The sequence below is a fragment of the Neomonachus schauinslandi genome, chromosome 10 (assembly GCF_002201575.2).
Source record: "Neomonachus schauinslandi chromosome 10, ASM220157v2, whole genome shotgun sequence".
Taxonomy (NCBI): Eukaryota; Metazoa; Chordata; class Mammalia; order Carnivora; family Phocidae; genus Neomonachus; species Neomonachus schauinslandi.
The window spans coordinates 24,291,649-24,580,006 of NC_058412.1; the positions used below are offsets into that span (position 1 = coordinate 24,291,649).

General features: G+C 41.6%; 3 protein-coding genes across 4 annotated transcripts; 1 reads left to right on the plus strand and 2 right to left on the minus strand.

The window, feature by feature from the left end:
• The first annotated feature begins 30,379 nt into the window (after window positions 1–30,379).
• Window positions 30,380–224,686, plus strand: LCLAT1 (lysocardiolipin acyltransferase 1). Its single transcript, XM_021697361.1, has 6 exons — window positions 30,380–30,456; window positions 103,609–103,777; window positions 110,728–110,926; window positions 147,056–147,202; window positions 152,563–152,679; window positions 220,731–224,686. Exons 2-6 carry the CDS (start codon window positions 103,613–103,615, stop codon window positions 221,231–221,233), a joined length of 1,131 nt encoding a protein of 376 aa, XP_021553036.1. The 5' UTR covers window positions 30,380–30,456; window positions 103,609–103,612; the 3' UTR covers window positions 221,234–224,686.
• On the minus strand, window positions 66,575–68,810 carry LOC110587190 (transcription factor BTF3-like). Of its 2 annotated transcripts, none has more exons than XM_044918512.1 (2): window positions 68,766–68,810; window positions 66,575–67,063 (listed from the first exon to the last, which is right to left on the minus strand). In XM_044918512.1, exons 1-2 carry the CDS (start codon window positions 68,808–68,810, stop codon window positions 66,575–66,577), a joined length of 534 nt encoding a protein of 177 aa, XP_044774447.1. The 2 variants fall into 2 exon arrangements, with proteins under 2 accessions (XP_044774447.1, XP_044774448.1); XM_044918513.1 differs by lacking the exon at window positions 68,766–68,810 and having other exon boundaries at window positions 66,575–66,621; window positions 66,679–67,063.
• Window positions 99,754–100,252, minus strand: LOC110587191 (40S ribosomal protein S24-like). The gene has a single exon (XM_044918514.1). The coding sequence runs from the start codon at window positions 100,241–100,243 to the stop codon at window positions 99,851–99,853; it is 393 nt and encodes a 130-aa protein (XP_044774449.1). The 5' UTR covers window positions 100,244–100,252; the 3' UTR covers window positions 99,754–99,850.
• Window positions 224,687–288,358: the final 63,672 nt, after the last annotated feature.

The window sequence follows — 288,358 nt, forward strand, 5'->3', positions numbered from 1 at the left end:
GTTTTATAATTTTAGCTCTTGTATTTAGGTCTTTGATTTATTTTTGTGTATAGTGTAAAGCACGGGTCCAAATTTATTCTGTTGCATGTGGATATCCAGTCCCAGCACCATTTGCTGAAAAGACTGTTCTTTCCCAGTTGAATGGTTTTTACACTCTTGTTGGAATCAATTTTTCATTCATATTTTACACTGTTACTTTCTTAAAATCAACACTTGAAATAAGGTCACTCGTTCAGTCCTAGGATTTGAAAAACTTGATAATGTCAAGATTTTTTTTAAATACAGCAATCACATCGAACTGTCTTACCTCTACACACTCAGAATCCATTCCAGGAAAAGTTAACAACATTCAAGGCTGCACATTTTCACAAGTGGGAATCACTTGGATTTTTAGACTGAGAGTATAAACCAAAGAGAGTGAGAAGGTATATCTTGAGGTTGGCGGGGTGCAGGATCTATAGGGTATGGGGTTAGAGAGGAATGTGTAGCAAAGGCAAGCAGCCCTTGGGAGAAAAGAGAAGAGCAATGACAGAAGTAGTAAGAAGGAAAACAAGAGTGAAAAAGCAGACCAAGAACTGAGGGCTTCCCAAGTGTGATGTTTGAAAGAAGGCTTCTCTAGTATACTTGATGATTAAATAACTTGCTTTTTAAAAAGTACCAGGAAGGGGCACCTGGGTGACTCAGTCAGTTAAGCATCTGCTTTCCACTCAGGTCATGATCCTGGGGTCCTGGGATTGAGCCCCATGTCAGGCTGTCTCCTCAGAAGGGAGTCTGCTTCTCCCTCTCCCTCTGCCCTTTCCCCTTGCTCGTGATCTCTCCCCCTCTCCTTCTCTCTCTCAAATAAACAAATAAAATCTTTAAAAAGCACCAGGAAGCTGAAAGGTAATTCTCCTTCAGCCAACTCTGCTTGCTGTCTTTCAGGCTGGTCTTGGCTAATGCTCTTTCCTTTGTCTCAAGCATCCTCCACCTCATCCCACCCTACCCTACCGGATCCCACCTCCTCCTTCCTTGTCTACCTAACCCATCCATGGCATCTCTGAATTTCCAGATTGGGCTAGCACTCTCTTTATGTTTCCCAGAGTATGCCGCCAGATGTCAGAGTTGGGACTTAGCACATTAATATAGGGAACTTTTTTTTTTTTTTTAAAGATTTTATTTATTTATTTGAGAGCGAGAATGAGATAGAGAGAGAGAGCATGAGACAGGGGAGGGTCAGAGGGAGAAGCAGACTCCCTGCCGAGCAGGGAGCCCGATGCGGGACTCGATCCTGGGACTCCAGGATCATGACCTGAGCCGAAGGCAGTCGCTTAACCAACTGAGCCACCCAGGCGCCCTATAGGGAACATTTTTTATTCAGTGTGTGTTTTTGCCCTGGATAGTAAGCTCCTTGGGACCAGGGGCCATGTCTTACTCATCTTTGTAAGCCATGGACTGAGAGCAGTGTATGACACTCAAAGACTGCCAAACTGAATTGCAAATGAATGTAGAGTCAGCCTACAGAAAAGAACAGTGACTGAGGGGTCGGTCCTAAGAAGGGATCTAGACACTAGAAAGGGAGAGGAATGAAGGGAAGCACTTAATTTGCTCTGGTATTCTCTTTCAACCTGTTCCAAGCTAACTGTATATGCTAGACTGTACTTGTGATCAGTTAGCCTGAGCTTTACTCTCACTATAGTGAGACAGTTGAGCGCATTACAAGGAGTAGATGCATGTGCGTCAGCGGACGCGGTCGGGCCAAGGGGGATGCTGCTCTAGAATAGAAATGGGCAGTCTGGGCTGGGATTGAAAGAAAACATTTCCTTCCTTGTTTCCTGCCAGAGAAGTGGCAACACAAAAAAACACAAAAAAAGCAACATCAGAAAGCTGATAGGCAGCCAGGTATTTGGAGTTTGCCCTATAGTAGAGCTAGGCATGGGCGGTGGGGGATCTGACTACAAGCAGCAGGTCAAAGAAGAAGGAGAAAGCGCTATAATCGGAATCTACCCAAAGTTCAAATCAACACGGGAAGGGTTTTTCCCTTCTTTTTAACCTTTTTTTTCCAAATCAAAAACCAATATAGCAAAGCCTAAAACACTTTTTTAATTAAAAAAACAGTCATAATCTTAATACCCTAAAACAAATATTTTCAAACTTCTGCATATTTTCTTCTCGTTTTGTTAAAATATATAATTGACTATATGAATTCAATCATTTTGTTGATACGATGTTAAATTTCATATTCTCATTTTTGTCATTTTATCACAAACATTTCTATACATCAATCTTTTATTTTCATTATTTTAATACCTGTTTGGTATCCTTGAGGTTTCATAATCATCATATTTATTATCAGTTTTGATTATTGCACAAAACTGAAATAACATCAATCATACAGCTTCTTTGATACTGATTTCTTTCTTCAGGATGAACTGCTAGGAGAGCAATATCTAGCTTAAAGGGTATGAATATTTTTATAGGTTTTGATATGTTTTGTCGTATTATTTTCCGAACGGGTTGTAACAGTTTACGCTGCCACCAGTAATATACGAATTGCCAATGTCACTCACAGCCTGACCAGCGTTGGATGTCACATTTTAACTTCCCCCAATTTAACAATGTGAATCGCTGAGTCAATGTTGCTTTAATCTACACTTACTTAATTATAAAGAGAAACCTTTTTCCTTCAGTTTATAGGCAATCTATAGTTTCTCCTTTGTAAATTAATTGTTCATCTTGTTCTCCCCTTAGTGAAATCTTAATGTTTAGTTTTAAATTTTTAATGAGTTACTCATAAAGTATCACATACTTATAAAGTATATACTCTTTGCCATGATTGCTAAAAATATTTCTCCAGCCTTCTCATGGCATTTTATATTACAGTTACCATTTTTCATTATGTTATTTTATTTTTCATTTTTCATTATTTTAAAACTCTTAAAATAATTATTTGTGTCTCAATGATTTCCTTTATTGCTTCCAAATTGAGAAAGCTATTTCTCCATTGGTTCAGCAAAGCGTCTATGCTGATTTTTTTGTATAGTTTTGCCCTATAAATTGCCTATTTATATATAATTCTTAGCCCGACTGGAGTTTCCTTTATGATACAATATGATATAAAGTACTGATCTAAATAAAACATTTTCCAAATTTATGATCAGTGATACCCACATTAGTTACTAGGTTACTCTTTCTACTCTCTTATTTATCACATATCACATTTATATAGTGAGATGGAGTGCTGATTTCTCTTTTCTTCTGTATTATCTCTTTTCCCTATTTAACGATAAAAATCACTGTTGTAATTCTTTGTTTTTCTTAGTATCTCCAGTGCCAACTATATTGATTGGCATGTAGTATATGTTCAACTAATATTTATTCATATTAAATTTATACTATATACTAACACCATCCTAAATTTCAATCCAGAGTATTTTTTTTAATTAAAGAAGAAATAATTTTTACCTCTCTTTCCTGGCTGACTTGAGTGACACCTCGGAGTCTTCTTCTCTATTATCTCCCGAGCATCTCGATTCCTTCCCACCTTCATTTCTTGCCACATTCTTTTGAGAAGTGTGAGAAGTTGAAATAATAGAATATGAGAGTGGGCACGTTTCCAGATTGGCTTCACATGCAGGATCACATTTTGGTTCTCACAACAAACACAAGAGGCAGGCATTCTCTTTCCATGGAGGAAGGGGAAGCTCAGAGAGTTTCGCCCACTTGCCCAGGGTCACACAGTTTGGGATTGTGACTCAAATCTGAATCATCCTGTTCTAAGTCCAGTATTCTTTTTTTTTTTTTTAAAGATTTTATTTATTTATTTGAGAGAGAGAATGAGACAGAGAGCATGAGAGGGGGGAGGGTCAGAGGGAGAAGCAGACTCCTTGCTGAGCAGGGAGCCCGATGCGGGACTCGATCCAGGGACTCCAGGATCATGACCTGAGCCGAAGGCAGCCGCTTAACCGACTGAGCCACCCAGGTGCCCCTAAGTCCAGTATTCTTAACAACTTCCTGATTTTATAGATCCTAGGGTTTTGTGCCTTAGTTACCTAGGCGGTACAGCCTGTGAGCCCGTCAGTATTTTCTGGCCAAAGGCTGACAATGACGAGATGCTTAGAACATTCTGGCAGATCACCCCCACTAAGATCTGAGAGAGCACCATTCCCCACCCAGAACTAGTTCTGACAACAGCACAAGCTGTGGCTATAGGTACGTGGCAGGGCTGAAGGAAGCCAGACACCCAGTCTGATAGGCGACATACCAGGGGTTGCGGAGGGCACCTGAGGAGCCCTCATCGTTGAGTTTCAGATGGCAGACTGCTAAAGGAAAGTCAGAATGGTGGACTTGAACTTGAGCATAGAACAGCTCTGTTTAAATACAGGCCTTGAGATGACCACAGGTCACAGGCAGAATGGCAAACAGGGAGGGGACTAAAAATAGCAGCTGCAGCTGGAAAGCAAAAGACAGGCCTGACCTGTGAGTAGTCTAGAAAGGACCTCAGGCAGAGCATCAATCCCTCTGTTGCTCCCTCCTGCTGCTGAGTACCCCTCCCCCACAGGCACCCTCCTTCCAGCAGGGGGACTGCACAGTTTCACTGGAAGCATAGCAAGCTCGACTCATTTCTCCATTCCAGTGTAAGGAGTTAAAACTTAAAATGGCAAGTCGGCCTGGGATTCGGGGACAAGGCTCCTCTGGGTCCATCCCACAGGGCCATGAACTGATCCTTTATTTATGCTGGGTTGTCTGTCTTTGTTCAGTTCTGTCTCCTTTGCCAGATTGGAAATGGTCTGCTGGAAAAAATTATGGTGCTGTCTAACATGATGTAACAAGATGTCATCTTCTGACTCCAACGCATAAAATGGATTTACAGGAAGGAGGAGGGGAAAAAAACAAAGCCCCAGGGAGCACTTGACTCAGATAAAAACCACTGGGTTTTGTTTGTGAATGTCAAAAAGCTGCATGTTCTTTTACTTAGAAGAACATGGGAACAGACTGGTGTTTTGGGGGAAAGCAGAAGATATGCGCTCTACAGCCCAGAGGAAAAGTTTGCTGAGAACACTTAAACTCACATTCATTTCACGTTGCCCACATACACAAACACACCACAGACCCTACATACAAATCACACACACACACAAAACATGTGCCACAAAGATCGCACACACATACACACATATTGACCACCCCCTCTAAACCTTGTAGACGCACCACATGCTCACCACCCACACATCACCACATATCCTCCAGCATCACCCCAAAGATGTCACCACAAAGGCAAACAAACATTATTTTAAATCAAGAATCCTGCAGTTCCTGTACCACTGAGCCAGGGGAGTGAGCAAATATTTTCTGGGTCTAAGCTTTTCTGATGCACATCTGCAAGTCTGTCATGAGCTTTACAGAGCTCCCTTTTATGAGAAAGCATAATGGAAAAGACAAAGTGGAAAAAAGGTCAAAGGTTTTGTGGTTCTTTTTAAGTATACAACACTTCTAGAAAGGCACATTCCAACCCAATCCTAATATAGTTACTTCCTTAATACAGGGAAGTAACATGAGTAGGAAAGGATATGATAGGGTTATTGGCTTTTTGTGTTTGTTAGAACACCACTGCCTATTTCTGCATTCAAAGCAAGTTCTGGTGTGGCCTCTGGGGTGGGGGTGGGCTAGCGCCCCCTCCCCACCCCATAACACACAAGTTGACAAAGAGATACCTAGGGCAACCCATAGGTCTTTCTCCTTAGAGTCCTTCCTTACTCATCAGGAAGCTGAAGGGAGAGCAAGTTAGCAAAATGTCATGTATCAAGAAACAGAATAAAAACAATTGAATTAGAGTTATGCCACATTTCCCCTGTTCTGGAAGAACTAAGTAGGTATGCAAGTGTGAGCTATGAAATACACATTATGTGATTTCATGATTACACACACGAGTTTAATTCTCTGGGATTACAGTTGGCATTGCACAAGAAAACAGGAATGGTGAAAGTCATGCTGATAATTTTTAAGTGATCATTTTTCTTAGAATGATATTAAATGGTAAATTAAAAATGCCATGACAAGTTGAGAGGGCAAATGCAAAAATAATGAATACCTCTAAGGGCACCTTTTTCCTACTGTTTGGAGGAGAGGCCCCACATTTCCACTGGCCTCACAGACGATGTCGCCATTCCCAATTGTCTGTCTCCCACACTAGAAAGTAAACTCTGCCTGGGCTGGATTTTGTCTGTGTTGATCATTGTTGTATCCAAGCTTCTATATGGCGCCTGGAACATAGAAAGCTTGCAATAAATATTTGTTGAATAAATAAAAGAGTGAATAAATTAATGTAAGCCCACCTTGCCACACCTAGTCCTTTGAAGGCAGAATCAGTTAGAATGTGGGGCACCTACAGCCCATTTCATTCTAGAACCAGCCCACTTATTCAAGCTCACCTCCAATGATGTCTTCATTCATTCTTTTATTCAACACAAATTTACTGAGCGTGTTTTAGGTGCCACGCAAAGACAGAGAAGCCTAATCTTCAGCTTTGAAGAGATTGCTGTCTAGAAATGGGGAACACAGGTATAAAGAGATAAAAACAATGAGGTGTCAGAAGTAGCTCAAGAGTGCTATGTGCAGGGCACATGGGTGTGCTGCTCAGTAATATCTCAGGGGCTCTGGAAAGATGCTGGGAGGAAGGAAACCAGATTCCCTGACATGAACCATGGGCTCCGTTACAGCTGGTCTTCTAACTGCCTGGACTATACCATAGAGTTGAACCTTCCTTGCACTCATGATTCTCACTGCTACCTCCATCCCTTTGTACACATTGTCCCTCCAGAAAGGTCCTCTTGGTTTCTCTGAATTTCCTTCATCTTTCAAGGACTTGTCAGTCCAAACGGAATTCTCCTATTTCTGAACAACAGTAGAGCAATTTAGCCCTTGATCATACATTGTTTCATGTATATTAATCTATCCACCATGCCCCATCCCCAACTACACACACACACACACACACATGCACACACACTCACACACACTCATACACACACACACACCAACCTGGGTTGTAAGCCCTTGAAGAGCAGTGAGCACCTCCATTGTATATTGTGTGATGTGTGCCTGGTACGTCATGAGTGAAATCATCTCATGTGGGTCTCGCTACCAGAAACTCTAGGCTTCTTAGAAAGGTCTCCAGGTCTGATGCCCACGCCTTTAGGGAAGAGTAAGTCAGCCCTGAAGTCAGCCCAGACAGATGCAAGGTCCTCCTCTAAAGGCCCCAGCCAGAGAGGAGGAGACATGGACTGGGAAGCACAATGATCTACTAGCACTACCTGGGAAATGTAAAAAGAATGAATCCAGGCTCCCAGGCCCTTGTGTTCAAGCCACTGTGCTAAAATGGAATCATCTGATGTAGATGAAAAGCTAATTAGCTAACCAAAAGCTGTTTCTTTTCTGACTAGCCTGGGCAGATGTTCATTCTGGATTCAGCTTTTCCACGACCATCACTGAGGATGCCAAGACACCGAGTCAAGCTGGCCGCCTCCCAGCATCTGGGCCTTAGCATTCCCCTCCCACTTTAGATAAAATACTGAACTGCCAGTAATGAGAATTTACCCTATCCTTCTCCCCTCACTGGGTCACAGTGGGCCAGGGCTTGAAGCTTGAAAAGTGTGACTTCACACAACACAAGGTTGGCGGCCGACTGAAGAGCATGAGCTAATGGGTGAAGTAATCAAGATAAAATCCTCCAAAGCAAGGTCTGTGGGGCCAGTGGGTTCATAATGCAACCATGAGTACCATGAGCTCAGGGCTCACTGGTTTCAATTAAATTGAACATTTATTGAGCACCTACTATATACCTAGCCCAAACCTGTAGGGGAATTCATGACATTTTGTCACTAGGAAAAAGAAGATGATACAGAGAAGAAAGAGATTATGAGCAGGAGTGTTAGCTAATGGATATAGTGCAGGTTCTTGATATGATAGCCAGATCTGCCAGCCCCCAGATGCTGAGTTGGGCAAACTAAACCTCACTTTCCTCATCTGAACAATAGGATTGATAACAGAGCTTTCTTCGTAGAGGTGAGATAAAGATCACATAATACATTAAATATAAAGCTCTTAGCCCAGTTGAGCGACAAGTGCTCAATATCTGGATGATGATGATGATGATGATGATAATGATAATGATAATGGTTAAGAGGGGGAAGTCCTTGATTTTCTGTGGAACATGGGGGAAAGTATCTGTTTGCAAATATATCCTTTTCCTAACCTTAAGTCATTTTCCATCTAGCTCAGAGTGTAAACAGTAAGGTCTTGTACCTTGTGGTTGCCCAGTAAGTACTCAATGGTGATGGAGATGCTCGAGTGAGGACCCTAGGATGGATCACCAGTGGGTCCAGGGAGAGTGGAGTCTGAAGGCAGGATTAGAAGGATGGGGTCCAGGGCCTGTGTGGGGAGGCCATATCCAGTGTCTAGCCAGGGGCCCAACAATGACCTAGATGAAGAGGAGGAGAAGGAGGCAAAATCTAAAAAACACCAAGTCAGATATATTCAGAGTTCAAGTCCATGTGAAGTCTCATATGTTCAATTTCCAGGGATTAAAGAAGCCCAACTTCAATTCCACCCTCCTGAGGTTACTCCAGCTGTTCCTCCGTGTCCTTGCACAGGAACTATAAAGGTTTGGGACCTCAGAAGCTGAGGTGCTCTGTGGGCATTTGGCACGGCTGTCATTGGATCCTGTGGGCCATCATCCCTGGCTTTGGGAGCCCCACCTGTGTTCACAGACAGAGCAATAAAGAACAATAGGGTTCTTTTCTGGAAAAGGACCAAGACCTCTGAATGCTTCCAACTTTCCAATGTCTCAAAAAATTTTCTTGTTCTTTTCCCAAATTACCCATTCTAACCTCTTGTCTTTTGTCCTTCTGCTTCAAGTAACTGGATTTCCAAGCGGGCTCACACACTTTCCCCTTGTCTCCAGTGGCATCCATCTCTACCCTTCATGTGCGTCGCACTACATCTGCGTTTGCCAACCTTAGTGACCGTGCAAAAGAAATCTTTTTTTTTTTTTTTTTTTGATTGCCTTGTCCTTTATTATTGCTTTGCCTTTGTTTTTACTCTACCATCAGGGAACTTGGATATGATACATTGGCTGTCAGCATCCAAAAGTAATAAAATGTTGCTCTTACAAATCTCTTCCCGCCATTCATCACCGATGATCTCTTCCTACCTTAAAACGTTTGGTTTTATTGCTCCCCTTTGTTTCCTGCCATTGGGCCAATCCCTGCTCTGCTGGTGCCAGTTTTTCTCTTGCTCCTCAGACCCAACCTCAGAGGCCATTGTCATCTCGGGCCCTGATATGCGAGTCACGAGGTTATTACTTTACTCAGCTCCTGCCTGCTTTCTGGCAGAGACCCTCACTGAGGTGCAATATCTTGCTTGCAATTTCCCCGTGTCCCCACCAGCCTTTATCTTGATGGCCAAGTCTAGGCAATAACTACCCTGTCTCCTTTATCTCGATCAGAGCTGTCTGCCTGATGAGGTGAGCTCTCATGCACATGCTATCTGAGTCCTCCATCTTCATCCCTTGTGGAATTGCTTTGCTTTCTGCTCAGTGCCCTGTTCATGTTCAGATTCTCTCTGATAGGATTTTTGGAATTTTGTTTTTGTACACTTCAAAGTCTGATGAACCAGAACAGAACTGTTTGGCTATTTACCTATCAATGGGGATGATGAGAAATGATGGAGAAATTCCATTGCTTGCTTTCACGCACCCTCCTCTCTGATTTGATTGTCAGAAGTTACGCTTGATGCTTTTGTTTTGTACACCTGAAATCTCCAAGGGGTCCCAACCTGTCTTTTTCTATGTACTCCTTTCAATCTGAAGCCGGCTCTTGGGTCTCAAGAGCTGAGTACCAGACAGTATCTGTGAAGTAATTGTATCATGTCAGAACGCAAAGTTCCAGTTCTATCTTCCTGTCCCCGTGAGGGTGTTCTGACACAGACTGGAACTTTCCACTTGTCTAAATCAAATTGAAGTCATGGTAAATTTCAGCAGCCCCCAAATGCACTCTCTCCTTCCTGAATCTTGGTGTGCTGGGGCACAGGGTGCACTTCCTGTGTACCAGTAACTCTCAGGAGCAGGATTGTGCTTGCATGTTCAAACAGACTCTGTAAAGAACACGCTCTCCATACGAGGAGTTTGTTTCCAGGACTCCCCGGAGGTCATCTTACTCTGTTTCAGTCTCCTTGTCTTGATTGCAGGAGTGACCCTGGAGTGCAGAGGGGACTCGTGGAATTAAAATGACACCTGGAAGCGATCTCCAGGGTTAGGTGTTCTAAAAACCTCAGAGATAGTAGTAATCTCGCAGCTCCACGTGGGCTTCATCAGCAAGGGAAGAGTTTTGCTCTGCAGCTTCTCTTTTGTTCCCCCAAATCAAAAATAGTCTTATTAATTCTGCTGTCTCTGAAGCACTAAATACATACATACATAAAACATAAATACACAAATAAAAAGAGAAAGAAAAAAAAATTGCCAGAGAGAGAGAGAGAGAAAAGAAACCACCTTTCCACACTACAGGCCCCAAGACAAGGGGGTCCCCTCTACAGGCAAAACAGGCCTGATCTACAGTGTCTTTTAAAGCTAATCTGTCCTCAGTTTCTTGAATTTTTCTTCCACTGGTTCTCTCATCTAAGGACCGCTGGAGCTAGCTGGCAGGATGGGTGTAGTTAGTGAGATTTTGCCCTAATAAAGCTTAACTTGGAGTGATTAGATGTGGAGAACACACACACAGAGTCCAGGCTTAAAATTATAAAAGCAATATAAAGTAATGCTAGGTCCACCATATACTAGCTGTGCAATTTGGAGCAAGTCACTCAGCCTCTCTGATTCTGTTTCCTTATCTGTGAAATGGGAATAATAGCAGTACCTACTTGGTAAGGTTTTATAAGATTTAAATTAAATAATCCACAGTTCTTGGCTCCTGGGTGGCTCAGTCGGCTAAGCATCCGACTCTTGATTTCAGCTCAGGTCACGATCTCAGGGTTGTGAAATCCAGCCCAGTGAGTCCCAGTGTTAGGCTCCATGCTCAGCAGGGAGTCTGCTTGCGGATTCTCTCCCTCCACCTCTCCCCCCACTCATGTGCATGAGCTCTCTCTCTGTCTCTAAAATAAATTAAAAAATAAATCTTTAAATAATCCACGGTTCAGGACGCCTGGGTAGCTCAGTTCGTTAAGCGTCTGCCTTCAGCTCAGGTCATGATCCTGGGGTCCTGGGATGGAGTCCTGCATTGGGCTCCTTGCTCATCGGGGAATCTGCTTCTCCCTCGGCAGCTGCTTCCCCTGCTTGCATACTTACTCCTTCTCTGGCAAATAAATAAAATCTTTAAATAAATAAATAAATAAATCTTTAAATAATCCACGGTTCTTGGCACATGGTAAATTAGAAAATGCTGTCTATTGCTATAACTACATTACAAATATATTAGATAATAAAGGAGAGAAACACAGCTCCGACAGAATAGCCACAATGGGGGCAGGGCGGCAGGGAACCGGTAGGGAGCCGAAACAAGTGACTAATGTTTTCCACCATGGGCCTTTTGGTTCTGTTGGATTTGTAAACAGTGCGCAAGTATTCCTTGCTTTTCGTAAATATTAGGAAAGAGCATGTCATGTACAGCATGGCTAATAATACTGAATTGCATATTTGAAAGGGAATAGAGTAAATCTTTAACGTCCTCATATGAAAATTTTTTTGTAACTGAAAAAAGAGAACAGAGACCATTTAAGACACGAAACTGTAGACTTAGACTATGAAAATTACTCTGGGCAGAATGGTGGTGAGCGGGTCATGTAGGAACAGCATCAGAAAAGAAGGGAGCCCAGTTTGGAGTCCTCTGCAATACTCTCGGTGGGAAAGACGGACCTGGAAGCTATGGCAGTTTAAGCTCTTCTTGTCTGATGTGTGATGCGAGCTACACCTCCTCACTTCTCTTTCAGTCTGAACCCTAGTGCTCTCCCTGCAACCCCCCTGCCCCCGCCCTCCTGCCAGCCATCCTGCTCTCCACTGGGAGGCACAACGTTTGTGGGAGTCACAAGGGGACCCTGACCTGTAGTCCCCTGAGGGGGAGGAGCTTCCTGGGATGCTGCCTAGGTTCATTCTTTGTACAAACGCGTGTTACATGCCTGCCACCTTACCCGCCTCAGGGAGGCCAGTGCCTATAATCTAATTTCTGGATGCCTATGCTGGAAGCCGGTGCCTTCTGGTCATTTTCGTAGAGTTTTTACCAGTTACCCGTAGTCGCTCTTAATCAAATTCTTCCCTTCCTTTGAATTCCTACATTCCTTTCTTGCCTGTGCTGTTGACATTGGCCGTGGTGATGGAATTTTCCAGTTTCATAGAAACTGTAGCAATTTTAAGGTTATGGCTGCTCAGTAAACTCTTTGTTTCTATTAAAGCCTGAGCCCTGGAGCTCTGGATGAAACAAACATTTTATAGGATGTAAGGTTTCTCTCTGAGTAGACGCCACTGGTCAAAGCAGATCACCACTGGCATCAGTTAGTTAGCTGGAAAAGTCCTCCGCATTGCCGATTGATTTGGGTTGTTCTGACTTAGGTTGCTCATTTTGTAAAAAGCTGTAAGCAGCTAAGGACAGCAGAAGGAGACCCTTGGGGGCGGGGATAAATCATAGTGCAAGATGACAATTTAAAGCAGTGAGACACTGGTAAGTGAAAAGAGCAGGTTACGAATCACTAAGTAAGTACAGGATGACCCCATTATTACTCGTTTCATCCCCACGGACCAAGTCATGACTCTGCTAGGGTGGGCCAGGATAGCTGGGGTTCTGGGCAGCAACCAGAGGCCTGGAGCATGGCCCCATTGTTCTAAATATGTATGCATGTGCGCACATGTGTGTGTGTGCATGCATACACAACTAGGAACATTCAACAATGGTTCTCTGAGACTGAGAGATTTATGAAAGATTTGTACTTTCTTAATTTTTGCTTGCCTGGTTTTTCCAATTTTTTTCAAATGAACATGTGTTATTTTGTAATAATAAGAAAAACAAGTTATTTAAAAACATAAATAAAAACAGCAAGATCCTGGGCAAACACCATGTGTTTTGTCTGAATTCCAAATACCCCTACATGAAGGGCCAAGGTCTGGCTTGGCTGGTGGGAGGTCCAAAGAGCTGTGGGTGGTACAGCGGATGCTTCTCCCAGGTGGCAGCAGGGGACGTTCAAACTGAGGAGCCAACACATTCACATCCCTTTCAAGAAACCAAGTCCATAGCCATCAGATGGGTGGCTAGAGAGCTGACAAAATAAGAGACAGATGCATATGTTAAAGCTGCACTCAGAGGTAGAAATGCAGGCACATTTGTTCGTTCATTTACCCATTGAGCACCCACTTTGGGCCAGTACTGTGCTGGGAATCAGGGAGTCGGGGGCAAGGGCAACCAGGGAGACCCAGACAAGGACCTGCTGTTCAGGGCTTGCTGGCAGGGCTGAGATGTGGGTCAGGCAGCATGGCTTCAAGATCCCTAAGAAAGAGCTGTCATGCCAGGATCAGATTGGGGGCCAGAGGAACAGCTCTGCTGCAAGACAGAACTCTGGAACAGCAAGATGGAAGAGAAGCAGAGGGCAAGGTGTGTGGGAAGGAGCTTAGAGCTTCCATTGTCTCAAAGTATGCCACGATTCCCGTATGTCCCCGTGTTCACCAATCTGGAAGCTCTCCAAACCCCATCCTTTTGGGATTTTAGGGAGGCTTCATTACACAGGCATAATTGATTAAATAATTGGCCAGTGGTGATAGAACTCAATCTCCAACTCCTCTCTCCTCCCCAGAGGTAGGGCAGGAGGGAAGGCTAGGACTGAAAATTCCAACCCTCTGAGCCTGTGGTTTGCTGCCCTGGCAACCAGCCCCCAGCCAAAGGTGACCTAGGAGCTTTCCAAAAATCACCTTACTAACATAACAAAAGATTGCTATCATCGCTTAGGAAATTCCAAGTGTTTTAGGAACTCTGTACCAGGGACAGGGAGGAAGACTGAAAATATATTTCTTATTATGAACCACAATATCACAGCAGGGAACGTGGTTTTCTGGCCTGTAGTCCAATACTCTTTCCATTATACTATCTCAAACTTGTTTGTTCTTTCACCCATTTATTTGTCCAACCAGCACCTACTATGTGGGAGGCACCATGCTAAGTGTTGGGAATTTAGACATAAAGTCATTCACTCTTTCAACCATCCCACTTTGGGTTTATCACTAGCCTATTGTAGACGTATTCAGAAAATCAGGTACCGGCCCCCATAATTACACTCCAGTCTCTGACCTAGATCAATGATTCTCAATCTTGAATGCATTTAGAATTGCCTGGGGAGCTTTTAAAAAATACCAGGGCCCAGACCCCATCCCAAACCAATACAATTATAATCTCTGCTGTTTTAAAAGCTCCCCCAGGGCGGGGCGGGGGGAGGGGGGAGGGAGAGGTTCTAATGTGTAGCCAAAGTTGAGAACCATGCTTCTTGAGAGTGAGCACAAAGCATGATCATCAGCTTCCTTGGTGGGGGGGAGCAACAGAAGCTGCCAAGCACCTAATTCTAACAGGACTGTTGCGAATGCCAGTCTTGAGCTACCTGAGCTCAGAGCTTCCTCTTTTGTCATCAGATGCTCTCGTAGGGGTGGACATTGAGTTGAGCGTAGCGAGTCATGACTCTACTGGGATGGGCCAGGATAGCTGGGGTTCTGGGCAGCAACCAGAGGCCTGCAGCATGGCCTCAGCCTTATGCTGCAGAGAACTTGCTCTGAGCAAAGGGCTTTGCTTAGCTCTCTGTCACCATTACTATCTGCAGGGTTTTTATGATGCAAGCAGAGGTAGATGGGTAGGAGAGGGAACTGAGAAGAACTAGACAGGACATACGATTATCTTATTCATGCTCAGGCTTCAACTGGCTAGGAAATTGACTCTGAGAGAGGGGAAATGACTTGAAACAATTAGAGCACAATGCAAAACAGGACATGATTCAGTGCCAAAACATGGCTGCTGGCCAGAACTGCCTACTCTCAGTGCTTTTGAGGAGTAATGGTTCACCGTGGGTCGCAGTGTACTAGCACTTTCTTTCTGGGTTGATTGACATTCACATTTTTGTCTCCCCAGAGGCATTTAGCTGGAACAAATTCATAAGCTAAATTAGATAAAGGCAGACAGAAGAAAAAGAAGGGAAGAGAAAACAACTTCTATCTGCTAAGCATCTCTTTGCAACAGCTCCACAGCCAGAAACTACTTATTACTCTCATGTAACAGATGGGGAAACTGAGACTCAAAGAAGTTAAACTCATTTGCCTCAAATCGTAGGGTTGACAAGTGGCAGCAGAACTCAGTCATCGTGTCTGGCTCTCTACTGTATTTACCATGAAACCAGGACTATCTGTATCAAATGCATTGTATGTTAGTAGCTTGACTGCTGGTCTGTGAACTGGACAGTGCTTCCCAGTGGTAAACTGAGGACTGCAGATCTCCTATTCTCTCCCCTATTCTCTTTCCCATCACTCTTTTCATTTATTTATTCCTATTTCCCTACATTGATAGATATGACCAACATAAGGTGAATATGATCATCTGACATGCATGGCCTTGGGTGGAAATGGTAGATACAGAGATTAAGGAAATGGATCCAAGGTGAAACCTACAACCTGAATCTGAAGCCCAGGACAGGTGCCATCAAGGGTGGGGCGGCCCGGGGTCTATAGTGTCCCATGAAGAATTCCAGGGGAAAATGGAAACGTAGGTCCTTTTTTCAAAACAGTTTCATTTATCTAGGAATTGAGGATACTGTGTCCTAAACACATAAATACATAACTGATGGAAAGTTGGATACATTTTCTTCTTTTGATGAAACCTTGGAAACAGGTTTGGGTATCTTGACTGTGGTGTTTCATCCCTACGGACCAAGCATGGAGGGCTTTGTGACCTTGGCACAGCAAGCATTACTCATGCCATTGTTTGTTTATAACACAGGCACCTTCTACATGCTTGCTGCCTCTTACTTGTTCGTGGGAATTATCTCTCATTACCAGGCAACAAAAAGAACCAGCCTACATTTCTGAGAGACTCAAATAACACCCTACATCTGATCCTGGGCATTGGTTTGCATGTTAGAGTCTGGGGGATTTGTGGCTGAGAGTCCCTGAAGATAAGGCCTATTTACCATCCTGTTGGCTCCATTTGGCATTTTTTTTCTCAGATGCCTCTCTCTCTCTCATAACGAAAACGTCAACTTTCAGGTTCTTTGACATAGAACATGGGCCAGGATACTCAGAAACTCTGACCAGTCAGTAAGCCTAAACGGAGAAAGGGAAGGAAGTGACCATTTATCGAGCAAGTACCAAGTACTCATAGCCCTAAAGGGCAAACATTATCGTACCAAACACACAGAAGAGAGGATAAAGGAAGCAATGTTCTATCACAGGCACGGGGTTTGACATCAGATGGACTGGGGATGCATCTTGGCTACATGACTGTCTAGCTCCTACACTTGGCCAAAGCCTCTGAGGTTTGCTTTTTTTTTTTTTTCACATTTAATGTTTAAATAGCTTTATTGAGAGATAATGGACGGAGAGCATATTGCACATACTTTTTTAAAGCATACAATTTGATAAGTTTTGACATATGTGTATACCCATGAAACCATCACCCAATCATGATGACCACAAACATCTCCCCCAAAAGTTTTCTCCTGCTCCTTTGTAGGCCCTCTCTTCTGTTCCTCTCCACCCCTGTCTCCAGCAACCCCTGAATTGCTTTCTGCCTGAGTGCGGGAGGCAGAAATAATGGCCCCATCAAAGACAAAGATGCCCAGGTCCTAAACCCCTAAGTGTGAATACGTTACCTTATATGGTGAAGGGACTTTGCAGGTGAGGTCTTCCTGGGCCCAGTGTAATCACAAGGGTCCTTATAAGGGAAAAAGGGAGGGAGGAGGGGGGTCAGGTCAAAGAAGCGGAAGTGATGAAGGAAGCAGGGTTGGAGTCAGTGAGAGATTTGAAGATGCTTCACTGCTGACTTTGAAGAAGGAAGAAGCAGCCGCAAGCCAAGGAGTGCAAGTGACCGTTAGAAGCTGGAAAAGGTAAGGAGATGAATTCTCCCCTAGACCTTCCAGAATGATGCAGTCCTTGCAGCATGCAGGAATGCTGACAGTATGATTTCAGCTCAGTGAAATTCAGTGTGATAGGCTGAATAATTGCCCTCAAAACTATGCAGTCCTAATTTCTGTAACCCATGAATGTTGCCTTAGATAGCAAAACGGATTTTGCAATTATAATTAAATGACAAATTTTGACATGGGAGGATTATCCAGGATTATTTGGGTGGGCCTTAAATGTAATCACAAGTGTTCTTATAAGAGGGAGGCAGGGGTGAAGGGGAGTGGGCATACAGGCTTCCAGTTGTGGAATGCATAAGTCATGGCGATGAGAGGCACAGCACAGGGGATATAGTCAATGTAACAGCGTTATATGGTGACAGACGGCAGCTACGCTCGTGGTGAGCATAGTATAAAGTATAGACTTGTGGACTCACCATGTTGTAACTGACTAATGTAACATTGTGTGTCAATTACACTTCGATTAAAAAGAAGAAAAGTAAAAGGGAGGCAGAGGGACATTTTACTATGTTTCCATAGTAACAGGAGAAGGTGATGAGATGTGGAGAGCAGAGACCAGTGAGTGATATGTTTGAAGACGGAAGACAGGGCCACACACCCAATAGTGCGGATGGCCGCTTGAAGCTGAAACAGGCCGGAAGTGGGCTCTCCCTTCAGAGCCTCCAGGAGGGACCAGCACTGCCAACACCTTGACATTAGCCCAGTGAAACTGATTTTGGACTTCTGACCTCTACACCTGTAAGAGAATAAATCCCTGCTGTTTTAAGCCACCACGTGTGTGATAATTTGTTACAGCAACAGTAGCAAACTTACACACTGAGTCTCATTTTTACATCTGTAAAATGAGAACAATATATCATTTCTGGGGTTATAGTAAAATTAAATAATTTAGTTTGTAGCAGATGGTGTTCTTTTCCTATAATGCCCCTTGTGTCTTTTTCCACAATGCTGAAACCATGTGGTCCTTGACCTACCTTAAATTATACTTCCCAGCAGTGGCAACATTAGCAGGGAAAGATGGATCTGTCTTGTAGGAGCTCTGGTGGGAAGACCATGGGGAATATGTGTCTATTCTAGGGAAGGACAGTAAGACATGACCAACTGCAGTCCAGGAACAATAACCCTACAGAGCTGGTCCCCGGATAGAAAGGGCAATAGGTAGGAAACCACCAAGGGGAGTAGATTATGGAGAAGGGTTTTGTTTCTCTCAGATAAATGAATAAATAACATCTTAAAAAAACTCATTAAAAATGTACCTTTTATTATTATTTGGGTAAGGTGAGATCAACACGTAAGACTGCCATTGAAAAAACTGTTATTCATAGTTCCCAAGAGGAGGAGACACTGCCCAGCCCAGAGGCCATATGGGAAAGCACCAGGTTCAGTCAGGAGGTGAAGCAGCGGGAAGAAAACATGGGCAAAGGCTTTACTGTGGTTTCCATGGGAAGGGACAGGCAAGGCAGAGTAAGCAGGCTTAGGATTGGTTAGTTTGAGTAATTGGAGCAGGCTCTGGGGTAGAGGGGATGTCCCAAGTTGTCTGGTACTGGCCCTTGGGGTGATTAGGGCAGGGAAATTAGCCTGGAGTAGAAGAGCCAGAGAGAAGAGATGGGGGGGGGGGGGGGGCTGTGCTCTGGATTGGTTAGTGTACATATGAAAGGCAGGCTCCCAGGCAAGTTGTTTGCTTTCTCTAGGAATGAGGCCCCAGATACCAGAGCAGCAAGAATAAGAAATTAAGAAAATATAGTTAGTACAGTTTTCTGGATGGCCATCCCAGACAGATTATGTAGATGTCAGGGTGATTCAATGAAGGTTATAAATAGATGCTGAAGGAATTGGAGTTGGGCCTTAAAGTTCATTACCATTTAGAGAAACAGTGGGGAAGAGGTAACAGACATTTCTTATTGCGAGGCAGCATAAGCAGCTTCTCAGAGAGGGACAGTTGGGCTGAGGGATTCATTGGCAGCATAGGATGTGATAAACAGTGTTGGTTGGTTACTAAATTTCTATTCCCAACCCTCCTTTCTTTTGTCACCTCCCCCTATAGATTCTGGAAAGTCAGATGCTTGCTTTCCCACACTTCTTACAGATAGAGGTGGCCATGTAACTAAGTTTTGGCCAATGGGACAATCAGGGACATTTGTGGGGAAGTTTCTGGAGAGGATTTTTCTTCCTGGATAAAAAGATAAAGCCTCATAAGGAGAACACCTTTTACTCTGTTTACTGTTTCCTGCCTTTGATGACTGGAGTTGTGGCAACCATTTTGTGGCTATGAGGCAACAAGGGTGAACATTTAAAACCAACATGCTAAGGAAGGCAAAGGAGAAGGATGGTAAGAACAAGGGTCCTTGCTGTCCTCCTTGAGTTATAAAACCAATTCTAAGACTGCCTACATCTATCCTTTGAGTAATTAATAATAAATACCCATGTGGTTTAAGCCATTGTAAATTGAGTTTGCTGTCACTTATAGCTGAAAACATTTCTTACTGATACCAGAGGGTTTGTGTTAAAAAGCAGGAGGACAAATGTTTATGTTTGTTGGATGAGTGATTCATCACCAGCGTTCTAAATTTACTTTCTGGCATTTTAATCTTTTTAGCCCAAGTGAAATTTTGGTCCATTGATGTATCACATAGGATATTGGCAAGAAACAAATGGAATGTTCAGAAGGGATGACTGGAGAGAGTTAAAGGCATTACTATAAAGGTGGAATTAAGGGAGATTAATAGAGGATGCTGAAGCACCCCAGGGCTAGCTTTGATACATTAGGCAGGCCACACATCCTGAAGGGATAGGGGGAAGGAATGGGTCACAGGACTTAGGGAGAGCTGAGCTGTAGGAGAGGAGCTATGGCCTTAGGTGGAGTATAAAGCTATTGTCAGCCCACAGCCCCACAGGGAGGGAGCCCAGGGAACCAAAGGCTTGATCTTTTTCTCAGTCCACCCTGCAGACTCCTGTCGGTGCCTCTCATTAGCTGAACTCCACCAGAGACAAAGGGCCATGGAGCCAGAAGATGCAAGCAGGACAAGTCAGCAAAAAGTGTACGTGTGTGCAGTAGGGGAATACACACACACACACACACACACACACCTTTTAGAGCTAGAGGAGCAAAAAGAGAACAATTAGAATTAGATTCCACCATTGGTTTGTGTTACCACCAATGTATCGCATCTTCCCAGCCACTCATTCCAGCACTGAGACTCCTGAACTCCCTAAGACACAGTGCCTTCTCAGGACATCAGAACCTTTGCTTTCAAATACCTTTTGAATTACAGACTATCTCCGGGTAACTAAGAGTATGCTAAGTCTCAGTCACAGGGATTTTTGCAAACGGGGAAACCGAGCTGTAGGAAATGGGTAGCTCTCAGGCGCCTGCTAGGTACTGTGGCCTCTGCCCGCATTGGGCTGTGTGTTCCTTCCACTTGTTGCCACTGAGGAGAGTTATTCCAGTTTTACCTGCTGAGGCTTCCTTGCCTCTTTCTGAAATCTGTGACTGAGTACATATTCTACCTCATTACTAACCCATTTTGAAGTGGAGGAAGCAATTACGTGGGCATAGAGAGTGCCCCCAAAATAAAAGTACAATAAGAACGAGGACTTGGGATTTCCTGTTTGTCATAGTGTTTCCCTGAGCATTGCAGAGAGTGCCCTATTAAATGTGACTATCAAATCAATGGCTCATGAGCTTGAGTAATTCATCAGCTGTGATACTCTCGTGTAGGCTTCGGGAAGGATTCCAAAACTTGGGGAAAACTAACCTTCTGGGCAGTACAGTAGCTTCATAGCATGTCCTAATCTTCTAGGCACATTAAAGGGGCTTTTAGTTTTTCCCTTCCCAAATTAAAATGGTAATACATGCAGCTGGTTAAAATTCAGACAGTACAAAAGGCAATACATTGATGTGTCAGTTCAATGGTGTTCAAGTCTTCTTCCCAGCGGCAACTACTGCGATGGGTTCCCTGATATTCTAGACATGTGTGATCATATGTGTGTTCTTTTAGAAAGCTACCATTGGGGGGTCTGGGTGGCTCAGTCAGTTGAGTATTGACTCTTGATCTCAGGGTTGTGAGTTCAAGCCCCGCATTGGGCTCCACACTGAGCATGAAGCCTACATAAAATAAAATAAAATAAAATAAAATAAAATAAAATAAAATAAAATAAAATAAAATAAAATAAAGGCTAATACTGACTTAGCTTTTATGTTGTATCTGTAGTGAATTCTGTTGGTGCCCATCCCAGATGAGTCACCCATCCCCCTGCTGTTGTGAGCATTGATTCCTAATGGCTCACAGCTTCCCCGTTTCTGCAAGGATTCCCCTCGGCCAAGTAGGAACCACCTTGCCCAGCTGGTTATGTATCCCCCACCCTCAGGCAACCTGCAGTCAATCACTGCCTGATATAGGAATATATGTGGCTAGCCCCCTTGTCTCAAAGTTGAATAACCTTGTGGTATAATTTATGCTCCAGAGTACCACACACACATACAAAAAGGCAACTATTTGAAGTGGTAGATGTATCAACTAACCCTACCGTGGTAAGCATTTCATAATATATGTGTGTATCAGATCATCATGTACATCCTAAATTTACACAACATTTCATGTCAATTATATATCAATGAAACTGGGGAAAAGAGGAAGCTTGAGATTTAGGGTTCGGCTCTCTGAGTAGACACACTTGAGAACCTTGAACCCTCAGATTCCCTGAACTATCTATACCTGCAGAAGTGGGCCTCTCTGCCTTTTGGAACGTAGAAGCTCACCTCACTTAAAATGGGTCAAATCTCATCCTGATCTGATGGGGAAGGTTCTGGGACTATAAAGGAGAGAAAAGATTATATGCCACAGGGGCTGAAGGACCTAGCTCATGATAGGGGGGATTATGCCTAGGTGTGGGATCATGGGTGTACTGGATTAAGGGAGGTGGACTATAAAGCTGGTTTAGGGGAATTCGCTAAGAAGAGGCACATTCCCATGACAGTATTTAATATGGTGGCAAGAACTCTTGGAACCAGTTCTAATACACTGCTGGGCTGATTCTTGTAAACTGGGGAAAGTAATGACCACATCAAATAAAGTAGAGATGCCAGAACTATCATGGCAGAAGGCAGACATAGGAATCAAAAAGCTTTGAGAAGTGTGCTAAAATACATTGACCAAATAAGACCAGAAAACCTTTCAGCTATGTTCTTCAGGAGGGCCTGGATGGCTATTAAGGTCAAATGCTTATGCTTGAGGTCAAATAGCAAATGCTCCAGAGGGGGACCAGCATCATTGAGAAGCTCAGTGGTGTTTGAATTCTGTAGACCAGGGCTGATTGTGGAAGATGCTGTTATAGAATAGGATCTCCCAGTACAATGGAGATAACAGGATCCTAGAATAGCAGAGACCCCTGTGGCAGCCAGGGAGACTGAGCTGATCTTATGGAGATGAGTAAGAGAACACAGTATTTCTTTTTTTTTTTTTTTAAAGATTTTATTTATTTATTTGACAGAGAAAGACACAGCGAGAGAGGGAACACAAACGGGGAGTGGGAGAGGGAGAAGCAGACTCCCTGCTGAGCAGGGAGCCCGATGCGGGACTCGATCCCGGGACTCCAGGATCATGACCTGAGCCGAAGGCAGTCGCTTAACCATCTGAGCCACCCAGGCGCCCGAGAACACAGTATTTCTTTTTTTCTTTTTTTTAAGATTTTATTTATTTATTTGACACAGAGAGAGAGACAGACAGAGAGAGAGCACAAGCAGGGGTGGGGGGTGGTGCAGCAGAGGAAGAGGGAGAAGCAGGCTCTCCGCTGAGCAGGGAGCCCAATGTGGGGCTCAGTCCCAGGACCCTGGGGTCATGAGCTGAGCTGAAGGCAGATGCTTAACCGCTGAGCCATCCAGGTGCCCCAAGAACACAGTATTTCTAAGGACAAGAAGTAGATGAGTAGCAAGAAAGGGTACTGCTCAATATATAATCAGAAAAGATTAAGAAAACATGAGTGGATGGCTGGAGTCAATCTCACTGCAATGACAAGTCATGATCTCTTGTCTGGTTTCAAGAACTAAGCCTGTTGTCAGACCTAGAGCACATGGACTGAAGGGGAGGCTGGGTGTCCATGAGGAAGGACCTAGAACAGCACAGCAAGTGTATTCACATGTCTTCAGTCCTTCTCCAAAGTGATTTATGCTTATTCCCTGGATAACCACTGACTGGGGAAAGAGGAATACCCTGAACTTTTGAGAGATGTTGGATTCAGGGTCCAAGTTGATGGGTATACCCAGGGATCCAAAGCACCATCATGGGCCCCCCCGCTAAAGTCGGGGCATATTGGAGTCATAATAAATGAAGTCTCTTCTCAGGTTTGTCTCACAGTGGGTCCACTGGGTCCACTTACCAACCTGGTGATCATTTCCCTGATTTCTGAATGTATAATTGGAATGGACATATTTAGCAGCTGACAGAACCCTCGTATTGGTTTTTAACCCATCGCATAGGAGCTATTGTAGCTGGAAAAGCCAAACAAAGCCCCTGGTACTGCTCCCCATCCCAGAAAAAAGAAAATAAACAAAAACGGTATCACATTCAGGGGAAAATGACATTCATATGAGACAGACAATATTACACTTTAAAAAAAAAAGATTTTATTTATTTATTTGAGGTGGGGGCCGAGGGAGAGGGAGAAGCAGACTCCCCACTGAGCAGGGAGCCTGGTCGAGCAGGGAGCCTGGCACAGGGCTCCATCCTAGGATCATGACCTGAGCCAAAGCGAGATGCTCAACCGACTGAGCCCCCCAGGCATCCCTAATATTACACTTTTATTATCTTGCTCTAGAACTCTGTTCATTTTCCTGTTTTCTGTCATATTATATTCCAAAGAGACCTGGACCATCTGGCCATTCTACACACTACCTCATTGTTCTAGCATATTGAAATATCGTGCTAGTCAAATCTAATGAGCAGATATGCAAGTATTTTGGATGCCTTGATGAGGCACATACATTCCAGAGAGTGGATAAACCCGAGAAAAATTCAGAAGCCTGTTATATTGATGAAAAATTTAAGTAACAGTTATTATTAAAAAAATTTTTTTTTGACATAACTTTAGACTTATAGGACAGATGCAAAGGGAGAATTGAAACTTCTCTATGCCTTTAGCCCAGCTTGTCCTCGCATTAATATCTTACATCAGTGTAGAACATATATAAAGACAAAGAAAATAACTTTGACACAACGCTATTATCTGAAGTACAGACCTTATCTGGATAGTGAAGTGGTCCACTGGTCTGGGGCACCTCAGGACATTTCCTCCAAAGTCAAGGACAACTTACTGCACCTTGTATCTTCTGCCACTAAGAAAGATTGTGGAAGGTGGCTCATTTTAAGTAGGGCTCAGATCAAGAAAGGATGCCGCAGAATGTCCAGCCCATGGTACAAGCAGCCCCATCACTTGGGCCGTACCACCTGACACATCTCATGAAACCAGAGGCATCTGCTGTAGGGTTAAGACCATGTGGAGCCTCTGGCAAGTCCCAAAATCGGAGTCACGGTGCAGCAACCCCCCTAGGGTTCTAGAGCATGGCCATGCCAACTGCGGGAGAGAGCCATGTGTATTTATTTATTTTTTATTTTATTTAATTAATTTATTTATTTTTAAAAAAGATTTTATTTATTTATTTGACAGAGAGAGACACAGCGAGAGAGGGAACACAAGCAGGGGGAGTGGGGGAGGGAGAAGCAGGCTTCCTGCGGAGCAGGGAGCCCGATGTGGGGCTCGATCTCAGGACCCTGGGATCATGACCAGAGCCGAAGGTGGACACTTCAACGACTGAGCCACCCAGGTGCCCCCAAGAGCCACGTATATTTAGAAAGCATCTCCTGGCATGTTACTGAGCCCTGACTATCTGAGCATCTGACCATGGGGCAAATGACTATGCAATTCCAACTGTCCATTATGAATTGGGCAATATCAGATCCACCAGCTCTTAAGTGGGGGCCTAGCAGCAGTCTTTTAAAATGGAAACAGTACATCCAAAATTGAATATGAGCAGGCCCAGAGGACACACGTGAGCTGCATGAACAGATGGCCCAGATCCTCATTTCTCCTACTAATGTTGCACCACAGCCTCTTCCTTCATCCCTGCGAAGTTCCCTTGACCAGATGACAGAGGAGGAAAACCCTGAGTGATTGAAGGTTAATAGGCTTGGTCTGCAGATGCAAGAGGAAAATGGACTGTTACTTCCCTGCAGACCTACTCAGGGTGAGAGTAATCTTCCCAATGGGCACAGTTGAGGCCCGTGTTCCTGGTCATTTATGTTGTGGGGGAGAGAACTGGCTCAAGAGGAGGATGTACAGGGACAAAGGCTTAGCTGGCTTGTCAGGGGCCTGGAAGGAGCAAGCTTGAAAGACTGGGGTGGACCCCTAAGGTAGTCAGGGCAAATTGTGAGGACCTTTGAATCATACGCTAATGATCCCCAAAGAATGTTCAGTATAGCTGGGCAGAAGAGTTAGAAACAAGGGCGTCAGTGTTGGAGAGACCTGGGCTCCAATCCTCAACTCTACCCCCACTGGCTGTGAGCCCCTGGGCAGGGGGCTTAACCCTCCTGAGTTTCATCATCCCCACCCATCAAAAGGATGTTTTTGTTACAGGATTTCTTTTCCTTCAGTGCCCTCGTTTCTTGGTCACACCGCATCGAAGAATAAAGAGGTAGACCAGACAGAATGGTGGGCAGCAAAGCAAGGTTTATTGAGTGATAGTAAAGCAAGGTTTATTGAGCGATTGTACAAAGATCCCAAAGAGGGAGGGGACCCGAGAGGGTTTCTGATTTGGTGTTTAGATCTAGGGGTTTTTATGGGCTTGTCGGCAGGCTGTTTTAATCTGATTAACCCTCCCTGTGCCTGTCACCCAATTAGGTTTTTGTCATCTACCTCTCATGGGGGAAAGGGTGGAAGGCTTCTTCCAGGTGATGTAAAATCCTTTTAAGGGTGGTTTCCTCTTAGGGTGGGGGGCTTGTCCCTGCCTGCCTTTCTTTCTTTTTTTTTATAAAGATTTTATTTATTTATTTGAGAGAGAGAATGAGATAGAGAGCACGAGAGGGGGGAGGGTCAGAGAGAGAAGCAGACTCCCTGCTGATCAGGGAGCCCGACGTGGGACTCGATCCCGGGACTCCAGGATCATGACCTGAGCCGAAGGCAGTCGCTTAACCAACTGAGCCACCCAGGCGCCCTCTGCCTGCCTTTCTTCCAACTATCCTTCATCATTTTAAGAATTAAATGATGTGTATGAAGGGCACACTGAGAATACTCAATAAGGGCGATAATTGTTACTATTTCATTCAATATGCTCAACAATCCTAAGAAATAAGCACCAATAGCCAAGTTTATCAGGTAAGAAACCGGCCCAAGGAATTTAAATGACTAACCAAATTTTCAGTTTACCAAGTGTCAGAAATGGAATTTAAATTAAGATTTCTTGGGGCGCCTGGGTGGCTCAGTCAGCTAAGCCTCTACCTTCGGCTCAGGTCATGATCTCAGGGTCCTGGGATGAAGCCCGGCTGAGCAGGGAGCCTGCTTCTCCCTCTGCCTGCCGCTCCCCCTGCTTGTTCCCTCTCTCTCTCTGACAAATAAATTAAATAAAATCTCTTAAAAAAATGAAAAAAAAAATGTAAGATTTCTTTGGCTTCCAAGCCCATGGGTGGCTTTAACACTCTGTGCTGGAGGAATTGCACTTAGAAGTGAGATACAAGACAAGAGCTTGCTATTGGATAAATTCTTTCTTTCCTTTATGACAATTCTAAAGCAAAAGATTATTCTCCCTATTTTACAGATGAACACCCCTGTGGTCAGAGAGATTGCATGACCTGACTAAGGCCATGTAACTTGTAAAGGGAAGAAGCCGATATTTGAGCTTTCTCTGTACTACTTACATGTTCTTTTACTGGGGGCAGGATTGGTGATGAGATTCATTTTAGGAAAACTCTATGGGGAGAAACTAAGAAAACTATAATTCCATCAGGGCTTGGAGTTCAAGAACAGTTTTAGCTTAGTGGACCTCCTTCCTAGTGCAAAGGACCTTCTTTACCAAGAGTAATAAGTTATTAATAGGGCTATAGCCTGAAGTAGAACAGAAGTGTCCTCCATACAATTTGAACTCTCTTCTTCCTTGGTATTTACCTAACTTGTAAAGTTTATGATCAGTGATGCCTAACTGTATTAAAAGTTCATGTGTTTTAAGCAGTGAGTTAAGTGCACAGTACAAAAATGGTCAGTGTGGAAAGTTCTGGCAGATAAACACTACAGGAAATGTTCAGAAGGTCACTGTATGCTGGGGGGAAGTGGGGCTAGCAAATTATAACCAGAGCAGGGGGATTGTGGGAACCCCAAGTTAATAGTTGGATGGTCAGAGGTACTGGAGGCCCCAACTTTTGATTGGTATCCGAAGTGGGGAGCAGTCTTGTGGGACTGAGCCCTTAACCTTTGGGGTCTGCATTAACCCCAAGGAGTTAGTATTGAATTGAGTTATACTGGAGGACACCCCGTTGGTGTCCACAGAGCATTGGAGAGTTGCTTGGTGTGGAAAACTCACAAATGTGGTGGGTGTCAGAAGTATTTTGGGTAAAAAAGAGTGAATACCCTCAGATTGCACAGTTTCTATCCTTTCTGTTAGGTCCCACCTTCACTCCCAAGAAAGGCCAAAGGCTAGAAGGTGAAATAGTGAGAAAAAAAAAAAAAAACCCAGATGATTCATTCAAGTCAGTTAATCCTTATGCAATATCTGCTGTATTCAAATACATAGAATTCTGTTCTTCAGTTCTAGGAGTTACAGAGATGCAAAGATAAACTATTTAAATAGTCCCTGCTATCAAAACCCAGCTCTAGGTTCAGGGTTTTTCCCCTGGTCTCTGATACCAAGAAACTTAAAAACTTGTTGGAGTGGGAAAAAAAAAAATTGAGATCTTTTATTCTAGCAATCTTGTTTTAAAGATAAAATGAGGCCTGAGATTATAGAGATAATTGGCAGAGCTGGCTTTTGTACTGGTGTTTCCCTCTGCTGTTTATCATCATTTTATGCAGCAATTTTAGCACATCTTAAATATTTCAATATTTCTGAACAGTATTGGAGAGTTTGTGAAGCTGATTTAGGAAAGGAGCTCAGGCACTGTGAATTGTGTAAGACTGTTGAATCACAGACCTGTACCTCTGAAACAAATAATACATTATATGTTTAAAAAAAAAAAAAAAAAGAAGATAACAGGAAGGGAAAAATGAAGGGGGGGAAATCGGAGGGGGAGATGAACCATGAGAGACTATGGACTCTGAGAAACAAACTGAGGGTTCTAGAGGGGAGGGGGGTGGGTGGATGTGTTAGCCCAGTGACGGGGATTAAGGAGGGCACGTACTGCATGAGCACTGGGTGTTATACGCAAACAATGAATCATGGAACACTACATCAAAAACTAATGATGTAATGTATGGTGATTATCATAACATAATAATAAAAAAAAAGGAAGGGAGCTCAGGAACTTTTGATTCACAAAGAAATGGCGGGGGGGGGGGCGGATAATTTAGCTGTATTGAAGCTATGCATCCCAGATCTAGATGTCCATTATTATTACACTATAAATTTTGTGAGGACAGGAATCCTCTATTTAAAAAAAGAAAAATCACCCCCCCCACCATGCCTTGTTGAATCAATAAATAAAATACATAAACACGCGTGAGTGACTTATGAGTGGCTATGTGTGTGACAAGTGGCTATGTTTATTATTTTTAAGATTTTTTATCCTGTGAATCTTTGTTGAAGGCCAATAGGAGGAAGGTGTAGTGCAGGAAATGAAAAGAGGTTTAATCACAGTCCCCACCATTAAGGAGCTTTAGAGTCTAGTAGGTTAGGGGGCAGATACACCACAGTAGAAAGTGATGAAGAATGAGGGAAACAAAGGCAGAAGAAAAATTATTAAATTTCCTTACTATCTACAGCCTATTGGCAAGTACTTGAAAGAGGCAGAGTGACATTCCTCTAGGGGCGCCTGGGTGGCTCAGTCAGTTAAACGTCTGGCTTCTGCTCAGGTCATGATCCCAGCATCCTGGGATCCGGCCCAGCATCATCGGGCTCCCTGCTCAGCGGGGAGCCTGCTTCTCCCTCTCCCTCTGCCTGCCGCTCTGCCTACTTGTGTTCTCTCTCTCTGTCAAATAAATTAAAAAAAAAAAATCTTAAAAAAAAAAGAGGCAGAGTGACATTCCTCTAGGGACTCAACTTCCTCGATATTAATACTTTGCTAAGGGCAAAAGGAAATCTTAGCCCTTCCTCCAGGATCCTATAATAAAAATGTCTTTAGAAATTTCCTTTTTCTCTAAACTCCCTAAGATACTGTTGGCAATCATCCCCCAAGCATATGGCCCACCCATATATGTCTGAAGGGTCTCATGACTAAGGTTTTATTAGATGGTAATAAATGACCTTTTCCTAACAATAGCTAGTCCCCTCAAGGTCCTGGAAACCTTATTTCCAAAATTCCTTAGAGATTTACCCTATCTTTACAAACCACCCCCCCCCACACACACACACCTTGTAGGTATATAGTCACCACCCCTCATGACCCCATTGTAGCTCTTTCTGCCCAGGTCCTGTCCCCATGTTTTAATAAAATCACCTTTTTGTACCAAAGACATATCAAGAATTCTTTCTTGGCGGTCGGCTTCGAACCCTAAGGTCTTTCCTACACCAATGAACACTTCGCACAACGGGTGTGATGTAAGGGATGGGGGTACTCAGAGGAGGGGAATTTTCTCTAGGGGTGGGGAAATACTGTGCCTGCTAGGGAGAACCTGGTATGCGCATCAGGAACCTGAGTTCTACAACTGGTTCTACTACTGATTTGCCCGGGGACCTCGGGCTGTAAGTTAGGCTTATAAATTAAATTCCCCAGATTTCTGTTTTCCACTCTGAGAAGGGTCGGCTGGACGATTAGGTTCCCTGGGATAATGCCCTCCTCGGTTTCTTATTGCTATTGTTTCTCTCCCCTACACCGCCCCGCTCCCCACGAGGCCAGACGGGGAACTGAGCGCGGCCCCTTTAAGGGAGCCCTCGACCACGGGCGCTGGGGGTGCCCCCGGCTGGGGCGGGGCGCCAGGGACCCGGGCTTCCCACGCAGCCGGGGACGCCGTCGCGTCACGGAGCTCGCAGCCAATCAGGATGGAGCCTGCCGGGACGCATTACTAGGGCGACGGGCCGGACGCCTCCCGCTTCGGGATGAATTAGCGGCGGGTTTTGCTCGGAGATTGTGCCCCCCACGGATTCTCCAGTTCGTCCACGCGACCCCCACGGCGACGCGCGACGTCCTCTGCTGGTCACAGGTGGGAGGCCGGGAACTGTCAAGTGGGGGGTTTAGCGCCGTAAAATGGCGGCGGCGGCCGGGGGATCCCCGAGTTGGTGGAGGGGGAACAGCCCCACGGACTCTTCCCCCAGAGCCACGGGCCTCCCCTGGCCCCGGTAACGGTCACTTGACCAGGAATTGGAGGCCCGACGCAGGTGGCGGCGTCGCCGGCTCAGGTGAGGGGAGGCGCGGGGAAGCGATTCGCAGAGGCAGGCGAAGGCGTTGGGGGCTGCGAGGCCGCGCGGGCCGGCTCGGCGAGTGGGGAGAGGGCGAGGCTGTTGCGGGGTTTGGCGGGCCAGGTGCCCCGTCGGTGGTATAGATTAGTATCAAGACCTTCCTTCTCCAGACCTGGACGGGTCCGGGAGCTGCCTCGCCCCCAACATAGTTCTGTTTCTGCCTCTGTTAATGTGCAAAACATCCCCAAGTGTTTGCCACGTGCGAGGCTTGGACTTGGGCTCTCGAGCCCTAATCTGTGTATCCTTCAGGCTCCAGATGCCTGCCCACAGGTGCCAGAGTGGCAGTGCCACGGAAGGAAAGGTAGTCCCCAGCCGGAAGCTGATGTCAGGTCTGATCGTTAAGGTGTGTCTTAGCTTCTACCTGCTCGCTGAAGACAAAAAATAAAAAGCGCATTTGAGTGCCTTAGAGACGTTTTCCTTCCTTGTACTTAACCTGCTTCAGGTGGGTTCCCTGGAATATTGTCTCTGCCTTCGAAGCTCATTAATTGTATTCGTGTGCACGTGGCTGTAGATAAGGCTGAGGCTTGGGATTCCGTTTAAGTCTAGGGAAGTAATGAAAAGTATGGTGAAGGCCTGTCAGAGATGAAATATTGTCTATTCATGTTGCTTATTTGGGCAAACATATGTCATAAAATATAATTAGTTTTCAGAGTGTCTTAATGATAGTTCTTTTTGCAAAACTGTTGATTTTTGAGAGTAAAAATTATTTTATGAAAGTTATTTTTTAAAAATGTTTGTTGCCACATTGTACTTTGATGTGACGGATAAGCATAATATCAAGTGACTTTTTATTTGATAGCAGGCTTGATTTTGTGGAGTGCCTTGTTCTGTCATTGAGAAAGCACAGTAGCCCTTTGTGTTTCAGTCATCAGTGGTTCCTGTCTTTGGAGTGCTCACTGTGTGTCAGGCATTGTGAAAGTGAGCCATCTCCTACCTTTTAATCCGATTTGCAAATGGGTTAGTTCATCTGCCCTCACCAGGTGTTTAGGCTGGCTGCTCACCACCAAGAGGAAATAATGGGGGGGAAACCCAAAAGACTTTCTTCCAGACTGCTACCTGGAGATTTGGTCAGTTTGGCCAGGGGCTGGGGTAGGTGGGGTTTCTAGTTTCTACTCAGCCGCTTAAAATATGTTAGGGAAATCATATAACCTCTTTGTCAGTATCTTACCTCTGAAATGGGCAAAGCAATTCTTATCCAAACAATCTCATTGTACTTTTGTGAGAAAAAAAAACCAAGACAGTATATATGAAAGGGCTTACAAAGGTGAAAAATACAGGGTTAACAGTTGACATTTCTTACTATACGGTTACTCAGCCGACGTTGTGTGTGCTGACTTAGTCACCTAGCAACTTGGTGAAGTGAGTACTTTCTCATCTTTGTTTTACTGATGAGGAAACTGAGGCACCAAATCAAACAACTGTGGTCTTAACTACCGTGCATACCATCTTCCTATATCATACAGATTTGTTATGTGTTAAGGGGGATATATAGGAACACATTTTTCAATGAAGTATTTTGTTTGTGATCCTTTGGTTGTATTGCGTAAGTAATAACCATGTTTCATTCCGTTGGCATCCAGTAGTGATTTATATGGTGATGACTACAGTTACTTTTATTCATTTTACTTTTAATGCCCTTTATTTTAAAAATTATTTCAAAACAGTTGATTTTCTAACAGGACACACAAATCAATAATTAAGGAAGATTTTAGTTTTTATTAAACTCAAAAAAATAACTTGCTGGGTGACTTGAAAGCAAACTTAGGTTCATTACTTTGATGTATTTGTATAAAGTATTCAAGTCTCTGTAGAAAAAAAGGATATGAATAAAAGTGGCTAGGACATTAATTCTTTCTTTTTTTAATGCCTTTTTTTTTTTTTAAAGATTTTATTTATTTATTTGACAAGAGAGAGAGAGAGAGCACAAGTAGGCAGAGAGGCAGGCAGAGGGAGAGGGAGAAGCAGGCTCCTGACATGGAGCTCGATCCCAGGACCCTGGGATCATGACCTGAGCCGAAGGCAGCCGCCTAACGGACTGAGCCACCCAGGCGCCCCTCATTCTTTCTTTGAGCCTTTTTGGAATTGCCCTGCCAAGTCTTTGGTGTGTAAAGATTAATTCCTGACCTTATCCTCCAGGAAATCCAGGGAGAAGTCCCAGGTCAGGAAGTTTGTAGACCAGTGAATGAGACAAACAAGTAAATAACTAATGCAGTCCGAGAAGGCTTCAGATATAGTTGTGGTGGGTACAGAGAGCTGTGGGAACACATACAAGGGAACAGTTGCTTTTGTTGGGGTGGCCCTACCCAAGATAGGAAGGGAGCTGACTGCAGGGTAAAGGAGAAAGTGCTTCCAGCCAAAGAAGTTAGCAGTAGAGAGGACGAGTGAGACTGCATGGGTGTCCAGGGATCAGACCAGAGTTTTGCAGAAGTTGCTGAGAGAGAATACGGGAAAGATTGAATTCTCAGCTGAGAGAGTGACTTTATCTTGTGGGCAGTGGGACCTGTAGAAAGATCTTAATCAAATGAGTAATACAATCAACTTTATGTTCTGGAGAGAGATGACTAGTGACAGGGTGAAAGAATGTAAGGAGACTAGTTAAGGACAGTGTCCATACTCCAAACAAGAGGTGGTGAGAGAGTGAACCAGGGCATTCACTAGCAGAGCAGAGTTCAGAGTCCACCACACACATTTTGAAAGGAGAATGGAAGATTGATTAAGTGTGAAGAATAATAGGGTGGGAGAGGGGAACACTTGGTAAGCAAGTAAAGAATCACGTGGTTTTTTTGTTTTGTTTTTTGGGAACAATATGGTTGCAGATTGGAGATATTGTTAATTTAAGAAAAGGATAGAGTAGAAAGTTCTTTGTTACTGGGTTTCGGGAGAATTGTAAACCCTTTGAGGTTGTTGGGTCAATAAGATTTAATAGAACCAGGCTTATACCTTCCTGTAGGCTTCTGGTTTCAAAGACTACAGAAAACTCAATTATATTGTACAAGTCAGCAGGGTCTAGTGAAAAGGTGGCTCCACTGGAGCAAAGCCGCTCAAAAGGAGTGGGAAGAATCATCTAATGTATGTTGGGGTAGAATGCTAGAATGACAGCTATTAGAGAATTTTTTCATTTGTTTTTACATTAGGTTTTTAACATACTTGTACGGAAGTCCATTATAGTATGGAAGTAATCAAATGAATTCTCTAGTTGTAAAACTGATCTCCACTCAAACATTCAGAACACTAGAGTTGTCTAGCATCTGACAACATAACATGAATGAACCCATTCTAAATTGCAAGGTGAAACTGGAAACCTTGCAAAGATGCAGGATTTCATGTGTTCAGAGCAAGGTTGAGAACTGTTCAAACCATAAGCACAAGTCAAAGAACTAGTACTCTAGTACTACTAGAGTAAATTTCTTAAAAAGGACTCTGAAAGCAATGACTGTAACAGTGATTGATAAATTTGATGTCAGTCTTCATTAAAATTGAGAACGTCTCCCCATCTAAAGATACCATTAAGAAAATGAATGGCAGAATACAGACTAGAAGAAGAAATTTGCAATTCATATATCTGACCAAGGACTCCTACCCAGAATATATGTGTGTATGTTTGTATAAAATTAATAAGAAAAACAATTTAAAATATGTACAGAAGTTCTGGACACTTTCTACTAGAGGATCTCTGAATGGTCTGTACGCATATAAAAAGGTGTTCAACATTTTTAGTCCCAAATGGAGACTCCCAATGGAGAAATGGAAATTAAAACAGTGAGCTACTACTACACACCTTCCAGAATGGCTAAAATTAAAAAGATTGCTAATGCCAATATTGTGGAACAACTGAATCTCATATATGTTGGTGGGAATGTACAACCATTTTGGAAAACTGGCTGTGTCTAATCTTACCCATAATCCATCAATTCCATTCCTAGATATATACCTGAGGGGAAGGGATGTATATGTCTACCAAAAAAAAAAAAAAGGTAAAAGAATGTTCATATAACCTTTATTCATAATAACTAAAATTTAGATAAAACCTGAGGTACATTAGCAGCAGAATGGATGAGTAAATTGTGGTATATTTATAAAAGGAAACATTACAAAAGCAGTTAAAGAATGAACTGCTGATATATCCACATGGATGGGTTTCGTAGACATAATGAGCCAGACAAAAGATTGCATACCATATGATTCCATTTAAATGAAGTCCAAAAATAGGGTACAACTATTTCGTGGTGATAGAAGTCAGAATGGTGGTGCGTTCGGGAACCTTCTGGAGTGTTGGAAATGTCCCGTATGTTGAGTTGGGCGGTGGTTATTTGGGTGTATGTATATGTAAAAATTCAAGTTGCACACCTAATATTTATGCACCTTTGTTATACTTTAAAGGGGTGCTAGTGAGAATTTGGCGATGTTAGACCAATTAACTTTTGTTGAGGAAACCCAGCAGGAATGATGATGAAAGAGATGCTTTATAAGAATTTAAAAAAGAGCATGAGAGGCTTCAGAGGAATAAATGATGAAACCTAGAATTTTTCTTTTGTTATAATTGTCTTGCAGAAGGCAAATGTGAAATCAAGGTTCTCATATTATTGCTGTTTTACAGTTTGGCCGTAAAGTTATGTCCCGATTCTTTGTTAATTCCTTGTCCTGAGAATTGGTGCACAGTTGCAAGTGTAACCTAAATTTTGGTTAGTATCAGATACATAATGAAAATAAATTGATTTATATTGTGTTTCATTTTGGGGGGAGAAATTCTAACCCAGTCTCTTTTTCATCATTGTGTAATGTCCCTGTTTAAGAGAAATCACTGTGTGGTTTTTTCTATTCTGTGCTAATTGCTCTTGGATTAGGAGGACTACTGTGATCCCTTTGGCTGCAGGGTTTTGGATTTAACAGTGGAGCTGAGGAAAGCCCGTGGTGAGTTCCCTGTAGCTGTGGGGTAAGCTCACAAAAGGCCTTGGTGAACTGATTTGACAGAAAGTGTTCATTGCACCTTTACCCAGTCCTCTCTATCTGGCAGTGGGAACATGAGGATCCTACTGTGATAACCCCAGAGGCAAATGAAAAGGCTGTCTGAGGGGCACCATCAGTGAAAGCTGACCAGGGGTGATTAACCACTTTATCGGCAGTCTTTCACAGTTGAGGTTTCTGAAAACTGAAATTGTTCACTTCCTCACAGGAAGTAGATTGTTGCTCTGGGGACAGTAAAGGGAAGACTTATGCTACCCATAGTTTTCCAATTCAAATAAGAGCTCACTTCCACCTTATGTTTTAAGTGTATAGTTAATCCCCTTGGGAGAATGCATGAAGCAGGAATTTTGAGTGTTGGTGAGCTGCTATCTACAGGTGTCACAAAGCAAATGACTACGGAAGTTAGGAATAAAAGAATGAGGAGGAGGAGAAGTGAGTGGTGGCAGCCATTCGTAGGGTTCTGTGTGACCCGGAGTGTGGAGCGAAAAGGGTGTTTTTAACTCAGACAGCAACTCTTTCCCCACAGGAATGTTTAGGTACCTTGGGGAAGCCAGCTTTGTCTGTGGCTCTTATTTCTGCCGTCCTGTTGTTGTTTTAATACAGATATTTTCTTAGAATTGTGTTTTCTTTTTACTGTGTAGCCTTTAAATAAAAAATTGCCTGTGTGGGCTTACAGAGGAAAATGATAGTAACTAGGAGCGGCTTGAACACCAAAATTTTATTTACTTACCCTGAACATTTTTGGACACTTACCATGAACTTGGTGAGGGGGACAGAGTTGAATAAGGCATGATTCCTGTCCTTGAGTTTACTATCTAGAGGGGGGATAAATCAGGGTCTTCTGTACAAAGATCACTGAGATTCTGTCACCTCTTGTCATCTCTAGGTTTTCTATGATGAAAGGTGAGCATGACAGCTCTGAAACATGAGGTGCATAGGCAGTCATGGTGACAGTCTCTTCTAGTAGCTATTAATAGTAATAGTAACAGTTAATATTTGTTGAGTGCTTACTACATACTGGGTTAAGTTCCAAGTGTGTTAAGTTTGCAAATTCCTTTAATTCTCCTATGAGGTAAATACTATTACAATCTTCATTTTACCTTTGAGGAAACTGAGGCCCAGAAAGATTAAGTAACAATGGGTTTGAACTTAAGCAGTCTAGTTCCAGAGTCTGCTGTAATGCCTGTTTTAATTCATTTTAAATTTAAAATAATAAAAAATTTAAACTTAAAAAACTTAAAGCCACTCTACTTATGTGGCTTTAAGTGTAAGAGATTATTATTTGAATAAGAGTATGCTTTGTATTACAAGTTATGCTCAAAGTTTCTGAATATCCGTGTTGAACATAATTTACTGTAGCTGCTTAGGGTGATTCTCTCTATAATGTGGGAGTTTTTTCTTTTTTAGAGAGGGGAAGAAGGGGTGGGAGGGGCAGAGGGAGAGAGAGAATCTTCGGCGGGCTCCATGCCCATTGAGGAGCCCCATGTGGGGTTCAATCTTATGACCCTGACATGACCTGAGCCAAAATCAAGAGTCAGGCACTTAACTTGACTGAGCCACCAGGTGCCCCTATGATGTAGGAGTTTTTTTTTTTTTTTTTTTTTTTAATTATTTATTTATTTGAGAGAGAGAGAGAGAATGAGAGACAGAGAGCATGAGAGGGAGGAGGGTCAGAGGGAGAAGCAGACTCCCTGCCGAGCAGGGAGCCCGATGCGGGACTCGATCCCGGGACTCCAGGATCATGACCTGAGCTGAAGGCAGTCGCTCAACCAACTGAGCCACCCAGGCGCCCCTATGATGTAGGAGTTTTAAACGAGACAGGCTTTTGCCCTTTTCGCCTTTCCTGTGTTGCGATTGTTTTGGCACTCTTAATACTCCTGCATGTGTCATTATATCATTCTGAAATTCGGTAAAATGTATTACTGGTTTTTATTGTTTGTGTTATAAACATACACATAATGATATTTTATGATGTAGTATTCAAACTGGAGAGTTTGTGAATTACTGGAGTAACATACTTTTAATGTGAATAACTATAAATTTAAGCTTGTATTTTCAGCATGGCTGTTAATTAGGGCCAACTGATTAAATTAAAGGGAGAATTATGTTTGCTTTGTTTTCTGTGAGAATGGAAGAGAAGTGTAGAAGCAGGACTGAAATAATCTAGAGTAGTCTAGGGGGTGCTAGAGTAACCTTATTTTGCTTAGTTTATTTATAGTTGTAATGAAACCAGCTCAATTTACCTTCTCTTTCCTTCTGAGAAGAAATACCTTAGAAGTTAGAGTTAATCAAGATTGAATCTTTCCTAGAGGTACTGTTATAAATAGTTCTTGTGTATTGAGTGGGCTAATCTTCAGGGAACTCAGTCTACATTGGACATAATTGTTCCCAAAGCTATATTTATTTCTCTTTTTATTTCAGATTTCTTTACCTCTCAAAATTAGGGGTGTTAATATTCTTATTTTGAATTAAGAACTCTAAAATATTTGTATCTGGTTTTCTTTTGCAATTGCAATTCAGACTTCTCAAGGGTCTTTTCCATACATATTTGTTAATTCTTTATATTCCTAGGAGATGGGTATTTATATGTTTCTTGTGGCTGCTGTAACAATGACCACAAACTTGGTGGCTTAATACAGCAGCAATGTGTATTTTCACAGTTCTGGAGGCCAGAGGTCTGAGATCAGAATCAGTGGCTGAGGTCAATGTGTGGGAGGACTGTGCCGCTTCCAGAGGCTCCAGGGGAGAATATGTTCCTTGCTCTTCTAGCTTCTGGGTGACTGCCTTCATTTCTTGGTGTGGCCACATCACTCCAGTCCTTGTGTCTGTGGCCACATTGCCTTTTCCTCTTCTGTCTGTGGTCAGATCTTCCTCCGCCTTTTTTTTAAGACTGTTTATTTTGAGGTAATTGTAGAGCTACTTGAAGTTGTAAGAAACAGTACAAAAGGAACCCATGTACCTTTTACTCAGTTTTCCCCAATGGTAACATCTTGCAAAACTAGTACAGTATTACAACCAGAATATTGACATTGATACAGCCAGGATTCAGAACAGTTTCCCCATATGGGTTCCTTCCTTACGTGGTCCTTTGATAGCCACACACCCCCTTCTCTGACAACCACTAATGTGTTCTCCATTTCTAGAATTTTGCCATTGTGAGAATGTTACGTAAGTGGAATTATACAGTGTGTAACCTTTGGGGATTGTCTTTTTCCACTTCGTATAATTCCCTAGAGGTTCATTCAGGTTGTTGCAAGTATCAATAGTTTGTTCTTTTTTCTTGCTTGGTATTCCTCATGATCCTTAGTATTTGGTGTGGATGTATCCTTTGAAGGACATGTTAGGTGATTTCTAGTGTTTGGCTGTTTAAATAAAGCTGTTAAGAACATTTTGAGTACAGGTTTTTGTGTGAACTTAAGTTTTCATTTCACTGGGATAAATGCTCAGGAGTGCAGTTGCTGGGTCATATTGTGGTTATATAGACAAATGAGTTTATTTCTGAACTCCCAATTCCATTGATTTGATCTATGTGTCTGTCTTTATGCTAGTGCCACACTGTCTTAATTACAGTTGCTTTGTGGTTAAGTTTTGAAATCAGGAAGTATGAGTCCTCCTGCTTTGTTCTTCTTTTTCAAGTTTGTGTTGACTATTCTAGGTTCCCCAGCAAATCCATATGAATTTTAGAATCAGCTTGTCAATTTCTACAAAGAATTCAGCCGTGGATTTGGTAGTGATTTTTGATATGTTCATTAAGTTGTAGAACCATAACCACAATTAATTTTAGAACATTTTCATCACCTCAAAAAGAAGCCCTCTGTTCATTAGGAGTGACACTCCCCTTTCCCCCAACCTTGGCACTAGACAAGTTCTAATCTACTTTCTGTCTTTATATATTTGCCTATTCTGGACATTTCTTATAAGTGGAATCATACAGTATGTGGTCTTTTGTGATTGGCTTCTTTAATTCAACATGTTTTCAGGGTTCATCCATGTTGTAGCATGTATCAGTGTGTCATTCCTTAGGGCTGAATCATGAGGTATTCCATTGTATGGATAGGCTAATAGGCCCCATTTTATCTATCCATTGATCAGTTGATGAACACTTCTTAGCTGTTACGAATAATGCTATGATCGTTCAAGTACAAGTTTTTGTGTAGATATATGTTTTAATTTTTCTTTGCTATATACTTAGGAGTTAAATTTCTGGGTCATGTGGTAAACATGTTTAATCTTTTTAAAAAAATTTATTTAATTTCAATTTAGTTAACATATAGTGTGTTATTAATTTCAGGGGTAGAATTTAGTGATTCATCAGTTGCATATAACACCCAGTGCTCCTTACTGCAAGTGCCCTCCTTTATGCCCATAACCCAGTTACCCCATTTCCCCCACCCACCCTCCTGCAACCCTGGGTTTGTTCCCTATAGTTAAGAGTCTCTTAGGGTTTGCCTCCCTCTCTATTTTCATCTTATTTTATTCTTTTGAGGATCTGCTAGACTCTTTTCCAGGCTGTACCATTTTACAATCCCATCAGCAGTATGTGAGTGTTCCCATTTCTCTACAGCCTCACCAACACTTATTATTATCTGTCTTTTGATTATAGGGACATTCTAGGGAAGTTATATTATAACATCCTAGTGGGTGTGAGGTGATGGCTCATTGTGGTTTTGATTTGCATGTGCCTGATGGCAAATGATTATCTTTTCATGTGCTTATTAGTCATTTTGTATATTTTCCTTGGAGAAATGTCTGTTCAGATCCTTTGCCCATTTCTTAAATTGGTTTGCCTTTTCACTACTGAGTAGTAGAAGTTCTTTAATATTTTAGATCCAAGCCCCATATATATATATATATATATATATGATAAATTACAAAAATTTGTTTTTGGGTAGGTTGCCTTTTCACTTGAAATGGAGTTGCTTTTTAAAATGTTTATCTTGTGTCTTCAACTTTGCTGAACTCATTTATTAGTTCTGGGAGGTTTTTAAAGTAGCTTTCTTGGGATTTTCTGTGGAAACCATCATGTCGTCTGCAAATAGGGACAATTTTATTTCTTCCTTATGTGTGGCCTTTGTTTCCTTTTCCTGCTTCCTTGCATTGACTAGGACTTCCAGTACTATGGTGAATTAGAGTGGTGAGAGTGGACATCCCTGCCTTGTTCCCAGTAATAGGGATTATGCAGTTTGTCTTCTGTCATTAAGTGTAGTAATGTTTACTGTAGGTTTTTTGTAGATGCTCAATACCCAGTTGAGGAAGTTCTCCTTTATTCCATTTTTTTTCTGAGAGTTTCTCTCATGAATAGGTATTGAATTTTATCAGTTGATTTTTTGGTATAGGTTAGTATGGCCATGTGGATTTTTTTTTTTTTTTCAGTTTGTTAGTATTGTGGATTAGATTGATTCTTGAATATTGAACTAACCATGCATCTCTGATTAAATTCAACTTTTTGTGTACTGCTGAATTCTATTTGCTAATACATTGTTAAGGATTTTCGTGTCTATATTCATGTATTGGTCTGTAGTTTCATTTTTTTGTACTTTTTCTGGTTTTTGTATCAAGGTAATAACTAGCTTCGTAAATGGAATTGGAAAATACTCCCTATTCTTGTGTTTTCTGGAAGTGATTGTGTTAATTCCTCTTTAAAAATTTTTTATAATTCTCTGATGAAATAATCTGGGCCAGGAGATTTCTTTTTCTGGAGGTTTTTAATTATGAGTTCAATTTCCTTAATAGTTACAGGGCTATTCAAATGATCTATTTCATTTTGGGTGAATTGTATGCTTTCCAGGAATCTGTTCATTGACACACAAAGTGGGACTCCTCATTGCTGCTGACAGAGGTGGGCATTTCAGCTCCCTTCTAGGCCTCCCCTGAATACTACTCTGCATCCTTAACTATCTTTCCTCCTCCCCCCACCCCTCCCATCGGCCTCTGCAGACACTGCTGGGAGGGGATGGCCTTCCTACCTGGAAGGGTGGTGAAAGTCCTGCTTCTCTACCAGGCCTTGCCTCATACCACCCCCAAGGGGATGGGAAGGAGTGCCTTGTAACTGTCATGGGAATATACGTCCACGCTCTCTAGATGCCCTCCACAGACACTGTGTGGCTGGGGAAGGGAGTCTTTAAACCCACCTGGCAGGGAAGAAAGTCCAGCCTTTGATACCATCCCTGCAGGGGTCAGGGGTTGGGTAAGGGAAGGACAGTCATGTTGAGACCTGACATTACAGCCTGGTGAGAGTGAAAGTTTAGGCTCCCTACCTGCCCTGTGCTGGGATGATCCACAGTTTTGTCCATGATTTTTGGCTGGAGTGCAGTAGTTATTGTCTAAAAGTTTTCTGTTTTGCTGTGCTGCTCTTCGTCCTTTGAAAGAGCAGAGACTTTTTTGTCTAACCCCCTTTGGCATTTCTGGATAACCGGCTTCTTCATCTCCACATCCATATGAGGCAAAAGGAAAACCGAGGGGACTCAGCACGCTGTTGTTCCATGCGTTCCAGGTCCCCAACTGGCTTGCCTTCTTCTCTCCACCTTCAGAGTTTTCTTCTGTTTGTCTTCTATATGATGTCCAGGATTTTTAGTTGCACTTAGCTGGAATAGTAGGGGTAGTACATCTAATTGATTTTACTAGAGGTAGAAGTTGGACTGGGATTGGTTTTTTTATGGAAGAAAATATAGGGTGGAAATTAAGATACATTAATTGGCCAGTAAGATACTTAAGTTAATTTTAGGTCAGTTATTTGGAAGTGACAGTTTAACTTGGTCTTTTATTTCTCCGTGGGAGAAAAATTTTGTGTCATTGTTCAGTAAAACCAAACCCCCATTAGTTCTAGATCTTTTTTTTAAAGATTTTTGTTTATTTGTCAGAGAGAGAGAGTGCGGGAGCGCGCGCACACAAGCAGGGGGAGTGGGGGAGGGAGAAGCAGACTCCCTGCTGAGCGGGGAGCAGGACTTTGGACTGGGTCCCAGGACCCTGGGATCACGACCAGACCCGAAGGCAGATGCTTAACTGACTGAGCCACCCAGGCGTCCCTCTAGATCTTTTAAGAAGCTTGACAATACAGTGAATTATTTCTGTATTTATATATACAAATATATATATATAAATTTATAATTTCATAGTGAATCTAAATTTCTGGCTTAGTATGTGAAAGAGAAAAATATATTTTTGTGAAAAATTAGTTTTCTGGAGAAGCCTCAGTTTTTCTAGAGGCTGTCAAGAGATCTTGAAGCTGTGTATTCTCTTCTAAAAGGAGAGATAGGCATTATGCATAGTGGTTAAGAGCTATGTAAGAAAAATCTTCGAAAGTCTTTGACTAACCAAAAGGATTACTGGGGGTCTTCTTTGGAAATTAGGTGATATCTAGAGCACTTTTCCCGTAGATCTAATCTATGTGGTCTGTAGCTTTTATTGTTTTTTCATTTATTTTTTACAACTTCGAGAATTGTGAATAATTGACAGCAATGCAAGTTATTATTCTTGTCCTTAGACATGCAAATTAACTTTTTTTGATTGGTGATATAATTGATTTCTCTTCCTCTTTTCTGGAAGAAGCAGTTTTGGATCTGTGAAGCAAAATTTTTTCACTATTTCTGATTGCCTGTATGTTTGTGCTCTTTGGAGTTGCTTTTGAACCAAAATGAAACATCTTATTTGTTCTTAATTAATGAGTTAAATAAAATCATAGGTGTTCATTTTATATTTGTATAGAAGACACAGTGTTATGTTTTTGTTTGTTTAAATTATCCATTAACAGCTTGAACTCTGAATTTAGCCTGCTGGGCTTGAATCCCATGGTAGCACTTACTGTCATGGTGACTTGGAGCAGGGGATTTTATTTTTTAACCTGTCTACCCACTGTAAAGAGGGGTCATGGTGCTGTTTTTTTGCTATGGTTGGGAGGTGTGAGGGTTAAAAGAGATGTTGCAAGTAACACACTTCTCGCAGTACCTCCCACATCTTCAGAACTCTGCTTTTTGTTGTTAGAAGGCTGTGGACAACTATTTTTACTTCCCTTGGACTTAATTTCTTTTTTAAAAAAAACTATTTACTTGAGAGGGAGAGAGAGAGAGTGCGCGTGCGCTCGTGCATAAGCAAGGGGAAAAGCAGAGAGGGAGGGAGAAAGAATCCCAAACAGACCCTGCACCTAGAGCAGAGCCCAATATAGGGCTTGATCCCAGGACCCCCAGATCATGACCTGAGCTGAAACCAAGAGTTGGATGCCTGACTGTGCCACCTGGGCGCCCCTGAGACTTAATTTCTTAATTTGTAACAAAAAATGAGGGGACTTTTTACTTGGTTGTTAGGTCATAGATTTCACTGGCAATAATTGGAAAGAACGCAACAAAGCAACTGGAAATAGTTGCTTTTGGAGGTGAGGATACTTTTAACATGCAAGTGACCTTGCTGCTCTGAGAAAGGGAAATGTACAGTTTGATCTGGTGAGCAATTAGAACAGTGGCCTGGTAATTCAATTCAGTAAACATTGAGAAGACCCTGTTCTGCCTTCCTTTGTACTAGGAAGAAGCATTAGGGCTGGAAATGTGGCTTAACAAGGTAACAGAAATATTATCCTTTTGTCTTAAAAAAATGTGGAGGATGGATCCTGATAGATGGAAGGCTAAATTTAGAGCTTAGCACCTTGATGGATGTGGGCATGCTCGCCTGGGACTAGAGCTGGAAAGGGCTGAATTTTGCTTGACCTAGGGATAACTATTTGGAGTTTCAAAGGTAATTTTTGGGTGAGTAGGGACACCAGATGTTTGAAGAAGAGAGAAGAGCTTTCAGATGGCTCAGGGCTATCTCTTATTTAAATTGACCGTTCCCTCTGACCCTCAGTGTTTACAAATGTTTTACTTGAGAATTTTTTGGGTTTTGGGGTTTCAGATGTTGGGAACAGGGTAGACTTGGTGAATTGGTTGAGTTAAAAGAGGGGATCTTCAGAGACTAAGAGAATTTAAGCCCCTCAGAAATTAACAGTGGTGTGGGGGAAGACCTTGGTTTTCTGTAGGTTATGTAATTGGAGCAAGTTGGGGGATAGTTCAAGCCAAGGGCATCCTCAGCTACTCTTAGCTTAGGATAATGAAAATAAGCCTCAATGCAAATTGCCTAGCTTGTGAACAAGGAGTTTATACATAGGTAGATAACTATAGTTATAATTGGTTTACACATTATAATGGAATTAAGTACTACTATAAACAAAAGTAACAGTCTGCCTAATGCAAACATATTTTAAAGTTTTATGCAAAATAAAATGGTCCTTGTAGTTTGGTTTTTGACTCAGAATCCAAGAAGTGGGGAGAGTGTGTCATGCCTGCTTGCTTTATTTAGGAAGGTCTAGCTATCTTTGGAACTTGAATATACCCAGTGTTATGGAGTGTGGGGAGGGGAGCTGCCTCTTACCCCATTCCTTCTGGAGGTTGGGATCTAGGCTTAGATTTCGCCCTCACTGCCCATATTCTGGCTGTGGGTGTTGCTATGTGGGAAAAACCAAAGCTCCGAGAACCTGGAGGATTATAACATTGCTGCCTCCCTTTCTGTCTGGAGCTTTTGGACATGGGACACATTGGGCTTTTACTGCACTCTTCTGGCATTCCCATCCTTATTTAGCACTGTACCCAGCACAGTCCTCCCGGATTCCTGAGTCAATACGCCTGTTCATTAATCTCGTCAGTACTGGAATATCTCCCTTCCATAGGGCCATTTTAACCTTTTGACACCATGAACCATCTGCCTAGCCCCAGTATGCTGTTCCCAAACTCTGCTTTCCCTTTCTTCTCCCATTTGTCACCCTCACTGGCTGAAAGACAGTTGGGACTCTCTTCTGGGATGCTGGCAACAAGAGGATGAGATGATATGTATGGTGTCTGTCAGGATCCGATGGGGGCCCCCACATGTGGGGCAGTGATTGGGTGGGGGCTGGCGGCACGGGCAGTGAAAGGATTCACCCAAGACAGAACAAAGGAGATAGAAGTTTACTGAATACATCCCGAGGGAGCAGTGGGCAGGACAGCAGAGAGGCTGTCTGCCACTAGGTGGTGGCTGGGGGCTGTTTCCAACCAGGGAAGGTGAGGAGGTATGGGGACTTAACAGAAATTTTGCTTTTTTGGTAATCATCTGGTTGTAAGTAGCCCTCGGTTAGTTAGGGTTTATGGATATTCTGAGGTGGGTCCATGATGGGCCCATCTGTATTCAGCCAGGGGGTCACTGTGGGCCATTTTGCCTTGTTCAAGTTTCCGTTGCTCAAGCCTGTTGTGTAAAAGCAGCCTCTACAATATGTACATTGTGGGGAAGAATAAATTGTGATCCTTTGAACTCTGGGCCATTAACATGGCAGTTTCTAGGTATTGAATGTACTTTCTAAAAGCTGGACTGTAAAAGCTTTGAGTAAGTCTGTGTAATGGTGTCCGTGTTTATCCTGCTTCATGTATCTGAACAGAAAGCTTTTCTGAATTGATTGTAGTTGTTCTGCTTATGTTGTGTTGTTGAAATGTACTATGGTTGTTCCATAAACTTTTCTTTGAAAAAAATAAACCCTTCTGTGAGATGCATGGTAAGTTTCCAGTTGATAGGTAATGGTCCTTTTCTGTCAAAGAACAAGACCAGCATTTCTGTTTGGTATTTGGTCATGTGATTCTTTTTGAATCTTTATGTTAGAAATGAAGTACCATTTTCGAGTCCAAAATATTAAATGGAATATGTTCTAGAGTTCAGCCCCTACCTTTTCTGCTGAGTGCAGTAACTTGCTTTTATTTGGCGCCTCTAGATGGTTATGTGACACCACTAGCAGGTGTCCTCCCTTGAGTAGTGAGGGCCTCCTTTAGAGGGTGAGTAGGGAATCTTATCTGTGTGGATAACTCTGAAAACTGATTCAGCCGTGTTTTCCTCTGTCTCTAGGCACACGTTCATCTGTCTGTGTCCATTCGAAATCACTGGTTGTTGCCTTCAGTCTCAACTTGGCTAACACTAAATTCATCCTCAATCCCATCCTCAGTTCCCTGCTGGATCTGTCTGTTTCTGTCTATTTACTCGTCCAGGCTTAAATCATTATACGCAATTTGACCCCAGCCCCGCCCCCTTTTTTTCTATTGCTTCTTTTGTAATGCTTTTGATGTTCCCCCCTTCTCATCTTTATCCTTGCATTATTTTAAGTTTTTTTATTATTTTTTAATTTATTTTTAATTCTTTTATTGTTATGTTAATCCCCATACATTACATCATTAGTTTTAGATGTAGTGTTCCATGATTCATCGTTTGTGCATAACACCCAGTGCTCCATGCAGAACGTGCCCTCCTCAATACCCATCACCAGGCTAACCCATCCTCCCACCCCCCTCCCCTCTAGAACCCTCAGTTTGTTTTTCAGAGTCCATCGTCTCTCATGGTTTGTCTACCCCTCCGATTTCCCCCCCCTTCATTCTTCCCCTCCTGCTACCTTCTTTTTTTTTTCTTAACATATATTGCATTATTTGTTTCAGAGGTACAGATCTGAGATTCAACAGTCTTGCACAATTCACAGCGCTTACCAGAGCACATACCCTCCCCAGTGTCTATCTCCCAGTCACCCCATCCCTCCCACCCCACCCCCCACTCCAGCAACCCTCAGTTTGTTTCCTGAGATTAAGAATACCTCATATCAGTGAGGTCAAATGATACATGTCTTTCTCTGTTTGAATTATTTCGCTCAGCATAATACCCTCCAGTTCCATCCACGTCGTTGCAAATGGCAAGATCTCATTCCTTTTGATGGCTGCCTAATATTCCATTGTATATATATACCACATCTTCTTTTTCCATTCATCTGTTGATGGACATCTTGGCTCTTTCCACAGTTTGGCTATTGTGGACATTGCTGCTATAAACATCGGGGTGCACATACCCTTTCGGATCCCTACTTTTGTATCTTTGGGGTAAATACCCAGTAGTGCAATTGCTGGATCATATGGTAGCTCTATTTTCAACTTTTTGAGGAACCTCCATACTGTTTTCCAGAGTGGCTGCACCAGCTTGCATTCCCACCAACAATGCAGGAGGGTTCCCCTTTCTCCGCATCCCTGCCAACATCTGTCGTTTCCTGACTTGTTAATTTTAGCCATTCTGACTGGTGTGAGGTGGTATCTCATTGACGTTTTGATTTGGATTTCCCTGATGCCGAGCCATATTGAACACTTTTTCATGTGTCTGTTGGCCATTTGGATGTCTTCTTTGGAAAAATGTCTGTTCATGTCTTCTGCCCATTTCTTGATTGGATCATTTGTTCTTTGGGTGTTGAGTTTGATGAGTCCTTTATAGATTTTGGATACTAGCCCTTTATCTGATATGTCATTTGCAAATATCTTCTCCCATTCTGTTGGTTGTCTTTTGGTTTTGTTGACTGTTTCCTTTGCTTTGCAAAAGCTTTTTATCTTGATGAAGTCCCAATAGTTCATTTTTGCCCTTGCTTCCCTTGCCTTTGGCGATGTTTCTAGGAAGAAGTTGCTGCGGCTGAGGTCGAAGAGGTTGCTACCTGTGTTCTCCTTTAGGATTTTGATGGACTCCTGTCTCACATTGAGGTCTTTCAACCATTTGGAGTCTATTTTTGTGTGTGGTGTAAGGAAATGGTCCAGTTTCATTCTTCTGCATGTGGCTGTCCAATTTTCCCAACACCATTTGTTGAAGAGACTGTCTTTTTTCCATTGGACATTCTTTCCTGCTTTGTCAAAGATGAGTTGACCATAGAGTTGAGGGTCCATTTCTGGGCTCTGTATTCTGTTCCATTGATCTATGTGTCTGTTTTTGTGCCAGTACCATACTGTCTTGATGATGACAGCTTTGTAATAGAGCTGGAAGTCTGGAATTGTGATGCCACCAGCTTTGCTTTTCTTTTTCAACATTCCTCTGGCTATGCGGGGTCTTTTCTGGTTCCATACAAATTTTAGGATTATTTGTTCCATTTCTTTGAAAAAAGTGGATGGTATTTTGATGGGGATTGCATTGAATGTGTAGATTGCTCTAGGTAGCATTGACATCTTCACAATATTTGTTCTTCCAATTCATGAGCATGGAACGTTTTTCCATTTCTTTGTGTCTTCCTCAATTTCTTTCATGAGTATTTTATGGTTTTCTGAGTACAGATCCTTTGCCTCTTTGGTTAGATTTATTCCTAGGTATCTTATGGTTTTGGGTGCAATTGTAAATGGGATCGACTCCTTAATTTCTCTTTCTTCTGTCTTGTTGGTGTATAGGAATGCCACTGATTTCTGTGCATTGATTTTATATCCTGCCACTTTACTGAATTCCTGTATGAGTTCTAGCAGTTTTGGGGTGGAGTCTTTGGGGTTTTCCACATAAAGTATCATATCATCTGCAAAGAGTGAGAGTTTGACTACTTCTTTGCCCATTTGGATGCCTTTTATTTCTTTTTGTTGTCTGATTGCTGTGGCTAGGACTTCCAATACTATGTTGAATAGCAGTGGTGATAGTGGACATCCCTGCCGCGTTCCTGACCTTAGGGGGAAAGCTCTCAGTTTTTCCCCATTGAGAATGATATTTGCTGTAGGTTTTTCATAGATGGCTTTTATGATATTAAGGTATGTACCCTCTATGCCTATACTCTGAAGAGTTTTGATCAAGAAAGCATGCTGTACTTTGTCAAAAGCTTTTTCTGCATCTATTGAGAGGATCATATGATTCTTGTTCTTTCTTTTGTTAATGTATTGTATCACGTTGATTGATTTGCGGATGTTGAACCAACCTTGCAGTCCAGGGATAAATCCCATTTGGTCGTGGTGAATAATCCTTTTAATGTACTGTTGGATCCTATTGGCTAGTATTTTGGTGAGAATTTTTGCATCCATGTTCATCAGGGATATTGGTCTGTAATTCTCCTTTTTGATGGGGTCTTTGTCTGGTTTGGGATCAAGGTAATGCTGGCCTCATAAAATGAGTTTGGAAGTTTTCCTTCCATTTCTATTTTTTGGAACAGTTTCAGAAGAATAGGTATTAATTCTTCTTTAAATGTTTGGGAGAATTCCCCTGGGAAGCCATCTGGCCCTGGGCTTTTGTTTTTTGGGAGATTTTTGATGACTGCTTCAATTTCCTTAGTGGTTATAGGTCTGTTCAGGTTTTCTATTTCCTCCTGGTTCAGTTTTGGTAGTTGATACATCTCTAGGAATGCATCCATTTCTTCCAGGTTATCTAATTTGCTGGCGTAGAGTTGCTCATAATACGTTCTTATAATTGTTTGTATTTCTCTGGTGTTGGTTGTGATCTCTCCTCTTTCATTCATGATTTTGTTGATTTGGGTCATTTTTCTTTTTGATAAGTCTGGCCAGGGGTTTATCAATCTTGTTAATTCTTTCAAAGAACCAGCTCCTAGTTTCGTTGATCTGTTCTACTGTTCTTTTAGTTTCTATTTCATTGATTTCTGCTCTGATCTTTATTATTTCTCTTCTGCTGGGTTTAGGCTTTACTTGCTGTTCTTTCTCCAGCTCCTTTAGGTGTAGGCTTAGGTTGTGTACTTGAGACCTTTCTTGTTTCTTGAGAAAGGCTTGTATTGCTATATACTTTCCTCTTAGTACTGCCTTTGCTGCATCCCAAAGATTTTGAATAGTTGTGTTTTCATTTTCATTGGTTTCCATGAATTTTTTAAATTCTTCTTTAATTTCCTGGTTGACCCATTCATTCTTCAGTAGGATGCTCTTTAGCCTCCATGTATTTGAGTTCTTTCTGACTTTCCTCTTGTGATTGAGTTCTAGTTTCAAAGCATTGTGGTCTGAAAATAGGCAGGGAATGATCCCAATCTTTTGGTACCGGTTGAGACCTGATTTATGACCTAGGATGTGATCTATTCTGGAGAATGTTCCATGGGCACTAGAGAAGAATGTGTATTCCGTTGCTTTGGGATGGAATGTTCTGAATATGTCTGTGAAGTCCATTTGGCCCAGTGTGTCATTTAAAGTCTTTATTTCCTTTGTGATCTTTTGCTTAGACGATCTGTCCATTTCAGTGAGGGGGTTGTTAAAGTCCCCCACTATTATTGTATTGTTGTCAATGTGTTTCTTTGCTTTTGTTATTAATTGCCTTATATAATTGGCTGCTCCCATGTTAGGGGCATAGATATTTACAATTGTTAGATCTTCTTGTTGGATAGACCCTTTAAGTAGGATATAGTGTCCTTCCTCATCTCTTATTACAGTCTTTGGTTTAAAATCTAATGTGTCTGATATAAGGATTGCCACCCCAGCTTTCTTTTGGTGTCCATTAGCATGGTAAATGGTTTCCCACCCCCTCACTTTAAATCTGGGGGTGTCTTTGGTTCTAAAATGAGTCTCTTGCAGACAGCATATCGATGGGTCTTGTTTTTTAATCCAATCTGATAGCCTGTGTCTTTTGATTGGGGCATTTAGCCCATTTCCATTCAGGGTAACTATTGAAAGATAGGAATTTAGTGCCATTGTATTGCCTGTAAGGTGACTGTTACTGTATATTGTCTGTGTTCCTTTCTGGTCTATGTTGCTTTTAGGCTCTCTCTTTGCTTAGAGGACCCCTTTCAAGATTTCTTGTAGGGCTGGTTTTGTGTTTGCAAATTCCTTTAGTTTTTGTTTGTCCTGGAAACTTTTTCTCTCTCCTTCAATTTTCAATGACAGCCTAGCTGGATATAGTATTCTTGGCTGCATAGTTTTCTCATTTAGTGCTCTGAATATATCCTGTCAGTCCTTTCTGGCCTGCCAGGTCTCTGCGGATAGGTCTGTTGCCAATCTAATGTTTCTACCCTTGTAGGTTACATATCTCTTGTCCCGAGCTGCTTTCAGGATTTTCTCTTTGTCTCTGAGATCTCTCTTTGTCTCGTAAGTTTTACTATTAGATGTTGGGGTGTTGACCTATTTTTATTGATTTTGAGAGGGGTTCTCTGTGCTTCCTGGATTTTGATGCCTGTTTCCTTCCCCAAATTAGGGAAGTTCTCTGCTATAATTTGCTCCATTATACCCTCTGCCCCTCTCTCTCTTTCTTCTTCTTCTGGGATCCCAATTATTCTAATGTTGTTTCGTCTTATGGTATCGCTTATCTCTCGAATTCTGCCCTTGTGATCCAGTAGTTGTTTATCTCTCTTTTTCTCAGCTTCTTTATTTTCCATCATTTGGTCTTCTATATCACTGATTCTCTCTTCTGCCTCATTTATCCTAGCAGTTAGTGCCCCCATATTTGATTGCACCTCATTAATAGCCTTTTTGATTTCGACTTGGTTGGATTTTAGTTCTTTTACTTCTCCAGAAAGGGTTTCTCTAATAACTTCCATGCTTGTTTCAAGCCCAGCTAGTATCTTTAAAGTGATGATTCTGAACTCTAGATCTGACATTGTAGTAATATCCGTATTGAGTAGGTCCCTGGCAGTCGGTACTACCTCTTGTTCTTTTTGTTGAGGTGATTTTTTCCGTCTTGTCATTTTGTGCAGAGGAGAATAGATTAATGAGAGAACAAAATGCTAGCAGGGTAACAATGTCCCCAGAAAATATACTCTAAACAAATCAGAAAAGACCTGAAGCAGTGGGAAAAGAAAGGGAAAGAGAGAAAAAAGAAAAAGAAAAAAGAAAAAGATAAAGATAAAAACAAACAAAAACAGAACAAAACAAAACAAAAACAGAATGTGATCAAATATGATCAGGCTGGTATATAGATCAGTGCCACACACTAGATTTGGGGTGTATTTTGGTCTGTTAGAAGAAAGTGCCTCCCAAAATTTTAAAGAAAGGAAAACTTATATATGTACAAAAATAAGGGTTGATATGATGAAGGGATGGAATATGACTGTAAAGATGGAAATTATAAAAAATTTTATAAAAGGAGTTGATAAGAAGTTGTTTGAAAAAAGAAAGAAGAGGATTTAAAAAAAAAGAAAAAAAAAGGGAGAGAATGTGATCAGGCAGGGGAGTAGAAAAAAACCATACACTAGAGATTTAGGGTATATTTTGATCTGTTAGAAGAAACTATCTCAAAATTTTAAAGAGAGAACAACTTATATATATATATGCCAAAAATATGGTAACTACTATGAAGGGATAGAATATGACTCTAAAAATGAAAAATGAAAATGTTTTTTAAAAAAGGGATAAGATGTTGGTTGAAAAAGGGAAAAAGAAAAATTAAAAAAAAAAAGAAAAAAGACAGTTAAAAAAAATTAACTTTGAAAGACAAAAGAATCATGGTAAAACCATGAATTCTATGTGCAGTATTCCCCTAGCGCTGGAGTTCTGCCGTTCTCGTTGATCGGTAAACTTGGTCTTGGCCGGCTGTTCTCGCTGATCTTCTGGGGGAGGGGCCTGTTGCCGTGGTTCCCAAATGTCTTTGCCGGAGGCGGAATTGCCCCGCCCTTGCCCAGTCCAGGCTAAGTAATCTGCTTGGGTTTGCTCTCCGGAGCTTTTGTTCCCTGCAAGCTTTCCGTACAGCTTTGGAGGACGAGAGTGAAAGGGCAGCCTCCCAGTCTCCACCCCAGAGGAGCCAAGAACTTGGGCCCCACTCCTCAGTGAGCCCCCAGAGAAAAGCAGTCAATCACTCCCCTCTCCCCAGTCTCCGGCCACACTCCGTGCTCACCGGGCCTGTGACCGCGCGTTTCTATTTCTGGCACCCGACCCCGTGTGGAATCTCCAAACCCAGCAGATCCCTGCGGTGCGCTCCCGCACCTCTCCTCCCAGGGGAGGAAGGGGAGTCTCCCCGGATCTGCCGCTTGTTGGGTCCCTGATGGAGGAGCAGTGGCCCAACTGTGCCATGGATCACGGTTTATGACAACCCCGAGCTGAGAGCCCACGCCTTGGCTCGGTCTCTGCAGCCGGCTTCCCTGCTCCGATACCTGGGAGCTCTGCCACACTCAGGCACCCCCGGTCTTTCTGTGACCCTGAGGGTCCTGAGACCACACTGTCCCACGAGGGTTCCACCCCCCACTTAGCCACCGGAGCGACGTCTCTCAGCGGAGCCGACTTCTAAAAGTTCCGATTTTGTGCTCCGCGGCTCTATCCCTTGCCAGAAGCGGCTGACGGAGGCCCCTCCCCCGCCGTCTAGCCTCCTGAATATGGCCTCGGATTCACTTCTCCGCACATCCTACCTTCCAGAAAGTGGTCGCTTTTCTGTTCAGAGAGTTGTTGCTATTCTTTTCTTCGATCTCCTTTTGGGTTTGTAGGTGTTCAGAATGGTTTGATCCCTATCCAGCTGAATTCCTGAGAGGAGATGAAATCCAGGTCTCCTACTCCTCTGCCATCTTGCTCCGCCTCCCTCTATCCTTGCATTATTTTAATAGCCTACTACTAGGTTTCTAAAATAATAGCTTCCATTTATTGTGCATGTGATATAATAAAGACTGTGTCTGGTTCTTGTCCCTGATTCCAGGCATAGAGTTTCAATAACCCTTGGAATTTCCTGAGTGGTAGGAGTATCTTTTGTTATTCATAATGGGCCCCCTTTAACCTTACCTGAGTTTATGCTAATCAGGTAACTCAGGATGGGCCCTTAAGGTAGTTTCAGGGGAGGATCTGGGAAAGACTTAGCTCTGAATTAGAGGGTTGGAACTTTACCACCTCTTGGTCCCTGGGGTAGGGAGAGGGACTGGAGATTGAGTTCAGTCGTGCATAAATGATTTAATCAACCATGCCTGCATAATGAAACCCCTTATATAAACTCTGGGACCACTGAAGTTTCCAGGCTGGGGAACACATGGATGTGCTGGAAGGATGACACCTGAATTTCTCCAGGAGAGGGCATGGAAGTTTTGAATCCCTCCAATCTCTTCCCCTAGACCTTGCCCTATGCATGTCTTCCACTGGGCTGTTCCTGCGTTGTATCCTTTATAATAAAAAAAGTAATTGTTTAAGTATAGTGTTTTCAACAAGTTCTGTGTCATTCTAGCAAATTATTGCACTTGAAGGAGGGTTGTGGGAACCCTTGAATCTGTAGCCAGGTTAGACAGAAGTTATGATAGCTTGGGGACGTGTGATGCAAGGGTAGTCTTGTTGGGTATCTTGCCCTTTAACTTATGGGATCTGATGCTAACTCCAGGTGGTATGCCAGAATTAAATTAAACTGTAGGACACCCGGTTGGTGTCAAGAGAATTGGTGTCAGAATGCAGTGTTTATTCTTTGTCAGGCATTGTGACGTGTTATTTTATGTAATACTCACTATAGCTAGGTAGCTTCTGGTTTTATCATCCTTGTTTTATAGATAAAGTGAAGTTTTAAAAAAGTCACATAACTTGCCCAGAGTCAGAGCTGGAAGTAAGAAACCCAGTGCTTTCTGTTTGTAAAGTCCTTATTTAACCCTTTATGCTGAGCCCCCTCCTAATTGGAGGGTTGGAACCTTACCATCTCTCCTGTCTGGGAGCTGTGGACTGAGGACTGCTTTTTCTACATCACTTTTGAGCTCAGGCACTTGCAGTTTTCCATTATGGTAGGATGGAACTCACACTCCTTAGGCAGCTAGCTGTTCAAGATTCACTACAGTTCATCAGTTTCAAACTAATAATACTGTCCCAGTCTTTATAGAGAACAAAAGAAAACAAACATGTCTTGTGTTTCTTGGATTGGCCACTCAGTGTGTATCTCCAGTGAACTGCATTGGAAATAGAGGCCATATCTTCCAGTTCCTTATAAACTATAATAGAGAAGTCAGAATATATTAAAAGAATGTCAGTATAAAAATAGCACATGATGACCAAACGAGCAGTACAGATAATGAAATGCTTCTGGAATTCAAAAGAGCAGTTTATGGAGCAAATGTATTTTGAGTATGGTCTTGAAGAGATGGTAGGATTTTGATAATTGGCTGGGGAAGAGTATCCTTCTAGGCAGGAAGCCTATGAGTAAAAAAAGAATGGAGGAGGTTGATGGACATATACTGAAAGATGGTGTTGATGGCAGTGAATACGTCAGTTTATCTGGAGGGGAATGTTTTCTGAAGCCAGGATCTGCTACCTGTCTCAAAATATGTCTTCAAAAGCTTCAGCATATTGATTTAACTAACTGAACTTGTGCTAAAACTTTGTTCTTTGAAGCTAGAGTTGTTTGAAATTAGCCATCCTCAGGCCAACCTAGGTGATCAGGACAGGCGATCATGTTGGTTAATACCAATTTTACTTAAAAATAAGGTGTAAATACAATTGACAGTTACCTTTTTATCTGTCACCTGAGCTGGCCAAGGGTATTTCAAACTATACAAGTTTGAAAGTATATTTAGTAGTGCAACGTCAGAATAAATAGATTAAAAATAACCAGTCCGAAGGAAATAGCATTCTTTATGTTGGGTAAGTTTGGGTGACTGTGTTTTTAAAAGTCTTCTTTGGGGCGCTTGGGTGGCTCAGTTGGTTAAGCGACTGCCTTCGGCTCAGGTCATGATCCTGGAGTCCCGGGATCGAGTGCCGCATCAGGCTCCCTGCTCGGCAGGGAGTCTGCTTCTCCCTCTGACCCTCCTCCCTCTCATGCTCTCTGTCTCTCATTCTCTCTCTCTCTCAAATAAGTAAATAAAAAAAAAAAATCTAAAAAAAAAATAAAAGTCTTCTTTGTACATGAACTCACTACATTGTTTTACATTCAATTTCCTATATTCTGTAGAGTTTGAATTGATTCTATTGGTTCCTGACCAGTTAACGATTTATTGGTCATCTGGGTCCCCATTTAAAATAGAAAAATGTTAATTGATTGTTTCAATTTTATAAGTAATATTTATGCATTTTAGAAAACAAGAAATGTATAAAATACAGCTCAAAATCCTTTTGTACTACTTTTGCTTATCTACGTAGTTGCTTATACAATTTTGTAGTCTTGTTATGAGGATTTTCCCATGTCATAAGATTTTTTTGAAAATACAGCTTCTATTAATATGTAAACATGTATCTTATGAGTTTGTTTTTCTTTAAATAAAACCAGAATAATTTAGTTACCATTTTTAAGTACTTTTTTCACTTAATGTATCATGGCTAGCTTTCTAAATGACAGCTTAGATTGGTGTACATCATTCTTTTCAGTGGCTGCCTATATTCCATTGTAGGCATAGACCCTTAGGTAGGCATTTCTCCATTGATGGACATTTATACTCTTTCGACTTTTCACCCACAAATAGTGCTTCAGTGAGCATTTTCATATGTATTTTTACTTGTATGAGTACTTATATAGAATAGAGTATTAGAAATGGAATTATTAGGTAAAAATGTATTTGCCTTTTCAAAAGGGCTCTGTCAGTTTTACTCTTGGTAATAGTATGTTTTAAGGATCCGTGTTTCTCTATGCCTTCACTTTTGCTAGGTATTATCACTGTCCTACATGCAGAGGTGATAGTGGGAAATGTGGCATCACATTGCTTTGATTTGATTTCTTTTTCTTTTTCTTTTTTTAGTTTCTTTTCATATGTGACTGATTTTTTGCTCATTTTATCCTATTGTATTTTCTAATTCTTAATGCTTTCATATTTTACATATAACTCTTTAATTCATCTGGGGTTTATTTTGATTTTGTGAATTGAAAACTATTTGATTCTGGAGGAGATTCATGGGCTAGTAGGCCTTGAAATCATGTATCTGGAAAAATTTAGAAGATAAAAATAAATTTTGCTGCTTTTGGGAAGTAGTTCATTTCAAATTAATTAAAAAAACGTAATTCATTATTACCCAACTCTATGAAGTGTGTTGGGGAAATAAGGAAAGTCCTGCCAACAAAAAGACCCCTCCTTACCAACATAGAAGTGAGAGAAAACTCAATTTATTGTTGAGTATGCATGCCAGCTGCGTGCATGTAGATTGTTCAGGAGAGAGTATGAAATTTGCATATAATTTGTTCATATTTACAATAAAATAGACATGTAAGACTTCTTTTATATTCTTGAGAGACAAATGGGTGCCGCCGTAATAGCCTCCTGCACACCTGGTGATAGATTCCTGAGGTAATTTCAGAGATAGTGTTTGTAATTCTGAGGGTCAGAAGGCTGTGATGTTGTATTATAAAATCTGGAAACTAATAAGATCATCAATTCCTGATCAAAAGGTTTGGCATATGTTTTTAAGGAGATGTGCTGTGGTAGGCTCCAAAAAGAGATCTAAGTTCTGATCCCTGGAACCTGTGAATGTTACCTTATATGGCCAAAAAGCGTCTTTGCAGATATGATTAAGTGGAGGATCTTGAGGTGCAGAAGTTATTCTGGATTATCTGGGTGAGTCCTAAAGACCCACATATATCCTTATAAGAGGGAGGCAGAAGAATATTATACACAAACACAGAAGAGTAGGAGGCAATGTGATGACCAAGGAGACAGATTGGAGTGATGGGACCACAAGGCAAGGATTTCTGGCAGCCACCAGAAGCTGGAGGAGGCAAGGAATGCATTCTCCCCTAGAGCCTTTGGAGGGAGGTGGCCTCACTGACACCTTGATTTTGGCCTACTGATACTGATTTCAGACTTTTAGCCTCTAGACCTGTGAAAGAATACATTTCTGGTGTTTTTAGCTATCAAGTAATTTGTTATAGCAGCTATAGGAAACTATATATACATGTGTATGTAGAACTTCTGAATTTGAAACAAGCTCCCCAGGTAGTTTGGATACATACCATATGTGTTTGAGAACTACAAGTTTTGTTTATCCTTAATTTTTTTTCATTATTTAGGAGAGTTTAAAAATTCCAAATCATTAGGGTTCTTTGTTTTGAATTTACTATTAATTCTTAGTTTTGTTGCATAGTAATTGGAAAATGTGTCCTGTAAAATTGAGATTTCCATTATGGCTTAACAATCAGTTTTTAGGGTGCCTGGGTGGCTCAGTTGGTTAAGCCGACTGCCTTTGGCTCAGGTCATGATCTGGAGTCCCGGGATTGAGTCCCTCATTGGGCTCCCTACTCAGCAAGGAGTCTGCTTCTCCTTCTGCCCCTCACCCCTCTCAGGCTCTTTCTCTCATATAAATAAATAAAATCTTAAAGAAAAAAAAACCCAATCAGTTTTTATAAATGACCTCCACTCTGGATACTTGGAAAAAAGATAGGCTGTGATATTTGGTATCTGTCTATTGATGTTTTTTAAATTGAGGTGAAATTCACATATCCTAAAATTCACCATTTTAAAGTGAGCAAATCAGTGGCATTTAGTACATTCACAGTGTTGTGCCACCACCACCTCTGTCTAGTTCCAAAACACTTCTTCAGCTCAGAAGGAAACTATACCTTTAAGCAGGTACTTCTCTTTTTTCCCCAGCCCCTGGCAACCACCAAGCTGCTTTCGGTCTCTGTGGATTTGCCAATTCTGGATATTTCATATAAATAGAATCATATGATATGTGACCTTTTGACTCCTGCTTTTTTTTACTTAGCATAATGTTTTTGAGGTTTATCCATATTGTAGCTTATATCAGTACTTGATTCATCTTTAAGGCTGAGTAATATTTCCCATGTATATACCACAATTTGTTTTGCCATTCATCCACTGATGGACATTTGAGTTGTCCCTACCTTTTGGCTGTGGTGAATAATGCTGCTTTTATAAACATTTGTGGACAAGTATTTTGAGTACCTGTTTCTCCAGTCCTTCTTGGTAGATACCTAGGAGTGGAATTGCTGTGGGTGATTTAGTCATTCTATATTTAACTTTTTGAGAACTGCCAACCTGTTTTCCACAGCAGCTGTGTTTTATATTCTCACCAGCAATGTTTAAGCATTCCACATTTTCCATGACTTCATCATTACTTGTTATTTTCCATTTTTAAAATATGGCCATCCTTGTTAGGTATATAGTGCTATCTCACTGTGGTTTTGATTAGCATTTCCCTAATGACAATGACTGTGAGCATCTTTTCATGTGCTTAATGACCATTTGTATATTGTCTTTGGAGAAATGTCTATTTACATTGTTTGCCCATTTTAAAGATTATTAAGAGGTGGGGGGCATGAGCAGCGGTGAAGGGAGGGAGAGGGAGAGAGACAATCTCAAACTGACTCCATGCTGAGTGTGGAGCCAGACACGGGGTGCAGTCTCACAACCCTGAGATCATGACCTGAGCTGAAATCAAGAGTCAGACGCTCAACCAACTAAGCCACCCAGGTGCCCCATTCTTTGCCCATTTTAGAAAGTTGTTTGTCTTTCTGTTTTTGAGTTGTGAGAGTTCCTTTCTGGATACTAGACCCTTGATTTGGAAAAATTTCTTCATTCTGTGGGTTGTCTTTTACTTTGTTGATAGTGTCCTTTGATGTACAAAAGTTTTAAAATTTTGATTAAGTCCAGTTTATCAACTTTTTTCTTTTGTTGCTAGGGCTTGTAGTGTCATAGTTAAGAATCCATTGTCAAATCTGAAGTCATGAAGATTTACCTGCATGTTTTCTTCTAACAGTTTTAAGTTTTAGCGCTTGCATTCAAGTTGTTAATCCATTTATTTTGTCTATGGTACGTTATAGAGGTCAACTTCATTTTTTGCATGTGGGTGTCCACTTATTACCATTTGTTGCAGACTATTCTTTCCCCATTGAATGGTCTTGGCACCCTTGTTAAAAACCAATTGGTCATAAATGTATGGGTTTATTTCTGGATTCTCTCAGTTCTTTTCCACTGATCCGCGTGTCTCTCCTTATGCCAGTATCACAGTGTTTTGATTGTTGTAAGCTTTGTAGTAAGTTTTTAAGTTGGGAAGTGTGATCCTTCAGCTTTGTTCTTCCTTTTCAGTACTGTTTGGCTACTTGAGACACTTTGCAATTCTGTGTGAGTTTGAGGATCAGCTTTTTTATTTCTGCAAAAAAAGGCCATTGGAATTTTGATAGAAACTGCATTAAATCTGTAGATTTATCTTAGGGGGAAAGTTTTCAGTCTTTCACTCTTAAGGATGATGTTAACTGTGGGCTTTTCATAAATACCCTTTTTTTTTCTTTTAAACAAATTTTTCAAAATGGAGTTAATTGTAAAACTTTGAACTTGTTTAAAAGTTTTGCCACGGGGCGCCTGGGTGGCTCAGTCGTTAAGCGTCTGCCTTCGGCTCAGATCATGATCCCAGGGTCCTGGGATCGAACCCCGCATCGGGCTCCCTGCTCCGTGGGAAGCCTGCTTCTCCCTCTCCCACTCCCCCTGCTTGTGTTCCCTCTCTCGCTGTGTCTCTCTCTGTCAAATAAATAAATAAAATCTTTAAAAAAAAATAAAAAATAAAAAAATAAAAGTTTTGCCAGTTTATGGGAGGTAGTCTCAAAATTGAGAACAGAAGAAATTTTTACATGTTAATAATTTTTGTATTTAGTGCATACATGGTCAGGAATATACAGAAAATATTTATGGAAGAGAGGAAAAAAGGGGACAGGACCTTCAGACCTCATTGAATACAGGGTTTTACTCCCTGAACTGTTGCAGTTGACAATTGCATCTACTTCTAAGACTTCGCTTTTATTATTGGGTTGTGAAAAAGTAAGATTGAGACTTTTAAAAGTTTTTCATGTGTTAATTTTTTTCTTAATTTGAAATAAATTTTTATAAATATTAGTTGTTGTTGTTTCCCCCCCCCCCCCCCCCGAGGCCTACACAGGAGGAAAGGACCGTGGACCTATGGATGCGTCAGAAATTGCTCAGAAAAATGGAAACCTGTTTGTTTTGTTATAAAAATGGAAGTGCCCTTAGAGTCAGAATACAAATTGTTCTTGTACTTGGTAAATTGCCTTAATACATGAATTCTCTATAGATACTTTAAGGGCATTCAGATAAGTTTTGTGCAAAATATTTTTGATAGGCCAGATCTTAGAAATATTGTTTTGCAGAGAGTCAGGAGACATTACCTTTCATACTCATTTCAGATATTTTCAGTTTTCTTAAATATCTTTGGGAAAAAAAGAACCCTATTAGAATAATTTTGCTTTTTTAGTCTTGCCAGCAACTCCCCTACCCTCTGAAATCTTTTGTGCCTTTGTAAGCTAATGCATTAAGTGAGACTTTTAAATCAGAGATGAGGAAAAGATTAGCTGTGGATGTGGATCAGTGTGTTGCCTAAAACTATTTTTGCATTAAACAAATTATATCTTTCTCTCCATCCTCACTGGAGTTAAAAAAAATAGTGTCACGATTTGTTGCCTCGAATATAGTTGATTTTGATGTGCAGTATATCCGTGGTCTCACCAGTCAATGGAGAACAGGTGTTTCCTCTTGGAAAATAGTTTGCACACACACACACACCACGCATGCACACATATATACACATGCATACATACATATGGGTGTGTGTATGTGCATATGGGGGGGGTGTGTGTGTATGAGAAAGTTCTGAACAAGGGCAGGATGTATGTGTTTTTTAATTTTTTATTTTATTTGTTTTTAAAATTTTTTATTTAAATTCAATTTAGTTAACATACAGTGTATTATTAGTTTCAGGGGTAGAATTTAGTGATTCATCAGTTGTATATAACACCCAGTGCTCATTAGATCAAGTGCTGTCCTTAGTGCCCATCACCCAATTACCTTATCCCCTCATTCACCTCCCCTCCAGCAACCCTCAGTTTGTTTCCTATAGTTAAGAGTCTTTTATAATTTGCCTCCCTCTCTGATTTTGTTATTTTATTTTCCCTTCCCTTCCCCATGTTCATCTGTTTTGTTTCTTAAATTCCATATATGACTGAAATCATGGTATTTATCTTTCTCTGACTGACTTCTAGTTCCATCCACATTGTTGCAAATGGCAAGATTTCATTCTTTTTGATGGCTGAGTAATACTCCATTGTGTGTGTGTATACACACACACACACACACACACACATTGTGTGTATATATATACACACCACATCTTTATCCATTCATCCGTCAGTGGATATCTGGGCTCTTTCCATATTTTGGCTATTGTGGACATTGCTGCTATAAACATTGGGGTGCATGTGCCCCTTCGAATCAGTATGTTTGTATCCTTTGGATAAATACCTAGTAGTGCAACTGCTGGGTTGTAGGGTAGTTCTTTTTTGAGGAACCTCCATACTCTTTTCCAGAGTGGCTATACCAGTTTGCATTCCCACCAACACTGTAAGAGGATTCCCCTTTCTCTGCATCCTCGCCAATACCTGTTGTTTCCTGAGTTGTTCATTTTAGCTGTTCTGACCAGTGTGAGGTGGTATCTCATTGTGATTTTGATGTGTATTTCCCTGATGCTGAGTGATGTTGAGCATTTTTTCATGTGTCTGTTAGCTATCTGTATGTCTTCTTTGGAGAAATGTCTGTTCATGTTTTCTGCCCATTTCGTGACTGGGTTTTCTGTTTTTTGGGTGTTGAGTTTGATAAGTTTTTTTATAAATTTTGGATACTAGCCCTTTATGTGATATGTCATTTACAAATTCCATAGGTTGCCTTTTAGTTTTGTTGATCGTTTTCTTTGCTGTGCAAAAGCTTTTTATCTTGATGAAGTCCCAATAGTTCATTTTTGCTTTTGTTTCCCTTGCCTTTGGAGACATATCTAGCAAGAAGTTGCTGAGGCCGAGGTTGAAGAGGTTGCTGCCTGTGTTCTCCTCTAGGGTTTTGATGGATTCCTGTCTCACATTTAGGTCTTTCATCCATTTTGAGTTTATTTTTGTGTATGGTGTAAGAAAGTGGTCCAGTTTCATTCTTCTGCATGTGGCTGTCCAATTTCCCCAACACCAGTTGTTGAAGAGACCATCTTTTTTCCATTGGATATTCTTTCCTGCTTTATTGAAGATTAGTTGACCTAGAGTTGAGGGTCAATTTCTGGGTTCTCTATTCTGTTCCACTGATCTGTGTCTCTTTTTGTATCAGTTGTATGTGTGTGTGTTAGGCTTCTCCAGAGAAACAGAACCAGTAGGAGATAGATATGTGTATATATCTCTGTGTAAAAAATGTATTTATATATATTTATTATTTATATTATTACACATTACATATATAATTTGACAGTGTTATGTTATTTATTATTACATATGTATATACATATATGTGTGTGTGGAGAGAGAGGAAAGAGGGAGGGAGAAAATTTATGAGAAATTGGCTTTCCTGATTATGGAGTTTGAGAAATCCCATGATCTGCTGTCTGCAAGATTGAGACTCAGGAAAGCCAGTGGCCTAATTCAGTCTGAGTCTGAAGGCCTGAGAACCAGGGGAACTGATGGTGTAAATTCCAGTCCTAGAGCCAGAGAAGATGAGATGTCTCATCTAGCTCAGTGAGGTAGGAAAATTCTTCTTCCTCTGCATTTTGTTTTATTCAGGCCCTCAACAGATTAGATGTTGCCTACCCACATTGGAGGGGGCGATCTGTTATTACTGAGGTCCACCAATCAATCCTAATCTCATCTAGAAACACCTTCATAGACACATCCAGAAATAATGTACTCCCTGGCCAGTCAAATTGACATATAAAATTAGCCATCACATTGTTCTTCTTATCAGTAGAAGGGATTGATATCTGTTATGATCCTTTTTGTTTTAGTTAGTATCTTTGGGATATAAAGGGAGCAGGTAGATGGAGAAGAATCTGGTGGCTTTAGAAACCACCAATTGTCCTGATTTGGGTCACTTACATCTGGAATATCTGCTTTGACTCTGTTACCTGTATGTTTCTCATTCCTTTACTTCCCTTTATCATTCTCGTATCATAATTCTTGATAATTTACAAAACCAAAGACTTCTGTGTTGATTTTTTTTTTTTCTAAAGTGATATAAACATTTACCTATGTTTATGGATGGTAGATGAATGTGGATACCATCAAAGGGATGGCAGATTTTAAGAATCCTTTATAGAGCACAGACTGTCAAACTTATTTGTCTTCTGACATGAATTCTTGGTTGTTTTAACTTTTTAAAGGGAATCATTAAATGGATAGTGGAGGTGAGTGGACAGCAGCTTGCTGTGGTGGTGGTTCACTGGCTTGGCTTGACCATTTTCCACATGCTGAAGATGGGCTTTGTAGGTTCTGAAACCCAATTTCCTTGTTTCATCCAGGGTTTATGACTTTGTTCCTGCCAGTGAATTTCATAAGGGATTGATTTTTCAAAAGCCAACAACCTGTTTATTAATTTACATGGGCAGATGGACCTTTCCACTCTGATTATACTCACTGTTTAGAGTATCTTTTTGGGTTGATAATCTAAGTACCAAACAGCATCTAAGTATTGAACAGTGTCTTACCAATAGTAAAAAAGTTGACTAGTGTGTTAAATGGTAATACAATGAATGACTTACCCAGATAGAAAAATAAACCTACGCTAAAGATTTTAATTCATAATAAATGAGAGAATCAGGCAAATGGTATAACTGATTCAAAGGAAAAAATTTAAAAAAAAACCCCACAAATGTATACCAAGTAAAGGAATGTTGAAATGGATTGCAAGTGGAGACATTAGTGGTCTGTGGGTGAGGGAAGTCAGTTGAACACTCTACCTGATAGGATAGAATCTGCATGTGAGCTGTAAAATGTCACATACAATTGGAATATGATAAGGTGGAAGGGTGTGCTATAGACAATTCCTTGTTTTCCTTGTTTTTTCTTTCTACCTATTACAGTGAGTAAGTAGGTGCTGTGAATTACGAGTGGGAGTTAGAGGATATTTGAAGATAGTTCTCTTGGACCATCCTGGAGACTGATGAACTTTTAGAGTTGTACCATTACTTTGGTAATGAATGTGAACATTTAAAAATAATTTGGTTTTAGATTATTTAAATAATTGGTTATACATGGGTCCAGGTTTGGATTTCTTACAGAAGTTGATAATTTTTTCTTTGGCACTGGGTCCTTTTATGGAAAGCTGGTGGTTACTTGGAATATGGCTGCAAGGAGCAATAATAAATGTAATTTGGTTTTGTATGCTTTTCTTTATAAACATATAATTATTAAAATTGCTTAAAATTGTTAGGAGGCCTTATTATGGGATCGGAAAGAACCCAGGTTTTATGATAATCTGAATTACTTACCTTATTGACAGGGACATGTAAGTAATGATTTCATAACCTTTTTAAAAAATACTTCCTGTACATGTATATTAATGTGTATTTAAACAAATAATTTAAAAATTAGCATACATGTATTATACAACTGGGTGCAGTGTTTCTTAGAATAAATGTTGAATGATTTTTTATGATAGATGATTTCTCCTAATATTGTGATGCCCTCTAGTGAATTCAGCCTTTCAGATAAGAAGTTTATGAGAGTAATCATTACAACGAAATCTTATATTCTGGTAATTAAAATCGTTCCTCTATGCCTTGTTGATATGGCAGGTTTCTGTCCCTGGAAATGTTTCAGCAAAGATTTGATAATTTCCCAAGACTCTTATTGTTGAATTAAGTGAAATTGTTCCAGATGACTTCTAAAATCTACTTCAGCTTCAAGGTTCTAGATTCCATGTGTGTTGTTAGTCTCCAGTCAATAAAAATTGAACATCCACATAGTGTTTAGCACTGTTCTGAAGGTTGTGAAGTTTTTAAAGGTAGTGTTAAGTCATGGATGTGACTTCAGGTAACTTTTGAACACATCTGTTTGGAGAAAACAATAGTAGTTAACCTCTGTGGAATATTTGTTTTGTCCAATATCCATCCATAAAATATCCATTCTTTTTTTTTTTATGTTATACAGCCATTTAAAATCTTTAATCAAATTTCATAAATTACCAGCCATATTACATGCCATGAATACCTTTCTATAAACAACTTTGCTTTCTGTGTACAAATCAGTGTCAGTGAAATAAAAAAATCATATCCTAGGTGAAGAACTTTATTAACCTTGTTTCAAACATTGTTCCCAGGCTTCTTCAGCTTGATTAGGGGCAAAGAATGAATTGTGTATAAGCAAAAACTGAAAAGAGCTGCAGTGTCCAAGGGGCTTGGGCTTAAAAATATTAGAGATCTAGATTTTATCAGATCCATGAACAAAATTTTAAAAAGCAGTCATAATATAAGATAGCAGCTCCCAGTAACTTCTTCAAGTTTTATCTTCTTCAGAAATTGACTCAATTCAGTTTGCTTCATTCTTGGAGGTTTCATCAAAATTCTCCACAAGATCTGCAACTGCATCATCATCCTCCTCTCCGGTAGCAAGTGGTGCTTTTCCATCCACAGACTGTTTGGGCAGAGCTTCAGCCAGTCTTCTTAAACTAGTCAGACTGTCTGCAGCAAGTTGATTTAAGATCCTGGGTAGCATTTCTGTCAGCTGCTTTGTCTCAGCATAGCCTGGAATGGTGAAAGCGTTCACAGCCAGCGATGCCTGAACTTTGGGGTTGTTAAAGTGGAGCACTGGTCCTTGGTTTGTGAACATATTCACTTCTTCAATACCAGAGATATTGTTTACCCCGAACTTCTTTAAGGAGAACTGAAGTTTTTTATCATCTGCTGTAGCCGTTCTATGAACCACCTTCTTCTTTCGGCAGGCAGTTCCTTTCCCACCAATGCGCCCTTGTGCTTGCAGTTTGGCGAGTTTCTCCTGGTTCATGATAGTTTCTTTCATCTTGTTGGAGTGGAAATGGGACCGCGCGGGGGAATAGGGTTGGCGCTCAGGGGATCTCGAGCGGACGAGCTGAGATTAGGTGCACACATGCGGGCACGCAAGATGGCAGCTCTGTAAAATATCCATTCTTCAAAGTTTAGAGACTCTACTACTCATTCTTGTGCTTAAGAATTCTTTGAGGACATTTTTGACTTTTAAGGTTTCTTTTGGCCTTCAGAGTCATTTACCATCTTCTTCATTGGATTTTTAATGCTAATATAGCTCTTGTCCTTTGGTTTTCATCACCTAGACTAAGCAGAAATTGATTTCTGCATTTGTTGGTAAATAATTTCATCAGGTTGGGAACTGACTTTTTATTACCCTGGATTCTACCTATTTGTGGTATACTGGGGTCAGTGTTCGTTGTACCGAGACAATATAGCATACATCTTCACTGTAATTATTAGAAAGATAAGGTGAGCCACAAGAACAAAGGAATGTTATATTGTAATGTATGAGATAAATTTTTCTCGTTTCTGGAAACTTTGTTGTCCATTCATGAAACTATTTCTTTGCTCCAAAGCTTTCGTATGTAGTTCCTAACTTGTATATACCATGTTATAGATTAATAGTGAACTTAATGACCTGACTACTCCTGAAGCACCATCTCTCCTTTATTTTAGTTTTATGTGACCTAAAGACTTGATGTTATCAACATGCAGCATTATCTTTCCATTTAGAATCTAAGTGAGAAATGAGAGAGAATGTGAGAAGGAATGAAACAGGAAGCTTTCCTAATGCAAGGGGAGATGCTCAGAAGTACCCAGTCTAGGATTTTAAGAAGGCCAGAGGATTGAATAGGGCTCTAGTAAAGAATATTTCAGTGAATGTAGGAACTTAGAAAAATTCCATGTGACTCCATGTGCCTTTTGGTGAAGATAGAAGAACTACTTTATAGGATTTCTTTTTTCTTTTCTTTTTTTTTTTTTTTTTTAAGATTTTGTTTATTTGAGAGAGAGAGCGTGCTCGAGAGCGCAAGCATGAGCAGGGTGGAGGGACAGAGGGAGAAGCCAACTCCCCGGTGAGCAGGGAGCCAGATGGTAGGGCTCGAACCCAGGACCCTGGGATCATGACCTGAACTGAAGGCAGACACTTAACCAATTGAGCCACCCAGGCGCCCCTAGTTTTTGGAGTTTCTTGAGATTTTATGATTTTCCTCTTTTCCCCCTCTATTTCTCTTTGTCTTTCTCCTCCCAAGGGTTTTTATAGCATTGAAAATCTCAAGGGGTTATTTAAGGGATAGAAATTATGGGATAAGTTGTGGTTTGAATTCTGTGGCTCAGGATCTGGGAACATAAAGTGAAGAGTATTGGTGAGGGATTAAAAAAATAGGCATAAACTGGTCATAGAGGCATTTGGAAGAAAAGACAGGGAGATAGGAGTGGGTCTCTCATGGTTTATGAGAGTTAACATAAGAGATTGGTGGTATTAAGATAGAGTTTTATAGATTATTATTCCAAGTTAGGTGTGTGTTCATAGTAGTTAAAGACTGTTGCTACTAGTGCTATTTTTAGGTATGTTTAAGTCAAGTTGGCTTTTGCATACTGATCTGAAAACTTGATCACTATGTATTATACAATTTCTATGAGAAAGTGCATTCTGAATTCTAAACCTCTGACTTAAATGCAAAGTTTTGGAATGCTACCTGTTCATAATTTGAGACTGTTGTATTTGTCCATATTTTGATAGAATTCCCAACTTGAGGCATTTCTAATCTGGGAAACAAAATTTTATTTGACTGTAAATTAGATAAACCCCTGTGGAATAATGATATGTATAAAAATAAATGACTTCTACCCCCAAACATCATAATCTTGTTGAATGCCACAAATTAGAGAAGATTACATTTGTTTAAAAAATTTTTACTGAAGTAACTTTGGTAACCAGAAACTACAATAATATTTGGCATAGTATTTGTAACTTAAGATTTGGTTTTATATTATGCAAGCATTAAAAAAAAATCTCTGAAGATTCAGATGGCTTCTGAGTGCTGACTGTTTCACATAGGCAAGGGAAATCAAGCCTTCTGGGGTCTAGTTGGGTTGCCCCATTGCTTTGTTTCTTTGACTAAGTCATTTTCCCTTTCTGGGCCTTAGCTTCTTGATCTACAAAATAAGAATGTTCATTAACAGCATTATTCATAATAGCTAAAACCTGGAAAATACTCTAATGTCTAACAGAATAGATAAATTTTGGTATATTTTTACAGTTAAATACTATACAGTAACAGAAAAGAACGGACCATTCCCACAGTTATTAATATGGATGAATCTTGCAAACATAGTTTTGAGTTAAAGAAACCAGATACAGAAGAGTATATACTTGTTGATTCCATTTTAGTAAAGTTAAAAAACAGATAACACTAACTAACTATAGTGCTAGGAGTCAAATAGTGGTTACAGTCTGATTAGGAGTAGTTAATGATTGGGAGGGAGCATTTATGAAGGAGGCTTTTGGGTTGCAGGTGATGTTCTATCTTGATCTGGGTATATTCACTTTGTAAAAATTCATCAAGCTATATACTTAGGATTTGTACACTTCACTGTGTGCTTTATGCTTCAGTTAAAATAAGGTTGAAACTGTGCATTAAAACAAAACACAAAAAAGAAAAAAGTAAAAGAAACAAGGTTTGAGGGGTGCCTGGGTGCCTCAGTTGGTTAAGCATCTGCCTTCAGCTCAGGTCATGGTCCCAGGGTCCTGGGATCGAGCCCTGCATCAGGCTCCCTGCTCGGTGGGAAACCTGCTTATCCCTCTCCTGTTCCCCCTGCTTGTGTTCCTGCTCTCACTATCTCTCTCTCTCTGTCAAATAAATAAATAAAATCTTAAAAAAAAGAGAAGTTAAAAAAAAAAAAAGCAAGGTTTAAACAAGGTTCAAAATCTCAGCTATGCCACTAAAAAATTATTTTAGGCAGGGGCGCCTGGGTGGCTCAGTTGGTTAGGCGACTGCCTTCGGCTCAGGTCGTGATCCTGGAGTCCCGGGATCGAGTCCCGCATCGGGCTCCCTGCTCGGCAGGGAGTCTGCTTCTCCCTCTGACCCTCCCCCCTCTCATGTGCTCTCTCTCTCATTCTCACTCTCTCAAATAAATAAATAAATCTTTAAAAAAAAAAAAATTATTTTAGGCAATTCATTGACCTCCGTGAATCTTAATGATTCTATAAGATGGAAGTAATACCTGCTTTCTGAATTTCAGTTGAGGTAATAAACATTTGACAACACATTGGAGACTAGAAAATGCTCTCTGAATGTAAGGTGACATTATTTTTCTGTTATACTTTTGTGTTGTATTGTTACTCTCTTAAATAGAAAGGACCCCATATAAATTCAGAAGTGGTAAAAGGACCAAGAATTGAAAGACACTGTGATCAACTGAACCATATTTGTTTCTGCCTGCTTTTGAATTCCTGAAATAAAACATAAAATAGTAGTAGCAATTCATCTGACTTTCCTCATTTTTTATACCAAGCCATTCAGCAAGTAGTAATTGAGCTCTTTCCAAGTGTGCTGGGTTTTATGCTGAGTCTATAATAGTGAACAATATCAACATAGTTCTCACAACCATAGAACTGTAAACCTAAAATTCTGGAAGGAGTGATGGGCCGAAAACAGGAAAATAGATAAAGGAACAAAATAACTGCAGGTTGTAATGAGAGCCATAAAGGAAGCAATCAGGATTGAGGTGGAAGAGTAACTACCAATGGGAACTTGCTCTACCAAGGGAAAGTAGTGGTCAGCCTTAGTGAACGCTTCTCTAAGGGGACAACACTAAGCTGACACTTAAAAGGAAGAAAGGAAGATAGTTAAGCAGCAAGTCTGAGAGGACCATTTTAGGCATCGTGGACAATTTGCATAAAGCCCGGAGGCAGGAAATAGCCTGTAGGAGAACCTGACAGAAGAGAGTGGTTGGAATGTGGGTGAAGGGGAATGGGAGGTGATATACTTGGAAAGATGAGAGGTGGGTGCCAACTCATAAAAGACTTGTAGATTTTGGGTGGGAATTTGATTTTTACTGTAGGCCCAGTGGAAAGCCATTAAAGAGTCTTAAAACAGGGAAATGATAATCGGGTTGACGTTTTACTTTTTTTTTTTGCTATATTATGGGGAAAGGACTGGCCATGGGTGGGGGTATGGTTTGGCCAAGAGTGAAGGAGAGGAAGTCAGTCACAACAGTTCAAGCACAAGATGATGATGGCGTGGATTAAGGTGGTGGCAATAGCCGTCGATGCAGCATGTTGGATTTAGGATGGGTATTGGAGATGGAGTTGACAGATCTCTTGCTGATTTTATTGGATTTGGGGAGTGTGAGGGAAAGGAAAGAATGAAAGATGACTCCTGGATTTCTCATAGAGAATTGGGGTGGATGCTGATGTTGTTTATGGAGCTGGAGAGAACTGAGGGCGGAGTGGATGTGGAGGAAGGCCCGGGAAATGATGACATTTATTCTGCATGTGTTCAGTTTGATAGGACTTTGAAACACCCAAGTGTCAGGTCATCAGCTCAGTCTGAGAGTCCGGAGCTCAGGGGAGACAGTTGTGTTGGAGATATCTTTTGGAAAGGTCAGCAGGAGGATGATGGGGAGGAAGGAAGAAAGAGGAAAAGGATGTAGAGAAGATAACCAGTGTCCGAGCGCTAGGCAGCCCCAGCATTTTGAGGTCCAGGAGAGGGGCAGGAGCCAACTGAGGAGACCAGGAGGGCCAGGTCAGTGGGGTCAGAGGCTAACCAGGAGGACGATGTTCACAAAAGCCAGGAGAGCCTAGCGTTTCAAGGAAGAAATGGCCATTCATATGGAATGCTGCCAAGAGGTAGAGTGAAATGAGGACAGTGAAGTGGCCATTGGATTTGGCAGCGTGAAAGTGGACTTTTCTCCTGAAGTGGTTTCAGTGGAATGGTAGAGGCCAAAAGCTGGACTGAAGAGGGAATGGGAAGTGAGAGACTGTGTGTGTTGTGGTGCATTTCTCTGTTGGGTAGTCACGAAACGTATATGAGGAATCTTAAAAAGCCAGTCAGTAAACTTGGGGGTTTGCTTTCTTTCCCCATAAATGGCTGTAGGAAGTTAGCATTGGCCTTTAGCCTCCCAGTAATTTTCCTTTGGTTAACATTTGATTATTCATTTTTAAAAGCTTCTGAATTTCATAGGTGGCTTCCATTTTAGAGTAAAATCAAATGTTCAATCTGTGTTAACTTGCAGAGTTAGTATTGTATAAAATTAAAACTTGGAGTATTTACCTTTTCAGGAAAGTAATTATAAGCCTTAGAAATTATGCAAGGACTATTTCATCTTGAAACACTTAGAAATTCATTTTGGTTTTTTGTAATTACAGTGTTTCGGTAAGAGAGACATCTAAACAGGGATTGCATTTGGCAGTTATGTACATGTTCTTGTTCTAAACTAAGCACTGTTTCTGCAGTTTAGACTTTTCTTTTATAAATAGAATTTTAATCCATGTAGGTTAAATTTTTTCCAGGCATGTTATAATTAGTACTGGCTACAACTTAATCCTAAAATGTGTATGAGAAATTTAATAATATCTTTTTTTTTTAAGATTTTATTTATTTATTTGACAGAGACAGAGAGGGAACACAAGCAGGGGGAACAGCAGAGGGAGAGCGAGAAGCAGGATCCCCACCGAGCAGGGAGGCCGATGCGGCACTCGATCCCAGGACCCCGGGATCATGACCTGAGCTGAAGGCAGACGCTTATCGACTGAGCCACCCAGGCGCCCCGAAATTTAATAATATCTTATAAGCACTCCTTCCATTAAATGAAAGCAAGTAGAAATTATTTGAATATTTAAAAAATCCTGTTTTTTCATAACAGTGTGGAAAAGCTAGTATGGCTACTTAAAAAGAAGTTAATACGTTGCCTGCTTGGTCCTGTCACTGGGAATGATATAACTTATGTTTTGCAGACACATGATCTTATATACCACGACAGCTCATTCATAAATTCTCTTGAATGCATTAATGCAGTTACCCAGACGAAAAGTATTGTTGTAGGATCTACTTTCCAAATGTGATTGTCCTGCCAATTCAGGCCCACTGCACTGACCAACACATAGACTTGCTTAAATTCTAAGAACAGGGTAGTTTGGATTATAGGAAATTGTTCAGGAGACTTGTTAAGAAGCATCTTCTCTGGAGTAAGATACATCTGGGGTCTCAGTTTTTTAATCTCTGTGTTATCAAAAATAAGGCAAGTCTGAAAAAACTGTCACAGCCAAAAGGAGCCTAGGGAGACATGATGACTAAATATAATATGGAATCCTGATGGGATCCTGAAACAGAAGAAAGACATTAGATAAATACTAAGGAAATCTAAATAAAGTCTAGATTTTAGTTGATAAAAATGTACCTATTGGTTCATTAATTGTGGTAAATGTACCATACTAACATAAGGTATTAATAATGGGGGAAACTAGCTATGGGGTATATGGGAGTTCTATACTATCAATATAATTGTGTAAATTTAAAACTTCTAAAGCAAAAAGTTTATTAAAAAAACGTGGGGTAGTAAATATTTTTATAGACATTGTTGGAAAATACAGCCCATCACACTTTTAGGACTCTGGAGGATCTCAGTTTCCTTATCTTTAAAATGGGGTTATGATAGTACTTCCCTCCATAGGGTTGTTGTGTGGATTAAATGAGGTAATGCAAGTGCCTGGCATACTGTCTGGCATGGTAAATGCTCAACAAATGCTCTTAAACGGTAATGAATGATGACAACTCATTTAAAATTTTTTTAAATGTCTGCATAAGAAAAAAGCATATTCATATTTGATGGAGTTGGAAGAAGTTTGGCTTTGCCAAATTAGAATTAATTTAAGGCCTAACCACTTTGAACCTGAACTACTATATCATCCATCCTTAATTTTTTCTGCAGTTTGTCCCTGCCTCCTCCATGTAGTAGTTGGAATTGGCAACACTAAATGTGCATGTGTTTTAAAATGTAATTGCATATTCTTACAGAATTTTGGAGATTCCCGATTGCTTTAATTTGAATTTAAAACTGAAACCCTTAATGGATTTTAAAGGCAATTCTGCTTTCCTTTTCTCAAGCCTGGAAGACCATAGACATGGGAAAGAATATTGAACAAGGAATTAGGAGACCTCACTTTTAGCCCCAAGTCTGGCTTTAAATATAGGTTTGGGGCAGTTTCTTTCACCTTTAGAAACTTAGTTTTCTAATTGGTAAAATAGGAGATTGGACTAAATGATTTGTAGTTGTGAAGTTGACTTACATTGACATCCAGTTGAGAAGTGCACTCAGAGCTCTTTGGGAGGCTTTACTCTTCCAGGGTTGCCTCACAAGAAAATTGTCCTTGCCTTGTGTTTACATCTCATTTTCAATCAACTGTATATTACTCTGCTTGATGATTCATTATATTCTCTATAGCGGGCCCCACGTGACTCCTTAATTGCTTTAAAACCTCAAACCTGCTTTCCAAGTTTGAAGATTTGTTGCTATTCGTTGAGGATAATCACTAGAATGCGCTAAAGGTTCTGTAGGGATTTCTTGAAAAGGAGTTGGAAAAATATTTTAAGTATAGCATTGTTGGAATAAGTATTAGAGCCTCCCAAGTCCGTCTTTTTGAAGCATACAGGCCTCATTTGGAAATAATGACTTCTCATATTTCCTTTTAAGTTGATTTACTTTATGGGACTTCCATTGTACTCTGTGACCCTAGATTTGAGACTATTTTAAATTTTCAGTGTTTACTCAATGTCATATAACTGTTAGATTTTCTAATAACCAATATTTTTTATTGTCATTTTAAGATAGTAGCACTAGAGGAGTATGATAGGCAAGAGCTGTGTTTGTGCAGAAAAAAATCCCTAGTGTACATCTAGTTTCTGTTTCTTTGTCCATGAGCTTAAGGGAAAGCTAAAGCTTACCCATACATTTAATAAATCTCAGCCATCAAATTTTAATATGACTAAAACTGGTATGATCAGCATGTTTAAGTATGTGCATGTCTAAGTACTGATGAGTAACATATTTGCCAGATAGTTTTTAAAAAGTGATTTCATTTTTAAATAATTAAACTGAAGTATTTATCAAATACGATTTCATTTTTTCAAATGTGTGGTAAGTTAAATTTTAGCAAGCTGAAATTCTATTTGTAGAAATAATTTTGCCACAGTAATGGTACGTGTGTGTTAAATTTTTTTTTTTTTTAAAGATTTTATTTATTTATTTGAGAGAGAGAGAACGAGAGACAGAGAGCAGGAGAGGGAGGAGGGTCAGAGGGAGGAGAAGCAGACTCCCCGCCAAGCAGGGAGCCCGATGCGGGACTCGATCCCGGGACTCCAGGATCATGACCCGAGCCGAAGGCAGACGCTTAACCATCTGAGCCACCCAGGTGCCCCGTGTGTGTTAAATTTTTAAAGAGCAGTAACTCTCAGTTAAGCAGAAAGTTCTTTAGAATCTGACAAATTATCCAAACTAACAGACTGCTATGTGGTAGAAGTATTTTTTGATAATAATTCGACTTAGGCTGATCTTTCTCCAATAAATACTTGAATATTTTCCATGGAAAGCATTGTGGTAAGAGATATATATGACTATTGGAAACCATTAACTTTAGAAATTATCAGCAGATGTTTTCCTTGCATGGTTGATTTCATTTAGTTTGGTCACTCCTTACCTTAATAATTCTAAACTAACTGGAAAGATGCATGGCTAACATTTGCACAAATGTTTGGAACTTACTGAGGCATATAGCAGGTTTCCAATAAATGGAATTTGCACCTTTTATATTTCTCTAACAGGTTTTTTTTTTTTCTCTTTATTTTTAAGGAGGTATGCTGTGCAGTGTCATCTTTTTTCAAACCTTGCCATTTGTGGTATATAGGGGATAAGGTAGAAAAAGTGATTTTTTATAGAAGTTTGGTTTTATTAGAGGCTAATAAAAATTAGCTTTCTGTCTTTAATAAGCACATATTTCCATTGGTCATAAGTAGTTCTAAGGGTTTGCTTTCTTTAGTGTTGAACACTCTTTTATTCTAAATAAAATTCTTATTTTTATCTGCTAGTTGAATGATGACATTTGAATTTCTCTAGCAAAAAGAGAATTTTACTTTCTTTATTGCTATTTTTAATGGTATCTAACATTCCCCCCAATCTATGTTAAATAGAATAGTGTATTATATCATTTTTAGATTAAAAGTAGTTATTTTAGAAAAGGAAATTTTGAGTTAATTCTATAGGAGATTGTTTTTTAGTTTGCCAATTTATTGCTTTCTTAAGCCCCCATTTTTGAGTTTAATACTTGTCATATATGTTATATATTTATATATTAGTTTGAAGTTGGGTCCAGAAGAATCAACTGTTTTTTTCCCCCCAATCTTTGGGGCACGTGTTTTGAGTACATTTTATATATGTAAGACTTTCTCCCTACTCTCAGGTAACTCTTGTTTTTTATATTTAAACTCTTATGGCTATTTAGGAGTACTAAGTCTTTTCTAATTTGTTAGAAAATATTAAGCATTCAAATTATATAATGAACTGGAAAGTGAAGTAAAATCCCCATTGCCTACAAGGCAGAGACTGAATTTGTTATAGTCAGGAAAGGGCATTATCTTAGAACTGTTGATAGCCTTAACTGTCATGTTTAAAAACATTTTTTAATATAAAAATTAAACCATGAAATTTTGATATCACATTTTATGTAAGTCATAGAAAATTGTATTAGAAACATGCTGTAATTAATTTAGCATTATTAACGGGTTATCTACTTGTACTTGTTTTTTTCACTTCGCTGTAGACTGGTAGAAACTTTGACATCTATTGGGATTCGTCTTCAGTTTACATTTGGGAGCCATTGATCTAACCAACCTCGTCTTCTCTCACCACTCTTCAGAAATAGCCAGCCTTGTCCTCTCGCTCTTCTGGCCTGACTGTTGCTTAGTTTTGACTTGCTTGTTTTTGTTCATGTGGTTCCTTCGTTTCTGGTTTCATGCCACTTATCCTTCATGGTTCATTTCAAATCCTCCTTGTGGCAGAGACTCTTGTTCTTCCCCTTTTCCTGAGCCCGGAGGTAGCTCTTGGTTCCCGTGTGACTGAATTTCCCCCACTAGAATGTGAGTAGAAATGATGTGTTGCTGTTCTTGGTGCTTTTCCTCTTCTGCTGGCTGGATGTGTACCATAATGTGGAACCAGGGGGATGTGGAGCCACAATGGAAGCAACCTGGATCCTTGAATGACTGTGTGGAAGAGAGTTGTCTGCCAGCCTGAACCTTCCTCCCTACCTCCTTATTACTGTATATGGAAGAAATAAACTAGTGTGGGAAGCCATTGCACATTGGTTCTGTTGTTACCTTGGTTTCACGGACTCTGATAACCCTACTTCCTCTAGGAGCCAGTTTCTGACTATTCCAGTTCACATATATTATTGTTTTTTCTCCCCACATTCTATGGTGTTTAGAAGGTGTTTGCTGTTCACATATTTTTTTTAAAAAATGAGAAACAAAAGCAGAAAAACAAAGGTAGCATTTATTTAATTTGTGCACAACTGGCTCACACATACTGTAGGCTTTTGGAAGAAAATGACTGTCTTATATTTCTTTGATATTCTCCATGGTATACAGGTTAGGCATTCAGTAAAGGCCTCAAGGAATGAAAACTTCGGAACAAATCTTTAAATGTGGCATAGATATTGGCATCTGCAATGGTGTTAAATTAGTTAACTTCATTTATTTCGGTTTTCTCTAGTTAGGCTTTTATTTTAAAGGAAAAAAATGTTGGGGCGCCTGGATGGCTCAGTCGGTTAAGCGTCTGCCTTCGGCTCGGGTCATGATCCCAGGGTCCTGGGATCGAGCCCGCATTGGGCTTCCTGCTCAGCAGGGAGTCTGCTTCTCCCTCTGCCTCTGCCTGCTGCTCTGCCTGCTTGTGCTCTCTCTCTGTCAAATAAATAAATAAAAATCTTTAAAAAAAATAAAGGAGAAAAACCCATAATTTAATAATTAGAACAAAGGTCTTACAAGCTAGTGAAATTTGTAGTAGTGAAGCTACTTCCGTTGCTCTCCTCTCCCTCCCCTTTTCCCTCTATAATCGTTAAACTTTTACAGCAGGGTCATGTTCTAGGCCCAGTAAGACAACAATCATTACCCCCTTTGGAGTTTACAGACAATAAACAGCAAACATTTGGAATGCTAAATGTGATCAGTATCTAGAGAAAAACAAAGGGGGGGGTAGGGGCTGAGGGTGCGGGCAGCAGGTGAGATGATGCTCGAAGTGTGTGTTGGCGTGGGCGTGGTGTTATAGTGTTCAGTTGGGTGTCAGGGAAGACCTTTCTGGGAAAGTGACCTTTGGGTTAAGGTCACTTAACCCTTAAGGTCTTAAGTCACTTAAGGTCTATTCACCAGGTGAATAGAAATGATGTGGCCAACTGGAAAAAGAGTGAGTGAATAGACCACAAGTGCTCTTCAGCCTGGGGTAAGAGTGATGAAACTGTTCTAAAATTGACTGTGTGATGTTGCATCACTCTGTGCGTGAATGTTGTATATGTGAATTATATCTCAGTAAAGTGGTTAAAAAGAAGACATCAGAGCTTTAGAGGTCTTCAACATCAACCCAGGGGGGAAACCCTTCTCCTTACTGCTGTCTTTAGAAATGTTTGGCTGTAGAGTAGTAGTTACTACCGTAAATCACACGAATTACATTCCAGTCAGACCCAGATACTGTGTGAAGCACAATAATCATTATGAATATTAGTAAATTCGTATCAGAATACTTTGGCCGTAAGTTTTTAAAAATCCCAACACTAAAATCTGGTCATGTATGTGCACTTTTATGGTTTGCTGCTAAAGTAATAGTTGATTATTGTCCCTTTAATAATAACTTGGGGGGAAAAGGTAATGTCGGCTTTGTGCTCAGTAATGACCGATTTGGGGATGGAGACCGTGCTGACTTTGCAGGGCAGTTGCCTGAGAGTTCTGCTTTTAGAATCATGCTTGCTTTCTGTTTGCTTTTGATGGTTTATATTCACAACAGCCTGATTGTAGTAGGCTGTCTCCCTGGATCTTGCTTTTTCAGATCCTGGCTCTTAGATACTATCTTTCATTTTTTTTCCTCTGGAAATAATCTTTAACATATTGTTTCCTTTGTATCACAAGTTCACTTAGATCCCACCCACCTAGGCAGCATGGATTTAGATCTTTCCTCTTAGATACTTAGAATCTTAGAGCTAGAAAGTTCAGAGTTAATAGATCTATAGTCAGTGCAAAGATTGTATTAGATTCTTACCAGTCCTTAATTCTGTCCTTGAGGTCTTTCCAATACCATGAGTGTATTTCCATGAGGAATTAACAAATAATGCTCATAAAGCAGCTTCTGTTGACCCTAAGGAGATTCTTTAGATTCTGTTACAATGTTTAAAATTATAGACTTGGGCGCCTGGGTGGCTCAGTTGGTTGAGCGACTGCCTTCGGCTCAGGTCATGATCCTGGAGTCCCTGGATCGAGTCCCGCATCGGGCTCACTGCTCAGCAAGGAACCTGCTTCTCCCTCTGACCCTCCCCCCTCTCATGTGCTCTCTCTCTCTCGTTCTCTCTGTCTCAAAAAAAAAAAAAAAAATCTTAAAAAAAAAATAAAATTATAGACTTAAAATTTGTATCTTATTAAAAAAATCATCAAATCATTTTTCTCAGTGTGTAATTACTCTTTGCCAGAGGACCAGTTTTCCTTTGTGCTGATTAAATTATCAAATCACTCTGTTGTCGAGTTGAGAACAGTTGACCTCCCGTGTAGTTCTAGGCCTGGCTGTCCTACTAACTCACTCCGTGACCTTGGCAAGTAGCTTAATCTGACCAAAGACAAAACTTGTATTTCAGAGGTAGATTTGGTAAATGGTAGATTTGATAAGCAGGACTCCCCCCGCCCCCCATGAAGGGATTTTATGCAGAGAATACAACTCACAAGGTGTGAGTAAAATGACAGAAAACAAATGAAATGTTACGTGTTTTACCTTCCAGGACCCTGTGTGGAGGAAGGGAGGAAGGGGAGGAATCCCCACTGCAAGAAGGAGTGCCCTTCACAGCTTCTTACCGCACAGCCCGGTGCAGTGGGGAAAGAACCAGCTCTGTGTCAAATGGCTCTAGGTAGAAAGGGCAGTTCTGCCCCACAGGTCTTTGTAAGACGCGGGTGGGGAGTGCTCTGTAAAGTCAGCCTGGTCTGAAGAGAGCCATTCAAGGCTCTGGCTGCTTATGTACAGGGAAACCCACTGTTGCTCTTAAAACATTGCAAAAAGGTGGTCATACACTTATCTTTCCGATGAAGCATTTGTATCTAAATTCATACAGATGCATCTTAATCTGGCTACCTTCACTCAGCTTTTAATAACAACAGTAACAACCAGTATTTTACTAAGTATATGCTATGCACCAGTTGCTGCCGCAAGCACTTTACATGTGGTAACTCACCTGATTTTAAACAACATCCCTTTGACCTGTGGGTACTGCTGTTACCCTTATTTTTACAATTGCGGAAGTAACAGGTTGGAAGTTTCACAGTTATTAAGTGGCAAAGCTGGGATTCAAACCCACAGCCTGTCTGACCACAGGCTTCGGTTAATTTAGGGGCAAGCCTGATGCAGAAGAGGAGTAAGTTTTATTGTAGGAGGCCTAGGACTCAAAAATGAATGAAAAAATGAATGCAGAGTATCTTAGTCATTTATTTTATTTTATTTTTTTTAAAGATTTTATTTATTTATTTGACAGAGAGACAGCGAGAGCAGGAACACAAGCAGGGGGACTGGGAGAGGGAGAGCAGGCTTCCCGCCGAGCAGGGAGCCTGATGCGGGGTTCCATCCCAGGACCCCGGGACTATGACCTGAGCCGAAGGCAGACGCTTAGCGACTGAGCCACCCAGGCACCCCTCTTAATCATTTATTTTAAGATTGATCACATTGAAATGATAATTTATGTATATATTGGGTTAAATCTTTTTAAGATTATTTTGTCTGTTTTTCTTTACATTTTAAGTGTGGCTACTAGAAGATTTCAAATTACATACATGGCTCACATTATTTTTCTATCAGGCAGTACTATTGTAGAGAGTCCTAAATGAGAGAAAGAAGGTGTGGTTACTATGGGTAGGAGACTAACTAGTGAAGTAGACAGGAGTGGTAGTGCATATCTGGTAAACCTAAGTGCATTGGTAAGTATATTGTCTTCCACTTAGCTATGGATGATGAATATATATTTGTTATAATAAGTTAAACTTTATCATATTTGGTAAAGTAAATGAATGGAAAGAACAGATATGTTTGTACCATGTATAATACAGTAGCATATTCATTGAGCATTTAAATATACCAGCCACTTGTCTAAGCACTTGACGTATGTTAACTCAATACCGGTAGTGACGCCACCAGGCAGGTTCTATTGTTACTGATCCGAGGCACCGTGAGGTTAAGCTTCTTGCTTAAGGCCACACAGTATAGCGCATAAGGAGTTAGTGCTAGTTTATACAATTTAACTTCGGAGACTGTGCTCTTAACCATTGTGGTGCGACGGTATCCCCTGCTTTTTGAAAGTTCATGTTATATCACCTTACTTTTACCAAAGACCTACATTAGTACCTGTTTTTCCTAGCTGAAAGAAATCAAAAGAAGTTTGCGTTCAGCATTTGTTTGGCAGCGCACCCTTACAGAGGCAGCGGGCACCCCCAAGCAGTGAGTGTAGCGCCACCAAGCTCCTTTCCGGGGAACTACACTCAGCATCTCAGCCTCAAGCCGCCATGGCTTTGAAGTGTGTCTGTGAGCATCTGTGCTTTTTCTCAATTTACTTTGCACATCTGTTAGCAAGATGTGTCTTGAGGTATCAAAAAAGCCTGAGAGAGGTTATTTTTTGGCTATGGGAATGCTCAAAAATATTTTCATAATGAAGTAATGGTAATTACTTCTTCACTTTATGCCATTTTGGTTTATGAAGGGTTTCATAGGAAAGTTCTACTTTCAGGTGTGGGAGGGAGACTTGTATTGCCTCTTTAAGCTGTACGACCTTATGATTTGCTGGTATTTTTTAATCTTATGCTTTAGTGTGGTAGTGTGTACATGGATAACCCACTGGAATTTTTTTTTCCAGCTTAACAGGTGGCCTTCGTGTCAGCTTATATTTATAATTTGTAGATTTGTTTTTTAATTTCCTAAAAGTGAATGATTTTTGTTTACATTTTCCATTTGCAAGGTTGGTTGTTTATACCTTAATTTTAGCCTGTTAATTGCATTTGTGGTAGTGCTCCATACGTTTTGTATATTATAAAAGATCTGCCTGGACTTTCAGGGGAGAAACGTATATGCACAAATTAAAAAAAAATAAGCTTTTAATAATTTAAATGTGTGGTATCAAAAGGAAATACAGGAATTTGGGTTTTCTCTGCCTAGAAGCTATCATTGAGATGTTAGCCTTAGGGAAGATAACATGTTTTAAAAGTTTTTATTCTCAAGGGAAAAGTGTAATACTGTGTCTAGGCTAAACATACATTAGGTATTTATATCATATGTCACAAATATATTTAAGTATCATCCTAAGTTAGTTTGTAACCTAAAATAAAAAAGAAATATTTTTTTCTGGCTATCAGCTAGGAATGCAATGCTGTGGATGATACAAGCGCAGATGTCACAAGTCTGTCCTGTGGAAATAAGACATACATGCAAAAAAGAAGTAAATCCAGTTCAATAAAATAACACTATGGGGGCACCTGGGTGGCTCAGTCGGTTAAGTGTCTGCCTTTGGCTCGGGTCATGATCCCAGGGTCCTGGGATCAAGCCCCACATCAGGCTCCCTGCTCAGTGGGGAGCCTGCTTCTCCCTCCTCTTCTCCCTCTGTCCCTCCCCCCAGTCATGCTCGCTCACTCAGTCTCTCTAGTAAATAAATAAAATCTTCAAAAAACAACAACAACAAAATAACACTATGTGTATCATGAATGGACAAAAGTTTTATAGGAGTTCTGAGGAAAGGCAGAAACTGTTTTGAACTAGTAGTTTGGGAAGGGTTGCTGGAGGAGGAGAGAATTGAGCTGTCTTGTAGGGTGAGTCGTTTCCTTACATGGAGTGTAGAGGGTGTAATTTAGACATGAGGAGGTACACGTTGGGCTTAGGGGAACAGGGAGAGTTCAGCTTGTGGCTAAAGTGAAGTGTGTAGGAAGCTGAATACTCAGGGAAATTTTGAAAAATTAATTTGGGCTGGATCAGAAAAGACCTTGAATTCTAGGTGGAAGAATTTGAATTTCTTAAGAAGTTCAGACTTTTAGGGGAGACAGAAATCTTTGGCTATGTGATCATTTATCCTTAAGTTACTACTTATGTGATAGACATCCCTAATAAGTTATATTCTTGACTTAACATGGTAGATGTTTTTAGTTGTTGGTACCGAGAAATACTGAAGAGCTTGCTTTCTTGGTTACTAGTCAAATCCAGTGTATCAAATTGGCTTGTTAGCACCGTCTCAGACTTCTTGGTTGGAAAAATTTTGTTTCACATAGCAAATACTTGACAGTTGTCTGTTTTTAGAGATGACAAATCAGTATTTTGCACTGACTGTTAATTTCATTTAAATTTCCATATGCTGTGACTTTATACCCTTATTACAGGCACACTAAAACGTGCTCTTATTTTAAAACTCTGGCTTATCTTGGCTCCATTGTCTCATTAGCCCAGCAGTTGCGGGCTGCTTTGTTTAACCTACTGACTCCATGTTCTTTTTTCATAAAATTGGGAAGATCTTGGTCTCTCAGGGGTGGGGAGATTGTTCAGTGAGATTAGACAGTTTATAAAGAGAATGCAGTAACCTTTGGAGACATTGGATGTATATACTTAGTAAATTTTCTCTCCCTCCTTCCTGATTTTGAAATGGTTGTGACTAGAGATTTCTTATTACATATATGCTTTAAATATAGGCTTCTGTGTAGCAGAATTCAAAGAAATTTGGAAGGTGCGTACTTTTGTAAAATCTGACTTTACTTATTATAATAACTTGAATTTTTAAAATGTTGATATACCGGGGTGCCTGGGTGGCTCAGTTGGTTAAGCGTCTGCCTTCGGCTCAGGTCATGATCCCAGGGGCCTGGGATCGAGCCCTGCATCGGGCTCCCTGCTCAGCGGGAAGCCTGCCTTTCTCCCTCTCCCACTCCCCCTGCTTGTGTTCCTTCTATGCTGTCTCTCTCTGTCAAAAAATAAATAAAATCTTTAAAAAAAAATGTTGATATACCAAGAGAACTTACTGATGTTTTATTAAAGATAAATTTGTAGTTGTTTAATTAGAATCTCCATAAAACCCTGAAATATCAAAGGACTAAGGTGTTTCTACAAAGTTATTTTATGAACTAAAAGCATACTCTGTGGCATTGAAAGGAAATGCATCTTAAATTTTACATATGGCAATTTAAGTAACCAAACAAATGAGTACAGGGAAAAGAGACGGAGAGAGGAAAAACCAAGAAACAGACTCATAACTATAGAGAACACACTTATGGCCACCAGAGGGGAGGTGGGTAAGGGGATTCAGGAGTGCACTTGCTGTGAGGAACACCAGGTAATGTATCGAAGTGTTGAATCACTACATTGTACACCTGAAACTAATATTACACTGTATGTTAACTAACAGGAATTTGAATAAAAACAAAAAAGCCCCCAAAAACAAAAGAAAAGGGGGTGCCTGGCACCTGACTCTTGATTTCAGCTCAGGTCTTGATCTCAGGGTCATGAGTTCAAGTCCCATGTTGGGCTCCACACTGGGAATGGAGAATGGAGCCTACTTTAAAAAAAAAAAAAAAAAGAAAAAGAAAGGAAATGCAGTTCAGGAGAAATATTCTTTATCAGCCATTTTCTGCATCATGTTGTTAAGGAAATGCAGTTAAACTTTTTTTAAGTTGCCTTTTTTTCTTTTGGTGTACATATGTGGATGTTAATGTAGGTCTAGATTTGTGTAACCCCCATCACAATTAGGAAACAGAAGAGTTCCATCACTCCAAAAAACTCCCTTGTGCTACCCCTTTATAGTCACATCCTTTCCCTCACCCCTGGCAACCACTGCTCTCTTTTCCATTTCTTCCTTAATGGATAGATTAGTGGAGGCTATCACATGATAAATATCTTATCAAATATGATATCAACTAAGATAAAATATGAGAAACATCAAGTAAGATAATGTATGTGAAAGTGCTTGGCAGATAGAGGCATCAGGTACTTAATAAAAAACCGCTTCATACAGAATATTAGGTCAATAGGTGAGGCTTAACTGGAGTCTTCTATAGAGTCAACTTTGTGTCATCTTTAACAACTTTTTTTCTCCTTGCTTAGAGGCCTTTAGGCTTATTTTTGAAAGGCTTTGTTCCATAGCATCCTGATTGCTGGAAATCTCTGTTATTTAATGTCTTTTAACCTCCTGTTCCTCAGAGAAAAAGTGAACAATAATATCTACCTTGAAGAGTTGTTAAAATGTGATGATACATATGAATATAAATACATAGGCACACGTGTATTTATGTGTGGCTTGGCCCAAAGTAGGTTTCCCTGTCAATTTTTTAAGATTGTATTTTATAAATAATATAGTTCACAGTTACTTTTAGGATAGTTTGGTAATGAAATATCATGTCGTCTTGATATCTAGATGCTCCACCCACCCCCTCAACCGAAGCTTTTAGAGTGGGAAGGTTGATTCTCAAAGCATTATCTTTCTGTTTTTTGGAAATGTGTCAGCAATTTCTCTGTTTTGGTTTGGAGGGAGGAGTACCCAAATCTGTTTAACTTTATCATAATATTTCAGGGTTCATTTCACATTATGCCCATTTCATAAAATGTGATTTTTGAAATTGATGATTGGGACATATGGGCTGAATCTTTGCTAACCCCAGGACTTCCTTTTCAATTCATATTTCTTTTTTTTTTTTAAGATTTTATTTATTTATTTGAGAGAGAGAATGAGAGAGAGAGAGAGCATGAGAGGGGGGAGGGTCAGAGGGAGAAGCAGACTCCCCGCTGAGCAGGGAGCCCGATGCGGGACTCGATCCCGGGACTCCAGGATCATGACCTGAGCCGAAGGCAGTCGCTTAACCAACTGAGCCACCCAGGCGCCCGAATTCATATTTCTAAGCCCCTAATGTAATAGTGACTTTTGGAGATGTTTTAATCTTTTTCTTAAAAGTGAAGTACAAAGTATTCTGATATATAACATCCTGGGCAGTAGGATATAATTGCTTTCCCACTAATTTAATTATTTAACCAAGCACAGAAGCAGATTTAGAAGTTTCTTTTCTTGCCCACAAGTCCTCATGTATGCTGCCTTTATCACTATTCTTTGTCTTATTATTTGTGTTCAAAATATTAATAGAATCAGTAAATTACAGAACTGGAAAGAACCTTTGAGATCTTCTAGTCAATTAATTCCTAATTCTATCTAACCCAAAGCCCCCTTTTTCATAATAAATATTTTGTAATACTCTCTTTAGTGTCCTGAGATAAAATTAATAGTTAATGAAAGTTTTTTACTCACATAATTAGAATAAATCAATATAATTCCCTAACTGTAATATAAAGGAAAATAATTTAAAACATAATATGAGGTATGATTATTCCACAAGACAAAACTAAAAAACCCCACAGAAAACAGCTCAACAGATTTCTAAAATGCCCTTAAAGGCATGCACTGCCCCAGGGAGAACCGTGATCCAGACCCAGTCTTCTCTTATCATAGGTAAAGAAAATGAGGGGCAGAGTGAAGGGGCAGAGGGCAGTGTTGGACAGAGCTTGGTGTTACTTTTGCAGAATGACAAAGAGTGTGGTTACTAGTAGAGCTTGAACAGGAATCCCAGGTTTTGTGAGTTGCTCTGCTGCTCTTGTTGCTCATTACTTTTAAGAGGAGAATGAGCCCAATAGTATAGTTAGTAGGTAAAAACTTTGCTTCATGGTTTTTCTAAAAATTTGTATGAAAACATTTTTCATTTTTAAATGAGGTAGTGAACTGCATTTTTTTTTAATAAAGATTTTATTTATTTATTAGACAGAGAGACAGCTAGAGAGGGAACACAAGCAGGGGGAGCAGGAGAGGGAGAAGCAGGCTTCCCGCCGAGCAGGGAGCCCGATGCGGGGCTCGATCCCAGGATCCTGGAATCATGACCTGAGCCGAAGGCAGACGCTTAACGACTGAGCCACCCAGGCGCCCCGAACTGCATATTATTCTTGACTTGTTGCTTGCTGTAGAGGTACACAGATATATAGGTAATAGATACGCGGACTTGTGTGTAATACGGGGAGGACATCCTGTAGGTTCAGAGATACTGCCAGAGCTCCCGTTTTCTGGCTTTTTGGCCTTGGGCACAAACCTGTCTTTTCATCTGTAAAATTTCTACCTTTTCTTTCTCACAAGGGCCAAATGAAAGGGTGTCAAGGGAAGTGGTATACTGTATAGCAGATGCAGTGGATCCCTGCTAAAAGCCTCGCATCCTCCTCCTCCAAGGTTATAGAGAATACAGTCCTTTTTTAATACCCTGCAGTTGGTATATTACCATAATAAATACTCTGATATGAATCTTATTTCAGTTCCTTGAACCCAACAAACACCTACCTGCCTTCGAGACCTGGGATGCCACACATGTGCCCTCCCCAGCTCCTGTCTCTACCTGCTTGCTCATCCGCTTGTGTACACACACACACACACACACACACACACAGCCAAAACCAAAGGTTTCGTAACCTTTATTACAATATCATTTGTTTACTTTTTTGAGTATTGATTTCCCCCACGGGATTGTGGTTTCCATAAGAATTTTGTATTCTGCCCTATGTGCTTGTGTTGTAGGTAAAAGTGATATTTCCAAAATATAGTCAAATTGACACTCAGGGAAGATGTGTTGTCTTTATCCTCCAGTCGCAACCCTCTCTAAAATAATCTGGTGTTTCCAGAGGTGCTTGCAGTAGAACACGATAGGAAGCAGTCCCAGCACCAACTAGTTCAAGTTTCTTTGTACTGTGTCATTTAGTTTCTTTTCTTTCTTTCTTTCCTTTTTTTTTTAAGATTTTATTTATTTATTTATTTTAGAGAGCGAGCATGAGTGGGGGTAGGGACAGAGAGAGAGAGAGAAAATCTCAAGCTAAGCGCGGGGCTGGATCTCATGAGCAGAAATCAAGAGTTGGATGCCTAACCAGCTGCACCATCCAGGCGCCCTTGTGTCATTTAATTTCTTGAGGGAGCAGTGTCCCCTGTAACTTCTAGAATGTTGCTTCTGAAGTATTATGTGGAATTCTGTAATAATTAAACTGATACTTTTGACTTTAGATTATACACTGAGTTCTTTTTTCATCAAGATTGCAGGTAATCAAGGGTAATTATGTTACAGAGGAAAAACTGAGATTTTGTTTATTTCGTGGTAGGCTTTGCATTAAGAACTAATACTTTGGTAGAGTTTTGTTAAGCATCTGAAAGGCATTATTACTCTTCTGTGCATATTTTTATTTTAAGTAGAGTGTAACTTAACTCTTTCCTGGCAGCCTTCTGACTTTGTCATTATTTTCTTTTTCTTTTTTGGACTCCATGCTTGTGCTTAAGTGCAACAATTTCATTTCTTATTGTTGATTTCCTGAATATGTGTTCGTGAACCTTTCCTTACACTCAGCAGCTTTGCCTCATTAATTTAAATATGGCTTTGTTTTGTTGCTCTTATGCTTATTTTGTTTCTCCTTTTTCTTAAAGCCTTGTTGACCATATTCTTCACAACCCCATTTCAGTGCTGCTAACTTAGGGTGCTCATGTTAGTGGGTATCTATTACTTTGATACTGTTTTGGAGACTAAATAGGTGTTTTTCTCTGCCTGGACCGTAGATTTTCCCCTTTCTTTTATAGTCTGGCATTTGTCCTATGCAAATGTAAAGTGGTTAATTGGAAAGAGCACACACTTTAGGGTTAAATGGATGCAGGTTTAAATCCTAGCTCTGCTGCCTGCCAGTTAAAGTTGGGCATGGTTGAATGTTTCTGAGCTCACTTTCTTCAACTGTAAAAAGGGTATACTTTTACCTACTTTTCAGAATTGTGAGATAAGGAATATTGTATGTAAAGCATTTGTTAGAGTATTTCTCTCCTGTGTCTTTTAATAGTCTCTGAAAAAAGGCAGAGTGGAATAGAGGAAAGACCAAACTGAGAGTGAGAAGTCCTGGCCTGCCCTAAGGCCCCTTTTGTCTCGAAGATTATATGAGTCTGTGACTGAGGTGAGGTCGTCTGAAGAGAAAATAAACCATTCGGCAGTATAGATGGAGAGTTCGCTTAGCACTAAGGAAAAGCGATCTGGATCTCTGTTGCCTCATCTGAGATAAGGGTTTGCTTGGGCCACTGGTTCCAAATGACGTTCTTTAATATCCTTTAGAACAGAGAGGTCCAGATGAAGGTGAGGAGTGAGGTCTGGGGGGGCCTGGGGGGTGGGGACAACCCTGAACCACAGCTGTTCTGCTGTGTTTTACATGAGACCTTTTGGTGAGATTTTTGAATGAAGGGTCCTATGGCCAAAAAGTTTCTAAACCAGTATATTAAATGATCTCTAAAGCCTCTCACAACTCTGACTTTCCATGATAGGTGATTTTATAGGTGGTGTGGTTTTTAAATTGAGTTTTCAGAGATGTCTTTCAATATTATTTTATGCATTGTACTGTTCTGAAAACTACCTCCTTCTTCATCAAATAGAGTAGTTACTTTTGTAAGTTTTAGAAATAATTTTAAAAATCCTATAAATATTAATTGCTGATCTTAAGTCTTCATGAGCTTCTGTTATCAAATATTTTTATTGGCATTCATATTAATTTCTCCACCTGTGTTTTTATTAATGGCAAGAACATGCTACATGAAACACTTTAAAATACATGGAGAGAGTTCCAAGGTCATTCTCCATCTGTTATTTATTTTGATTTTTGCAAGTCTAGGGAAAAAAAGGTCACAGAAGTAATGTTTTAATAGCAAAACAGATGTTCCAGATATTAACCCTGTTGTTATTTGTACAAAATAGACTTTTACACATGAACCAAATCTCCGTCATTTTCTTTCAGAAGAAGTTAGAAAAAATGTTTTATATATACATTTGTAGCATTCACTCAGAATTCCATGACATATGAATAACAGCCATGTTTATGAAATTCAGTCTGAAATACCTTGAATCAAGATTATTTGATTCCATTCATATTATAAGGTATTAAATAATAAAGATATCTCAAATATTTTTAAAACAAAGCCTGGTATGAATAAATACAAATAAAATAGTATTATGTAATATTTGTGCCTTTGCTTACAATATTTTCTGGGTTTTTTGACTTCACAACTTAAAGTTTTTTTCTAGAGTAGTGTTGTTATATGATATGATTTATCCTTGGTCCTACCTCATTACCCAGATACTTGATAAATGTGTTTCATGAATGAAAATTACACAGTAAGTTTCTTGAGAGTTAATGTCTCCAGAAGGGCGCCTGGGTGGCTCAGATGGTTAAGCGTCTGCCTTCGGCTCGGGTCATGATCTCAGGGTCCTGGGATCGAGTCCCGCATCGGGTTCCCTGCTCAGTGCAGAGCCTGCTTCTCCCTCTCCCACTCCCTCTGCTTGTGCTCTTCTGTCTATCTCTCTGTCAAATAAATAAATAAAATCTTTAAAAAAAAAAAAAAAAGAATGTCTCCAGAATTCCTTTACAACAGAAGACCATTTTAGGCTGCTGTTCAGTTGTTTCTCTAAACCAGTAGTGTCTTAACTTTCTTTGAATTACAAACCCCTCTAAGACAAATTCGGGATCCTCTCTGAAGAAAAACACACATACGTAAATTAGCATACAATTTTAGGGGGTTTATGAACCTTTGAATACATTCCATGAACCATCTTTGGGTAAACTACCCTTTGTTGTGTGAAGAATAAATTGTAGAAAGGAAACATTTAATTTTTTTTTTATTTTGCTTTTATCTATTGAAAGAAAATTACTGTGAATGATAGTTGACTTTATTTGACAAAATGGTAGTGTTTTTATTCAGTGTATGTTAATTTGTAAAAAGTCTGTTATTAAAGATGATAATGTAACTACACATTTAAAAAATAATGTGATCGGTTTGTGTTGTTTTGAAGAATTGTAATGTGTGAAACAGGAAGAAAAACATCTTATTCCTTGTCCAGTCAAAACACGTGTTCGATGCTGCCCTGAAACAGTGGTATTTGATACCTTCTAGTGAATACCAGTAATTTACATTAGAAAAGACAAGTTACTGATGTCAGAATATCAGCAGTTTTTACATATGAAAAGCACTGAGCCAGTGTTTCAATATTATGAAATCCCCAGTTGATGCTTCTTATTCATGGCTGACTCTATCTTCGGTGGTTTATTATTAATGGGACCTCTCCAGTCCCTTAGTATAAGAAATCCTGGCTCCTCGTTTTTCCTTTTGAAATTATTGTTACTGGGATTTTTTTTTTCATAGTGCGAAAGTAAGATTTTTTGTGCACAATTTGGAAGAAAAATCATAGTCTCACTACGCAAGGATAGTCATTGGTAACATTTTGTTGTATGTCTGTCGAGGCTTTTTTCTGTTCAGTGATTGTGCGCCCTCTGTCTAGGTTTTGGTTCCCTTTTGTACTCCGGCTTTGCTTGTGTATGCTTTTTCTAATTTTTGAGGTGGTAGTTAATAATTTCTCTTTTCCTTTCCCATCCATTCATGGCTGCCAGGGTAAAATGGTTAGAGTTATTCGTGTCTTGGTAGTCTCCCAGCTAATGAACTTTTTTTGTTTTGAGATAGAATCCACACACCATTACAGTTCACCCATTTCAAGAGTAGTGTACCAGCAGTGGTTTTAGACTGTTCAGTTGTGCAGCCATCACCACTGTCTAATTTCAGAACATTCTTTTACCCCCCTAAACAAAGTTCATACTCATTAGCGGTCACTCCCATGACACCTGCCTTCAGCCCTAGGGAACCACTGATCTACTTTTTATCTCTTTAGATTTGCCTCTTCTGGACATTTCATATAAATGAAATCATACAATATGTGAACTTTTGTGACTGGCTTCTTTCACTGAGCATTAAGATTTTCAAGGTTGTCTGTGTTGTAACATGTATCAAGTACTTCATCTCTTTTCTTGCTGATGGCTGAACCCCTTTTGTTTAATCCCTTTATCAAATGAAGAACACGTTTGGGTTGTTTCCACTTTTGACTTATGAATGGCACTGCTATGAACATTCATACATATGTTTTTATGTGGACATGTATTTTCATTGCACTTAGGTATATATATCTAGGAGTGGAGTTGCTGGGTTATGTGGTACTCTAACATTCTGAGGACTATAATAAGTAATTTGAACAGAAGGTAGTCTCTTGAATATCAGGTAGGAGGTATAAGAGAGTTGTACTAACCAGTCTTTCTGAAATGGTTTCATATAGTAGTGTTCCACTTAGTGTGGGTGTATGTGGTTTTAACTTTTACATCTTATAAGGAAACCTTATATAACAACAGGAAATTGTTGAAATATAGTGAGTGTGCTTGCCATTTATGCAGAAAAAGAATTAGTGGCATTTTCATTAAAAAAAAAATGCTGTTAATTCATTTTGTTTGAAATAATTTGGGAGAAACAAAACCCAACAGAAATCCTGAGACTTTGGAAGAACTTTCTCATGACTAACCCAATCACTGCACAGTGTGCACCATGAAGAATATTGTTAAGAGGTAGCCTCTTTGCCTTTCTTTTTGTCCTAGCTTGACTGACTCCTATCCTTCCTCTAAGCCCAGACCTCGTTTGCATCTTAATTCCTTCTTCTTGTTTTAGTTGGTTGCCTTAGCCATCTATGATTCTCTTCTAATGCAAAGAACACTGAGCTGCTAACTGGAGATTGGACGGTCTTAGCCTAGCTCCAACACCACTGGCTGTGCCGCTGTAAGTGCAAGTCCGGTCCCTCAACCTTTCTGCTCCCCACTTTCTTCATCAGTATAATGAGAGAATCATCTGTGAGACTGAAAGATGTTTAAAGCTTAGTAATCTTAAGTCTAGCTCTAGACTTCTAAGATTTTACAGACTGGTTGTCAAATTTACTGATTTTTCATGAATTTGGCATTTAATATGTACTTCCTTGTATCGCTTCCTTCCCTCCTTTTCAAATGTGTTCTCTCTCAACCTAGATGATATGGCCAAGGAGGGTAAAGACTCCATGGTTAATGTTTAATAATGCATATATTATTATATGAGTTTTTATTGACTGTGGAATGACTCTAATTGGTACTTATTCTCTGTTTAAATGATCAGAAGTAAATGGTCAAAATAACTTGGTAAATTTAGACAGCTATTTTAACTTTTTCCCTTTTCTGTCTTTTTAAGAGTATGCTTTTGATTAAAGTAACCATGGTGGAAAGTCAGAAATGAACATTCTCTTTTTAGAAACTTTTAAAATAGCTGCTTTCTGCTAGAACTTTATCCTTATGAGACTTTTATGCACATATATTCATGGGCTCATATTTTGTGTATATGAAGAGTTTCGGGAAACTTCTTGCTTGCTTTCTGACAGTCTGTGTACCTCCATCGCTTAGTTCTTTGCACATTTTACTGGTTAGCTCTGTGTCTTGTGAAGAGAAAGACAAAACAGGAGCTTAAACTTCAAGTTAACAGAGATAAATGCTATAAAATAAATTGGTGGTTTTGAGTGACCTTTGGGGGGGGTGCTGTGTCGTTTTAGTTTACCTGGGGTGCTTTATCATTCCTATCTCAATGTATGTTTTTAATTGTGGCTTTTAATTTGTGAAAATTTGAGTTTGAAGTATGACAAGCAGTAATGCTAAGAGGTATTTCTACCTCAACATTTAATCAGTTATGGGATCATGCAGCAACACGCATTACTGACATTACTGACAAGCTGACTTAACTTTGGCTACAGTGATGTTGACGTTGCTGCTTTTTTCCTTCCTCCTCTTCTGTCTCCCTTTCCCCCTTCTTCCCTTTTTAAAACATGACAGAAAGGTCTGAGTGGCTCAGTTGGTTAAGCATCTGCCTTCGGCTCAGGTCATGATCCCAGGGTCCTGAGATCAAGCCCCGCATCAGGCTCCCTGCTCCTCGGGGGGACTGCTTCTCCTTCTCCCCCACTTGTGCTCTCTAGCTCTCTCTCTCTCTGTGCCTCTCCAATAAATAAATGAAATCTTAAAAAAAAAAAAAATTACAGAAAGGTCTGTTTCTCTTTGACTACCATCCTTAGTCACAGCCTCTTCATCTTTATGGAGATGATGATGGAAATGTTGTGTGTCCTTATAGACAGACTTAAGTGTATTTACATTTATTTATATAAACCATACAACTAGGGGTTTTTGTTCTAGGGGTTTGGTACCTTTCAGAAATGGTATCACACTCTTTTTCATTAGCAATACATCTTGGAGAACTGTTCATTTTAAGAAAATACAGCTTGACCTCATTCTTTCTACCTGCTGCATAGTGTTTCATAATGTTGGCTGCACCACGGTTTAGCCCTTCCCCCATCAGTGGACATTTATGTTTCTGATATTTTGGTTACAGACAATGCTGTGGTGAAGCATCTTTGTACATGCAGTTGAGTATTTCTCTGGGGTAAATACTGTGAAGGAATTCATGATGGCAGGCATATTCAAAATTATTATAGCTTATATGTATTATTGTAACTCACTTACCAGTTTGCCCTCTAAAACTTATACTTCTTCCAGCTGTGAGAGCAAAGACACCAACAAATGATTTTTAGAATATCAAAGGCAAAACTTAGACATTTTTGCCAATCTGGTGAGAAAAAATGGTGTTTTGTTTATTTTAATTTACATTTTCCTGAGAATAGGTTGAGCGTTTTTTTTTTTTAATTTAGAGAGTACATGTGCACATGCACAAGCTGGGGGAGGGGCAGAGAGGGAGGGGAAGAGAGAAAATCTCAAGCAGACTCCCTGCTGAGCATGGAGCCCCACATGGGGTTCTATCCCACGACCCTGAGATCACAATCCCAGCTGAAACCAAGAGTCGGGCGCTCAACTGACTGAGCCACCCAGGGGCCCTGAGCATTTCTTTAGGTGTATTGACCATTTGTATTTTCTTCCTGAGGACTGCATACATATAAATGATTACTTAGAAGGTATCTAGTTTAAATTGCTGCATATATAAGAGTTTTTGGTAAATATTTCTTGGTAAATATCATTAAAATATACATATAGAAAAGTACATAAGTCACAAATGTATAGCTCACTAAATTTTTGTAAAGTGAATACATCACATATAACCAGCACCCAAATCAAGAAACAGAGTATGACTAAAATTCTTGAAGCCCCCTCGTGTCCCTTCCAGTCATTCCTCTTGCTCTACACCTCCCAGATAACCATTAATATTACTTCTAATCTTATAAATTATTTTTTCTGGGGCACCTGGGTGGCTCAGTCGTTAAGCGTCTGCCTTCAGCTCAGGTCATGATCCCAGCGTCCTGGGATCGAGCCCCGCATCAGGCTCTCTGCTCGGTGGGAAGCCTGCTTCTCCCTCTCCCACTCCCCCTGCTTGTGTTCCCTCTCTCACTGTGTTTATCTCTGTCAAATAAATAAAATCTTTAAAAAAAAAATTATTTTTTCTGTTTTTGAACTTTAGACATATAGAATCATACGGTATATACTCTTTGCTTTTTTCTAGGTATTAACTTTTAAATACATTTTAAGTAAAAGAATTGCATCAGGATTTAGAGAACTGTGTTTGAGTATTTACACAGATAATTTCTTCTCACTAAACTTTAATAAGAGAAAATCGTGCCATTTTAACTAGATGTCCTTGTACAGTGCTAAGAACTCTCAGTGGACCCTCTCCCCACCAAAGGGAGTTAGCAGACTTGTTTACTGAAATCCATTTGATTGTTGAAAGTTTTTCTTGCTTCATTTTGGGTAGATCTAACTGAGGTTTGACCCCATTCTGCTCTTGAACTGTCTGTTGTGTTAATCAGAATTGGTAAACTGTGGTTTTATTTCATCTAACTAAATGATCTTAACTAGAATGCTTGCTTACCTTGTACCTTCTTCGAGTATCTGGGAGAGTATTATTGTCTTGGGCTGCTTTAGGAAGAATGAAGCTGTAGTTTGTCTCTTTCCTGTTATTGTCTGTATCCTTTTCCCAAACAGGTAAAGGTGCCAGAGCAAACTTTATACGTTATCCTTTCAGCTTCCTCTGCCTGCCTCATGAATGCTTAGGTGATACGGAAAGGTGTTTTACATTCTGTCTCTTCAGCTTATTTTTGTTAATTTGTGTCTTTTGGTAATTTGCTTATTAAAGGAGTATACCTTTTTGTCTTCAGAGTATCTTGAACATAAATTCTTAAATTTTCTAGTGATTTCTTCACACTATAGTAGACACTATTTTTTTTTAAGTAAAATAAGGTGAATAAGTTACCAATGGTGATAGTCTTAAATTTATTTTTAATTAGTAGTCTGCTTCCTAAAAGAATTTAAAGTGATTTACAATAAAAGACAGACATGATGATACCAGTAAGAATAAAAGGATTATAAGAGGAGAAAGATAATAACAACCCAAATCTTTGCTTCGAGAATTGAATGTTAAATTTAGCCATGAGCCTCTGTCTTTTGAGACTGGAAAAGAGAACAAATACGGTTCTCATTGGGGAATTGAGCAGCAAACCATTTCATCAGGCAAGACAGATGTGTGTATGTTACTAAATTCTGAAAAATGCAGAAATGTTCATCAGAATCAGGTCATGCAAATTAACAAGCATCCAGGGATTTAAAAATTTTGTTGGATTTAAAAGAAATTAATCAGAGAGCATGAGAGGGAGGAGGGTCAGAGGGAGAAGCAGACTCCCTGCCAAGCAGGGAGCCCGATGCGGGACTCGATCCCGGGACCCCAGGATCATGACCTGAGCCAAAGGCAGTCGCTTAACCAACTGAGCCACCCAGGCGCCCGCAAAAGAAATTAATCAGCTCATACATATTTCACTTATGTTTATGAAAGAACTAAATCAGTGTGATTGTATCTGGGTGTGAAGTGTTTATTCATCTAGCTTGCAAGAGTAGTGCATAAAGAACATTATTCTAAATGTCATTGTTGGTGAACGTATAAGTAGCCACCATGCTTAAGAAATAGAATATTGTCAGTATTAGAAATCTCCCGTGCTCTCCCTGTGACAACTATTATCCTTTTGTGTTAGTCGTTATTTTTCTTTAAAATTTTGTCACCTGTGTATATATTCCTCAATATATATGTACATATGTGTGAATATATAGGTATATATGTATACGTATATATACATAACTTGAGAGCCCCCTGGTGAAAACTTGAGAAGTAAGCATAATCTATCATTAGATGAAGGCTCCTAGAGGTGCAGAATCTCTGGGTCTGACCTGAGCATCCCGGAGCATTGACCAGATCCATTTCTGGGTAAGGTTGTGGGGAAATTCATGCATAATGAGTCCTGAAAAGACCACAGTCCACGGCTCACCACAGTCATGGCATCCGGCTGGACTCGGCAGGTACTGGCTCTCTGGTAGGAATATATTTTCTGCTCCTAAGTTCTCCATGCCCTCCCCCTGTCTCTTAGGAGTAGGTCAAAGCAGAGTACTTAAAATAGATAAAATGAGTGTCATCAACTGGCCTGCAGGAATTTTATCAGAATGTGTTCAAGAAGCCAAGTGTAGATTAGAATCTGTGCCAAGGTTCATATGGGCATTCTGTCCTTGGCTCAAAAAGATAATTTGTTTAGGAGCGAGGAATTTGGTGATACAGCTTTCAAAGGGTCTTTCTTTTGAGTCACCCATCCCTAATTTGGACTGGACACCTTCTCTGTCTTGTGCATGATTATCATCCTAGGATCTTCCTTCATGATCATCTTGGAGATTCCCTTGACCTCTCACCTAGGTGGGATCTCTTCTTTCCCATATTTCATCTCCATTAGTCTTTATTTACTCCTTTGTTTTAGGAAGCCCATCTTCAAATAGTTTCTTGAAAAAAGATTATATGGGAGGTTATTTTGAGGTTCTGCATGTATGATGATGATGTTCTACTATCTTTACATTTAATTGATTGATGACCAGATGGAATAATTTTCTTGAGCATTTTGTAGGCATTGTTGTTTTTATCCTGCTTCTGGTATTGCTGTTGAGATCTATTTCTACTGACAAGTCCAAAGCCAATCTAATTTTTGATCTTTTGGGACCTGTTTATATCCTCTCTAGAAGTTTTGTTAAAATGTCCTTTTGTCTCCTCTGTCCTGAAAGTGACAGTGCTGTGCCTTGGTGAGCATCTGTTTTCATCCATTATCCTAGCTTTCAGCAGGCCCCATTAATGTGGAATTTGGAGAAATTTTTTGAATTATTTTATTGCTGATTTCTTCAGTTCCTCGCTTCTCTCTTTTTAGCACTCGTATGGTTTGCATATGGGACCTCCTGTCTTGGTCCTCTAATACTCTACTTCCCACCTCTTTATCTTCTTGACTTTTGGGGGGATTTCCTCAGCTTTATTTTCCAACTCTTGAGTGTTTAATTTTTGCTGAACATATTGCTATGTTGCCAACTTCCAATAGCTCGTTTATTCTCTGAATGTTTCCTTTCTTTGTTTTATTTAACAAAGAACATGTTTTTGTTTACTAGATGCAGTATTTGTCTTTCTGAAATGTTAGTTTTCTTCTTCTTGAATAGTTTCCCTTCTTCTTCTTGAATAGTTTCCCTCACGTATACTTTTTTCTTAGTCTTTAATGTCATGTTAAAGGCTTTTCTCAGATGGCTCATTATCTGCTCACAATAAAAAATAGGGGACTTAAAAAGCCAATTAGGAGCTTGTATGTAGGTGAAGCTTCCATGAACTCTGGGCCTCACTGTAGGGTGATTTAGGTGGACCATTTATTAAGGAGCCCTCAGTGCTTCTGTATTTGATCTTTCTTCACAGTCTGGTGAGATCCCCAGATCCACCAGATCTACTGATGCTCCAGTAGCCACTCACCACATCGAATGAATGGTTCCTCGGTTGAATTAGCCACATTTCAAGTGCACGACAGCCACATATAGCATGGCTATCATACTGGACAGCACAGCTACTGAACATTTCCATCACTGCAGGAAGTTTTATTGGAGAACGCTGGAGTAGGACTGAAATCTTGTTCCCAGCCACTGGAAAGCCCAGCAAGGAAAGACTAGGTCTCAGATTCGGGATTCTCTGTGTATGGTTACTTAATCCCACTGTATATCCCCTAGTCCAGAAGCCTAATTTTACTTTCTTCAGGGTTAACTCTTTGTTACTTTTATTGTTCATTATTTACTTTTTGGCCTTTAAATCTTTCTGGTACCGGTTCCAAACTCTCCACTGCGTTTTCTGGGAGTGCCCCTGGTTAGAGGTTCTTTATCTCACCTCTGTCAGTATGAACAGCGTTACGGAACCAAGTCCCTTATTTCTTTAGCTGGAAATACTGCTGATATTATTGCTACCTTACTTTTGAGGCTCTTGTTGGGATTATATGAGAATGTGAAGTGCCTATTTTAAGACACACTTGACATTATCAAAGTAGAGAGTAAGGTTCTTTTAAAATCTCAAATTTACAAATCCACTATGCATCTGACTTGCCCCACCACATGCTTATGAGGTAAGTAAAACAGAATAAAGGGCCACTGAGATTAGGATACTGGACAGTTTGACCAGATAATTATTATTACCTAAATTTTTTTTTTTTCACATTAACATTCTTAGTTTATTGATCCTCTCATGAAAAATCTGCACAACCAGATAAAGCCACTGTAGCATCTTTACTCCTTCTGTTGTCCAATCTCCAGCTCACTTTTTGCCAGCACCAACATTGGCTTTTGCAGTCCCCCTGACTTTCTTCATTCTGTTCTTGCGTTCCTTTCGCTGTTTTCTTGATGTCTTTTTCTTCTCATACAGGCCATGTCTTGCAAGTCTGTGTTTGGGTTCATTTTTCTTTGCATAATCCAAGGAATCATATATCATGCCAAAGCCGGTTGTCTTGCCACCACCAAAATGGGTTCTGAATCCAAACACAAATATGACATCTGGTGTGGTCTTGTACATTTTGGCTAGTTTTTCCCGAATTTCTGTCTTAGGTACTGTTGCCTTTCCGGGGTGAAGAACATCAATGACCATCTGTTTCCGCTGAAGTAGTCGGTTAGTCATGAACTTCCTGGTCCGGATAGTTACTGTGTCGTTCATGATGGCGGCCTAGCTAAATTATTTGTTTTTTTGACCCCAGCCTTGGAGTAATCAAATTTTGAGTTTCGGCAAAATTTTGGAGTATTTACATGTTAAGGACCTTTTAGTTGCTCATGAATAATTGAATCCATAGGTGTTGAATATGTAACTACCACGAGCCTTCTGTAAAGTGCCTGGCAAATATTAGGTGCTCAAAAGGTAGGCCTTTGAGAATTTTCTCCAACCTCCCCATCTGTAAGCATACAGGTTAAGTGATGTGGTCATGATCATCAGCTCTTGCGTTGTGGAGCTGGGTTGGATGCTCTTGGCTCATAGACTGCTCTGATACCAGCATCTGTCAATGCTAGGATTTTTGCCAACAAGTTCCATGTACCTGCCCATTTTAAAAAGAAGAGAAGCTCTTTGCTCTTAAGGTTTTTTAACAAAACCAATCCATTCACTCATTGCATTGATGCTTATATGCACCATTATCACTTATCCCAAAATATGAGTCATAGGCCTTAGGTTTTTTCTTGGTGACATGTCAAAGGTGGTATTTTTGGCAGGCCTGGGTGTGTGTACTTTGTCCTAGGACCTGTGCTCTTGTGATTCTTGCAGCTCCCCACTGTGTACACTATACCTCAGTAGTATCTGATGAGTTACAGTTCCCTGCTTAAGCGATGCTGTTTCAAATTTCTGTGACTCTGCATGTTCTGTTTTACTACCTGGAATTATCTTTCCCTTCCCCAACCTCACATCCTCCAAGAGTCTAGTGCATTTTTTTAATCCCTTTTAGTAGAGTTCATCCTGCCTTACTTTGATCTATCCTTAACACACGCTGCACGTCCCATTATATCCTCTATTGTAGCATGCAGCACATTGAATTGCAGTTACTTCTTAGTATACCTTTTAGACTATGGGAGCAAGGCTAGTTAACATTTCAATTGTGAGGTGTTTAAATAAGGACGTTTTATGAAGGAAAAGAGGTTTCCTTCCTGAGCAAGAAACTAAAGGCATCTGGTCTATGGATTTGTTTACCCATCTCCCCCCACCCCGTTTGGGGGTGCTTCCAGTTCTTGGCAGTTATGAATAATGCTGCTATGAATAATGGTATACAGGTTTTTGTGTTGTCGGAAATTTTCATCTGTCCTGGATATTCAGTAGTAGGATTGTTGGGTTATCCGGTAAGCATACATAATACTTTGCCTTGCCACCAGCAGTATGTGTGAGTTCTTACTCTTCTGCATCCTCATCAGTACGTGGTATCGCCAGGTTTTTTGTTTTGTCTTTTTCAATTTTAGCGATTCTAAATAAGTGTGTAGCTGTCATAATCGTTAACCATTTTGTCTGTGAAACCCGTGAGTCTTGGAAGTAGGCAGAATGGAGCTGGATTAAATACAGAGCCAAGGAAGAGTTCCTGAGGAGGCGGTAGAACGGCTCAGATTTGCGAGAGCTTGGTATGTCTGTCATACTCACGGTCGTGTCCCCAAGTAACTAGCACAGGGCCTTGCGCACACAGGAATCTCTTTGTATGTTTATTGAGTCATTGAACAAATGATCAAGAGGTTAAGGAAAAGGCAGGAGCTTGATGGAAAAGTAATTTTAGATTAGACTTGGCCTGAGTAACCCCAGTATGTTCATGGGACACATCCTTTTATATCTGAGTCTTTGTTTACAAACATGTGGTTAGAAGCTGATTCGGGTCTCTGATTCCCAGCCCCTCAGTGGGAGGGAGGTGGAGTAATATCCTGGAAGGAAGTAGAAGGCAGAAAAAACTTGGTGCTACCAGCTGGTTATGGGGACTTAGGAAAGTAAGTCATCGTAACTCTTCTGGTTCTTCGCTTGATCGATGTAAAATGAAAAGATTTTATTAGATGATATCAATATCTAAAAGAAAAAATATAAAGGAGCTTAATCACATCAAATGAGAAATAGTTTAATAAGCGAGGAAAAAGCATGTCTGAGGCTTTGATGGATGTGTGCAGATAGAGTGTGAAGCCCAGCTCTTCAGGGAGTTTAGGGGTAGGTGTCTAGACAGCTAGCGAATGGCTCGAGGGCAGAAACAAACAGAGCAACAGAGGGTCCTTAGAGGGTTTCAGGCAGAGGAGCAGTGCCGCAGATTGTCTTTTTCTTTTTCCTCTTTTAAAAAAGCTTTCTTGTAAAGACTGGAAATAAGCTGCCTAAGTGTCTTCTTTCAGTGCAAAGAGGAGAGCTTGGGCCTCAGAAAGTGAGGCTGAGGGTGCGGAGGAACACATACCGTCCTGGGCCGGCCAAGTGTTCCGCTTCTGCTCTTCAGTGGTCTTTCTCTCAGCCCTCACTTCGAAGTTCAGATTGTGAGTTTAGCAAAAAACCAGTCCCCATATATTCATTCTCTGTACTTGATAGGATTTTGTATACATACTCTCAAGTACTGGTAGAGATTTAAAAACCTGCTCCACACCCAGATAAACTGGAATCTGTGTAAGAGATTTGACCGGTTTTATTGTTTGTCTGACATTTATTAAAGCACTTTGACATTTGAAATTTTGTTTTCTGTTCTGAATATTTAAAAAGAATCACAGCTCTTGATGGCTGGAATACCTTTTGTAATTTAAAAATTTTAAGGCCATTATTGTTTTCATAATTTTAATGATTCTAACAGTTTTATCCTGAGGCAACCCATATTTTTGCTCTTGTTTAGGTTATAAAATCAAATGTTTGATTATTCATTTTAAACTGTGTTTCCAACAGTTTATTTAAAAATGTCAATATTAAGCATTTCTGGTTATGAGGACCCTGAAAGTAATCTTTTGGCAAATAGTTTAGGAAAGTGAGGAATCTGACTTCTACTTAATCTTTCAGCTCATAAAGAAAAAGCCAGTTTAAGATGAGTTGCCCAAAGATACTACTTTCAGGTTTTAATGTGAAGAATTAACATATCTAGGTTTTTAAAAAAAATTTAGTGCACTCTAAAATTGCCAACACTTTCAGGCAGTCACTCTTAGGAAGCTGTTCTGTAATTCTTGGTCCATTAAGTCTACTCTTTGTAGTGGGATACAAAAAAACCTCTGGAATATTTTAAGGTTTTGTGTTGGGTAACTTCTACAGGTTTATGTTAATACTAATAACCAGTTAAAAAAACAAAGCCTTCTTAAACGAGACAGCTTTTTTTTTTTTTTTTTTAGTTTAGACTTTTACTCTGAGAATATTGATTTCTAATGTACTGGAAGTTTGTTAGACCTGTAGGACATCTATGAGGGTTACCTTTATGGTATTCAAGCTCTTATATTCTTTATCTGAGGCTTTTCTGTAGCCCTGTAATGAAAGATTATTTTATGCATTTTCAATTTGGGCAGATATATGTATAGTAACAAAATATATATATATATATATTTTATATCTTTCAGAATCATGGTGTCATGGAAAGGGATTTACTTTATACTCACTCTGTTTTGCGGAAGCTTTTTCGGAAGCATTTTTATGCTCGGCCCCTTTTTACCTTTGATGTTTGTAAGCCCATCTTGGTATCGCTGGATCAACAACCGCCTTGTGGCAACCTGGCTCACACTGCCTGTGGTAAGTTACATGCCTGATAAGGAGACTGGACCAAAGTGGCCCAGCTGACCAATTTTTATTTTGTTAGAGTCAGATTTAGTCAAATGTTAGAAGAAACCTATAAATCCTTTCTGGAGGAAATACAGGAACTAGAGAATTAAATTCATGTCCTTGAAGTAAAATATCTTAAGAGCCATATTCCAAAATTACAAGTTTCTTTTATATTCCTCATGAAGTTTATTTTCCTTCATCGAGGTATACTTTGAAGAATTTTTACATCATTAATTTTGTTTCCATTTATTTTACAAGATAATGGCAAAAATTAAGATTGAGATAAACTGTTTTTTTGAACTCTTGATATTGATGTGATTGATTTAATTCTTCCCAGTAACCACAGAATTTAGGAATAAAGTGGTTTCCCATCTGTGAGCTAGAGTGACAGCATCTGTAAGGTAAAAGTATGTACAGAATGTGTAGTAGATTCTTGGAACAGACAGGTATTCTCTGCAAGGTCAGTGCATACAGCTCTGAGCACATCTCCCTGATTCTGAGCTGGCAACTGGCAACGTCCTGTAGGATTCCAGTCCAGCCCCGTCCCTCGTCTGGACTAAAGCTGCTTTAGCCCTTCCATGTTGCTGCTAGTCAGTAATGCCTTCTCCAAAAATGGAGTGACACCCATGCACTGCCTTTACCTTGAATAGCTTATATTTCCTGAGACTGTTCTGTTCTTTCTTTTTCCTGAGCAACAGCTAGAACTTAATGTTACTGGGTTTATGGAGCAGTCATGGTGGGGGTGATGAGGATATACCTGACCAGGAAAACAAGGAGGGAGTCCTTGTCCTTCAGTTGCTGAAGGATCTTTTTCCACCTGTGTCTTTTGAACTGCCTTGCGCTTTTCCCCTCAGGCAGCCCGCCCTTGTTATATCTGCAGAGAAGAAAGTACGCTAATGCTGTGGGGAGCTATTACAGTGTACCCTCTTCATATTTTAAAAAGGATTCCTCTGGTGACTAATTTTAAGAATTGCATTTGTCCTTTGTCAAAGGTTAATTTTTTAAAAAAATTATTCAGATAACTGTTTTATGAAATGTGATCATGTTAAACTAAAAGTAGTCCCGTCTCTCTGTCTGTCCCTCCCTTCTCTCCTCTTCCCCCTTTCTTTTCTGTTTTTGCACTTAAATCTGTAAGTACAAAGAAAGGGACTATAGCATAACTGGTAGATGATAAATAACTATAACTGGTATGGTTGCATATTTAATCCAGATTACAGAGAAGAATTATAAGATTTTGTTAAAGGGTAATGATGGTCATAGCTGTTAAGCACTTACGTGGCAGATACTGTGCTAATAAGTACTTTAGGATGCCTTCCTTCCAGGCACTACCATTATCCCCAATTTACAGAAGAAGTAGAAGCTTTGAGAAATTAAATAATTTGCTGGAGGTCACATGCATAAGCAAATTATTTAAGTAGAGCTGAGATTAAACTCACTTTGCTGCCATTAGAGCCTTAGGTGATAGGAAAACCTTGAAGGATTGGTCAGGGTCACATGGCACTTTAACTTCCAGTGGTAAGAAGTTCACTGGGACCTTATGATTGTTTCAAAAGAAGAAGGTTTGGAGTTCTTTCAAGCCAGGGAATGCCTCAAGGGAAAAAAATTTGAGAAACTGATAACTACTAATAAAATCAGTCTCAGTGGCATGATGATTTCTCACAAGTCACCAGGTTCACTGACCCTCTCTTCTGCTACCTCTATTTAAAATACCGTACTTTCAAGTTCTAGAATTTATATTGGGTTCTTTGTTGGTTTCATTATGTTCTGAGCTTCCTCATCTGTTTTTTTTCCTATAGGAAGTACACTGTATTGAATATTTGTAATATTCTTACATTATCAGTATGGATCCTCCTTATACATTTATGCAAAAATTCTTTTTCCTTTCATAATAGAAGGAAGGATTTTTTGGTAAGTTAACTGTTGTTTATGGCAAAAGTAAGCAGCAGGGTCCTGGAACATTCATCCAGCAACTATTTAGTAAGTGTCCACCGTGTGCCAAGCATATTGCTAGAAGGTAATGACGAGCAGGACAGATAGGACTTCTGGCCTCGGGGAGGTAATAGTGTTCTGCCTAAGCTATCTTGCCTACTTGTAGATATGCACCAGCTTGACTAGTTTCTGTCTTTCATTCGCCTGGGAGAAGAGGACAGAAGGTGACTTCTCAGACCATGAAGTTTTTAGAGGTAGATTTTTAAATTAGCTTTAAGGATATGAAGTCCATTGTTTCATTGCAGTCTTCAAACAGACCATTTAATATGGAATATTTGTTTTGTGGTGTTATTTACAAAATGAGTATTTTTCCATAAAATATCATACTTATATTAAGTAAAATAAGCACATAATGCCCAATTCACATAAGGTTAACTGTCAAAAGTAGATATTTCTAAAAAGTCCTCTACAAGCTATCTAAATGTTAACTAATTCTATTTATAGTCATTATAAAACCAGAGACATTTCATTTAGAAAACTTTTAACTTTTTTAAGATTTTGATTTTATCATCTGTAAAATAAGGAAATTGGACTGAGCCATTTCAGATTCAGCATTGTGTATCTGATTCTAAGGCAGACATTTGGAGGTAAATGATTATTTGGTAGTAATCATACATTGTTTTACATTTCATTTAATGTCTTAAATTTTCCAGTGCATAATCTTTTGAATATGAATCACATTTTTGGCTACTTCTCTCTACCAAAACCTGAAGGGTTTTGAAAATTTTCTTCTAGTTACTACATTGGTAGGAATCATTGCAATTGCAAAGCTTTAGTGTCCACGATCAATCTGTTTTCCTTGGAGAGCCAATATAAGTAGAGTGCTTATTGGTACAGACATTTGGTTTCACTATTGGCCTTACCACTTTCTAGTCGTTTGAACTTGGCGGAGCTACTTAGCCTCCCTAAACTTCTCTTTTCATTTGAAAAACGGGGGTTCTAATCTACCTACTTACCTCAGACAGTTAGTTATTCTGACGACTAAATGAGGTAGTGAATATAGCCTTTTTAGAAGTAGCTCTGCTCCCTGATGTCATTTAGGGACTCAGATTCCTTCCACCCAGCCTGGCATAATACTCTTTTATATGGTCAGGACTGGGCACTACCACTTTTTTGCCCCACTCTGCAGGAAGTGGGTCTGGGAGGAAGTCCAGAGCAAGTGCTTTCCTTTAAATCAGTGAATTACAAATAGCACCTATCTCTCTTGCTCACCGTGTTGGAGGGAACAGCGAACGGCTGTAATAACATCTGGGAAATATGGTCTTTCCTCTGGGCAGCTAGGTACATAACTAAAATCTTTTACTCTGGAGGAAATACTGGACTTCACTCGACAAATTCTGCCATAGCTGCTTCTGCTATGTTACTATCACACAGCATTACACCATACACTATGGTACAAGTCTTTATACAACTCCAATTACATGCACTAGGGTGGATGAGGGAAGAGTGGAAAGATAAGAATGCTGTTTTTTTGTTTGTTTTTTTAAATTTAGGGTTGCCCCCACCTCCACTGAAAGTGAGAGGAAATGGGAAATGTGAGGGGTGCTGTACTATAATTCTTGTGTTTCAAATAGCATGTAGACCAGTCACTTCATCTGATGGTCAGCTGGAGAAAGCTGTTGCAACAGTCTTCAGAAAAAACTGGCTGAGCTGGATTTATTTAGTGTACTGGTCTCCCTGAGGTACCTTTCTGAGAGATTTTCAAGGGTTAAGTTTCAGCTATTCCTGACTTTTGCTTTATTACCTGAGTTCAGAACATAATACACACGCAAAATTCAACCACCACTGTAGTATTAAATTAGTGTGTATTTGAAAAAACTTCTATTACCTGTTTAACTCACTGCCTTGATTCTGAGTAAGGGCATATCAAGCAGAGTCTTTCAGCTAAGAAATTTATAGAAGTTGAATGCCTTATAACTAGGTTGCAAAAAATTGTCAGGGTGTCTTTTATGACCTTTTATTTCACACTTTTACAGGGTGCTAAAGGAGTTTTAATTAGAAGCAAATAATTTTTTTTACTCAGTGAGAATTTAGTCTTTTCTCTGCTATACACGTACTTTATTTTAAGCAATCCCAAACAGTTAAAAAGATGTTCACTAATAATAGATTAGGTAAATGCACTTAAATTATTGCTTCACAGAAATAATCATAACGATCTCTTTTGTAAGCATCTCTGGTGCATTAAAATTATTTCATTGGCAAGATTTTTCTTCTCTCACCATTTTTAAGGAGCACATTTTTTTGTGTTAAATGCAGTACCACAGTAAAATCTTCTAGAATCTTAGAGTTAGAGGTCACCTAGTCTAACCTATCTGTGTAAGAATTCCTTCCAGAACAGTCTGCAGAGTGACCAGTCTCTCTTGGTACATACCTACAGTGGGGAGTGTAGGTCTTTATTCATTTCATTTTAGGACAGTTCTGTTCAGCATAATCAGTATTGTCAAGGTCAGACTTTGCATGTGCCCAGTGCACTTTTTGCGTCTCACAATTCGGAGTCTTTCCAACAGTCCAATTGTTATTTAATAACCTGGGATTATGAAAATTATTTGGAGTTCTGTCCTTTCACCCTAAGTCATGACTCAGGAATTGAGAGATCATTTGCTAACTCCCCACCTAGGACACAAAATTCAGCGCCTTAAATAGCTAAGAATTTGAGGAGCTGGGCCTAAAGTGGAGTCTGAAAAGCCCAAGCAGATTGGGAGATGGGGAGCGCCAGAGAGTTGATTTTACCTCAGACTAAATAGTCATTGGAATGATAAATGAGAGCTTGGGGCAGGATGGCAAAACGGATTCTCTGTGATCATGAGGGGGAACCTCTCATCTTTGTGTTTTCAGACACGGTGGGACACTTGGAGGTAGTGATTAGTGGTCTATATAAGATCCTCAGAAATTGCTTCTGTAAAGCATTATTAAATTTTATAAGATTAGTTTTTCTTCTATACTAGTTTATGTTCTAGACTAGAAAAAAAGACACTATTCTCACATTTTTTCTATAACAGCTTTTAATGTTATATGATTAATCAGTTTTAATCTGATTATTTGAATTTTGCAGTTTAGAGACGTTACAACCTTATCTCTGTGTAGTAAATATTTGTAGTTCTGCCTTTGCAGGAGCTATAAATAACATTGACTAGATAGGTCTTGTCTGGTATTACAAATGATTAATGTGAGTTTGAGATTTAGGCTGTCCAAAAGGTTATATATAACTTTCAGGCATATTCTGATGAAGTGCTGGATGGCAAGGGAGAGAATGCCATACGATATGCTCCTGGACAAACAGTCTGGATTTATTTTGACATTTGGGACCCACAGGATACACGTATTAGAAATTGCACTTAAAAGGTGAAGGTTTGGGATTTATAGGCTTTAAGATTTTTAACTCTTTTCTGTGGTACAACACACAATTAGCAGTCAAATTCATCTTCCTACTAGTTAAGGGAAGGGCATCGTGCATTTTAGTTCTTTGTAAAAACTGTATCATTTGGAAAGCAGAGTGGGCGGATCCAAATTAATAAGCCATAGATGGTGACTTCACACTTGGCTTTTGGGAAGTGATTCATTTATACTTAAAGCCTAGAGGACTCTGCCATGATCCTCTCCATCAGGAAGTCTTTCTACATAGAGACTTGGCTTCCCAAGACTTTGGAGTGGGGGTTATAATTGAGTGGTTATGGACCCTTTTGAAAATCTGATGAAAACTGCAGGCATTGAGCAAAGTACCTGTGTATACATTTTCAAGAGGTGTTCGTATTTAGTTAGGTTAAAGTGAATCTCAGCTCTGGGATCTGTGGGATATCTGTTTTACTCTGTTAACACTCTGATTCCATAATTCTTTGGACACAAAACATTCCCTTAGCTAATATTCCTTTTAATCTTTTTTTTTTTTCTTGGTCCACTCATCTGTGTCATATATATCCAAAGTTAGTAAAACATAAATGCACACTTTAAAATGATCTATTAAAGTGTAACTATCAAACAGGTCAAGAACTAGAGTATCAGAAGGTAGGTGGTTTGGCTGAGAAGTTACAACCATCTCGTAAGATAGTCATTTCCTTGCTGTTCTTTATAATTTTACATATGACACTTCTTGTTTTGCTTCTCTCAGCATTATGCTTGTTGCGTGCCATCCGTGTTGTTGTAGATGCCTGTAGTTCATTTACTTTCATTGTTGCTTCATATTCCATTATACGGCTACACACTTTTATAAAGGTTTTCATGATGTCTTTTCTCTGCCTTGGACCAGTTTTCTCTCTGTTAATAGTGAAGTCATATTTTAACTAGTAAATTTTTTACCTAAAAATTATTTGCAATTTAAATAAGGGACTGAAATCAATAATTAAGTTTTCTTATCTTCTGTTTTTTTTTTCCTCCACAAAACCAGTCTGTAATATATTATATGCCTGGTTATCAGAAAAGTTAAACAAATTCAGCAAATACTTGAGCATCTTCTACGTAGAAGATGCCAGGCTGCAGAACTTTATAAACATATAGTTATTTTATTCTTTATATATTGTTATGCAGATATGTATATGTGTTTAAAAAGATCATAATACAGAAAGGTATAAAATGAAAATTTTGACTTTCTGTTCCCTCAGCCCTATACCCGGTGTTAATTATCCTTTCTAGAAAGTAATAATCTTATATATCTATAACCTTAAAAAGAATCTTCTTTTAACTTAATATATCCTGAAGATTTCAGTGAAAGTTAGCATTTAATTAGGAAACTGTCAGAAACCTAAATTAATAAAACTAAAAATAGAAACAGGGCCTTTGTATTCTCATTCTTCCAGATTTATTATCGAAGCAATAATCTTGAGAAACACTATGGCTTTGACTTATTAGAAGTCTGATTTATTTACAGGATATGATAAAATTTACCTATGGGAAACCATATTTTCAATTGTTACATGTCTGTATTATTTATTCCTTAGGCATTGCTGGAGACCATGTTTGGTATAAAAGTGATTATAACAGGTGATGCGTTTGTTCCTGGGGAGAGAAGTGTCATTATCATGAATCATCGGACAAGAATGGACTGGCTGTTCCTGTGGAACTGTCTGATGAGATATAGCTACCTCAGATTGGAGAAAATTTGCCTCAAAGCTAGTCTCAAAAGTGTTCCTGGATTTGGTAGGTTATTCACAAATTATTTTAAGTTGTTCATTCATTTAATATGTTACTCCCAGACACCCACCCTAAAACTACACAATAACTTGTTAAACTCCACTTAAGTATTAAAGTCATTCCCATTTTTTTCTCACTAGCCTAAAAACATGGATCCAAGAGATTAAATATTTCAAAAAAGATTAAAATAATGTTGAGAAAATAAGCTCTTCTCAAGATAAGGGTCCCAGAGAGACCAACACTTTGAAGAATATGAATTAATAGTTCAGTAACTTTTTATTGTATGTTATGCTTGTGGTAATTTAGGCCAAAAAAAATGAACTGATTCATTCACATTCATCTAACAAATATTAATTGGATACTACTAGTTGCTGGCATTTTCTGAACTTTCCTAATCCATATCTTTTTTTTTTTTTTTTTTTTTAGAATTCCTAGCAGTGCAACATGCTGTATGGTAGACAAGTAGGGATATTTCAGCATTGCATGTTACAATTTAATCTTCCTCCACTTAATGTGAAATGGGGTGGGGAGCAGACTACATATGTATTAAACCAGCTATTCACATATGGGTATATGAAAACTCCCTGACAGCTTTATCTATTACATCTCTACTTCTGTGGTTTCCAGTGTAACATTGATTATTTGAATTCTTTGCTTTCTAAACTATGCCCTTATCAGTGTACTGAAATGGTTGAGGATTTGTGAGGGCAAAAAGGTAGGTGTTTTCCTCAGGATGGACTAGTTAGGAGGTTTATACTCTTGGGACACTCTTTAGGGTTAACATCCCCATAAAACTAGCATGAAACTGCAAGGCATTTTATGACCTAGCCTCAGAATTCATATAGTGTCACATCTGCACCAGTAATATACTGGCGAAGGCAGTTACTATCTTCAAAGATTCTAGGGGAGGGCAGAGAGAAATGTCGAAGACCTTACCAGTATTTCCAAAACTGCCACTTACCTTAAAAGGACTGATGAAGAAAGAAAAGAGAAGACCCATGTTGCCAGTAGCAGAATAACGTCTTGTTTGTTCTTGATTCTACATAAAATATAGTAACAGAATATTAAAACCTTATGCAGATGAGTTTGAAATTTTATATGAAATCAGGAAGTTACATACAGAAAAATACAACTGACAATTTTGTCAACAGTGACAAAAAATTTAAGCAGTCTTGTATCTAATAAAGAGATTAAATCCATAATTAAAAGTCTTCTTAACAAAGGTTTTTTGGACCTTTGTCCAAACGACAGCAGCCTGATTTTTCTCAGACTTAAAAAAAGTGATCAAATAAATCACTCATCTCTTCAGGATGACTAGGAAACAATACCATAACCTTCTAATTGCCTTAACTAGAGAAATAAATTCTAAGGCCTTAAGAGTAGAGGGGCATGAACAACTAAGAAATAGCACAAGCAAAAGCATCCTCAAAAAGAAAAAGCCTAATACTAAGTTCCAGAATACTGAACACAGGTCAGGACATACTGGTTCACAGCACATGCTATAGGGAATTGATTATAGAAAGACAGTGTGACCTGAAGACGCAGCCTCAGAGAAGCATTGCTTTTGAAGGAGAATCAGATACAAAGAGAAGAGTTAGCTCCCCATAGAGGTGTGGCAGTGAGGAAAACAAGGAAATTAAAGATCCTGCAGGAAGAAAAAGAGGGGCAAAAAATAATAGCCTTTCCTCACTCCTCCCCCAATAAACCTACAAAAACTGCCATAAAATAATTGTATATCTATAAAAGAAATCTCTTAAGTGAAGGGCAGAACTGAAAAATCCAAAACCTACACTGTAACACGACACTCTTCAACTGAATGAAATGTCATCAAATAAACATTTGGGAGTATGGGGGCAAAAAACCGCTTTGAGAAATACAAAGAACAATAATGGTCAAGAAGACAAGAAAAAAATATAAGGAGAATGGATTGAATTTTAAAAAAAAAAGGACAAGAAGGCAAAATCCTACCAGAAATGTATAGGAAAATAGAATTAAAATGAGGAAAAAAAATATCCGAAAGTAGTTGAAATGGAAGGTAGTCAAAGGAGGTCTGACATATATATAATTAGAGCCCCTAAAGAAGACAATTGGACATATGACCCAAGAAAACATTTTGGGCATAAATGAGGACATGAGAGGCACTTCCAGGATGACAGCATGAGTAGCTCCACAGACCAGCTGCCCAGTGAAATAGTGAAAATTCTAAAACAAGTCATTGGAAATTCAAGAAAGTTTACCAAGATTTGTTAAGAACAATGAGAATCTGTGGCATTTGAAACAACACATTTTCTTTTCCTTCCACCCCCCAGTTTAGTCAGACAGAAACTTCACTTCAGACTGGCACAGCCAAAAAAAACAGGCCTCCCTCCCTCCTTCTCTGGCTCCTCATTGGATGGCTTTCTTCCACAAGTCCTGACTATCTTCACTGGAATAGCTTCATATTGATTATACAATGACTGGGCTCTGTGGTTTTCAAGAAAGCAAATTAAGCTAGAAGTCTGTGGTAAAATAAAAATTTTACATCTGTATATGAAGGAACAATGAATTTGAAGTACAAGAAAAGTGGTTGCATTATCACTTAATGCCAAAGTTTTATTTCCGTTTAATATAGTACATAAACATATTTAAAGCCTGCATTCTCCAGTTAGGTATTACTTTGACTCGAACCTAAATACAGAATATTTATCTCCTATTGTGAAATTAACTTTAGAGCAGACATGTTTAGGCAGGATCTAGGAACCATTAAATTTTCTCTTTTAATGTCGTATATACTATTTAACAGGCTTGGCGGGTCCACATTTAATTTATTTAAGAGCTTATATTAAAAAACTATATAAACAAAAAACGAACATGATGAGCATGTGTGGGTCATACTACAGCAAAGGGGGGAGGAGTAAATATGTAGAGCTTTAGAATGTGTTCTAACTTAAGTTGCTACTAACTTAAAATAAGGCTACTTATATTTGTAACAATCTATGTAAGTCTCATGGGTAACTACAAAGCAAAACCTTGTAGTTAGATACACAAAAGAGAGAAAGGAATTCGAGCATACCAGTGCAGAAAATCATCAAATCACAAAGGAAGAGAACCAGAGAAGAAGAGAGGAACAAAGGAACTATAAAATAGCCAGAAAACAATGAACACTATGGCAATAAGTGCATGCCTATTAATATTTACATTAAATGTGAATGGGCTGAATTCTCAATGAAAAGACAGAGTGACTGACAAGACCCATCTATATGCTGCTATAATACCTCACCTCAGATGTAAGAGTACACACGGACTGAAAGTGAAGGGATGGAAAAGATGCACATGGAAACCTACAGAAAGCTAGATAAAGACTAATTAAGAGACAAGGTCATTATATAATGATAAAGGGGTCAATCCAATAAGAAGATAGCAGTACAGTAATAATACGGGACTTTAAAACCCACTTTTATCAATGGATAGATCATCCAGACAGAAAAATCAATAAGGAAACATGGGCATTAAAATGACATAGACCAGACAGACTTTACAGACCTATACGGAACATTTCATCCAAATTCAACAGAATACACATTCTTTTCAAGTAACACATGGAAACATTCTGTAGGATATGTCAATCGTTAGGCCACAAAACAAGGTTTTGTTTTGTTTTGGTTTTTAGTTTTTATTTAAATTCCAGTTAGTCGGGGTGGGAGAAAAGATGGCAGAGGAGTAGGGGACCCTATTCCATCTGGTCTCTGGAATTGAGCTGGATATCTACCAGACCACTCTGAGCACCCATGAAATCAGCCTGAAATGTAAGAAAATAGATCTGGATCTTTAACAAACAGAGTATCTCAGGTGGTTGGTTTCGAGGTATGAAGTGGGGAGCCGTGATTCCATGGGCAGATATCAGAGGATAAACAGCAGCGGGAGGGAGCCTGGCTTTGGGGATCCTACATCTCTGGTGAGCGACAGCTTTGCATGCTGGGGACAGGGCACAGACTCCCAGACCGGTAGCGGCGGGGAAAGGACTTTAGGGCAACCCCCAGGACGGAAACCCGGAGCGGTAGGGTCGTGCGTGCGAACTGGAAGCAGCTGGCAGTTTTAGAAGCACAAAGGGCAGAGATGTGCCCAGACCTGAAGGCAGGACTGGGGGCGCTGCGGAGGGGCACACTACCCAGGACGCTGCAGTTTATAGCAGCATGGACAGAAATGGAGATAGTGTGGCCTGGAGAGCTCACTGAAGAACAGACTGCAATCTCTCTGCTCTGAGGCAGAGGGTTGGAAACAGTCTCTTCTGCTCTGACTCTCGAAAGAGACGCGGAAAGCCGCCAGAGAACAAAAGCCCCAAAAACTGATTCCCACTGAGCCCATCCCCCTCCACAGGGGGCAGGGCAACTCTGCCCAAACAGGGTTGCCTGAGCAACAGTGCCGCAGGCCCCTCCCACAGAAGACAGGCTGGGAGAACAAGAGGCCAGCAACCCTAAGGTCCCTAGAAAACAGGTACATCTTGCTTGGGTTCTGGTCAATAATTTGGACTCTATACATGCCCTCAACCACCCATCAACAGAATGACTAGGAGGAGGAACCCCCAAAACAGAGAAGACTCAGAGATTATGACTTATGCAGCAGATTTACAAATGGATGCAGATATAACCAAGATGTCGGAGATGGAATTCAGGCTAGCAATTGTAAAGACAATAGCTAGAATGGAGAAATCAATTAATGGCAACACAGAGTCTCTAAGGGCAGAAATGAAAGCTGAATTGGCAGAACTTAAAAATGCTATCAATGAGATCCAATCCAATCTAGATAATCTAACAGCTAGGGTAAGTGAGGCAGAGGAACGAATAAGTGACTTGGAAGACAATTTAATAGATAAAAAGGGAAAAGAGGAGGCCAGGGAAAAACAACTCAGAATCCATGAAAATAGAATCAGAGAAATAAGTGACACCATGAAGCATTCCAATGTCAGAATTATTGGAATCCCGGAGGGAGTGGAGAGAGAGGACTAGAGGATATATTTGAGCAAATTATAGCTGAGAACTTCCCTAATCTGGGGAATAAAACAAACATTTTGTGTCCTAGAGGCAGAGAGGACCCCTCCCAAGATCAAGGAAAACAGGCCAACACCCCAGCATGTAATAGTAAAACTCACAAATCTTAGAACCAAGGAAGCCATCTTAAGGGCCGTTAGGGGGAAGAGATTCCTTACATACAGAGGGAGGAACATCAGTAATCTCAGACCTATCCACAGAGACCTGGTAAGCCAGAAAGGCCCGGCAAGACATATTCAGGGTATAAACGAGAAGAACATGCAACCAAGAATACTTTATCTGGCAAGGCTGTCATTTAGAATGGATGGAGAGATGCAGGGCTTCCAAGACCAGCAGAAACTGAAAGAATGTGTGACCACTAAGCCGGCCCTGCAAGAAATATTAAGGGGGGGTCCTATAAAAGGAGAAAGACCCCAAGAGTGATTTACAACAGAAATTTACAGAGACAATCTATATAAACAATGTCTTCACAGGCAACATGATGACAATTAATTCATATATTTCAATAATCACTCTCAACGTGAATGGCCTAAATGCTCCCATAAAATGGCACAGGGTTGCAGATTGGATAAAAAGACTGGACCCATCCATATGCTGTCTACAAGAGACTCATTTTGAACCTAAAGATACATCCAGACTGAAAGTGAAGGGATGGAGATCCATCTTCCATGCCAGCGGACCTCAAAAGAAAGCTGGGGTAGCATTCTTACAGCAGACAAATTAGATTTTAAAGTCTGTAGTTAGAGACACAGAAGGACACTGTATCATTCTTAAAGGGTATATCTATGCCCCCAACATGGGAGCAGCCATCTACATAAGCCAACTGTTAACCAAAACAAAGGGTCATATTGATAACAATATGTTAATTGTAGGAGACCTCAATACTCCACTCTCAGCAATGGACTGATCATCTAAGCAGAAAATCAACAAAGAAACAAGAGCTTTGAATGACACACTGGACCAGATGGACCTCATAGATATATACAGAACATTCCACCCTAAAACAACAGAATACTCATTCTTCTCGAGTGCACATGGAACTTTCTCCAGAATAGACCACATACTGGGTCACAAATCAGGTCTCAACTGATACCAAAAGATTGAGATTATTCCCTGCATATTCTCAGACCACGATGCTTTAAAACCAGACCTCAATCACAAGAAAAAATTTGGCAGAAATTCAAACACTTGGAAGCTAAAGACCACTCTGCTCACGAATGTTTGGGTCAACCAGGAAATCAAAGAAGAACTTAAACAATTCATGGAAATCAATGAGAACGAAAACACATTGGTCCAAAACTATGGGATACTGCAAAGGCGGTCCTAAGGGGGAAATACATAGCCATCCAAGCCTCACTCAAAAAAATAGAAAAATCCCGAATTCACCAACTAACTCTACACCTTAAAGAACTAGAGGAAAAGCAACAAATGATGCCTAAGCCATGCATTAAAAGAGAAATAAGATTAGCGCAGAGATCAATGAATTAGAAACCAGAAACACAGATCAGATCAACGAAACTAGAAGTTGGTTCTTTGAAAGAATTAATAAGATTGATAAACCACTGGCCAGACTTATCCAAAAGAAGAAAGAACCCAAATTAATAAAATTATGAATGAAAGGGGAGAGATCACAATAACACCAAGGAAATAGAAACAATTATTAGAAATTATTATCAACAACTCTATGCCAATAAACTGAGCAATCTAGATGAAATGGAGGCCTTCCTGGAAACCTATAAGCTGCCAAGACTGAAACAGGAAGAAATTGACAACCTGAATAGGCCAATAACCTGTAACGAGATTGAAGCAGTAATCAAAAACCTCCCAAAAAACAAGAATCCAGGGCCTGATGGATTCCCTGAGGAATTCTACCAAAGAAGAAATAATACCTATTCTACTGAAGCTGTTTCAAAAAATAGAAAGAGAAGGAAAACTTCCAAACTCATTCTATGAGGCCAGCATTACCTTAATCCCCAAACCAGGCAAAGACCCCATTAAAAAGAATTTCAGACGGATATCCCTGATGAATATGGATTCCAAAATCCTCCACAAAATCCTAGCTAATAGGATCCAACAATACATTAAAAGGATCATCCACCACGACCAAGTGGGATTTATCCCCGGGATGCAAGGGTGGTTCAACATTCGCAAATCAATCAGTGTGATAGAACACATTAATAAGAGGAGGGAGAAGAACCATATGGTCCTCTCAATTGATGCAGAAAAAGCATTTGACAAAATACAACATCCTTTCCTGATTAAAACTCTCCAGAGTATAGGGATAGAGGGAACATTCCTCAAGCTCATAAAATCCATCTATGAAAAACCCACAGCGAATATCATCCTCAATGGGGAAAAGCTGAGAGCCTTTCCCTTAAGATCAGGAACACGTCAAGGGTGCCCACTCTCACCACTGTTGTTCAACATAGTACTAGAAGTCCTAGCAACAGCAATCAGACAACAAAAAGAAATTAAAGGTATTCAAATTGGCAAAGAAGAAGTCAAACTCTCTCTTTTCGCAGACGACATGATACTTTATGTGGAAAACCCAAAAGACTCCACCCCCAAATTACTAGAACTCATCCAGCAATTCAGTAATGTGGCAGGATACAAAATCAATGCACAGAAATCAGTTGCTTTCTTATACACTAACAACGCAACTGTAGAAAGAGAAATTAGAGAAAGGATTCCATTTACAATAGCACCAAAAACCATAAGATACCTCGGAATAAACCTAACCAAAGAGGTAAAGGATCTATACTCTAGGAACTACAAAACACTCATGAAAGAAACTGAAGACACAAAAAGATGGAAAAATATTCCATGCTCATGGATCGGAAGAATAAACATTGTTAAAATGTCTATGCTACCCAGAGCAATCTATACCTTCAGTGCCATCCTGATCAAAATTCCAATGACATTTTTTAAAGTGCTGGAACAAACAATCCTAAAATTTGTATGGAATCAGAAAAGACCCCGAATCACCAAGGAAATGTTGAAAAAGAAAAACAAAGCTGGGGGCATCACGTTGCCCGATTCCAAGCTATATTACAAAGCTGTGATCACCAGGACAGCATGGTACTGGCACAAAAGCAGACATACAGACCAATGGAACAGAATAGAGAACCCAGGTATGGACCCTCAACTCTATGGTCAAGTAATCTTCGACAAAGCAGGAAAAAACATGCAATGGAAAAAAGACAGTCTCTTCAATAAATGGTGCTGGGAAAATTGGACAGCCACATGCAGAAGAATGAAACTCGACCATTCTCTAACACCATACACAAAGATAAACTCAAAATGAATGAAAGACCTCAATGTGAGACAGGAATCCATCAAAATCCTAGAGGAGAACCTTTGACATCGGCCACAGCAACTTCTTTCAAGATACATCTCCAAAAGCTAGTGAAACAAAAGCAAAAATGAACTTTTGGGATTTCATCAAGATAAAAAGCTTCTGCACAGCAAAGGAAACCATCAATAAAACAAAGAGGCAACCCACAGAATGGGAGAAGATATTTGCAAATGACACTACAGATAAAGGGCTGGTATCCAAGATCTGTAAAGAACTTCTCAAACTCAACACCCAAAAAACAAATAAGTCAAAAAATGGGCAGAAGACATGAAAAGACACTTTTCTGAAGACGACATACAAATGGCTAACAGACACATGAAAAGAATGTTCATCATCATTATCCATCAGGGATATTCAAATCAAAACCACATTGAGATACCAGCTTACACCAGTTAGAATGGCAAAAATGGACAGGGAAAGAAACAACAAATGTTGGAGAGGTTGTGGAGAAAGGGGAACCCTCTTACACTGTTGGTGGGAATGCAAGTTGGTACAGCCACTCTGGAAAACAGTGTGGAGGTTCCTCAAAAATTTAAAAATAGAGCTACTCTATGACCCAGCAATTGCACACCTGGGTATTTACCCCAAAGACACAGATGTAGTGGAAAGAAGGGCCATATGCACCCCAATGTTCACAGCAGCAATGTCCGCAGTAGCCAAACTGTCGAAAGAGCCAAGATGCCCTTCAACAGATGAAGGATAAAGAAGATGTGGTCTGTATATACAATGGAATACTAGCCATCAGAAAGGATGAATACCCAACTTTTACATCAACATGGATGGGACTGGAGGAGATTACGCTAAGTGAAATAAGTCAAGCAGAGAAAGTCAATTATTATATGGTTTCACTTATTTGAGGTACATAAGGAATAGCATGGAGGACATTAGGAGAAGGAAGTGAAAAATGAAGGGGGGCGGGAATCAGAAGGAGAGATGAACCATGAGAGACTGTGGACTCAGAAACAAACAGGGTTTTAGAGGGGAGGGGGGAGGGGGATTGGTTAGCCCAGTGATGGGTCTTAAGGAGGGCACATATTGCATGGAGCAGTGGGTGTTATACGAAAACAATGGAACATGGATCACCACATCAAAAACTAATGATGTATTGTATGGTGACTAACATAACATAATAAAATTTAAAAAAGATAAATAAATTCCAGTTAGTCAACACAGTGTAATATTAGTTTCAGGCATACAATTTAATGATTCAACACTTCCATACAACATTCCATGCTCCTCACAAGTGCACTCCTTAATCCCCATCACCTATTTCACCCATCCCCCCCCACTTACATCTCCTCTGGTAATCAGTTCTCTATATTTAAGAGTCTCTTGTTTGGTTTGCCTCTCACTAAATTTAAGAAGATTGACATCATATGAAGCATCTTTTCTGATCCCAACAATATGAAACTAAAAGCCATTACAAGAAGAAAACTGGAAAATTCACAAATTTTTGGAGATTGACAAACCAGTTGTTCAATAGCATGTTGTTTAAAGAAGAAATCAAAAGATAAAAAAAATACCTTGAGGCAAATGGAAATATACTAAAAAACAAAAAAAGTTCCAGGCTGTGGAAAGAGCAGTTTTAAGAGGGAAGTTCATAGTGATAAATGCCTACATGAAGAAACAAGAAAGATGTCAAATAACCTAACTTTACACCTCAAGGAACTAGAGAGGAACAAATGAAGCCCAAAGTTAGTACAGAAAGAAAATAATAAGGATCAGGTGCAAATAATGAAACCAAGTAAAAAGACAATTTGGAAATGTAATCAAATTTTTTGGAAAATCTAATCAAAGTGGACAAACCTTTAGCTAGAATCACTCAAGAAAAAGAAATCACAAAATTAGAAATGAAAGAAGAGTTGTAAAAATGGATACCACAGAAATACAAAGGATCATAAGAGACTGCTATGAACAGTTATATGCCAACAAATTGGACAACTTAGAAGAAATAAATTCCCAGAAGTGTAAAACTTAGCAGGACTGAATTATGAAGAAATAGAAAATCTGAATAGACTAGTAAGATTTCATCAGTAATCCAAAACCTCCCAATAAACAAAAGTTCAGGACCAGATGGCTTCACTGGTAAATTCTATCAGACACTTAAAGAATTAATACCAATTCTTCTCAATCTCTTCCAAACAAAAGATAGGAGGGAACACTATTGAAGTCATTTTACAAGGCCAGCATTACCCTCATACCAAAACCAGGTAAGGATGCCTCAAGGAAAGGACATGCCAGTATACCTGATGAACACTCGTGAAAATCTGCAACAAAATATGAGCAAAGTGAGCTTAAGAATAAATTAAAAGAATATGTGACATGAAGGAAATGGCATTTATCCTCAGGCTACTTTAATGCACTGCTTATTTCTCAAAGCAAAATATTCTCTTCAGTATTCACTAGACTTTACATTAAGAGTCATGCTTATAAAACAAATTCCTTTGGTGATCATTTTACCTTTGGATGAGAGTTTTGTCCTCAATAAATGCCACAGTCTGAGAATTTAAAAAAAAAAAAAAAAAGTACTCATACACCATAATCAAGTAGGATTTATTCTGGGGGATGCAAGGATGGTATACCATCTGCAAATCAACCAATGTGATATACCACATTAATAAAATGAGGGATACAAATCATAAGATCATCTAAATAGATGCCAAAAATCATTTGACAGAATTCAGCATCCATTTATGATACAAATTCTCAACAAAGTGGGTATCGAGGGAACGTATCTCAGTATCATAAAGGCCATATATGACAAGCCCATACCTAACATCATAGTTACCAAATGCTGGAAACTTGAGACTTTTCCTCTAAAATCAGGAATAAGACAAGAATGCCCACTCTCATCACCTTTATTCAACATAATACTGGAAATCCTAGCCACAGCAAGATGGATAGATGCATGGATGGCATCTGAATTAAAGGAAGAAAATGGTCACTATTTGCTGATTACATGATATTATACGTAGAAACCTTGAATTTAGTAAAATTGTAGGATACAAAATCATTATACAAATATCTGTCGCATTTCTCTTTTTTTGCATTTCTATATAATAAAACTATCAGATATTAAGAAAATTATCCCATTTATTACTGTATTAAAGAGAATAAAACACTTTGGAATAAATTTAACAAAGGAGGTGAGATAACCTGTATACTGAAAACTTTAAGATATTGATGAAAGAAATTGAAAAGAAACAAATGGAAAGGTATTTGGTCCTCATGGATTGGAATAATTAATGTTGTTAAAATGTCTATACTACTCAAAGCAATGTACGGATTCAGTGCAATCTCTATCAAAATTTCAATGGTATTTTTCACAGAAATAAGCAATCCTAAAATTTGTATGGAGCCAAAAAAAGACCCCAAATAGCCAATGCAAAATCATGAGAAAGAACAAACCTGGAGGCATTACACTTCCTGCTCTCACAGTATATTACAAGTCTATAGTTAGCAGAGCAGTATTTGCATAAAAACAGACACAGATAAGTAGAACAGAATGGAGAACCTAGAACTAAAGCTATGCAAATATGGTCAATTCATTTATGACAGAGGAGTGCAGAATATACAATACACATTACTGAAGAATAAATGATGTTGGGAAAACTGGACATTAACGTGCAAGAGTTAAACTGGACCACTATGTTACAACATACACAAAGATTAACTCAAAGTGGATTAAAGTTGAATGTAAGACCTGAAACCATGAAACTTGATTTTATGGATTTGACAACAAAAGCAAAAATAAAGAATGACAACATCAAACTGAAAATCTTCTGTACAGGTGACAGAAACCATCAAAATTGAAAAGGCAATCTACCAAATGGGAGAAAATATCTGCACATATGTCTGACAGTGGGTTAGTATACAAAATATGTAAAGAACTCCTATAACTCAATAGCAAAGTAAAAACAAAAAACACACCAAGAAACCCCCAGCAAATCTGATTTAAAAAATGGGTGGGGGATTTGAGTGGACATTTTTTGAAAGAAGACATACAGATGGCTGACTGGTACATGAAAAGGTGCTCAACATCACTAATCATTAGGGAAATGTAAATCAAAACCATAATGATACATCATTAAACACCTATTAGAGTAGCTCCTGTCAAAAAGATGAAAATTAGTGTTGGTGAGGATATGGAAGAAAGGGAACCCCAGTGCACAGTTGGCAGAAATTTAAATTCGTTCAGCTGCTTTTTCAAAGCCATATGGAGAGTCCTCAAAAAATTAAAGACAGAGCTACCATATGATCCCACAACTCCACTTTTGGGTATTTATCTGAAGGAAAAGAAGACACTAACTTGAAAAAATATATGCACCCCTATGTTCATCGCAGTATTATTTACAGTAGTCAAGATAGGGAAACAACCTACCATCCACATTAGTGGATGAATGATAAAGATGTGAGATAGGAGATTGCTGGGAAGATGGGGAAGTAAGAGGACCCTAAGCTCACTTTGTCCCACTAATACAACTAGATAACACTCACATTAGGGTAAATAACCCAGAAAATAACCCAAAGACTGACAGAACAAACTCTATAAATGTAGAGAAGAGGTTACATTGAAGAGGGTAGGAAGGGCAGAGACGCAGTGGGGAGGGAAACCACAGGACTGTCTCAGAGAGGGAGGGGCCTGTGAGCACAGAGAGGGGAGAGAAAGAGATTGTCACACCAGGAAGCCCTCACAAGGAAGATGAATCCCCATAACATTTGGCTTTGAAAACCAGAGGGCCCTAATTTTGTGAGTTCTTATAACCAGCAGGGCTTAAAGCCTGGAATTGAAAAAATCAGTGGGTCAGCTCTTGGAGAACTGGGAGGGCAGAAGGTGAGAGAAAACAGAGTCCATGCCCTTAAAGAGACAGCATAACAAATAGCCTGGAGAGAGAGAGTATAGAAGCAGCAGTTTGAAAAATGCCTTAGGTGTATGGGATGGAGTATTATTTACTAATCTCAGATAGGATCCCTGAGGGACAGAGATCACTGGGAGACTCCTCCAGATACAAAGGAGTGGGCAGGAGTTATTTCCCTTTCCCATCTCCCAGCATAAACACATGACCACCTGCAGTGCAGAAATTTACTACTTAACTTGCTTAGCTTTGCGGATCTTCCGCTTCCAGCTAGACTTGCCTCAGTCCCAGGTCAACTGCTCTTTCCCTTCCCCAGAAGACAGCACAAACCTTGCCAATACCTCATTGTGGGGCCTTGGTACCCACAGCAGTAGTGGGTTCCCTCTTATGGAGGACTGGTGCGTAAACCTTGTTAAAACTGCGTGCCCCACCCCCAGCATATCGCAGATCCACCCCATCTAATACACTCTTGACTGGAGCCCATTCAGACCAGGGCCACAAGCAGGGGCCACCACCACTCCAAAGTGACTCCTGCCCTCCCTGACACTACTCAGATTGCAGCCCCAGCAGTGAGCTGGGGGCCAACAGGTGGTCTGATTGCAGGCCCTGCCCACCAACAAAAGCGTTTCAGTGGACACCATGGGGGATATCACCCTGCAGTTTGGTGCCACTGCATCTCTGACAGATGCCTAGTCTGACTCAACTCAAGCCCAAGGCAGCCTCAGACTGGCCCATTAACACCACAGGGACCAAACAGGCAGAGAGCCGCTGCAGATGACTGAACTGAAGGAAAAAGCAGCTTATTCAAAACAGCAGAGCACACATACCACATATAGGAGCTGCCCGTGAGCCACCAGTTTCCAGTAAACGGGACACTGTACTGTAGGGCACTACAGGACCTCTTCTTCATAAGGCCACTACTTTCAAGAGTAGGAGACATAGCTGACTTTTCTAACACAGAGAAACAGACATAGGTAACAAAATGAGGAGATAGGAATATGTCCCAAATGAAAGGACAGGACAAAACCACAGCAAGAGACCTAAGTGAAATGGAGGTAAGTAATAGTCAAAAAGATATTTACTGGACTTGAGAGAAGAGTGGAGGACATCAGTGAGACCCTTAACAAAGAGATTTAAAAAAAAAAGTAAACAGAGATGAAGAACACAGTAAATGGAATTAAAAATACACTAGATGGAATAAATAGCAGGCTAGAGGAAACAGAGGAATCAGTGACCTGGAGGACAGAGTAATAGAAAGTAATCAAGATTAAAGAGAAAAACGTTTATGCAAATAGAGGATAGACCTAGGGAATTCAGTGACTCCATCAAGGGCAGTAACATTTGCATTATAGGGATCCCAGAAGGGGAAGAGAAAAGGGGACAGAAAATTTATTTGAAGAAATAATAGGTGAAAACTTACTGAATCTGGGGTAGGAAACAAATTCAGATGCAGGAGGTACAGAGATCCCCCTACAGAATCAACCCAAGGAGGTCCACACCAAGACACATAGCAATTAAAATGTCAAAAAGCTGAGATAAAGAATTTTAAAAACAGCAAGAAAAAAAAGTTACATACAAGGGAAACCTCAAAGCTATCTGTGGATTTTTCAGCAGAAACTTTGCAGGTTAGAAGAAAGTGGCATAATATATTCATAGCGCTGAAAGGAAAAAAATCTGCAACTGAGAATACTCTGTCCAGCCAGACTATTATTCAGAATACAAGGAGAAAGTTTTCTAGACAAACAAAAGATAAAGGAATTCATCACCAATAAACCAGTCATACAAGAAATGTTAAAGGGGACTCTTAGAGTGGAAAATAAAGACCATAAGTAAGAGTAATAAAAGTAGAAAGCACAAAAGCAGTAAAAGTAAGTATACCTGAAAAAATCAGTCAAGTGACTCACAAAATAAAAAGTAGGTAAAGTATGACTCTATATACCTAAAATGTAGGGGGGAGAGGAGTAAAGAATAGGTTCAAACTTAAGGGTCTATTAACTTAACATAGACTGCTATACACAGAAGATGTTATCTACAAACATAGTGGTAATCACAAATCAAAAACCAGTAATAGATATATAAAAAATAAAGAGAAAGGAATCCAAGAATATCACCAAAGAAAGCCAACTTATGAGAGAAGGGAGCAAGGGAAGAAAGGACCAGAGAAGAACTATAAAAATAACCATAAAACAAGTAACAAAATGATAATACATACCTATTAATAATTATTTTGAATGTAAATGGACCTATTGCTCCAGGCAAAAGACACAGGGCGATGGATTGGTTAAAAAAATAAGACCCATCTTATATGCTGCCTACAAGAAACTCATTTTAGACCTAAAGACACATACAGATGAAAGTGAGGGAATAGAGAAGCATTTGTCATGCAAGTGGATATGAAAAGAAAGTTGGGGTAGCAATACTTAGACAAAAGAGACTTTAAGAGCGTAGGGGCACCTGGGTGGCTTAGTCGTTAAGCATCTGCCTTTGGCTCAGGTCATGATCCCGGGGTCCTGGGATCGAGCCCCGCATTGGGCTCCCTGCTCAGCAGGAAGCCTGCTTCTCCCTCTCCCACTCCCCCTGCTTCTGTTCCCTCTCTCGCTGTGTCTCTCTCTGTCAAATAAATAAATCTTAAAAAAAGAAACAAAAACAAAGAGTGTAACAGACAAAGATACTCTATAATCATGAAGAGGACTATCCAAGAAGATATAACAATTGTAAATATTTGTGCATCTAACATGGGAGCACCCAAATACATGAAACAGTTAATAACAAACATAAAGGAGCTAGTTGATAGTAATACAATAATAGTAGGTTACTTTAAAACCCCACTTACATCAATGGACAGATCATCCAAACAGAATATCGAGAAGGAAACAGTGGCTTTGAATGATACCTTGTACCAGGTGATTTAACAGATATATTCAGAACATTTCATTTCTGAAACAGTGGACTTCACATCCTTTTCTTTTTTTTTTTTTAATTTTATTTATTTATTTGACAGAGAGAGAGCATGCACACACAAGCAGGGGGAGCAGCAGAGGGAGAGAGAGAAGCAGACTCCTCGCTGAGCAGGGAGCCCAATGCGGGGCTTGATCCCAGAACCCTGGGATCATGACCTGAGCTGAAGGTAGATGCTTAACTGACTGAGCCACCCAGGTACCCCTGCACATCTTTTTAAAGTGCACATGGAACATTCTCCAGAACAGATCACATATTAGACCACAAAACAAGTCTCAACAAATTAAAAAAAAAATCAAAATCATACCACGCATCTTTTCTGACCACAACACTATGAAACTAGAAATCAGCCACAAGAAAATATCTGGAAGTTATTGAATAATGAATGGGTCAACCAAAAATCAAAGAGGGAATAAAAAAAAATACATGGAGACGAATGAAAAGGAAAACACAACAGTCCAAAATCTTTGGGACATAGCAAAAATGGCTTTAAGAGGGAAATTTATAGCAATATGGGCCAACCTCAAGAAGAAAAATCTGGAAAAAAAGAAAAATACCCCTGACACCTAAAGGAACTAGAAAAAGGAAGAACAAACAAAACCCAAAACCAGTAGAAGGAAGGCAGTAATAAAAGATTAGAGCAGAAATAAACAGTAGAACAAATCAATGATGCCAGGAGTTGGTTCTTTGAAACGATCAACAAAATTGATAAATCTTTAGCCAGACTCATCAAAAAAATAGAGGATTCAAATAAAATCAGACATGAAAGTGGAGAAATAACCAATATCACAAAAATACAAAGGACTATAAGAAAATATTATGAAAATGTGTAGAATGTGAAAAACTGAGAGCTTTCCCACTAAGGTCAGGAACAAGATAGAGATGTCCACTCTCACCATTTTTATTTATTCTATATAGAGAAAACCCTAAAGATTCCACCAAAAAACTACTAGGACTGTTACATGAATTCAGTAAAGTCACACGATATGTGTGTAGAAATCTGTTCAGCAATTCCATATATTACTTTTTGATGGCTGAGTAATATTCCATTGTGTGTGTGTATATATCATGGAATATTACTCAGCCATAAAAAGAATGAAATCTTGCCATTTGCAACAATATGGATGGATTCTAGAGGGTGTAATGCTAAGTGAAATAAGTCACAGAAAGACAAATACCGGGCGCCTGGGTGGCTCAGTCGTTGGGCGTCTGCCTTCGGCTCGGGTCATGATCCCGGAGTCCCGGGATCGAGTCTCGCATCGGGCTCCCTGCTCGGCGGGAAGCCTGCTTCTCCCTCTCCCACTCCCCCTGCTTGTGTTCCTGCTCTCGCTATCTCTCTCTCTGTCAAATAAATAAAATATTTAAAAAAAAAAAAAAAGAAAGACAAATACCATGATTTCACAAAAACCCAAATGAACAAAGGGGAAAGAAAAGAGAGACAAACCAAGAAACAGACTCTTAACTATAGAGAACAAACAAATGGTTGGTTACCAGAGAGGAGGAGGGGTGGGGACAGGTGAAATAGGTGAAGGGGATTAAGAGTACACTTATCATGGGGCGCCTGGGTGGCTCAGTCGGTTAAGCGGCTGCCTTCGGCTCCGGTCATGATCCCAGGGTCCTGGGATCAAGCCCCGCATTGGGCTCCCTGCTCCGCGGGAAGCCTGCTTCTCCCTCTCCCACTCCCCCTGCTTGTGTTCCTGCTCTCGCTGTCTCTCTCTCTCTCTCTCAAATAAATAAAATCTTTAAAAGAAAAAAAAAAGAGTACACTTATCATGGTGAGCACTGAGTAATATATGGAATTGTTGAATCACTATAACGTACACCTGAAATGAAGATAATACTGTATGTTAACTACACTGGAATTAAAATTAAAACAAAAACAAACGGTGTGAGTTACATACACACAGAGGAATATTATTTAGCCATAAAGTAAACCCTGCCTTTGAGACAACATGGATGCGCCTTGAGGGTATTATGCTAAGTGAAATAAATCAGAGGAAGACAAATATCATATGATCTCATTTATATGTGGAATCTAAAAACAAAATAAAACAACAAAAACTAGCAAAAACTGAACCTCAGATACAGAGAAGACATTGGTGGTTGCCAGAGCCTGGGGGTTGGGGATTGAGCAAAATACATGAAGGTGGTCAAAGGGCACAAACTTCCAGTCATAAAATAAATAAGTTATGGGGATGAAATGTACAGCATGGTGACTATAGTTAATAATACTGTATTGAACATTTAAAAGTTGCTGAGAGAATAAAGTTCTATCAGAAAAACAGTTGTATCTATTTGTAATGATGTTAACTAGACATATTGTAGTGATCCTTTCCCAATACATATACATATGGAATCAGTTTGTTTTATATGGAATCAGTTTGAAATGAATGTTATATATCAGTTACATTTCAGTTTTAAAAAGTAGTACTGCTTTATTGGGTAGGTATGAGGATTAAGCTCCAGTAGAGTGTTATTTGCTGCTGCTTGTTACTTTTCTAGTCCCATTCAGAACATCTACCCTTCCACCTCTTGCCTTATAGAGGTCCATGTTAGACCTCTCATTTTTCCAGTGTCTCAGAGACCTGTTCTCCCACCACCTAACCTGTATTTCCTCCTACTCTACACTGGTATAGTCATTTTTATCATCACAAACCTTCCTCTTCTCTTGTTATGAGTTCCTATTTAAGTATTTCTTCTTAGCTTTTCCATTTGTACATTTTCCCCCCACATGAGTTATAAGCTCCTTATAGAGGGTCTTTCACATTGTTAGCTCTTAAAAATTTGTAGACTTGATGAGATTTCATGAAAATGCAAAATTTAATGAGAACTGATTTTGGATTAGACAAAAAAGATTTTAGAACCTATAAAGAAGTGCAAAGAAAATTAAGCAAGGCAAAAATGTAGGCAGCAAGAAACCAAAACAAAACACAAAATACAAACCAAACCCCCAACAGAGCAGTTTGCAAATGAGAGTATTAAAGCTGGAGTTTGCAGGAGGAAATGAAAGAAAGGGAAAAGAATGGAAACATCTTAGTGATCACCTATTTCCTGCTTCAGACTGTGCTAGACTTAGCTTGTTAAGTTGGGCATGACTTCAGGGAGTATTTAATATTGCTCTTTGTAATTATTATTTCTAAAATAAATGCTTGCTTGCCAGATGTTTAGAATTTTCTGGTCTATTTAGTTCATTTGCAGGTGACTAAAGAAAAACAATATTTTATATCTGTGGTGCCAGGTTGGAGAATGAATGAGAGTTTGGAATTTGGAAGTTCTTTTCCTAGAGTATAAAAGTAACAGACTAATGTAACAGTCTAGGAAAGAAATCAGTAACAGTGTTTAGATTCCAGGTCAGGTTATAAAGAGCTTTGGTAAAGTTAACTAAAGAGTTTAGAGTTTGCGAAGATATAAGAAATTAAATTTTAACCAAAAAAAAAAAAAAGTCCTGTAGTTAGATTTCAGTGGTTTGTAATGGTGGTATATCCAAAGATTTTCATTTTTAGCCAACTTTGTAACCACTTAGTAACAATTAATGAAATATTAACCAGAAGATGTCATAAAAATTCCTTTTGCCTGGTACAGAATCACCAGGCAAATGGACTTTTTGTTCCATTTGTGCCCACACAAGTCATGACTTCTTGATTTTTCTGGGTTATTAATTATACTTGAATGGCAGAAGAGTTTGAGGTCTTTCCAAAGTATAAAGAGGAATAAATATTAAAGAGATAGTGATTTAACAAGTGGCCATGTTGTGTATTAAATTTAAAATCTTCCTGACCTGACATTAGTTTCAAAGTAAATTGTCATACAATTCAGTAATTCCAAAACTGCAGAATAGAATGGTGAAAACTGGGAAAATCACAAATTGTGACATAAACTTTTAGGAAATATGTAAAATTGTGAAATATGATTGTTCGGAACGAGATCGGGGAGAAGTAGAAATGACAGCTTGGCCTCTGATGAATGCTTCTATGCATTCAGTTTGTTAAAGGCTTGTGGAGACTGTGAGTGTATGTCCGAAGCTCCTGTGGTAGTCTGCTTTAGTAGAATAATTGAAACTGAGTAGGAGGGTACTCATAAGTTCGGCTCCCAGAATATTAATCTGTTTGCTAAAACATTAAATATTTTTTGCTCAATTTGATTTACAGAAATAACTGCAATTTAATTAAATTATTTATTTTGTTTTATTTTTTTACTGCTATTTTATTTTAAAATTTTAAATTTATTTTATTTTAAACACCAAGGGGTGTTATAAAAGCATTTCTGTTTTTGAAGATCCTGAATAAAAACAGTCAGTTAAAATCTATTGTACACCTCACCAGTGGCCTACAGCAACAATAATTATAGCATACCTTACTAGTAAACATGGAGGTGCTGCAACACAGGGTGGTATTGATGCAAAGATAATCATTTTATTTGGTCAAGTTTTTCATTTTAACTGTTCTTCATTAATGTATTTTAAGGATTAGTAAAGTATATTTTGTTGAAAAAGATGTTCCTTCTGTAGTTTTAAGAATTACTAAATTGATGTCACCTTAGCTTTTATAACTATTCTATATTAAGTACAAAGAATGGATATTTTCCTATTGAGGTATTTATAGTTTATTAATACCAAACTTAATACCAATCTCCTAAGAGAGGGAAAATTCTCTCTTACCCAACTTCCTCCTACTTTGACATTCTCTAAAACTAAAATCGTCTTTGACTTCATCCAGTTTGGTGGACTCTTTATTTTACCAATTTCATGCTACATATTGAAAGTATCATTCGCCATGATCAAGTGAGATTTATTCCAGAGATGCAAGGATGGTTCAGTCTCCACAAATCAATGTGATACACTACATTAACAAAATGAAGGATAAAAATCATACAATCATCTCAATAGATGCAGAAAAAGCACTTGACAAAATTAAATGTCCATTCATGATAAAAACTCTGAATGATGTAGGTTTAGAGGTCAGCTAATAAAGGCCATATGTGAAAAACCTACAGCTAACATCATACTGAATGGTGAAAACCGAGAGCTTTTCCTCTAAAATCAGGAACAAGACAAGGATGTCTTGCCACTTTTATTAAACATAGTACTGGAAATCCTAGCCACAGCAATCAGATAAGAAAAAGAAATAAAAGCATCCAGATTGGTAAGGAAGAAGTAAAACTATCACTACTTGCAGATGACATGATACTATATGTAGAAAACCCTGAAGACTCCACCAAAAAGCTGTGGGAACTGATAAATGAATTCAGTAAAGTCACAGGATACAAAATTAATATACAGAAATGTTGCATTTCTATACACTAATAACAGAGTAGCAGAAAGAGAAATTAAGAAAACAATTCCATTTATAATTGCACGAAAAAGAATAAAGGAGGTAAAAGACCTATACTCTGAAAACTGTGAAACATTGATGAAGAAATTGAAGATGATAACAAACAAGTGGAAAGATATTTTATGCTCATGGATTGGAAGACTTTATGTTGTTAAAATGCCAATGCTAGCCAAATTCAGTGCAATCTTACCAAATACCAACAGCATTTTTCACAGAACTAGAATAAAAAATCCTAAAATTTGTATAGAACCACAAAAGATCTCAAATAGCCACCCCTCAAAAAAAAATCTTAAGAAAAACAAAGCTGGAGGTATCATAATCCCAGATTTCAAGATATATTACACAGCTGTAGTAAAACAGTATGGTACTGGCACAAAAACAGGCACATAGATTAGAGAACCCAGAAATAAACCCAGGTGGATAGTCCACTAATCTATGACAGAGGAGGCATGAGTATACAGTAGGGAAAAGACAGATAAATGGTGCTGGGAAAACAGGATCACTTTCTTACACTATACACAAAACATAAACTCAAAATAGATTGAAGACCTAATTGTGAGACCTGAAACCGTAAAACTCCTAGAGGAAAACACAGACAGGAATCTCTTTGACAAGGCCTTTGCGACACTTTTCTACATCTGTCTCCTCAGGCAAGGTAAACAAAAGCAAAAAGAAACTGTTGGGACTATACCAAAATAAAAAGCTTTGTACAGTGAAGGAAACTATCAACAAAATGAAAAAGCAACCTAATGAATGGTGGAAGATATTTGTAAGTGATATAACCGATAAGGGGTTCATATCCAAAATATATAAAAAGCTTATATAACTCAATACCAAAAAAAAATCATCATCATCATCATCCAGTTAAAAAATGGGCAGAAGACATGAACAGACATTTCTCCAAAGAAGACATACGGATGACTAATAGATACATGAAAAGATGCTCAACTAATCATGAGGGAAATGCAAATCAAAACCACTGAGATATCACCTTCTATTAGAATGGCTAGTATCAAAGAGGTAAGAAATAACAAGTGTTGGCTAGGGAGTGGAAAGAAAAGAACCCTTATGCCCTTTTGGTGGGAATGCAAATTGGTATAGCCACTGGGGAAAACAATATGGGGCTTCCCCCCAAAATTAAAAGAAGAAGTATGATCCAGTAATTCCAGTACTGGGTATTAACCCAAAGAAACCAAAAACACTAATTTGAAAAAATGTATGCAACCCTATATTCATGGAAGCATTATTTACAATAACCAGGATAGGAAGGCAACCCAACTGCCCATCCATAGATGAATGAAAATGTTGTATATATACAATGGAATATTACTCACCATAAAAAAATGGAATCTTGCCATTCATGACAACATGGATGGGTTCAGAGGGTATAATGCAAAGTGAAATAAGTCAGACAGAGAAAGACACTGTATCATTTTACTTGTGTGTGGAATCTAAAAAACAAATGGACAAAGCAGAAACAGACCCATAAATAGAACAAACTGGTGGTTGCCAGAGATGAGAAGGGTGGAAGTTGGGTAAAATGGGTAAAAGGAGTGGGAGGCATAGGTTTCCCATTACGGAATGAATAAGTCACAGGTATGAAAAGTACAGCATTGGTAAAATAGTCAATTGTATTGTAATAGCACTGTACGGTGACAGATGGTAGCTGTACTTGCGGTGAGCACAGCTAAAAGATAGAATTGTCAAATCACTGTGAAACTCATGTAACAATGTGTGTCAACTATACTTAACAAAATTATTAATGTTGCTTCATGAATCAGAAGAGGAGTAAATTTCTAATTGGAGAAATCTCTCACAAGACTTGGTATCACTAACACTCCAGTCCCACTAGTTTCTTTGGTACAACCAAGACATCAGTATTATTACCTATATTGGATAAGTGTGCTCATCATCCAAGCTAACAACTGCTTGGGCCTTCCTGGAAGAAATCTCTTCAGTGAGCATGTTTAAAGCTCCCTCTGTGACCTTTTCTTAAAGGAAGCTTCTAGTCAAGGATCCCTAGCACTTAATAACTATACTGTAGCTGTTACTCTCATAGCAAACTTGCTTGTGGCTTAGCCGCAAGAAATTGATTAGTGTCCGGCTTCCTGTTGTATCTAAATGATAAAAGATTTCACAGCATCAACCTTCTTCCCTGTGTTGTTGCACTTATTACTAAACACCTAAAGGCCAGAGATGATGTTTCACTAATTTTGACAGTGAATTGTTTTTTATCTACACATCCCATGACAGATAAAAGTACCTGATACTGGCTTTCTCTGCCTCCTAATAGCCAATCTCGAGACCAAAGGGAGAGAGTCTGTCAGGAGGCTCTGGGGAAAATTTCCTCCTTCATCAAAGGGCAAGAGTTGATGAAGGGAGGTTGGAGCTGCCCCTTTCCTACTTGGGACATTACTGTTAGAGTACATCATACTTGGAGCTGCTGCAACTGTCTTGTGTCCAAGAGGATGGAGGAGTAGAATGTGAGAGCCTGGCGTCTGAACCAGCCTTGAGGCCAGCTTTATTTTATGTGAGAAACATAAATCCAGATTGTTTATATGACTTCCAGATTAGTATTCTGTTATTTACAGCCAAAAATTTGCTTTCCTCATTTCACCAAGCTCTTAAAGAAAAGTATCCAGTGATTGATTTACTCATTCAGTAAGTTTTATTAAATGCTTATTATGAATCAAGATCTTTATATAAAAACCATCAAATGAAATAGAGTATGTTAAACATATTTTAGTTCTGTGGCTAGATACCACATTCATACCTGTGTATTTTCAAATACAAAGCGAAGATCAGTTTCATCTTCGCAGTTCTGCTAGTTGCATAATAAGTTCTTATAATTGTTGATTTTATAGTTTCACTTGCCGGAGTTGCTTGGCTGAAATGAGTTTTGATGCTTTTGTTGTTGTTGGGGAGGGAGGGAAACGCATTGGGAACAAAGGTTCAATTCAGTTAAATCATGTGCCAGGCAGTATACTAGGATTATACTCCTTTCTAGGATTACACTGAGAACTAAGTAATTTTTTAGGATTGCATTGAGATCTAAGTAATTTAAATGAAGATTTGTTTTGAATTTGTTAGCTGACTTCTCAACAAAACTCAAGTCCTGTGCTGTCTGGAAGTTTACAGTTTCTTTGGGTGGGAGAAGTTGCTCTGGGCTTTAAGGTCATCCACTCAATCACTTACTGAAGTTATTAAAAAAACTGGTTACCTAAATTGGATATCCCATTGATGTACACTGTCTCTAACACCCCAGTCTGATTGCATTGCTTCAGGCTGCTTGGCATCCCAAATGTAAGTTATGAAGCATATTTTGATTCTAGACCTTTTAGTACCCCTAGGTCTACTGAAAATGAAGGAATTCCTTTGCTTAAATTAATAAGTAGGCTTTAAAAATTATCTAAAAAGAATGCTTTTATGACAGTGATTTTTAGGAGAAAGCAGTAAAAGAATTTGGGGGGGAACTTTAGGGTTTTGTGTCTGTTTTGCATTTAGTGGAGAAGAACAAACAAAATAGATTTTTCAGTGATCAGTTTGAGCCAACTTTGGAAAGGGTACTTTATAATAATGGTAAAAAGATAGGAGAGATGGGCCCAGTGGACCCTATAGTTTGTGTTTTTACCTTGATGTCAATAGATAATTTTTTATTTATTTATTTATTTATTTTAAACATTTAAAAAAAATTTTTTTAATTTTTTTGACAGAGACAGTGAGAGAGGGAACACAAGCAGGGGGAATGGGAGAGGGAGAAGCAGGCTTCCCGCAGAGCAGGGAGCCCAATGCGGGGCTCGATCCCAGGACCCTGAGATCATGACCTGAGCCGAAGGCAGATGCTTAACCAACTGAGCCACCCAAGCGCCCCGATGTCAATAGATAATTTGACTCCAGTGCCTTCAGTTGTCCTTTCACTTGTGGCTAAATGAGGTATCCCTCAATTGCAAATGTTTGTTTTTTGTTTTTTTACAGAGAAAGGCAACTTTGCAATAAGGAAAAAATGAATTGGCTGTTAGATTTATTATATATGTCATCATTAAGGGAGTTAAAAAAAAAAAAAAAACCTGGTTTTTCCCTTGTTTATTCCTTATCGTAAATCATACAGAAAATATTTCCCTTGTGCTTGAAGTCAGATATTTCTGAGTGTTATACTATTGTGTAATGAACACCAGGCAGGGACATAGGATGTAGCCAAGAATTAGAATGTTCTTCCACAATAAAAATAATGCCAAAATTATATCTAAGAAATGTTATTACTGATAATCTTTAACTATTATGGTATAGTAAGTGAATCCTGAGAATATTAAGGTCTTTGAGTTTAGAATGCAAAGTGGCCATTATTTATTTATATATATATATATATATATTTTTTTTTTTAAATGAAGCAAAAGTTTGGGTCAACAAATAGTTGGTTCTTAAATACCTTTTCATATGGAATAATTTTAGATTTATAGAAAATTTGCAAAGATAGCACAAAAAAATTTTTCTATTTTCTTCACCCAGATTCCATGGGACATGTGTCAAAACAAGAGATTAACATGGGTATAATACGATTGACTACGGACCTCATTCAGATTTCAGATGCCCTTTTTCTGTTCCAGGATCCAGTTGAAGATCCTGTAATTTCTTTTAGTCACCATGTTTCCTTAGTCTTCATTCTGTGACGGTCTCCTTCTTTTGATGCTTTTGAAGAGTACTGGTTGGATATTTCATAGAATGTTCTTCAATTTGGTTTGTATATTTTCTCATGATTAGATGGGGGTTATGGGTTTTAGGGAAAAGCACCACAGAAATGAAGTGCTCTTCTCATCAGGGAGATCCATGATATCAACATGGCTTATCACTGGTGATGTTAACTGTAATCATTTGGTTTAAGGTGGTGCCTGCCAGCTTTCTCCACTATAAAGTTGCTATTTTCCTTTTTATTATTTTTTATTCACTAACAACAGCCCACATACAATGGCTGGGGAGGGGGCACTAAGCTTTACCTCCTAGAATGAGACGTATCTACATATTTTATTTGTAATTCTGTAAAGATTTGTCCCTTCTCATTTATTTATTCACTTAATTATACCAACTTGTTGATATTTTTTTCTTTCAGTTATAATTCAGTATTATTTATTTTGTTGTTGACATTGTGTGACTTGGGCCAGTGGGATGTCTTGCAGGTTGGCTCCTGTGTCCTTTTGGGCCTCCATTTTTTTTTCCCCCCTTTTAACTTTCTAGTGGTACAAGATTCTTATATTTTCCCTACCACAGCCCTTGGCTCAGCATTTCTCTAAGGAATCCTAGTTCCATTTCTTAAAGAATGCTATTAGAAACTAAGATCTCGGCACTTATGGTGCTCTGTAGTAGTTTCCTATTAGTGCTTGTACCATGATTGGAGTGGCTTAAAACAGTACACATTTATCATCCTGCAGTTCTGGAGGTCACAAGTCTGAGGTGGCGCCCATTGGGCTAAAATTAAGGTATTGGCAGGACTGGTTTCTTTCTCTAGGCTCTGTATAGAATCTCTTTCCTTGACTTTTCCAGCTTCAATTGGATGCTCAGTCCTTGGCTCTTAGCCTCCTTCCTCCAGCTTTAAAGCCAGCAAGGACCAGTTGAATCCCTTTCACTTTAACATGAGTCTTTTTCTGTTTCCCTTTTCCTCCTTTAAGGACCCTTGTGATTACATTGGGCCCTGTAGACTAATCTGGGATAATCTTCTGTCTTAAATTTAGCTGATTCTTTTTTGCCATGTCACATATTCACAGTTTTGGGAATTAGGATGTAGACCTCTTTTGTGGAGGACATTCTTCTGCCTACCACATGCTAGTTGCTACCGGCCCTCTCAGTGTACAGAACTAGTAATGTACTTATCTTGGAAATTCATTTTCCATAGGAATGGATTTCTAAGATGGCATTTCATCTAGAAAATTCAATAAATGGCACATCTTGCACAGTATGAAAGACAGATTTTAGTTCCACAATAGTGTGAACCCAAAAATCATAACCAAGGAGCCTTATCTTGCCAACAAAAGCCATCAGTAATTAGGTATTTCTTCAGTGTCAAGCAAGACTTTCTACTCTCTGCAGGTAGGTATGATAATCTCTTTGTGGAGTATGAAATTTGCAGTGAAGGTAGCTTTTATCTCGGAAGTTAATCAACTTAGAAGAGGGATGTAGACAGCATTACATAATATAAAATGTTGAGTTCAAAGGAGATAGAGCTTCCCTAACTTTGTGTAGTGTTTAGCACTCTGACCGAGGTTGAAATTTTGAGGAATAACTACTTGTTTTGGATTTATATGTAAATTATTGTTATGCATAACTACACCCTCAGTAAATACAGTATTTGCTCATGATTGCTGTGATTTAAGTTTATACAAAAATTTGCATCTGTTTATATCACTCATTCTCATTTAATAGAGGCCTATGGATAGCATTTCCTTGATTGCATCCATACCCTCTATTCAGGATTGCAGATAAAGAGAACAATTTGTCTATGCCATGTTGCATTTGGTTTCTGGTGTTGCATTTATAGTCCCATGGTAGATACCATAATAAATTAATGAATATATGGACAACAGTGATACATCAGATCAATTTATCTTTGAAATCCAGTTTTTAGGGCACTAGGTGAGTAGTACAGATATTTTTATGATTCCCTTAATGATATACATCTACACTAAAAGGATAAAAGGAAAAAATATTGTGTGAAGGCTTTTTTTTTTTTTTTTTTAAAGTTTTTTTTTTTTTGGGGGGGGGGGGAGGCAGAAGGAGAGGAAGAGAGAAACCAAGTAGACTCCTCACTGAGCGCAGAGCCCACCGCAGGGCTTGATCTCATGACCCTGAGAGCAGACCTGAGCCGAAACCAAGAGTCAGACTCTTAACCAACTATACCACTCAGGTGCCCCAAGACTTACTTTTTTTTTTTTAAGATTTTACTTACTATGTCAGAGAGAGCAGGAGAGCACAAGCAGGGGGGAGGGCAGAGAGAGAGGGAGAAGCAGGTTCCCTGCTCAGCAGGGAGCCCAACATGGGGCTCAATCCCAGGACCCTGGGATCATGACCTAACGCAAAGGCAGACGCTTAACCGACTGAGCCACCCAAGCACCCCAGAGCTTACTTTTTTTTTATTAGAATGTATAATGTCAAAAATACAATTAGTTTTTTTTTTTCTTTTTAGAGAAAACTCGATAAAAGAGAATTTAAGCCAAGAAAAACCAGGTTCTAAAATTATGCAGTTTTCAACAATAGAGTATGCTCAGAAATTATCCTGTCTGCTTTGAGAAGGCAATGCTGATACCTTCAGTGGGGTTTTAGAAAGAAGACAGTGGTAACAGAGCCATGCCAGCATCCACAGAATCTGTTTTTATAAACCTGCCAGATGCCCAGCCCTTGTCTGAGAAATTCAGGTGATAGATGGAATGTCCTCAAATGGAAAAGTTTGAAAAAGACAAGTAATGCAGATGAATTTCAGAGGACAGGATCGGTTGCACAGTTATTTATCCAGCCATAGATGTATGAAATAAAAGTCACAAAAATGATGTTTGAAGATCTCCAGAATGTTAAGAAAACTCTGGGTATTGCTTTAAACACAAATAAAGTATGCATTAATGGCAATGGCGTGGAAAAAGAAATTCACTGTGAATTTGTTCCTGTGATTTTTATGAGAGGGAGAAAAATGTTTAAGGTCAAGGGAGTAGAAAAGATTCAGAAGCATAAGTGATATATCACTGGATATGAGAAGACAGAGGCACAGAGGGGAAGAATCATCTTCAGAGGAGAGGTCCAAGAGCTAGACTGATGCAGCCATTTTATTTCCCTTTCTGCGATTTCTGAAACATACAGACTATTCGAAAAAGTTACACGGCACAACCCCAGAGGTCTTGCTTCTGTAGCTCCCTTCCCCCAGGGGAGCAACAGATGTTCTCACTTGGAATGGAGAAATACCTTCTACCTGTCAGTATTGTTCGGTCTAGAACATTCTTTATACATATGAAGATAATCTAGAATTAACATTTGTGGAAAATGCACCGCTTTAAAGAGAGTCTAATATAAAAAAAATGGAAAGTCTAACCTTCAAGGAATACATAATTCCCCTAGGAGAACTTAAACTATGTTTACCTACTACTTTTAGAGAGATTCAAGTACATATTGCAGAGAGGCTATTTAGTGCACTGGTTTAAAAACATCAGGTTTGGAGCCAGCCAAACTGCTTGTGTCTGAAACTGGGTTTTACCACTGATGAGCTCTTTGAGTCTCAGTGTGCCTCAGTTTCCTCATCCATAAAATAGGATCATTTACCTAATTCATAAGGTTGTCTTGAGAATTCATTGAATTAATGAAAAATGCTTAGAATAGTATCGGGCACATAGCAACCATCAGTAAGCATTTTTATTAAAATTGTTACTCTTCGCATTTGTCATAACTTATATTTTTTTTGTTGTTTGTCCATAACAGTTGGCTGCTATAAAAAGAACCAATTGGGGATGCCTGCGTGGCTCAATCGATTTGAGTGTCTGACTCTTGATTTTGGCTCAGGTCATGATCTCAAGGTCGTGAGATGGAGCCCCACATTGGGCTCTGCACTTAGCGGGAAGTCTGCATGAGATTCTCTCTCTCCTGCCCCTCTCCCCTCACACTGTGTGTGCTCTTTCTCTCTCTCAAATAAATAAATCTTAAAAAAAAAATAACCAATTGTAAATCCTAAAAATTAAAGAGACAATTGCTGAAATAAACTCTGTTAGTAGACCAAACTGAGAATCAAATTAGTGAGGTGGATGATCAAACCAGTGGATTTTCCTTGAGCACAATGTCAGTTGAAAGGAGATGAAAAATATGAGGACAGGTCCAGAAGTTAACAGCTAGCTAGCTAACATAAGTTCCAGATAGAAAGTTAGAATGAAGAGGACAATGTATTTTCCTTACTAACTGAAAGAACATCCCCAGTGTTAAATAAAGACTCATATTGGAAGAATGTAGCAACTGCTGAGCAGAATTAAAGAAAAGAATCCCATACCAAGACTCACACGGGGGAACATTCTGTGAAACCAAGAGTAAACCATGAAAGCTTCCAGAGGGGAAAAAAGATTAGGTTATCTACACAGATCAGATTGATGTCAGATGTCTTAGCAGCCATATTATATGATGGAAGACCGTGGAAAAATAGCTTTGAAATTCTCAAGGGAAAATGATTTGGAATTTTAAGTTTTGTTTTTAGCCAAACTAGCCTCCAAAAAATTGAGAACAAATAAATACATTTTAGGAATGTGAAGACTCAAACATGTTTTGAAAGGAATTCCTTCAGGAGAACTAACAGAAGGACACAAGATAAAAGAAACAGTGATAAGGAAGCCATTGAACTTAGAGTCAAGTCTAAGCAATTAAAATTGTTTCTGTGAGGCATAAGGAATGTATTAATAATAACAATAATAGCAACTTTGGGGAACTATTGGATGATTTATACAGATTTTTAAAAAGCGCAAGAGGAAAGCATAGTTTTTTTGGGGGGGGGGGAGGATTATTGTTTAACTCAATGTTGATACAGTTATAGAAGTTTAAATGTTAAAAATGGAAAGTTGAAAAAAGTTTTAAGGATGACCATTAAAAGAACAAAATAGGGTATATAATTTCCAAACCACTGGCAAACTATTCCATAAAGGGCCAGGTAGCAAATACTTAAGGCTCTGGGGGCAGCCCGTGCCCCTCTGGCCGCTGCAGCACGGAAGCAGCCATAGACCTCTCTGTAAGCAAGTATGTGTGGCTGAGCTCCCATCAGACTTTGTTCATAAACATGAAATTTGAATTTCATATAATTTTCATAAATTGTAAAATGCTCTTCTTGACTTGTGGGCCATTCAAAGACAGTGAGCTGGGTTTGGTCCATAGTTTGTTGACCTCTGCATCAGAGAACAAAGGAAGGGGGCAGAGAAAATAATTTCAACTAAAGACAGAAAAGGGGACAAAGGTGGGCAGAAATCATGAAGTCTAACAAACATGAAACATAAACGATGATGTCAGTAAAGGAAACAACAGTTCCCCTAATAAATGTGAATGGAGTAGACTTTTCCAGTACAGGCAGATTCTCAGATTGGGTACATCCTAAATGATAATAGGTCATGGTATAGCTGTGCGGAACTGTGCTACTTGAAGTGTCAAAACCTGACCACCTTGAGATAAGGGAACAGGGAAGAAGAGTACTTGGAAACTTTCAGAGTGTTGTGACATTGTTATAACCTCCAAGTGTGTGATCGTTGTTCTAGTAATTCATTTTATTGCATTTTACAAAACTGTTAGTCAATAATGGTTTAGAAATTAAAACTGCTTTGAGAAGCACTAGTAGAGAATACAATGCAGGTATCAAAAGATGAAGTAGATCCATATGTATACATGATAAATGAATAAGGCAAATCACAAAACAGTATACAAGGTATGATTTTAAGTGTTTTTTTTTAAATACCAATCGTGTGTGTAATGAATTTTTAAAATGTGGAACAATTCACATCAAACCATTAACCCTGGTTCAACAAAACAGAAGTTATGATTGTTGGACCTGGGGTTGAAGGACATGGAGTATTTTCTTGTTTGACTCTACATAGTTTTGTTTTGTTTGACTTTTTTTTTTTTTTTTACAGCAGTATGTTTTCGTTTATTGTGTAATGTTTTTTAAATATTTTATTATTTAAATTAATGATCTCATGGTCCTTTCAATACTTGGCAATTGAATATCCATATGGAAAACAAGGATCTTTAACCTCTACCTCACACGATATACAAAAATTATTTTTAGATGGCTTATAAGCCAAAATGTAGAAGTTAAAACAGTAAAGCTTCTAGACGAATACATGGAATAGTATCTTAGAAACTTTGGGGTAGGCAAAAAAATTTTTTTTTTAAGATTTTATTTATTTGTCTGAGAGAACGCGAGCACAAACAGGGGGAGCTGCAGGCAGAGGGAGAAGCAGGCTCCCCTCTGAGCAAGGAGCCCAAGGCAGGACTTGATCCCAGGACCCCAGGATCATGACCTGAGCTGAAGGCAGAGGCTTAACAGGCTGAGCCACCCAGGCGTCCCGAGGCAAAAATTTCTTAAGCAAGACATGAAAAGCACTGCCACAAGGACAAGACTTGTAAATTAAGCCTCATTAGTATTAGATGTTAGGTTCATAACAAGACACTATTAAGGGAGAGAAAATGCAAGCTACAGACTGAGAGACGATATCCGGCATATTATGTCTTTGAAACCATTGTTTTCTGTATCTGTGTGTGCAGAAAGTTTGGAGAGGCGCTTCACAAAAAAGACATCAATGGCTGTTTTGCATATGAAAAGGCTCTCAGTCAACATCATTAATCATAAGAGAAAGGCAAACTGACACTATTATACCTGGATTAGAATGGCTAAAATTGGGGCACCTGGGTGGCTCCCACCAGTTAAACGTCTGCCTTCGGCTCAGGTCATGATCCCAGGGTCCCAGGATTGAGCCCCGCATTGGGCTCCCTGCTCAGCGGGGAGCCTGCTTCTCCCTCTCCCTCTGCCTGCCGCTCCTCCTGCTTGTGCTCTCTCTCTCTCTGTCAGATGAATAAATAAAATCTTTAAAGAAAATGGCTAAAATTAAAAGGACCCATAAGACCTAGTGTTGGCAAGGCATAGATAGATCAGTTTAGAAACTCCTCCGTTGCCGTTGGGGGTGTCAATTGGTATAATCACTTCAAAAAAAACCAAAAAAACAAAAACTGTGTACTAAGCCTGGGCATATATAAATCCTGTGCTGTAGTTGCTTCACTCCCGAGTATTCACTTAAGAGAACTGGGTGCTTATGTTCAACAAAAGATAGAAGAATACTTTATTCCTAATAGCTAAGAAATCTCTCAATCAAGAGTATAAGTAAGTTGTGGTATATTCATCTAATTGACTGTTGTACAGCAAAAAGAAAATACTGCTACCTATAATAACTACATGGATGAATCTCATGGACTCAAAATTGAGCAAAAGGAGCCAAAGACGAAAGAACACCTACTGTGTGATTCCATTTATATGCTTTATGGTGAAAGAAGTTAAAATAATGGTTTCCTTGGCGGGGAGGGGGCAGCAGAGCCGGTAACGCAGGGGGGCAAATGGGAATATTCTGGGATGCTGGAAATGTTCAACACCTTAATCTGGATGGTGGCCACATATCATCAAGCTCTACACCTACACATTTAATATCTGCATACTTTACTGTAAGTTATACTTCAATAAAAATGTTTTAAAAAGGGGGCACCTGAGTGGCTCAGTCAGTTAAGTGTGTGAGTCTTGATTTTGGCTCAGGTCATGATCTTAAGGTCGTGGAATTGAGCCCAATGCCAGGCTTCACAGTCATCGGGGAGTCTGCTTGGGATTCTCTTTCCTTCTCTGTCTCAAATAAATAAGTCTTTAAAAAAATGTTTAAAAAAGAAAACCCCAACTCATGTTTTACCTTCTGATATGAAATTGTGTCATTATCATATGCCACATTTTTAACATATTCAAGGGCTTTTTTTCTAGGTCTTACATTCTTTTCTATTTGTCTGTGTAGATGCATTGTTCTGGTTTAATCATTGTTGCTTTATAATACATTTAATGTTTAATGGTGTGAGTCTTTCCTATTTATTCTTCTATTTCAAAATTATCTTGGATATTTTCACTTCTTTATTATTACAGATAATTTTTAGAATCAGATAGCCAAATTCTCACACACCATTATGACTTTGGAATTTTAATTGTAATTACATGAAACTAATAAATTGTAAATTTGGAGATCATTGGTATGTGGGTCAAAGTTCAGAAATATTGTGTTTCTCACCATTTCCTCCCAGTTCTGTAGTTGTCTTCACGTGACTCCCTACAGGTTATTTTTACTTTTGTACATTTTTGTTTTGCTACTGTGAATGGGAACTTTTTTCGTTACATTTTTATGTTCCTTGATGTAAAAGTATTATTATAACTTCTTAATCTCAGTAACCATAATAGTTATTATTTATTGACACTTCGTGCTAAGCAGTCTTACTTCTTACAACAATCCCTATCAGGTAAATACTATCACAGCATTATGCTCATTTTTACATTTGGGGTCAGTGAGGGACAAAGACTGAACAGCTGTTTTGTGGCAGAGCTATGATTCTAACCCAGGCAGTCTCACTCCAGAGCTACCCTGCCTACAAACACTACACTGTGAGCCTAGGTGTCCTCAGGTGAAGGAGAAGAGACATGTAGGAAGGCCAAGTGTGGGATCAAGTCTAGCACTGATGGATATGACTGACAGTACAGTGGGTGAGTAGTACTCGGGTATATAGGAGCAAGACCTATACTGAAGTGGATTTTTTTGTTGAGTGTATGTTCATTTATATTTGTAGACTACAGTATTCTAGTTTGGACTTACTCAAACCAAATAGTCTTAAAATTTTTTAAGTCATTAACAAATGATTTAATGATAATTTTATATATTCCCAGGGTGCCATTGTATTTACCAAATGATGATAGCTATTGTTTTAGTTACGTTCATTGTTTGCAAGGAGCTATCACTTATTCCCTCTAGTTGAAATAGTGGAAGTATATTGTAAAGATACACATGGCTAGAAGGGAGATGGACTCCTGTGGATATCCAAGAGGTGGATCCATATACTGGCCAGCATTTGTGAAGACTAAAAAATGTCTTCTGTTCCAGATTAAAATCAACTAGAGGCATCTCAGCAGCAAGATTTTAAATCTTTACTACAATGTGCCATTTTTTATCTTCCCTCAACTGCTGCTGTTATATTATCTGCTGTTTTGTCCATCTATTTACCTTTATATTGCTGGCGTATTTTCTCCATAGTCCCAGGTAAAATTTCTGACAGAACATTTGATTGGCCATGGTAGTTATTGTGTTTGGGCCAAGTGTTTCATGCTTTATAGACTATTGAACAGACTATAGATTGGCTGAGTCAACTTTACCACAGTAGTCCTAGTCATTTTTGGCCATGGAGGGATGCCTGGTTAGGTAAAACATGGCTCATCTAAAGCTACCTCCTTCAGTAGCAAGGTTGATTTGCCCTAAATATGAAGGAAATGTGATCACAGTATATATTCTGGTTAATGTGTTTAGTACCCCTTACACCTTTTCCCTTTTAAATAAAATCTAAAGTGGCTAGCTCTGAAAATAGTAGTTGAATTTAGAGATTGAGTAGTACAGAAGGGGGAAATACTGAAGGGAATGCTTGTGTACATGACTTGAGAACAATCCCTTGCTTACTGTTCTGTAAGCCTGATAACATGTTATATGTCTCTTGTAGATAGCTTGTTTAAAATGTCTGATTAGGATTATTAAAACTTTGGAGGAGTTATACTGATAAATATTAGGGAAGTTTTTTCCCTTACTATTTTAATAGCTAGGTTTGACTTGAAAAGAGGTTTTTGAGATTTTTGCAAACCAATGAATTTAGCAAACTCCTTTAAGAATATTCTCCAGTATATGCGTTACTTAACCTAAGATCAGTGCTGAGTTCAAGGTATATCATGAGATGCTTATTAGGATAGTAAATAATTCATGATAAAAAATTGAAATATTCAATAATATGTGGATATTAGCAATAAAATTGTATGTAAATGCTTGTTAAATTGGTTCTAGGTTGGGCCATGCAGGCTGCTGCCTATATCTTCATTCATAGGAAATGGAAGGATGACCAGAGCCATTTTGAAGACATAATTGATTATTTTTGTGATATCCGTGAACCACTTCAACTCCTCATATTCCCAGAAGGAACCGATCTCACAGGTAGGTAGCCTGGGATTGAATCACAAAATTTTAAAACATGAAGGAATTTAGAAATCACTTAGCCTAAACCTATTCTTCAGATGAAATAACTGAACACCAGTAAGATTAATGGCCCACCACTAAGGTCATTCACTTAGTGAATCCATAGCACATCAGAACCTAGAATTCTGGTTTCCAGACCATAGAATTTATGATGGACAACCCCAAGAGGTCATTATTATTCATACTTGCCATCCTAGAGCTTTATATTTTAAGTTGCATTATATATTTTAAATATCAGCCTTTTATTTTTATATAATTTTTAAATAATTTTTATGGAACCACAAAATAAAAACCCCCAAATAGCCAGTGAAATCTTAAGAATAACAAAACCTAATTTTAAAATCCCCTTCCTGTTCTGTATATTCTCTGTCCTCTTTCAAGATACATATATATCCATTAGGCCCTTTTTTCTCAACCTTTTTTATAAGAAAAGGATATGATAGTAACCAATTTCATTTATTGTTATTTTAAGTTAATATGTTGCCTTTCTCTGGGTATTTTAAAGCCTTATCCCTAATTAAACAGGAAAGGCTTTGTCCTGTCCTCAAGAAGATTCAGCCACCACTGAGTTGTGGAGGGGACACAGGAGGACATATTTAGAACTTTTCTGTCTTCCCAGATACTAAACTACATACATAAGCCAAGAATGCCAGTGGATCTCAAGGAATTCTTTAAAAGATTAAAAACAAAATATAGTCTTTTTTCCTTACTAAATCAGTGGTTCTCACACTTTTTTAAAGCACAGGTCATTTTTGCAGATGAAGGTGCCTATTGCAGTCTGGGATTTAAGACAGATTGAAGAAGTGTTGTGGTTGAATATTGGCAGGGAGGGATAAGCTTGGACAGGAAGCAGTTCTGTGGAATCCAACTCAAAAGAGCAAAATTTTAAAACTGATAATTCCCTGGTTACTTCAGGAAAGATAGAGCAGAATTTGAGAAGGATCTGGTAGATAAGGTCTGCTGTACAAGAGAAGACAGACTGAAGCAGGGTAGAACTGAAGTCTAAAAATCACATAGTATGGAGGGCTAGAACATGAACTTGTCTTCCAAATCCTCAATACCAGATGGAGGCAACTGAGAGCTACTGAGAAGGACAACCCTTAGAGCTTCAGAGGGGAGAACATACTAGTTCACTATGTGGACATAAGAAATCATGGAACCCAGTACCTACAAAGAGTTCAAGATGAAAAATACAAACTACACAATTATTTAAGTGAATGGGTAGCTAAGCCATACTGTGCTGAGGGAAACATTTACCATTGATACCAAGGAAGAGCTCTTTGACTTATCCGTTACAGATGGAACTGAACTAAATGAACCATGACAAGTTTTATTGAATAGTATTATGTACTAAAATATATGCTTACTACATAGGTTTGATTTTTATAGTGAAGATTCTAAAAGCAGTTGGATCACAGAGGATAATACTGAGGATAATATTGGCTGCATATTGTTTAAGCTTAAAAATATAGGTTGTAAATTAATTGATTCCCAGAGCTACACTATCATTGGGAAGTTCTGATGGACAGACAGCTGTATTTAAATCTTATATTACTTAAGAATGTATAATACTTAAATTTGGGTGTTGAAATACTAGCTATATTATAGAAAGTAATTTACTGAGATGATAGATTGATATTTGTGAATGCCAAAGCGGACACTAAAGAATGGCAACTTTGGAAGTTATTTAGTAATTAAAAGCTAATGGAAAAAAAGCTCTGGGATTGCTGCTACTTTATGGTATTTTAGTGTTAAAATGTTTATACATTAGATCTTCAGAGCCTATAAAATATGTATTTAAAACTTTTTTCAGTCTGTATTTTTTTTCTCAAGTGTCTTTTTTACGTGATGAACTTAACATCTAGTGGCATATTTTCAGGGTCCAGAGTACTCACCATTACATGATGTAGTCGCATATTTTTTAAGTTAAAATGGTATTTACATTTTAAAGCCAACTTTCAAAAGCTAGAGTGTTTGCCAAAAAGAGAAAACAGATCCTGAAGCTTTCAAAGGGTTTTTGGTTTTTGTTTTTTTAAATAGGATTATACAGGTAGTTTTGATCTGGGATAAATGATTATCTTTGAAAAAGCGTCTGTTAATTCAAGGGTGTTTTTAGCTACCACAGTTAACTTGAAACTTCGGATTTTTAAGCCCAAGGGGAATGTTCTATAACCCTCTTTAAGTTCTGAGTCCAACCTGCTTGCACATTTTCAAATTAGTGTGTTTAAATATAACTTTATTTTATTTTATTTTTAAAGATTTTATTTATTTTTTGACAGAGAGACCGTGAGAGAGGGAACACAAGCAGGGGGAGTGGGAGAGGGAAAAGCAGGCTTCCTGCTGAGCAGGGAGCCCCATGTGGGGCTCGATCCCAAGACCCTGGGATCATGACCTGAGCCGAAGGCAGACGCTTAACAACTGAACCACCCAGGCGCCCTTAAATATAACTTTACATATATTTTCTCTTCATATGCTATTGTTGGTTATAACTTTTTTTTTTGGCCTATGGAAATCGTATATGTGAACTTGGGAAATTTAGAAACATAGAGCACAAAAGTTGCTATAATCCCACTGCCCATAAACAAACACTAGTGTAATTTTGGTCCATTGCTTTTGGATCCTTTGGTCACAAATGCACACGTGCACACACACACAAACATATGTGCATAAACACACATAGTTTTAAACAACTGTAAAAATAGAATTACACATTTCTTCGCACTTAATGTTATATTATCTCTCCTATCATTATTTATTCTTTGAAAACATGTGTTTCAAAGGTTGGGCAGTTTTATATTATATTGGTTTATTAGGTAGGGTTGTCCAGAAAAACAGAGCCACTGGGTGGGTGGGTGGGTGGGTGGGGTGTGTGTGTGTGGGGGGGGAGATTGGAGATTGAGCTTGAGAGAAAATGAGATGGGAGTTGGGGATTTATTTTAAGGAGTTGGCTCACATGATTGTGGAGGCTTGGCAAGTCAAAAATCTGCAGGGTAAGTTAGCAGGCTAGAGACCCAGGGAAGAGTTGCAGTTCAAGTCCAGAGGCAGTCTGCTGACAGAATTCTTTCTTGCTTGAGGAGATTAGTCTTTTTTTTTTATTAAAGCCTTCAAGTGATCAGATATGGCTTATTCACATTATGGAGAGTACTCTATTTATATAAAGTCTTCTGATTTAAATAATCTCATTGAAAAATACCTTCACAAAACATCTAGAACAATGTTTGACCAACTATCTGGGTACTCTGGCTAGGCCAGTTTGATACATAAACTTAATCATAACAATTGGTATACTGTAATTTTGAGTTCTGTTACTGTGATTTGGAAAAGAAAGCTTTTCTAGTTTTTAACAATTATAATATTACATGTAATTAAACACTCTTATACATAAAACTTCATTTAATAAATGAGTGCCCTGAAGCTTTATATACAATACAAAGCCCCTACTTTCATGAAGCTTACATTCTATGAGGAAAGACAGAATAAAAAACCAGTCGGTTAACAAAAATATGTCAAGTATTCATAAATGCTGTGCAGAGAAATAAAGCAAGATAAGGACAGGGAGAGGAGTAGATAGGGCACAGAGTACTCTTTTATATAAGGTGGTTAAAAGAAGTCCCTTAATTTCTGTGTAAGTAGAGACTAACTGAACAAAGCAGAAAACATTGCGGGTGTCTGGGTACAAGGCATTCTGGGTAGGGGAAAGAACATCTGCACAGACCCTGAAAAGTGAAAACATGCCTAGCTGGTTTGAGAACACAGAATAGCCCGTACTCTCTTCAGAGTGGAAGGAGTGTTGGCACTGGAGTGTTACCAGCAGTGAGCTGACAAGACAGGAGGCTGTGGTCAGAAAGAGGGAGGCTAGTGCAGTTACTAATAATCAGAGTCCGGGGGTGGGTAGATGAAGGGGGGATAGAAGGAAGAATCTGTATTTCTGTGTGTCTCTGATTATTATCTCTACCTCCCCACATTGTGACTATATTTTTAGAACTACTTGTATTCCCATTCTACAGCAGAGTTCAACTTTGTCGTCAGATCCCCAGAGTCTGTGATGAACTGGAAGAAGAAAGTGAAGAGTAGTTAACTACTTATCTTTGTAGTGTCCCTAGGATTCCTCATTCCATGGAAGGGCCTTCTAGCTGTCTATCAAACACTGTTTTGGAGTCCCATGCCCAGGATATTCTCCTCAAATGAACGTGAGAGGAGCTTATTCCTTTTCATGTTTATAGCCTATACTTTTGTCTTGCTGGGGACTGTGAATATTTAGTTCTTTAATTCGGTTCCTCAATTAAAAAATAGTGTGACACTTTTTAGAGGCATATTCTTTGAATATTTTAGTGTTGTGGAATCCATATATGGTTTTTTGAGGTTTGAGGACTCCATGATCTTAAATTTATTCCTAAGAAGTATGGGTTTATATAGAGAAAGTTTTTTTTTTCTTGTGACTTGGAATAGTCTGTAAATTTCAGGATGCAGCTGAGAGTTGCAGATTCTAACATCTGCTGTCATCAGAAGGTATTTCATGATCTCTCCCAGCAGTTGAGGCCAAAATTCTGAACACTACTTTTTCCAAATATATTTGCTGAATAATGGGTTTGGTTCTTCTTGGAACTTATAAAGTTACCTCATGGAATGGAAAAAGAAGTTTTTGCCAATAATTGGAACATATACTTGATTCTGTAACTATATTCAGCCAAACCATGTTCAGATGTTTGAACAAGATGTGCTAATCATGTGCCCATTCTGTTGGGGAGTGGTTTTGGTTAGTAATATTAGCATGCTCTATGCTTGAGCAAGGCAGACATTTCACGTTGCAATGAAGCCCTAAATTACTAGGTTAAAAAAAAAATGTTGACTTGATATATTTGGTGTATTGGCTACTTGTTTTTTCTGAGTGTCTCGGTCCTTATATTTTATTAGTATCTTAGTTATATTAGCATCTTTTAGTGTTTCAATTTTTATTATGTAAAGACTATTTTATGAAAATTTTAGTTTATTCGTATTTTATTTGTATTTCATTTTTGTTGTACATTGACTACTTTATAAAATCCCTTAAATAATTTTAAAGATTTCAATATGAATTTCAGTAAACAGTTATAAAAAGTCCTATTAATACCTTATTATAAAAATTTCAAAATTCCAAAAACTCTGCGATCTTTGTTAGGTACTAAAGTGTTTGTATCTTCTCATTCGACTCCTATATGCTATATTCAGTAATTACAGATGAATTAACTGCCATTTTATCAAAAAAATCCTCCACTATTTCCTTATCTCACTTGTATTCCTTTATTTTATGGCTTCTAATAGCCTTTTGTTTTGTTTAGAAAACAGCAAGGCTCGAAGTAATGATTTTGCTGAAAAGAATGGACTTAAGAAATATGAGTATGTCTTACACCCAAGAACTACAGGCTTTACTTTTGTGGTAGAACGTCTAAGAGAAGGTAAGCACCCATCTCAAAAGGCTACGTTTTTATGTAAGTGGCAACAATTGTTAAACTTTGTATGTAGCCCTTCAGAATTTACAAAGCACTTTTTAATGTTTTTTTCTGAAGATAAAAGATACTGTGTTTTTATACTAAGTTGACCCCATGCGCTAACGTCTTATTATGTATTCTTTAGAAATATCAGAGATAAAAAATATATATATATCAGAGATAACTTTATAAAATTTTTTTTCTCCTCTCAGAATACAGAAAATAATACAATTAGACTATCATTCCATTTTTAAATTTTTCTCAAAACACCAAAACTGTCTTGAAAGTATCTTAACACTTATACTATTGTTCTTTATAGCTTAAAAAGTATTTTTAATCACCCAACAGATGATTCTGGTTAGTAGGAAGGCAAATACTACCTCCATTTTGTAGTTAAGTAGAACTGGCATCCAGGGAGGTTAGTAAATTTCTGTAGGTGAGGGATAGAATGGCATTCTTCTGCTTCCTAGTTTGTAGCTCATACTACTACCTCATGCTTCCTCAAGAGCCGTGTCTATTGATGGGCATATCAGGACAAGGTGATTCCATTGATGGTATCACATCCATTTAAATGTGTACATTTTCATATTTTTATGTAAAAAAAACAATTATACATCTTATTTGTATGTTTATATATTGATACATACATGTGTTGAGACAAATAACACATATGAATATATATGGGAAAGGAACTATACAGAAACATGAAGTGTTACTAATTTTACAAGAATGATTTAAAGCCCACAGTCACCTAGTGCAAGAAAAACCTTGTTTGCATGTTTCTACTCTCCACTCTGATTTCTACCAAGTCATATTGTATGATGATGACATCTATGACAAATTATCACCCTTATCTGATAATTTCTACATTGTCATAAAACTGCTTGTGGTTAACATGAAAGATGTTGAACCCCATTATGTAAGAAAAGGTATAAAGTTCTTGCATCTTTCCCTAAATAGCATCACTGTTGTTCCTTTAGGGTTTAATGTACTTTAAGGTACAAAGTATAACCTCAGTTAATGAACTCTGCTAGGATGAAGCACCTTTACAACTAAGTACCCATGATTTAAAAAAAAATGTATAGTCAATCCAAAATTACGTTGGTAAACTAAAAATGTTTTCCCTATTAGTTTGGGTTGCTCTTGAAATTCTGTGGTCATAACTGATATGAGATGGACTTGTGGGCTTGATGGTCTTATTGCACATGAATAGTAAGTATCCTTCTATCCAATGAAGCCCCTGCAGAACACAGTTCTTCATGCCTATGGAATGGGTCAGAGAGGCACTGAGACGTTCAAGTGGTGATTTTTTTTTTTTTTTAATGTGGTACCGTTTAATTGTGGCATCCAGCTTTGGCTCACCCTTCTCATTCAACAGTACGTTTTTCTATTTCCTCGCTAATCTGATGGCTTATAGTATTTAATGATTTCTGTAAAGGTATTTCTGACATCATGGAACACATTCATCTACTAGATTTCTCTGTAAACACAAGCATGCTGTTGGAACACATCTTTTACTAATAAAGATCTTCCTAAATGTAGGCAGGATAGTAGATTATCTTATAGTGGATAAGGATGTATCTGTAGAGCTCTCTGTTTTGAAATCTGGAAGATATTTTAGTAATGAGCTGATTTATAACTTTGGGGAATGTGTATTACTTAGTCATCACTCAAAGCACTAGTCAACAACCACAGTGTGTAATTTTTCCTGCTAGAACTGGCAGCTGATTCCCCCCCCCATATCAGAAAAAAAAGAGAACTACAGTTAGATGTTTCTGTTTACTTCAGTTAGAAAAGTAGGATATCTTATACACTATATAATAATAAATATGATTATGATTATAATAGTAATAGCAGCTAACATTTATTGAGCATTTACTAAGTACCAGGCATTGTGCTAAGTATCTTGTATGCATAAGATCAGTTAATCCTGACAATAACCATACATGGTAGTTACTGTTACTAATAACTTGTAGGGCAAAACTGAAGCAGAAGCAGGTGAAAAAGCTTGTCAGTTATTGGAATCTGGTTCCTCTGACTGAATATCCAGTGCTCTTTCTACTATAAACTTGGTGCCTCTTGTATTTGTAGTATGATTTTAGTTAACAGAATCTCCAAATCATAAAGCACTTTGGTAACAATAGTGAACTGGATGGTTTTCCTCAAAAAAGAGTTTTAAAAAGAGAAAAAAAAAAAAAAGTGAAATGGCCAGATCATGGAGGGATGTGGTCCCAAAGGAGGAGATTATGGTTCTGCCTAAGATAAGGGTAGCAGGCACACCTAAGGAGGCATCAGGTGGAGAGTCAAAGTCAGCTCCACTCTCAGGGAGCAGGGGGTGTTGTCAAGTGAACACAAACAGTATCATCAAGGAGCAGAGGTGAAGAGGACCTTAGAAACCATCTAGTCCAGAGTACCCTTCCTAGAAAAGAAATTGAAACTCAGAAAGGACCAAACCCAACTTTCTGATCTTTAGGTCCCTGAGATCTGCTTTTGATAATCAGTTATGGGAAAAAGAAGCGCTCTGTTAAATGGCCATTATAAATAAATTATTCCAGTGGAATCCTAGAGACCATGTATTAAAATGAATTATCATAAAGTATCATCTTCGCTGCTCATGAATATAACTAAATTCAGTGTTGCTGACATCTGTTTGGCAATCAGCACTAATAAGCGCATGAGAAGTTTAGGACATCAAGAAGCTAAGGATGAAGTCTTACCAAGAAGAACTGAATAAATGAAAATGCAAAACGAGGAAAGTAGCTTCTGCGCCTCTGTTCAGAATATATTTCACTGAGATTAAGAACATTTAGAAAACACACACTTATCCTGAAACATAGCACACATTATATAACGTTATACAGCTGTGTCGTTTCTGTAGTAGTAACTGCAAGAAATTTACCCTGAGTACCTTAAATTTCACCATTAATGTGCTTGCTTTACACTTTTATTAGATCACAACCTTCTTGAAGGTATGGCATGTTCTGCACATAGTGACTCAATCAGTATTAGTTGAGTTAAATATTTTTTCTTTTATCTGAAAAATAAGACAAGCATAGTGTCCTAGCATGTTCTCCTCAGTATATATTAACACTGATAGATCTCAGTCATGGATGATTTTAGGTGTACCTCTAATCACAACCTTTCAGTATGATTATGTAAGTTTTTTCAGTACTAGATTAATCCAAACCCAAAAGGAATTTTCTTTTTTTTTTCTTTTCTTTCAAGATTTTATTTATTTGAGAGACAGGGTGAGTGAGAGAGGGAACACAAACCAGGGGGAGAGGCAGAGGGAGAAGCAGACTCCCCACTGAGCTGGGAGCCTGATACAGGGTTCGATTCCAGGACCCTGGCATCATGACTTGAGCAGATGCTTAACCGACTGAGCCACCCAGGTGCCCCCCCAAGAGGAATTTTCTAACTTAGAGGAAGAAAGGCTTTTATATGAGAAAGTTTTTTTTTTTAATTGACAGCTATAATAAATTTATCACAATTTTAAACTTGTAATTCATTCTCACCAAAAATGAGTTAATATCATCATCTCTGGTGCTTCATCATTTTTAACGATAGCTTTACTCTTCTTTGATTTTAAATAAATAAAGATTTGGTCCCACCATTACTTGATTTTGTTAAATGTTTTGTAAGCAATTACTGAGCTGTAACCATGCAATAATTACTTTCACCATTAGGCGGCACAAATGTGTACATTTCAAACAATCTGAAGTTAGGTTGAAATAGTTGGGGGTGAGACTAAAACACTTAATATTTGTTGTTTAAAATATGACCTTGCCGGGCGCCTGGGTGGCTCAGTTGGTTAAGCGACTGCCTTCGGCTCAGGTCATGATCCTGGAGTCCCGGGATCGAGTCCCGCATCGGGCTCCCTGCTCCGCGGGGAGCCTGCTTCTCCCTCTGACCTTCCTCCCTCTCGTGCTCTCTGTCTCTCATTCTCTCTCTCTCAAATAAATAAATAAAATCTTTTAAAAAAAAAAAAAATATGACCTTGCCTACAAGAAGTTTATAGTCTTCATGGGTAGTAAGAATACACATGGAAAAAATCTTAAAAAATTGTATTATACAATATAATTACATGCTAAATTTTATAGTATATATAAATGTTTTGCTGAATAATTATAGGAGTGTTCAGTAAAGAGAGATCATACAGTGTTGAAACACTTCACTTCTTTAAGAAGCTGCATCTCCCTTGGACCTTGAAGACTATGTGTGATTTGGACAGGCAGAAACAAGGATGGCTGAGGGCAGGATAGGAAGGGTACAAGAGAGGGCATGGACTTTGGGCCAGTAGCAGGCTGAGCAGTAAACAGGCACAATGAATGTGATCCAGCTGAAGACTTGTACTGTAGAATAACAGATAATAGTTAAGAAGGCTGTTTGGAGCCATTGTTGAAAAACTTAACTCCTGCCCACAAAAAATCATGTTTTTAGTCATATATTTCTAGCTGAAGCCATTTCAGGCAAATCACCTCATATGTTAAGGCTCTGAAACATCACATATATTTAAGTTTTGGGTTTTTTAATTCCAAGTAAAATAATCCATACTTTATTTCTATCTTTTTTTTTTTTAAAGATTTTATTTATTAGAGAGAGAGCGCATATGAGCAGGCAGGGAGGGGCAGAGGGAGAGAGAGAAGCAGACTCCCTGCTGAGCAGGATCCTGAGATCATGACCTGAGCGAAAGGCAGACGCTTAACCGACTCAGCCACCCAGGGGCCCCTAAAATAATCCATATTTTAATCTATGTTTAGCTCATATGCCTAAAGTCTAAATATGAAAGATGCTTTCTTTCTACTAATCTAGGATACAGGGTTAGTCACTAAGGGAAAAAAAACTCCCACTAGGTAATTGGATCAGCACATCTGATCGAACTCTTCAGTCTGTATTCAGGGAGAAAGAATTGCTTACTGAACCCCCAGATTACCTGTATAGTATCTGGTAGTCCTATGTTTGGCTCCCTCATTTTGGTCTACAGTAGTTCTCATTTGTTCCAAGAAAGTTGGCAGTTGCCTAGAAAGTAAAAGCAGTATGCCATAGATAGCTCAGTCTTCAGTGTTTTCAGACTGTTTTAATTTCTTGGACTTTCTGCTTAGTGCACTACTAAGCATGACTTGCCTGTAACAAATGTTATAGTGAGGGACCAAAGATGGCCAGTAGGAGCCATCACTCTCTGTGGCTCACATTGCATTTATCCTAGTTGATGAGCCTCCCCCAGGATTGCATTTCAGTGACCCTTCCTAACAGCTAGCATATTCTAGCAGGCCAGGAAGAAAGGCAGACAGACAAACTATTGAAATATTGGGTGCATTAAATGCCATGCACTCTGACTTTTTCTTGTGACTTTTTATTGCTGAAAACTATGAAAAAGGGTAAGACCTTTCCCCTCTGTTAAAAAAAATGTAATTATACAGTAGCTCTTTGACATTTGCTAGAATATTTTCTAAAACCTTTTCCGTTTCCCCAAATTTGCCAATATCTCTGTAGCATAGCAGTTGACTCTCTTTTGAGCCTGTTTTACAGAGTACGAAGCTTTTATCTATTTATGGTGATGAATAGAATACGACAAACCTAAATTAAATTTGGATACTGATCAGTAGGAAAGCACATGGATCAACTAAGTGACTTGGTCCCACACATCACAAAGCAGAAAGGATTTAAATTTGCCTCAGCAAAATTATACGTGATTACATGTCAAAGACCTTTGGAGCCTCTCGGGTCGAATCTCTGAATGCCATGGTATGCCTTTAGATCTTTAATTGCATTTCTGTTGTTTTCTTTATTCATTTTAGTTCTCTTTAGCAAAAAATCTGAGCTGCTCATTTAGGACAGATCTTGGCATTGTGTTAATGAAAACAAGTCATGACAGCCTTAATGAAAAGTGACAGAAGCCCTATGTTCTGTACATAAAAACAACCATCTAACAAGTACCTACCATGTGCCAGGCACTGAGTCATTCACGTGTTTCTCTACCCTGCCCATGCAGTGGTAACACCCAGGGAGCTATTTAGAACATAGATGCTCAGGTCTGGGCTCAGAACTGCTGAATGAATCAAAGTGTGAAGGTGGAGTCCTGAGCTCATAGCTACCCCACTAGTCATGTCCTACAGACCACTTCATTTTTGTGACTGTGCTAGGCAACGCTTTGCCCCATGCCAGCCCTGAGGAGACAGACTCACTTTAGCAACTTTCCCAGGGTCACATGGCTGCTGAGTGGTACATGGTTTCAGCTCAGCTCTATTTGATGCCAAAGCCCATGTTCTTCCCACTATGTAGTAAGTTAACAGTTTTTCTATGCCAAATGCTACAAAAATGTAATCTTTGTAGGGTTTGTTTTTTTCTTTTTTTTTTCTCTTTCCAAGACTGCTCCCTGGTACCCTTGGCTATACTGTGCATTTTATTTAGACAGAAAAATATGTCAAGGGTTTCCTTTTTGTAAAGCACGTCCTTTATTTTTCTGGCTCCTATATTTACCGGCTCCTCCTCCATTTCTCTAATCCTTAAAACAAAGAAACATGACACTCATACTATCTGTCCTTTCAAATTGTGGTTCCGTTTTTTCTTTTTTTGCCACCAAGTCTCAAAAAAATAGCCTGATGACCTGAGTTTTCTCAGTACTAGCTCACTTCCTATAAATACAGGATATTTATTATAAAAATATATTTTTTATAAAAAATTGGAAAATTAATTATAAAGAAGAAAAAGGTACCCATAGTCTGGTCGGTTACTTCTCAGAAGTACTGGTGCATACCTTTTGACAGAAACTCTTGTGTTTTTCCACATGTATTCATATATAGCAAACCAAATTAAAATCAGAATATTTTGCTTTAGAAAGTTTTAACTTATGTTCATGTTTTCTCATTATCCTTAAATAATTTTTATAAGTATATGTTAATATATGCATATATCAGATAGAAGGACCACTATTTATTAAACTAGTCATCTATTCAAAGTTAAAACCTCTTCCAATATACCACCCTTATAAATAATACCAAAGTATGCATAAATCTCTGTAATTCTTCCCTTGGGATATATTTCCAAGTCTAATTACTGAGTCAAAGAGTATACATTTTTTTAAAGGTTTTAAAAAATTTTATTCCTACTCTGTCCTATTTCATTCGGCCCCCAAATTCTATTGATGTTGCCTTCTAGAGAGACATCCCCCTTCCTCCGTTTTCACAGGCCTGAATGAATGGGATCCCATTACCTCTCCTTTTTACTTGCTGGTTTTCTGACTGATCTGCCTCTAGTTTCTTCTTTCCTAATCCATATTGCACTCAGCTTTCAGTTGTTCTTCATAAAGAGTCACTCTAACGTAACTGTGTATGTGCTTATTTATTCAGAAAATGTTTTTTGGGTACATACGTTGTTTGGCTTGCTGAGATACCAAGACAGCCCATTCCTTTGAGTATCATAAGGTTTAGAAAACAATCATAATGCAGTGTCATAAGAGATATGAATAGAAACTATCTTGAGGACATAAAGAAAGGTTAGTCTCTCTTTACCTATAGTGACACTGAAGAGGTGGCATATGAGCTGAGAATTAAATAATAATTGGTATTTTCCAGGGAGGAAAGGCATTTAAATATTTGCATTACTTCCATATTCCTTGGTCAAAACTTTCTATAATATATTTCCAATCTACTTTTTAAATTTTACCACTCAGAACCCCCTTCAGGCCATGCGAGCCAACCTATATGAATTAATTGACTATTCTTGACTGTGCCTTATGCTTTCTGAATTTTGCCTCTGGTTAAGTCCGTCCAGGCTAAAACCTGCAGTGCTTTGCTCTTTTCTTTAACCTCTGAATACTATTCTTCCTTTAATGATCTTCTTCTAAGCGTCCATTCCTATTTCCCCTGGCTGGCAGTCATCTGAACTGAGCATCTTTCTTTTTCCTCTCTAGTAGGGCTCAACATAGAGGACCTTTTACTAATAGCTGCTCTAATACGTTTTATTTCTTAGCTTCTTAAAAGGACAGCAGTGGCCATGTCACCTAGACCATTAGGGCAAAGATTTTATTTCTCAGTCCACTGAATACCTTTCCGTCCGTATCTTACCTCCCCTCTTAGCAATAGCTGACACTGTTGATTCTTGTTGAAATACTCTCCCCCTCTGGGCTTCTCATTTTTTCTCCTACATCTCTGGCCACTTTTCGAGACTCTTGTGCAGGTTCTTCCTACCTAGGTCTCCATTCTGTGTCTAAGTTCTTCATAAGGCTCTCCTGGGTTCCTTTTTTCTCTCACTGCACACATTCTCCCCTCTCCTGGGTTCCTTTGTTCTCTCACTCCACACATTGTCCCTGGCCGTGTCACTCAGGTTGGTGGCTTAAATGATCCTCCATATGCTCATGGCTCCTGAGTCTAAATCTTCTGTTCATAAAGCCCTTCCTTAGTGTAGAGCTTTGTCTCTTTGGAGGTGCTGTCGGCACTTCATCTTCAGTGTTGAAAATGAACTTGTCATTTCCCCCTAAACTGCTTTTCCTCCTATATTCCCCACACCGCAGAATGCTGGTGGTGTTATGATGATAATGATAATAATGGCTAAGATGGAGTACTTAAATGCCAGGAGTGTTCTAAATGCTTCACATGAACTCAGTCATTTAATTCTTAGAGGAGGTTTTATTATCATCTTCATTTTATGCATAATGAAACCAAGATACAGAGAAGCTAAATAATAGCCCAGGGTGTCCACCTTTGAAATGGCAGAGCTGGGAATCCAGCTGTGGAGCCTTTGCCTTAACCAATATGTATCATTGACTCACTCCAGTTACAATTTGGGTGTCATTCTTGGATCAACCCCCTCACTTTTCTTGCAGACAGTGAAATCCCAACCAGTGCCTTTGGGTTCGGTCTCTTCGTTGTCTCTCAGGTTCATTCTTTTCCTTCTCACTGCCATCATATCTCCCCTGAACTATCATACAGTGGCTCAGCTGATCTTCCTAGTTCTGGGCTTGCCTTAACCAGTCTTTTCTGCACATTGAACTGGAACGTCAAGCCTTTTTCTAAATGAGGGTGGCAGCATGCTAAGTTAGGTGCTCAGGCTCTGGAGTCCAAACATCTGGGTTAGAATCCTGGCAACACCAGAATGAGCAGTGTGTCCCTCAGTGAGCCTTAGTTTCATCATCTGTAAAATGGAATAACAACAATGCTTACTTTTTAGGACTCTTGTAAGGATTCAGTGCAGTATATAAAGCACTTAGCACAGTGCCTGGAAAAGAACTAGCACTCAGTAAATGTTATAGTGCAAATTTGATTGTGTCAGCTTCTGGATGAAACTTGTCCCGGGTTTCAGAATGCTCCAAGGTTAAATTTGCTTCAACATGGTTTACCAGGCCTTCATGCCCCAGCCCTTGCTTACCCTTCTGGCCTCTCTCTCATCTCCTTTGTCGTCTCTTTTGTCCTTGCCTTCCTGAACTGCTTCCCACTCCCAGAGTGCACAGTACTCCGGAACCTTCCCAGGGCATAGCCCCTCCTACTAGCCTGTAGGTCACAGCTTAGCTAGCAGTTCGTTCAGGAAGCCTTCCCAGCTGTCTTAGACTTCTGTGTTCCCCATATGGGTGCTTTACCTCCTATACGTCTGCCCTGTATGTTTTCGCTACTGTCTTATTGTCTCTTTCATCTATTAACTTTCAGTTTCCTGACCTTTAGAATCCAGTCTGTCTCATTGACCATTTTTATCCCCAGGCTTCAGCATAGGCCTAGCATATAATCCTCTTTAAGTTTTTTGAACCTATCAGCTAACTGGCTGATGTATTTTTGTACCCTGCTATGTTCCCATGAAGATATAAAGTGGCCCACATAAGTATGTTGGCTACAATGACAGCAGCACCACAATATTAGAGAATTAAAGGGTAAATAAGGGTGTGAGGTTGGTATACAAAGTATGTGTTACAAGGTTAATATATAAAATATATAAGATTCTATGTTCCTATAAAATACGGGTCCATAAATTGGCTCTGAGCTTTCTGGCACCTTCTCTAGAGGGAAACTGAATGGTATCATTGACAAGATCCATAAGATTAAAGCAAATCACATGCTCAGAAAAAGTATGACCATTTCTGAAGGACTTGGGAGAAGGGTCTCCTGTGGTTCCTCACAGAGGACATTGTGCACTATTGTGACCAGTGCCCTTACTGCATCTTTGTTAAATGTCCCACATAGGGGCGCTTGGGTGGGTCAGTCGGTTTAGTGTCTGCCTTTGGCTCAGGTGATCTCAGGGTCCTGGGATCGAGCCCCGCATCAGGCTCCCTGCTCAGTGGAAGCCTGCTTCTCCTTCTCCCTCTGCCTGCCACTCCCCCTGCTTGTGCGTGTGCACTCTATCAAATAAATAAAATCTTTAAAAAATTAAAAAAAAAAAAAAAAGTCCCACATAGCCTCAGGGCGTCCATCCACATTGGCTGAGAGGTGATTGAGAAAGAGCAGTTCAGCGCAGTCTCCTAAGAGGCCAGAACATCAGGCTATGTATGATTTAGAGTGTCTCAACTCTAAAGGTTGGGAGAGCCTGCACATCTTCAACCCATTCTCCATGAATGGGGTTTCACTCACTGAGATTCAGGTGAGAAATTGTTCACATTGCAGTTTGATTACTCTTCCTAAAGCATCTGTTCTACAGATACCTTGTAGTTCGAGTTGACGTATGGGGTCGGGGGCTTTTACTAGTAGGATTCTCTTAGGGACATTGAGGAGCCTACTGAGTGAAGCCTCCTATGTGAAGTAAAGGCAACCTCACCTCTGAACTGAGGTGGGCCAGTGTGTTTCTCACAAGACAGCTGGGATTTAGGTTTTTGTGTGTCCTCTGCAGTGCTTAACAAAATGGTGCCTTGCACATCAGTGGACCATTGCCCAAAACTCAGTCCCTATCTGGCCTTTCTGGACTTACTTCTTGCTGTGTGATTCCTTGCCCTCTCTTCAGTCCAGCCATATGGAACATACTTTTCTCATGCTGTTCCTTTTCCTAAACTGTCCCAGTCATCTGGGTATCTCCTGTTGATTCTTCAAGATAGTTCAAATGACTTTTCAACTTCACAGTCCCCTGACTTCTCCAGGTTATTGGGGTTCCCTCTTCTTACTCTCATTTATGCATTTGTCTTAATCACTTCTTTCATTCTCTTTTATAATCAGGTTTTTTGTTTTGTCTCTCTCTCCCTTGGACTCTGAGCTCCTTTAGGGTAGATAACTGTCTCATTTATTTTTCTATTTGAGCTCCTAGTGTGCGGTCATGAATATTACAGGTACTCAGTATATTTATGGTTTGTACAAATTTTTTAGATGATCTGATTTCAGCATCTTACATATGCATTGCGTTTGCTTATCTTTGCACATCTGATTAGTAATGCCCGTACCACCTTCAGGCTAGTGATCAGTCACTCAGCAGATACTAACTCACATGGACCCTTTCATTGCAGTAGAGGAGAGATTTATGACAGTGCTAGAGGGCCACATAAGGCAGGTGTACAGTAATAAATGCTGTCTTAAGACAGTTTTCTTTTTTTAATTACCAAAGAACAAAAGTAAGGCTGATTTTTTTATTGTTATTGTTCTTTTTAGATAACTTATGTTTTTATAAGGGACATAACAAGAGCATGTTATTTTTAACTGAACAAGGTCTTGGCATTTGATCATGTAAAAAATCAGTATGGAATTGGGGTTAAGTAGGGTTTCCCAGTTTATTAGTAGTTCTCTCCTCAGTGAGTTTCAGATTCTGAGATGGTGCTAAGGAGACAGTCACTGCAGCCTAGGGCCTCTCTGTACTGTTTGACTTAAGTAGGGGGAAAATCTTGCCCTGGGGCTACCTACTATTTCTCTAACACCAGCCAGCTGTGATAAATGCTTGCTAGTGTGGAAGGCAGGCCAGGATGAAAATGAGTACATATTTTATGGCACCATTAATAAAGATTATCAAAATATATATTCTTAGTATTGGTTAGATTATCGTTTTCATAGGTGAGTGAAAATTATATACAATGGTATATTTTACTCATTCAAAAGGCTTATCTTTGCCTAAATATTGATGCTCTGTTACAATGTTTATATTGTTTTCTTAAGAGTAACGTGCTGAAAAATGCTTATAACTATGACACTTACAAAATGTTTATTTTAAAATTCACCATGGTGGAAGATGCTGTGTAAGTAAAATTTATGGAATTGCCTTTGAGTGAGAACTTTCTGCAGACTGTACCCCGATTGCGAAGAATATTGTTACATACATTAAAATGTTCTTTCGGTTTTCCCTCTGAAGGCACGGGGGAGAGACACAGAGCAACAGTAGAGGACACGGTAGTTGTTCCATCCGTCACTGGGTGGCAGCTACACATGACATCTGTATGTCCTTATCATGTTGTATTGAAGCAAATGAGAAGATATTCAATGCAAATGTAGTATGGATGTAACAATATGCTTTTGTTTCCCCTGTTCATGTGAAAATCAAATTTATTCTCCTGGAAGTTCAGTTGTTGGCCTGAATCTAAACCCTCTGGGATCCTTGAATCCAGAAATGCATTTTAACAGGAACTTATGACTGCCTTTTGGTTTTATGTAGTATGTAATTTCTTTGCGGATGTGTTATATTTCTTTTTTGGGTTTGTCCAAAAAAGCTTTACCTTGTTTCTCCTTTATTCTGGGCATGTGTCCATTGCATTATTTATAAAAGGTTGTACCTTTTCTCTTTTAGCTTTATAGATTTTTTCTTTCTTATTAAAAGTATTTTCTGTGGTTTTTTCCACTTGCTAGGACCTTATTTGTTTTTAAATACTTTGATGTTTGTTTTGAGTAATGCAAAGGTATTGTTAAAACAACACTGTGTGTGTGTGCTGTGCATGTGTACATGCAAACCGAGTTCATGTGCCTTCACTTTTTAAAAATAGATTCTGATAAAAATCAGTCCCACAAGAACATGGAACTAAATACAGAAATTGTTTACTTAGTAATGTTGAAAAATGTCTGGGCAGCTTTCTGAATGAATCATTTTCTCCCCTTTTTCTGCATAGATGGTATTTTTATATGTGATAGAAATTATACTTATATATAATGTCATTATATATTATAACATAGGCACCCTGTACTTATCATCCAGTTGCTCAGAACACCCGAATTCACTTTGTCATAGAATCTTTTCTGAGCAAAACAAGTCCTGGTGTGCAGTTATTTTTTTTAAGATTTTATTTGAGAGAGACACAGAGACAGAGATAGCGACAAAGAGCACAAGCAGGGAGGAGAGGGAGGAGCAGGGGGCCCGATGCTGCTGCCTGGCTCTATCCCAGGACGCTGGGCGGTCATGACCTGAGCTGAAGGCAGATGCTTAACTGACAGAGCCACCCAGGCGCCCTGTCCTGCTGCAGTTATTATAAGGCGGTTCCTCTGCACTGCAGGAAGGGTAAGATGAAAGTATGTTAGTAACTTTCTAAAATTAAGTTGCTTTCTCCTAATAAAGTTATGTAGGAGAGAAAGCATGTGTGTCCTCAGTGGCTTTCATTCCCTCTGCATATTACATTTGACCACATCAAGGAAATTCCAAGTATTCTGCTACTTGGTAAGATTATTGCCCTGGAGAATCTGTTAGAGCATGCATGTACACTCCACATGCCCATTTTAGTGTGCTTATTTTGTGATAATAACTTCAGACAAATATTTTTCATTGTGGCTTAGTCATCATTTTCATAGGAAATGATAATTGAAAGAGAAACTAAAGGAACCACGGACTTACATTTATTTCTCAATTTTTGTTTTATTAAGTACCTCTTCCATTATAGTCTTATTTGAATGTATAAACAGTAATCCACGATATGCTAGTTTCTTTTCAGTCTAATATTTACATGGGAAAAATAGCTGTCTTAAATCTTTGGACAGCAAGCGTCCTGTTTGTGCACTTTTTTGTCGTCATTGTTCTCTTGTTCGTGTTACAGGCCTGTTGTGGGGACTAAAATACTTCTCCAGCAAATACTTCAATATTGTTAAGTAAACATCTGTCATTCCTTATTTAAACAACTAGCCTTTGATACTGTGAGGGTGTTTTACAATTTCTTAGATAATGTGAGATATTTGTGTTGAGAGTTGTTTGTCTTATTTGTAGGTTAATAGCTGCTTTCTTTGAAGTGATAGATTATATCGCCAAACACTGTTCATTCTTTGGATTAATTTTGCACTGTATAAATGTAGTCAAAGTAGTTTGGGGTTTCATGTGGACACTTTTGACAGAACTTTTGAGGCTGTTGTACAAAAGTTTTGAAACTCTATATTCATAGTTTACGATTTGTATTTCCCATTTCCTCACAGATTTGAAATGGCCTTTAGCAGAAGATCAAATAGTAAAACATGGCCTCCGGTGCCAAAGTCAGGTATTAGAGGATATGTGTGCATAGGCCTTGAAGGGAAGGCATATTATTACCCAAATTGAGAAAAACTGCTCTAGTCAAACATGAACCTTAGCAGTGACCTTCTTAAAAGTCAAGGCACAGGGGGCCTTCCTACACCTTACTCACTGGGGATAAAGTTCTTGGTGATTTATAATGGTCATGAACTAATTTGTAGCAGAAGAAGTGTTAGACAGTGTCTGTTCTAGCCATAGTTATCATTGCTCCTGGCTGGCAGATCTGCGTTCCTCAACCAGTTAACCAGCACTCCTCAAAGCTGGACAACCAACTACCCCATTTTTGCACACTCTTAGATGTCATTGTTATAGAAGGACTACCACTTGGCCATGTTATGCTTCTGCTTAAGAGAGGAACTTCACACTGTTGGTGGGAGTACATGGAAATTACTTTGCACATTCTTTTCTGTGTCCCAAGACTTACTTGCTTTCCTCTAGTACAGAATTTTAACAAGCACACTAGGTTCATAATAGATCCAGAGGAAGTTTCCAAATAGTTTACCAATTAATTTTTGTTCAAGAAATTATTAATAAACTTTCTTTATCAGTAAAAACATAATATGTTGATCCCAATATTAGTTTCCTTAGTAATTCAGATAGACTGTAGCCACCGCTTATGTTACTGAATCAGTCATAACAAAGGCTTCTATTTTAATAGGTTAGGACTGGACATTGGTAAGAGCTGAAGTTAGGAAAGACTTGATAGGAAATGCTGATTTTTGTTTAGACTTGACAGACGAATAGAGTTCAGGCAAAGAGAAACATAAAAAGTTTGTCCTGTAATGTACTATTATTAAAATTGTGACTAAAGGTGTTTATATTTAAATATTCCAAAGAAAGTGTACTTTTTTGTTAAGTGTATGTAACCTGAATCTTAGGTAAGGCCTGTGTTTTATATTTAATACTATGTGATCAAGGCATGCTGTGACAGCACTGGAATAAAAAATTATGAGCACATCCCTATGCTCACATTTGGAAAGTCAGTGTATGATCAAGTACCACAGAAACAATTTGAGTGTAGAGTAGAGAAGGGTTGTAGTGAGCTGGCAGAATAAGGGGGAGAGTTTAGGGAACTGGACCTTGAATAAGATCTTGAGGAATAGCAGGGTTTGATTTGGTAAAGAAATTGAAAGGTCAGCGTTGGAGATCCAACAGTGGAGACTGGTCTGACTGGAAGCCAGAGTTCATCCAAGTGGTAAGATCTGAAGTTAGAAAGGTTGGCTTAGTTGTCATGAAGCCTCACTTCTAACAGAGTAGAAACTAAAGGGAATCAAATAGTGAGAGTTTCAAAGTAGTATTTATAACTTTATAAATACTTGGGGGCTGGTGAGTAAATGGTTCTCTTCTCAGTATTCTAAAAGAATTGATTATCTTGGAAAGCAGTTTATTACTTGTTCTCAGTAAAGTAAGATCTGTTGGCTTTGTCATCATAGTCATTGCCAAAGAGTCCTATTTTCAGCTTTCTGCATTAATTATGTGCAGTTTAAAGGAAGACTCAGTAAAAGTAATTGCATCTTTTTTTTTTTTTTTTAACATCTCTTTTGATCCATGAGTGAGGTATTTACAGGCTGCATGATGACATATAGTAGGGAAAAAATATGACTCATCCTAATTACAAAGCTGTTTCCTAAGAAAGAATCATTGGACAAATGTCTTGTTTGTGTCTTTACAAAACCATATTGGCTTTTCTGTATAAAGCTGTAAATGGACATAATTTTATATTTGCAAATATTGATTTATCTAAATAAGTCTTTTTCAGCAGTAATTGACCTTACTAGCAAGGTCAGACGCTCATGGACTTTAATGGATTCATTCTCTGAAACATCTGCAACTTCTCTGAAATTCTAGGTGCCCATAGACACTTTGTTTGCAGAGTCTGAGAAGAGCCTTTGGGTGCAACAACTAGGTGGTGTTTGTTGACCTTGGTGAGAGTGGTTTCTCAGTAATGGGGGTTCCAGAAGCCAGATTTGAGTGGAGTGAAGATGGATGTGAATGGAGACAGCAAGTTTAGGTGACTCCTACCAGGAGGTTGCTGCTAAAGGAGAGGGCAGAGCTGGAGTGATCACAAGGCGGGGAGGCTGCATCAAGGATGACCGGGGAAATAGTTTCAAAGGTGGACAAAATTCAGTAGAGGAAAAGCTAAAAGTGAAATGGATTCATGATGGAGATTTTCTCAGAAATCACAAGGGGACAGAACAGAAACAAAGATAAGGGGATTCCTCATTTGCTAAGGCAGGAGGCAGTGCTGAACTTGAATATATATTTGGTTTAGGGGACAGGTGGCAAGACAGGGAGCCATGTTTTGATGGAAGACAGTTCTCTCCGTTACATCAGAGGTTAGGTAATCTGATGAGGCTGGTCGGGTGTGTAGGACACAGAGGTGATTAATGAGAGTCTGGAATAGTTGCTGTGGAAAATGAGAAAAGGAAGCTGATAAAAACAAGTGAAAGCGCTGCTGAGCTCTCTGACCTCAGGCTACAGGCCCCATCTGACTTCCCACCGCAGCTTTTAGTTCCATCCAAAGTGGGGGCTCACATTGTCTGCACTGGCCTCACTCCTCCCCACCGCCTGCAACACTTCGGTCTCTTCTGCCTCTGATCAGATCTACCGGTTCTTTTATGTCTAGTGCAGATAGATCATTTCTTGAGCTCTTCAGCTGGAAGACCGATCCCTCCAGTCTTCTACAACAGTTGAACCACTCTTAAGAATCACATAATTTGCAAATATATTTTATCTTCTTTCCTAGATTGTAAGTTCCTTTGGAGTAAGAATCATGGGTTTGTCAGCCTTCCGCATGCACCCCCTTCCCTCCCTCCCTCCTTCCCTCTCTCCCTCTCTGTCACCCTCTCTCTTTCTCTCTCTTGCAGTGCTACTGTACTGTTCAGTAAATATGGAATGACTAAATTAAGGCAGATCCACTTTTGTCAGAATTCTTTACCAGGCTAATCAACTCAGAGAATGCTATTTCCTCGAGATACTTACTTTCCCTCTCACACTAACAGCAAAGTATGTTCTATTTGTAGGTGATTACTCTAACTTGGTGGCTCAGGTTATTTAGTGTTTAGATTATTTGTGTTCTCCTGTATTATCTCTCTTCTCCCCAATCTCTAATGTGTCCACCACTGTTGATTATGCAGCTTTTACCTTGCCTTTTCTATTGGTAAGGATGCTAATGCCATAATATACCACCCATCCAAAAATTAGGCTTCCTTTTTAAATTCCTTTTTAGTTTCTTGCTCAGTTATTCACTGTACTATGCTGAAGGAACTTTGTGTACTAACTTGAGCATTTTACAGGGTTTGGCTAGGAGAGGGACACTCACCCTGAAAACAAAGAGGCAGCAATTATAGAAAATGGCAAACGTTAGAGCAAAGGATGATGGAGCATGCCTGAGAATTCTTTGCTTTTATGAAGCCTTGATTGCCATTGGCTAGGTACTCATAACATTTTCATAAATTGAAGCACGTTGTTACTATCACATAAAGGTCATCCTCTTTCATATCACTTCAGAAATTTTAATAATTCAGATCTTTGCATTCTGCTGACCATTTTTCCTGCCCTATAAACCAGTTCATTTTATTTTATGCTTTTATTAGCTGTTTGGTGTTTTTATCTTAAGTGTTGGCCTACACAAATTTAAGATATAGCTAAGTTAGCCAACAGATATAACTCGCTATTTATTGGGTATTAATTAGAAGGACATTATTGTGGCCTGTTGTTAAAATAAAGCTCAGTATAGTTGACCCTTGAACAGCACAGGGGTTAGGGGTGCCACCATCCCCCCCCCCCCCCCACCCCCCCTTGCATAGTAAAAAAAAATCCACATATAACTTTGACTTCTGAAAAACTTAACCACCTGATAGCCACTGGAAACCTTACCAATAACATACAGTCAATTAACACATGTTTTGCATATTACATGTATTATATACTGTATTCTTAGGATAAAGCAAGCTAGAGAAAAGCAGATGTTAAGAAAACCATACAGAAAATACATTTATAGTACTCCATCAAAAAAAAAATCCATGTGTAAATGGACTCGCTCAGTTCAAACGTGTTGTTCAAGAGTCAGCTGTATTTAGATCTTAATTTACATTACAGAGCTGTATTTGGCATTATTTATTTGAGGAGTGAAACCAACAAACGTTTCTCAGAGGCTTCTAATGCCTCTTTTGCCATTTTGGATATAGAGATTCAGATAGCAGTCATAACTCAGATTCCATTTCTCTAAATTCCAAGATTGTGGGCTTCATTGTTTCATTGAGGTGGAATGAAAGTGGTCTTCGACATCACTGCTGCATTTAGCAGCATTTCCTCTGACCGCTCTTGCCCCTTCAAGGCCAGGACAGCACGCTCTTGAGGTTTCCTTATTTCATGATCCTGGTCCACCCACTTATATCCATATCAACCCCCAGTGCGGTCTCTGGCAAGATACTGCTAAAACATTATTTTCTTACCTCAGGGAAGGGTGGCCAAAACAGATCAAACCCTCAAATTCTACATCTCTCTGCAGGGATTGTCCAGGGTGGGCCAATGTGTCATCATGTGAAGAGAAGAAAATGCAGAAAAAAGAGGAAAAGAAATCTTCCCAAGCCAACTGCCATCATTTTTGTGGCAGTTTCTGCCTATACTGTTAAATTTCCACTCATCAGATTTTTTAGGCTGCTACGTATCGGTATATAAATACAGATCATTCATAGTGCTTTGTTTGGAAAATTGCTCAGGATTTTAGCTTTGGTTTTCTTCCTACTGAAATTCTTATGTTGGGATATCTGAAGATGAGAAGAGGGTCATTACTAGTGGTGGCCACCTCTTCCATGAAGCTTCCTGATACTGTCAGCTGGAAATAGTTTCTACCTTTCCTCAATTCCTATAGCATTTTTAACTCTATTTCTGTTAAGACACTTGAGTTTGTAACGTACTTGCATACATAAACCTCTCTTCTACGCTACTAGCCCATCGGTTACCCCGTGCTTGCTTCCTTTTTTCCAACCTTCAATACATACAGCCAACAATAGCTATGTTGTTGTTAATTATTCTGGTTGGCCAATTCATATCTAGAATGGCTTTAATATTATTAATGAATCCATTCAGGACATAATGTTTTGTAGGTACAGATGCCATAGGAGATCACTACTTTGTATAGTGTAGAGCTTTTTGGCATATGGCCATACTGATGGTACTCTGGAAGGTTCTCTGGATTTCTTGTTTTAATTTTCTAGTTCATTGTCTTTATTTGGACAGTGTCCTTTTCAAGTAGCAGTAGTTGCTGATGCAGCTTAGAAAAAAACCTTTCTAGGGCACCTGGGTGGCTATGTCAGTTAAGCATCTGCCTTTGGCTCAGGTCATGATCCCAGAGTCCTGGGATAGAGCCCCATGTTGGGTTCCCTGCTCAGCAGGGAGCCTGCTTCTCCCTCTTCCCCCTGCTCATGCTTGCTCTCTGAAATAAATAGAATCTTAAAAAAGAAAAGAAAGATAGATCTTGTGGTAACATTGGGTGGCTCAGTCATTTAAGCATCCACCTCTTGATTTCCACTCAGGTCATGATCTCATGATTGTGGGATTGAGTCCCAGGTCAGGCTCTCCACTCAGCCAGAAGTCTACTTGAGATTCTTGACCCTCATCACCCTGTTCATGCGTGCTCTCTCTCTAAAATAAATAAAGAACTTATGACTTCAGTGATATCCTTTGCTTCTCATTTAGTGCCCATGAACTAGGGATTGGGAAAGGAAAAACCAACTGCTACCCAGTTAAGGAACTAACATCACTGTATTTCAGAAACTCTAGGCTTCCTGACAGGACATGAATAAAAGTAAAGTTTCAGATATCACAATGACTTCCTAATAGCCACGTTATAATCTGTATAAAAGAAATATGGGTAAATAAGAATCTCAGTCATCAGGGGGATGGTCATTTTTTGAATAACCATCTTCATGTTAGCCATTCTATTTGCCTTACTGCCTTCATTAAAACATAGCCGTCTCCTGATCTCATGCTCTGTCCTGGTGCCCTCTCAAGTGAAAGCTGTTCCTTGTCTACCTTAGGATATTTTGTTCACCTCTGACTTATGCATCTTGGAATTAAAGAAAAAAAATTCTGATTTGAGGCTTTTGCATCTAAATACAGCAATTTTTACTCTTCTCAGATAGTAGTCAGCCTTTCCCTCCATCCCCTGCCTCAGGCCTCACTTCACTGGAGGGAAGAGACTTAGCACCTGGCTCAGCTTCTTCCCACTTTTGGTCTAGCCATCCTCTCAGTCAATCTCCCCATCCACATATGGGCACTCTTAGCTTCGTGTCCTGGTGTCCCCCCCCCCCTTATCCACACTAGTTCATACTTCGGATTTTGTCTTTTGGAGCTGCTCCACCTATGAAACATTACATTTGGACACCTCATTTTTCTGAGAAAACAACAAATGTTGGCGAGGATGCTGAGAAAGGGGAACGCTCTTACATTCTTGGTGGGAATGCAAACTGGTACAGCCACTCTGGAAAACAGTATGGCGGTTCCTCAAAAAGTTAAAAATAGAACTACCTTATGACCCAGCAGTTGCACTACTAGGCATTTATCCAAAGGCTACAAACATAGTGATTTGAAGGGACACGTGCACCCCAGTGTTTATAGCAGCATTGTCTACAATAGCCAAAATATGAAAAGAGCCCAGATGTCCACCAACAGATGAATGGACAAAGAAGGTGTGTGTACGCGCACACACACACACACACACACACACACACACACAGGAATATTACTCAGCCATCAAAAAGAATGAAATCTTGCCATTTGCAACAACATGGATGGAACTAGAGGGTATTATGCTAAGTGAAATAAGTCAGAGAAAGATAAATACCATATGATTTCACTCATATGTGGAATTTAAGAAACAAACCAGATGAACATAGGGGAAGGGAAGGAAAAATAAAATAAGATGAAAATAGGGAGGCAAACCAGAAGAGACACTGAACTCTAGGAAACAAACTGAAGGTTGCTGGAGGGGAGGGGTGTTGGGGGATGGGGTAACTGGGTAATGGGCATTAAGGAGGGCACTTGATGGAATGGGCATTGGGTGTTACATGCAACTGATAAATTTCTAAATTCTACCCCTGAAACTAATAATACACCATATGTTAACTAAATTGAATTTAAATTAAAATTTTTTTTTAAAAATACCACCTCATTTTCTGGCCATAGTTTGTTATATTACAACTGTCTATAAGTTCCTGCTACCATAGCTGTTCTCATTAAGATCCCCCTTCACTTAATGCCTTTATTCTCTTCCCCCATTCACAGCTAGAACTACAAGACTTCTGAGATCTCTTCCAATTCTAAGATTTGATGATTTCTGAGATTTGATGATTTCTGAGATTTTAGGAATCTTCAGTTCTCTGTTTATAGAACATCTAGTCAGTTTGTGGTTATTTAAACATGGTAGTGCTTTTAAAAAAGTTGAGACTACAGAATGCAACATCCCTCTCTTGTGGTTACTGTAATTTCAAAGAGATTATTTTTAGTAACTGTATTTGTTGTTATAAAATTTCTCAGAAATAGAAAACACACGAGAAACTTTAAATAGAAACTACTGAATTTGATGTATTATCTTTTGAAGTTCTGAAGTCTGAAAAGTCCTCTTGTAATATAAGGTTTTTATATCTATAAAAATAAGTTTATTACCTAATTTTTTGAAGAGGGCAGAATGACAAGGTAATATAAGAGAGAATGGAAACTAAGTGTGATAAGAGTTCAGCAAAACTTGAATAGTTTAGAATTTCCTCTCTTCCTAAGAATATCTATAGTATGAAGAACTGCGTTGTTTATGGTAATTTTTTTAAAAAAAAAAAATAGCTCTCTCCCTTTAGACAAACCATTTGACTCTATTAGAAATGGAGCAATTTGGGGTGCCTGGGTGGCTCAGTTGTTAAGCGTCTGCCTTCCGCTCAGGTCATGATCCCAGGGTCCGGTTCCCTGCTCCACAGGGAGCCTGCTTCTCCCTCTCCCTTCGCCTCCTCCCTTGCTTGTGCTCTTCCTCACTATCTCTGTCACTATCTGTCTCTATCAAATAAATAAAATCTTAAAAAAAAAAAAAAAAGAAATGGAGCAATTTGATTTTTACCCAAGAGCAGTGCTTAAAAGATAACTGGCCAGTCTTTATGGCATTGTAGTTATTCTAAATGTGTCAGTCTTTTTAGCCTAAAGATGCAGATGAGAACCTATTAATAAATATCGACAAAGTCCTGTCCTGGAGCCCCTCCAGCCTGGCTGCCAAACCTCGGCATTTCTCTCCAGGTGTTTCTCACCAATAATTCCAAATATTTCTCCTGGGTCTGACTTCTTGGTGGAAGTCCGTTCTGCAGTCCACTCAAGGAAGTTGCTTGACCAGGTCATCTCATGGCTGACAAGGGCCATGGATATGGCTTCTATGCCTAGAGCTCCCCATCCTGACCACTCGGCAAGGGCAACATGGCCCTGCACTCCCTCAGATCTGACCCAAAGCCCTCCTGGAAAGAGTTCCCTCAGCTTTTAGTTAGCATCCTCTCTCCCTCTAGGACTCAGACCTAATCCTTGGGGGAAAACACCTTACCGTCCTTTTCTGCCTTCTTTTTAGCAGTTTCTGCTCTGTGGCTGGGCCCCAAACATCCACTGCAGAGTCCTCTTGGCACTGCCATGCACATAAGTGGAGGTGCAAGGGGCAGGGGAGTGGAGGTAAAATCCTGTTGGAGACTTTGCTAGAGCTCTTGGGAGCCTGACAACTCCAGGGCTCTGAGGCTTCAAACTCTCCCCTAACATTTTAGTCTGCCAACCCCCATTTTGTCCAGCTGTAGCAAATTAATGAAGCACCCAAAGAAATCTAGTCAAATATATCTTTCCTTTCCAGTATGAATTACTACAAACTTGATAGCTAAACAAGATTTTGGTAAACAGTACATTTTGTAAATTCTGCAAATTGGTTATCTGGCAAATTGATCCTTTAGCAAATTGGCCTGCTTTCCAGTGCATCAGATATTAAATCTCAGGTTCACTTGGGACTTCCTCCTGCCATAGCTCTTTCATGACAGTGGGCTTCAGAACCCTTTTTAAATATTATGTAAGGTCTTCCAATTGAAATGTTGTTCCACATTTAGTTTTATTGAGAACAAAATGTTGTCATCACTCTGGGGTTTATAATCGGTGTTTGCAACCCAATTACAGTAGTTCTTCCAGGATACAGAGTTAGAGTACTCTGCAGCACAGCTGGATGCTGAGCTTATTTTCATTTATTTTTAATTGGACAAACTGAGGAAAGGGTGATAGTTGAAATGTGTTTATCCTAAGCTCGAAGCCTAACTGAAAGGTACCATGTGAAGGAGAAAAGGTAGAGAAAAGGCACAGTGTCTTACCATCTGCTAAAGATTTAAATTTGACCTACAGTTGAGTAAGAATGTATTTTTTCTCCTGTTCACCCAATTCCTAAATTATAGAACGACTGATGTCTGTTCTTTAAGCTAGTATTAGAGCAAATCGAATTTGTATATTAACACTGCAAAAAAAAAAAAACAACCCCACAAAGCAATAAAACAAAACACAACTGTGTATACACATACATAGGTACAACTATAAACAAAAAGTTATTTTAGATACATATATATACACGTGTGTGTGTTTTGTTTTTTGTTGTTGTTTTATTGCAAGCTTATTAAAGCATCCAGTGGTGAGGAATGAACTTTCACCCAGTAATTTTGTAGTTTCCTTTGGGTCTGCTGCTATTCTTCCAAGCGTTTGTGTCCCGGTTTGTTATCTTTGGCAAATATTTAGTAGGGCCAGGATTCTTTCTTTTTGTTCATTCAGCATTTGAAAAGCATCCCTTGTAATAAAACTCAGCATCCAAAAGGCAATTCAGACTAAGTTTTCTGCCTTCTGTATGGCATTTTCAATTTTATTTTATTGAATTGTTTGTTTTGAAGCAGAGGTGATAATTATGTTTCCTCATGAACAAGAGTTCAAAGACATCTGCCTTCAGTGCTGACCTTCTGGTGCATTTGATTTCACTTATAATTGTTTTACTCTTAGACTTTAGAGAAGATTTTTGGAACCTGCTGTGTCTATAAGAATTCTGGATCTTTCTGCGTAGGAAAGGCCTTTGTCCAAATAAACTCCTAGAGATTCTAGAACTTTTGGAGGTGAAGATATGGCTTAAAACATCACTTAAAAATAGCTTTTTGCCAGCTCTTTACTTTAAACTTCCATTATTGACCTTAAAACACTACAGTGAGGGCTTTTGAGAGATTGCTTTTTAAATAGGAAAAAAGATAGTTGCTTATTCTTTAGATGAAGCAGTTGTATAGGTGGCAAGGAAATCACTTGGTCTCTAAAAAGAAGTGAAGAATGCATTAGAAAGAATGAGCGATTTGATTTGCCCTACCAAGAGGCAATAAACCTGTTTTTTACCTACTCTTATGTGAAGGTGGGCCTCATCTATATTCTGGGAGTGATAAGTCATGACTCCTACACAGAGGAGGGAAATTAATAGGCAAATTACAAATTTTCTTTGCAACGGAAACTTGACACTGAAACAGATCATCTTGGGTTTTACTGTTTGAAATTCAGTAAGAGTTCCAGGAACTAATTATATAGCCCAGGTAGTGACATGGAAATAAATATACATAGAAAACTCAGATACTCAGGCATGCAAAAGGGCCAGGTCAGTTTATTTTTACACAAATAAAACAAGATTCAAAGATGCCAAATAACATATTAAAACAAGAAAAAATAGTACTAATAAACCAGCAAGGATATGCCTAGCCAAGGCTAATTAATATGTCACCCATTGCTTGTCTAGATATCACTAATGCAGTACACTGTATGATTTGTAACATCAAAGCATGCTGTGATGTTACAGGTTTAACGTGCTAAAATTTACCCCCCTTTTCAGTCCTTTAACTTAAAAGTAAAATTGGATAGCTGATATGCAGTTTACTCTGCATTTGTCAATCAGCACATGAAAGCATGCTACTGTCACAGTTTAGGGCATTGTAAAAACAGTTTGTATAACTGAAATGTATTGATTACAACCACAGGAGAAAGACATGTTACTTTCCAAACTAGGATGTGATGATCAATTGGCTAAACTATCCCCATCACATCTGTAAAATGAGGATACTTGCCTTTTGGGATTATTGTCAGGAATAAATGACATAATCTGTGTAAAAAGCTTGGCTCAGTACTTGGACTATGCTTGGTGTTCTATAAATACATCATCATAATTATTACTAATTATCTGTTCAAGTACAGGTTTCAGCTGCTGAGCTTTGAGTTTAGCACTGAACTTAAGAAACAGAATATTTGTGTTACATCCTCTAAGGTCAACAAATGGAAGTCCTCGGGAACTATTTTTATTGTATGAAGTTAAATATATTTCTTCAATTTTTAAAATTTAGGTTATCATTGTCTACAAATGTTGAAAACAATGTTTTATAATTCATGTGTTATACTTGGAATGTTATGATAACTGATAGAGGAAATAATCCTACAAAGTTTTATTAAGCACCTCCTATAATCAGGCCCTGAAACTCTAATAGTAAAATATAGACTTGTGTTCACTAATAGCCTAAAGCCCACAGGCTATTAAGGGAAACAAACATCTGAACAATACTGTACACCATTTCACCTTTCTTTCTCTTTGCCTTAAATACTCCCTCTAGTCTAGAGGTGAATACCTATACACCTTGAAAATGGGGCTTGACTGTTGCTCTTAGAAATTTCCCTGCCCTATCCCCTCTACCATAGTTACTCATTCCTTTCTTTGAATGTAGTTCATACATTCTTACATCAGTAGGATAGTAATTTGTTTATTTCCATGCCTGTCTCTTTTACTGGACTGTTAACATCATGGGAGTTCTCATTTATCTTGGTGATCCCGGCTCCTAGCACAGCGCTTAGCACCTACCAAGCACTCCATAAATGTGGATGAATGGATACTGTCTACTCTTCTTCCCCTCTCCAATCCCTTTCCCATATTCCACCATGCACCTTGAAAGTGATGAAACATCAAAAAAAATGAACCAAAACTCATTAGTAGAAAGGAATATTAAATAATGAAATTGATAAAATTTTCTTTCCTAGCTTAATAGTTGTATTCACGTATGATGAAGCCCTATTAATGTGACTTTCTCAATTCAGAATGAGTTATGTTGTTTATAGAACAGGTCTGAAATAAATCATTTTTTCATGTATGATGAAGGAGGTTGCCAAGCAGAGAACAGTGTGAATAAAACTGCTGGATGATTGTTTAATCCATTTCATACATTTTAATAGCACTCATTTGATTATATTCAGTTACTACATTGATTACAAATGATAATGAAAGAGTTGCCTATTTAAGTACATCCAATAGGAACTATTATTTGCCAGCCTGCTACTAGCAGTTTCCTTTAGCAAAATACACTTGAAGCAACAAAAATGCCATTTTTGAAGAAGTCTGAACTGGAAAATAGTTCCTCATCTTCCCAGTTAATCCAAATTAGAGTGCTTTTGAACTCCCTACCCTCAGTTTTGAGTGGCTGTAGAATAAATGCTTAGTTGAAGGACTTTCATAATTTAAAATCAAATACAGATCAGTATATTCTGGCATATGGATCATAAATTCTATATATCCCCTCAAAATCAGTATTCAGTATTTATGATAAAATTAACCACCAATGAATGCTTTATCTATAAGGATTTTAGTAGGTATGTATCATAAAACTTACTATTTAAAAATCATTCTCAACACTTGAAAGTCCACTTTTTGGGAGCTGCAACTAGATAATGAGCTAGACCTAGGATTTCTTTAAGCAAGAAGAATTACATTTACTACTTATGCTGATTTTTGTTTTAATGTTGCCCTTTCTATGATCCTACATTACCAAAATATTTTAGGGTAATGTTCTAAGTCTCTAGGAAGTTTTTCCTGGTCGGCGATATTTGTTATTTGAAAACTAAGGTTATTTCACATTTATACTAAAATAGTGTGTGTTTTTGTATGTCAGAGTTGGACTAGATTAAAAAAAAAAAAATCGATAGAACTGGAATCTATTTTGGATCTCCTCGGTTTCTGTTGATGTTATTTAACTGCATATTAGTCTCCCTGCCTGCTTATCCTCTTTGCTATCTTCTTGAACTCTTTCGGCTCTTATAAGTTAATAGCCAAGAAATCCATTGCTATTTCCAGTTGTTTTAAATTACTTAAGGCAAAATGCAGTAAGTCTTGACCTTAAAAATATCAAGAGAATATTATACTGGAACTTCAGTGAATTAGTCACATTCAAGAAAATACTTCTGTGCTTGGTAAACTGTTCATTTTAATTATTGGCAGAATGAATGAATTAGAATTTAACATCACTTTTTAAAGAGTGACCCTGACTAGCTAATCAAGAATTTGGGCATACAACTTAAATCCTAGTATTAAGTCTGCAAAGTCCATATGAAAATTTTTTAAAAATCTGGCAAAATGGCATATCGATCTTATATTTTACCTGGGATTGATCGTGGCATCTATCTAGAGAGTGGAAATTTTTGCCTGAAACTAATTTCAAGGAAATATACCAATCCATGTAGTATTTCACTCAGGCGGGGCTTTTAATCAGTGGGTTGGGCAATGATGAAATGTTCAGGTCTCAACATTGAAGTCATTGTGTGGCTTCTTAATTGGCTGAGCTTTCTTCTTTCTCTTGCATAAGGAATAAGCCCCACTAAGAAACTCCTGCCATACTAGGCTCCCTGTGATTTTTCACTCCCTCCAATTACATGCAGAAGACATTTCTGTGACATTTTAGAAGACAAGTTCCTGCAAGTTCTATTAGACCGTGTAAAATTTTAATTCTAAAATTGTTATAATTCTGTGACTCTCCATTTTATTTGCCACACATACTCATTTTCAAAAAAACTTACATAAGAAATTATAGTTTCACACTAGTGTCTTTAGGACTTGGAACTCAGGGATGTAGTAGAGGCCTGCTGTTTTTCATTATAAGCCTTACTGTGCTATTTGATATTTTAATCCATGTATATATGTTATTCTAATGAACATTAAGGGAAAATAATCAAAACTTTCATGAACTTGTTCTTGCCAGAATACACGTTTTTTTTCTCTATATTCACATAGTCCTGCAGATTCACCTAGTTGGTTTTGGTCCAACATTTTATTATGACAGATTTCAAACATGCAAAGCTGCAGAAAAATTTACAGTGAACATCCATACAGCACCATCAAGGTTCTACCTCAAACATCTTACTCTACGTGATCACTACCTGTTAGATAATCTGTTAGACACCTGGTTAGTTGAGTGTAATCCCTGATTAGTGCTCTTTTACGAATTCCCCTTTTTGGCTTTTTTCTTGATTTGCATCAGGCTGTATTGTTGTTTCATTTAGCCTTATTTACTAATTTCCTTTGCTCGTGTGTGTGTGTATGTATGGGTGAATGCACACATTTTCAGAGCCAGAGTTCCCACCAAAGTGACCAGTTATTTCTCCTGGATTAACCATCATGTGGGAAGGTCTCTCATTTCTTAGCACAGTGTATAAAATTGTGATCTCTCCTTCTCTTTCTACTCTTGTCTCAGGAATTTTATTTTAGTTGAAATGAAACAGTTTATAATTAATGCTTCCCTAGGAAAAAAAGCAATGAAGCAGATTTTATTGGATATTTTTAAATTTGTCTACAAAGTTTATACCGTATAGGAATCTTGTTATATAATCCTCAAATGTTTTAATCAAGCATAAAAGCATTATATAATCTGTATTTCCTCCATAAATCATGAACCTAAAGGCTCTCACCTTGATTACCCTAATTTTCAGAAATGATTGCCTATAGATTTTATTGGTTTGCCTTTGATCTTTTTTCCTTTTTTATGTTCCTTCAATTTTAACCATTGCCTTTTTGAAAATGAGGTTTATTATGTTTCTTTTATTCCCTGAAACTTGAAGAGTATCAGTTTTCATTGTGTTGTCTGGTATACACCCATTTGTTATCAGAATTTCTCCCATCTTTTTATTTTCTTTCTAGATACTGTTCTGTGTAATACTTTATTACTGGTGTACATCAGCCCTCTGACCTTTCCCCTTCTTGTCAGCTTTCCCATTCCTTATCTTTCTCTCAGGCCTACCTTCTTTCTGGTTTTTATAGTAGACCCAGAATTTTTCTTCTCTCAAACTTTAGTCATTCCTTCAGATCACTAATATATTGAGTAATTATGTGCCAGGACTAACAGGAGCCACAAAGATGCCTCCACCCTATCTCCCTAGTCTGCTCAGCTTAGATTCTCGGTGTGTCCTGCACATACTGTGTCCTTTCCCACCCATCACATTTACCCTTGTTTGCAGTGCCATTCTAATCCATCTATCCTGTTTCATTCTTAAACAGCACCCATGAGGACCCAGCTACTTTGAGCTTCTGCTGACCTTAAGAGGTACATTTAAAAATAGTATGTTAGGCCATTTATATCAAGGTGATATTTATACCAAAGGTTTCAGATAATAGGTCTGCATAGTTTTCCAGAAGAGAGCCTGAATTTTAGGATTCTGAGTTTGAATATGGTATGCTATCACTTTTCAAATATTTTTATTACGTGCCAAGAAATGTTGTAATATTTCTGGGCGACTTTTCAACACTTAAGTTGCCGTGAGTGAAGAGAATTGTTGAAGTGGTAAAACAACCAAAGCAGAACACTAACTTCACTTCAGTATATTATTTCTTTGGGTTAAAGACCAATAAGACCAAGATTGTGGGTTTAATCCCATGCGGGCCAGTTAACTTCCCACAAGCAAATACTTTTCAGTATTCACATGAATAGGGCTAGTTTAGCACAGACCCATTTATCATGGTCAGTGGTGCAAGCTTCATATCCCAAAGTTAGCATATGCAGAAAATAATACATTTTAATGAAAGCTTTTGTTATTTGGCTTTTTTTTTTTTTTAATGCAGTGCCAGAGACATACCAACAAAGTGATATGAATGTTGCATATAGTGCTTTGTAAATAGTATAATTCAATTGGTGTATAAATATAAAGTGATTTAACTATATAAATTTTTTTAAGTGCAGAAGAAAGGAATAGCATGAAGTTGAGAACAAGACAAATTTGGGCATATGCCAGCATTGGGCTATTAGGGTGACTAGAAGTGATGGGGACAGGAGGCACCTGGCAGACCTCTCTTTTTAGGTCAAGGGGAGTGGTTGGTTGTCATCCACCCAGCTTGTTTCTCAAAAGGATTTCCAGTGCCAGGCTATGGTAGTTAGAGTTCATCAAACAGACAAGTGGATGACCTGTAGGGCTTTGACTAGGAAGTAGTGAGTTGATAAGTATGCTCAAGAGACATTATCCTTGCAGCTGTTTTAACAGAACAGCAGAGCAGATTGCTGAGCTTTTAAGATCCCAGCACTTTCTGGTACTATAGATCTTACTGGAACTTATCAGCAACTTGGAAAATTCCCCTCAAAAGAGTGTATAGTTCATTCCTCCTGCAGGCAGCCAGGTCCAAAGTATTTCAACTCCGACAGTTAAAGAGAGCCTTGAGAAGTTATTTCATAAAGCCAGCCTTTGGTAAAATGGTTAAGGAGCGGAGATTTGTTTCAGAGGGCATTGCCTAGCCTTTCTGTACTCCACATCCTTGACTGAGATCCTACTGTTCTTTGGCCATCTAAGGCTTCTACCTGGACACACATGCAATGTAGATTGTTCTGTCCTCTGGACTTGTCCAAAAGCATCAGTTCGGTCTCTTTTCTTTAAAAGTTTTTTCAGACCAGTTCATCTAATCAGCTATTCCTTTTAAAAGCCTGTCTTTTTGTTCCTATGTATTATTCACTTCCAATAACAGAGAGCTTTTTATTTTAATGCTCTGAAATAAGAGTGGTGCAAAGTTTAAGCATCATGGACATCTACTCAGGAGACTTAGACAGCCTGTTGATCCTTTAGTGGTGCTCTTCCAGCCATACTCACTCAGCGTAAGGTCAACCCTAATTTCTCATCTCTTGTCTTTAGATTGATTACACATAAATTTAGAGGAAGATGAGGTCTCTAGAAATAGAAAAAGATGAGGTCTCATCTTTCTTTCAGAGATAGTCAAACATAATAATTGAGAGCATTTCAGTAAGGAAAGAATTGGGCGAGAATTGCAATTTCATATCTTCCTAGCCATGTGATCCTGGTGATTTATTTAACATTTCATTGGTAAATGAGGATAATAAAGCTTTACCTAAGATTTACTTGTGCTGCTTCAGTAAAATATATTTAAGAAGCTTAACATTAATATATCATGCAAAATATAGCAGAAACAAAGTTTTTAAGAAATAGTACTTGGCACAGAGTAATCACTCCAAAAATTGCTTCCTGAACGTTGCAGTCTTTGCTACAGGAAATTATCAAAGAAATTATTCAAGAAATGATCCCAGGTTTTTTAAACATGACTATCTAGATGGAGAAAGCCCAGTGAGTACACAATACAATGAAAAGAAAAAGACCTACCACAAAACATAATCATAATATTAAATTTCAGAACATCTGAAATAAAACAAAGATCCTATAAGCTTCCAAAGAGGAGAAATAACATTCAAAAGATCAAAAATTAAAATGGCATCACGTTGTCCAAAGCAACACTGGTGGGAAAAGTGGAGGAAGTCCTTCAATTTTTTATTGAAGGAAACTCTTTTCCAACTAAGAATTCTGATATATCCAAATCCTCAACCAAGTGTGAAAACAGAATGATCATTTTTGAACATTCAAGATCTCAAAATTTATCTCTCATGCACTTTTCTTAGGGGGCTACTGAAGGAGGTGTTCTAACAAAGGAGTAAAGGAAAAAGATGAAGATTGTGGATTCGGGAAACCAGGCAAATAGTATAGGAAGGGTGTCTCCAGGATGAAGGCTGTGCTACAGGCCTTGTGGACTATACTCCTGATCAGAGCAGCGTCCACATGGAGGGTACCAGGAAGAACATCTCCAGGAAGATGAAACTGCTAGATGGTCTGATGTGTATGAATGTACTGGAAAGAGATTTGCGCTTCTAGCTGAGTTTGGGGATGAACTAGTGGCAGGTTTCTAGAAAAGTAAGCAAAGAGAAAAATGAGGACATTATTAACTCCAGGGAAAATGATTAGTAGCACAAGAAAGAAATGTAATAGCCACTAACAACTACACTGAATCTCTGTCTCATTATATAATGTAAAGACTAAATACTAACCTTACCAAGAATTATGATTAACTATATTGGAGCCATGGAGGGGAGGTATGGGAAGAAAATACTATGAGAGCAAAATCCCTATTTTTCATAGTAAGAAGTTGGTAACAGGAAGACTGGGGGGGGCAGGGGGCGGGGAAGTCATTGTAGGCATTTAGCCATAGGGAGGTAAACCTGAGGGGAAAAAAGCTTAGAATGTTGGAAATGCTTATCTTTGGAGAGTGACATTACAGATTAGAGGCATCAAGCAGGTGATTGCTTCTTGTGTTGATTATAAGCCACAGCAAACATTACTAATACTCATCAATGTGGTTCTTCTCTCGGGCAAATGGAAGCATATAGGTGTCTAAGCACCCTTCTGACTAGTCAGGGCCATATGACTAGCTCTGGCCTAGACAGAGCACGGTGACACCGTGACCCTTCAGCTCCTTCCCATGCTTCAGCAACCTGGAGGGAACAAGGACAGACTGGAATATATCCAGTGGTCTGGAAATCTTTCCTATGGTTTTTTTTTTTTTTTATAACTGACTTCTTAGCTTAGAGAAGACTAAGAGAAGATTTGGCAAACTTTTCCATAGAGGGCCAGATAATAAATATGAATCCATTGCAGTGAAAATGAAGAAGTGGGTCTGTGTTTCAGTAAAACTTTATTTATGGACACTGAAATTTGAATTTCATATAGCTTTCATGTGCCATAAAATATATTGGGGTTTTTTTCAGCCATTTAAAAATGGGGAAAACCATTCTTACTAGCCTACAGGCTATACAAACACAGGTAGATTTGGCTGACCCACTTTAAATATTCGATGGACTGTATCACAACTGTTGTTTTTTTTTTTTTTTTTTTTTAAAGATTTTATTTATTTATTTGACAGAGAAAGACACAGCGAGAGAGGGAACACAAGCAGGGGGAGTGGGAGAGGGAGAAGCAGACTCCCTGCCGAGCAGGGAGCCCGATGCGGGACTCGATCCAGGGACTCCAGGATCATGACCTGAGCCGAAGGCAGTCGCTTAACCAACTGAGCCACCCAGGCGCCCACAACTGTTGTTTTTTATAGGACAAAACTGAAACTAAAGAGTGGGAGTCCCAGGGGCATCAGTTTTGGCCTCAAATTTCCCCGCATAATGAGAGCATTTCTACAAATTAGAGCTGCCTGCAATGAAAAAGCCTGCCTCAGGGTGTCTCTGGGCTTGAAATGTTCATACAGAGATGGGAGGTTGCATTAGATGACTGCTCAGCTCCCTTTTAATTCTTGCGTTTCATGGCCCTATAACACAATTCAGAGGAATCATTCTGATAAAGCTGTTTTAATGTTTTCCAAAGTATAGTCACTTCCTGTGGGTTTTAGGACAGTTCTTAGAAAAAGTTATGTCTGTGTATGTGTGTGTGTTCTTAAGTATTTTAAATTAAGCATTTATGGTGCCAAGGTTTGCAGAGACTACTTGCTAGCCTAAACATGTTTGCACACAGCAGTATTTTCTAATTTAAATTCAATCATAATCTCCAAACAGCCCTAGCCTAGACTAGCGGAAGGTATAAACTTCATTTTCATCTCATTAGGCCACCTGGAAGCTGCAATCAGTGAGTAGTCTTGACGTCAATAGTCTGCCTGCTTCATTAAAATGATAATTTCATGGCTTTAATTCCCTTTGTAAAATGTACCACTGTAGGACTCTATATGCAGATTTATTCAAAACTAGACCAATTTACATGTCGCATTTTAGTGTATTTATTTCTCCAGATTTCTCAGTGTATTGCTATTCTTAGGAATTGCTTTGGCTTGTAAGAAGTGTTCAAATATCTACAATATTTAGATATTTAAGGCAATTTCAGCCTAGCAAAATTTATTTTAAAATAATTCTGAAAGCGGTTTTATCAGTGACCTAATTCCTACTTTGAGTGAAATATGCCTCCCCTTTTCTCCCTATAGTTCTGAAGCTCCACCTTTATTTTTTTTAAGATTTATTTATTTTCGGGGGTCGGAGGGTAGGGAGCAGAGGGAGAGGGAGAGAGATTCTCAAGCAGACTCTGCCTGAGCACAGAGCCTGACCCGAGTTCACAACCTGAGCTGAAACCTAGAGTCAGTTGGTTTACTGACTGTGCCACCCAGGCGCCCCCAAAGCTCCACCTTTAGAGAAAGAAAGGTGCAGTAGCAGTTTTAGTGAATGATCAGAATGAATTTAGATAGTTCCGGAAATTGATGAACAAAATCTTTTATGTCATGTGAAGTCCTCTAAATTACTTTTTATGTTTTGAAAGTGCCATAAACGTTTAAACACCAAGTTCACGTTTGGTCAGAATCTTGAATTCTGACTGATTCACCACCAAAGGAGATTAATCAAAAGAGATAACCTAGGGGCACCTGGGTGGCTCAGTCACCTGGTCTCTGCCTTCAGCTCAGGTCATGATCCCGGGGTCCTGGGATTGAGTCCCACATCAGGCTCCCCACTCAGCAGGTTGTCTGCTTCTCCTCCTCCCTCTGCCCCTCCCCCCTACTTGAGTGCTCTCTCCTTCTCAAATGAATTAAAAAAAAAAAAAAATCTTAAAAAAAAAAAAAAAAAAAAAAAAGAGAAAACCTAGAATCCACTGCTGCCCTGACACAAACTAAGGCTCTCCCAATCAGTGCCCCTAAACCAGTTACAGCCTAGACCCTGAGGGTATCTTGGACCTTTCTTTCACCTACTTGCCAGTACCTTTACGTTAGGCTGATTTTCCTCATAACAGTTTTATCCTTTTAGCCCTCTTTTGCTGTTTCCTTTTCCTCTTCTGGTCTCCAGTGGAAAAACCATTCACCAAAGTTTTGTCCACTTTGGCTCTTCTCTCATTGTAGTTTCTCCCTTAGAATATACCTCATGCTTGTGACTACCACCATTATCTGTTAGCTAACAATTTCCAAATTTATGCTTCTGGCTAACTGGTCTCCTGCGTCTGACTTAACCTGTGTCTCTAGTAAGTGGATTGGATAGTTTTATTTAGATAGGTCACTATCACAAGATATGTCTAATGCCAAACTCATTTTTTTCCCATTTTCATTTCTCTTCAACAGTGCCACCATTCTTATATCCTCTCAAGCAGAAATGTCCTAGGAGGTGGCCCACAAAGATTTAATGTAGAAAAGCAAAGACTTGTTCATCTATTCCTTTTGAGGAATGCCAAAAATTTGTCTTGTTGAAGGCCAGTTGAATAGAATTAAGTTCTTCTCAGCCCAAGCATACCCATGAGTATCAATTCCATTAATAATGACCCAGTGAAATTATAGTTAGCCCTCAGTCAGGCACCCTCAACTTCCACCACGGCCACCATGCAGAGATTCATGGTGCTTGTCATTAGACATGGAGGATAGAGATTTAATTTGATCAAGAGTTTCTAAGTCATTTGAAGTTTTAATTAAAATGGACAAAATTCCCAGAGGGTCCTGAAATTACACGGTTTTCAAGCATCATAAGATGAAGGATGGCCCAAAGCATCAGTCCAGAGCTATTGGCTACTTACTGGCTATAAACAGATCTCCCCTAGTTACTTTCTAAAATAGGAGTTTAGTAAGTGACATTCCACTCTGTTTCTTGGATGAGGGGCTCATGCAACTCTTTTCTCAGTACGTGACTGAGGATCAAATACAACTGGGTTTATAATACAGATTCAGTAAGAAGAGTGAGTATACCCAATTTTCTGGTCCATCTGACATCATTATCAGTGATTATCCCAGATGACTGGGATATACAAGTCATGAATTTAAAGCCATTATTTTAAGATATAATTTAACTTCTCTCACTGATACTTCAATGAAAATGAAGTTAAGACTGAGACAATTTTATTAGACCAATTATAACAGTTATCCATTCATTCAACAAATACTTATTGAATGTCTAAAATGAGATAGCATTGAACTAAGTGATATATGACATCTAAAGGCATTATAATATTCAGACATTACTCTTGAGGAACCTATACAATTTAGTAAGATTCCTGATTGAGTTGGTGAGTTAAAACAAAAAAACTGAGATTAAAAGCTTCCTGCTTCCATATGGTTCAGTGATGAATATAGTATCCAGTTCCATCCATGTCGATGCAAATGGTGGGTATTCATCCTTTCTGATGGCTGAGTAATGTTCCATTTTATATGTGGACCACATCTTCTTTATCCATTCATCTGTTGAAGAGCTACTTTTAAGCCATTCTAAACACTAATAGGATCAGGAATGATGTTTTCTTAGCCCCTCCCCACCCTAGAACAGGGACAGCTTAGTTTGACTTTGAAATGAACTTTGACCTTGCAACTTAGGGCATGATCCCCCCCACCACCACACACACAGCCTCTAAAAACTGTACCCGCAGCAGTATATGAGGCAAATAAATAGCCTTACAGTGACTGAACTGTTTTTCTAGACTGACAAATATACCAGAGCCTAAGTTTAGCCTTCATTTTAAATGTGCAAGCTAGTGTTTCTGAGGGAGTCTTATTGAATGTACTTCTGTTATCTAGTTGGTTTGCCTGACTTTCTCAGTGTGGGCAGTAGTTTTGTACCTATATACCTGTGGTTTAGAAAGGTGGAGGCTACGTCTGGGAGGGTCTTGGAGTGAGTCAAGTCAGAGAGACCTGAAGTCATACTGTGACCATAGCTGAGCCAGCTGTAACACAACTACAAGAGAGTAGCTCTGTTGCTAGGTCTGCAGAGAGAAAAGGAAATGTTGGCCCAAGAGTCACTGATAGATTTTCATGAGAATGATGGATGGTAGTATAGCACCATAAAGATAAAACTATAGACCGAGATAAATGATCCACAAGAGAATATTCATTTATATGGTCACCCTCCTCACTTAAAAACTTTTAGTTTTCTCTTTCAGGCTGGATATAAAAGATAATATGAATAAATCTCCTTTTAGTAAAGTAACAAGTACTCCAAGCAAAGTAAATTCACTGAAATAAAAGCTAACCCTGGTTCACCCTAGGAATGTGATAGACCGTACCATTTCTCAGTTTATTACAGGTCAATGAAGGAAACATTTAAAAATTTACATGTGAGCCCATTATTCTTTCAAGTTGAATTAGGTATTCATAATCATACCTAGAAGAGTAATGGAAACTTTGCCATTTCAGTACCGCATGCAAGAAAGCATACCATAGCCCTGTCCTTTTCCATTGGACACATTCTCAATTAGAACAGTGTGTTTTTTCTGCTGTGGGTAAATGTTGATTAATTGATGTTTTGTTTGTAATAGGTTTCAGAAATGGAAAGAATTTCAGTTATATTTGCAGTGTAATAAAATTAAGATATTTAAGTTTATTTAAAGGGCTTTTGCTGCCAAACTTAACATTTTAAGAGACTTTTAAAAAGATAATGTAAAGACCAATTGTATTCTTTCAGATTTTAAAACCTGTGCTTAAGGGGCACCTGGGTGGCTCAGTCGTTAAGCGTCTGCCTTCGGCTCAGGTCATGATCCCAGGGTCCTGGGATCGAGCCCCGCATCGGGCTCCCTGCTCGGCGGGAAGCCTGCTTCTCCCTCTCCCACTCCCCCTGCTTGTGTTCCCTCTTTCGCTGTGTCTCTCTCTGTCAAATAAATAAAATCTTTAAAAAATAAAACCTGTGCTTATTGAGAATAGCAAAGTACAATTTTGGGGCCTTCACTCCAGTCCTTTTATGCAGTGGAAAACACTACCGCTGGGAGGCAGGAAACCAGGCTTCTAAATGTAGCTCTTTTAAGATTTTTTATTCATTCATTTGAGAGAGACATCGAGCGAGACCATGGGCAGGGGGGAGGGTCAGAGGGAGAGGGAGAAGCAGACTTCCCTCTCAGCAGGGAGCCCGACACAGGACTCAATCCCAGGACTCTGTGATTAGGACCTGAGCTGAAGGCAGATGCTTAACTGACTGAGCCACTCAGGCACCTCTAAATGTAGTCCATTTATTCAGCCAACTCTAAGCCTATTTGAACATTTACTTAATTTCTCACATCTTCTGTTTACCAAACTGACAATGAGAAATTCTCAACTGTCTCCCAATATTAAACTCCTAACCCCAACCCTGGGGCTTTAGAATCAGACTGATCTAGGTTAGAACCATCATCTTGTCCCTTACTGGCTTTTAACCTTGGACAAATTACTCAGGTAACCTGAGTCTCAAGACCCACTTCGTGGGGTTATTATGAGTGTTGAATAATACCGGATAGTACCGAGCTTACCATTTGGCATTCAGTGGGATTTTTCTTTTAAGTCTGTGTAATACAGGGGAACCATTTTTCTAACAGGTATTTGTATGAAGAGTATGTTCAAAGCAATGTGGAGAATACAAAGATGAGAAAGACATGCAGCCTGCTCTTATGGAGTAATCACCTCTGGTTTTGAATAAACACTTAGTATAAACTAGAAAAATGGTAAGTGGCTGTGGGAGAAGGCCACATAAAGGACTGTGGGGTTTAGAGAAGGAAGACAATATAATATATACAATATCATGAAATCCCAGAGATTAGAGGAGTGCAAGGAAATAAAACATGGTCTTTGATGTTGTGATTATTAACCCAGACCATGGCGATGTGTACCTAAGAGGTGGATATTGCCCATCCTGAGCTGCATCGATTGATACTCAAAAGATAATGGATCCTGACATGATTCACTGAGAAGAGCATATCATCACTTCTGAAGTATTCGTGCCAAAATGCATACCTTTGATTTAGTCACAAGAAAACGTCAGACAAACCAAACTGAGAGTCCACAAAATAACTACCAACATTGGTTCCTGGATTGGATCCTTAAGCAGAAAAAGGACAATAGTGGAACAATGGGCAAAATTTGAATAAAATTTGACCTCTAGATTACTGGTAAAGTCTCAGTGTTAATCTCATTTTGCTTAATTGTATTATGGTTGTAGAAGATGTTAACATATAGAAGGCATATAAGGTCAAGTTTACTGGAAGTCTTTTTAGTATTTCATAATATTTTTTACAAGCTTGAATTTATTTCAAAATAAATTTAAAAAGAACAGCAAGGTAATTCATCCTCGTAGTATAAATCCTTTGCAGATTCACATAGCTCAAGTAAAGATGTTTTAGATTTATACAGGAGGATTAAGAGAAGCTGAGCAGTCACAGCAAAGCTGTTCCTAAATTAAAAATTTTTGACAGGTTTCATTTGACCCACGACCAGAAAAATAAAATGATGCACATAAAAACCAAAGAGATGCAAATAATGTTCTCAGAATTTGTAGTATTCCAGTTTAGAACAGGTTTTACCGGCCAAGACAAACCATCCCCTCCTTCTCCCCATCCCATGATGTGTATTAAAATTAGAGCATTCCATGGCAATGAGGATTGACCTTTAAATTCTGCTTCAAAAATGTTTTGCTAGCTATTATTTGATTGGATAGGGTAGCTAGTTTAAAGATTTGGGGGGGGGGTGTTATTTTAAAGGACCAGATTTGTATTTTCTAGTATCTGTTAACTACTTAAGATTACTTGTATTACTTAATGAAGACCTCAGGTTCAGATGATTGATTTAATCACACTCAGTTTATGAGGATATTATCATTGGTCTTGGGCAAAGCTTCTGTTTTGTTATTTATTCCACTTTATCCCTGTACCCTACTCCCATTTCTTCTTCATTCATTCCATAGGCAGTCATTCTGGTATATTTAATTTGTATCTTTTGCTTCTAAATGTTCCTTTAAAACTTCGTTTTATGTTCCTATATTTTTAAGGACTCATAAATCTCATTCTGTTTGTTTGTTTTATGTTCCTATATTTTTAGGACCCTTCTAAATCTCATTCTGTTTCTTACTTTTTCACTTAGCATTTTGTTGTTAAAATACATTCGTGTTGTTATGTGTGTGTCTAATCCTTGGCCACCTTCTCCATGGCATGTCCTTTGCACATCTCATTTACAACAGTCCCAAAGATGTACCCCCAGGAAGCCCCCGGTTCTCACCATCACAAGAGCACCACAGTGAGTATGTTATAAAGGCTCTCTCAGATGTCCATTTGGGAATTTCTTTAGGGATAGATGCCCAGGAGTGGAATTGCTGAGTCCTAGGACTTTGAGACCCTAATTTGGCCAGCTCCAGATTGCTCTCCAACCTGATGAGTTCCTGCCCTCTGAACTTCCACTGGCCATCTGTGCGAGTGCCTATCTGGTCTCACTCCTGCAGACATTTGGTGTTATCCCGCTTTCTCCTTTTTGCCAGTTGAATATGTATAAAGCGGGTACCCTGTTGTTTTGATTGCTTTTATTGGATTACAGAGGATTTTCATGTGCCTATTATGTTTTTGGGTTTCCTCTTCTAGGTTTATAACTCCTGTTTTTCTTTTGAGATTACCATAGTGATTTACTGATTTGTACAAATTCTTATGTTCTAGATATTAATTCCGTGTTCAGTTTGAGACATTGCAAATATGTTCTCCAGTTACATATTCATTGAACAGAAATTCTTAATGTAATCAAAATCATAATTTTTTTTTTTTACCTTATAAGTTATGCTCTTGAAGTTTAAGAAAATCTTCCTCGCTACTTATCAGAAAAACAGTCTCTAGTTTCTCTTAATTGTATAACTACCTTTTACATTTCTGATAAAAAGTTTCTATTCTCTGTTAATTATGGAACTACCTTTTACATTTAGTTTTTATCCATCTTGAAACCTCCGTTATTGTTGATGAGGACCGAGTTTTATTTTTCTCCAACACCATGTATTAAGCAATGGGTCTTTCCCCCATTGCTTTGTGATGTCACCTTTGTCATTTTAAGTTCCCAGACATCATCAGAATGGCTTTGAACTCTATTCTGTTGCATTAGTTTGTCCTTTTTCAAGAGATATCTGGTGTTTGTTTTTTCCTAACTAATGGATTCTTTTAGAATGTATTTTCCTTATTAAAGATCCTGTTTCTTCTCAAGGAACTAGTTTATGCATGTATTAAACCAGAATAGCCTCCTTGCTCTCACTGTTTAGGCATTTCAACCCACAGTGATCTTGTCCTCTGAACTCGCAGTACTCCTCTTCTGTTACACTCACTTCACTTCTGTTAAAATTTTACATTAACTTTTAATATAAAAAATGTTATTTATTTGAGGGAGAGAGAGCACGAGTGGGCAGGGGTGGGGGGAGTGGCAGAAGCAGACTCCCCACCAAGCAGGGAGCCCAACATGGGGTTTGATCCCAGGACCCCAAGATCATGACCTGAGCCAAAGGCAGCCGCTTAACTGAGCCATCCTCGCGCCCCCTTGTATTAACTTTTATTTCCTGTGTTACTGCTTAACTTTTCATATGCTTTCACATATTGCAACTAGATTATAAACTTCCAAAAGGCAAGGATTGCTTACACGTCTTTATACCTCCTATCGTAGTTGTAACTAGCATAGGATCTGTAATACTGGACTTTACATCAGTACTTTTGATTTGATGGATGTCTTTTTTTTTTTTTTTTTAAAGATTTTATTTATTTGACAGAGAGAGACACAGTGAGAGAGGGAACACAAGCAGGGGGGAGTGGAGAGGGAGAAGCAGGCTTCCTGCTGAACAGGGAACCCCATGTGGGACTAGATCCCAGGACCCTGGGACCATGACCTGAGCCGAATGCAGACGCTTAACAACTGAGCCACCCAGGTACCCGGATGTGTGTCTCCTTAAAAAGAACCATAAGCATATACAGGCAGGGACTGACTTACGAAGGACAGAGCACAAATATACAGTGTCGACATGCACTAATTGAATGTACCATATCTTCTGTGGCAGGATTTTTCCAACATTAGACTTTTTGTTATATCTCAATTTCTCCATATTAAAAAAGTTTTAATTTACCAATTCTTCCCCCCCCCCTTTATTTTTAGTAATTGCATTTTATTTAGTTTTCCTTAATGAACTGAGCGAAAAGCAGTTGTGGTAAATAAATCATGTGCAAGGGAGAACAATACATTATAATTAGGATTCCATTATCATTTAATTAGGCATTCCATTATTGAATTGGTGTCTCTGGCTTCTCCTGGTCTCTGACTAATCCTGAAACAAATTCTTCTTTGTGGGTAAATATTAGCCTGTAATAATTAGAGTATTCATCTAAGCTAAGGCTTTTCATTAAATCTCTTTCTGATTAAGATAGCTCCCCAAGTACAGACTGATTTAATGTGATTTATCCACTTGTGTATCAAGGTCTGGTGGAAACGGTTTTTAACACCAGAGGATTAAGAATATTAAGATCACCTTGATATTCACAGATCTCTCAAGTATTTAAGGCGTTGCTGTTTGAGTAGTTCTGTCCACCTAGGTCTGATGTCTCAGCTAATAAATTCTCGTGTGTCACAAGTGCTGTAATGGGCCACTACTGAAAATAGTACACTGATTCTATTGTGTATTAAAATATTGCACATAGACTTAGGACATTCTTGTGTTCTTAGGTTTGGGACTCAATTTTCATTCCAACTAGCTGGTTCGACATATCAAATGTGCCTTTTCAGTTTTACCAGAACTTCAGGGTTAACTAATAACTAGAAACAAGCAGACCATCGATAAATATGCTTAATGAAGGGCCTCCATGGACATGAATGCAACTTGTTTTGTATTAACTACTTGGACTCCTTATTGCTTCCTTGCCTTTTACCTTTCTTTAGCTTTTCCTCTATTTTCCAATGATGAATAATAGATATTAAGTATTGAATTTAATTTTGTTTGGGTTTTTTTTTTACTTCTTTCTTAACCATCTTCCCCCAACATTCCCCCATACTTTATTCAAGTCTAACCTCACCATTCACTCTTACACTTTTAGCCTTTTTCTTCTGATCCCTTTGTCCAACTTACTTTTATTTTTGTTTAGTCCTTCCTCCTTCCCTGCTGTGTGAACAGGAAAAAGTCTGCACCGTTGTCTGCATGTGAATAGACTACAGCTGTAGTAACTAATCAGAGGGAGCCAAAGCATAGATTCTAATTTGTTGCAGTCAAAAAAAATCCTGAAAATATGGTCTTTTTTGGTGTTATCAAGAAAGTCCATTGTGAAGCAAACTCAATGATGTGTTCTGATCACAATTTTGCTCCAGTTTTTGGAAATCCTGGGGTTGGGGGGCAGAGAGAGAGAGAGAGAGAGAGAGAGAAAATATGTGTGTGTACACAATTATCAGTGGAGGGGGAGGAGGAATGCCATGAAAGGAAAAGAAAGGCATTCCACATCCTGAACTTTCTGAGGTCCCATTTCCAGCCTGTCCCTCAGCCCTCAGTATCCTGAGAATAGCTGATTCTTCCCTTCCCCCTCCCCTCACTCTGCCCCCATTGAGCTCTTCGCCCATTTGAAAACAGTGGCAAGGAGGAACCTGAGTCAGTAGGGCAAAGGATGATGGGAGGTGCTTTGGAGTCAGGACTGAAGCTGAGGGGTCTCAGACCAAGTCTGGCTAAGATTCTTCACAGGTCTGGGCATGGTTTGAACAGCTGAGCCGCTCAGCAGCAGCAAAGGGGCCACCTTGTCTGAGTCAGCAGAGGGAGGTGGTTGATGAACCGGTTAGCAGACCACATGAACCAATAGAATGATAAACTGTAACTGCTGAAATACTCTGGTCATTTGCAAAGAACCCCCCCGCCTCCATCCTGGAACCAAAGTAGAAACAGAGCATACTGTAAGTAAGGCAGCAAGTACTAGTTAAGAAGAATGTCTGCACTGATAGAATTGCCGGCTCTCAGAGTTTTCAAGCTAGTGGGAACCCCATGTGTCTCACGGACAGAAAGAAAAACAGCACAGTAGAGAATTACAAGGCTTTCTTTGAGGAGGTTGGTTCTTCTATTTCAAGGCCTATTTTTGAGAATTGATTAGGAAAAATACTTCTACAATAATAACCTCATTTAATGAAGAGACTGCATTCCAGCATGCTCAACGAGGGGTCTTTTGTTATTAGGGAGAAATGATACAGAAAGCACTCAGCAGTGCATTCCGAATTTCAGGAAAAGAATTTCAGTTTAAAAACAGCATGGATTTAACACTGTCAAATATGCCATCAACTAGAAAATATTCATCTGGGGGTTTGAAGGTAGTAGGAGAGGGGGGATATCAAACTCACTTAGCTCTTCAAACGTGCAGTAGGTACCTGTCCACATTGGATAGATTCCCTAGCTTCTTATCCTTGTGGCACCCTGTAGGAGTCCTGCTGTTGGTCGCTTATCTCCCTTGACCTATTGTTAGCACACTCATGACCTTGACTTCCCAATATATCACTTGTAACCTTTCATTATCTCATGATAATGAGATATGCCTAAGAACTCATGAAGAGCTCATGCGCCCCAGTGCTCTAACAATAAGATAGCAGTTGCACAGACAGAGGTAGAGGATGGCAGAAGCACAGTATCTGAGGGCTAACAATGTCTGATGTTTGAAGAACAGAAGCATAGATTCTGGTCTGCCTTCTATGCTCTGGAGGACCATTAGTCACAATACTCTCCAGCCACAGTCTCTCAGTGCCCCTCTCCTGTACCTGGTGAGCAAAGGCTCTAGTCTCAGGCTCTCTTCCAAGCAGAAATCTGCCAGAGAGGGAATCAGCTCAGTTTCTCTTTTTTTTGCTTATTCAGTTTATTTAGTAAACAGGTATTTACTGAACACATTGAGGAAGCACTGGGGATACATCAGTGAATAAAATAGACAATAATTACTACCCTGTGACACTTTCATTTTAGCAGGAGAAACACAGACCATAAACAAAGAAGTAAAATATATAGTATGTCAGATGGTGACAAAGCCTATAGAGAAAAATAAATCAGGAAAGAGGAAAGCCTGCCATTTTAAAGATTTATTTATTTATTTGAGGGGGGAGGGGCAGAAGGAGAGGAGGGAGTGAGAGAATCTCAAGCAGGCTCCCTGAGATTCTCTCGCTCCCTCTCCTCCTGCCCCTCCCCCCCCTCAAATAAATAAATTTGATTTGCCAATGACATTTATTTGTCAGTGAACTGGCGTGGGTTTAATTAAATTTGATGAGCCATTGCAGGGCTCGATCCCAGGACCCTGAGATCATGACCTGAGCCAAAATCAAGAGTTGGCCACTTAACCAACTGAGCCACCCAGGAGCCCTGAAAGCCTGCCATTTTCAGTGGGGTACTTGGGCCTCCCTGAAAAGGTGAATTTGACAGTAGAACATCTCTGGTACAGGAACAGCACATCTTGAGATGGGAATGTGCCTGGTGTGTTCAAACAAGGACACAAAACTCCCGTGTGGCTAGAGCAGAGGGAGGTAGGTACATCGTCATAGAAAAGGAGGGGCAGAAAGGTAACAGGTGACCAGGGAGTGTACGGCTTGGTGGAGCATCGAGCATGGTAAGGACTTTGGCATTCTCTCTGGGTGAGGTGGTCAGCCTTTGGGGTGAGGGGATGAGGGGGGTTGTAATGCAGTGATAACATTATAAAAGGATTACTCTGTTTTCCACTATTATGTTGAAAAAGTCTGTAGAGGGGAGAGTGGGCCAACAGGGAAACAATTAGAAGGGTTTTTGCAATAAGCCAGGTGAGAGAGGGGGTGGCTTGAGGTCAAGTTGGTAAGGTGTTAAGAATTGGCTGAATCCTGGGTATATTTTAAGGTAGAACCAACAGGACTTTCTGATGGATTGGATGTGGAGCTTAAGGGAGGAAACAAGGATGACTGCAGGGTTATTGACCTGAACTGGAGGAAGGACAGCTTTGCCCTTGAGGCAAAGACTGTGGGAAGCACAGGTCTGGGGGGAAAGACCAGGAAGAAGTTCAGTTTAGGCCCTGTTAGACTTGAGATACTAATTAGACATCCAAGAAGAGATGTAGTAGTCACAGATGTGAGTCTGCAAGGGAGGGAGACAAGCTGGAGATACAGATTTGGGAGGCATAAGCACACATTTGAAATTTAAAGCTGTAAGGTAGCCTAGGGAAGGAGTGTGGAGAAAGAAGTAAAACCCAAGCCCTGAGGTGCTCCAGTATTTAGAGATCAGCCTGCACAGGAGACTGGAGAGTGGCCAGTGAGGCTGGAAAGGCACCAAGAGTAATGTGGGCAGTAAGCCAAGTAAAGAGGTCTTTCAAGGAGGGAGGGAATCATTGGATTTGGTTATATGAAGGCCACCAGTGACCTTGATGAGAATGGTTTTGGTGGAGTGGTGAGAGCAGAAGCTGAACTGGCTTGGATTTAAGAGAGAAATGAGAGAGGATTATTGAACACAGGGAGTATGGACAACAAGAAGCTTAGCTGTGTGGGCAACAGAGAAATGAGTGGTAGCTGGGAGGAGGTGTGCATCACATGAACGATGGGCGAAAATATGAGCTTGTTAATAAGTAAGACAGGAATGACTGATTAAAGGGGAAATTGATGATGTAGGGGAGAGGGAAATTTGCTGGAGCAGTATCATGGAGTAGACAAGAGGGGATAAGATCAAGCATATAGGGGAAGGGATTGGCCCTAAACACAAGGATCATCATCCATACAAAGAAGGCAAAGTAAGTACATGGACTTATGTGCAAGTAGGTGGGTAGATGGAGTGGTAAGAGCCTGTAGAAGTTTCTTAATTATTTTCTCAGAGAAATAGGATGAGAATGAGAGATGGTGAGGAAGTAATGGAGGTTTGAGAGAAAAGCTAAGGCTTTTCTTCAAATCTGGGCAGATAGAACACAGAATGGTCTACGGAAACATGTGATTGCCAAGCAGTACTGGGGGCTCACTTCTGGCCAGTCATCAGTAATCTACCAAGGACTTCCTTCCACTAGTCTCCATTCCCAGCCAAAACATCAAAGTACGCCCCCCGAAACATGGACCTAATAGGCTCAAGTGAATTTCTGGGCGAAGGGGGAGGCAGCAAACTCAAAAACCTTCAGCAGCCAGAGGGGTTACGGAAATGGGTGAAGTGAAAGGAGATAAAACTTTAGGAACTGGGCGCCCCAGTTCCGTTTCACTTATTTGCTTTGTGGAGGTACAGTGGAGAATTTTTACCAGGGAAAGAATGGTAAATTAGATATCAGGGGCACAAAATCAGATTACTTTCTGCCTAGGTCGTAAGCCTAAGTGAATGGTTACGACTTCTTAAAATCTACTCATAAAAAAATACAATCCGTCATTGATCACTGTGTAAAGGACTGAAAGGAGACTTTCGCTGTGTAGTAGAGGGAAGGGCGCTAGTTACAGAGCAGGAGGCATCTTTGCAGTCTGCCCAGCCTCATCCACAGCCACCCTGCAAGAGTCCTTGAAGCTGTGCAGGGTCATCTGGACACAGGTGTTACACCGTGTGCACAGCCAAGAGAACGCGGCTACTGAGTTGCTGTGGGATGTGAAGGGACTGTTGTTCTGGGTGGTGGAGGAGGGAGTATTTTGGGGGGGGGGTTACAGGGGGTGTGTTAAACTAGTTCCCAAATGTTTTATAAGTTTCTATGTCATAGTATTAAAAGCAGAAGTATATCCTCCAAAATCTGAGCTGTTAAGCAGATTGGATGCTATACTGTTACTATAATATTGAAGGGTACAAGGATGTGTGTGTGTGTTTCATTTGATAAACCTGCTGTTGTGGCAATCTAATGAATTAGAGATATCTGCTTCTAAAATATTGATCTCAAGACACATTGTCTTCGTCTGTTATCTTTTTTTTCTTTGTCAATCCTAATTGAATTATCTGTGACTTTTTCAGAGGCATGTTGATTTGATCTTTTTCCTTTCTAGATAGCAGCAAGAAAACATGTTAGGTATTATTTGTGGACTGGAAAGAAATTAGGGTGGTAGAAATTTTAAAATGTCAGGTTGCACTTAGAGTAATCTTTTAATTAGGAAATTATATCTTGTATTAGCCAGGAAAGGAAAAAATGGTACAAAACAATAATGCAAAGCATATGGATAGGTTAATGTTCATTTGAATGAATAGGAAAATGTTCTGCTTCCAGCCAAATGCTAATACCAAAAAAAAAAAAAAAATCATTAAAAATTAGTGCATGAGAATAAGTTTTGGCCAAGTTTCAAACCTTAAATACTTTGTTTTCTGACATTTTGGTTAGACTCCAACTAGCCTAAGTAAAGCTCTGTTTAGACTTTATTTAGACTAATATTACAAATTTATGATATATTATCACTTCAAGTATTTTTTAGGGCACATATTTGAGAAGCTTTAAAAAAACAACAGCTTTTAGAGGTACAATTTACTTGCTGTAAAATGGCAAGTACATTTTAAGCGTACAATTAGATGCATTAGATAAATGTAGAGTCTCACATAACTACCATTATAGTCAAATTTTAAAACATTCCATCACCCCCAAAAGTTCTTTCATATGCCCTCTCCCCCTTAACAGTCAGACATCTCCCCTGAACCCCAGTTGCTGGAAACTGCTTATCTGCTTTCTGTCACTGGTTTTGCCTTTTCTAGATATTTATATAAGTGGAATTAAGTAGTATGTAGTCTCCTGTGTCTGGCTTCTTTCACTCAGCATTTATCAGTTTACTCCTTTTTATGGCTGAGTGGTATTTTACTATATGGAATATACCAATTTGTTTACCGATTCATGGACTGACAGACATTTGGGTTCCTTCCACTTTTAGAATATTATGTATAAAATTGCTATGAACATTTGTGTATAAGAATTTGTGTGGGCTTATGTTTCCTTGGGTAGAAACCTAGGAGTGTGATTGTTAGGCCACTGCCAAACTGTCTTCCAAAGTGGCTGTGCTCTCCTCCATTCCCATCAGCAGAACCAGAGAGTTCCAGTTATTTGGCACCCTCACCAAAACCTCACCAAAAAAGCCTTTTTAATTCTGGCCATTCTAATAAACGTGCAGTGGTGTTTTACTGTGGTTTTAGTTTGTATTTCCCTAATAACTAAAGATGTTTAAGTAGCTTTTCTTGGACTTATTTGCCTTTCATGTGTCTTCTTTGGAGAGGTGTCAAATCCAATCTTTTTACCCATTCTTAAAAACCAGATTGTCTTCTTGTTGAGTTGTAAGAGTTCTTCATATATTTTGATTATAAGTCCTTTCTCATACAGATTGGGAGAAAAATATCTGCAAACTATATGTGACTTGCCTTTTCATTTTCTTAAGGTTGTCTTATGGAGGGCCAAAGTGTTTAATTTTGATGAAGTACAGTTTCTCCATTTTTAAATTTTGGGTTTTTGTGGGGTTTTTTTAATCCTAAAATTGTTGTGTTGCCTACCCCAAGTCAGTGATTTTCTATGTTTTCTTACAGAAATTTTATAGTTTTAGCTTTTACACTTAGGCCTATGATGCATTTTGAGTTACTTTTTAGGTATGGTGTCAGGTAAGCATCAGATTTGTTTGCCTTTGCGCATGGATACCACTGTTCCAGCACCATTTGTTGAAAAGACCATCTTTTCCCCCACTGAGTCACCCATACAACTTTGTTGAAAATGAAATTGACAGTGTAAGTGTGACTCTGTTCCTGGACTCTGCGCTCTTGCACTGATCTGTCCATCTATCCCTCTTCCAGTACCTCACCAAACCGTTACGGTCGAGTCCCGACATCAGTTAGTGGAAGGCTCCAGCTTTGTTCTTTTTCACAATTTTTTTCTAGTTCTTTTGCATATCTTTATAATATTTAGAATCAATTGTTGCATGCTAGGCATTTTAATTAAGATTGCTTTGAATCTATAGGTCAGTTTGGAGGAGAAACATTAACAACATTGAATCTTCAATCTGTGAACATGGTATATCTCTCCAATTACTTAGGTCTTTTTAATTTCTATTAGCAGTGTTTTATAGTTTGCAGTCTTGCACCTATTTTAAGTTTACTTCTAGGTGTTTCATATTTTTGATATTATAAATGACAATCTTTATAACTTGAATTTCTAATAGTTCATTGCCAGTATGAACAGATAATTTTTTATATTGAACTTGTATCCTGCCACTTTGCTAAATCCACTTATTCCAGTAGCTTTTTTGTAGAATCCTAAAGATACTCTGCAGTCTTTTATATTGCCTATAGAGTTTTACTTTTTCCTTTTCAAGCTGTATGCCTTTTCTTTTTTGCCTATTGCAATGATTAGGACCTTTAATACATGTGTGGTAGTAAGTGCTATCATATGAATGAAGTACAGATATATACCTACTTAGTGTTATTTTAGGTATGTGCAATTGAGAGACCAGGAATATTCTAATAATCTGGGTTGATTTTTCAGACACCTCTCCCTACCTAACCGCTTGTTGAGTCTCTTTGTGCTGGTGAGCTTCTAGCTAGGTCTAGGAAAACAGGTGAGAACCACTGGTTTTTATCATACGTTAAAACTTTAGGTCTTTACATACTACTTATAAACACTGGAATGTAAAAAAGCCAGACCCCACTATTAAGTATAGCCTCAGCTGAGTGAATACCGGTGTTGGAAAGTGGTAACCTGTCTAGCACATGGCTCTAAGACTCGGGCCACAGCTTTCTCCTTAGCCTGAGGGTGCAGACCAGCAGAAGTTCAGCGCCCCGTGCCATAATCAGGAAACCTCTATTAGGCCTCTGCATTCTCAAGTTCAGCAGCACCCCCTAGCCCCCATTATCCCACTGCTGCAGATTTCTACAAATAGGAAACTTAGGTGTTCTACTAATGAAAAGGACTTTTCTCACGCACCTCTTTAAAAAATTCCTGTTCTTTTCCTGGTATGTGAAGGTATTGGGATTGACTGAGAAACTCGGCTGAATTAGAGTTCAGGCAAGCAACTCTCTCCAGTCCAGCCAGGTTCATAACTTCCTGACTGGGTCAACTGCAGTGAGAAAGGATTTTCTGTGGTAAATTTAGGAGCCACCAGAGTTTTCAGGCAAAATTGCAATGTTGGGCAGAGCTGGTCTTTGCCTTCTTCCCTTTAAAATTCTTTCTGCCCAGTCCCAGTCATTTTGTGCCCTCTCACTGTCCCCTAATCCAGCAAGATCTTTCTCCAGTGCCCCAAAGGAAGAATAAACTCTTCAGTACCCTAATTAAATCTCCTATAGTGACACAACTTAAGGCAGTTACTGTTATAAGTAAGTCACTGTGTAATGTGAATTAGAGTAAACTGTTTCATCTTAAATAAATTTAAAAATAACTGTAATAGACAACATTCACTGATCACTAAGGATGACCTCAAATAATCCTCCCAGAGGTAGTGTAGGTTTCAAAAGCCACACGTTTAACAAGGAGTGTAATTAGACAAAGAACCCACAGTCTTACCTGATTCTAGAACCCAGCTCTTAAATATAATTCCCCATGGCCTCCTCTGCTTAGAACCATCCCTATAACCCAGTGTTTTCCAGAGTGTGGTCCTCCAACCCTCTCCATCAGGTCAGACTCCTGGGGTGCCTGTTAAAATGTGGATTTCTTCATCTCACCCATACATGCTAAATGAGAATCTTTGGGAAGCCCAGGACTCCTCATTTTCACCTAGTTTCCCAGGTTATTCTTAGACCACTGAAGGTGGAGAACCACTGTCATAGCCTCTCTTCCTCGACTAAGGAATGCATCTCTGCAGTTTGTAAGAACTGCCATAAAATTTTAACTCTGCATTCTCCATATGAACCTGCAGTCAACCTATTCAGATAAATTTGGAAAATAAAGTCTTCCTTTTCTGTGCAGCTGTTTCTAACAGTTAGGTGACTTTGCTCTTTATTCTCAAAATGCTACTTCATAACTCAGAACGCAAATGAAACTTTAGAGAAAAACTTTTTCTTCCCCAAAATGAAGACTTAAAGAAAAGAAAAAGAAAGAGAAAAAACAAGGGCACCTGGCTGGCTCAGGCAGAGGAGCATATGACTCTTGATCTGGGGTCACTGGGTATAGAGATTACTTAAATAAAAATAAAACTTTTAAATGAAAAAAATAACCCTTGACATTTGATATTTCTTAATATATACTATGTTAGTTTCCTAGGCTGCCATTAATAAAATCACCACAAACTTGGTGGCTTAAAAAAAAACCTGAAACTTTATTGTCTCACAGTTCTGGAGGCCAGAAGCCCGGAATCAAATGCTGGCAGGGCCACCCCTCTCCTAGAGCTCCATAGGAGAATTCTTCCTTCCATCTGCCAACTTTCTTCACGCCTGTTCCTTAGCCTGTGGCTACATAACTCCATCTTCACATGAAAATCTTCTCCGTATCTGTGTCCTTTTCTGTCTCTAAGGACATTCCCATTGGAATTTAAGTCTCACCTGAATCCAGTATGATCTCATCTCAGTCCTTAATTATGTCTGCCAAGATGCCAAGACCCTATTTCTAAATAAGGTTGTTTGAAGTTCTGGTGGATGTGAGTTTTCAGGGAGACACTATTCATCCCACTACATATATTTATTTGCTTCCCTAATATATTGTTATTCTCCCAGTTTAAATTTCAGGATTGGTAGCTATTTATCCAGATATTGACTCTTCAACTTTATTGAAGTATGGTCGACACACAATGTTATATCAGTTTCAGGTGTACAGCAGTGAGTTGACAGCTCTCTACCTTATGGTGTGTTCACCACAAGCGTAGCTGACATTTGTCACCATATAATTCTGTTACAGTACCATTGACCATATTCCCCATGCTGTACCTTTTATTCCCATGACTTGATTCATTTCCTACCTAGAAGTCTGTATCGTCCAATTCCCTTCACCCATTTTGCCCATCCTCCATCCCTCTCCCCTCTGGTAATCACTAGTTCTATATTTATGGGTTTCTTCTTTGTTTTGTTTTGTTCTTAGATTCCACATAAAAGTGAAATCATATGATATTTGTCTTTGTCTGATTTATTTCACTTAGCATAATATGCTCTAGGTCCATCCGTGTTATCATGAATGGCAAGTTCTCATTTTTTTGTGGCTGAATAATATTCCATTGTGTATATAAATACACTACATCTTTATTCATTCATCTATCAATGGACACTTAGGTTGCTTCCATATCTTGACTCTTGTATATAATACTGCAATAAACAGAGGTGCATATAACCTTTTGAATTAGTGTTTTCGCTTTTTCTGGTTAAATATCCAGTAGTGGAATTACTAGATCATACGATATTTCTATTTTTGATTTTTTTGAGGAACCTTCATACTGTTTTCCACAGTGGCTGCACCAATTTACGTTCCCACCATCAGAGCATGAGGGTTCCTTTTCTCCACATCCTTGCTAACACTTGGTGTTTCTTGTATTTTTTATTTTAGCCATTCCCACAGGTGTGAGGTGATACCTCATTGTAGTTTTGACTTGAAATTCCCTGGTGATGAGTGTGTTTATAACTGACTTTAAACAGAAAGTCCAGTTATTATTCCAATGACTGTTTTTATGCTGATTCATAGGAATTTATCCCTAGGTAGAAACTCTTTTCACCCTCTAATTCCTGTCTCCTGATGACTGTTTCCAAAGAAAGCATCTGCTTCTTAATACTTGGTTTACCTTGTTGGCCCCCAGTCTTGATTTCAGCCCTCTGCTACTCAAATGTAATAGAGTTATTTACTAAACAACTGGGCTTGATTATCAGCCCTGACCTCTGCTTTCTGATGAAAATCAACAAAGTTTACTAGAAAATAAATTCACCCTTAATATCTCTTCCCTATCCCCAGTCCTCATTGATGCTTTGGAGGGTATTGCTTTGAGAATTTGGTCAACACTAGGGAAGTTCTGGTTGAAGTGTGGGGAATATTTAGAAGAATCTTTGATCCTCTCTCATCTAAGGCATAAAATACAGAGAAAGAACATTGTTACATGGAATATTCCCTTCCCCAATCAGCACTAGATTCTAGCAGACTCCATGGGATGCAAGCAAATGAGTTTTCTGCCTGGCAGAGCACATAGCAAGCCATAGTTATTCAAAACCAAGAATGTAAGTCTACAGATGTAGACTGCCACCTATCTGGTATTCTGAGCATTTAAAAAGGCGTAGAGTACTTGGGTTAGTGTGCAATTCTGTGTAATGTTACCATCTGTCTTTGAGCTTTATCCACATAATTTAAAAAGAAAGAAGTACAAAAAGGAAGACAGCATGCCAAAAAAGAGAAAAATTTAATCTCTTTTGGCCAGAAGTATCAAAATGGTATACAATGTTATCAGTAGGTCAGCTCTCTTCTTTGAAACACATCCTTCTGAACTACATAAAATCTATTTACTTTTTCTTATTTTGTTGTAAACTTCAAAAGATACTCCATATACTGTATAAGAATAGAGCCTCCTGTTCTTTTGCCATCTTGGAAGAACCTGAGACTTTTGTTCTTTGGTTGAGCTACACACAGCCTGATTCTTTATCCTCTCAGTAGAAAGGTTACAGTCCTGTCGGATTACCCCTGCATCCCAGTAGTGGTACCCTTTGCACAAGTGAGGAACTGCGCATACAGAAGACCTATAGTTGAGAATTCATCTTTTGAAGTTTTGGGTGTTCCCATATTTTTTTTTGAGGGGAGGGAGGAGCAGAGGGGGGGGAGAGGGAGAGAAGCAGGGGGGGGGGGAGGGCAGAGAGAGAGAAAGAGAATCCTAAGTAGGCTCCACGCCCAGCGCAAAGCCCGACACAGGACTCCATCTCACAACCCTGTGAGATCAGGACCTGAGCTGAAACCAAGAGTCAGATGCTTAACCAGTTAAGCCACCCAGGTGCCCCAGGTATTCCCCATATTGATCCATTTTCTTCACCACCACCACCACCACCACCTTGCTTTATACTTTACCTTACAGGACTTGTTAAAACAAAGTACAAAGACAAGAAAGAACAAATTATGACTATTTCTACTAAAAAGCACAAGACCATAAAATATATTCCTTGGTGGAATATTTAATTAGGGAGAACACAGTATGAGCAGTCTGTGGTAGATTGAAGAAGTGGGACACAGCCTTCAGAACAGGCACAGGCACAGCCCTATGCTCAGAAATCTCTCCCCACATGCCTTCCATCAGCCAGAGGGTCTTGTGGTTTAATAAGCCCCTACTGTGGGATGCATACAGCTGTGGTTGGATCACTCCTGGTTGGTCAGGGAAGCCTTGTTTTCCTGAGATTCCCTAAACCTTAGACTGAAGTCAAGCTCACTGAATGGGAATTCGGATTCCTAAGGGATTAAAAACAAGGTAATTTAGTTCTTGGCTCATCTAAGGAGAAGGTGTGACACAGGAGGTGTGGCACAAGGCTAAGGGACTTTCCCAGCCACCTCTGACAGACCAGTGTGGCTCCAGACGCAGAGCCCAGGGCCAGGGAAAGGACAGAACTCATCTGCAACCAGAGACCTTCACCTTCTACTCTAAGATTTGTCTTGCTCTTGAAGACAGCAACTTGCCCTACACCCCATTAATACTACCCCATCCTCAGCCAAACTTTTCTCTCAGAGAAGTATGAAATTGCAGAGAAGACTCTGTTCTATGCAAAATCACCTACACAATAAAGATATAGCGAGAGTAGTAACATTAGCCTTTGCTTTATGGGCATCTTTTTTTCCCCCAAGTTGAGCTGTATTGTTATTAGCATAAATTTTTAAAGATTTACAAGGTTGTAACTTAGGTACTCTACTGTAGTTTCGCTAGCTGCCACAGAGTGGGTGGTAGGGCCTGGCCTGTGATTGGGTGGATCAGTCAATTGAACTTATTCCAGGAGTGCATAACAGAACTTCACGGAAGATCCAATCGTTTATACTTTGAATAAAACCATAGCAAAACTCTTCATCAAAACATGTATATGATGTGCTTAAGAGATGAAAATAGTGCAATATTAAAAGAAACCTGAATAAAAACTTGAAGATTTCATTTGCATAATACTGATTTCATTACTGAGTACAGTAGACTGCCTTTATAAACTGCTGACCGACACACCTTCTCTTATTTCTGCTAGCTCTCCAAGGGAGGTCTTATTCCCAGATTGAAGATGAGGAGCCTCAGGGCCCAGGGAGGTTAAATAACTTCCCCAAGGTCACATGGTTAATAAGTCACTGTGCCTAGGTATAAAACCACTGTGCCTAGGTATAAAACCAGGTCTGTAGCTCCTGTTTTTAAAATGCAGTTCTTAGGGGCGCCTGGGTGGCTCAGTCGTTAAGCGTCTGCCTTTGGCTCAGGTCATGATCCCAGGGTCCTGGGATCGAGCCCCCGCATCGGGCTCCCTGCTCAGTGGGAAGCCTGCTTCTCCCTCTCCCACTCCCCCTGCTTCTGTTCCCTCTCTCGTTGTCTCTGTCAAATAAATAAAATCTTAAAAAGAAAATAAAATGCAGTTCTTAGAAGGCAGAGTAGGGTAATGGAAAGGCTTTGAGTCAAACACAACTGATTGCTGATTAAATGTGATCTTCAGCAAGTGACTGAACTTCTCTGTGCCTCAGTCTCTACAGCTATAAAAGAGGGATAATATCACAAGGGTTGTTAAAGATCATGGTATTTTAAAGTGACTGTATCCTGATATGCTCCACAAGGGCAGAGATCTTCCTTTTTGTTCACCAGTGTAACCCCAAAGCCTACAGCTGTGTCTGGTATAGTGAGTATGTGCTCAAAAGAGAACTTGTTGAATTAAAAACTGCCTGGCACTTAGAAGGCACTCAATAAATAGTAACGTCTACGTGCATTATCAGTCCTCTTCAACCCTAATGTCAGAGCATAGAGACTAATAATGTGTGGTCTTTGGTCTCATTTAATTTGAAGACCAGCAAATTAGTAGAGTGTGCATGTGCTGACACTTTGGATCTTTTAATCTGTTATTGATTCACATCCCGCGGTTTTGGAACATCTAAAATTTGTTGAGTTCAGCAATGACAAATTTTGTCATTGCTCTTGTTTTTCCCATTGCATTTTGAATGGCTTCTCTCATCGTTTTAGCACAGATTTTTCTTTTGAAGAATAATGAACAGAGTATGAATTTTTCAAAGAATAGTCAAAATAAGTTCATGTCATCAATAACACAATCTACAGATGCACAAGTGTAAGTGGCAGTCATGCTTAATAGGTCCTGGAATGAATTTGGAACTAGGATTCTTGTTCCTTTACTTCATAGCAGATTATTTTGTTTTGTTCCTTGTTGTCTATTTTTGCTTTGTAATTTCTGCACTAAAATCCCTGTGATTGAGGAGGCGTGGCACGTGAGGACAGCTGCTAGGTTGGCCTGCCTATAAATCTAGCACCTGTGCCCTTTGTCCCTCTTACACAGTAATGACAGAATAGTTTGCAGTTCTGGTGAAAGTAGACTTGATAATGATATTTGATAATTTTTTAATTGAACACAAAATTTTATCCAAGCACAGTACATTCGCACATGCATACTCTAGTTTGTGTGTATATAGGATGCAAATCTATGCAGTTTTATCATGTGTGGATTCACATCACTTTTAATCTCTTCTGTATTACGATTTTGTTTCCTTTGCCATCTGTAAGCTTAAATATGTGTGCTCTTTTCCTCCCTTAATCACATTCATAGAGTTTAGTATTTTATTGATCTCAAATAACTAGCTTTTGTACTTTTCACTATTTCTTAGTTTTGTTTCATTAACTATTGCTTTTTATCTGTAATATTTTTTTCCCTATATTTCCCTTTGGATTCTCCCTGTGGTGCACCCCCTGCACTGGCCCCTGCCATTTCCAAGATTAGTAAGTTCTTTTTCATTTTTCCTCTTTAATAAGGAAGCATTTATTATTGAGTATAGCCTTCACTCTATCCCATTGATTCCATTTTTCATTCTTTTAAAAGTAGTTCATAATTTTCTTATTGATTTCACCTTTCATCAAGGGGTATCTAAAAGTGTTCTTCTAAAGGGGGACACTTATTTTTATACACACATTTTATGGGATTTTGATGTGAGAATGTAGATTATATCTCAGCTTTTACAAAATGTGTCTAAATCTTGTCACCAATAATCAAATATTTATTAGTGTTCCATGGATACTACCCTCCTCTATTTTTGAAAGACAGATTTATATAATCTTATTAAGTTACATTTATCAAGTTATTCAGTTATTTTATGTAATTTTTATTACTGATGACCTATTATGAAAGGCACAGAAGCCTACACTATAATTTTAAATTCTCTTTGCATTTCTATTTTTCCTTTTAATAATATCCAGATGTTTGACCAGTATTTTCTTTAACAAAGAAGTTTTATCTTATCCATAGATGCTGAAAAGATATTTGATAAACTTTAAGCCATTCCTAATAGAAATTAACTAATAAAACAGACTACTGTTTTAACCAAAACTCAACAAGGATCTCCTACTCAAGACCTAAACCCACTGTCTTTTTTATTAAAAGTAAATGCTAGTGAAAGCACTAAGCACCTTGAAGAGAAAATTGAACATAAAATTTTTGTTGCTGATATAAAATCTAAAAAGTCAAAAAGAATGTAGTAAAAAAGAAACAACCAAATAAAGTGTGTTAAGATGGCTACATATAAATATTCAGCAAACAGATTTTTCTCTACTGAGGCAGTGATTGCCTAAAAGCAGAAGAATACATACTCCATTCACAATGGCAAAAATTCTTAAATTATTTAGGAATAAATTTTAAAAGGAAGTCACAGAAGCTGTGTGAAGAAAACTGAAATCTTATTGAAAGACCTAAAATAAGATTTGAGCAAATGGAAAAGCATACTTTTTTCTTAGAGGAAAAGACAATGTAAAAGCATCCATTCTTTCAAAGTTATAATGTAAATATAATGCAAATGCAATTTCAGGATAAGTTAGGGGGGGTGGTTATTTTAGAATTGAATTAAATGTTAAGTTTATCTTGCAAAAATAGTTGCCAGCAGGAATCAAGTATAGTATGAAAAAGAAAAGAGGCAGATTTGCTTTACCAGATATAAGTCACTAAGGACATCAATATGATCTTGGAGCAGAAATCAACACAGATAAGTGGGACAGACAGGAGAAGGGAAATTAGAGGTTTCCGTATTTGAGAATTTAATGTATGATCGAGTTGATATTTCAAAACTGTGGAGAAAAGAGGAGTTATTTAATAAAGGATGCTAGAAAAACTGACATATACCGAAAGAAAATAAAATTATAAATAATTAAATGGAAAAGGGTTTTTCATCTTGCAGAAAAATGAAAACTATACATACAATCTAGAGGCAGGGGGAGATAAAAATAGGCATCCAAAAGCTATAATAGAAAAAGAAATGAACTTGAATAGACACATAAACACACACACACGCACGCAAGTATTGGAAAAGATGCCATAAATAAAGGCAATAGATCATGGATTTGTAAACATATTTGCAACAAAAAAATGTAGAGGATTAATAATTCATGATAAAGGAGCTTTGCAAATTGACTAAAAGAGACAAACAACATATAGGGACTGGATAGAAGAAATAAGGCTGCTTTCACAAAGCAGCAAATCCAACAAAATCAGTTCACTGTGGCCAGGGAAACACTAGTGACCAGCTGATAAAAATCACTGTGGGAGATTTATAACATATGGTAGAGGGTAGAGTTTTTACAACCCATAAGGTAAAAAACTGAATTTTCAAAAAGGCGAGACAATCTACCAGTATATACTTCCAGTGGACTTGTTTAGCTAATCAAAGACCTACAAATTAAAACAAAAATGGTATACTTTTGGCAACTTTGTAAAAATTATAACACCAAGCATTAGTAAGTGTGAAAAGAAAGCCCTGTCATACATTTTTTTTTTTTTTTTAAGATTTTATTTATTTATTTGACAGAGACAGCAAGAGAGGGAACACAAGCAGGGGGAGTGGGAGAGGGAGAAGCAGGCTTCCCGCCGAGCAGGGAGCCCGATGCAGGGCTCCATCCCAGGACCCTGGGATCATGACTGAGCCGAAGACCGACGCTTAATGACTGAGCCACCCAGGTGCCCCTGTCATACATTTCTTGTGTTTAAATTGAACATTCCAGGGGGCAGTTTCTTTTATGTAGCAAAAAGCCTGTTATGGTGATCATGTCTTTGGATTCAGCAATTCAATTTATTGGAATTTATCCTAGAAAAATCACTAGGATTAGTTACAAATAGATCAGTTTAAATGTTTATATGGAAACAACTTAATTTCAAAACAAAGGAATTTTTAAGAGTTCTATATAGGCAAATATTATTCATCCATAAAGTGACATTTTAGAAAATCTTTAATGGCATGTATGGAAAGATGCATGAAAAAGCAAGTTATCAAAGAGTACATATAATGTGGTCTAATTTGTTAAAAGTTTATAGATCTCTTTTTCAAGACATGTTTTATATGCATGTGTGTATATATATGTGAATCTGGCCTCAACAAGTATATACTATTCTGATCTTGCCTTTGATGATCTATTAATACACCAATATTGTAAATTGTGGGAAACGTCAACATGTTTTCATTCTATCTAGAAAATTATTTTGAAGACTCAGAATCGATGCCCATCAGGAGAGATTTTCAGAACTGAAAAGATCCATTCAATTATACAAAACACCAAAAGTTCAGCAGATTTAAGATAGGAATGTGAAAATCTAAGTCCCTGAAATTACCTGTAAGAACCAAATTCAGGTTGGATAAGCAAGACTGTTCACAAATAATACCATTTTTAGTTTCACCTTTCCAGCTGGAAGTTGATATTTAAGCGCAGGATGGTTCTTTCTTAGAAAAAGAGGAGGTACTAATTTTGACTTTTAAAAAAATAAAAGCCAGATGGGGCAGGAGGCCAACAGTCCGAGAGCACAGATCATCACCTTCTAATTCTGAATGGCATCAAAGGATTAATACCTACATTTAGCTGAAAGTGCCTGAGGATGAGTTGGTAGGGGTGGACAGAAGTGTGTATTGGGTGATGAATTAGAGCCTACCCCTAGAGCCAAGGCCAGTCTCCTCAACGCCATGCTTCTGTGCTATGGGAGAGGCGTGAGTGCAGTCAGAGAATGAACCACAAGGTGTGCCCCAGCAGACGGAGTCTCCCGCAGAGGAAGAGCAAATCCAGAGACAGAGGACCGTCAAAAGTAGCAGCCTAAACCTCAACTGCCTACAGGTGCTATAGGTGATCACCCACCTGGAGGAATAAGAACAAGAGTCAGAGCACATACCATATGTCAGGCACTTCTCCGAGCATTTTACAGCCCTTACTCCTAGTTGATCTTTACAAAACCCTAGGAGGGTAGGTAGTGTTATTATCTGCATTTATAGATGAGGCTTATGGTGAACATGCTAAGGTCAGAGAGCTGATGCGGGACAGGACCAGCAGTGGTCTGTCTCTCCTTTCTGTCTCTTAAGTAAGTACTCTGCTTATACGGAAGGACAAATGAATAATGTTCTCAGTAGGAAGCAGTTTTTTCCCCTAAGAAAATGGTTCTGAGTCCTAATACCAGCTGATTTTAAGTGGTTCATGCATACCCTTTTTTTTTAAGATTTTTTTTTTTTTTTTTTTTTGAGAGAGAGGATGAGAGGAGAGAGAGAGCACATGAGAGGGGGGAGGGTCAGAGGGAGAAGCAGACTCCCCGCCGAGCAGGGAGCCCGATGTGGGACTCGATCCAGGGACTCCAGGATCATGACCTGAGCCGAAGGCAGTCGCCTAACCAACTGAGCCACCCAGGCGCCCCAATGCATACCCTTTTATTTTGAAGCTGAAAGGTGTCTTATTTATTGGTATTTTTTTGTCTATCTAAATCGGTCCATTCCGAATCATTCTTCAAAGTGTACTGACGAGTGCCAATTTGTCATGCTTATTATTAGCCATGTACTACTATAGGTCAGTGTTAAAGTGACACAGTGAGTGATTGTTGAGTTACTAAATCCAACTTTTATCATTTTGGGGTAATTTTTTTAATCTGAGAAACCGTGCACAAATCCAGCAGCCTCAGCATTTCCTTTTAACAAAAATGCATCTTAGATGACAAGCTACTTTATTTAAAACCCTCCAATATATGTAGATTTATGGATTTAGATCTGGCTAACAGAAAATAGGCTTATGTGTATTTTTTTTTTTAAGTATTAAAGTTGAAATCAAAATAAGTTATATTTGTGTATTTTGCATATGTTTTACTGTAGAATGGGGAAAGAAAATAATAGAGTTGATAATTGAAATTTAAGACCACTTTGGGTGAAAAAGAAAAAGTTTGTGTTTCTGTTTTTCTGCCACTGAACTATATAATTGGATGTGTGTTCTTTAGCAGCTTTGGACAAACCAGGATTTCTTCATGCAGTTCTTTCATTTGAAACATACAAATGTGTAAAGAATTGGTTCTCTCCCACTCTCAGTGAGCTTTTCATATTGAATAGGCCTCTTGTAATAAACATGGGCTCAACTTGATGTACTCGGAGACACTCCCTTCTGCATATTACATTTGTAAATTCCAGTCATATCTTTTAAGCCTCTGTTGGTTACTTAAACCTGACAGAAGTTATTAAAAATTCCCTTAGTCTCAGTCTTAGACTAAAAATTAAGATGTGAAATAATAAGTGTTTGTCCTGTTCTTCCAGGGGGGGAAAAAAGAAACATTTATGGGCCCACATGAGTGTGGTTGGTCTAACACAGTGGAATACCCAACTTTTGCATCAACATGGATGGGACTGGAAGAGATTATGCTAAGTGAAATAAGTCAAGCAAAGAAAGTCAATTATCATATGATTTCACTTATTTGTGGAACATAAGGAATAGCATGGAGGACATTAGGAGAAGGGGGGGGGAGATTGGAGGGGGAGACGAACCATGAGAGACTGGACTCCGAGAAACAAACTGAGGGTTTTAGAGGGGAGGGTGTTGGGGGATGGGTTAGCCCAGTGATGGGTATTAAGGAGGGCATGTATTGCATGGAGCACTGGGTGTTATACACAAACAATGAGTCATGGAGCACTACATCAAAAACTAATGATGTACTGTATGGTGACTAACATAATAAAAAAATAAATAACATACTGGTAGCTTAACATAACAATAATAAAGTTTGAAACTTTCCAGAAGACAAAGAATCGGGAACAGATCATTTTCTAAGCACCATACAGGCAGATGACAGGTGGCTAGATAGCGTCTAGATTTGTAATCTCAACTATCTAAAAAGCAATGAGATTTTTTAAAAATGGCTTTTACTGATGGCAGCCATCTTACTTTGCATATTTAAGAGGATGTTGTTTTCATACCAAAAGATTTCAAGACTACAACTCCTGTGTCCTTGAAGGAACTTCTCTTATTCTAATTCTATTGCATTATTTTAGCCCTCTTACAAGCTGGTAAATGAAATAAAAGCACATTTCAACTTCTGAATATCCATTTCATTACCGTCACTTGGGAATGAAGCAAGCCCTGCTCACCCTTTCCTGTTACCTTATAAGAGCAAACTAACTTTCTGGTAGGAGCAGCTCCTCTAGGCTTGAGGCCATGAGGCCAGGAAGTCTTGAGAGGGTAATGTGAAAAGTCAGCTCCTCTCTTAGCAATAGAGTTCTGTGTGGCCTTGGGTTGTCTGGAGACAAGAAACAATATAAAGTTTACAAGTTTCAAGATACCTCAGGGCATAAAAGCCTTTGTCCCTTTCCTCCTCTCTTGCTCTGGTTTGAATGCATTTCTGAGTCTCTCTAATGCTTAAGGATCCAGTACAGCTCAGGGCAGTGAGCAACAAAGTGTAAGCTGTCTCTCCTTCCCCCTCCCCTGTTCTTCCTTTACACTTCATTGCCTTTAGTTTCTCACATTACAATGTTGCTCTTGTTTGTAACATAAATAGTATTTTAGTTATGTTGAGTTCTGTCATTCCAAAGTTCTAAATTAAAAAAAAAAAAAACAATCTATTGGAAACTTTTTGGAATATTGCCTTTTTGTAAGGTGACACCCCACTACCCAAGATTGTTGTAAACCTTTCAGAACCAAGAATCTATAACATACAAATTAAAAAAAAAAAAAAATCCCATGCAGTGGGTAGGTCTCATTAACCCAATATAGAAGTTGTAGTCATGCTAACATTAAGAACTTTCTTTTTGCCCAGCACTATGCAAAGAGCTTTATGTACATTAGTTCACTGCTTTATGACCTCATGTAGAAGGCATTATAATTCCCTCCTGTATTTTTAGGTGAGAGGATATCAACTGTTTTAAGTGCAGGGCATTGTGCTAGGTACTAAGGATCTAAAGCAGAGACCTGGTCCTTTCCCTTTCAGGTACTTATGATGCCCTGGGAGACGGGGTTTCCATGAACTTCCAGTAATAGTAGACAGGATGGCAAATGAGTACCCAAACAAACACACAGAACATGTGTCCTGAGCATGTCAGGGGACAAGACCACTATGGGCCTGGATACTCAAAGAAAGCCATTCTTAGAATGCAATCTCCTTGAGATTGGAGATGGACTTTGAAGAGAGTGGAGAGAAAAGATTTCAGGGAAACAGGCTGTACATTTAAAGCAAAGGGAATATTCTTGGCAATTTTGTGAAATAGCAGTTTGAATAGTTGTCTTGTGTAGAAGGCATGAGGTCCCTCATTGGCATCATAGGGGCTCAGGCTAATAACAGCCTGGACAGTAGTACAGAGGTGGTATGTGAATGCAGTTATCGTCGTTCCCACCCCCCCTTCCGCAAATACCATGCTGACATCGGTGGGCTAATATGAGCTAAAGTTAGAGGGACAGATTAGAACCCAACATGCTAGTATTATGATTCAGTAAGCAATGTTAGTAGCTAACATTTATGGAGTACTTACTATGTATCAGACCCTAATTCATGTGTTTTTATATGTATTATCTCACTGAATGTTCACAACAACTCTGTGAGGTAGTTTGTAGGTACAGGAACCAAGCAAGCAATAGAGACAAGTCAGTCAGTAAGAGGCAGAACCCAGGATTTGAACATGGGCAGTCTGCTTCCACAGCCCTCCATGTTCCACACAGCAATGTTTCTAGAATTTTTCACTTAGGAACATTTCTTTAAGTGGTATGACACGGTCTCAAAACTTGCCATTTCTATCGTGAACAGACATGTGTTTATGCACACCGCCCTCCCCTATGGGTTGTCCAGAAGAAAGTGGAAAGCAAAAGCAGTTTGGTTTCTTACTACAACAGCCCTAACCTTTTTGATAGCAGTTTGTGAACATTAAGAACCACCTGTGGAAGAAGGCTGGCTCCCATGAGCAGCTGCTGAGGAGGAGCTGTGCGAAGGTGCTATGACTGAGGAGGAGAATGGTGGGAGCTGCCTGGGGAAGGGGTTGATTCCAGGCTGTGGACCAGCGAGTCTGAGGAGACCCGCAGCCCTTTTGGAGAAGGGTTCAGGCAGAAGGTGAAGCAGAAATGTTGACTGCAGGGGAGTTTTGAAAGTAAATGAAATGAGCACTCAGTTCTGAATAAGAGGCTAAGCGGCATGACAAGTGACAGGAAGTGATGTTTCCTCCACTGTGAGACAAAGTGGACTCCCTGCTGGAGTCCGAGAGGTCCAGCCTCCCCTTTCCTCGAGGCCTTCAGATCCACCTCCACTACAGCCTTCCCGCACGGACCTTTTGTCTACCTCCACTCTTGTAAACAAGGCTCAGCATCCCAACCAGACTATCCCTTCAATTCTGATTCTAAGCCTTGTTGACATAGGTACTTTCATTTTTCAGACTACAGTCCTTATCAAGGGCTGATTATATTTATAAGGCTGTTATGAAAACAAATTGAAACCTGGACTGAAGTAAATCACGGAGTAAAGGAGACAGATAGTGGACATTTACAGAAGACTTAAAAAAAAAAAATCATTAAAAAAAGGAGCACAACCAACCTAGCCAAAGAAGCAAAGGATCTGTACTCTGAAAACTGTAGAACACTTATGAAAGAAATTGAGGAAGACACAAAGAAATGGAAAAACGTTCCATGCTCATGGATTGGAGGAACAAATATTGTGAAAATGTCTATGCAATCTACACATTCAATGCAGTCTCTTTAAAAATACCATCAACGTTTTTCCAGAGCTAGAACAAACAATCCTAAAATTTGTATGGAACCAGAACAGATCCCAAATAGCCAAAGGAATGTTGAAAAAGAAAACCAAATCCGGTGGCATCACAATTCTGGACTTCAAGCTCTATTACAAAGGTATAATCATCAAGACAATATGGTACTGGCACAAAAACACACACACAGATCAATGGAACAGAATAGAGAGCCCAGAAATGGACCCTCAGCTTTATGGTCAACTAATCTTGGACGAAGCAGGAAAGAATATCCAATGGAAAAAAGTCTCTTCAACCGATGGTGTTGGGAAAATTGGACAGCCACATGAAGAATGAAACTGGACCACTTTCTTACACCATACACAAAAATAAAGTCAGAGTGGATGAAAGACCTAAATGTGAGACAGGAATCCATCAAAATCCTAGGGGAAAACACAGGCAACAACCCCTGTGACCTCGGCCCCAGCAACTTCTTAGTAGACACGTCTCCAAAGGTAAGGGAAACAAAAGCAAAAATGAACTATTGGGACTTCATCAAGATAAAAAGCTTTTGCACAGCAAAGGAAACAGTCGACAAAACTAAAAGACAACCAACAGAATGGGAGAAGATATTTGCAAATGTCTTATCAGATAAAGGGTTAGTATCCAAAAATCTTTAAAAAAAAAAATATCAAACTCAACACCCAAAAACAAAAAAATCCAGCAAGAAATAGGCAGAAGACATGAACAGACATTTCTCCAAAGAAGACATACAAATGGCTACCAGACACAAAGAAAAAAAAGTGTTCTATATCACTCAGCATCAGGGAAATACAAATCAAAACCACAATGAGATAGCACCTCACACCAGTCAGAATGGCTAAAATTAACTCAGGAAGCAACAGATGTTGGAGAGGATACAGAGAAAGGGGAACCCTTTTATGCTATTGGTGGGAATGCAAACTGGTGCAGCCACTCTGGGAAACAGTATGGAGGTTCCTCAAAAAGTTAAATAGAACTACCCTATGACGCAGCTATTGCACTACTAGGTATTTATCCAAAGGATACAAACACAGTGATTCGAAGGGGCACATGCACCCCAATGTTTATAGCAGCAATGTCCACAATAGCCAAACTATGGAAAGAGCCCAGATGTCCATTGACAGATGAATGGATAAAGATGTGGTGTATATACATACAATGGAATATTATGCAGCCATCAAAAGGAATGAAATCTTGCCATTTGCAACGACATGGTTGGAACTAGAGGGTATTATGCTAAGTGACCTAAGTCAGAGAAAGACAAATATATGATTTCACTCATGGAATTAAGAAAGGGAAGGAAAAATAAAAACAGAACCATAAGAGACTCTTAACTCTAGGAAACAAACAGGGTTGCTGGAGGGGAGGTGGGTAATGGGCATTAAGGAGGGCACTTGGTGGAACGAGCACTGGGTGTTACATGCAGCTAATGAATCTTTAAATTCTACCTCTGAAACTATTGTACACTATATGTTAATTAAATTGAATTTAAATTAAAATTTCTACCTCAAACCTGACTTAATGTGCTTATCCATTTAGTCCTAGAATGGCAGGTTACTATTTCTATGAATGAAGATAATTTCTTTCTAAAGGTCTTTGTGGTAATTAGCAAGCAAATAAAAAACTAAAAGTGACTGGAAAATAGTGACCCCAATGCCTAGGAACGCCACTCTGTCCTGATTGTTTTCCTGGGTTTGGTTCTGCCTTGTCATTTGAATCAGCCTTATTGCCCCCATTGATCCTTAGTCTGTATTTTTATCTTTTCTGAAACCTAGGTAAGAACCTCGACGCCGTCCATGACATCACGGTGGCATACCCGCACAATATTCCTCAGACAGAGAGGCACCTCCTCCTCGGGGACTTCCCCAAGGAGATCCACTTCCACGTGCACAGGTACCCAGTAGACGCCCTCCCTGAGTCCAGGGAGGACCTCCAGCTCTGGTGCCACAGGCGCTGGGAGGAAAAGGAAGAGAGGCTGCGCTCCTTCTATCAAGGGGAGAAGAATTTTCAGTTTACGGGAGAGACCGTAATTCCACCTTGCAAGTCTGAGCTCAGGGTCCTTGTGCTCAAATTGCTCTCCATACTTTACTGGACCCTGTTCAGCCCTGCAATGTGCCTACTCCTGTATCTGTACAGTCCTGTTCGGTGGTATTTTATAATCACCATGGTTATCTTTGTGCTGTTAGAGAGAATATTTGGTGGACTGGAGATCGTTGAACTTGCATGTTACCGGTTTTTGCACAAACAGCCACATTCAAATGTAAGGAAAAATGAGTGAGATCATAAGGTTCACAGTGTAACAACCAAGGGGATGTTTTGGAAATGTGTCGAGCCTTTGTACACGGAGATGCATTTTTGCATGACTATGTCAAATATTTCTACTACCATCATTATTTGTTAAAGATATTTTGCACTTAGTTTTGTGGGAAAATATTGCTACATACATGATTTTTTTTTTAATCTCTGAATGTAATTTCAATACGCATAGCAGGGAGCGATCGCTATAAAATAACTCGGGCCAGAGTATTCCTAAGCAACCACCAGGCTGTTAACAGACAAGGGACACAAGATTTTCCTAGAGGCCCAATCCTATTTCCTAACAAACTCCCCAGACAAGAGGCAGATCCGGGGCTTGGGAGCACGGGCTCAGATCAAGTGCTGGCACTTGACTGTGGAGGTGAGAGCCCTTCCTCCCAGTTCCCTCCCCAGGCTCATTTCTCTGCCAATCAAACCACTGCATCCTTCCTTAAGGCCAGAAAACGGAAATCCCTTGTCCTTCAACCAACCACCCATTTTGATAGGAAGCCCGTCATTATTCATAAAACCTTGGCATTCAGCCTTGCACTCACTGAGACATCAGAAGACCACCTGTGCCCTTTTTTCCCCATGGATAGTAAGACCTGGACATTTCTCAGGGAGCAACCACAGGCTCTCCACTTGGAAACCTTAGTTTGGATTTGTACAGATAGGAATGCAGACAGTTTAGTTCACTTCTACTTACTCTTGCATGCTCCCAGCTGGTTTCCTTACCGCTCGTTGGCAGGGGTAGCTTTTACCGCGTGACATCATGTCACTTACCTTTCTAAAGGAATGCATGGAAGGTCCTGTTACTGCAGTCAGAAATTCTTGAAGTGGTGTCCTTTGAAATAGTTCTTTAAAACCTGCCCCAAAAGGAAGGTTGTTGTATTTTCTGTAGGTGCACGGGTATCTAAGATCTGTGTTAAAGCAACAACGACAGCGCTTGCATCCCGGGTAGTCATGGCCTAGCCTCAATTACTCGGCCCTCGCAGCCTCGACAGATTTGATAACGGGAAAATGAACCCCTTTTTAATGATGAGGGCTCTCGCTCTCTCTTTTTAGTCCCAGCCTTCCTGTTTCAGTACTAAAATTTAAATCCACTTTTGACCACTTGTTTGCCGAAATATTTCTGGCATTTGGAGTCCATGGAAAATCCAGCAAACTAACAGCACCAGTCTCCTTCTGAGGCGGAAGAAATGCGTGGTCATGGTTTCCACCCTGCCGGAGGAGCTGTGCACTAATGTTTTTGTCCTATGATGGGGACGCTGGTCAGAGCGGCAGGAAACGCGAGGCAGTTAAAAGCCTTGAGCTGTTCGCAAACCTGTCTGCTTTACTCCTGCCTTCAACCAGCCTCAAAGGCTATTGCTATATGTACCCTTTTTGCATGGATGCCTTCTCCTTAATTACAGGCCATTTTTGCTCAACGGTGACTTTTACCCAACAGTTGAAACGTGCATTGCCAGGAGAGGTAAGCACACGGTGAGCCGAACTTACAGAGAAGGTCCAGGTTGCGCGCAGAACACCATTGACACATCACGAACGAGAGCGTGCCGACAGGCCCTAGCCTGTATTTAACCGCTCCCCCAGGCCGTTTCCACGCCTGCCAGGAGCTACTCAGTAGTTATTACGCACATCTGCTCCAGACCCAGTGGGCTAATCCCATGGTTTTTAAGGTGTTTTTCTTTTTTAACCTTTTTTTTTCCCCCTGAATAAAAGAGGTTTCTAATTGAGGTCTCTCTCAGACCGCCTTTTGGTTATATTTGGAAACACACAGTTTTACAATCAGCTCTGCATTTGTCCTGGGCAATAGAGAAAAGCCGCGTCTTCTACCCCACACGTGTTGATACTGTAGCCCCCCCAGCCACTTCTCGGCTCCTTGTTCGAGGTGTAACCTCCATAGGATGGCATGAAACCTGTACAAGAGGAAAGCTCTTTTCTTTCCTTTTTAAAAAAATGTTTTCTTTGGATCATAAAAGACATGTTTAAGATAAAATGCAAACGTTGTTTTACTACCCAAAATTCATATGTACCCAAACTGGGGAATACAGACATCATACCTGCTTTCAGAATCAAAAGTGATAACTTCAAAGAGAAAAAAGTTGCTTTTTGTTTTTTTTCTGGTTTTGTTTTTTGGGGTCTTGTGTTTTTGCAGTAAGGCTTCTTTTAAAGTCATAATTCTTTATGTTCCTACATATTTGCCTTTTTCTTTTAAAAATTTTTAAAGAAATATTCAGTGAATGATTTGGAACTTAGAGCTTTGTAAAATTGGTAAAAAGAAAAATGTTAAGTAGAAATTAACTTTAATGTTGTGATCCACCTCAGGAATGAGCCCTCCACCCTCTCCCACTTCATCACTCTGCACTCAGAGCAGCTGCGTGTGCGGCTGAGTCTAGCGCACGCTTCCCACTGGACGCTCTTTCGGTCCTTTGAAGATCAGCTCAGTGGGCTGCAAAACGTTTACAGTACCGTCTCTCCAACTGTTCAGTCTTTACCGTTCAGAAACATTGTAAACAAAGCAAATGTGGTTTGTATGGGATGTGAACCATTATATTTAAAATAGGAAACTACGGGGAAGGGCGCTGACGAGGTCACAGGTTTTCTTCCACCAGAAAGCTCTGATGAGAGGCCCAAATCAGACGAACGTGGTAAAAGACCAGAGGAAAATGTTAAGCAGAGGCCATAATTTCAAACTCCTATTAAAACTCTTACTTGTTTGTAACACTACTAACACACAGATTAGGGAGAAATACCAGCTTCCACTCATATCACTTTGACATTAGTCACTTCCCGGCACCACGTCAGGAGCTGTACGTTGGAGGCCAAGACTGAATTCTGCAGAAAGGGTGACATGCCCATTGCACCTGGCCTGCAGGCTCTGGGCCCAACCGCGATGCCCCTGTGCACTTTTATAATAGAGACTCTAATGGAGGGAGCCTGTTGGTATTAAATTGTTTACATTTCTTTGTATAAATAATGTGCTTTCAGTGCCTTAGTTATGGGTCCCTTTCTTTTTCTTGTTCCAAGAATTTTACAATGTGTTTCTTAGGTAAAAGTCTTTTTGCTATTCACTGGGAGGAAAATGGTTTGTAAACACTGGTCACTGTGGTAAACACTACTTTGTGGGGACATCTGGAGAGGAGAGCTTGATGCTGAGGTAGCCTTTGCCTTAGAGCTATTATTTATGCTTTAGGAAATAAACACGGTCTTGTCACACGATGAGCTTCAGGTTGGAGATGGCGCAAAAGTTGTCTTGTACCAACCTTAAGCTTTTATTTCAGAAGAGAATCTCGGTTTTGGTAATTTATTTTTTAAAAGATTATGTACAAAACAAATTTTAAAAATAACTCACAGAATGGCCTTAGTTTTCAATGTCCACTAGTATGTTTACGAGTTGTGTTATCTGTAGTTTACATCCCAGAATAAAGTGGAATGAATCAGATCGAGTTTGCCCGTGTATCCTGTTTCTGGTTTTGCCCGAATGACTGCGTGCTCCTGTGTTTTCCCACATTGTTACAGCCTTACTGTATGTAGTATTAAGGAAGAGCTCATCAGTTAGGACTCTTTCACAGATGTTTAAAAAAAACAAATGCACACACAAAAAGGGAATATACCGCTTCCATAATTGAAAAAGTCTAGGGGCCACAGTTGAATTCAGGCCTCAGTGAATGTCATGAGAACTTGGTTTTCTTCCATTTCTGTCAATTCAGCCCTGAGGGCAATTTGGTCATTTCACACTTGTGGGGTTGTAATGGCAAATACCAGCACCACCAGATTTAAGAGGTAAATGGAACTCTATGCATCCCCCATCACTGTCAGGGAGTATGTAACTGTGAAAGCAAATCTTCTAGCAAAGCTTGACAGATGCATGAAAATGTGCTTAGCAAATACACACACACGCACGCACATGAAAATCATGGAACTAAGGGTAGCAGAATATGCCACCCCAAAATATGACTAGTTAAGCACGTGCCACCCAAAATAGACCATGTTGGTATATTGGTTTTGAGCTGTAGGCACTTGAAAAGCAGCAGTTGGAGGGAAAGGCTTTCTCTGAACTGCCCCCATCTGCCTGAAGACCAGTTCTCCAAAAAGACTCAATGGCCATATTACGCTAAACGAAATAAGTCAATCAGGACAATTATCATATGATCTCACTGATATGTGGAGTTTAAGAAACAAAGCAGGTGATCATCGGGGAAGAGAGGAAAAAAACAAGATGAAACCAGAGAGGGAGACAAACCATAAGAGACTCTTAATCACAGGAAACAAATTGAGGATTGCTGAGGGAATGGGGTAACTGGGTGATGGGCATTAAGGAGGGCATGTGATATAATGAGCACTGGGTATTATATAAGACTGATGAAGCAGTCACAGGCCTCTACCTCTGAAACCAATAATATGTTAATTAATTGAATTTAAATTAAAAAATGTTTAAAAAAAAAAAAAGGCTCAATGACCATAAATTCCTTCCCTGGGAGTTTCATCAACCAGCGAGGATAGATTCCTGTCACAGGAGAGAAGATAAAAATCAACACCACACCCAGATAAATGTTGTCACAAAGCATCATACTTCCCATCTATTCTTCTAAGGGCCAGTTCATCTTTCTTCAAAGTCATTTACTCTCCCCTAAGAGGCCTCCCTCCCCTCTCCCTTCCCAGGGAAGGTATTTTCTAATCCTGAATTCTAAGCCACCTCTGGGAGTTACTCATTTTTCCTTGGCTATCTCTATGTATACCTGAGGAATACATGTTAATAAATTTCTGATTGTCTTCCTCTTGTTAATCTTTTATTACCAGGGTCTCAGCCAAGAACTCAGAAGGGGAGAGGGAAAATTATTTCTCCTCCCCTGCAGAACCTATCTTTGTATGCTCTGCCATGCCCCCCACTCTATCTTCAGGTTCTACAAGCACTTTGCTTGAAGGATTCACTCTGAGGGGAGCCCACAATGTCATTCTCTGGGAAAGGGGCACGCAGGGCCCGAGGAGCCCAGGCCATGAGAGCTGGCTTCAAAGACTGGGCCAGGACGCTGGTGGGATTTCTATACTCTCTTTATGCAAAGGGGAGAGAGGATAGCATAGTCTCTGTAGATGCCCACTTGTCTTCCACATTGCTCACGTCACTGATAAATTGTAGAAAGGGTTTAAGAAACTCCCTGTGAGGTGTGGCTTTCTGATGCATTTCAAATGCCAGCTAGTAAGCCCTAGGATGTGCACAAAAGCTTATCTACACATGTGCAATGCGCTCTTCAGGCCAAAACAGTTTTAAAATAAATTATGAAGAGGCAACCTACGCTCTCCTGGCTGTTTGACTTGGTTCACAGGGTCCCCGTGATGACTTGATGCCTGCAGTTGCTTCATCCCTATACCCTCTCAGGTGCAACGCCAGTGGGAAGGAGCCAAGGAAGGGGACCGTTTCCCCAGTGGCTCAACAAAAACCCTAAACTGGGTTTCAGTGCTCATTCCTGAACCACGTACTTGCCCAGAAATACTATATGGGTTGTGTCCCTGGTTGTTTGCCACCTCCTTCCTGGAGCAGGGATGGAGTTTGTTCCCTGGTCCGCAGGACCAGTGTCGAGGAAGGACAGATTTGAAGAGGACTGTTAGGATGGAATGATGCTGGAGGGGGGGACGTCCACCCCAACGGTGAAACCTCCCACACCTCCCAGTGCAGATGGAGCAGGTCAGTGTGGTTTCCAGACAGGGTTCTGAGCCCTGCACCATGGGAGCCTTCTCCATCAACAGGGGGTATTTGGGAACCCAGGTGTTCTCCATAGTGGTGCATAGACCATCTCATCAACAATGGTCCATCTGAATTCTCCAGTCACTGCTTCCACAGAGTACCCAGACTCAAGCAACACAGTGTTGACAACGTTTTTCTTTCCATCGGGATCTGCTGAAGTATCAGCACTGCAGCTCTCACATCTCTCTGTCTCCTGGCACCGCACCTGCCCCTGCAGTGACTCATCCCTCCCTTCACCTGCCTCCGTGTGTGCCTTTCCTTCCTGGTGCATTAGATTGGGCAAGTCCGGGGACCGGCTCCCAGCTCTCCCTGCTCCAAGTTCTCCACACGCCGGCCTCAGAACACCCGACCCAGTTTGATCATGGAACCTGCTCCTCACAGCCCCCAGTAGCTTCTGGCTGACTGCCAAACAACCTCTCCCAATTCCTCCCAACCCAGCCAGCCAGTCCCCAGGCATGAACCTTTCCATATGAATGTGCTGGTTGCCCACACCTCAGGGAACCCTTGCCCTCTCCCAGCTTTGCACAGAGCCCTCCCATGTGAGAGCTTCTTCTGTCATCAGCTCACAGCCAGTCAAATCCCACTTTTTCTCTGAAGTTTGTCCCAGTCAATCTAGCTTGACATGTCCTCCGGCCACGGAGTCATTTCTCTGCAACTCGCACTTGACTACATTACAGGCTGTCTTATGTTATAGTTATTTTTCAGCCTTATCACCTCAGCCAGAGTATTAACTTCTGGAAAGCCAAGATAAGGATGCTTCACATTTCTCTTATCCCAAACAGCATTTAGCCCACCACCTTATCCATTCTTCTTGCACAGTAAATTCTTACTGGTGATTCCTTGGAAGTCATTCAGAAAGGATCCTGTTCTAAACTAAAGCTGGGTGCAAAAATTTACAAACTTAAAAAAAAAAATTGAAATGCAAACCTGTCCACCTCTTTTTTTTAAGAAGAATCAAATCATTTTGATTGAGGATATGATTTATATTAGCATGTTAACTCTTAAAAGTAGAAACTTGTAACATCTTCAAGAAGATGTCCAACTAATCTTATCTTCCTCCAACTACACCTATGGAGGAAACTTTCCCAACATCTAACATAATGATTACGCATTTACCCTTGTCCCACAATCCCACTTTGAGAAATCTATCCCAAAAATACTGGCCAAAAGGAATGGTAATATGCATGCACAAAACTTTCATGGTAGCTCCATTTGTGAGAATAAAATACTGGAAACGACCTAGATGCCCATAGTTGGGAATGACCGAGTAGAGCGTGATTATATGACTGAGTTCGGTGGAGCTGTCCAGCAGCATGAGGAACATCTATAGACACTGATAGGGGACTTTTCTCTAGAATATTCTGTTAAGTGAAAAAAAGAAAGGTAGAGATCAATGTGTATAGTCATGCTGCCTTTTATCGAAGAAGGTGAGGCCACACAGATACACACACATATGCTTACGTTACAAACTAGTTACTAAATAATCTTAAAATATAAATCATGGAAGTAAAAATGGCAATGTACAGAAGGAAGGAGGGAACATGATGTGTAGGACTGCAGTAGACACTAGACTTCTTTGACTAAGTTGTATTTTATACTGTGTGCTTGACTTGGGAACCAAGTTGATGTCTTACATAATTATAAAATTAAATTAAAAAATAAGAAAGCAATTTCTAAAAATCAAAAGGAACATGAAGCAAATGAACTTAACATATTAAGTTTGTGGATTAATTCTGCAGAGAGGAATTACCTCAGGTCATTATGGGGTCTATCCTTAAGAGAATATATCTTAAGGACAAAAAGAATTACAAAAAAAAATCTCAAATTGTTGTCGTCATCATATTGGTAGTAATGAGATATCTATTTTCTGAAGTTATTGCATTTATTTTAAGATAAATCATACACGTAATTATGATGATGTTGCTTGGAACCAAAATTTTCATTGTAAAAGAAAAAATATATAAATAAAAAATTTTAAATTTAACTAAAATCCCCATAATTCTAAATTTGAACTGAAAATAATCAGAATGAATTAATGATGAATGGATCAGCAGAGCCCTGAGCGGATGGTCGTGTATCTCATGATGGGTGTATGAGTGTGCATCTGTCTGGTCCCTCTAAATTGTGTCCACTTTGAATATAGACGATTAAAAGAAATTGCTGCCAGATAATCCACCTCAGGAGATCCATACATGTTTCAGCTTCCTTGACTGACTGAAGAAAGCAGCATGAGTCTAAAGAAGAAAACAGGGCGTGGCGTGCAGGGGCCCCATCTAGTACAAGCTTCTTCACAGCAGTGGGCTGTCAGCACATCCCCTACTCTAAGGCTCAGGGCCTGTCTCAGGGCAAGTTGCTGCCCCTCAGCCTGTCCTGGGCCTTCCAGCCAAAATGCCAGGTAGGTACAAGATGAGTGTGCATTAATATACCCAGCTCTTCTGCCTCAAGATGTCCACCTGCATACTCTCCCTGGAAGTCCCCTTGCAGTGGCCTCCCAGGCACCCCTGCTCAGTGGGAGCATGCAGGCACACGGACAGTGCTCCCTCTGGCCAGGTCCCCAGGCATAGGCTCTGCCTCGGCTTCCCTCTGAGGCCAGGCCTCTCCAACTAGGTTACCTGGATCCCTGCAGAGCTTTAATACCTGTACCCAGGCCGCGCCCCCTGAGACTCTGATTTAATCGGTCAGGGGTGCAGTCTGAGCATTAGGAGCCGTCAAAGCCCCCCAGGTGACTGAAATGAGTGCATCTACCTTCTTCGAGCTCAGACTGAGGGTGTCCACTCTCTAGGCCCCAATGCCCTCCTCCAAAAAATGAGCATTTGGTCTTAGATGTTCTGGAAATCTGGGATGATTTATGAGGTGATTTAAGTCAGTAAACATTTATTAACTACTCACTGGATGTAGAGCCCAGGCTTAGGACTGGGGAGGGAGCCAAGATAAATAAGCTTTATTCTTTGCCCTTCCTGACCACATACATGTTGGCTTTCTTTCTTTCCCCAAAACCACTGTTTATGAAGCACCACCTTCTAGGTGTGAAGCAAACCAGACAGAAATGAAGAGGGTAAATAAGAGAAGACATCCTGTCCAAGGCATAGCCCTGTCCCTGGTGCCAAAGTCTGGGCACACACGGGACTGGAGGCTCCCTGAACACAGCCGGCAAACAGAAGCACCAGCCCTGTGAGCGCTCTGTCCACTGCATAGGCCCCAGCAGGTGATTCGCACAGCAGCTGGTCGTTCAGTTTCCAGAGACTCTGGTGAAATGACAGCCACAGCCCACAATGGGAACTTCCATCCCATGGGCTAGCTAGAAAAAGAGCCCATCTTCTCTTAATCTCTGCACTCTGGGAAATAGCCATCAGTGGCCGGCCCTTGCCAGGGACTCCAGCAGCAGACTCGGCTCCCTTGGTTGGCCCCTCTGGGTCCAGGGAGTGGGCCAAGGAAGGGGCCGGGCTGCTCAGAGGGTGTGAGGGCACAGTGACAGACGCATGCTTGGGGCTGCAGCCAGATGCCACCGTGCACGGGGCTCTGAGGAAGAATGAGATCATTCTGAGAAGGAGAGTGGGTGGACACGGAGCCCAGCGCTTCCCCGCCTGCCTCAGGCTTTGGGGGTGACTTCATTTGTTCTGAGGATACACGGGACTGGAGGGCCAGCTGCCTTGAAGAGCCAGCCCCTGATTCTACGCGGGACAGTCACTGAGGATGGCAAGTCAGCTATGGGTCCCTCTAAGGAGGTTGCTAGGGAAGTAATAGGCAGAGACAGGTGTGGCTTCGTAGGCATGCACCCCGGGCACTTGCAGGGAATCCCGGGCTTGGGAGGGTCCGACACTTGGTTCAGTGCTCTGCTGTCACCCTCTGGAAGCTCTTACTAGTTTCTTGAACAAGGGGCCTCACATTTTCCTTTTGCACTGGGCCCCATGAATGTTGCGGCCAGTCCTTGCTGGAGGCCATAAGCAGACCCGGGAAAGTCCGAATCATGGTCCTCAGCCCTGGCTGCACATAGAAAGCACCAGATGCTTTTTAAAAACTGCAGGCAGCCAGTCCTCCCCAGAATGGGCATGGCACGGGCATCCACGTTGGATTCCCTGGTGGTTTTCATGCACAGCGAGGTTACCCAGAAGGCAGACCAGGGGCCAGCTCACCCAGGCCCGCAGCCCGCAGGAAGTCCCGGCTGAGACGTGAGCACCTCCTCTCACAGAGGGCCTCTGCAGCCCTGCAGCATCACCACACGGTGAAAGCCTCACCCCTTCCATCTCCCCGGACACCACACATACCTGAAGGCTGAGACTGGGTCTCATTAATCTTTGCACCGACCACAGCTGGTGCTCAAACACCTCTTCCCCCTAAAATCCTTTGAACTAAGAACCCACAAGCCATCTCCACTGTGATCGCTGCCTCTTGAAACCTTGGGGCTAAGATGTCACAGACTCCCTGGTGCATGCTGCTCCTACCTCCAGAGTACAGGGCAATAAAGGCGGCCTCGGGCTTCTGGCTGGATTTCTCCATTCTCCCTGGATCAGCTACAACTCTAGAATTCCATCTGCATCACGGTCCCTTCAAAGACTAACTCCTTAGCAGATATTTTAGTTATCCTACTATTTTTCATAAACATACAATTGTCATTTATTTTTGAAATCTCCATTATTTTCACAACGCGTGAGGCATGCTGCCCTTTGCTTGGGTGTGTTCTGGGAAGTTCTATGTTTATTTCTGTGGAAGTCACAGAGAAGGAGCCTACGTCCCTGACAATGTGGTGAGGCAGGCGACAAGAAAGCCCTTGACATTCCACCAGTGCCTAGAGAATTTGACGGTGGTAGAGGGTAGGTCTTTTTTTTTTTTTTAATGTTATAGCCCATTTGATTGGAATATTCTAGAAAAGTAGAAAACCCTTTCTAGAATACTCTAGAATACCATTTTGGTCTTGAGACCTCTTTACACTCTTAAAAATTGATAAGCCCAAAGTACTTTGTATGGGCTCTATCTATATATACTGTGACAGATACTTAAGATGTTCACATATTCATTCATCAAAATAATAAACCTATATAATGCATTTCTTATGACAGATATATTTTCCAAAACAGAAATCAGTGAGAAGCACGGTGTTGTTTTATTGTTCGAATCTCTTTCATGTCTGAATTTCCCTATCTGCTGCTGTAGCCAGTCTGTTGAATATCACCTGTCATGTAGTCTCTGGGAAACCCCACTGTACACTTGCGTGTGTGAGCAAGAGGGGGACCAAAAACGGTGAAGGGTGGCTTAGCGCTGTTCCAAGATGGCACCCGATCAGGGGGCGGGGCATTCAGGGACCAACACCGCCTTGACCTGATGGACTCTCTGAAATGACTGACGGGGTCCCTGGATATAGGCACCACTGTCCAGAACATCTGATTGCTCTGGCATGTGATTTGGCAGCCAGGGAGTAGTGGGCAGACCCAGGCCTGTGGTCCCAGGGGCCCCCTGACTCAACCGCTTAACTCTGAGCAAGTGCTTTCCCCACTTTGAGCCTTAGCTTCCTCGTCTGTGAATGAGGCCTTGCCCCCCCTTAAGCAGACCTCAACCTAGGCTGCACGGTAGGGCCACCTGGAGAGCAGCAAGAACATCGGACAGCCAGGCCCCACTCCAGAACAATGGCACCAGGAGGTCTGCCACACGTTCCCACATGGCAGGGGAAAGCACTCAGGAGCCAACCTCCCGGAGCGCCCAGACGTCAAAGCTGGAGTGATTGGAGCAACAGAGAAACCGATAGAAATGGGTGATAACCCACAGAGTCAAGGTTTGCTCTCGAGTTCATCCTGGTATAAATAAACAATTGAATACGCACATAAATAGGAGAGCGGGCCTCGCTCCCTTACAGTAGTACTCCGGTGAGTAAATGTGGAGGAAAGGATGGGAAGGGCAAATCACCGCCCCTATTGCGGGCGAGGATCACGGATGGATACTAAATGCACTGAGTAAAACATATGTGATGAGAAATGGGAAATCCATAGAGCCTCACAGTCTCTCCCCGTAAGACAGTAATTACAGAGGGAAAAATACTAACCTTGTAGCGGAGAAGTCCAGAAAACCTCGCCTTAGCCAGGTGGTCTAGGGTGCTATAAGACATACCAACATCATGCGCCCCCTGAGAAGGGCCCCGCATCGTTTTTGCCACAAATGCACCACCTTAATCTAATCATGAGCAAACTGGAGACCACCTCAGGTTGAGAGACATTTTACAAACTAACCGGCCAGTGTCAAGGTCATGAGAGACAAGACTGAAAGCGGCTGCAGGTTGGGGAACTGGAGACAACTAAACACAAGGTGGGATCGTGGATCGGATCCCAGCCAATTCTGACTATGTGCCGTGAAACCGTTACATCCTCGCAGCCATGTTCGGTTCCTGGGTTCAATGCCTGTGCCCTGGTCATGTGAGATGGTAAGCCGGGGCTGGGGGGGTGGGGGGCGCGGAGCCGGAGGAGGCCTGGATCCTTCTCGTGGTTCCTTCTGCTGAGACCTCTCTTTCCCCCGATAGCCACACAGCCTGTCCATTCGTGCCCTTCTGGTCTTGACGCACACAGGCCGAGGCTCACGATGTCATCAGATTTTCACTGTGGGAGAGTGCCATTCAACCAAGCCATGAGTGCCCCATCCACTTTTCAGGAAACATCCCCACAATCTTCCTATTGAGACCGGGAAGGAAAATATCAAGGGTGGGAGAGGCTGGGCCAGGGCGTCATCTTTCTTGACTGGATGAAAAGAAGGTCAAGGGTTAGTAGTCTTGCGTGCGGCCTGCAAATGTCCAAATGGGGTGTTATCAGGCGGAACAAAGGGCAGCTTCTGCTCACCACTCCTCCTGCTCAGGGCCCAGGGCCAGAACCAGGCCCCGTCAGTGACTGAGGCCAACAGCACCCTTCCCCTGCCACCAGCAGAGGTCAGAAGTTCCCAGGCTCCAAGCGCTCAGAGGGCACGGCGTACTGTGCACCCCAAACAGTCCTGTGAGAGACGCATGACCACTGTAGGGATGGGAGGGGACTGGAACCTGTCAAAGAATTCTACAGAAACTGCAGAAAACCCATCGCCCCTTCTCACCCTTTCTTTGCTGTGATTCTCATGGCATTCCTTGGTGGGGCAAAGCCAGACCATGGGATTACCTCCATCTCCCAGATGTGGGACCTAGGCTGGCCTTAAGTATTTTCCTTAAGACCACACAGGTGGGAAGTGGTCCCAGGTCCACTTTTTCTAGGGAACTGCTAAGTCTCTGCGCTGTTGTATCTCTTGCCAGGACCTGTTGTTGCCGCCCGTGAGGAAGTTTCTGTGTTAAATGGCGCTGTACTTGGAATGTGGAGATTGCGTTTCGGTCCCGGCTCAGCCCTTCAGGAGCTGAGTCATCCTTGGCATGGCCCTTCATCCTGCTGGGGCTCATGTTGTCATAATGGGGATCAAGCCTGGGAAAGTGCTTTGCAAGCTGCAAACTATGACACCCGCTACTTATTAGTGTGTGTGTGTGTGTGGACAGCAGCAAGAGTTCACACTTCATGGCTTGCTAGGATGAGCGTAGGCCCCGGGACCAATAACAGCGACATTTATGGAGCGCTTGCTGCATACCTGCTGTCCACACTGTAACTCCACGAGATGGTGTTTGGGTTTCCAGCGCTGGGTAACAAACTTCCGCAGCCCTACATGTATCTACAACGTGCACAGGCTCTCACGGTTCCGTAGGCCACCGAGGCGTTTCTTCTGCCTCACGTGCTGTTCAGTGGGGTGCGGTCACAGGGCTAGCAGGTGGTGCTGGCCGCCGGCTGGGGGCCCAGGGGGGCTGTTGGTCAGGATCTTGCCTCTCCTGCACGTGGCCTCTCGGCATGCCTGCCTGAGCTCCCTCCCGGCCTGGCGGTTGGGCCCCACGGAGAAGCGTTCCAAGGGGACGAGCTCCGATGTGCAAGAGCTCGGCAGACCTCCATGGGCACCACCCCGTGGCAGCGCCTTTGGACAGAGCTCCTCACCGAGCCACCCTGAGTCAGCATGGAAGGGGATTTCACCAGGGGAGGAGCACGGCTCACTGAATAACGGTCTACTCTAGCCTCGGTTACCACTGCCGCGCTGACTTTCCAGTCTAGTACCATTTCCAGGGAGGAAAGGAGTTGAGAGGGGCCAAGTGACTTGGCCAAGATCCCTGACTTACTCGCTGAGGCTGGAAGGCTTGGCAGATCTGGCTCCAGGGCCCCGCTTTACCCCCTCCTATCTGGACTGGCGGGGTGTGAACAGTGCGCTGCCTGCAAGCTTCCATTCTGCGGCTGTGTCCCCTTCCCTCACCCCCCACCCCACACCCTCTCTCCGGTTGGCTGTGAAATGCTCCCACTGGAACCACTTTCTCTCCCCCCTCACAGGGAGTTCAGATGCCCTCCCCTCTCCAGCATCCTCCTCAGCTTCCTTCCTGCTCCCCTCTTGCTCCTCAAACAGTAAGGCCATCCTGCTTGGGGCTGACTCGAGATGTTTCCGGAAGCCCCATGTGGCAGCAGGGGCTCAGGGTCAGCCAAGAGGCAGTCTTGCAGTAACCAGGCCATGCAGAGGCCAGGCTGCAGCCCAGGCGGGGTCATGGCCTGCCAGGGGGCCCAAGGAATGACGAGGAGCTGTTCCCCGGATCTCGCAGCCCAGGCCCTAAAGCCCAGGGGGCGGCAGGGGGTACGGCCCTCCAGGCAGCAGCGTTGCCTCTCCCTAACCCTGGCCGACTCACTTTCCGGCTCCAGCACTCAAACGCTCACTGTACTGTGACAGAGATTGGGCTGGATGAGCCTCTCTAAGAACTTCTAGATGCTGGGAGGAGTGAGTGGGAGTTTGATCATACCTAGTCAGAGAATAGCGGAGAACTGGACATCCCCAAAGTCAGGTCCCTTTGCTCAGAAGGAAGGGGTTGGAAAAGACTGAGGGGCTCCTGCAAAAGGACATCAGCAAAATAAAAAGGCAACCTCCTGAATGGGAGAAAATAAACTACTATCTGACAAGGGGTTAATAAGCAAAATACACAAGGAACTCATACAACACAAACTGCAAAACCAAACAAACCCCCCACCAATCTGACTAAAAATGGGCAGAGGACCTGAATAGACATTTTTTCCACAGAACACAAACAGATGGCCCACAGGTAATGAAAAGATGCTTGATCTCACTCCTCATCAGGGAAATGCAAATCGAAACCACAGTGAGATATCACCTCACACCTGTCAGAACGGCTGTCACCAAGAAGACAAGAGCTGACAAGTATTGGTGAGGATGTGGAGGAAAGGGACCCCTTGCTGGGCGTGTAAGTTGGTGTAGGCACCGTGTAAAACAGTATGGGGGAGAATCTTCAAAAAATTTAAGATAGAATTGCCATTTGAATTTGCATTCTCACTTTTAGATATATATCCAAAGGAAATAAAACCACCACCTCGAATAGATATCCACACTCCCACGTAGATGGATAGTTTCTACTCTTCACGGCAGCATTATTCACAATAGCCAAGAGGTGAGAGCAACCCAAGTGTCCATCAGTGGATGAATGGATACAGGACATGTGGTATATCCACAGTGGAATTGACCCAGCCATCAGAAAGAAGGAAATCCTGCCATTTTCAACATGGATGCAACTTAAGGCCATTATCCGAAGTGAAATGAGTCAGACAGAGAAAGACCAGTACAGTATGATCTCACTTATATGCAGAATCTAAAAGCTGAACTCATCGAAATAGAGACTCGAATGGTGGTTGCCAGAGGCTGGGGGTGGGGGACATAGGGGGCCGTTGGTTCAAAGGGTACACACTCCCAGCTATAAGATAAATAACTTCAGGGATCTAATGTGCGGTGTGGTGACTATAATGAACAGCACTGTGTTATATTAGATTGTAAATATACGTCACACAAAATCGAGGAAGGAGAAGGGGGAAGAAGGTAAGCACTGAGGCGGCTTCGTTCTCCCCCCGGGGCTGCCCTGCAGGGTGGAGGTGTTAACTCACCTTCTGTGGTAATCGTTCTGCAACATATACCTGTGTCTAATCATTACGTTGTACACCTTAAACTTACGTGTTTTGTATGTTAATCATATTCCAACAGAGCCGGAAGAAAAGAAAAGAAGGAGGGGGCAGACGTGATCCAGTCAGCAGCTCAGGTGTGCGTGCTCACCCCCCGCTTTGGCCTGCATTTGTGTAGTTGGCTCTGGGCTGGGGGACGGGGGGATCAGGGGCAGCAGCTCTGCAGCATGAAACTGAGGTGCAGCGTAGGGGGGGGGGGGGGGGGTAAGGCCACTTCACACAGGATTTGCAGGCCACAGCCTAGGCTGCCCATGGCATATCCTCGTATGTGCATTGGAGAGTTGGCATGGGGAGGAACATGGTCTGGCTTTTTATTTTTTATTTTTCTAAGATTTTATTTATTTATTTGACAGAGAGAGACACAGCGAGAGAGGGAACGCAAGCAGGGGGAGTGGGAGAGGGAGAAGCGGCCCTCCCGCCGAGCAGGGAGCCCGATGCGGGGCTCGATCCCAGGACCCTGGGATCATGACCGGAGCCGAAGGCAGACGCTTAACGACTGAGCCACCCAGGCGCCCCTGGCTTATGTTTTAAATAAAGAGCTCACATTAGCCCTCTATGAAGGATGGGTTCTAGGGGTTAAGAGTAGGACTGGGGTGAGCAGCTTATCAATTCAGGGGAGGCCACTGGGCTAAGGCATCTCTTTTCCATATAAAAAGGAGCACCAGATCCCACATTCCCCCATCCCCTGCCAAACATGCTCTGAGCTCTCTCCCTTAGATATTCTGTGGCCTGGTGACTTCACCCATTCTCCAGCCACCCAGATAACTTCCAGCTATGTGGCAAAATCAGCTTTGTGCAGACCCAGGCAAAGGCAGAGCCCCTGCCTTCACACGCACAGCTGTCCTCCACCTCATCCACTGCTGGTAGATACCCTGGGGGTGACACACTGTAGCCAGCGTGTCGGAAACTCTGGGCAGGCTTGGAGAATTACAGGGGAGGATGTATTCCATATTGGCCAAACTTCCCATTATAGAGCAAAGCCTGCAGGGCAGCCCTGGAGGGACCACAAAGCCACCTCAGTGCTTACCTTCTTCCCCCTTCTCCTTCCTCAAGCCACTAAAGATAGAAAGTGAAGCTTCCCAGGAGAGGTCCAGGCTTCTCCAGCTTGGCCTTGAAGTTCTGGGCCATGCCGTGTTTCCTGCCCCCTGTACGCCTCCAAAGAGTTCCGATTCATTCCTCTGACAAGCATCAGCACGAACACACCCTTCCATGACAAGCAGCATAGCTAGTATGCGTTGAGAATTTAGAATCTGATGAACCATGCCTCTGTTTCTCATTTAATCTTTCCAACAATCTGAATTTGGGAAGTGTTAATTTCCCTATTCTACTGACAAGGAATCAAGGCTCAGAGGAAAGTCATTTGCTGAAGGCAGTTGTGCAGCCTGGTGCTGTGTCAGGTGAATTCCGTTCCCTATACGGCTCTAGCTTAGAGGAGCCAGAGAGAGTTGACCAGAAGAGCAACCTGTGTGAGATTTGGAAGGTGGAAGGGGGGCAGTGGCCACTGATCGCTGAAGGCTGTCATGATGCCTGTGGTGCTGGACCACAGCTATCTAGCAGGTCCCAGCTTGTTCTCGTTCTCCTCAGCTTCCTATCAGGCTTGTCACTCTGGCTTCAGATCCTCCTAACCAAGAGAGGCCCCACACTCTCAACCGGAGGTGGCAGCTAGACTGAGGTGGCAGTTTTCAACAGACCTCTGCATATGTCGGCATCCAGTGTAGGGGCCGGGTGTGCGGGGCGGCGCGGGTTTCCTGGGAAGTCCTGGCTGACCCCTCAGCCAGACAGGGTAGTGATTCTGATCCTCTGACTCCCCTTCCAGACCTCTGTCTCACCAGCTCGTGTTCATTTCAGGCCAAATCCTTATAATAAGTCCCTTTGTCCTCTAATCATTTTAGTGGCTCTGCTGCCCCACCTGAACCCTGATAACAGCCTCCTAACCGGTAAGCCTGGAGAAGGGGTTCAACCCCAGGCACCTTGAACATAGATTCTGAGCTCCTAACCATTCAGCTAGACCACTGTTCTGGGTGCTGGGCATACGAATATGACCAAGACCCCAGCTCCTGTCCTCACGGGGTTTACAGTCTCATAAATGATAGAGATACAATGTCTCACTTATCCATGGCCCATAACAAACCACCCCAAACGCAGTGGCTGTGAACAATTATTTTATTATCTCTCATGATTGTGTGGGTTGCCTGGGCTCAGCCCCGTCCCTCTTTTGCTCCACATGATGTTGGCTGGGTCTTTGGTCCTCTGGGGGCCAGACTGGGGACGTCTGAGATGACTCGCTCGCATGGCTGGCAGCAGAGAGTGGGACAGGGACGGTCAACTAGAGGGCCCACCTGTGGCCTGCTCCGCAGTTTGAGCTTCTCGAGGCATGACGGCTGGATTCCAAGGAGCGCCCCCACAGCAAATGTGAGAAGAGGGAAGGAGCAGAAGGTGCCCGTCCTGGAATGGCTGTGGCCGCTTTTCCTCAAAGCGGCCACAGGCCTAGCCAAAATTCAAGGAGAGAGGACATAGGCCCTAGTTCTCAGTGGGGGCAGGGAAAGTGTGTGCAGGAAGAGGCAGGAGTGTTTGCGGCCATCTTTGGAGTCTGGCTGCCACACACGTCGATCAGTGCATGGTAAGGGCTTTTGGAGAGGGTGGGCACAGACCCCCGAGGGGCCACAGAGGAGGCGATCACTGCTCATGCCTTCTGGAGGCAGAAGATGTGGCGACAGGTTCCAGTTGGGTCTTGAAAGGTGAGGAGGCGTTTTCCGGGTGGAGGAGTGGTGGGGAGGAGGTGGAGTTGAAGGGGTAGAGACAGGATGCAGGGAGAGGAAAGAATAAGCCTGCAGAGACACGAATATCACTTGAAAGGCCTTCTGAGAGGCTCAGAGACCACAGAGAGTAAAAGAGTTAAGGTGCCTCGCTAACCACTGCCACAGGGGAAAGGCAAGGGTGCACATTGTGATCATTATATTTAAGCTGTGGCATGGGATCACCTCTGGAAGAAACTTTGTTTTCATAATGACCCAAAGGCCCAGGGCCTTCAGCCCCGCCTCTGTAGCAAAGGAGAAGCCCCTGTGCTGAAGCCCAGACCTCTGGGGGCCCAGTGCAAAAGCCCCCGGAGCAACAGGGCAATGAACTCCCTGAAGCCAGGGTGGAAGAGAGCCTGGCAGATGGAAGCCAGGCTCCCAAAGGGATGTGCCGATTGGGCTCACATGGATTCCCAAGAGTCATGGCCTAGGGCTCATCCATCCTGCTTCCCCCAGGTCAGACTGGCGTGAACTGGGGACCCCAGGTTCTGGCATCATCCTCCAGGAAGGGACAAGGCACAGAGCCAGAAGACAGCAGCCAATGTCTCCTTGGGGTTGGAGGACTTCCAGAAACCCAGGAAGAATCAGTTAGGCCTCAATAGCAGGAAGGCATCCATTGCATCAAGCCATAGAGACGATTCCTAACCCAGGCACTCTGAGCTTGGCATGCCTCGGTAGGGAGGCTGGCAGCATATACTCAGCATTTCCTGCTGGTACCTTCTGAGCTCGAGCAGTTAGGACCTTAGTGACGAGAAGAGGAAGGACGAGGGGGAAGATGGTTAAGGTGCACAAAAAATCATGAAAGGTACGGTTGGATAGGGTGGATGTGAATTTGCTCACCAGTAGAGCCTGGAAAGTAGGAGGGAGAGAAAATAAAAGGCTCTTTTCCATGTCAGGGAAATAAAATTATGGAGCCCATTATACCATCTGGTCAACCAGGCTCCAACTCTGAGTGCTCCCAGAAAGCGAATGTTGGCTTTTTATGAAAAGAAATGAGGGGGCGCCTGGGTGGCTCAGTTGGTTAAGCGACTGCCTTCGGCTCGGGTCATGATCCCGGAGTCCCTGGATCGAGTCCCGCATCGGGCTCCCTGCTCGGCAGGGAGCCTGCTTCTGCCTCTGACCCTCCCCCCTCTCATGTGCTCTCTCTCTCTCATTCTCTCTGTCTCAAATAAATAAATAAAATCTTTAAAAAAAAAAAGAAAAGAAATGAGGAACAGCTCCTTTTATTTGAGTCCCCACGTTGTTTGACAATCATCCTTTGGTATCCTTCCAAAGAAAGGTCCAGCCCAGGCCTGCGGTTCTTTTAATCTATGGTCCTGGTTTAACGGAATTGTAGTACAGCTCCGGATCTGAAAAAGGGCACCTGGCAAAGGATACGAAATGGCAAGAAGGCAGAGAGGTGTGGCTGATGATGTCCATGACTCCTTTGGCTTGTGCAATGGTCATGGGCAGCATGCTGACCCTCCCAGAATCTTGGTCATTCACAGCTCTATGTGGGGCACAGACCTTAACGTTACTCACCTCCCTGAGGGTAGGAGGGATTGTTCTGAAAAACACCTGGCCTCCCTCTGATGTGAACGCTCCATGCAGTTAATCATTCCCACTGAGGGCTTGCGCGAAAGTATGCAGTTGATAACAAAAGCAGCTAATCAAGATCTAGAATATTCTTAGCGTGAAGTAAGAAATCTGCATAGAATATCGTCTTCTTCTGACCTGATAGCTGTTGTGCTAGGTGAGTTAGTTCAGGACACGTGAGGCTCCTCTTTGGGTAGAGCTTTTATTAGCCCGGCTGGGAGACATTAAGTCAAGAAACACAAATGCTGTTTGAATCATAATACTGCTCCTTAGACATGTGGCCTTGGGTCAAAATCACACCTGATCTGCCAACCTGCCTGAGGACTCTGGCATGTGGTGAGGGCTGGGAGCTGGAGGGAGAGCAAATTTGCATAAACCTCCTAGGCCTTATGGGAACTCATGGTAAGGAGTCTTTGAAGCAGTAATCAAGCCCTCTAATGTCATGATTAGGAATCCCCTCCTACCCCCAACAGAAGTTAGCCCCTCAACATCTGGGGAAAGAGTACTTCAGAAAAGACAAGGAACTTACCATGAAGGTATGAGGGTGTGGGGAGTGGGGTGTAGCTAAAGACAAGTGTCTCCCCTTGTTCAAGGTAATGACTCCCAACTACCAACAAGAAATTGGCTAAGTTCTTATTGTGTAACTAGAGTCCTGACCTTGAAACAATCCAGGCAGATGCTCAGTTCCCATATAGGAAGGGTATGACTTTGTGAAGTTACAGAGGCTCTAACAATGGAGACCAGGGGATTATTTGCTTGGAGGGAAAACCTTCCTCTTAAAGCAGAAAGAAACAGCAATGTCAAGGCCAAAGTCGTGGAAGCAGAGCCTGGCAGCTGACCATCTCCTTAAGGAGGAAGCTGCAGGGCCTTGCCCTGACCTCAGTGCCCTGGTCGCAAGGGACTGATAGTGTTGGAGTCCCAAAGCAGATATTCCTGGTGGGACTGGAGTCCTTCATTTGCCCATGACTGGGTTGTGATTTCATGGTAACTATGAAACGGCCTCTTGGCCCGAAAGAAGGAGACCCCCATTTTCATCAACCAACTTTACTGACCACAAGCTCCTGTGACTATTCAGGGAACCCCACAAAGCAGGACTGCCCCCAATTCCCAAAGACACAAAAGCCACTGAGCAGGTGGGCTTGAAAAGGCAGACTTCCCAGGGCCTTTTTCATGTGCTTGAACTCTGCTCCCATGCCACCCCCTGCCATTGGGCACCTGCTTGCTGGCACCCCTGCCCAGCACCTGCACATGAGGCTCCAACTCTGTGTCTGCTGTCCTTGTAGATGCTCTCCTCCCCACCCTGAGTTCTTCTCTTAGGGCCTGCAGCACTTGCAGTGATGTGTCTGGTTTATCTCCCCTAAGGGATTGTAAGCACCTAGGACGAGGACCCCTAGCTGGTACCTTGTCCCCTGCGGAGCTTAGTACTGGGCTCAGCACACAGGAGCAACTTGAAAAGAGCCTGTTGAGTGACAGATCTGAATACTACTTGGAATAAGAGCATTTGCTAGTGGGCCCTGGTCCCTTTCTCTCCTTGGTAGTTCCTTGGCCTATGAATACCCCCACCAATAAGAAACAGTGGCCCCCAGTGCCCATCAAGCCTTTCACTTGGTCCCCACACCATCTTTTCTCTAATGTCAATGTGAACCAAACCCAGGGGCAAAAGGGACCCTTGCAGGGAAGCTGACGGGGGTGGGGGGTGGGACGGCTCTGTGTCCTTCTAGATGCCAGTGTCTCAAAGACCAAGGCCTGGGTGAATGGCCAGGACCCAGGGCCCAGCAGCGGCACACAACGGTGGAGAGCGTGACACCTGGTCTGTGCACAAAGAAACAAAGCTGCTGCTTCTTGAGGGCTCTCTGGTTCCCCGAAGGAAGACTGGCAAAAGCCCTGCTGCAAACTTCAGGGGACCTCTCAGACCCACATCTGGAGGCCATCTCACATCCAGCTCACACCTCCCGGAAAACCAGCCCACATTTTATTGTGTTCCACATCCTCCCTTGGCTGCTCAGGCCCACATTCGCCACTCCTCCTCGGGGTCAGAACGAGAAGTAGGCTCATTGACTTGCAGGGACTCACGTGCTCTCCCTGTTCCTCTGCACCTGCTCCCTCCTGGGCCACAGCAAGCAGTCGTAAACAGCCCAAAGGGGACCGGGACTTCAGGTGCAGGAGGAAGGGTGGGGAGCAGGGCCAAACACTCTGGCAAGGCCCGTTTTCATACAGATGTTTTTCGCCATAAACTCGGGGGATGGCAAAGCAAGACGTGCGCCAGGTTACTAATGACAAGGCCTCCACGCTCACGCTCAAGGCTGGGGCTAAGGGCCCGAGGCCCCAGAGAAACTGGGTGTGTGCCCAGGACGTTGTGCCAAGGAAGGAGACCCTAGGTGTGCAATGGGTTTGGGACACCAAATCCCCAAATGCCCAGACCCACATTGTGTTGTTCGTCATTTCTAATTGTCACAGTTCCTGAAATTTCTCTTTGCGCCTGATGCGTACCAGTTCTGTGACTAGGACCGTGTCTAAATCAGAAAATCTCGAATCTGGTGGACGATGGATGTACACACAGCTGGTAACACAGGTCGGACTGTGTCTCCTGCAAGGACGGAGCTATAACACGCAGGGGAGACACCAAAGCAGAGAGGGACAGAGTCATCAGACTCTGCTAAGGGGTGGCAACAAGGTGACCTTCATAGGTGGGGAGGATTTGGATGGACATCAAAGGGGAAGCAGAGGACAATGTGAGGAACAGTGTTGGTGTGACGGGCAAGGCGCGTCTTGGAGCATGGTAGGGTTGTGCCATGAGCAGGGAGGTCAGCTGCCATGGGAGATGGTTCTGGAAGAGTAGGTGGGACCAAGACAGAGGAAGGTCCAAAGTACAGGAATAGGCAAATCATTAAGAGTGTTTCAAATGTGATTTAGGTACCAACTTTTATAAATCCAGGGATTTCATGAGCAAATCTGGGTTCTTGTGAAAGCCTGGAAGGTCTGGTATCTTGAAACCTTGCCTCTCTTGTGGCCACATTTACCTATGACTGGGTGGTGGCTGCCCCTCACCAGGACAAGCATTCTCCAGTCTGCCGCAGTCCTCACCACTCCCTACTGTGTGGCCCTTTGTCCGTTTCCCTCCCATGTGACCTGCCTGCCCTCCGTGGGAGGAGAGGCCAGTAGAGGGTGGGGGATTGCCACCGAATGTGTTTAGGAAAGTATGTTGAGGCCAGTGAGGAGAAGTCTGTAGCCTGGAGTCAGTGAGGGGGTTCCTGAAAGAGTCCGTGGGGAGGGCAGGGCACGAACGAGGGCAGAAGCAGGAGAATGGGAGGAAGGGCTGACCGGGAGTGAGGGAGTGAGGAGGTATGTGCAGGATGGAAGGTGGAGTAAGTCAGGAGGCAGAGGAGAGGATGGTGAGCTCTGCTGGGGTGTCTGGAGTTTGAGGTGCTGGGGCAAGGGCATGGCTGCACCAGCCTGGGCCTGGCGGGCCAGCAGAGCCGAGCCCCAGATGGGGGACTCTCAGCCGAAGGGTGTGGTCCGGGGAGGGTCCTGCAGAGGCAGGAGGTGGCCGGGAGCCAGGAACCCTCCCTTCTCCCCCGGCCAGACCAGCTCCGGTGCTGGAAAACTCATCAGGACCTGTGTTCTGAGGACCCCTGCTGGGAGGGGACGGTCCCTCCATCAGCACCATGCGGAAAACTTGCGTCCCTGGGAGGCCCAGGCAGAGCAATGCCCACCGCCCGGTTTTTTTGTTTTTTTGTTTTTTTCCCAGGCAGGGAGGGAGCAGTGGGCGGGAGCCAGGCCAGGCTGTGCCTTTCTCTGCCTGAGTCACATGGAATAATTCTGTCTCTTGTCCCCTCTGCAGCACTCCTGAGGGACAGGGTGGGGCGGGGGCGTGAGTCATGTGAGTCCTGCACAGCAGATGGCCGAGGGCAGTGAGTCACAGCTCTGCTTCTTAATCAGAAGCATAGTAGAGCCCCGAAGAGAATGTGCCCGCAGCCAGGTCCGGGCGTCCAGCTCGCTGGTGACCATCCCTTAAACAATGACAGCCGTGGCTGTCACCTGCGGGGCTTCTCAGTTCAGTCGTCTTGCGCATTTCCTTGCCAGCTCTTGGTTCCTAATCATGCCTTTATTTGCGTGGTTATTTGGGGATCGTGTGCATTAGCGCCTGGACTCTGTGACAGCCAGGGGCTGGGCTGGTTTTGGGCATGCCGTATCCTTAGCATCTTGTCTGTTTGAAATGAATGAATGAATGGCTCCATTTGGTGTTAACACTTAATAGAATGTGTCTGTGTGTAACCTGTTGATATACACGTACATGCTGTTTTATGTATGGAATATCTTTGGAAAAAATGAGGACACATGTGACATTCATACAAGAGCTTGCTTCCTGGCCACACGGGCTGGGGATAGGAACCTGGGGTGATAAGAAAATTCATTTTCACTTTATACTTTTATTTCTCTCCCTCCTCAGTCTCTCTCTTCCCATTTTGCTTTTACAAGGAGCAGAAGAAGAGTTTACAAAGTGGGTCATCTTAATCACATTGTTCCAGCTTTCCCTTCCATGGAGTAACATATGGGGAACATGTTTGGTGTCTGTCTACACCGCCTTGATCCAGGCTCTCTTGGAGCCTGCTGTCTGCGGGGTGGACTCCACACTGGGTTTGGGAATGCTGGTGGGACCCCTCACCTCTGGGCTATTGTGTTAGGTTCTTGGGGGAGACCAAGGTCTGCCTGGCAGCCAGCTGGGACCTAACCCTCGAAGTGGGAGGCCGGAGGAATTAGCGGGGTGAGGGCTGTGTCTGAGGGAGGACCCCAGGCAGATGGAGGATGCAGTGAAGGCTGTCATACGGGGTACACTGTGACCTGCGGAGTCTTCTATTGCCAGGCTGCTGGCTGATCCTCGTGGACAGGACTGGGGCTGCCATAAGGAAGGGGGACCCTGCCTGGCTGGGTCTTTGGGTCCCCTGGGACAATAATGCATGATTTTATTTCACTGGCTCTACAAATCCAGAGCCACCCCTTCCTGCCAATCGTCCCTCGTGCAGAGGCTGGGCAGCCTCTGGCCTAAGAGTTCCAAGTAGGAGGCAGGGGTCAGTGGATGTGTTAACAAAGCCTTGACTTGGGAGTCACAAGACTGGGGGACCGTTTCTGCTCTACACATTACTCATGCAATCCCTCCAAGCCAGAGCCGACTTCCGTTCTACAAAGTTTTAAGACATATTTACTTAATAGTTACGCAAAGCAGTTTCATGTGACTGTTTTAATATTCTCTTCTATATTTATTACCATCTTTCTTTTTTGTTTTGTGCCTTCTTTTTAATTTTGCAATTAGGTTAGCTAATATCTTATGTATTTCATTTGCTCTTTTCAAAACACCAACTTTTGGATTCATGGATGAGTTCTATGTTTCTCTGCCATCAAATTACTTTCAGGTTTTTATATTTTCCTTTTTTCTGCTTTATCTTTTGTTCTTTTTCTATCTTTCTGAAGTTGGCTCTTCATTCATCTATTTTAATTATTTTTAACTGATATATCAAACATTATTCATGTTTGCCAGAGATCTGCTCTATTTGTGACTCCATTGGATTTAATATATGTGCTTTTTCATTGCTTTTTTAGAAATTCTATTTGTATTTTCACCTTTAACCTCCAAGTAGTTTTAAAAGGAGTTTATGAATTTCCAGATGAAAAGGATTTTTTTCCTGATATTGCTATAAATTCTTAGTTTTATTACACTAGGATTAGAGAATATCACCTATTCTATATATTGATGTTTGTGGCTTTATGTAAGATTTTCATGAGTGTTCATAGTTGCTTGGGTATCGGAAAGAAGGTGTGTTCTCTATTATCAGGGTACAGAGTTTGCCATATTATTTAACTAAGGTTGACCGTAACTGGATCTATTTCTTTTCATTTGTTTTCTTAATCTTTTCATTGTTTTCTTAATCTGCCCAGGATTGAGATAAAAATATCCTCCTGTGTTGTGTCAATTTTCTCCTAGTCTCTGTGAGTTTTTCTGTATGAAATTTTCTGGTATGTGGACTAGCATATAAATATTCATAATTAATCTGAGTGAATTATAACCGTTAGCATTATGAACTGGCTTTCTTGACTTATTTGATGATTTCTTTGACCTTTGTTTTAGCTTCGTGACTCTTAATTTCTTCTTATTGGCATGTGCCTGGCATAACATCACCCATTTTTTTGTTTTCAGCCTTCCGGAACCACCTTGTTTTAGGTGTGTCTTCTGTATGTGGTACAGAATTGGGTTTTGTTTTGTGCACCTATTTGAAAATATTCTTAAGAGGTGAATTAAGTGTGTTTGCTCTTATGGACATGACAATATAATTGCTCCAAGTTTTGTCATGCAATTTTATGTCACGTTTCTTATTTTTTCTTTTCCGTTTTATTTATCTATCTTCTGGTCTTTCACACACTAGCTTCCTTTTCTTATCCCTTTTTTTTCTTGTTTTTTTTCGTGTCATTCTTCTCATGTAAGAAAGGTGATTTGTTTGTTTCTCTAGTGTTTATCTTAATGATTAAAACTTTATGTAACTTCCTTAGCTTTCTTTAGACAGAACATACTAATCTACTTCTATAAACAAGAACAAAACCAGCAGGCTTCCTCTCCCTTCCCATCCTCCCTTTCCTCTGCCACACTGCATTGGTTAATGAAAGCATCTCCCTGGGGCACTTGGGTGGCTCAGTCGGTTAAGTGTCTTCCTTCGGCTCAGGTCATGATCACAGGGTCCTGGGATTGAGTCGCATGTCGGGCTCCTTGCTCAGCGAGGAGCCTGCTTCTCCCTCTGCCCACAGCTCCCTCCTGCTTATGCTCTCCCTCTCTCTCTGATAAATAAAATAAAATCTTTAAAAAGAGCATCCCCCCAGTTTTATTGAGAAATAACCAACACACAGCACTGTAGGCGGCGTACGGCTTAATGGTTCAATTTACATATATTGTGAAATGATGCCACAGTGGGTTTAGTTAATTAACATCCATCATCTCCTATAGATGCAACAGAAAGAAAAAATAAAGTTCTCCTTGTGATGAGAACTCTTTTATTTTTTTTTAAGATTTTATTTATTTATTTATTTATTTGAGAGAGAGAGAGAGAGAGAGAGAAACAGCATGAGAGGGGATAGGGTCAGAGGGAGAAGCAGGCTCCCCGCTGAGCCGGGAACCCGATGTGGGACTCGATCCCAGGACCCTGGGATCATGACCTGAGCCGAAGGCAGACGCTTAACGACTCAGCCACCCAGGCGCCCCGTGATGAGAACTCTTAGGATCGAATCTCTTAACAGCTGTGCTGTCTAGGGCTCATCGTGTGCTATGTCTTAGCCCTGGTGCTTATTCATCTTGTAACCGGAAGTGCCTGCCTTTGGACTACCTTCCTCCAGTTCTCTCTTTTCCCACCCTCCACCTCCAGTAATGCCAAATCTGGTCTTTTTTCTTTAATTAGGTTCCATATATAATAGTGATTGTATGGTATTTGTCTTTTTCTGTTTGACTTATTTTACTTCGTGTAATGCCTTCAAGGTCCATCCATGTTGTTGCAAATGGTAGGATGTCCTTGTTTTTTAAAATCTGAATAATATTTCATTGTATTTATTTTTTCTCTCTCTCTTTTTAAAGATTTTATTTATTTATTTGAGAGCGAGAGAGAGAGAGACAGCAGGGGAAGGGGCAGAGGGAGAAGGAAAAGCAGACTCCCCGCTGATCAGGGAGCCCATCTTGGGCTCAATCCCAGGACCCTGGGATCACGATTTGAGCCGAAGGCAGACCCTTCACCAACTGAGCCACCCAGGTGCCCCTCATTGTATTTATAAACCACAACTTCTTTATCCATTCATCCATCGATGGACACTTAGGTTGTTCCACATGTCTTGGCTCTTGTAAATAATGCTGCTATGAACATGGGGGTGCAGATTTCTCTTTAAGTTGGTGTTTTTGTTTCCTTTGGGTATATCCCCGGGAGTGGAGTTTTAAAAGTATCTTTTTGAATTTATCTTTGCCACGTTAAATATGCACAGACTTCTACTGACCACAGGTGACAGAGGAGGCTATGAGGAAACTTACTCTCCTTTCAGTCTTTTGAACCCTTCCCCTTTACTTAAAATAATTGTATCAGCTGTATATTGGGTATATATTAAATTTTGATTTTTGACTCATATCTCCAATTTTTTGAAATAGCGATTGCTCTAGGGTTTATCATAAATAGCTTTCAAGTAATATAGCAGCATTACACATATAGTGTGAGAGGGTCACAGGATACTTTCTTTCCCCCTTCCCATCCTTGTGCTATTGTTCTCATGCATGTTACTTGTGAAGATATTAAAAATAAGAACTAAAAGTCTTTTATATTTACCCTTGTTTTCACCATTTCCAGGAATCTTCATTTATTGAGATGTAAACTTCCATCTGATATCGTATTCCTTTGATCTGTGAATCTTCCTTAAACATTTTTTATAGTGTAGCTCTGCTGATAATGAACTTGCTCAAGTTTGCCTCAAAGAGTCTTTATTTCGCCTTAGTTTTCGAAAGATATTTTCACTGGTATAAAATTATGAGTTGACAGTTTCTGTTCCCCACCCAGTACTTTATTATTTTTTTCTTTTTAGAGAGAGAGGAGGGAGGGATAGAGGGAGAGGAAGGGAGAGAATCTTAATCACGCTCTATGCCCAGCACAGAGTCTGATGTGGGGGTCCATCTCACAACCCTGAGATCATGACCTGAGCTGAAACCAAGAGTTGGATGCTCAACCAACTGAGCCACTCAGGTGCACCCCCCGACCCACTACTTTAAAGATGTTTTACCAACTTCCGGTTTTGCAGAATTTATGAAGACAAGTTTGCTGTAATTTGAATCTTTCCCTCCTGTATGTGTCATATCTCTCCCCTCTGTTTGCCTGCACCATTTTCTCTTTATCTTTGGGTTTCAGCAGTTTGACTGATGGGCCTACGTGTTTGTTGTTGTTGTTGTTCATTTTGTTTTGTTTTTAAATTTACCCATATTGTTCTCTGACTTTCACAGAACTATGAACTATGGTTTGTTGCTTTTAACTAATTTAGGAAAACCCTTGGACATTATATATTCAAATACCTCTTCTGCCCCATTTTCTCTCTCTTCTGAAATACCGATTTTGAATCATTGATATTGATATTGCCCACAGCTGTTGGATGCTTTCCTCATCTGTTGTTTCCATTATTTGCTAATTTGTGTTTCAGTTTGGATAATATCTATTGACTGAACTATCTTTAAGTTCTTTAAGTTCACTGTTTCTTTCCTTTATCATATATAGTCCAATTATAAGCTACCAGAGGAATTCTTTATCTTTTTTTAATTTTAATATTTCTGTTTGACTCTATTTATAATTTATATCTTTATCCTGGAATTCTCCATTTGTTCACATATGTTGTCCACCTTTTCTACTAGATCCTTTTCCACAAAATAATAATTACTTTAAAGCCTCTGATAGTCCCAACTTTAGTGTCATCTTAGAGTCTGCTTCTGTGAATTATTATTATTATCTCTTGATAATAGGCTGGTATCTTTTTCTGGCTTTTGTATTGTCTCATAATTATGTGTGTGTGCATTTATAATTTTTAAATGTATTTCAAACACTGTATCGAATAACAGTAAAGACCAAGGTAAATAGAATTTATGACAGGAAGTAGGTGTCCCTCTTTTTCTGTCAGGCTGTTAGTGTATGTGGGTGAACCAATTATAATCAGCAGTTGTGTTGAGTTTTAGTTTTGTAATTATTATAGTTTACCTCATTGCAGCACAGACTTCAAATTCCTCCAGTGGTGGACCACCTGCTACCTTGCATTTAGTAGGATGTCTGTGTGCTATAAAGTTTTTCTCAGTGTTCCTACCAGCCAATATTTCCGGGGGTCCTGCATGCCTGAATCATAGAGGGAGACTCTCTATACTCTTCCCCAGCTATAGACTGTAATTCCTCAGTGTTGGGTGTGAGGCTCCTGTTGGGGCAGATGGCGTCCCCAGGTTTCTGATCTTGCCTTTGTCCTTGGCAGACTGTGTGCATTTGGCCCTCAGTATTGCTGCCTCTCACATTTGTGGAAACCAAACCCTGTCTGTACTTATGGGACATCTTGGGCAGGGAAGGGCTTCCTGCGTCACCCCACCCCTTGCCCCACCCCCACTGACAGCAGACCTCTGTCTGTTTTGTATCAGTGCACGGTCCTGGAACTGAGTGGTCTCTTGCCACTCACCAGCACTAGACAGGGGACAGACAGGTTTCCTACCCTTTCTCCAATGTCAAATAGTTTTGTTTCTATCTTCTTCCAAAGGTCATGGATTTTTTGCCTAGAATATTTAGTTACCTGCCCTTCCAGTGGCTTAAGGCTCTTTCCTTGTAAAAGAGTCCAGGATAAGAATGGGGTTTCGTGGGGCGCCTGGGTGGCTCAGATGGTTAAGCGACTGCCTTCGGCTCAGGTCATGATCCTGGAGTCCCTGGATCGAGTCCCACATCGGGCTCCCTGCTCGGCAGGGAGTCTGCTTCTCCCTCTGACCATCCCCCCTCTCATGTGCTCTCTCTCATTCTCTCTCAAATAAATAAATAAAATCTTTAAAAAAAAAAAAAAAGAAGAATGGGGTTTCGTGCCCGTCCTCTATGGAAGCAGATTACCTGGGTTTCATGCCTATTGCTACCAACATAAGGTCTTCTGCCTGCCCCCCAATCTTTCTGAAAGCAGTCAGTGGAGGGTCATGGTAAAGAGCATGTGAGTACTTCAAGACTTAGCAAAAGAAAGTATACAAAATTAAATACAGAATAAAGACTCTGTTTTTCAATGGTGTTGGAATAATCAGATATCCATATGCAGAAAACAAACTCTAATCCATACCATATCTGAAAATTAACTCAAAATAGATCATAGAACTAAACGTAAAACCTAAAACTGTTGTGTTTCTAGAGGAAAACAGGAGGAAATCTTTGTAAATTTGGGTTTGGCAAAAAATTTTTAAAAATACGACACTAAAAACACGACCTGTGAACAAAAGAATTGATACATTTGACTTCATCAAAATCAAATACTGTTAAGAGACTAAAAAGGCAAACCAAAGACTGGGAGAAAATATTTGCAAAGCATAGATCTGATAAAGAACTTGTATACAGAATATAAAAAGAACTCTAAAGGGCGCCTGGGTGGCTCAGTCGTTAAGCATCTGCCTTCGGCTCAGGTCATGATCCCAGGATCCTGGGATCGAGTCCCACATCGGGCTCCCTGTTCGGTGGGAAGCCTGCTTCTCCCTCCCCCACTCCCCCTGCTTATGTTCCCTCTCTCGCTCTGTCTCTCTCTGTCAAATAAATAAATAAAATCTTAAAAAAAAAAAAAAAAAACTCTCAAAACCAGTAATAAGAAAACAAACAACCTAATTTAAAAATGGGCAAGAGACTTGGACACTTCAACAAAGAAGACACATGGATGGCAAATAAACACATGAAGACGTGTTCAACATCATAAGTCATTAGGTAAATGAAAATTAAAACAACTACATTAAAATGGAAATGAAAACCACTACACCAAGAAACTACTAGACATCTATTCAAATGGCTGAAAAGAAAAAAAGACTGATCATACCAAGTTTTGGTGAAAATGCAGAGAAACTGGGATACTAGTAGTAGGAATATGATAGTATAACTACTTTGGAAAACAGTTTGACAATTTCTTAGGGTGTTAAACCTACAGTTACTATGTGATTCAACCATTTTACTTTCAGGTGCTTAGCAAGAGAAATTAAGACATATGTCCACAACAAAGACTTGTATACAAATATGTACAGTGGCTTTATTTGTAATAAATGCCCATCAACAAGTGAACGGATGAAGAAAGTATATCCACATGATGGACTACTACTCAGCAAGGAAAAGGAACAGACATGAGCGTATCTCAAAATAATTACGTGGAATGAAAGAAGCTAAACAATATCAAGTATACAATCTATGACCACATTTACAAAAAATTCTAGAAAGCACAAGCTAATGTATAGTGATTAAAAAAACAGATCAATGGGGAAATGTTCTTGGAGATAGGGATTAGGGAAAGCAGGAAGGAGGAATTACAAAGTAGAATGGGGAAACTTTGAAAGTTACAAGGACTCTGCCTTTGGAAATCTCAACAAAGGTTGGCACTAATCTGGGGGGTAAGAGGAACCTGCCATGCACCCTCCTGCTCCCCCACAGTAGGGGAGGATCTACATCGGACAAGTGTTCCCAGAACACAGCCCAACACTCCTCTTGTTGCAGGACTCCAGCAGCAGAGTCACGGATGGCTTGGGATCTGCAGCTCAGAGAAGATCAGCCCAGCCTCGGAACAGGCCAGCATCCTCCCCTTGACGCAGACACTCAAGGAACCAGGGAGTCTCTGACAATCCCCTCACCAGGTTGCAGGGGAGGAACCTCTCACCGTGAGCTCCGCCTAACCCCAGAGTCCTTGCCTCCCCCATCTTCCCCCAGGCCTCTTCCTACACCTTCTGGAACCTCCGGCAGGTTGGGTGGGCAGAGCACTTGGTGTTTGGTGGGAGACAGTTCTGTTCCTGAGTCTGAGGGAGGGGTTGGCACCACTGCAGGTGGATTTCTGACCCCAGAACATGGGATCCTTAGTGCCTTTTACCCTTAGCTTTGGACTTCGGCTGCAGTTCTGGAACATGAAGACAAATCCCACTGGGCATCCTGTTTCAGCAACCCGTCCATGGCCGGCTCATCCCTGTGTGCCTGTCCCTGCACCTCCTGAGCTGTTACTTTTGGTATCAATAGTGGGCTCAGCATACGCAGCAGAAACGCCACCCCAGGCTCCAGAGCCTGGCTCTGTCACTTATTAGTGGGTAGATAATCATCTGCCCCCGTCCCCCCTGGGTTTGGTAGGAGGACAAAATGAGTTAATATTTACAAAGAACTTAAAACAATGCCCGGCACGCAGGAAGTGACTTCTGAAAGTCTGCTCTTATCATCACATTGATTAAGCCACGCCACCGCCCCGAGCTGTGAAGTAGGCTCTCCCGCTCCATGGGTGGAACCTGAGCGTTAGCGGAGGTTGCCCGGACGAAGCACGAAGCGCAAGCCTGGAGCACGGCGAGCGCTCGGTCAACATGAATTCCCTCCTGCTCGCTCCCCTCCGCTGCGGTCATTTCCCACGGCCGCCCCTCGCAGCCTTAGGGTTTGCTGAGAGGGGGCCGTGTCCATGGAAGCCACGGTCAGTGCTAGGCAGGCCAGAGCTAGACAGGGAGCAGAAGGGGCAAGGCCACCTTTGCTTGCCTGAACGAGCAGGAGAAAGGCTTATTCCTGCTCCTGGTGCCTTCCTCCATGGAGGCTGGGCCCTGCGCGGGGAGGCTTGGGTTCTGGCCTCAGCTCGGCCTCTGAACCACTGTGCAGGATTGGACAGGAGTCCGGGGCCTCTCTCGGCTGCTGCCTGTGCTGAGAGGGGTGGGCCAGGTGAGGTGCACCGGGGGCTGATTCCAGGACCCATCGGTGCCCATCCTCCTTCCTCTTCTCATTCTAGAGCTCTCTCGCATCAACCTTTCACCTTGATAGGTTTGTGCTACCAGATTTTGTCCTTCTCTGGCCCAGGCCAGTGTACTCATTCCTCCTGGATGCGCTTCTCCTCTTGGCCTGGAGAATGGCGATGAAGTGACATCTCCATGGAAACCGGTGTGGATCCCACCGTTGCTTAGCGATGTGCTGCAGGATGATGTAAGCGGGGCTCCGCTCCTGTTTCCTGAGGGCTCGGAGTCCTTTGATGTGTCTACTCCTGGAGCCCCGATGATTAGGAGGTTGCTTCCCTTGCTTCTGCCCTTCTCATGTAAAAGGCAGAAAGAGCTGGAGATTGAGCTGTGCTAGGAGGAACGCTCTTGTAAGGAGAGCAGTGTTGGGAGTCAGAGGTAAGACAGGAAGGTGACGTGTTTCCCTGGAGACTCACAGGCGGGGGGGGGGGGGTGGCTTCCGGCCAGAGGCGAGTACTGGGTGTACTGGGCGCTTCCCCCAGGCGCCGAGGGCCTCAGACAGCCACCGCTTCCCCCAGAGCAGCACTAGTGTTTGGGGCCGGGAGAAGAGCACGAACAGAAGCCTACACACACCAGATCTCCAGATACTGACAATTATAAGCCCAGCCAGCAGATTGTGAAATAGAATATATTCGATCCTCTGACCTTGGCAAGGTGGAGGCGGAACAGTGGCCCTCCAAAGAGGCCCACGCCTGAATCCCAGGAACCGGGGAGCAGGTTACGCTGCATTAGTGTTGCAGACAGTTAAGGTTGCTCACGAGCTGATTTTAGGACAGGGAGACTGTAGGATAGATGATCTGTGTGGGCCCTGTGGGGTCACAGGGTCCTCAGAAGGGAAGGGCAGAGTGGTGCCGCGTGAGAAACACCCGACTGGCTGCTATTGGCTCTGGGGACGTCGGTGGCCCCTAGAAGCTGGAGAAGGCAAGGAAACAGATTCTCCCCGCGAGCCTCCAGAAAGGAACACAGCCCTGTCGACACCCAGTCAGACTTCTGGCCTAGGACCTAAGACGATAAATCTGCGTCAGCTGCAGGCACTGAGGTTGTGACCACGGGCTAGAGCCACAGGATACTTGTACCCATCACGCCGTGCTGGCCTGTGGGGAGGGGCCCAGCCAGAGGCCACCTGTCTCGCCCTGCTCACTGGCATGGCCCAGAGCCGGGCCTTCTTACGCGGTGCCTAAGCACAGAACCGGTCCTACCACCGGAGGAAGAAAAGTCATCTCCTCCCCTTTCCTTCCTTCTGTAACCCCTACAAAACAAAACAAAGGAAAAGCCCAAACAAACCCAACTAACTAAAACCTTCACCCTAAAGCCAAAGCCAGCTCTCCAATTAGCAGGAGAAAGGAATGCAGCTCTTTTGTGTTAGGAAAGATCCTGGGGCCTCCAGGATTGGCGTGCCCTCGCTCATTGGATGCTCCTAGCCCTGACCTTGTTGTGCCTCAGGGTTTTCACCTGAGAAATGGAATGCAGCCAGTGCAGGCCCAAGGAACCAGCACCTTCTCCAGAAAGCTCTCCCTGATCATGCTCATCTGCAGCATTTTTTGTAACCCTCTTGCACCCTTGTTTCCTTCTCTGTGTATGACGACATAGTATGCATATACTTAGAACACACTCCTCCGTTCCATGACTGTTTCACTCCTCCAGTCCCCTAACAGGGGAAGCACAAAGCTAGCCACCTTGCAGGTCCGTTGATTTTCAGTTAAAGCATTCAGGGCTCAGCACAGCTGGTCACATGTTCAAATCAAAGCCTAAAGTAACTTGCAAAGCTTAGGCTTACCTTCTCTGCGGAGCGCCGTGGCCTGTTGGCTCCGTGCTTTTCTAGCCTCCCAGATTCCTTCCCCGGGACCACTGGATCACCTTTGTGTGGGCCCATCCCTGCGGTGCTCCCTGGGCGGATTCTTTCCTAAATTGGGGAGAAATGAAAGCTGAGTGGCTCAGGGGATTTGCCCTGGAGCCGGCCTGGCCAGGTTCCTCTGCTGGCCCGGGTCTCAGGTCTACTAACAGGCTGTCTTCCCGTGGCCAAGCCCTGCCTCCAGCTCCTGGTCTAGGTGCCATCTGGGGGCTCTGGGCCTTGACAGCTGGCCCAAGTTCTACTTCTTCTACAACTCACCCTGGCTGGGGCCTGGAGTCCTGCTCCCGAGGCCCGGGTCTCCTGCTCTCGGAACGCCTACTGACCTGCCTACCAGGACGCTGTCTCACCCCGGGCCTGTGGCCACACTGCCCCGTCACGGCCTCCCTCCCGTCCCATCTTCTCCGTGTGCATCCTGGCTTCCCAACAGCATTGACCTTAACCTGCTGCCGGCGCTAGGTCTGCCCCTTGACCTCACCTTACCTAGTGCATGCATAGCCTTCACGTGCAGACCCCTCTTCCCTTGGCTCCCACTTGTATCTCTTTCCATTCCTTAACTTAGCCAGTGAGCCATTCAGCAAATTGGTGCCGAAGGCCCGCTCAGTGGCAGGCAGCCCGCTGGGGGCTGGGCTCTGTGCTCCAAGCCAGCGCAGGACTGACCCCTGAGGCCTCACCCTCTGCCCCTCCCTGAGCCCGCACGTGGTGAAATGATCTTGACTGGTGGATCTGATTGGGGCCAGCTGTAGAGCCCTTTGAACAATTACACTAACAACACAAGGCAGAATAGTAGAATAGACTACAATTCTAATCCTGATAGAAGTCTTTGGTAAAATAATAAATTAGCCCTTAAAAGCTCCATTCATTAAATTTTTGATATTTAATTTTGTATGTACCATGAATTTTTCAAGAAGTCCTGGTTGAGACTTCTTTACATCCAGGAGTCGGAAGAGGAATTCTCCTTCGCCGGTTACAGGTGAAGAAAAAGCCTAGCTCAGCAGGCCGGCCGACGTGGCCATCACGAGCTCGGACGAGTGTGTCCGCTGAGGGTGGTTAAGTGTGCATCACAGTGTGAAGGTCAGAGTCATCTTGCAGCAGACGGCGCGGCCGCATTGCTGTTCCTGCCCTCTAGAGTCAAACTAGACTCTAAACATTTTTGTAACAAAAGGACAGCACCAATTACACATTTAAAATAACATTTCCTATTCGTGATTGTATCCCACAGGGTATTTATAATGGCAACACTTGGCCCCAGCTCAATGTTTTTAATACTTGGCCATTCTGCATTTGGCCAAGATGAGGATGCAGGCACCTCTAAAAGGATCTAATTGAGCTTTTTGTGTTTCTTTCCTTGACAGATATTTTACCCCAGTTAAAAATAGCTCTTCACACAAGAGTTGAGAACAGGCTTCTTCTCTGAGTATTTCCTCACGCTGGTTCTCAGCCTCCTCCTGAATCATCATCCCTGAGCCAGTTCACCGAGATCTCTTGGAGAGGCAAGCCAAGAAATCCCACGATTCCTCTGGGGAAACTGTCGCGGGTGCCTGTCCCATTGCTGTCCAGCCAGCCCAAATCAGGTCTATGAAGCCAGATGGTGCTGCCCCGTCCAGAACCACCTCCTTGTCTTCCTCCAGCAAAGAGGAAGGACCACGCCTCTTGTCCCGGGTGAAGGAAGCCTGCAGTGACTCCCCGGTCTCGATTTTACCATTGCCTATCAGCAACTCAGAATAGTTCCTGAGTCTTCGGCTCCACTCCAGGCTCTAAGCAGAGTCTTGACCTGTCAGGAAATGGTTTTAGAGGTGTGCCAAGGAGACAGAGGAGGAAGAAGGGATGGAAAATCCAAACCTCTCCAAAATCATGGTGAATAGGCAAGCTATGTTTTTAAGTCCGTCTGGATTTCAAACATTCTGTGCCACTTGCCTGATGAGTTCCTGGCACACTTATAAGCCTTACCATGCCTCCATCTGGGAATCAGAAAAAGTCGTGACGACCCATAGAACCATCCAGCTGAGTAAGGGGACAGGTTCCTGAGCTGGCTGGAACTGTTCCTGCGGCATCACCCACGCTGAAGATAATGATGCCATGAAGAAAATTCTCTCCGTTCTGGAAACCTAAAGGGACATGTGCACGTCCCCCCAGCAGCTTTCAGCCACATACATAGTCCTTGTCTTCGGTACAACTTCCATGTTGGTACATTTTAGAGAGCACTTTGCGGTGTTCATCTGCCTGATGGGCTGCCTGAGTTATAGATGATAAAAGATTTCTTTCCAGAATTGCAAGACTTTCTTTTTTCTTTGGGATTACAATTTAATCTTTTCCATGCAGTTTGCCTTTCTGGGAGAATGTTCTCAGGGATGAGTAACTTTGGTTTGCCCAGATGGTCTTCCTTTCAACTGCTTTCCATATTTTAATGATCCCTTATTCGTATATATATATATATTTTTTTCAAAGTGATACGTTTGATTTGGGGTTTTAGGCTGAAACCCAGGTTTTTACTACGAATTCCTGCCCATATGCCATTGTTTTATCTTACATATGAGCTGACTGGGTGAAGTGTGTCGGTTAGCTGAGACCATTCGGTTTCTCAAAGTAAGGTCTGTGCAACCCCTGTGTGCACAATCAGTGTGCTTCCTAAAAATGCAGACTTCTGGGTCTGGTTGCAAATACAATGCAAGAAAATTCTGGTGGGGCAGGAGGAGGCCTTGCAATCGGCATTTTTCATAGGTACAGCAGGCGATACCTGTCCACTGTGGAGTCGGAGAACTACCATCCCAGCCGAAGGAGCAGGTGTGACCTTTCCAGATGTCCTCCCAGGCTGCCTTTCTCCACACATCTCCTCATGCTGGGGTTGGGCCTTCTGGCCCGCCCTTGTAGCTTTCAATAACTTTCATATTGTTCAGAATCTTGATGGCCACACTGAAGGCAAGCTACACTATTGAAGTTGGACCCCATGGAGATGAATGACTCTGACCACAGTGCCTAGCATGGGTCTGAGTCGACAGAGGGGAGCCCTTGGGAGATGGATGCTTCCCCCGGTTTCCCCTGACGGAAGCAACACACAAAAAATGACAACATTCGAATTGCACAGTGAGATTAACAAATGAGATTTCCTGCGGCTACAAAGTGCTGGTCTGGAGGCTCTGGTCTTCCCAGCCCTGGTCGGGCACCCTGAGGGCTGAGGAGATGGAACTCATAGCACACCCGTGGCCCGTTTGTTTGGAAGCCCTGCATGAGATGTCTGTGGCACTTGTCCAGATAAGAAAGAATGGTGGCCTGTAGGATGTAAGAGGAGGGGACCATGCAGAGCAGATCGAGGGTAGGGATTTTAGATTTTAACAACTGATGAGATGTGTGGAACAAGGAAGGGAATGTGTCAGAGGGCTGTGGGGTGTGAGCCCAGATGGGACATTGGGCCACGGACAGAAGTAATGACAAAGCCCAGCCTTGTTGCTGTGGGAGCTGTCCTTCACTTCTCACCTTTCTCCTCCATGTCCTGCCTGAACCCACATGCTCTTCCCTGGTCATCTGTTCCAGGCGCTACTCCAAGAGGTCTGAGCCTGCAGAAACGGGAGATGACTGTTTTCCCCTCCCAGCCCCTGGACTCCCACTAATAACCGTGAGGGACCTGTTGCACATTTCCCCGTTTTATTTCTTAGTTGAGTGAGGCACACACAGGCTGCGCACCTTGTTCCGTTATTTGTCAGGGGCTGAGGTGGGGGATTCACCTCTGGCCTTTTCATCCTTAAATCAATGTCTTCTGTGTTTTTGCAATCATCATGGACATTGGCACCTCAGCACACTGACAGATAATGGGTACATTTTGCTCTTTCTACCCATCTTGTGCCTGTGGGTGGGTCAGGCTTCTCAGTGGCATTCTACAGAGGGGCGACTCCTAGGCTCAGAGCCACCGGCAGAGCAGGGAGGGAAACTCTGCTTCCCTGAGGATGGCGCCCCCTTCTGCTCCAGCAAATCATCAAATTCCTTAGCCCAAAGTGCAATGCTCTCTGTGACTTGCACCCCCAAATCTATCTGCCAGTCCCGAATGGCAACAGTAGGAGGGGTCCACTTCCAGGCAGGACAGACCCAGGGGAGAACCCAGGGCTGGGTTAGGTTTTGTGGAGCCTGAAATTTATACAATTTTGAAGAGTGTCTTTATGGAAAACATGTACTACTCTTGCAAATTTCGCAGAAAACAGGGGACTGCAATGTGGTCCCCTGCGATGAGACTTCATTATCTCCCTTTTCCTTTCTGCTTGCATCTTGCCTAGCACAGATGCAAAATTACAGTATCTTCGCATTTGAAAACAGCACCATCATCCCAGAGCCCTCGAGGACCATGCTACATGTCAAGCCAATTATTAGATGATGAGACAGTGGCCCCAGTGTGTGCTGTTTGGGTGAGCCAGGCCACTGCCAAAACACCCGTGGAGGCCAAGGGACAGGCGTGCAAAGAGGGGAAGAACGAAGGGTTTCGGGCCTGGACAGTAAAAACCAGCTCTGAGCTCACCACCATCAGGGAGCTGCCTCAGAGGCGGAGGGTGGGAGGGAGGCTGTGGCCGTGGCCGGAGGAGACCAGGGCAGGTACAGACCTCTTCTCCAGAGAAAGCATAGCAGTGGGAATTTATGGAGCCAGCTCAGCTCTTTGCATGCAGTGCTTCCTCTAATCCCCCAAACAACCTTTTAAAGTGGGGTTAGTATTACTGATTATCATGTGAAAACTGCGACCCCACAGCTAGTAAGGGGTGGAGCCTGTGTTCCATCCCAGAGCGCCCTGGGATAGGATTCCCATTCTCTCCTGTTTCTTTCACGCACGCGCATGGTGGCCTCCCTTGGCGTTGATAAATGACACCCCCCGACTGCACCCCAGACTTGCCTTCAGGCAGGACTTCCCTTGGGCAGGACGAGGTGCACACGCCACCCAAGACGACACCTTAGTGATGTTCTTCTGGCCTCCAGAGAGAGGTTGCATGAGGGTGATGGTTTGCAGGTGTGCTCTGTGCAAACCTAGGACGTCCAAGGAGCTTTCTGGAATGGGGAAAAGAAAGGAAGGACACCTGCCGATGAGGGGTGGATGGAAGGGTAAGGCGGCTCAAGAAACCTCCCTCCAATCCAATCCAGCAGCTAGCTCCACCCTCACAGGATGGGCTGGGTTTTCTGACACACTTTATTTTGAATAGAGGGTTCTGTGCCCCCAAAACATTTGTACATCCATGTGGGTCCTATCAGCCCTGCACCCACCACACTGGCTGGTTGGGTGGGAGGGTGATGCCAGGTTATCCGGGGGAAGTGGGTCCTTAGCTTCTTTCTTAAGGCAATCTGGTGAAGTTTATGAACCCCTCTGCAGAGTCAAATTTTTAAATGCATGGAAGAGAATACATCATATTACAAAGGAAACCAATTATATTGAAATGCAGTCATCAAAATATTTTTTAAAACCTCAATTTTGTGATACCATATCACACGTGCTTCTTTGTTAACACGTCAGCAAGATCGAGTGACAGGTCTATCAACCGCTGTAACTCTGAAGCCGTGATGAGCGTAAACAATCATTTCATCTATCTGCAACAGGGTGCTTGTCTCTGGGATTTCTACCGGTGACAAATCATAGACGCTGCTAAAATGTCGGAGGTCCCTTGCGAACCTTCATAACAGCAGGGAAAGCTACATTTTGGCCGAGTTAGTGAAAATGAAGATGTAAAAACCTTTCCCATCCAAGTTCACCGACTCTTTGAATTCTGCCCACGGGCCCTGAAGTAAACTTGTCAGCACAGGATATGTGAGCTATTCAAATTATTACCCCTAATTATGGGGTGGGGGGGGTTGGTATTTTCTTCTGGCTCAGCTGGGCCCTTAGTGCTTACTCTGTGCTCTAAGCCCTGGTGACCAGTGCAGAGGAACATTTCTCCAACTTCTCCTCCCTGAATTCTGATCCGCGTGCCTCTGGCCCTGAGCCTGCCCCTTAATCCGTCTCTCCGCCAGGGAAAGCTGCGAGAGGTCTGCGGAACTTGACCCATCGCCCTGAGACCAGAACACTCACTCCTGCCCTATAGCCTGTTTTCACGCACACACCACAAACTCATTCCCCATGAGAGAGACTCCAGAAGGATCCATCAGGTGGGCCCTCTCCGCTCTATCAAACTACCAGAACATCTCTGCTGCAAAGGCGTGGGGTTAGACAGCTGGCAGAGCTTCAGGGAGCTATTTTGGGATGAGTGGCTTATTTTCTCTCCGTCTGACGGTTTGTTTCCAGGCTCACTCACAGAATGCCACAGAGGCCTCAGGAGTCAAGGAGGGGGGGTGCCTCCTCCCCAGGGCCCGCGGTGGGGTGAGGTAGGGGAACAGGATTCCGCACGCCTCCCCTACTTCTCAGGAAGGAAACTGCCAGTTGTTAGCTGTTTCTTGGAAAACCCACGGTGGTGCCGGATCCCCCGGAGGGTGGCCCACCATTTGACGGCCTGTGGTTCAGGCTGGAAGATGGAAAAGGGCCGAGCAGGGCCTGGAGAAGCCCAGCTGGTGTCAAGAATGGCAGACTTGGAAGGAATCCCGGAGGGCTGCACTCTCCTTGTTGACCAGATAAGAACTCGGAAGCTGGGTGCCGGTGGGTCACGGGCAGAGGCAACACTGGCAGCCTGGACCCCCTCTCCTCTGGCCTGATCCGGCCCGATCGTCTGGTGGCTCCCACCCCCGAGGGCTCTGCGAATCCTCTGGGCTGTGCAGTAGCTCCTGCCCACCCCGAGGCTCTCAGTACAGGGACCACAGATCTCTAGCCCGCATCCCTCCCTGCCTCAGGTGCCGGGGCTTGTGCTGCAGTCACTGTCTTCTTGTGGTCCTGCCAGAGGCGCTCCCACCCTGTCCCAGCGCCGCCCAGAGCCAGAGCCCAAACCGTCCCCCTGCCAAGGTGACTTTATAGTTTGGGGGTGTCCAGCATGGGCCCCTCCGTCCTGTGTTTTTGAGTTTGCATGGATCATACCGACCCTGGCTCCAGATGGCTCTCACACAAGACCTCCTTCTCCAGCCCTCCATTTCTGGGCCACCTGCAAATGTCTGCAAGTCTGCTCAGCTCCTTGAGACACAGAACCAGCTGCTTATACTGACCACCCTGGCAGCCTCCTCCGGACCTTCTCTCCTGCCCCCTCCATGCTCCTCCAGACTCTGCATGGACACGTGGGAGTAGAGAGTAAACCACCTTTCTCCCAACTCCCCCCGGCCTCTGGAGTGAGGCTCAATCTGACACCTCATGTCCACTTCCGGCCACACGTCCGGACTCTGAGACCTGAAGCCACTGAGGTCTGGGGCTTGCGGCAGGTGGTCACACAAGTTCTCCAGGCCCAAGGCCACGTAGTGTGTCAGGGAGGATTTTGTGACGCCCTTGACTCCCTCTTTACGGATCTTTCCCTTATGCATTCCCCCACCTCCAACTCTAGACGTCCAGTGTCTGCACACTGTCCCCCCCGGCCTGTGAGGTTTGTTCCCATGAAAGCATTTAAAGCTCCCTCGCCCAAAGCAGACATGACCAGCTCAGCTCGGAGCTCCCCCAGCTCTGGGAGACTGCCCAGGGGTCTGAGGAAAATGGAAAGGACATAAGCCCCCAACCTTGGGGAGCAGGGAAGGGGTTTGGAGCCATGGACTCACCAGAGGGTGGGGGGTGGGGCTCACTGGCCCTGAAGCAGGCCTTCCATGAGGGAAACCCCTACGAGAGCCACGCAAAGCCCCTCGTTCAAACCTAGAGGCCTGGCGGCTTCACAGGGTGGCGAGTGGAGGCTTTGTGGAGGCTGTGGGCCAGCCTCCGAATGAAGCCCCGACCTCCAGATCCTCCGGCCTTGGCCTGGGTCCACACCTGCCTTTGCACTGGGTGAGGACAGAGGGTTGACCCTCTCCTTTCCTATGCGGTTCCAGATACCTCCGCACCAGCCCTCTGGTCCTCTTCCTCTTGGGCTGGAGATACATGGTAGAAAGGGTGCTTCGAGTGGGCCCCCCGCTGGGAAAGCCACAGAGGCAGGACTGACCGCACACTCCTCCCACCTAGAAGCTTCCGGGCCCACCTCCTCCCAGTTCCTCGCCTTTTCACTCACTATTCCATTCGTTCCCTCAGGGGTTCCGGCCGTAACCGCCCAGCGACAGCCCCCCCGACACACCAGACCCCTGCAGGACTGTGGGCTTTCACACACACGCCTCCCCTGCTTGATGCTGCTCCTTTGCTCATCTGCCTCAAATGGCCTAGCCATCCTCAGTCTGGTTCAAACACCGGCTACTCTGTGGGGCTCCCTCCACGAGGGCGGGACCCTGTCCTGCTCTTTGAACCCCCTGCGCCTGCCACAAAGCTGGGCTCAAAGTAGGTGTTCAGAAAATCTTGATTGGATGACTTTATTATGCACCAGCTGTGTACCATGCACTCTGCACTGTCTAAAGCATAAATGTCCTGTCTTTGGCAGCTCTATAAGCCAGGTAGAGAAGCAAGATACCAGCCCTGCCTGGCAGGAGATGTGCTCACTGAATCAGACACATGAATAAACAAGATTCAAGAAGAAAGAAGAGCAACTCGTGCGAGCGTCCTCTCTGCTATCGGCGGTCTCCAGAGCGCGCGTGTCCACCTGTTCGTTCGTTCTACGATGCGGGAGCAAAATGTTGCCTTTTACTTCACTCTGTTTCTATTTCCTGAAAGTTTGGATGTGCATAAGCGATTTGTACAGGAATTTATGCCGTCTAACTTAGAAATAAATATGCATTTGTGGGAGGGCATGTTGCAAGATGTTTCAGGAAAGAGAGTATTGAATGAAGATGGGTTTAAACTGTGCTGAGTGACAGCCTCCTGCTAGAGGGAATGCTAGGAGGGCTTCTCGGCATCTGCCCCCCTCCCTGCCTCACGCCTCCCCCCGTGAAGGACACAGCCCCCTCCGTGCTCTGACTGCCCTCCCAGAAGATGGGGACGCTCAGGCTGGGCTCCAGCCCCTGTCAGCGGAGCTGTCGCCCTCCCAGGCCCGGGCGGTGAGTGGGCACGGAGCCCTCAGGCTAGCCCACTCCCTCAAGGAGAGCCTCGAGGGAGAGGAGCTTGGTGGCCGGAAGGGGTCTTGGATGAGCCAACGTAGGACAGCAGTTGACGGTGAAAGCAGATGGAATGGTTTTCAGTTCAGCTTTCCCAACAAAAACCACTTGGAATTTATGTCCCTGCACATACGGTTCCATGTCTCTGCTCAAATCCTCCTCCGGCTGCCTGAAGCCTCGATCTCTGCAAGCTGCCCTGCCCAGCGTCGGGGAGGTCAGAGCCATCCATCGACGGGAGGTTTATTTCAACAGGGATTCTTTGAGTCCCCACTGAGAGCCAGGCCTGGGGACAGACACCGGGGGTCCCGCAGAAAGCCGACACGGACGGCGGGAAGGGCAGAGGCCACCCTTGCTGTCAGGGATGGAGCTGACACTTTGCAACACGGCTGGTCCTCCAGCAGACCCTCGAGGTACAGATCGTCGCCCCGTTTTACAAATGAAGAAGCCGAGGTGTAGAAGGCTGAATAATGCTCCCTCCCCCCAAAGATGTCCATGTCCTAATCCGCGAAACCTGCGAATAGTTTCCCATACTTAGCAAAAGGTGCTTTGCGTCCGTGATGAAGGATTTCGGGATGGGGAGATTATCCCGGATTATACAGATGGACCCCATGGCATCACAGGCATCCTTATAAGAGGGAGGCAGGAGGCCAGAGTCAGAGGAAGAGGCTCAGGGATGGAAACAGACGTCGCCGTGATGCCAGGCCACCAGCCAGGGAACATGGGCAGCCTCTAGAAGCTGGAGAAGACACGGAAATGGATCGTCCCCTAAGGCCAGAAGGAGCACAGCCCTGCAGACACCTTGATCTTAGCCCCGTGAGATTGATTTTGATGCCTTTCCTCTAGAACTGTAAGGTGATACCTTTGTGTTGTTGAAGGCATGAAGTTTGAGGTCATTTGTTTCAGTGGCAATAAAAAACGAGAATCTACAAGGCATTGCTTTCCTCCAGGCCACAGAGCTGGAAGTGGCAGAGGTGGCCTTTGAACCCAGGTCCGTCTGTCTCCGCAGGTTCAAAAGATGCCAAGAAACTCTTCATCACAGCCTGGAGCCCAGGAGCTGAAGGGGCTCTTGCTTGGCCAGGTCAGGGAGGCGGCCGGGCCGGCAGCCGAGGTGGAGGGACAGATGCTTGAGGCCCTGGAGGGGTCACCAGGCTGAGTCAGGAGGTGAGATGCTGTTAGGCCAGAGACGCTCACAACTTCCAGTGGCGCCCTCCTGGAGGACTTGCAACTCTGTGTTCCCACAGGGATTAGGACCCAGGTGTTTCCCCACCGTGCCCAGCGCCGGCTGGAGGGGCCAACAGCACAGCTTCTGGAAGAGCCGAGAGGCACGGTGGCCCGCCCTGACACTCTCCGAAGAGCAAAGCCCGGCTCTGCGTGGCCAACCACGGGACCTGGGATAAATCACCGAGTTTCCCGGTCGGAAAAGCCAGAAGACAATACCTAACCCAGGGCTGCCGGAAGGGTCGGTTGCCCGCGGGTCAAATGGGAGCCGAGTCGCAGCTGCTGAGCAGTCCCGGGGCCTTGGGCCTCCCCTTTGTCAGGCTCCAGAGTCCATCCCGGCCGGTCAGTGCCCCTGTTGTACGGTGGCCAAATGATCTTGATGGCACTCAAGTGGAGGGTCCAAGTCACATGATCTTAGCTCCCATTACCTGCTCCAGCCACAACACCTGGCATGTGTGCCTCTGTGGGCCTTCCCTCCCGTGCTGAGCCTCCATTCTCCTGCAACAGACAGACGTAGCCTCTCCAGAGCTTCCTCGCCGTGGGGACCGCTGGCAACCTGGCCGCTCTGGCCAGCAGCCCTTTAGAAAAGAGCACATTGGGTGCCTGGGTGGCTCAGTTGGTTAAGCGACTGCCTTCGGCTCAGGTCATGATCCTGGAGTCCCAGGATCGAGTCCCGCATCGGGCTCCTTGCTCAGCAGGGAGTCTGCTTCTCCCTCTGACCCTCCCCCCTCTCATGCTCTCTCTCTCCATCTCATTCTCTCAAATAAATAAATAAAATCTTTAAAAAAAAAAAAATAAAAAAAAATAATAAAAAAAAAAAAAGAAAAGAGCACATTGTTGGGGCGCCTGGGTGGCTCAGTCGTTAAGTGTCTGCCTTCGACTCAGGTCATGGTCCCGGGGTCCTGGGATCGAGCCCTGCATCGGGCTCCCTGCTCGGCGGGAAGCCTGCTTCTCCCTCTCCCACCCCCCCTGCTTGTGTTCCCTCTCTCGCTGTGTCTCTCTGTCAAATAAATAAAATCTTAAAAAAAAAAAAAGAAAAGAAAAGAGCACATTGTTCCTGCTCCTCCCCTTTGCCAGGATGCTCGCGGAGGCCGGGCACAGGTGTCCCTGCCCCCAGGAAGCCCTGGGCGAGCCAGGGGGCAGCCAGCAGTGGTAGTCTCTTCAAGGATCTGTTCGGCAAGTTGCGTCTGGTGACACATCAACGCGTGGGGCTACATTTATCGGTGAGAGAGACAGGATATTTTTGAATGGATGTAATTTCTGGCTCTTTCCCTCGAAAAGAAAGGTCTCATTCCTATTCATCTCTCTCTGCCTCTGCTTCTCGCACACTTCTTCTGTATAAACACATACATGCACACATGGATACGCATGCCCCCAGACACACACGCAGACCCCCCCCCCCCACACACACACAGAAAGGCAGACCCTTGGTTCAACAACTACTGTCCCAGGACTCTCTGTGGTTGACTCATGCCTATCTAGCATGACAGACAGACAGATAGAAAGACAGACAGAGGGAATGGAGAGAAAAGCATGGGAGAAATTGTGGGTTTGATCATTAATTCATTTGTTTCTTCCAACTTGACTGCACACTCACTCAGGATGAGGGAAATGGGCCAAGGGCCGGAGAGAAGGCCCCGAGAGCCACCTGTCAGGCTGGGAGGCAGGGGATGGGGTCGGGCAGGTGGGAGGCGTCAGGTCTCAGTGAGCAATTCGCTTTCTGGCTTCGGTGAGGCTGCTGAACAGACGGACGTCCCGTGCTTGCAGCTGACCCAAAGCCCAGCACTGAGTGAGAAATCTGCAGGAAGACCCAGGATGGCCCAGTGAGCTTGAGAAATACAATGTTGCCCTGTTACAAGGGTGACACCTTTCAGTTCTGCTTTTAAATTCAAATAACCAACAACCAGGAAGTAAATCAGGGAGGTAGGAGCCTGGACTCAGGATCTGGCTTCTGTAGCTACATCGTGGACTGGTCCGGGGTGCTGTCTCCGGAGAGTGAAGTCATGAGGTTTTCTTCTAAGTTCCTTCCAGAAGTCTTATAATTTTCGGTTTTACACTTAGGTCTCTGATCCATTTTGAGGGGATTTTTGCATAAAGTGGGAGCTTCCGCTTGAGGTTTGCTCTTTTTTTCCCCCTGCATATGGATATTCAATTGTTTCAGCCTCGTGCATTCAACAGGATATCCTATTTCCCATTGCTGTAGCTTTACAGTAAGTCTAGGAAGCTGTGAAACCAGATCATGTGTTTTCTCCAACTTTGCTTTTCTTGTTCAAAATTGGTTTGGCTATTTAAGTTCCTTTGCATTCCCATAGAAGTGTTAGATTAGCTTGTCCGTCTATAGTCACAGTTTTGCAGGGGGGGGGGTCTTACTGAAACTGCATTAAACCCACGCATCATCTTGGGGTGACCCACCATCTTCACAAGCCCCCACCTTAGGACTTCTCCTCCTGCCTGTATCTCAGAGAAAGTTTCTCTTTCCGCTCTTGATCCCCCCTCACGATTGCTTGCTGTTGGTTGGTATTCACCACTTCTAAGTCTGCCGGTGGGGGTGGGGAGATGTTCTCTGCTCTGCTCAGCTCAGCCTCAGGCAGGTGCCGCATCCCTGTGTCTTGGAGGGGGGCTGCTTCCGTGACCCTGCCCGTGCCCCAGCAGAGATTACTGGTCCCTGTGTTTCCACCCCCTCCCCAGGGTTTACTTTCCCTTCTCCCAGCTGCAGGGGGTCCTCACCTGTGCCCCAAGGGCGACAGTGCTTGCTGTCCTTTTCCCAATGGCCTATATTATTTCTCTAAGGGATACAGGGAGAAGGATCTGGGCAGGCTTTGTGCTTTTCCTAAAGGAACCATTCCTGCCCCAGACGGGACCCAGGAGGTTTGTTTGCCTCCGCCCCCCGCTCCCCCACAGTCCTTCTTGTGGCACCCGGGGTGGTCCAGGGCGAAGGAAGTGCCCGCAGTTCTGTACTGGCTTCCTGTCTGCGCCTCCCAAGGGGGCTGCACCCTCCTGCAGGCCCCACACTTCGCCTTTAGCAATCTGCTCAGAAGTTTGGTTGGATTCTTCTTTCCCACTTGTGTGGTGTCCAACACCTGTGCCAGGTAAGGGAGAACCTGCGTCGTCTCTCAGAGGGACGTGCTTTCCCTAAGATTCCAGCTAAGCATGTCGTCCTCCACCTCAGCTCCTGGGGGAGTTCAAGGAAAGGGGGCATCTTGTAGAGTATCTGGCCTTTCTTTTGATAAGTGTCAGACCTATGCGCTTCGCAGAATTCTGACCCTAAGCAAAAGCCAGCACTCCTCCAGTCTTTTGAGATTAAGAGTCTAGAAGTTTAATTTGTTGAGTGACGTGGGGAGATCTTTAAAAATGGAATGGATGACTGGACGTTTTGGGTTCTTCGAGAGTACAAATCACTCTCTTGTGTCATTAAAGCAATAAACTGATACAGGTCTTAGCTTTTATCTCATGCGACTGTTTTCGTTTTGTTCTTCGTTCTTGTATATCTACTTAATTTCAGTTCTGAATAGGACACACTACCCCGTGAGTCACTTTTCAGTAGCAGACAATAACAAGTCTCCCTCCCTTCCCTATCCCCCTCGCCCCCACTCAAATTCTCTCTCTAGGAAGCCAGGGTTACAACTTGCTTCCTAACCTTTCAGGAGTATCTTATGTGACCCCAGGAGAATGACTGCTCTTTCCCTGCTCGTTGTTGCCCAAGTGATAATGCATTCTGCATACTGCTCTATTGTTTTGCTGTTTGCACCTGGCAATATATGTTTCAGAGACCTTTTCCTGATCAACGGAAAGAGGTTTCTCATGTTGATGGCTCTATGAAGACTGCTGTCCCTCTGGGGTCCACACCTCCAGCGGTGGGGAAGAGACAAGGGCTGGGGTCATCCCTGAAGTGGGCGGGGGTGGCAGGTGGATACTCCGGGTTAACCAGAGCTAACTAACTAGTTCTGATCGTCTGTTGGGCTCCAGGCTCTGATTTAAGCTCATTACATAAATGACCTTAGTAAGTCATCATAAGCATCCCTACGAGGCAGAACTATTTTCAGCCCCATGTCAGAGAGGAGGAAACCGAGGCCCTAACTTCAAACAAGAGCATCTCCCTGACAGTTGCTCAGTGTGGAGGGTGGGGGCCCCAGCTTCTCAGCTGCTGGCCCGCTGCCCTGTCCAGACGCCATGGGCACACGCGGCTTCTCCTCAGCCTGCTGTCAACTGGGCCACAGGAGGGAGGAAAGAAGGTAGACTCTGTGGGGGGCAAACTGGTGGCCCCAGGCATGCTCTGGCCCAGACCCACTGGCCACCAGGCCCCAGCAGGACACACATCTGCACACCTGCCTTCCCGGGGACATTTGGGGATGAAGGGATTAGAGGCCACCCAGCCCAAATGTAATTGCTAAAGGAGTTCAGTCAAAGGAGGATTAGCTGGGGATTGGGAGGAAGTTTCCCACAAATCACTGCAGCTGCCGGTGGCAAAGATGACTCGGGGATCGGAAGAGGTCCTGTTGGATGGGGCAGAGACAAGAGGACACTGTTTTCCCAGGGTCCTCAGCACCCCTCACGGGGCCCAGGCTGGGCCTCTGGGCACTGGGAGCCTTGACACTTGCTGGAGACTGGGCTCTGCACACAGGGCACCTTTGGGGCGTCGGGGCCCTGGCTCCTCTTCCCTTCCCTCCTTGAGCCTCACAGTGCTCGTCTGCCCCCAGCTCGGCCCCCATTGCAGATCCCCCATCTGCGCTCACTGTCCCTTCTCTGCACGAGGCAGACACCTGTGCCCCTCCACGCGTCCCTTCGGCTCCCCTGCGCCCAGCACGGTAAGAGCTCAATCAACAGCCCTGTGGTGACTGTCGTCAAGGATGCCGCTCACACACTGGGAGGGGACAGCCTAAGGTTCCACGACCCCATGCTGCCACCTGGTGGTCACAGGGAAGGAAATGACAGTGATCCAAAAGGATGAAATGATAAGGCTATCAGATGTGGAGCTCTTCCCCGCACACCGTCCCATAATGCTTTCCACGAGCATCTCGTCTGAGGACAAGACACCTAACATCTCACAGCAAATAAAGTGCTGCTATTTGTGGCCAGAAACAGCACTCCTGTTCTTTTACTTAATCCTCACTACAACCCTGTCGGGTAAAGATTTAGTCTCTCCACAAAAGAGAGGGCAGCAAGGTTCAGCGATGTTAAGTAACTTCCCAAGGTCACACAGCAAGGAAATGGCAGAGCCAGGACTGACACCATTCTCTGTTTGGAGCCAAGCTCATGTTTGTTTGGGCCCCATATGCTTTCCCCAGAGAGTCTCCCGATCCTCTCACAGGCTCTGGGCCAGGTGGGCGGGGGCTCTGGCAGGGAGGACAGGTCCCACCATGACAGAGACTCAAGGGGATTCAAGAGCTGTGGTCGGGAAGCATCTGCTTTTGTCCGCAATCAGCCCTGGACAGAGACTGAGCTCGAGGTCACAGCCCTACAATCTCCAAAGTCAGTGGGGCAGTTTCCAAACAAGTGTCCCATGTACACACAGTGGGCACAGAAATGTGGATTCCAAGGCACAGCCTGGAAGGAAATGCACATCTCTGGGAACTGTGATTAAGGAAACCTTTTAGTTTTCCTGTTTATGCTTTGTGTCTCTCTGCGTGTGATATTTCTCCCAGAGCATCTGAACTGCATCATATGGAAAATAATATCACCAGCAAAGACCTCAGAGATTGTCTGGCTGAGAGTCGGCACTCAGTAGTGTGTTCAGTGAAAGAAGGAAGGAAGGAATCCAGGGAAACTGAGGCACAGAGAAGGAGAGAGATGTTCCCAAGGTCACAGAGCTACCACAGAGTTGGGTCTCCCGATACCTGCCCGTTCTCTTTCCACCCCCTGAACGGTACCCAGAGTGGCTGCAGGGTCAAGCAGGTGGAGGGAGGGCCGGTGTGCCAGGTGAAGGCACCAGGGAGCAAGTGCGGATTTTAGAGCAGTGGAGTTGCCAGCCAGAACTATGCTTTTGCCACATAGCCAAGTCCTTTCCTGTTCTTTCATTTGGCTATGAAAAAGCTTTTTCAGGTGAGAGGGAGGGAGGAATGGATCTTACAAATCCTAGGGCCCAGGCCTGTTATTAGGTCCAGCCCTGGGCTACACTTGCTGCCTTGTTTCCTGATTTATTAACGAGGTCACTTGGCCCAGTCTGGTTCTCAATTCCTACACCTGTCCCCAGCCCCCAGAGGGCTCCCTGAGGGAGCTGAGGGAGTGATGGAGATGAGCATTAGGGTCCTCCTGGTCTGCGCCGGGCTTCAGGCGACCCCCCTCTCTCAGCTACCATGGGCCCCACTGTGGGCCCCAGGGGCCATGCCTCCGATGTCACTACCTTCCTTCATTCTTACCACAGGCTTAAGGGGAAGTATTTTTTTTTTTCCCTTTCAAACAGACTTTAGTTTTTTGAGCAGCTTTAGGTTCACAGGAAAATTGAAGGGAAAGTACAGAGAGTTCCCCCATACCCCTGCCCCATGCACGCCCCTCCTTCCCACTGGCAACACCCCCCACCAGGGTGGGACCTTTGTTACGGTCCACGAGCCTACCCTGACGTGTCATCATCCCCCAGGGTCCGAGGTTGACATGAGGGTCCACTCTTGGTGTCATATATTCTGAGTTTGGACCAGAGGTGGTACTTGTGAGCACCTGTTTCCAAAAGAGGGCAGCTGGGCCCAGAGAGTGAGGGTCAGGCCGCATAGACGAGAGGCCTCAGGAATCTGGGCCTGGTCTGTTCCACTCGATACGGGGCCACAGGGCTTCTTGCAGGGAGCTGCTGTGGGCAGAGCGGGCCACTGGTGAGAAGCCTGAGCAGGGGGAGCTCCAGAGCAGGCTGAGCTGGTGGGGAGGGGGTGGGGAGGGAAGGGGGGGGAAGAGACGGGAGGGGGGGCGCCCCAGAGGCACCAAAGCTAGTCTTCCTTGCAGTACAAGGCCTCAGTCAGCCCATACGGAGTTTCTTGCATCTCGCTGGTCGGGCGTGTGACGTGGTGGGGTTTAAGCTGTTCTCACCCTTTTGTGGGATTCAACAGGCTGGCACCCGAGATGTGTCTGAATTGTCCCCCTTCCTGGAGGTGATTCGACAGGTGGCCATTTCTACAGTGACTCAGAAGGACCGACGAGGTGCTGTAACATCCATGGGCCCCACTTTCTGCCGAACTGAGTTACTGTTCCCTAAGGAGCCTCCGCCCCCAGCTTCCTCTCTGCGTCTCTCACTGCTGGGGTGTCCAGGTAGGCCCCCCTCCTCCCCACTGCAGTGGCCCGGACCAGCCCTCCCAGGGCAGCAAACATTCAGCCCCTCTTAGGACTGGCCTGGCTGCCCCCCCTCCCACCCCCCAGCAGGACCCCCAGCAGGACTCCGACCCCGGAGCTGCCTCCTCTCCCGAGGTCAGGTGGGTCCACGGAAAGAGCACGGCTCTGGAGTGACCCCCCCCCCCCCCCCCCCCTCCCAATCTCCGCCCCGCCTCTTGCGTCCGTGCGGCCGTGGGTGTCACCCTCCAGTTTCCCAGCCGGCATTGCTCCTCCCAGCCAGGCGTAAGGATGGGAGGTGGTGGCGCAGAGTTCCTGGCCGGCAGCAGGTGCTCCAAAGCCGGTGGTCCTATTCCCGGGCCAGATGGGATACCTCTGGCCAGCTCTAGCTCTGAAATACCCCCCGTCTAGAAAAGATGCACAAAGGGGCTGCTAGACAAAGGGGCTAACGGGGCCCGGAGCCCAGCCTTCAATTATCCAGCTGACAAATCGGAATCAATTCCGTCTTAGTTACAGCCGACCACAACTCCATCACCTCTGCCGCGGATCCATGCGCCGTATTTGATTTTCATTTCAGAAACCAGGTATCAATACTGACCTCTCCACGGGGTGCTGGGGCTGTGAGGAGCTTGTTAGCATGAAGGCCCCCTCCCCCATCAAAGGCCAGGCGGCTCCTCACTTTCCCGCTCCAGCCCAGTGGAGGTGGCGCTCCTCTCTTGGACTGCATCGGCCTTCTGGGGAGTTCGCTGGATGTAGAGTCCAGCCTCCCCCAGTCTATTACATTGGAAAGTGCAGAGGTAGGTCCTGGAGCCTCCATTCTCACCAGCGCTCCCCATGTCTCCGGTTTGGGAATCTCTGCCTTAGCGCATCCACTGGGCACCTGCCCCCCTAGGGAGACAGTCCAAGAAGCAATGGCTGCGAGGTGAGCTCATGGAGGAGGAGAACAGGATCTTACGGCCCGTTACCCTTTACGGAAACAGGTCCTGTTAGCGTGGTGGAGAACCACCCACACATCAGGTTAAACACCACATCCCACACCTAGGCTAGCAGCATGTCCTTCTCAGATTACTCCTAGATTTTAGTGCCTTCTCAACATTAACATAGGAATGAGAATATCTATTTCAAGGAATTATGCTTGAGAGTATATGAAGTTCCTGAGGGAAATGCACAACACAGGGCCTGGCACAGAGTAGGTGTTTAACTCCAAATCCCAGCTTCTTGGCCCTACTTTGTAACTCTGGACTCTGTAAAGGTGTCTTTCGTCAGCTGGTGCAATGCCAGGCGTGGCCAGAAGAGGGTGATAGAGGGACACTGCAAGGCATACGGAGCAAGAGCGCCCCCTCCTGGCTCCAGGGTGCCTTTCTCTTCCTCCTCCTCCAGGGTGACTGCAGGTGGTATCTGGGCTCCCGCACCCAGGGGTGCTCTCTCCAACGAGTTTTCCCGGCACCCAGCGACCTTCTGCGCTACACTCCCCCCGCTGGTGCCCCAGTGAACTTCTCCACCACCCAATTGCCTGCACTCTCTCCAACGTGGTCTGAAGCTCATCCAACTTGTTTGCTCCTTCTTTGGGTACTGTCCCTCAGCCCTGGAGGGGGCAGCTGATTCCTGCATCTTCGACACCTGTCTTCCTTAGAGCTCTATGGTCCCTGTTAGTGGTTAACCACCTTTCACTAGCTAATAATTCTCTGTATTAAATTTTCCCTATGCAAACAGCTGGTGTGATTTTTGTCTCCTGACTGGACCCTGACTAATATCTAGTAGTAGGTGTCGTAAAATGCCAGTTCTTTGTTGGGGATGCTCTCCATCCCCAACAAAGCGTTTTCACATGACAAGGGAAGATAACCACACACCACCAGAAGCTGTGACAACCCTAGAAATTGCATCCCCAATGTGAACTTCCTTCTTCTAAGGACTGCGGAGTGCTACCACGTTATACTTCCTGGGGACGGCATGCGGGAAGCCACGAGGAGTAAAGGGGAAGCCACGAGGAGTAAAGCGGAAGCCACGAGGAGTAAAGGGACAGCCTCGACTAGCCTCGTCTAGCATTTTTGCAGTTTGCATATCGGAAAAAAAAAAAAAAACAACCAAGGTCTTCTGTGGAAGTCATGCACCACTCAAAGATTATACTCTGAGAAAAACGAATAAACCGAAGACCAAAAATGGGTGATAAGGGCCATGACTCAAGAGGCAGGGAGCCCAGCTCTTTCAGGACCAGAATGATGTGGGACTCAGGAAAGACCCAACCAGCTCAGCCTCATTGTCCTCAGCCGTGACCCAATGGGGTGACACCTGGGCCCTGCGGAGTGTCTCTGCACACAACCCACTTCCCGCTCTTTGTGGTTTGTGGAGTTAGTCTAGGGAGGAAGGTGTGTTAAAAAGAACCCATCTGCATTGTTCTTTGGGGACACATGACCCTTTTGGACCCCATCAACAGGGCAAGATTCTGGCACCCAAAGTGGGCAAAGCCAGCTGAACTGCCCTCCACCCCCAACAGAAAAGAAAGTTAGCTCAGTGAAGCTTCCTTCTGGCTGGTTCTGTTACTTCCCCTCACCTTGGCAGCTGCAGGTCGGGATGGAGCAGTCCTTGGCATGGAGCATCTGCAGCCTGGTTGTGCCGTTCCGTCTCATGGTTCGGGGTGGAGGTGGGTGTGTGGCAGGACTGGGCATGACCACACGGGTGGAGCTCCAGGGTTCCAGTGGTGAGCTCTGGGCTGTGCCTTCCCAGTGGGGATGGCCTGCCCATCACGGGGGGCCTGGGATCCCTGAGTATAAGCCATAAGCCGTGGAGTCTGAGAGTCTCAGAGGACAAGGCAGTTGGAAAAAGGATGTAAAGGCCAAACTCCTAAGGTCAGATGGAGAGACAGTTCCAGGGCACTGCTCTACTCACGTTGGGGGTCACTGCTGCCCATTTAGAGGTGGGGACTTGGCAAGTGCTGAGCCGCAGACCCGGGCTGTGAGTCCTGGAGTTGGCCACCAGGTGTCATCATCCCACCGCCATCCGCGGCTCCACTGGGGCCTGATTCTACCTGCCCGGAGCAATACCAAGGTCAATGGCCAACGCGGGGTGGGAGAAGGGGCTTTTGAATGTCCACGCTCACCAAGTTGTCAGAGAGCAGCGACTCCCAGGCCGACAGAGGAGAGCACTGTTGGGTTTCTTTCTCCAGAGGGTGGGTCCCAGTAAGAGCTGTTGCTGCCGGGGCCTCTTTTTTCCTGGCTATTTGCTCCCCCTGAATGATGATGATGGATTCGAATCCTTAGGACCCGGCTCCTCGAGTGTGATGTGGAAGGGACCTTAGAGACCTCCAGCTTCAGGCCCTTCACTTTAGAGAAGGAGGCCCAGAAAGAGAAGGCCATTCCCTGAAGCACACACACACACACAGCTGGCTGGAGGCCGAACCGGGAGCCTTACACTCGGACTCCTTGTCCAGTGCTCTGTCCCCTCCACCACCTTCCCTGTCTTTACATAGGCTCACTCGTTCATTCTCTTTAGCATTTACTGAGCACTTACTAGATGCCATTACTTTTCTTTCTTTCTTTTTTTTTTTGTGGCTGAACAGAATTGGATACCCTTAAAGATGTAAGATGACCTGGCATGTCAGTGACCAAAGCAGGGTGGCCCAGCTGGGGGTCCGTTTCCTTCCCCTTGGTCCAGAGAATTTGCCAACATCATCTACCCTTTTTGCAAAACACGGCCGAAAGGAGACCAGAATTCAGACAAAAACGGAGTCGGACAGACGATGGGACAATTCCACAGATGTGGCAGCTCACGCAGGGGATGCCGGCTCGGGTGGGGCCGGCTGCAGGCTTGGCGGGGCCGCTTGTGTGGGAAAGAGCCTTTGGAAGGTGGATGCTTAGACGCTGCGACCACCGTGGCCGCCAGGGGGCAGTGTTTCATCACCTCCTGGGCCGGCAGAGAGCCTATTTTCCCAGGACGGAAGAAAGTAAATCTTTTAGGGTAGAGAGGGGTGTTTACAGTAAGAGTCTAAGTGTGGAAAAGAGTAAGATATATCGTCTGGACTTGAAATGATCTCTCAAAGTGAATTCATCGTTCTACCTGTCTCTGGTCTCACGCCCGCAGCTTTACACTTGACACGGCTCTAAAGCTGGAGAATTATGTCTCGGGGTCCAACCCCCTTTCCGCTGGCTCTTATCCCGTGGTCCAGAGTTGTTCATAGCCCGAGGCAGCCTCTGGGGGCATTTGGCGGTCTCGGAAAGTACGGCGTGGGATCTCGTTAGCGCTGCCCCAGCCTGTGGAGCGTCAAGCCAGTCCTCCTGCCTCTCCTCTGAGCTTCTCCGGGCTGCAAAGTCGGGTCCAATTACCCGTCTGCCTCTGTCTTCTCAGATTCAGCCACGACCTGCTCCGCGGCAGCCCGGGGCTGCCCTACCGTTTTTGACCATTCCGCGGAGATATTAAGCACTTTTGGCTTGGCTGGGGGATGGTTAATCAACAACCTTGTCAGAGTGATGGATTCTGCTAGGATTATTGCTTAATTAGCTTGTTTGGAGGTAAAAATAAACCAGGACATCAGTTCTCTGGGAGCGGGGAGGAAGGACTCCGGGAGGAAGGACTCCGGGAGATACCCGGGGCGCAGAGTGTGGCTGGGGTGGTGCGGCGGGAGCTCTGAAGCTGGGATTCATGAGGCATCTCACAGCTATACCGCGGATGATGCGGCCAAGAGCACTTGTCACAAAAGCAGTGACATCTGAAAGGTCGTCCAAGGACCACAGGCATCGTCGCTCTGGGAGCTTTCAATAAAAGCAGATTCCCAGGCCTAGCCCCAGGCTTTCCGGATCAGAATCTCTGAAGCTTTTTAAAAAATTTATTCCAGGTGTGGCTCCTGGGCGGCACAGTCGGTTAAGTGACCTTCAGTTGTGATCTCGGGGTGGTGGGATCAAGCCCTGCGTCCGGCTCTGTGCTCAGCACAGAACCTGCTTGAGATTCCCTCTCCCTCTGCCCCTCCCCCTGCTTGCACTCTCTTTCTCTCAAATAAATCTTTTTTAAACAAAGTTACTCCAGGTGATTTTTATGCACAATAAAGTTTGAGAGTTACAGGCCTAACCCTGATCAGTGTTGGGCAAGTCCTTTCTACTGGCAGTCGGCTTCCAGTGACTGGGCTCCATCGTCCACACCCCTGTCCACACCCATGCGCCCTGGTCCTCATCCTTTGTTCTAATCTCCTGATTTCGGTCTTGTCCTCTGCCTCTCCCATCTTACTCAGCCATCTCCATTGCTCCCTGCCATGCCCCGTCTGTCTGCCCCACTCCTGGAATCTTCCTTCTTCTCCCAGCTCTCCATATCCATCGGCTTGTCTTTCTCTCCTCCCATCTCTCTTTTCTGTTGGTGCCTGGCACTCCTTACACCCCCTTCTGTATCCTCTCCTGTCTGGAAGGGGCTGGAAGCGTGAGAGGTCCTGAGACACATCAAGACCCCCCCAGTGAGATGCACTTATGTGACATTTGGAAGACAGAAGAGGGGCAGAAGCTTATTCCTCTGCCTCCAGCAGGGCGGGCAGGCATGCAGGCTTCGGGAGATGTGAGCTTCTGTCCGGCAAGTCCCCCACTGAAGGCTGTGGGCAGCCGTTCCCTGCTATGTCTGGCTTGGGGGGCAGCAGCAAGTCCCCGTGCACTGAGAGCTAGTGGTAAGCCTGGGAGTCGCTGTCCCCCTTCTCTAGTCTTTGCTCCTCCGGCCACTCCAGCAGCTTTGTAAGCACCTCCATCCCTGGGTTAAATCCTATTAAAACGGGAACACACTGGTTCCCCTTTTCCTGCCTGACGCCACCGTTACACTCTGTTCTTCCCATTTAACATCTATTCCAGGCCTCGCCCCTTTTCCTAGTCCCACCCCTCCCCCCCCCAACCAGCTGGTCTATGGAATGGAAAGTTTAAAATGCTTAGTTCTGGATAAGTTATATCATCTCCATTCTTAATGCCAAACATAGGCGAGTTGACCGTTCAAGGTCAAGGACTCCCCACTGAACTGAGCTGCCGATATCTGAGCTTCTCCAAGGATTCTATCCAAGGAGTTCAGGGCCCTTGAGGGAGCAACAGGGAAGGAGCAGGGCGGGGAAGAGGCAGAGCACGGGCTTGACAAGTCCCCTGTGAGTTCCCGCCCTCAATCCTGCCTCTGTCCCCCTGGGGCCTGGAGGTGGTAAGAAGCAAGTCGGCAAAGGGGCCCATTTCTGCTCTAGATAGAAGCAAGGCTGACACCACCCCAAGCCACTGGGTGGGCATGTGGAGCTGCTTTCTGGGGCTGGGCCTCCCTGGTGTGTGCATGTGTGCACGCGCGCATGCACCCACAGTCCAATGTGCCCCCTCACTGGGCAAAGCCCCAGCGCCAAGGAGCCAGGCTGTCCTCCCCGCTCAGGCCGGGCCAGCCCTGGCCCAGCTGTTGCCGCAGGCACAGCCGCTGAGTGGAGGGACGAGGCTTTCAGTCTAGCATCTGCGCCCCGCAACGGGGTGGCTACCTCTTCTCTGGGCCTCGGGGGTCTCATCTATGGAATGGCAAGGAGAGCCTGGCCACCCTGCTTCCCTCACCGAGTGGCTGCCGCTGTGGAGGCTCTGGGAGTCGGAGGCCACCCTCTTCGTTCCTTGAGGGCGGCTCCCTCCCCTCCCTGGCCCTCTTTCAGGCCCTAGCTGGGCTCCGTGCCCACTGCCGCATCTCCAGACACAACCTAACCTGCTCCCAGGACCCACGGGAGAAGCTAGCCGAGCCAGGTTGTCTTCAGCCCTGCTTGGGGTGGGGGGGACTTTCTTGACCTTGGCTGAAGGATGTGGGGGACCCTGAGAAGATACAGCCTGGGGACAAGCAGCCTGGTCTGCCCTGGGCCGGGGCTAAGGATCCAGGCCCTTCCCTCCCGTGGGGAGATGGGGACAAAGTCCCCCCAGCTCCACGCAGAGAGGAGGCCATGGAAGCCCTCCAGCCCCGGTGTGGCCGTGAGGGCCAGCTTTTCAATTAATCAATTGAGTCAACTCTCCCCTTCTATCCTGTTAGTTTAAAGAGAAAATTAAAGACTGGTTCTTGAGCAAAGCCCTGTGAGGGAGGAGACTACTCTGCATCCCGTGGACGGCACTCCAGCAATGCTAAGGGACCACGGCCGCCCCTGGGCTGCTCGCCGCCAAGCCTAGGGCTGCAAAATTCCTTCCGGAAGAAGTCTGGAGTGATTCAGTTGGGGCAGCAAAGTAGGCAGGTCTGTTGGGTTTTCCACCTGGACGTTCAGGTGAATTACTGCGAGAGGGGGCTCATTCATTCCTTTGGGCACCAGTCCCCCTACCCCGTTTCTTTTTTAGCAGAGTCTGTGTTGATCTGTTGGTACCAGTGTTTTGCATGCAGAAAAACTTACGTGAGAGAGCAGGCTGACAGCCCAGGACTCCGGGTCCTCAGGCATTCGCTCTGTCTGCCTCCTAAGTCCATGCTGAGCACCGTGGCCGTCCATCCTGGTTAACTAAGCGGAGGGCCCAGAGGCAAAATGACCTGGCCCAAGCTTTGCTGTGTGTCTGTCTCTGCTATAGTTGCTGAAATGATCATAAACCCTTCGCAGCAGTCCCTGTGGGACACAGGTTAGTTGGCTGCCTTTGTTCTTCTTGCCAGGATGTGCCCACTTCCAAAGGCTGACCTTATTCCCAAGCACAGGTGTTTGCAATGGCGTACCCTAACCCATACCATCTGCCTTCTGGTGGGGTCCGCTCAGGAGGTCTCCACCCTACTGTCCTCTTGACACACGTATTTGTAAGGATTCTCCCACTGGGGTATGCTTCCGGGAATGCGTTCTCAAACCACAAATTCTCCTGAGTGGCGTCTGGCCTGGTCACTCTCTGGAAACTCTTATATGCTGTAGGGGACCATGCTCTTCTGGAGATACCTTTATGGATAAAGAGGGAGGGAGATACCTGCCTTGCTGGCTGGATTTCTCCTTCCCCACATATTTTTTTTTAAATACAGAATTATGATCCTACTTATCACAGAGTCCAAGACCTTTATGGGAACTGTGTTTTATTTTGCCATTTGGCTCTGAAACAATCAGGATACAAACAGTGGGAAGTACGATTATTTTGCAACACTCAGAGGACCGCTCCCAGGTCACCCCCCCCAGCACCCTGCGGGTGGGCAGCCTGGCTCATTCTGGCTTTTCCTAGAAATGAATTGGATTGGAGGGAGGGGACCGAGATGAAGCTTCTCCCCTTCTTTCTCACAGTGGAACATCTCCTGCTTCATCTTCCAAGGCGTCCCAGGCTGGTGTCCCGAAGTGGTCAGAGGACTTGCTCTGTGACGTTGGGCTTACTTGAGCCTGAGCCAGCTGAGGACCTGGCCCAGGTTCCTCGAAGGCAGCTTTGACTACATTTTAGGCAGGCCAGGTTTTAATGTATGTCAATCATGGGGGTGGCACCTCCCGTTGCAAGGAGAGCCAGATTCTTGAGTGATCACTGGGAGCTTGTCCTAGAGAAAGATACAGATGCTCAAATGCAGAAGGCCAGAGGAGAGTAAAGAAGCTTTTCCTTTCCTTCCTTTGAGAGACCACAGAGGCCTAGACCCCTTCCCACAGATACAGTTTGGGACCAGCAGACAACAGAGGAAGCACATGGACCCTATGCTGGGGAGGCTAGACCAGTTCCATCACACCCATCGTTCCCCAGCGGACAGGAATATCTCCACCTCATTCTCCAAAATTCTTCTGAGGCAGCCTACAAACTTACTCTGCCCTTAGTCCAAACTGCAGCCCATTGAGCACCTGAATGCCTGTGGCAAAGTAGAGGGTAAGTTTGGGAGATGTTCTTCTGGCCCCCTGGGCAGGTTGGAAGGGCTGAGACCAGGAGCAGCTAGAATGACAACAGCTCTGTCCCCTGTTCCGGCAGAGTGCTGGTCTGCTGGCTGTGGATTCCTGTAGAAGGGTGGCTTTTCTCAAGTGTACATCTCTTGGATTCAAGTGATATTCTTGCATGGACATTTTTTTCTACAACTATAATCAGCTAACTTTCCTGGCCACGAGGTAAAGACTTAATTCTTCTTCTCTATCTCCCTCCTCTTCTCTTGAGTCTTAAACTCTTGTCTTAGTCTATTTACTAGTTTGCTTATTTTTCATAAAAGTCCAGCCTAATATATAAAATTTAAAAACTCAAATAGTATAACAAGGCAGGAAGAAAAAACAGCAGTCTCCTGTCCCATTCATGCCCTAAATTCCTCTCTCCAGATTCTTTCTTCTGATGCCTACCCCCATATTTCCAGGTGATGTGCCTGCACAGTTATGTCTGGACTTGTCAATGTTAAATGCCTGACTTCTTATGCTGGAAGATTGGGCTGGCATGCTCCTAACACATTCCATTCCTGTACTTCTCTCCTCCTTTCTCCAATATATTTATATCACATCTTTTTTGTTAAATCAATATTCAATTTTTCTTTTATTACAATTATGTATGTACTGTTCACTGCTGAGTGAAAAAATACTCTAGGATCACTTTTTTTTTTTTCTATAACTCTTTGTTCTTCCAGGAGTTAATAATTGCCTCATTTGAAAAATCTGCTTAGTCTATGTCATTATCCTAATAATTCTTCCAAAACTCTCCAGCAAAATTTTAAAATCCTTCTGAGCACAATTTTACCCATGATTAAGCAATCAGATAAACTACTTGTTCCATTTTTCCCAAAGATTACTCTTCCTTCTCCCTGTTGGTCTTCTTCCTCTCTCTTTCTGCGGGGCTTCCCTAGCTAGTGAAGGGTCCAGTGCTGGATCTTGTTTCCTGGATGCCAACTCTTCCTCCTTCTTGGTTTATGCCCTTGGAGTATCCAAGTCATTTTTTTCTAGTTGGATACAGTTCTCTTTAAAAGCCATATCTGGAAGGCTGGATACCCTGGATTCTATAGTAATCACCAGGAGTATGTTGGCCAAAGCAAGTAGGGAGTTTCACCCCTCTAGAGGGAAATCCAGACTCCCAACTCTCAAAAAGAATGTCTTTGGTCTGCAGGAAAGGAGAGATGGATTTATTAGGATAGGAGAAAACTGTTGTTGGTAGATCAGCAAGATTAGGACCACTGCTGCTCATATGTCACCTTCATGCTGAGTGGGAGAAAGTGGCCCATTCCTCAGGACAGTTTACTTCCAAATGGTGGTAAATTGTTATAAATAATGACTTTGTTAGAGTAAGGCACTTTGATACCATATTGAGAGTAGATCTACATGAATGTAGATGACATTAGCTAGACAAACTCTCAGCAGAGTGTGACTTACAGTACATTAAACCTCTAGACTTGAAATCAATTAAGATCAACATAGCCTTAATTCTCCAAGCACCATATGCCAATAAACATTTTTTGAGTATGAACTTAATATTTTAAAACAATTTTAACATAAACATTGCCTGCAATAGGACAAGGGGGGTACATGCTTCATTCAAAAGAAATAGGTATGATGGGAGGGGAGGAAGAGGAGTTGTCTGGTTGCATATGTCTATACCCTAGTTTACTAAGTGAGAGCAGAACGGATGGGTTGAAGATGAGAGAGAGAGGAACAGAAGTGTTCTCCTAATGGGGGTACATGCCAGCTTGCCTGGTGTGTCCAAGAAGACTGATGAGGGGGCTTTAGCAACCCCAGCCTCTGGGGAGAAGCTCACTTAATTCATCTGACAAGGCCTTCACTTGTTCCAGGGACAGCTTCATTGCCCAGAGGGCCAGATGAACAAGGAGGGAATTTTCTTTTGGGTTGGATGTTGGCCAGTAGTGAGAGTCTCTTTGCTAACCTGGGAGTGATGGAAATCATGGAAGAAAGTAACTTTGACTTTGTAGTAGCAAAATAAGGGAATGTTGGGCGGAGTTGAAATGTGCCTTGGGGGCGCCTGAGTGGCTCAGTTGGTTAAACATCTGCCTTCAGCTAGGTCAGGATCCCAGGGTCTTGGGATTGAGCCCCGCATTAGGCTCCCTTGCTCAGTGGTGGGTCTGTTTCTCCCTCTCCCTCTGCCCCCTGCCCCTGCTCATGCTTGCTTTCTTTCTCTCTCTCTCTCTAACTTTCTCATTCCCACCCTGTAAAAAAAAAAAAAAAAACCAAAAAAAAAAAAAAAAGGAAAAACAAATGTGCCCTGGTCTCAGGAAAGCAGATTTCAAAAGGGTGACAGGATCAACAGGTCAGACAATAAGCCTTTTATAAAAAAATATAGGTCATGATGTACTAGAGATTATAACAAGATAATGTTAATTATCTGCTTTCCAGTACTCCTGATGGGCAAGAGACTAGACAAATAGTGGATAGCAGGAAGAACTGGGTTGAAGACAACATTTACAAAAATTGGGACAAGAACAAACAAAGGAAGACATGCAGCTGAAAGGGCAGTTTCTCTCAGTCATTTGGGAAACTGTTATTGTGTGGTTCCTCTATGCCAGGCTTTTTGCTACGTGCCAAGCAGATAGCAACAAAAAGACATACCTAAGCTTACAGTCCACCAGGGAATACCTACATCAAGCAGGTAATTAAAAGTGTGTTGAATCAGCAAACTACTAAGAGGGGAACTTCTTCAGCTTGACAAATAGTATCTCTGAAAATCCCACAGCTAACATTATCCTTATTGGTAAAAGACTGAGTGTTTTCTCCCAAGATTGGGAACACCAAGCAGATAAGGGGGTCTGCTTCCTTCACCTTTAGTCACCATTGTCTTAGAAGTTCTAGCCAAGAAAATTAGATGAGAAAAATAAAAAAGGCATCCAGATTGGAATGGAAGAAATAAAAGTACTTGTAGTTCTATAGATAACATGACTTTGTAGATATAAAATCCTAAGGAATCCCCTAAAAACCATTAGAACTAATAAATGAGTTCAGCATGGTGGCAGAATATAAGATCAATGTATGAAAATCATTTTTATTTCTATACATTAGCAATGAAAAATCTGAAAATGAAATTATAATAGCATCAAAAATATAATACTTAGGAATAAATTTAACAAAGGAAGTGCAGGACACAAACCATAAAACATTGCTCAAAGAAATTAAAGAAGATCTAAAACAATGGAGAGAAATCTCACGTTCATCGCTCAAAAAGCTTTAGATTATGAAGTTGGCAATACTCCCCAAATTGATCTACAGATTTATGTAATTGCTATCAAAATCTCAGCTACTTTTTTTTTTCTACAGAGTTTGTCAAGCTGATCCTAAAACTCATATGTAAATGCAAGGAACCCAGAATTACCAAAGCAATCTTGAAAAAGAAAACCAAGCTGGAAGACTCAGGCTTTCTGATTTCAAGACTTACTACAAAACTGTAGTAATCAACACAGTGTGGTACTGGCGTAAGGATAGACGTATAGATCATGGAAACAGAACAGAAAATTCAGAAATAAATCCTTACATTATGATAAATGGACTTTTGGAAAGGGTGCTAAGATAATAAAATGGGGCAAAGAGAAGTAGTTCCAACAAGCCGTGCTGGGACAATTGGATATATACTTGCAAAAGAATGAAGCTGGACTCCTATATCACACCACCTACAAAAATTACCTCAGAAAGGATCAAAGACCTAAATATAAAAGCTACACTATAAAACTTCAGGAGAAAAACACAGGAGTAAATATTCATGATCTTAGATGAGGCAATGATTTCTTGTATACAACACTGAAAGTGTAAGTGACACAAGAAAAAAGTAGGTAAATTAAGCTTCATCAAAATTAAAAATTTGTGTTCTATAAATGATATAACCAAGAAACTTAACAGACAACCCATAGAATGGAAGAAAATGTTTGCAAATCACATAGGTGATAAGGGACTTGTAAATAGAATGAATATATAATATATACATATATATATGTATATATATGTATATATATATATATATATATAACTCTTACAAGTGGGTAACAAAAAGTTAAATAAACCAATTTAAAAATGAACAAAGGACCAGAATAGACATTTCTCCAAAGAAGATATACAAATGGTCAGTAAACACTGAAAAGATGCTCAACATCATAAGCAGTCAGGGAACTGCAAACCAATACCACAATGAGGTATCACTTCACACTTTCTAGGATGGCTATAATAAAAATTACAGACAACAGTAAGTGTTGACAAGGATGTGGACAAGTCGGAACTCTCATTCACTGCTGGTGGGAATGTAAAATGGTGCAGTGGCTCTGGAAAACAGTCCCTGAAAATGTTAACATAGAGTTACCAAATGACCCAGCAATTCTACTCCGAGGTATACACACAAGCGAAATGAAAGCACACATCCATGAAAAAACCTGTATACAAACATTCACAGCAGAATTATCCCCAATAGGCAGAAAGTAGAAACAACCTAAATAAATGTCTATCAACAGATGAATGAATTAAAGATGGTATATTTACAAAATGAAATATTATTTGACACTAAAAAGAAATGAAGTCTTGATACATACTACCACATGGATGAAAGAATCTGGTCACAAAAGACCATGTGTTGCATGAGTCCAATTATGTAAACTGTCCAGAATAGGCAAATCTATAGATTCAGAAAGCAGATTAGTGGTTTTCCAGGACTAGAGGGGTGGGGCAAACATGGGAAGTAACTGCTATTGGGCATGGGTTTCTTTGTGTGGTGATGAAAAATGTTCTAAAATTATATTGTGGTGATGGTTGCACAGCTCTGTGACTACACTGAAAACCACTGAACTCTGTATCTCAAATGGATAACCTGTATGATGTGTGAATTACATTTCAATATGACCCTAAAAAAATGTAAGGAGTAGGCAACAACAACAAAGAGTTTTGAATGTTATGATCAGGGTTGTGTGATAGTGAGTAAATAATACGAGAACCCAATGGGGTTAAGACACAAAGGATTGGGACTTATGTAACTAACCCCAGGGCTGAGCAGACAATAGGGGCAAAGGACACGAGGTTGGGAAAAGAATGAAACATTGGAGGAAATAAAGTTAATTTTGGCATGGTAGGAATAGAGTGCAGGAAAGAGGAGAGATACAAGGTATGGTTAGGTAAGTGGGCAGTGGCCAGATGATACAGGTCACGTTCATGACTTCAGACATTTCCCAAATAGTAATAGGAAGACATTGAAGGGTTTTAACCTGGGGAGTACAGTGATTGAATGTGAATTTTAAAAAGTGTGCTTAGACTGCAGAAGTTGACTCAAGCAAAGT

Bases quoted from the DNA above. Each gene is read 5' to 3' on its own strand.
- LOC110587190 (XM_044918512.1), bottom strand. From the start codon at position 68,810: ATGCCTCAAGTTGGGAATTCTATCAAAATATGGACAAATACAACA. The intron at 67,064-68,765 runs GTCTCAAATTAT...CACTCCAACAAG, and splicing joins AAATATGGACAAATACAACA to ATGAAAGAAACTATCATGAA.
- LOC110587191 (XM_044918514.1), bottom strand. From the start codon at position 100,243: ATGAACGACACAGTAACTATCCGGACCAGGAAGTTCATGACTAACCGA.
- LCLAT1 (XM_021697361.1), top strand. From the start codon at position 103,613: ATGGTGTCATGGAAAGGGATTTACTTTATACTCACTCTGTTTTGCGGA. The intron at 103,778-110,727 runs GTAAGTTACATG...TTTATTCCTTAG, and splicing joins CCTGGCTCACACTGCCTGTG to GCATTGCTGGAGACCATGTT. The intron at 147,203-152,562 runs GTAGGTAGCCTG...TGTTTTGTTTAG, and splicing joins AGAAGGAACCGATCTCACAG to AAAACAGCAAGGCTCGAAGT.